The sequence below is a fragment of the Capricornis sumatraensis genome, chromosome 3 (assembly GCF_032405125.1).
Source record: "Capricornis sumatraensis isolate serow.1 chromosome 3, serow.2, whole genome shotgun sequence".
Taxonomy (NCBI): domain Eukaryota; kingdom Metazoa; phylum Chordata; class Mammalia; order Artiodactyla; family Bovidae; genus Capricornis; species Capricornis sumatraensis.
In genome coordinates, this window is record NC_091071.1 from 148,781,369 (window position 1) to 149,069,726 (window position 288,358).

The 288,358-nt window shown below is 45.7% G+C and overlaps 3 protein-coding genes and 2 non-coding genes across 5 annotated transcripts; 3 read left to right on the forward strand and 2 right to left on the reverse strand.

Moving 5' to 3' along the window:
* Positions 1 to 29,356: 29,356 nt before the first annotated feature.
* On the reverse strand, positions 29,357 to 149,142 carry MARCHF4 (membrane associated ring-CH-type finger 4). The gene is made up of 4 exons (XM_068969550.1): positions 148,630 to 149,142; positions 58,108 to 58,263; positions 52,357 to 52,549; positions 29,357 to 29,724 (listed from the first exon to the last, which is right to left on the reverse strand). Exons 1-4 carry the CDS (start codon positions 149,140 to 149,142, stop codon positions 29,357 to 29,359), a joined length of 1,230 nt encoding a protein of 409 aa, XP_068825651.1.
* On the reverse strand, positions 86,690 to 86,761 carry TRNAS-GGA (transfer RNA serine (anticodon GGA)). Its single transcript has one exon. It is a non-coding gene; the product is annotated as a tRNA-Ser (tRNA).
* A 44,371-nt stretch (positions 149,143 to 193,513) lies between the features above and the next one.
* TRNAC-GCA (transfer RNA cysteine (anticodon GCA)) lies at positions 193,514 to 193,585 on the forward strand. Its single transcript has one exon. It is a non-coding gene; the product is annotated as a tRNA-Cys (tRNA).
* A 6,593-nt stretch (positions 193,586 to 200,178) lies between these two features.
* On the forward strand, positions 200,179 to 253,173 carry SMARCAL1 (SNF2 related chromatin remodeling annealing helicase 1). The gene is made up of 18 exons (XM_068967954.1): positions 200,179 to 200,302; positions 202,102 to 202,137; positions 202,533 to 203,371; positions 203,925 to 203,975; positions 207,929 to 208,168; positions 210,850 to 210,900; positions 218,377 to 218,563; positions 220,932 to 221,082; positions 222,024 to 222,182; positions 223,817 to 223,882; positions 230,895 to 231,035; positions 234,622 to 234,840; positions 241,519 to 241,589; positions 245,504 to 245,606; positions 247,496 to 247,678; positions 248,706 to 248,806; positions 249,759 to 249,855; positions 252,944 to 253,173. Exons 3-18 carry the CDS (start codon positions 202,591 to 202,593, stop codon positions 253,154 to 253,156), a joined length of 2,814 nt encoding a protein of 937 aa, XP_068824055.1. The 5' UTR covers positions 200,179 to 200,302; positions 202,102 to 202,137; positions 202,533 to 202,590; the 3' UTR covers positions 253,157 to 253,173.
* A 13,409-nt stretch (positions 253,174 to 266,582) lies between these two features.
* On the forward strand, positions 266,583 to 269,645 carry RPL37A (ribosomal protein L37a). Its single transcript, XM_068969273.1, has 4 exons — positions 266,583 to 266,663; positions 267,035 to 267,163; positions 267,692 to 267,774; positions 269,419 to 269,645. The coding sequence occupies exons 1-4, from the start codon at positions 266,661 to 266,663 to the stop codon at positions 269,480 to 269,482; spliced, it is 279 nt and encodes a 92-aa protein (XP_068825374.1). The 5' UTR covers positions 266,583 to 266,660; the 3' UTR covers positions 269,483 to 269,645.
* The last annotated feature ends 18,713 nt before the right edge of the window (positions 269,646 to 288,358 follow it).

Genomic DNA, 288,358 nt, shown 5'->3' on the forward strand with positions numbered 1-288,358 from the left:
CATCTAGCTTCTGAACTTTTGACTCCTAGCAAGGCTAGGCTCTTCCTGATCACCAATCTAAATCTGGGATCTAAGCAACAGTACACAGTAACAGCATAGATTACAAGTCCCTTGAAAGTCTATGATCTGACAGTTAGGTTAGTAGTTCTAATTCCCAAGAAATTATGAAATGGTCAAAGAGATCGGAAAGTTTGACCGAGAAAGGAGAGTTTAGTCCACACGCTTTGCCCATTTCTGGTTGGTCCCTGAAGGAGACATTGGGTGACTCTTGGCATTGGCAGGTCAGTATAATCCCCTGACAGGTTTTTGCCATAAGCCGTATGAGGCGCCACGAAACCGCAGAGCAGGGCTCCTCACTTGCTTTGTGCAGAGTGTGTCATTCATTCACACAAGCACACTGTAGAGTTAGTAAAATACAGCAGAAAGCGTGTTTGCTAGGAGAACAAAGAACTAGAGCTCCAAGCATCCTTACCTTGTCCTGAAGAATCCCGGACGAGTCCCCACAATGAAAGGTTGTTGCTGAACCACGAAAGATGCCAGGATTCTTGGCCTCTGAAGGAGAAGAATTCAATCTGGGGCCAGAGAGGAGGCTTGCTCACTCCGAGCTTTTGTGTAAAAGTTTTATTAAAGCATAAAGGAGATAGAGAAAGCTTCTGACATAGACATCAGAAAGGGGCAGAAAGAATATCCCCCTGCTAGTCTTTAGCTGGATGTTACATAGCTACTAGCAGTCTGCTAATGAAAGAAAGGAAATGTCTCAAAACTCAGAGAATGGCACCAGCCCTTCACCCACAAGATGCATTTTGAGATCATCTTGGCACCAGGTGAGTCATCCCGAGCCATAAAACAATTGATATGAATCTTGAAGAAAGGCAGATTCCCATACAAAAATATGGTTTCATTAACATAGATTAAGAGAACAGTGTATGAGTATAACATACTGGTTTGTCTAGACTTTAGGTGGAATTGACTTGACAGAGTCTGGGGTGAATGTATAGTACATTAACATAGCTCAAGACAAACATTTCCTTAAGAAAAATGCATTGGTTAGCTCAGGGTTTGAGAAAAGTTAAGTTCAGGTGGAGCCAGGTGTCATTATGGCAACACAGAGTTTTCAGAGAAACCTCTTTTCAAATTTGTATAGAGGAGGGGAAAAATGTAACATCAGTTTGTTTCTTCCTGCCATTTAAGAGAGATTAAAAAAATGTCTGACACTTGCAGCCTACTTCCTCTGTTTGCAGACCCTTGGCCTTCCTGCCTGTGACCCTCTCAGCCTTGATCCTCCAACACCATCAGGCCTAGATGCCTTTTATGGGCTATGATGATCAGTCGAGATGAAACCTAATAGAGGTTTAATCACCACTCATATATTGCAGTACACCCACCGGCACAGGGCCTCAGGGCCGCACACGGCCAACAGGACTCAGGAAGGGTCAGGGCTAAAGGCTACTGTGTGTGTGTGTGTGATAGAAGAAGGGCAAAGGTCATCCCTTGACTTTACATGCACAATATACAGGTGCACACAGACTTAAAGCCTCCAGCACATACATACATGGACACTCACTCATTGCGCATTCAAGGCTAGTCCTATGCCCAGTATGCACGCAGACACGTACATATTTCCTTTCTGGGTCACTGTGTTCATTTCCGTGGGCAGCATTTCCTAAAGAACAAGTCATAATGGGTCAGGAGCCTACTTTTAATTGGAGGCTAGTTACTTTACAATATTGTAGTGGTTTTTGCAATACATTGACATGAATCATCCATTTGTGTACCTGTGTCCCCCATTTCTCTCACCTTCTTCCCCATTCCATCCCTGAGGGCACCGGCCCTGAGCAGCCTGTCTCATGCATCAAACATGGACTGGCGATCTATTTCACATATGGTAATATACATGTTTCAGTGCCAGTCTCTCAAATCATCCCACCCTCGCCTTCTCCCAGAGAGTCCAAAGGACTTCATCTTAATAATCACATCAGTGATCCTGTTTCCAAATGAGGTCACATTCCGGGGGTGAGGACTCAACACGGCTTCCGTAGGGACATGGTTCAGCCCGTCACAGCCACTGAGACTGTTGACTGCATCTGCAGGGAATAAATGTGTGGAGTTAGGAGAGAGAGAGTGGTGTGGTACACAGAGGAGGGACATTGAGTTGGACGCACACACAGACGTGTGAGCAGGCTTCTGGAGAACGTGTTTTGTATCTGCTGGCTACCTAGAACAGTGCCTGAGATACAGTAGGGAGGCAATGATTGTAGTCCCCTTCTTTCTATAAATATAAAGAAGTGTGTGTGTGGTGTGTCCAATTGATGAGGATAACATTTGTCCGCCTTGTGTGAGTGGGAAGGATCAGATTGCCAACCTGTAAAGAAAGAGTCCGTGTGTCTGTATTTATTGAAAATATGAATGTGAAACAGACCGCAAAGTGTTCTCTGAGTGTTAGCTGTTGTTATTGATAAGTATGTGTCTTTGTATCCTTTTATTCATGAAATTTCATATGTTCCAAGGACGGAGACCAGGTGGTCAGTGTCCCACATGGCCCAAGCATATGGCCCTACCACATGCCCTTATGGACATAGGTGGAACACGCAGCTCTTACCCAACTCCAAGGCTGGCAAGAAGAGGCGTTTCTCTCTTTTAAAAACTTTTTTTAATTGAAGGATAATTGTTTTACAGTTTTGTGTTGGTTTCCGCCATACATCAACATGAATCAGCCATAGGTATATATATATGTCCCCTCCCTCTTGAACCTTCTTCCCCACTCCCAACCCATTCCACCCCTCTAGGTTGTCACAGAATATCAATTTGAACTCTGTGAGTCATACAGCAAGTTCCCACTGGTTATCTATTTAACACATGGTAGTGTATATGTTTCTATGGGGGTGCCTCTCTTGATATTCCAGCTATCCCAGAAGCAGGTCCCACTCTCCACCCATTCCCTGACCTGTGTCCTGGGTTCCTTGTCTACAAAATTCAATTTAGTAAGCATACATTGAGCATCTGCTGTATCCAAAACACAGCTGGGCGCTCCAGAAGGTTAGAATAGGAGAACACATTGCTGGTCCTCCAGATGGTCACAGATACCCGAACCCACAGGGTGAGAAAGGCTATAAAAGGGACAAAAATGAGCTTCAGACACTGAAGGAGCAATGGAGTTCAGGCTTGGTAGCTGGGGGCACTTTCTAGAGTTGGTGGCATTGAAGACAGACCATGAATGGAACAAGAATCTAATGAGAGAAAGGCAGGCTGCTCAAATAGAGAACACAGCCAAGTTCAGACCAGACCTAGGAAAGGGTAAGTGGTTGGTTTGGCTGGAGGATGAGGTGCATGATGGAAAACGGTGAGCAGTCAGACTGCAAAGATAGGTCAGGCAGCTGTCATGAGAAGAAACGTGTTTTTGAAAAGAAAAATGCAATCAGATGGGCCCTTCAAGGTTATTCTGGCAGAGAGGACGGAGAAGATGCAGCGTCAGCAGTCTGCAGGCTGCTGGAGTGGCCTCGGAGCGAGGATGAGAGCCCAAACCAGGGCAGCCCCCGGGGAAGTGGAGAGGAGGACGGCCGAGAGCATGACCCGGCTGACAGCCATTCAGCAGCAGGAATCCAGCTCCCCGCCCCTGGGAGCCTGAGATTCCTGGAAAACCGGAGCCCGCTGTCAAGGGCATGTGTCTGTCTGCCCTCTTCAGCCCACTTGTCAGGCTGAGTTAGCTTGTTCTTCCCTCTCCTCCTCTTCAGAGCATGCCACCCGGCTGCTCACTCTCCCACCTTGACACAGCTGGACACAACTGTCCGTCTCCCTCTGGCCTTAGCCACACCCCTCTCTGACCTTCCCTTCTTTGCAGGAAAGTGCTTTTGACCTGGTACCTCTTGTTTATGCAGCCTCCTGCAAAGCTCTTTTCTGTGTGGTTTGCCTGTGTCCCCAAGGAGCAGGAAACCCTGGGGAGCAGAATAACCAGAGGCTGCAGGTGTGCCGGCCCCTCTTGGTGCCCCTGCACCTCTGTCCTGTCGGGCTCGGGGCTCCTGTCCCTGGAGACCCACCCTTTGAGAGAAGTGGGTTAAGAATCACAGGCGCTGCTTCTTGGGAGGCTTCAGGAAGGACTGCCTACCCCGGCTCCTGATGCAGGGCTTCCTGAACTTCGCTCTACGTTAGAATCCACCCGTCATTGCTGTTCAGTCACTCAGTCATGTCTGACTCTTTGTGACCCCATGAACTACAGCACTTCAAGCTTTCCTGTCCTTCACCATCTCCCTGAGTTTGCTCAAACTCACGTCCATGGAGTCGGTGATGCCATCCAAGCGTCTCATCCTCTGTTGCCCCCTCCTCCCCCTGCCCTCAATGTTTCCCAGCATCAGCTTCTTTTCCAATGAGTCAGCTCTTCGCATCAGGTGGCCAAAGTATTGAAACTTCAGCATCAGTCCTTCTAAGGAATATTCTGGGTTGATTTCCTTTAGGATTGACTGGCTTGATCTCCTTGATGTCCAAGGGAGTCTCAAGAGTCTTCTCCAGCCCTACAAGTCAAAAGCATCAGTTCTCTTTGGTGCTCATCTTTCTTTATGGTCCAACTCTCAATCCATACATGACTACTGGAAAAACTATAGCTTTGACTAGACAGACCTTTTCTGGCACCTAAAGAGCTTTAAAAACTCCTGCTGCCCATCCTGGGTCCCAGGCCCTGCCCATGGAATCAACGCAGGTGCTAGGCATCGCTAGTGATTAAAGATCCCTTGATGATTTCATGTGTGGCCAAGTTTGAGCACCATCTCCCGGTGTCTTTCTCCCCCTCTTTAGCTCTCAGCATGAGCCAGGGACACCAGCAGAAAGGCTCTCTAGTCACTCCTTCCCATGTGACTTGGAGGCACTTGGTATCTGAGCATCTCAGAACTTCCAGGAACCAAGCGGGAATTCTTTGCCTCCTTCCCTTCTGATCGTTCCCGTTTCTCTTTTCTCCTACCAAGTCAGATCCTAGTCAGTGAGCAAGAGTTTCCTCCCACTGCACAGAATGAAACAATAAATCCCCCCAAAGAAGCACAGGCAAGAAGGTTCAGGTCTCATCCCCACCTCGTTCATTTTCTGACTTCTTTAGGGTCATGTGATAAAAGGAAGCAGAATCTCCCCCAGAACCAACCTCTGCCTTAATCTATACTCCCTTCTTCCATTCCCCTAACAATGGATTTTGTTTGTTTGCTGTTTAAACATGAGAACACTTTCCTCAAATGAAAGCCTCTACAGAAGCTTAACATACAGGACAGACAAAGGTAACGCCATTCTGGTAGAGAAGACTTGGGGTGGCGGCCTGGTGGGGTCCCTTGGGTCACCCCAGAGCAGTGGGGAGAGCCACAGGCTGGGAGGGGCCCTGGACTGGGGTTAGCTCCCCATGTCTCTAGTCTCTTTCCTCCTGTTTCTTTCTCTGTAAATTCAGAGTGGGGGCAGGTGAGAGCTTCCTTACCCTGTTCATACACACTTAAACCAGAACAGCACCTTCTCTGTTTTCCTCACTGGGAGTCCCTGTGAGATATTGTATCATCAGAGGGCACCATGAGCTTAAAAACTTAAAAGACACTGCATAAGGCTTATTTCTTAGTCTTTTTTCACTCAGTTTCACATGAGCATTTTCCAGAGTACTTACTGTGTGCCAGGCACTGTTCTAGACACATCAATAAACACACGTCGTGGGTCAGCAGCAACCTTTCGCTGTCCAGAGGAGGAAGCGCTCTGCTTGGGCCCGAGGCCTTTCCTAGCAGCCTTGCTCCATACACAGCTGGGAGAACAGAGAGAGACAGGATGATGGCATGGTCTCCACATGGAGAGGCAAGTGGGAGGAATTCACTGCGCCAGAGCACAGGGCTCAAGAGAAGAGAGGGGGTAACCCTCTTTCAAACCCCAACACTTCCTGCTCCTGGGAGGAGTAGGAAAACGCTTCCTTAACTGAACTAAAGGAAATCTTACTCAGGGGACAACTGCACGTGATGGAATTTGAGGATCTGGCTCACCATTCTGCCTCCACTTAATTAGAGTGGGTTTCACAGGGAAGGAGCCTCTGCAGGGAGCACAGGAGAGGAAGGCAAGGGGAGCAGCCCTCGAAGACCCTGCTCTCTGTCTCTGGCGCCAGTCTCTCTAGGATCCGTCAGAAATGATGGTCTGGAAGATCCTCCGATTAATTGCTTTCCGGCCCTGAGACGGCACCTCCATTGCCAGTCAAAGTTTTAATTAATCATGCCAGCAGATGGGCTGCCATGGGCCTCAGCAGCACGGGTAATGGACTCATTTATTATCAGGCTCCATCAGTGGGAGGCCGTCCAGGCTTCTGGGGAGAGAGGAGAGGCTCCTGACACCAGGGCCCAGGATCCCTTCAGTCTGGGGAGTGTCTCTGGAAACACTTTGGTTTCAGAGCATCCACTGGCCCTGAAGAAGAGAGGGAGGGGGTAAGAAGGGGACTTGAAAGCCTGGCCCTTCCAGTGATGCAGGAGGCTGGCCTGGCCCTCTGGTACCCCCTGCACCTGACCCATGAGATGAGGGTGAGGCCATGACACCGTCTTAGGCAGGGGCACATCAGGATGCTTCAACGCACAAATGCTCAGAGATCCAGGCTGGTGCTGGATTTTATGCCCCGGGCTGTCTCATTCATTCTACCCAGTGCCCACACCATGTTCTGCATGCCACGTGTTTAATCAGTGCTGTTGAATTAATGGGAAAATGGATAAGTGAAATGTGGGGTGCCCAGCATGGAAGCTACCACTATAAAAAGAAAAAAGTTTTATTGTGCCCAAGTGAGGTCTGAGGTTCTAAGCAATACCTCACCTAGGAGCCTGGAGCTTATCATAGACATGGGTCTTGCTTTGGGGTTCACAGTATACCACTGGCAAGACTGGGACAGACAGAAGACATAACAACTGTGGCCAGGAAATGGTCACAGAGCGTCACAACTAGAAGGGACAGTAAGAATACACTGTCTCCCTCCTCCTTGGCTGAGGAGACTGAGGATCAGCAGAGGGGACCTGCCTAAGGTCACGCACGTGGTTGGGGCACAGCTAGACCTGGAACCCAAGTCTTCTGGTTCCTAACCCTGTTCTCTCTGTGTCTCCACACCCCCCGCCAAAACCCATCCACGACCTGCTTGCCCGGGTCACTCACAGTGGCCTGCCCTGTGTCCAGAGGACCCCAGCCCCTGCTGTGCTTGTCCTGCTCTTTGGGCTGGCATTTGTCTTTTCTTCTACAGAGGCCTTCCTTTCTCCATCTGTAGTTTGTATGGAGGGGAACACCTTGACCCAGCACCCCCACCTCCTGCTGTAGCTGAACTCTGCAGAAGTGGTTAGTCTGGATCCAGGCCGCCCACCTTCACGTGCTTCCACACGGGGGAGCAGGCCAGGGGCCCCCCACCTGTGTAAAGGCTCAGGGGTCCACTGCGCTCTGTGGTCACTCTCCCCAGTTCGTTGAGCAGTGGGCAGAGTAAACAGGGGCTGTTCTATTGGGCCCATTTCCTTGGAGCATGTCATCACAATTCTCTCCTAGAGTGGAAAAACGATGAAGTGCCCTTCTCTGAAATCAGAAACCCTGAAAGAAGGAAGTCTTTGCGGAGTTGATACTGTGTGGCCATGGTACTGAGACAGAAAACAGTCACCGTTTTCCTCTGCCTTCTCTGCACCGGTCAGATCAAATGGTACAGCGGGTGAACTGGTGAGACTGGGCTTGTATTTTGCGAGAATGACAGAAACCTCTTCCTGGCTGTGCCAGGCGCTGAGACAAGCACCCTACACACTTTAGTGCAAATTTCCATTAGGGAAGGTGAGACACAGGGGGAACAAGGAACATTTTCAAGTACAAGTGGGTAGTGAGTGTTGAAGCCAGGCTTAGGTTTAGGGACTGTGGCTCCCAGATCTGGGCTGTCAGTCACTTTACGACGTGGTCTCCTGAGAAAGATAAACCGGTGAGGCATGGTGGGTGTTTCCCCAGCTTCTAGCAAAGGAGAAATAGACAGCTGGGGTGTTAAGGTCAGCCTCCTCACAAGCACGTTCACACACTCCAAACCCTGTTGGCAAACGAAAGGAATGCTTGGTGCTTCAGAGGCTCCTAAGAACTGGAGAGAATCTCAGAGCTTGCGGCATCTACAGGGCCAGATGCCAGACTGAGCGAGCGGGTAGCGCTTCCAGAGAGGAGAATGGCTGTGTGGGTGGCTGAGGGAGGGGCCCTGAGAGCTGGATGGGTGTGGCACGGTGCCAGGTGAGGGAATTGTTGAACTACCGCCCTTAGGCCACTCGGGGCCTGTGTGCCGTCTGTTTGGTAGAGACATGAGCCCAGAGAGATCACTGTCTCCACAGTTCAAAGCAATAGCAAACATGTGATGATAAATGAAAACTCTTAATTTTTCATGCCTGGGATGGTAGGGAGTGGTGAGTGCTGTGATCCATAGCTGCAAGTGCCTCTTCTAAAGGGACAGCCACCACCCACATGTCGCCACGTGGGTGTACGAAATGAGGGTTATCATGCTTGGGGCTATTTTTTCTTGAGAGAGAAACTCTATGTGTGTGTGTGTGTGTGTGTGTGTGTGTGTGTGTGTACGTATGTGTGTGTGTGTGTGTGTGTACGTATGTGTGTGTGTGTGTGTGAGAGAGAGAGAGAGAGAGAGATCCTGATTTTTCAATGCGGGCTCAGAAGTCTGACATTTTAAGTTCACTTGCTGGCCCGGGGCTTGAGGAACGCACGGTGGAGGGTGGTGTCCTGCAGGTCACCTCTGGTCAGCTTCGTCGTGAACCAACCACTCCAGCAGGGAGAGGCCCAGCTCTCTGCATGGCCCTGTGTGGGACACGGGACTGTGGCAGGTGGTGGCGGAGCCAGGCAAGGTCCCTGATAGGACTCTAAAGTCCCAGGGACAGGGAAGACCCCAAAAGGGTGACAGGGAATCCCTACTGATTAGCTTATGGGTGGCTTTCACCTAAATTGGAGGAATCTAAGGGATGTGATCTTTCTTGACATCATGGGTAAGGCAGAGCCAGCAGTTCCTGTGGGTCACAATGGTTTCATTGCCCCTCTCACCACAGCCCTGAGAACTGAAAAGCAACCACATTGTGTTAACAGATTCATACGGGCCAACTGGCCCAAAGGGACGAGGTAATGGGGTTGTAAATACAAGCCTAAGGATGTGGCGTTGGACAGACCGTGCTCTTTGGCTCACAACTCAGCCGCCATATGGTTTAGAGCAACTTACAGTTTCTGGGCCTCCATGTCCTCATCACTGTAAAATAAGTGTGAAGCAATACCCACCAGCTGGGCCACAGAATGGACTTATTTAATGCACAGAAATGCTTAGCACGCTGCCCCTCTCCTAATGAGTAGCCTGTAAACGTCAGCTATCACTCCTGTCCCCAACTCCAGGTCTCCAGATGTCGCAGTCTCCATAGCCGGTGCTGGAGATGTGCTGTGAGTAATACATGGTGTCAAAGTCTCAGGATAAAAGCAACAACATACAATATCTCACTACTGTTTTCTATACTGCTTACATGTTGAGAAATGGCACTGATAATACCTTGGATATATTGGGTTAACTAAAACAGATCATAAAAATTAATTTCACCTATGTCTTCTTCTTGATGCAGCTGTTAGAAAGTTTAAAATCCCATGTGTACGAACCTCTCCGGTGGTCCAATGGTAAAGAATCTGCCTGCCAGTTCAGGGCATGTGGGTTCCATGCCTGGTCCAGGAAGATCCCACATGCCACAGGGCAACTAAGCCCGTGTGCCACAACTGCTGAGCCTGTGCTCAGCAACGAGAGAAACCCCGCAATGAGAAGCTCATGCACTGCAGCTAGAGAAAGGCTGTGCACAGCAGTGAAGACCCAGCACAGCAAAAAAAGAGAAAAAACTTTAATCCCATGTGTGGCTTATGTTAAATTTCTGTTGGACAGCATTGATCTGGAACATGGAATAATGCCTGACCCAAAGTAGGCCCTCATGAAAAGTATGTTAAATGAGTGCATGTGAATGAATGGATAGATGGATGAATGAATGATTTCCGTGGGTTTCTCAGGGCTTTGTCTTCTCGTTTGAGCCACATGCCCTTTTTCTGGATCCCCTCCCCCCTACACGGAATGCCCACCACAGACTCCCAACGGTCAATCATCCCTGGACAACCCTCCAGCCCCTGTACCCCATCTGTAATACCTGGGGATGGGGGCTCCAGGAGAGGAGAGCCTTGAAAAGGACACACACCCAGGAAACAACAGAGCGAAGAGTGGAAGCAGAATGCCTGCCTGGGCGTGGGCACTTAAACACAACCTTATTTTGCAAGGGAAGCTCTAGATTTTTAGAACATGTCTTCTTCAGGACAGGTAGAAATTCTCAGGGCAAGGCAGAGTAAGCAGTCACATGGATAACTAGCAAAAAATGAGCTCCTTGGAGACCATGCCATTCCAAGGTCAACCTTAGCCCAGCCACCCACCCCTCTAGGAAGCATTGAGGTTGCAGCCCTTTTTTTTTTCTTCTTCTTCTTCTTTTTTTTTCTTTACTTTATTTTACTTTACAGTACTGTATTGGTTTTGCCATACATTGACATGAATCCACCACGGGTGAGGTTGCAGCCCTTTAAGACAGAAATCAACAGTCCTCTCATTTGGGGCCCTCTGTCGTATCTTTAAGTAAAAGAGCCTTGGGGTGTCCTTGTAATAGTGATAATGGTATTGAAAAAAGCCAAAGGATTTGGCAATCGCTCTTTGGAAGTCTCTGAAATCATTACTATTATTGATCCAGAGACGCTGCCAGTTGGCACTTGCCAGGTTGTTTCTCAGTTACACACTCACACACACCCCACTACCAACACCACCACCAAAGTGCAGGCTCAGGGCATCATGTGTTCATCAGTAAAGACTGTGGACAACACACTTGGAGTCACTTAAATCTAAATGTGAGACAGTTACATAACGTTATAAATACTTGCAGAGAGGAAGGCTGAGAAAGGCAAGCAGCAAAACTGATAAGGACCAGGGTATATGAGAGTGATGAAAATATAAGACAAACATAAAACTGGGTGATTTTTTTCTCCAGTATTGATCACTTTCTGATAATGGCTGCAAGTCTCTCTGTCCTATTTCTTCCGAGGACCTCAGAGCAACTTACAGGTTACACTCATCATTCCCAAGCCCTGATAAGGCTTGTGGGTGAGCAGAAGCTAGTGTTTCCACTGACTGAATGGGAAGTGCTGGCCCGAGGACTCACCATGCAGCCAGAGCAGACCTCGCAAGTCACCTGCACCAACATCGCTCAACTGCACGGTGATGCTAGACTATCCTCCAGATGCTCAGAGACCCCAAAGGAGGAACACAGCTTTGTTCTTACTCTTGAGAATCTAAGAAGGTGAAGAAAACAGAACAGGAGCACCTAATGTTCAAGGGAACTCAGACCAAAGAAAGTCAACTACTAGCCACAATTGGACAGGGTTGCAAACATAAGGAACAGAGATTGCTGGAGACACTGCTTCGAGCAGAAAATAGAGCTGCATTTTAAAGGTGAAAGAGGCTGTTTTTTAACTAGAAAGGAAGGATGGAGCCTTTTGATTTGTAGGTAGGCCCTGGAGGCGTAGTGTGAGCAGGTAGATAAACTGATTAACCTTGCTGGTACCATTATAGAACTGGAGAAGACTCTTGAGAGTCCCTTGGACAGCAAGGAGATCAAACCAGTCCATCCTAAAGGGAATCAACCCTGAATATTCATTGGAAGGACTGATGCTGAAGCTGAAGCTCCAATACTTTGGCCATCTGATGTGAAGAGCTGACTCATTGGAAAAGACCCTGATGCTGGGAAAGATTGAAAGCAGGAAGAGAAGGAGATGACAGAAGATGATATGGTTGGATGGCATCGTTGACTCAATGGACATGAGTTTGAGCAAATTCTGGGAGACAGTCGGTGGACAGGGAAGCTTGGTGTGCTATAGTTCATGGGGTCACAAAGAATAGGACACAAATGAACAACAACACAAAGTACTAAATGGGAACCATCCTTGAAGTTGCTTTTAAGACAGTCCTTAGGCAAGGTGGTCACAGGGAACTTGGGAAGAATTAAGTAGATTGGGCCAGAAATCACCCTTTTGGTCATGGCTGTCATTGATGGCCTTGCCATCTTGCTTAATCAGCAGGGCTTTTCAATAAAACTGAGTTTACTGGTCTCAGGGCTCCCACCGTGAAGGAGCTGGGTCAGGTGGGGGTGGGCGCTGAGCTGTAGGAACTGGGTTTGGCAGGCTCCCTGGAAACACCCACCTGCTGAGAGCTCCAGGTGTCTCCTTGCCGGCGTGATGAACGTGACACAGACACAAAAGTGGGGCAAGTGGGAGAATGAATTGAAATAAAGGAAAGAAAGCAACCTGTGAAAAACCAGCAAACAAGATGCCATCAGCAGTGAAAGTCAATGAGGCAAACACCATCTGGCCCTGAAAATGAATGGAGCGAAAAAGGACGGCCTGGCCTCCTGGGGATTCAGCCTCCAACTGGGCTCAGAGTCACATCTGGGCCTGCCTGCCTAAGACTAGCCTGGGCTGGGGGGACAGGCGGCAGTGTGTTTCTGCTGAGCAGGACCTTGGAGAGAGACTTGTCTCTTGATAATGTATCAGGGCATATTTCCACCTAATGGAAACTCTTTAGCAGGATGAGTTATAGTAGAGCTGCTTTATTTCCACTTGCACTTAAGAGCAGAATTCAGGGCTTTGAATCCAGTGAGCTGTCCGTGAGACAACACAGCTGCTTTGCGTCTGCCCACCTGCATTCACTCATTCGTTTCTAGGTTCATCCAGCCTTCCATTCATTCATCCCTCCCTCCCTCCCTTTTCTGCCTCCACTGCTTTAGCCCATCTTCAGTGTGTTGCTCCCCAGCCCTTGCTGGGCCTCGTCTATGGCCTGTTTCCCTCTGAGCCCTCTTCTATGCGGCCAGCAGAGCTTCCAAGCCCAAATCTGCTCTAATATCTCCCAGTCTTCAACAGCTCCCCACAGCTCACATGCAGTACTCCCCCATGATGGGGCCACTGCCCCCCAGCTCACCTCATCTCCTCATACCCCAATCCACACTCCATTCGTGCGCAGCTATTAGCGGCCACCAGTGAGTGCCATTGCTTCGTGCTTCAGCATCTTTGCTCACACACATTCCTCGTCCCGGAGCGTCTTCCCTTTTGTCTTCTCCCGCGTCACCTCACCGATACGCTGCTGATACTTGTTTAAGCATAAAGATCAAGTGTGGCAGCCGTGAAAATGTGCCCTCATATCTCCCGTGGCAGGCAGCATCATTAATGATGCCTCCACCTGCTGTCCTGCTGGTCCTGCCACCGTGTTCTTGCCAAGGCCACGATTCCTGGGGACTCTTCCCAGCCACTGACTGGGCACAGTGGGTCACTAAGGCAGCCCCACCCAACAAGATCTGAGATTCATCCAATGGCAACTTGGGCTCAAGGACTCCCCGTTGTTCTGGCCACAGCTTTCTTGGGACTGCCCTGCAGTCTGAGGCTCTCCCTACTCCATCCTCCTTTCCCATAGCTGTCAGGCTGACTATGGTCTGAGGGCTCTTCCTATCGCCTCTGCTCTCGCTACCAAGGCATCTCTTGCACGTCTAACCCCCTTTCTGCATGCTTGTGTGCTGTCATTTCAGTCGTGACACTATGGACTGTAGCCCGCCAGGCTCCTCTGTCCATGGGGATTCTCTAGGCAAGGATACAGGAGTGGGTTGCCGTGTCCTCCTCCTCCTGCAGGGGATCTTCCCAGCTCAGGGATCGAACCTGCATCTCTTACGTCTCCTGCACTGGCAGGCAGGCTCTTTACCACTAGCCCCACCTGGGAAGCATGAACCAGAACTAAGGGATCAAGTTACCATCACCTCTGTCCTGAAGGCTTTCCTAACCTCCCTCACGTAGACGTGAACCTTCTCCTTCATACCCTCCCCTCTCCCTTTGATGTACTGTTAATGAGGGCACTGTAACTCTTCACTGTAATCATCCGTCTATATGGCTGCCTTCACCTGCCAGACTGCAAACTCTGTGAGGACAAGGAGTCCACAGTCTTATCTGTCTTGTTAACATCACTGCCTAGAACAGTGCCTGTTATATTTGGATGCACCATAGTATTTATGAAATAAGTCAATGATTGATCTAGTTATCCATTTATTTAGTTCCCATTGCCTGAGACCATGTGTAGGTGCTGAGGATAGAAAGGGTCACAAATCCAAATCCCAGGGGACTTCCCTAGTGGCCCATGGTTAAGACTCTTTGCTCCAAATGCAGGGGGGCATGGGTTCCATCCTTGGATGGGAACTAATATTCCTACATGCTGCATGGAATGGCCAAAAAGTGAGGGGGCACCCTCGGGCTACTTGGTGGAATCAGCATGCATATATATATATATATATATATATATATATCTTAAAAGTCCAAATGGAATAGCTGCTATCAACATGGTACAAGAAAAGGACATAAGAACGCAGAAAAAGGGTTCCTCCCACTGGGTGGTGGAGGAGGAGCCATGAGGAAAGGCTTTTGAGAGAAGGTAGCATTTGGAGTGGGTCCTGTAGGATTTGTAGGATTTATGCATGGAGAGTGACAGGAGGGACCTTCCAGGCCAGAGAGATTGCAGAAACCAGGTGATGTGATACAAGCCATTTTGTTGTGGCTCAGACAATAAACAATCTGCCTGCAATGCAGGAGACCCGGGTTCAATCCCTAGGTTGGGAAGATCCCCTGGGGAAGGAAATGGCAACCCACTCCAGTATTCTTGCCTGGAGAATCCCATGGACAGAGGAGCCTGGCAGGCTACAGCCCATGGGGCCACAAAGAGTCAGACACAACTGAGTGACTAACATATTTACATTTACATTGTGAAAATAGTCAAATACAAAAAGGAATGTAACTTGCTTGCTTTACTCTCTCTTTTGTTGGTGTTGTTGCCACTGAAGAAAGCTTTGTTTATTTGATGTTTGTTTGTTTACTTTGCCTGATTCCCCAGGGTCACCATCTGCCTCGGAGCCCAGAAAGCAGCCCTCACCTTGTTGTGTTCAGATTCTTCACATTGTCAATCTCCTTGACTGACTTTCCCCAGTTACATCTGGCAGGTTCTGAGGCCAGGACTGGCGCCTGGGAGGCTTCAGGCATTTGGCTGGACAAGCAGGAGCCTGCAGTGACTATCCTGGCTGACACGTCCCCAGGCAGAGAACGGACTGGCTCCTATTATCAGGGCCCAGAGGCTCCCAAGGGCTGGAACCCAGAGTGGGCATGGGGAGGGAGCATGGTGTCAAACATCCCATCCACCATCACCTGCCGTTAGAAGGCACCATCTGGCTACTGCTTGAAAGCACTCGCCTCGGGAGGATTAGGAAGGTGGAGACAAAGGGGCGGGAGAGAGAAGGGGGCAAACCAGGTGCCTGCAGCCTGGACAATGCTGGCTCTGTGCTGGCCAGCTTTGCCTGCATCTTCTTCGGGCACACGCAGAGCTTGGCCAGCAGGAAGCCACTCTCAAAGACACGCTGCAGATGTGCTCGGCGCCTCCCAGCTGGGCTTCACTCAAGTGTGTGCTGGCAGCAAAAGCTCATGATCTTGGGAAAAACTCTGATCTGCAGGCCCAGGGCCAAAATGCATTTGGGGGAGGCCGCTCCCGGAATCCAACCTGAGGTCCTCCTCCCTGCCATTGATCTCCCTTAGCTCAGCAAGTCAATTCTCCGTTGCAAATTTCCTGGCTCTCAAACTTTCCTTGGGCTTCCCTGATGGCACTGTTGCAGGAAGGCGGACCCCTTCCAGGGCCCGAAACTGGGCTCTTGTCTAACACTCAGAAATGAATTGTCCGAGGAGACACATGTGCTGACAAAGCAAGAGATTTTATGGGAAAAGGCACCCGGGTGGAGAGCAGTAGGGTAAGGGAATCCAAGAGAACTGCTCTGCCGCGTGGCTCAAAGTCTCAGGTTTTATGGTGATGGGATTAGTTTCCAGGTGGTCTTTGGCCAATCATTCTAATTCAGAGTCTTTTCTGGTGGTGCATGCATCCCTCAGTCAAGACAGATGCTAGTGAGAGGGACTCTGGGAAGTGGACGGACATGCGGTGTCTCCTTTGGACCTTTCCCAAACTCTTCCGGTTGGTGGTGGCTTATTAGTTCTGTATTCCTTACCAGGATCTCCTGTCATAAAACAACTCATGCAAATGGTTACTATGGTGCCTGGCCAGGGTGGGCGGTTTCAATCAGTGTGCTTCCCCTAACAGCACTACGGTAAAGAATCCACTTGCCAATGCAGAGATGCAGGAGATGTGGGTTCAAGCCCTGGGTCAGGAAGATCTCCTGGAGGAGGAAATGGCAACCCATTCCAGTATTCTTGCCTGAAGAATCAAATGGACAGAAGAGCCTGGCAGGCTACAGTCCAAGGGGTTGAGAGTGTAACAGGCAGGAAGGCCAGGGGTTTTCAAACAGAAGAAATAGGCTGCAAGTGTCAGACTTTTTTTTTTTTTTAATCTCTATTAAGCAGCAGGAGGAAAAAACTAGTGTTATGTTTTTTCCCCCTCTTTATACAAATTTAAAAAGAAGTTTCTCTTAAAATTCTGTGTTGCCATGATGACACCTGGCTCCACTTGAACTTGACTTTTCTCATACCTTGAGCTAACCAATGCATTTTTCTTATGAAAATATGTCTCTTAAGCTATGTTTATGTATTATGCATTTACCCTAGACTCTGTCTTCAAGTCGGTTCCACCTAAAGGCTCAAAACTGACTTGACAAACCAGTATGTTATACATACATACACTGTTTTCTTAATCTATGTTAATGAAACTATATATTTGTATGGGAATCTGCCTTTCTTTAAGATTCGTGTCAATCGTTTTATGGCCCGGGATGCCTCACCTGGTGCCAAGATTATCTCAAAATGCATCTTGTGGGTGAGGGGCCTGGTGCCATTTTCTGATTTTTGAGACATTTCCTTTCTTTCATTAGCAGACTGCTAGTAGCTATATAACATCCAGCTAGAGACTAGCAGGGGGATATTCTTTCTGCCCCCTTCTGATGCCTATGTCAAAAGCTTTCTCTATCTCTTTTATACTTTAATAAAACTTTATTACACAAAAGCTCTGAGTGATCAAGCCTCGTCTCTGGCCCCGGGTTGAATTCTTCTCCTCCAAAGGCCAAGAATCCTGGTGTCTTCTGTGGTTCAGCAACAACCTTTCAGGGTCGCAAAGAGTTGGACACAGTTGGGCACATATGTACCCAAACTTATCTTATCACAGAACCACAGGAACACAGAACTTGGAAGCCCAAGGACTCCTCTGCTCTGCCTGGAAGGGCAGCCCCTTCTCCAAAGCAAAGTTCTAAAGTTCTCAGGAAAAATGAGCTCCGGCTTCCTCCAACTACAAGGTACCTGTTCTCCAAAGAGATTTTAATCGCTGTTTTCAATGCTCACTTAATAAATGGTCTATATAGGTACCATAATTTTTTTAAACTACAAAAATATTACACGAGTTTATTCTTCTTATTAAAATGCAAGCAACAGAGGGAAAGTTCCTCTTCACATTCTCCAACTTAACCCTCTCCCAGAGATGAGAAGCTCTAACCAGTTTGGTGGTATCCATCTATATTCTTTCATGACTAAGCTACTGAACTGAACTGAACTGATCCATATTCTTTCAGGGCACGGTATTTTAAGGCTGAAATCTGAGTGGGGTTCCTCTTCGGCTCCTTGACACATATGTGATCATTGTGCATACTGCCTGGCAGATGACAGTTTTTAGTTAACAACGTGACTTTGAGATCTGTCCCGGTCGGTCCCTCCAGACCTATGACATTCTGTGTGCTGTGAGTGATATCCTGTGGTTTCAGTTTCTCACACATCATCACTCCCGTGTTGACAGATATTGAGGTTTATTTCCATCATTATTACAGTGCTCCCACTCCGATCCTCATTTCCCAAGCTCTTTGAGAAGGGAACATCTGCCACTGTCTCTCTAGGAGAGTTCCAAAGAAATAGAACTCCTGGGTTGAAGGGTATGTGCACTTTACACTTAATAGAACATTACCAAATGGCCCTCTGAAAGAGCACAGTGATTTATCAGCCTACCCACAGGGTGGGGCAGGTGCCCCTTGCTGGTCTAACCAGCATCCCTTCTCATCTCCTTTTCCCTTGGTGCATTCCACAGCAGGAGCTGAGAAGATAAATAATCACTTTCCAAGCCCCTCCTGCAGCTAAGGGTGGCTCTGTGACACATGTCTGGCCAAAAAAAAAAAAAAAAACCCACAAAAAAACAAACAAAAAAAACCACGTGGAAGCCTCTAGGAGTAGAAATGTGGTTCTAGGAAAGATTTTGCTTTTTCTGATATAAAGAAAGGATGAGACAGGGTCATCCCTTGTTCCTTTCTTACTTTGAGCTATCATAGTCTACTTGAGACTCTAAGGTTATAGCCGTGGGTGACAAGTTGACAGGCTAAAGGTGCCTGAGCAGAAAGACAGAAAGGGCCTGGATCTCCAGTTATGTTATGGTCAGCAGCCACTTGCTCTGGATGTCTCATTGCAGATGAAAAATAAAAGCTCAATTGTTTCAGCTCCTGCTAGTCAGGTATCTTTACTTGCAGCTGAATGAAAACCGAACAAGACAGAACATTGGTGCCAGGTACCCATTTTTGCTTTCACTTAACCTTGTTTTTTATATGCTGTGGTAATGGTATAACTTTCCTGTTACTCTTTCGAGCAATAAAATGATCATAGAAGTAATTTATTCACGGCCTACTTTTTAGAGAGTTGTGCTTATTCATTTGGCTGCACCAGGTCTTATTTGTGGCATGTGGGACCTAGTTCTCTCACCAGTGATCAAACCTGGACCCCCTGTATTGGGAGCTCAAAGTCTTAGCCCCTGGACCATCCGGGAAGTCCTCGATGCCTACTTTATATGCATTATTTATGATATACAAAGATCCTTAGAGGCAAATTGATTATTTTAAAGAGGAAGGAAACAGAGACCCAAAAAACAAGTGACTAGCCCACAGAGCAGTTGCGGCTGCTTCACAAGGCCCCAGACATAAAGTCAGGAACCCGGGGTGGCTTCCTTAATCCAGCAGGAACAATAGCAGTAGCAGTAAGGTGGCACTGGTGCATGGGGCCCTGCCATTTACCTGGTCAATGCCAGGGAGAATGGGAAAACCTTTGGTCACGGCTGGTGGTCAGGGTCTTTCTCTCAGCTTGGCCTCTTGCCTTCTGCTCTGAGTCTTAGTGTCCTGGCTTCTGTCCTGTGGCCTCATAACTGGATCCTGCCCATTTCTATGCCTTTAAATTGGAGTTCTGATTACTGTCTATCTACTTGTCACTTTAGGCCCTGTCACTGTCTCCCCCAAAGTAATCTTAAGAAAAAAATTTTAAAGGAACTGCTTAAAAAAACACTTTTCATGTATGCCTATGCATATTTCCCTCCTATTTAATCATTGACAACCTTGAACAGATTTATGAAAATAATTAGGGGATGATGATAGTTGAAAACACATCTGCTGTGCCAACTTGGGCCCCAAACCAACAGGAAAGAGGGGCAACCCACCCCAGTGCTTTTGGCCCCCAATCAATGTACCATGGATCTCACTCAAAGTTCTGTCATGGAGTGTATGGAGATCTTTGTATTCATGATGGATATTTTCAGTTGCAAGAAAGATATATCCGGCTTAGACTAATGCAAGTAAAAATAGGATTTACTGGCAAATGTCCTGGGATATCTAGCAGAGACACTAGATCAACCATGGATCTGGGAGAGAACCAGCATCGTCTCTCTCCTGCTGTTTTGCTTTGCACCTCTCCACTTGAGCTTATTCTGATAGATAAGTGCTCTCTATGAATGTGTGGCAGAAAGTGGGGTCTTTCATTTTCCCTGACTCCCAGCTAGGAGCCATGGTGGAAGGAAGCCATTTCCCACTAGCTCTGGTAGAAAAACCCCAGGGGGGACTTGGATTGGTTTTGGTTCCATGTCTACTTCTGACCAATCCCTGTGGACAGAGGAATAAGATACTTTGGTCATCTAGACCTGGGTGGAGTGGTTTCAGGGCTTAAGCCCTACAAAAACCACATGATGTGTGTTCCCCATGGGAAAGAGTGTTTCTGTGTACTAGATGGATAAAAGCAACAGGCAGGCACCAAACTGATTTGAGAAGACCTGAGATGATGCTTCAGCCTTGAGGCTTTTGAGGGAGGAACTACAGCTTACCATAATGTCGCCATGGGGCTTTCCTGGTGGTCCAGTGGTTAAGAATCCGCACTGCAATGCAGGGTATGTGGGTTCGAACCCTGGTTGGGAAACTAAGATCCCACATGTTGAGGGGCAGCTAAGCCGTCACACCACTGCTAGGGAGCCTACACTCTACTGGGCCCACCTGCAGCTGCCATGATGAAAGATCCCTCATGATGCAATGAAGGTCCCTTGTGTCATAATTCAGACTCAATGTAGCCAAATAAATAACTATTAAAAAAAACAATAATGTCATTATGATTTACTAAGCAGGAGTGGACTCAGCATGCTCAGAGTTTCTACATCCCTTCTTTGAAGAGATTCAGTGGCCTGTGTTGGAGGGTGTGGAGAGTCCCCGTCTCAACAAGACACTTGTTAGAATGGTGATTGGGGCAGAAAAAGGTGATATCCCAGATCTAACCTCTAGACAAAGAGGCTGCTCAAACCAAGTGACAAAACAGAGCCCAGAGGACCTGAGAAAGATGACTATTTTCCTGCCTCTTGCCACCTGTTACCTGGGTGTCTTGGTCCTCCCAAGGGAATCCATAGAGCTGCTCAGCAGAGAGACCTTTTGCGGTGTCACTTTTGAGGAAATACATTGATCATTCACTCTATTACATTCTGTGTGTTTGTGGGTCAAATGCACACCCACAGTTGTGATCTTCTTGGCTAAAAGTACTTACGACAGCCTAGCACCTGTTCGATGATGATTAAAATTCCACCCCTTACAGAGTGAGGCCTCTTGCTTAAGAATGATCTCCTCTTAAAAATGCTAATTCCACAGGAGAGGGAAGGTTGTTAACTTATTAACAGTTAGTAAGAGAAATCTCATCAAGCTCTTTCATGAGAACAGCTTTTGATCAGAAATGCTGAGCCTCTTCTCACTAGAATCTAGTAACCAGACCATGAGATCCTTGAAGGTGATTATATCCAGTTTATATTTGAGACACCCACCTGGGAAGAACCTTCCACATAGCAGTTTCTCACTGCAAGTTTTTCTGTGAAGAATCTTCAAATTACTTCAAAATTTATAATAAAATTATATGATGCACAATTGTGTGTAACTGCGGGTTAGAGGGAGATGGAGGAGGAGGAATCTCGTCCAACATTTGGGCTTAACCTAGAGTCAAAGAGATGGCAATAAGGTAGAGAAGAGAAACCCTGAGTTCAGGAGATTCTGAACATTTGAGTGGGAAGCACCTAGAAAACATGTTAGTGTCTGAATTATTTAAAATGCTGATGAGAGCATTGACCTTCCCATAGCCTGAAAAATGCAGAGGTCTCGGCAGACCTCAGCCAACTCTGAGGGCAGATGATACAGATGGTGCCTGGGTTATGTTTAGCTGGTATAAGGCTCATTTGTTCTTCTCCAACACCTCTTTTTTTTTAATTTTTATTTTTACTTTATTTTGCTTTACAATACTGTATTGGTTTTGCCATACACTGACATGAATCAGCCACGAGTGTACATGAGTTCCCAATCCTGAACCCCGCTCCCACCTCCCATCCCAAATCATCTCTTTGGATCATCCCCGTGCCCCAGCCCCAAGCATCCTGTATCCTGTATCGAACATAGACTGGCGATTCATTTCTTACCTGATAGTATACATGTTTCAATGTCATTCTCCCAAATCGTCCCACCCTCGCCCTCTCCCACAGAGTCTAAAAGTCCGTTCTATACATCTGTGTCTCTTTTGCTGTCTCGCATAGAGGGTTATCATTACCATCTTTCTAAATTCCATATATATGTGTTAGTATACTGTATTGGTGCTTTTCTTTCTGGCTTACTTCACTCTGTATAATAGGCTCCAGTTTCATCCACCTCATTAGAACTGATTCAAATGTATTCTTTTTAATGGCTGAGTAATACTCCATTGTGTATATGTACCACAGCTTTCTTATCCATTCATCTGCTGATGGACATCTAGGTTGTTTCCATGTCCTGGCTATTATATCCAACACCTCTTGAATCAGGATAAACCTTTTAAATGCATTTTTACTTTCCTGAAAGGCCATATAATGTAGTGGTTAACAGCCCAACATATAAAGACTGTAGAGATATGGATTCTAGTGTGGCCGTGCACAGGGATATGACCACGTACGACAGCTTTAACCTCTTCATGCCTCAGTGTCCTCACCAGAGAAACAAAAATAATAGTAGTCCCCAACTTTGTGGAGTTCTGTTGGGACATCAAATGAGTTAATATACACAAAATTTTGAGATGAGCCTTGGCATATGGAAAGTATTATGTTGTTGTTGAGTTGCTCAGTTGTGTCAGACTATTTTGCAACCCTTGCCTCTTGAGAAACCTATATGAAGATCAGGAAGCAACAGTTAGAACTGGACATGGAACAACAGACTGGTTCCAAATAGGAAAAGGAGTACGTCAAGGCTGTATATTGTCACCCTGCTTATGTAACTTATATACAGAGTACATCATGAGAAACGCTGGGCTGGAAGAAGCACAAGCTGGAATCAAGATTGCCGGGAGAAATATCAATAACCTTAAATATGCAGATGACACCACCCTTATGACAGAAAGTGAAGAGGAACTAAAAAGCCTTTTGATGAAAGTGAAAGAGGAGAGTGAAAAAGTTGGCTTAAAGCTCAACATTCAGAAAACGAAGATCATGGCATCCGGTCCCATCACTTCATGGGAAATATATGGGGAAACAGTGGAAACATTGGCAGACTTTATTTTGGGGGGCTCCAAAATCACTGCAGATGGTGACTGCAGCCATGAAATTAAAAGATGCTTACTCCTCGGAAGAAAAGTTATGACCAACCTAGATAGCATATTCAAAAGCAGACATTACTTTGCAAACAAAGGTCCATCTTGTCAAGGTTATGGTTTTTCCAGTGGTCATGTATGGATGTGAGAGTTGGACTGTGAAGAAAGCTGAGCGCCGAAGAATTGATGCGTTTGAACTGTGGTGTTGGAGAAGACTCTTGAGAGTCCCTTGGACTGCAAGGAGATCCAACCAGTCCATTCTGAAGGAGATGAGCCCTGGGATTTCTTTGGAAGGACTGATGCTGAAGCTGAAACTCCAGTACTTTGGCCACCTCATGCAAAGAGTTGACTCATTGGAAAAGACTCTGATGCTGGGAGGGATTGGGGGCAGGAGGAGAAGGGGGCGACATAGGATGAGATGGCTGATATCACCGACTCGATGGACGTGAGTTTGAGTAAACTCTGGGAGTTGGTGATGGACAGGGAGGCCTGGCGTGCTGTGATTCACAGGGTCCAAAGAGTCGGACATGACTGAGTGACTGAACTGAACTGAACTGGACTATATAGCCCGCCAGGCTCCTCTGACCATGGTATTTCCCAGGCAAGGAAACTACAGTGGGTTGCCATTTTCTTCTCCAGGGGATCTTCCCAACCCAGGGTTTGAACCCATGTCTCCTTCCTTGGCAGGTGGATTCTTTATCACTGAGCCACCAGGAAAGCCTGGAAAGTACTATACGCTTGGCTACTTTTATTATTCCGCTAAAGTGATAGGGGAAAGGAAAGCCGTATTACATGGAGAACTTGAATATCCCTTTTCTTATTTAGCAGAAGCAGAATCAGACTGTCCCCTCTCCATCAGAGAGGGCCCCTCAGGTTAGGGGATGCCCCGGAGGTGCTCCGTGCCGTGCTGCCGACTGGCCCAGGTACTGTGCCCTTCCTTGCTGGCAGGGCCTTAGGTGGACAGCAGAGCACCAGACTTTGACCAGCACATGGGCGCTGAGAATGCTCTGTTTTCACGACTTTTCTGTCTCGAAAATTAAGAAGGCATGGAAACAAGGTAAGCCTGCTTCTCTTTTCTTCCTAAACCTAAACCCTTCCTAAACCCTCCTAAACCACAGCTTCTTTTCCCTAAATATCCACTAAGCCCTTGGGTCAGAGCTGAGTGTGATGGGGAGGTGTGTGGCACATGGTTATGGGTCACTCATAAGATGAGAGAGTCACCCGAAAGACCAGTGGTCAGGGGCCAGGAGGAGAGTGAGGGCTGGAGCTCTCATCAGGTTGGGGCTTGGGCCAGAAGAAAGCCTTTGCCCAGTGGATTCTTAGTCCCATGATTGGCTTGGTGAGGAGGAGATAGGATGCTGGAGTTGGGGAAGACACAGCATGAAGGACCTATGGCCCCTGCTGGTGGGACAAGGGTGCTTAGTCACCAGCCCAATACAAGCCCAGACCCTGGACTCAGATCTGGGGTGAAGTCAGTCCCAGATCCTCACCACTTAGAGTCCCCTTGGAGTGTCACTTAATCATCTATTGCACCCCAAGCACTTCTCAGTTCCCACTTGCCCATCTGCCAATAAGGAGGGGGGCGTGGAGCTGTGGGGGCAGGGGAAGTTTTAGGACCACTGTATCTCTGCTATAGACTCAGACTCTTACAGATGAAAGTCGTCCTTGATTGCTTATTACTGGTGAACAGGATGGTTTGAGAAAAGGTGATTAGAATACTGCAGAATGTGCTTCTCCTTGCCCAAGCTCTCTCACCTCCACAAGGTAATGCATTCTGCTTACAAAGCACATTGTTTCTCTAAGAAATTGGTTGTTGTAGTATCCAAACCATCCCTCTACTCTCTGCTATCTTTGAATCTCATGGGCAAGACAAACAAAAGAATGTAGTATATTATCTCATAGAAACTTAAAAATTCTATTGAGTTTCATGGTTCTGTGCTCTAAGATGGTTACAGATTTGATTCTCCTGGTAGACAGGAACAAGGCCTCAGAATTGTGGGGGTCCTCCTAAATTTGAAGCTATTATTAGACCCCCTCCCAACCACTACTCTACACCACTCACTTGGAACCAGGGCCAAAATCTTGTCCCCAGATAGGATAATTTCTTTTCCCCCCGGAAAGTCTTCAGTGATCCCTGATGGAACCTGGCCCTTTGTCCACAGAATATGGTTGAATTGCGTCTTTTGTCCTTTCAGAATTCCCCTTTCAGTATTCAGTTACAGCCAACTTTCTACTACACCTGCTTTCATTCAGCAGGTGTATTATCTGCACAATATCAAAAATTGTTAGGTCTGCTCACTTTTTTTTTGGTAGGGAACAGGAAGACCTTATAATTAGTAAGTCCCAATTTTTCCAAATTCCAAAATTTTTCGGTAGATCTCTACCATAATGACCTCCCTGCACTATCCTGACCCAGATTTCCCTTAGCTTGGTGCCACTTGTCCTGCAGGAGTGGATTCTTTACAATCAAAGCCAGATCATCTGGGATAGAGTCCTGGCTGGTAATGACCAGCTAGTGACTTGACCTCTTTGCCTCAGTGCCCACAGATGTAAAATGAAGATGATAATGGTACCTGCTTCATCGGATGTTGAAATACTAATTGTGTTGATACACCAGCTTCCCTGATGGCTCATTTGGTAAAGAATCTGCCTGCAATGCACAAGACCTGGTTTTGATCCCTGGATTGGGAAGATCCCCTAGAAAAGGAAATGGCAATCCACTCCAGTATTCTTGCCTGGAGAATTCCATGGATGGAGGAGCTTGGTGGGCTGCAGTCCATGGGATCGCAAAGCATCAGTTGAGGGCTGGCACACAGCAAGAGTTCTAGATGTTAGCCGGTATCTGGTCCCATACATGAGAGGTGATGTGCAGGTGAATTCTCTGGACTACCTCTCACTGCTCTGCATGGGATAAATTACAGGAAATATAGGCCTTTGCTTGTGGTGTGAAGAATGATTTGCACATTTGGAAAAGGACAGTGGTCTCAGATTGGCAGGGTGCACTTCTACGTTGATCCCCGCAATGCATGTAAAATATAAAGACCGAGTTCATGCATTTTTGTTCCCAAAAGCTCCATTCCCCAAGGCACAGGGAATTTACCATCCCCTTGGGTAGAGCGGTCAGGCATTACCCCTGTCTATTCTGTAACTGACCTTGAGAGGCAGAGCATGAACTGGAAGAAGTGGAGGCATGTCTCCCGTGTGTTGGAAGGTCCTCCCGTCTGGTAGTCTTAGTCACTCAAAAACATTCACTGATGGACTTCTTTGGTGGTCCAGTGGCTAAGACTCTGAGGTCCCAATGCAGGGGGCTTGGGTTCTAGTCCATGTCTAGTCTAGTCTAGTCCATGTCAGGTTGTAGTCCACTAAATCCCATATGCGATACTAAGAGTTTGCATGCTGTAATTAAAGAATCTGCATGTAACAAAGATCGAAGATCCTGAGTGCTGAAACTAAGACCTGGGCAGCCAAATAAACAAAACTTTTTTAAAAAGCATTTATTGAGCACCTACTGTATGTCAGGCACTGCCGTAAGTCTGTAGGTTCTGGATATATAGTGGTAAATGAGACAGATGTGGTCTTTGATCTCCTGGTGCTTATATCACCAAGATTCAACAAACTTAGCATCCTATTAGAACTTCTCATTAAACACCTCTTCTTTTAAACAGCGTATCTGAGATGATGAGCCTACATGAGCACAAGATCCTGAAGTGCCCCACACATCAGTGAATCACCAAAGAAAGATAACATAACGGCCACTATAGTTTTGACGATGTGCATGCTTTGTTGTTTTCTGATACTTTTTTGAAATTAGATCATGCATGTCTGGACACATTTATATTTTTCACAAATATTTAATTAAACTGAATGTCCCATTCCTCGAGCACATGAAAAAACAGACACCTTCACTTTACATAAATTACTTGGATGGCTTTGTTGGTTTTCACTTGCACGTCTTCTTTGTATGTGTCCTTTGGTGTCTCGTTAGTCATATGTCTTTTCTAACCCTCTGACTGTGAGCTTCATCAGAGGAGGAGACTTCCTAAATCTGTGTGCATCCCACTGATGACATTTCCTAACTGACTGCCCCAGCCCCCTAGGGAGGAGGACCAGATCAAATTAGAGGGAAGGAAGGTTTTGTCTGAGGCCTAGTGATATGTCTGAGCCTTCTCTTGGGGTCCAGCCCTGGGAGCCGTTTTCTGATGGTCAAAGGAAAACTGTCAGGAAACTGTTTGATTCCACTTATACCAGGTACTGAGAAGAGTCAAATTCTCAGTTTTCTCAAATTCTCAATTTTCTCGGAAAAATGCATTGGTAGATCCCAGGGGTTGGGGGTAGGGAGGGGTGCGGAGGGAGGATGGGGTGTTTGAGTTTAGGAAGGCGGAAGATTTGGGGGAGGGATGACGGCGAGAATTGCACAACAATGCGAATGTACTTACTGCTAGTACTAAGTACTTAGTGCTAAGTGCTTAGAACTTAGTACATTCAATAAGGTTAAAACAGTATGCTTTCGATTATGTGACTTTTACCACAATAAAAGCTTTTTAAAAAAAAAATAAAAAGGAAAACTGTCAAGAGAAGGAGGTCCTAACACGGCCCTCACCTGTGATTCTCTCAGCTTCTCTCAAATGACCTGATGGAGTGAAAACTCCAAATCTCCTCCCAGCACTATCTCTGCCTCCAGGAGTCATAGGCAGAGCGCTGGGGAGTTTTTCCTCTTTATGACTTGAAGGAACTTACCTGCTAGGAAGCCAAGAAGAGGCCAGGAGTCCCAGGGCTTCCCGTAGGTTCACACACACACACACACACACTTGCCCCACCCCATCTGTACCCATAAAGGAGAAACAATGCATTGTGGGGGAGAAGATTCGAGGGGTGAAGCAGACACAAGGGAGGGGGAAAGCATCATAGAGGGGGACAGGACAGAGAAAGGAAAAACTCACAGATGCAGAAGGACACTCGTGGTAGGGAAAGAAATTTTATTTTCAAGCTTTAAGAGAATAATACAAACAACAGAGAGTTTTAAAAAACCCTAAAAACTAGTTTAAAAAAGTACTTGACAGTGTCCCTTTAATACCCACAGATGACGCGGCCATTGTGCAATGACAAGGAGAAACTGCAGGTGACCACCCTGTGGCCTTCCCTGGCAGGGTCCCAGAACCAGCAGGTGGGCTCAAGGGACAGTGCTCCCTGCGAGGGTCCCTGGGCCCTCCTTATTGCCCAGGGAGCATGTAGCACTGAGGGACTAGCCGAACTGCCCCTGGGGATGGGCCCCAACAGCAAGGAATACTAAGATGGGTCTCCGCTCCACTCCTTGGGGACACATCTGGCCAGCTTCCTTCCATTCACTGCAGCAGCTCTCCTGGGAGACCCTGGGCAGGATGCATCCTGCCGTGGGGGGCCCTGGGGTCTCAGTAGGTGCCAAACCAGGAGGGGCAGTGACACAGAGCGTGTCCCGGCCATGGGTGGGGTTGCGTGGTCGGGAAAATCACTCCTGGATTGACAGCTTGAAGGCGGAAGCCACAGCCCCAGGACTGTGCTTGAGCTACCCATGGGAAATCTGTACTTTAGTTGTGTGTGTGTGTGTGTGTGTGTGTGTGTGCGTATTTCCTGTAAACATCTTTGAGCCAAATCACCATAAAATAAAGTAACAAGGGCACAAAAAGACACCCAACTCCAAACCTAAGCCCTCTTTGAGCCCATCTGAAACTGGGAGTTCCAGTTTGGAAGGTTTGGAGGGAGCAAGAAACGCGTCTCCCTCTGGCCATTCAGACCAGCATCTCCCTCCTTGCGCCATCGTCCCCCTCAGGCCCTCGAGTCAGGAATCCTGCCCACCCAGGGGAGCCCAGGGGTTCACAAACACCATGTATCTCCTCCCTGCCAGCCCACACCCATCCCTCTCCCACCCCCCTCAACAGCCCCTGGAACATAGCCCAAGAGGAAACCAAAGCAAGCTCAGGAGTAAAACACGGCAGGCCACAAGTGCTTTTGTTCCCACATGTGTGCCTGTGGGCATTACCACCACCAGACACAAAGCCTCTCCCCGCCCCCCAACCCCCCGCCAGCTGCCACTTTGCCCGGGTGTTTTGCACAGCACGGGGGGTGGGGCACATGTGGGTGCGTTGTGTTTTGTTAGACTCAGTCCGTATTGCACTTTGTTGTTGAGTTTGTCTTGGTTTTCCTCCCTCTTGTTGGAGAATGGAATCAACTTGCTGAAAATCACCCGCTCACAGCACCAGCCTCCCTCGAGCTCCGACCCTGCCCCAGGGCCCTCAAGGTGCACTGCTCTCTGCCCGCCCTCTGGCCCCTGGGTGCCTCTGCACACCTGCTCCCCAGACGCAGTGGCATCATGTCGGGGCGAGCCCTTCCCGGCCCGTCCTCTTCTTGCTCTGTCTCCCTTGCACGTGCTTGGTCACAGCTCCCTCGCAGATCTCTAGGCTCACACCGTAGTGACCCTCATGACCAGCTCACGGCTGCCGCCCTGTGGGGTCCGCTGTTCATGAGGTCGCAAGTGACTCAAGATGTGCAGGATGGTGTAAGCACAGTGGTGATCGGACAGGGGGCCTGAGGGGTGGCCGGCCCCCCGGGCAGGGCCTTCCTCAGGGGCAGGGGTGCCCGCAGCCTCCTCTTCTGAGGTGGGGGCGTTGGCCTGGGTGGACGAGGAGGTCCGGGGGTTGGTCCTGCCTCCTGTCTTTTGCTCCTCCAGGTCTTTCGCCTTGTCATAGTTCAGCACTTTCCACTGCTGGTTGACAGCCTGCCACCGTTTGAAGATGCGGTACACAGAGGGTCCCTCGTGGATGATGAGGCCTGGGCAGCAGGGAGAAGAAACAAACAGAGGTGGGTAAGAGACAGCAAGTCACTGCCGGGAGGAACCGGCCTCCCTCTGTCTGTAAGTGAGTAGAGGTGTTGGGGAGCTTCCCTGGTAGCTCAGCTGGTAAAGAATCCATCTGCAATGCAGAAGACCCTGGTTCAATTTCTGGGTCAGGAAGATCCCCTGGAGAAGGGATAGGCTACCCCTTCCAGTATTCTTGGGCTTCCCTGGTGGCTCAGACAGTATAAAGAATCTGCCCGCAATGCAGGAGACCTAGGTTCGATCCCTGGTTTGGGAAAATCCCCTCAAGAAGGGCATGGCAACCCACTTCAGTATTCTTACCTGGAGAATACCCATGGACAGAGGAGCCTGGTAAGCTATAGTCCATGAAGTCACAAAGAGTTGGACACAACTGAGCGACTAAGCACAGAGGTGTTGGGTGAGATGACTTTATATTGGTTTGACTTGTTCTTTTCAAACCTGCCTCTCAGCTGTGGGCTGCATGGTAACCATCCCTACATTTTTAGGCTCACTAGTCTTTGGAAGCAGGTGGAAGGTGGCCACACCGAGTGCATAACACAGCTGGGCACATACACATAGTCCTTGGCCCCACCCCTCCTACTTCTCGGCCTGACAAAGTCCAAATTCATTGTCCACTGAGGCATAGTATTGTTACAAATAGCTTTCCCTCCTGCGATCATGTGTCTGTGGCACCCAGCACTTAGCAGACAGATATTCAATGAATCCTGTGCTTTCAAACGTACCATAAAAGAAACCCTGTAGTAATTCTATACCTCCTGAATGTCCAAAATCCCACTGGCTCACTTTTGGCTATTTAACAAATAGCCCAATGCTACTGAAATACACAGGCTTCCCTGGTGGCTCAGCAGTAAAGAACCCACCTGCCAATGCAGGAGACCCAGGTTCAATACCTGTGCCAGGAAGATCCCCTGGAGAAGGGAATGGCAACCCACTCCAGTATTCTTGCCTGGAAAATTCCATGGACAGAGGAGTCCATGGGGTTGCAAGAGTCTTAACATGACTTAGTGACTAAGCAACAACAGAAATACACACGTAGCTGAGAGAGAGCACTCTGGCCAGGGGCAGTGTAAAGTCAGAAAAGAGCTGCAAGAGGCAACCAGGAAACTAGACACAAATTGTGTGCCTTCCATCTACTCAGCGCTAGGATAACAGTGAGCAGGACAGGCAGAGTCCTGCCCTCAGAGGGCTGGATTTCTAGCAGATAGAGACACAGTAAATATGAAAACAAACCAGCAAGACTATTTCAGACTCTGACATGTATGGAGAAAAACCACAGAGGCTTTGGCATCAGAGTCTGTTTTCCCAGCAAGTAGGACAGGAAAGAAAGTAGGACATAATTATGGAGTCTGCAAAGGGAATGGTTACCACAGGGAACGGTTGGCCCAGGGAGTCTAGACCCAGAAAGATGGAAGTAAGAACAAGCAAGGGATAAGGAACATGAAAATTGGAAAGTAGAAAGTGATAGGGTCGATGTCAAGAGGTCTCTATGAATTTGGAGAATTGCGAATCGGTGAACTATAAGGATAGGGGTGATTATCAGAGAGTGGGGTGTTCAGATTTTGAAGGGAGGTGGTTCTTGGTAATGATAAGCTCTATGGAGTGACCACTTGAGCAGGGCTGAGGTAGCCTGGAGGACAAGGTGTTATGGAATAAGATAAGGAATAATGAGGAAGCCAAGGAGTTGGGTAGATTAACTGCATCAGCCATGCTCAATGCTCAGACCAAATGCCCTCTTTGTATAACAAATATACATACATATATGTTTATATAGTTTCTATAGATATAAAATATGGGGTGCTGAGTCTTCGTTGCAGCACGTGGGCCCCTCAGCGCAGCGTGCAGGCTTTATCCTGTCACGGCACTCGGCGTCTTCTCCTGTTGGGGAGCACAGTCTTCTCCAGTTGTAGCTTGAGGGCTTGGTTACCCCTCAGCATGTGGGATCTTTGTTTCCTGGCCACAGATCAAACCCAGATCTCCCGCACTAGAAGGCAAATTCTCAACTACTGGACCACCAAGGAAGTCCCTATAAAAATATATTTTAATATCCCCTTTTCTGTTCTGAAATGAAACTTATATAAGATAGCTAAGCTACTATGGTTTCTTTTAAAAATTAATATAATGCCCTAACAGATGATGTGAAGAAAAACAAAGAGCAAGTCATTTATAACAAGATAGTACAAATTTCAATATTAATGCTGGGGCACAACCACTTTAGATAAAAAAAAAAAAAAAAACCTCATACATTTTCAAAATATCCCCAGGGATTGGTAACACCTCTTTTGAGAACCACTGATCTCCAGAGATGCCAAGGACAGGACAGGTGGGAGGCAGTGTGGGAGCCGGGGGACGTGAGGAGTGAGTGAATCACAGCCACCAGCAGCATCAAGAAGGGGAAAGGACTCTGGTATCTGGTGACATTCGCTTCAGAGGGGCTGGAGCTTCTGAAAGATGAAGGAAGAGGCAGTCTGGAGGCGGTAACAGGGAGCAAGGAGGACACCACCCCACCTCTGAGCCCGCAGGATACAGTGTACGAGAGACACGGCAGCCACTGCTTGAGACAGCCAGCAAGAAACAATGTCCTCAGGAGACAGCTATATTACAAAATTAAAGGATGAGGAAGGGAACACTTGGAGGAGAGGTTGCCAATCGTGCACCACGAGGTCCAGAGGGCATGTGGAAGAGCTAGGAAGATGGGGATGAGCAAAACAGGAAAGGGATGGTTGTGTATATGGTGAAGGTGGTCAAGGAGGCCAGACCCACACTGAGTGAGATGACTGGGAGGAAGGCACAGCGGGATTCAGTTGCAGAGCCATATATTGAGGGGTGCCAATACTTTGGCCACCTGATGCGAAGAGCTGACTCATTGGAAAAGACCCTGATGCTGGGGAAGATTTGGGGCAGAAGAAGAAGGAGATGGTTGGATGGCTTCACTGACCCAATGGACATGAGTGTGAGCAAACTCCAGGAGATAGGGAAGGATAGGAAGTCTGGCATGCTCCAATCCATGGGGTTGCAAAGAGTTGGACACAACTGGGTGACTGAACAACGACAAATCAAGAGGCAACTGGTCTGGTCCCTGCAGGGAAGAGCTGACTCATAGGAGTAAACAGCAGTGAGTCACTCCAGCAACTCCATGTCAAGCAAAGTGACTGGATGGGAACATCTCAAAGCCTCTTCAACCTCTAACACGCTGTGATTCTAGGAGGCAAGACAGCCACCCACTGCTACTCTTTCCTCTAGGAAGGGCTCCAATAGCTCCTGAAAATGTACTTTGTGCAACAGGTCTTCAAAGGTTCATAAAAGGAGATGGTTACCCTGTAGACCAGTTGTTTCTAAGCCTCTGGATCATGGACCCCTTTGAGGATCTGATGAAAGCTAGGACCAAATTCCTAGGGGAAAAAACACCAGACACAGGGACTGTCTGTATGATTTTAGGGGGCTCATAAGTTTCCTTTGGACCACCAGGGGACCCCTTGATCTCCTGCCTGGTTCTAGACAAGGAGACTTCCTCTTTGTCCTGTTTCCCACTGTCTCCCAGCGTGCTAATGCTCACCACTTCCTTCAACCTTGTGAATACATGCTTGTGCACCCTCGGCACTGCAGTGTTCATGGGTTCAGTCACTCCACAAGTCTTGTTTGAACACTGCTGTGCTCTTTTCCCTAGATTGTAAGCCCCTCAAGGACAGGGGTCAGATATGGTTGAGGCTTGGGCAGCGGATACGGTATTGAGAGCTTCATGAAGCCTTGGTGATGACAGAGGACATAGGGGCCTCTGGGAGGGGAAATCGGGATCTTTTTTAAAGCCCCAAACTCACTCTTTCCAACAAGAGTCACTCTCCTTGATTCTTAATTAGCTTCTTGATCAGACAGTTTTACCCTGATTGAAGAGGGTGGCTTAAATTTTGGGTCTGAATGCTACCTCCTAATTATCTGTCTAGTGTTCAGGAAGTAATTAAACCATTTTAATGGATAGGTGGCTGAAGGGAAGGAAGGTGCACCTGTTTTTGTAGATAATGCGTATTTGGCAATAGTCGGAAAAGCACAAACTACCTCATTCACATCCACTCCCTAGCGCTCTCTCTCTCTCTGCTTCCTGCTCGACAAATTACCTATTGATTCCCTGAGCAGGAGAGTTTGTTTGTTGTTGTTTTTTTAATGAGGGAAAGTGGGTGGGGCTCATCTGATAGGGACAGGTGAAGTGGGCAAAGCTGAAGATATGGGAGAGAAAGAAGAGGAACGGGGAAACGGATGGAGGGAAAGAGAGACTAAAACTTAAATAGGAGGGAAGAAGGCTATTGGTGAAGGGAGGCAGAGAAGTAGTAGAAAAACAAAATGGAAAATGTGAATGCATGGCAATATCAGAAACTCAGTATGTTTGGTTTTTCTCTCTTTAACCAAACAGAAATTTATTGTCTCATAGTTCTGAAGGCTTGAAGTCCAAAGTAAAGGTACTTAGCAGGCCTCTGAAATCTGTAGGCATGGATACATTTATTCTTTTTTCACGTTGTTGGAGTATAGTTGCTCTAGAGTGTTGTGTTAATTTCTACAGTACAGCAAAGTGAATCAGGTGTACGTTTACATCTATCTCGTCTTTTTCAGATTTCCTTTCCATTTAGGTCACCACAGAGCGCTGAGATGAGTCCCCTGGCCTATACAGGAGGTACTCATTAGTTATCTATTTTATACATAGTATCAGTAGTGTGTATATGTCAATCTCCCGATTCATCCCACCCCCTTCCCACTTTGGTATCCAGATGCTTGTTCTCTATGTCTGTATGTCTATTTCTGCTTTGCAAAGAAGATCCTCTATAACATTTTTCTAGATTCTATATATATGTTAATATACAATATTTTTCTCTTTCTGACTTACTTCATTCTGTATGACAGGTCCATTCATGTCTCTTGCAAATGTGTTTTGACTGAGTCCCTTTCTGGGGTTTTTCATATAATTTGTCTAATAACCACCTAACAAAGTGCTCAACCCTGTTCTCCATAGACACAGCTCTAGAAGAATTGCTGCCTTCATCTTTCTAATGTCTCTCCGTCTTTCAGGGATCCTCTTCTTGTAGGCTCTGTAGGATGTCAGAACCCTTTTTTGTTGCCATAGCTCTCCCCCAGCCTCCAGGTGAAATGGGCCTTTGCTCAGCCCATGAGGATGGGATGAAAAGTGGCCATGTGAGTAGGTGGTCCTGCCTGTGCGGTTCCCTTGCCCTAACTCACAGTGCTATCAGGAAGTTCTCCCTGACCTAGAATCCCAGTCTTCATGTGATGAATTTTGGCCCTTGGTTCTCACTGTGTCCACAGCAGTGAGATACAGCTTAATTCTGCTAGTATTATTTCCTGAGTACCGACTGTGTGCTTCTCTGATCACTTCTCTGAGCAAGCACTTCTCACTTCTGTGAGCAACCCAAAAAATTGGGTTCCCATGAAGGACAGAATTAACAGGCGAAGGCCAGCTGAGAAGTACATAGAGAAGAGCTCTGGCCCCTTCAGTGACACCAATCCCACTTGCCACCCTCGCCTCTTCTCTTGCTAGTATCCTAGTTTAAGTGGCATAAAGGTTGCACAACTTTACAAGGGTGTGGTGTGTGCGTGCTGAGTCGTGTCTGACTCTTTGAAACCCCATGAACTGTAGATCACCAGGCTCCTCTATCCATGGGATTTCCCAGGCAAAAATGGTGGAGTGGGTTGCCATTTTCTTCTACAGAGGATCTCCCTGACCCAGGGATTGAACCTGCCTCTCCTACATGGGCAGGTGGATTATTTACCACTGCACCTCCTGGGAAGCCGCCAAATCAGGGAGCTTATGGAGACAGATTCCTGGGCACTACCCTCAGGTGATGTTTTAGATGTGGACCACCCTTGAGCAGCACTGCCTAGAACATGGTCCTTTCCCTGGCAGACTGCGTCATGGAAGCCTTTGAATTATGATCAAACAAAGAACCAAAAGTAAATAAAAAAACACTCAATTTCCAGATGTGACAGACACAGAAGCTAAGGCAACTCAAGAAATGGATACTTCTCCGAGACCCAAAGGTGTTTGGGTCCCACAGTTTAGAGTCAACTCATGGATGAACACGCACTGAACATGAAGAGTACCTGCCACTTACTAGCCTTGTCTCTTGATCTAAGTTAATTCCTCCTTCTGAGCCCCTGTTTTCTCATCAGGAAGTGGGGCTGCTATCCCCTTCCTAATAGGGTTGCTATGAGACTGAATGAAGCGATGAATCCTTTGCTCTGATGCTGCACTGTGCCAGGCACACATTTACACTCGATACTGCACGGTTTTGATTGCTTTGGGGAAACTGCAGAACAGAAAAAGTCCACTCTCATCTCCTCCCTCATCTTCCTACTCCTTTATTGCCAACCCCATTCCCAGCCACAAGCACCTGCTCTGCTGTCTCCTAACTGTCCTTCCCAGCCCCTGGTCTGAGTCATTGTTTATAGATGAATAACAGGCTAGACCTGAGAGGAGCTCTGTACACCAGCTGATTCTTCATGCATCCCAAATATCCTTGCACTGGTATAACTGAGAGGTCCATTTCTGGAAGTATTCGTGAAGTTATGCCCTAAGAGACTATAGACTTCTTTCATGAGTTTTTGGGAGGCTTAGCACTCTTCTCTCTGAACAAATACTAAAAGGACCACATATCTCCACCACTCTGGGTGGCGATGGTGGAGGTCAGGAATGATGGTGATGGTGATGAGAGTCAATATTTATTGAATGCTTATTCGGTCCTATCATTAAAAGGGCTTTGCAAATAGGGTCAACTTATCACACAAACCCAGTGAAGAAGGTGATGTTATCTTCACTTTACAAAACAGGAAGCTGAGCTCAGAGAGCCCTTTGCACTCAGGTGGAGCCAGGTGCCTGGCACTGAATGTGAGCATGAGTCAAGTCAAGATTTAAGAAATGGGTACAGAAGGGAAAAGTGTCTGTGTGTGCGTGTGTGTGTTTGCCTTACCATGCTCTCTTGTATTTTCTATCAGCCAGAGATAGAAGATTCAAAAGCCTAGAGGACTGTGGAGCCACAAGATGGAAGGGTCTTGGGTCTCTGAATCACTGTGTGGAGGAGAAACCCACACCCCACTGCCACCCACAACTCACAGGAATTACTATTGGGTTGAAACACTGAATTTGGAAGCTTACTTTTCTATTTGCTGGAGTTACAATACCTCTGGGGCATGTTAGGGGCCACAGAGAAAGGCAGTTGTGGCTCAATGGCACATTTCCTATGGTTCCCAAAATAGATTCGCTGGCCTGAGCATACACATTATTTACCAGATTGCGACTATTTCTAGTCAAAACCCATCATCAATGAACAGACTTGCCATTTCTGAATGTGTTCTAAAAACTGTGCTGCAGGCACTGGAGGCAGTTCCTAATAGGCGTTCCTAAAATATTCTGAGCCCTGTCAGCACAACTGGAATAACTGCATTGCCTCCCAAGGGGTCTCCTTTGAGGGGAACAGTGCTCGCTTGGTGTGTCTGCTTCTAAATCATCATCTTCATCCTCTGCACATCCAGCAGCTCAGGTGTGGAGAGAGGTGACCAGGCGCAGGAAGTGGGGGTGGGGTGAAAGGGAGGGGCTAAAGGAAGAAGGCGAAGATTACAAGTTAAGAGTTAATCCAAGCCGACAAGCACCTCCGGTATAGCACATGGAACTCTGCTCAGTGTCATGTGGCAGTCTGAATGGGAGGGGAGTTTGGGGGAGAATGCTCAGTTGCTCATTCATGTCCGACTCTGCCCCCATGCACTGTAGTCCACCAGGCCCCTCTGTCCATGAAATTCTCCAAGAAAGAATATTGGAGCGGGTAGCCATTCCCTCCTCCAGGGGATCTTCCCAACCCAGGTATGGAAACCGAGTCTCCTGCGTTGTCTCCTGCAGTGGCAGGCAGATTCTTTACTGCTGAGCCACCTGGGAAGCTCTTGAGGGAGAATGGATACATGTATATGTATGGCTGAGTCTCTTTGCTGTTCACTTGAAACTATCGCAACATTGTTAATTGGCTATTCAGTTCAATTCAGTTCAGTCGCTCAGTCGTGTCCGACTCTTTGTGACCCCATGAATCGCAGCACTCCAGGCTTGCCTGTCTATCACCAACTCCCGGAGCTCACTCAAACTCACGTCCATCCAGTCAGGGATGCCATCCAGCCATCTCATCCTCTGTCATCCCCTTCTCCTCCTGCCCCTAATCCCTCCCAGCATCAGAGTCTTTTCCAACGAGTCAACTCTTCGCATGAGGTGGCCAAAGTACTGGAGTTTCAGCATCAATCCTTCCAATGAACACCCAGGACTGACTTCCTTTAGAATGGACTGGTTGGATCTCCTTGCAGTCCAAGGGACACTCAAGAGTCTTCTCCAACAGCACAGTTCAAAAGCATCAATTCTTCGGTGCTCAGCTTTCTTCACAGTCCAGCTCTCACATCCATACATGACCACTGGAAAAACCATAGCCTTGATTAGATGGACCTTTGTTGGCAAAGTAATGTCTCTGCTTTTGAATATGCTGTCTAGGTTGGTCATGGCTCAGATGGTAAAGCATCTGTCTACAGTGTGAGAGACCTGGGTTTGATCCCTGGGTTGGGAAGATTCCCTGGAGAAGGAAATGGCAACCCACTCCAGTACTCTTGCCTTGAATATCCCATGGATGGAGGAGCTTCGTTCAGGCTACTATCCATGGGGTCATAAAGAGTGGGGCACGACTGAGTGACTTTGCTTTCTAGGTTGGTCATAACTTTCCAAGGAGTAAGCGTCTTTTAATTTGATGGCTGCAGTCACCATCTGCAGTGATTTTGGAGCCCCAAAAAATGAAGTCTGACACTGTTTCCACTGTTTCCCCATCTATTTGCCATGAAGTGATGGGACCAGATGCCATGATCTTCATTTTCTGAATGTTGAGCTTTAAGCCAACTTTTTCACTCTCCTCTTTCACTTCAAGAGGCTTTTTAGTTCCTCTTCCTTTTCTGCCATAAGGGTGGTGTCATCTGCTTATCTGAGTTTATTGAGATTTCTCCCGGCAATCTTGAGTCCAGCTTGTGCTGCTTCCAGCCCAGCATTTCTCATGATGTACTCTGCATAGAAGTTAAATAAGCAGGGTGACAATATACAGCCTTGATGTACTCCTTTTCCTATTTGGAACCAGTCTGTTGTCCCATCTCCAGTTCTAACTGTTGCTTCCTGACCTGGATATAGGTTTCTCAAGAGGCAGGTCAGGTGGTCTGGTATTCCCATCTCTTTCAGAATTTTCTAGTTTATTGTGATCCACACAGTTAAAGGCTTTGGCATAGTCAATAAAGCAAAAATAGATGTTTTTCTGGAACTCTCTTGCTTTTTCCATGATCCAGTGGATGTTGGCAATTTGATCTCTGGTTTCTCTGCCTTTTCTAAAACCAGCCTGAACATCTGAAAGTTCACGGTTCACGTATTGCTGAAGCCTGGCTTGAAGAATTTTGAGCATGACTTTACTAGCGTCTGAGATGAGTACAATTGTGCGGTAGTTTGAGCATTCTTTGGCATTGCGTTTCTTTGGGATTGGAATGAAAAGTGATGTTTTCCATTCGTGTGGCCACTGCTGAGTTTTTCAAATTTGCTGGCATGTTGAGTGCAGCACTTTCACAGCATCATCTTTCAGGATTTGAAATAGCTCAACTGGAATTCCATCACCTCCACTAGCTTTGTTCATAGTGATGCTTTATACTGCTGCTGCTAAGTCACTTCAGTCGTGTCTGACTCTGTTCGACCCCGTAGACAGCAGCCCACCAGGCTCCCCCATCCCTGGGATTCTCCAGGCGAGAACACTGGGTGATGCTTTATACCCCATTACAAAACAAAAAGTTTTTTTTTTTTAAGTTAATCCAGAAAGCTGGATAAGCCACAAAGAGGTAACAGATTATGGTCTGCGCATCGTCTGGCCCATGTACGTGGTGGATTCTACTGGTTGTTTGGCTTGGCCCAACAATATGGGAATTCACAAGGTCACAACTGCAAATCTCTGAGAGTCATCATGACCTCTCACAGTGGAAGTGATTCCAAAATCCTGGATTGCCAGATCTGAAAGAACCTTGTAGGTATCAGGTTCAACCCTCTCATTTTATAGATGAGTCAACTGAGTTGTAGAGAGAGGAAATAACTTGTCCCGGGTCACAGAGGTAGCTGTTAGCTAATCTGATCATCAGACCTAGGTCTTCTAGTCTCTTCTGCTGCACCAGCCTGCCCCTTCCATATTTTCAGGGAATTAAGAGGTTGAATGGGGCTTCCCTGGTAGCTCAGCTGATAAGGAATCCGCCTGCAATGTTACAGACTTGGGTTTGATCCCTGGGTTGGGAAGATCCCTTGGAGAAGGGAACGCTACCCACAGTACTCTTGCCTGAAGAATCCCTATGGACAGAGGAGCCTGGTGGGCTACAGTCCATAGGGAAGAAAAGAGTCAGAGGTCACTGAGCGATTAAGCACAAGAGGTTGGACAGGTGGGGTCATTCCTATCCAGAAGGAAGGAGGAAAAGAAGGAATCTTTGTGGCATATATGTGCTTTTTATGTTAATGTGAATTAGAACTAAGTTTGAAAAACAATGTTTCCACAGCCCTGCTCTCCCCACCCCCTGCGTGCTTGCTATAAACTGGGATTTGAACTTCATCTCCGAAGGTAAGAACCAGGTACCTCTAAATCAGAGGAAAATTACTCACTGGACTGCACACAGAGAAGTTTCAACAGCAACGACAAAAGAGAAATATTTTTTATAATTCCATCCATTACCCTAGCCCTCTGTTTTAAAGATTTGGAGTTTCAGAATCTCTCTTGCTTTCCGTCCCCTGACCCGCTTCCACTCACAAGAGCAAAACAAACATGAGAAGGACGCGGGCCTCATTTTTGCAGAGTTGACTTCTTGGTGGCCAATCTCTTGGGTCTGTGGAGTGAAAAAAAAAATGTTTTTGGTGCCAGGGACCTTAATTAATTTGCTCTTGTTAAATCCTAATAACTTGACCCACTGGAGCAGAGAACGTCCCATTTGTTTCCTGGGAGGCTCTGTCAGCTTCTCCGCCAGGGAAGATAGCGTCATTAGAGATGACGGAAGAGGGGGCAGGTGGGACGAGGACGTTCAATGTAATCAGATCTTCTCATTTCGGGAATGCGGGTGAGGGAGCCAAAACTTTCCAGAAGAGGCACTTCTCCAAATAACGGCAGATTCTCAGTTATGGGAGGACTCCAGGCTGTGGCAAACCTTTCACCATTTTGGCAAATCTTTATCAAGTGCCTAGGGAGAATCTGGAGAAGGCAATGGCACCCCACTCCAGTACTCTTGCCTGGAAAATCTCATGGATGGAGGAGCCTGGAAGGCTGTAGTCCATGGGGTCGCTGAGGCTCAGACATGACCGAGTGACTTCACTTTCACTTTTCACTTGCATGCATTGGAGAAGGAAATGACGACCCACTCCAGTGTTCTTGCCTGGAGAATCCCAGGGACGAGGGAGTCTGGTGGGCTGCCGTCTATGGGGTTGCACGGAGTTGGACACGACTGAAGCAACTTAGCCTAGGGAAAATCTACCCTGACCTGGTCACTGATATGTATAATGCCTGCTCTTCACACGTGCCATCTTATCCAGTCCTCTCGACAACTCTCTGAGGACAGTATTCTTATTCCTCCTCACAAGGGAGAAAACAAAAGCAGAGAGGTTATGCAAACCACTTAGGGTCCCATTCAGTAAGGAAGTGGGCGTCGTGCTGCCCCAGAGCACTATGTAGCGCCACCCCCATCATTCCGGAGACCCAGACTCTGAGGTCTGGGGCTCAGTCCCTCCCGCTATTTTCTCATCTCTGTCTCCTTTCATCCCTTTAGGTGTTTAATGTTCCCTAGGTCTCTGTTCTTAGTCACCGACTCCCTGAACAGTCCTCCTAAGTTACCTATTCAAAATTCACAGCTTCAAACACCTCTTACTGTTGCCTTCCAAATCTGTCTTCAACTGCCTGCTTTCCTTACCATCTCATCTCCCCATCAGTTACCAGGAGTTGTCAGAAATGGTTCAGTGCCCTCAGTATCTTCTTCTATATCACAGGAGGGGACCACCTGTTCACTAAAAAAAAAAAAGAAAAAAGCTTTTCCCTCTTTCTAGCCCAGCAAAGAGACACCTTCCTGACCCTTCATTCTCCTCTTTGCAGCCCATAATGTCTTCCATGTGTCTGGCATCTCTTCTACTGCCAACTCATGACTTAGAAACTGCCTCTTGCCTCTCTGCCTGGATTTTAGATTTAGAATGGTCCTTTCTTTCTGTGCTGCCTTTCTTGAAGATGTCCCCTTTAGTTCCTCATTGTTTTACCCACTGCCCACCCGATTCTCATGCTCAAAGAATGGTGCCTGGTCCCCACTCAAGCGAGCGTCCCGGGGTTGCCACCAGTCTGAAGGAGTTCAGACCACCGTATCAAGCCCACATCCTGTATACTTCTCAAGGTCACCCCACACACTTCTTCCCCACCATCGCTGCTTTGCATCTCTTTACTTCTTTCTCACTCTATTATAAGCATTTTCCAGCTGGCTTCTCCCAATGTCTAGTCTGTCCAGCTCTGTGATCCAATCTACCGAAACCTGCTAGAGCTCTCTCTTTAAAACACACATCTGATCATACTTCTCTGTATAAAATCTTTAAAATGCCTCCCCTCACCAACAGGGGTGTCTGAGCTGCTTCGTGCATGATTCATCAGCTGTGAGATTTGCTTCTTGCCAACCTCCCCATCCCATGACCTACCTCCCCATCCTGGCTCTTTGCACTGAGCCATACAAAGCTGCTCAATGCTTTCTAAGCACACATTGTTCTCTCTTGTCTCTGCCTCTACCACACTCTGCCTGGAAAGTTCTTCTCCGCTGTTCTGGACAAATTTTGACATATCTTTCAAAACTAGCTCAAGGATAGGGTTCCTTCCTTTAGAAACCCTTCTTTTTTAATTAAACTTTTTATTTTGTACTGGGGCATAGCCAATGAACAATGCTGTGACAGTTTCAGGTGGACAGCAAACGGACTCAGCCATACATATACATGTATCCATTCTCCCCCAAACTCCTCTCCCATCCAGGCTACCACATAACTTTGAGCAGAGTTCCATATGCTACACGGTAGGGCCTTGTTGGTTGTGGGCTCAGTCGCTAAGTTGTGTCCGACTCTGCGACCCCATGGACTGTAGCCCACCTACCTGGCTCTTCTGTCCATGAGATTTCCCAGGCAAGAATACTGGAGTGGGTTGCCATTTCCTTCTCCACCTTGTTGGCTATCCATTTTAAATACAGCAGTCTTGAATACCTCCGAAGAAGAGTTAACTGCTCTCTGCTCTGTTCTACCTTTCTCTGTGTCTTGTAAAAGCTCCTGTTCTGTTGTAATTTATTTGTAGACTGTGAGCTCCTCAAGGGCAGGGACTGGGACTCATTCACATCTCTGTTAAAGTTCCCTAGTTTCATGACCGAAATTAGGCAGCTAACAAATGCTACTGAATGAATGGATCTGACCGCCCGGAGCTTACTCTGATTCAATCATTTTCTGTGCTCACCCTGTGTCCTAGCCTCAGTAATTAACTTGTCTGCCTTCCCAGTGAAATGTACAGTCCTTGAGAGTGGATGACTCTCATTGGGAGTGCTCTCTCAACAATATTTTTTAGCCCTGGAGCATGTGGGATCTTAGTTCCCCAACTGGGGATCGAACCCATGCCCTCTTCAGTGGAAGCTCAGAGTCTTTACCATCTGAGCCACCAGGGAAGCCCAGGAAGCTGAGTGTTAACCACTGGGCCACCAGGGAAGTCCTCAATAAATATTTCTGAATGAAGGAACGGATTCCCTAATTTCATGTTAACCAGTGGATTTAGCTCCCCATGTTCCAAGGACCTTTCACGAGAGTGTCACAGGGAAACAAACCACCCAAATTTCATCTCAACTTCTCAAGCCTCTCTCTCAGTTGATGTCAGAATAGCACTGATCCAAAGGGAGGTACAGCAATGGTTAATTTCCAAATCCCTGAATACAGGACAGGAGCAGCTGGCGCTCACTGAAGTTCTTATTGCCACCAGCCATTAACTCTATGAGTCAAGATATTACTGGACCAATTTTCCCTCGACCTGCCTCCCCATCCAAGCTCTGCATTTGCAATTTCACAGAGCAATCAGAGATGAAACAGGCAGTAGAAAGCACTCAGGAATTGAAGCCAGAGGGTCATGGTCCAATCCTCAGCTCTACCATTTGCTTAGTTATGTGATCTGGTGCCCACCTGCTTTAAGCCTACCCTCACCTGTTCAATAGGGATAATTTTTCCCCTGATTATCTTTTAGCGTTCTTGGCCCCTTTCTCAGTTCCTCTCTGTTGCAGGGGTTTGTTGGATTGTTCTGTCTACAGCAAGTTACATCTGGCTTTTACTGTGGCAGAGACTGGTCTCAGGACTTAGGACTCTAAGCCAAGAGATGCTTAATCTGTAGAGGTGGCCTGTGTTCCAGAATGTACAACTTCTGATACGACCAAGTCCAGAGTCACTGTCCACAGCCCTGAACCCATGCTGCATTAAATAGAGAACCCAGACCTTCCTGGCAACCATTCCAGGCAAAATCCTTTGGTGAGAATTAGAGGTCATTGCCTGAGAGCCATTGCTTTCACTGATTCACCAGAAGGTCAGCCAGGTGGACACAGCCATGGATGGGGCTGATGCGGCTTCACGAGCAGCAAGCCGATGTCTCAGACTTTGCATCCTCTTAGCTTCATGGCAGAGAATACCCCCTGAGCTGGTGTTGACGCAGTGAGTTTCTCATGCGTCCCTTGCACTCTCATCAGCTTTTCCTTAGCACACCACTCTGATAGAGAAGTTATTTTTAAGGATGAATTAAGCCTATGCATTATGTTTACTCAAATTTTTACTATCTGAGGCCATTTAACAGTCTCAAGGAATAGACCAAGGTGTCTGAAAAGTAGAGAAAATTCAAGGAATTATTTTAACAAGTGTCTTATCGCTTTCTTAGGCTAAAGCTTAGTCGCTAAGTCGTGTCTGACTCTTGTGATCCCATGGACTGTAGGCCACCAGGCTCCTCTGTCCATGGAATTTTCCAGGCAAGAATACTGGAATGAATGGCCATTTCCTTCTCCAAGGGGAGCTTCCCAACATAGGAATCGAACCCGCGTCTACTGCCCTACAGGCATATTTTTTACCCTCTGAGCTCGCAGGGAATACCATATTCTCACTTCTTTCTTACTCCACCTGTTAAGCTAACACAGGGCTACACTCATTTTCCCTTCCCCAAGGATAAAGAGGAGTGTAATGGCACACTCTCCTTCTGTAAGAACAGACCGTGTTGGCATTCTGGTTTGTCTCTCCTGGGAACCTGATGAAAGTGCAGTATCAGCTGGGTTGTAACATGTCCTGAGTTGGAGGTGACCCCTGATTGGTGAGTGCTTTACTATGAATACTGCTGGGAGGCTGTAGCATTGGGCTTTCTTAGTCCGTTGACTCTTGTGAATATGTCTGACTTTTGTGGGAATCCTGAAAACTGGGCCAAGAGGGACGCGCTGTTGTGGATCTCATCTCCCTGTTTCTGAGCTATCACCTGGGGGCTCAGAGAGTGGGCCTGAACTAAAACAGATGAGGACTCATCTGCAGGAGCAAGCTGCACCCACCTGAGGAGCCTGTTTCCTGTCTACGGTCCTCTAAGTGAATCTGGTGCCAAACACGCTCCCTGGTAGTTCCATGAGTCTGAATGTCTAGCTGAGCTTAAAAATAAAGAGATGCCACCCAATTATCCCTTCCAGGGAGCTCTTAAAAAGCTATTTTTACATCTACTTGTGCAGTGCTGTGTGCTTCTCTTCAACTGGCCAGAACACAGCAGAAAAATGACTGTTACTTATATTTCATCCTTAAAGCCATCATCCTTACTATTGGTCATCAGTTCAGTTCAGTTGCTTAGTCGTGTCCGACTCTTTGCAACCCCATGAATCGCAGCACGCCAGGCCTCCCTGTCCATCACCAACTCCCGGAGTTCACCTAAACTCATGTGCATTGAGTCAGTGATGCCATCCAGCCATCTCGTCCTCGGTCGTCCCCTTCTCCTCCTGCCCCCAATCCCTCCCAGCATCAGTCTTTTCCAACGAGTCAACTCTTCAAATGAGGCGGCCAAAATACTGGAGCTTCAGCTTCAGCATCATTGCTTCCAAAGAAATCCCAGGGCTGATCTCCTTCAGAATGGACTGGTTGGATCTCCTTGCAGTCCAAGGGACTCTCAAGAGTCTTCTCCAACACCACAGTTCAAAAGCATCAATTCTTTGGCGCTCAGCTTTCTTCACAGTCCAACTCTCACATCCATACATTGGTCATCACCATCATCAAAATCATCATCATCGCAACCACCACAAGAATCTGTGCACTCCAGCTCCTGCCTGTCACCTCCCTCTTTTTTATCGAGAGCACATTTTGCACACAAGTGTGCTCAGTTGCTTCAGTTGTGTCTGACTCTTTGCAACCCCATGGACTCTTTGCAACCTCGGGGCTCCTCTGTCCATGGGATTCTCCAGGCAAGAATACTGGAGTGGGTTGCCATTTCTTTCTCCAGGGGATCTTCCTGACCCAGGGATCAAGCTCAGGTCTCCTACATTACAGGTGGATTCTTTACCACTGAGCCACCAAGGAAGCCCAGAGCACATATCTCTTTTCCCTTTTTAAATTTTCACAGGTGAGATAGTCTAACTGTAAATACATGTGGCCACTTTTGGATGGCACTAAAAAAGATGAGGGTCCCTATGCATTCCCCTTCCATCTGATAACAGTTTCCAAGCAGTCAGTGGGTGTCACAGCAGATGACTGGATAGCTCATGGTGGGGCTGTGCCCTGGGAAGGATGTTTTCCTGAAGGCTTGGAAGGAAGGAAAACAATGTGAAAACTCTCAGCATTTGGCTCACTCTGCTTTTCCCATAATTGGCGTGACTGAGGGTCACATGTATACAAGATGGGAGAAAAAGTGGGCCAGGGGTGGGGAGCAGGCAGGCAGGCAGATAGAGGAGCCAAGGAAGAGACAGAGAAGGAGATGGTCCCGGAGCCCTACTCAGAGACACCATGAGGAGGAGAGACCAGAGCTCCAGGCAGGCCAGAGTGGGGGTGCTGGGTGGCTCGGAGCCAGGGTGTAGCCTGCCATGGCAGCCCCTCCTGTACATGGGCCCATGTGCACTGAAGTCTCAGGTGGCATCTGTAGGTTTCCCAGTGCTGCGGCAGGAGCCCTGCTCTCTGATGCCAGGGGATAATAGAAAGAGCCCTGGGTGGCCAGCTGGGAGACCTTGCTTCTAGTCTCAGCTGAGCAATCGTGAGCTGATCACTCCCCTTCTGTGGGCCCCCTGTTCTCTCAACTTCCAAACAAGGGAGTTGTCTTGATTGGTCCCATGACCAAGTCTCTTCTATGTCCAGTTTTCCCAGTTTTCAAATCTCTGGAGCCCTGATTGGGAGATGGTTTTTATGCTCCTCTCTCTCTCTCTCATGCTGGCCTCCAGGGCAGGAGCTTATTGGTGACATCATTGGCCCATAGCCCGTGGGCAGAAGGGCCAGGGTGTCAGTACTGAGCGGAAGCTCTGAGAAGCTCTGTGAGTTTCACTCATCCTCTTGTGCTCCTGCTCTTGGTGGGAAGACTACACCCCAGTAGTTCCTGCCCCTTTAGCCTGGGCCCCATCATAAGGAGACACTCAGGCTTGAGCCCAACACAGTCTCAGAAGCTAAGTCCAGCCAAGCCTGGCAGAACCAAATCATCTTGTGGACCCACGAATGGGATGTAAATGCTTACTGTGAGGCAGTGCAATTTCGGAGCTGTTTGTTACTGCAGCCAAAGCTGACGAATACACCACATGACAGGGAAGTGTGTCTCATAGACATGCACTCCAGGGACCCATCAAAGGCCCGCCTGAAGGAGAATGAAGGGCAGCTGGAAGGGCCCTACAGGAAGGCTTCCACTGCTTCCCTCTTCTTGCCAGAGCCACACACCTCCATATGGAGACGCACCTGGTTTTTGGCATCAACAACTCGTGCCTCAGCAGGGGTAGGAAGGGAGTCTGGTGGGAGAGGGAACTAAATTAGAATGCCTCAATGTCAAATTGCTCCCCATTCACAGTCCTCTCTCTTCTATAGGCCTCCAAGCCTGGGCAGTCTGTTTCTTTCACTGCCTAGGTGCTGTAATTAAAAGGCTCTTGAACTTGGGAGTTGACGTACTGGTTTAGCCAGCATGGAGAGGCAGCAAGACGCTTAGATAGGTTTACAAGTGCCAGCGTCACTAGTCTCGCTGCTGCAATCTGTATGCAAGCCTCTGTGATCCCTACTATTAAAAGACCCTGAAGAAAATGAACACCCTCTCAGCCCAATTCTAGCTGATAGATGTTTTCTTGCCAAACAGAGCAGTGTAGCCTATTTGATAGAAATACAAACTAATGCCCAGAGAGGACCACTGTGGCGCTCCGGTGCTGTTGGCACTATAGCCTAGGGGGTAACCTGAAAGGTCCAGGATAGGAGGTATGACCAGGGCTTAAGCATGCTTCCTTCACTCAGAGAAAACCAGGGCCATTCCCCACCTCCTCAGTCATTTGGATGAAGACTCCAGAGTTGACAGCCACAGTCATCTGCTGGAAAAAAACAAAAACCCTCCACCAGCCAGCCTAATATAATGGAAGAGGAGGGAACATACATTTGGGAATGGGGTAAGGGAGCAAGCAGAAACTTACAATGGTGGGATTCTAACCTTCTTCTAAAACACTGAAAGCTTTAAAGCAAAACCTTACCCGGGAACAGACACCTATGTAAATCAGTGAAAGTACAGAAGCTAGGGGGGAAGCAGGGATGAAGACTCAGAGCCTGTCTGTAGAGCATCTCATTCCCCACTCCTTAAAGTGGCTCTTGAAGTTGTGCATGGAACCCCTGAACTACATCCACTTTGAAAACCACTAGATTAGAGAAATCTTGGGTATTAATAGACTTACGGAAAGCTGAAAAGAAAAAAAAGGGAGCAAGGTATCATCGTGATTGTTTCTGGGCATTTTGCTGTGAAGAGAATGGAATTAAATGTATAGGCCTCCTTTGTCCTGATTTGGCACAATGGATAAGAGGCCTTCCACAACTTGCCTAAGGCAGGTAGACTGACCAACTGACCTTTCTCAAATATTCTTAGAGGCTAATCTCCTCATTTTCATCTTCAACTGGGCAGGACAGAGTTGCCAGGAAAGACTGAGGTCTCCTGTCTTTGTCCTTCCTCCTCCTACTCCCTACACACCCCTCAAATCTAAGCCACAGCCCCTCTTGAGCTCACAAGTCTCAAGCCTGGTGCCATCTCTGCTTTGACCTTTTTGACCTTCAAGAGGGAGGGACCCTGGGAGACGTGTCTCATTCACCAGCCCATGGCTCCCCACTTCCTGTAGAGACAAGCTTCCAGACCCCCCTATGCACACCGCGTCCACGAATCCACACATCCCGGAGACCTACCTCTGCACACCACATCCACGAATCCACACATCCCGGAGACCCACCTAGGCACACCACGTCCACGAATCCACACATCCCGGAGACCCCCCTATGCACACCACGTCCACGAATCCACACATCCCGGAGACCCACCTAGGCACACCACGTCCACGAATCCACACATCCCGGAGACCCCCCTATGCACACCACGTCCACGAATCCACACATCCCGGAGACCCACCTAGGCACACCACGTCCACAAATCCACACATCCCGGAGACCCACCTAGGCACACCACGTCCACGAATCCACACATCCCGGAGACCCCCCTATGCACACCACGTCCACGAATCCACACATCCCGGAGACCCACCTCTGCACACCACGTCCACGAATCCACACATCCCGGAGACCCACCTCTGCACACCACGTCCACGAATCCACACATCCCGGAGACCCACCTCTGCACACCACGTCCACGAACTCACACATCCCGGAGACCCACCTAGGCACACCGTGTCCATGAATCCACACATCCCGGAGACCCCCCTGTGCACACCATGTCCACGAATCCACACATCCCGGAGACCCCCCTATGCACACCATGTCCACGAATCCACACATCCCGGAGACCCACCTCTGCACACCACGTCTACGAACTCACACATCCCAGAGACCCCCCTCTGCACACCACGTCCACGAATTCGCACATCCTGGAGATCCATCTATGCACACCATGTCCACGAATCCACACATCCTGGAGACCCACCTAGGCACACCACGTCCACGAATTCACACATCCCAGAGACCCCCCTATGCACACCACGTCCACGAATCCACACATCCCGGAGACCCACCTCTGCACACCACGTCCACGAATCCACACATCCCGGAGACCCACCTAGGCACACCACGTCCACGAATCCACACATCCCAGAGACCCACCTCTGCACACCACGTCCACGAATCCACACATCCCGGAGACCCACCTAGGCACACCACGTCCACGAATCCACACATCCCGGAGACCCACCTCTGCACACCACGTCCACGAATCCACACATCCCGGAGACCCCCCTGTGCACACCATGTCCACGAATCCACACATCCCGGAGACCCCCCTATGCACACCACGTCCATGAATCCACACATCCCGGAGACCCACCTCTGCACACCACGTCCACGAATCCACACATCCCGGAGACCCACCTCTGCACACCGCGTCCACGAATCCACACATCCCGGAGACCCACCTCTGCACACCACGTCCACGAATCCACACATCCCGGAGACCTACCTCTGCACACCACATCCACGAATCCACACATCCCGGAGACCCACCTAGGCACACCACGTCCACGAATCCACACATCCCGGAGACCCACCTCTGCACACCACGTCCACGAATCCACACATCCCGGAGACCCACCTCTGCACACCACGTCCACGAATCCACACATCCCGGAGACCCACCTCTGCACACCACGTCCACGAATCCACACATCCCGGAGACCCACCTAGGCACACCACGTCCACGAATCCACACATCCCGGAGACCCACCTAGGCACACCACGTCCACGAATCCACACATCCCGGAGACCCCCCTATGCACACCACGTCCACGAATCCACACATCCCGGAGACCCACCTCTGCACACCACGTCCACGAATCCACACATCCCGGAGACCCACCTCTGCACACCACGTCCACGAATCCACACATCCCGGAGACCCACCTCTGCACACCACGTCCACGAACTCACACATCCCGGAGACCCACCTAGGCACACCGTGTCCATGAATCCACACATCCCGGAGACCCCCCTGTGCACACCATGTCCACGAATCCACACATCCCGGAGACCCCCCTATGCACACCATGTCCACGAATCCACACATCCCGGAGACCCACCTCTGCACACCACGTCTACGAACTCACACATCCCAGAGACCCCCCTCTGCACACCACGTCCACGAATTCGCACATCCTGGAGATCCATCTATGCACACCATGTCCACGAATCCACACATCCTGGAGACCCACCTAGGCACACCACGTCCACGAATTCACACATCCCAGAGACCCCCCTATGCACACCACGTCCACGAATCCACACATCCCGGAGACCCACCTCTGCACACCACGTCCACGAATCCACACATCCCGGAGACCCACCTAGGCACACCACGTCCACGAATCCACACATCCCAGAGACCCACCTCTGCACACCACGTCCACGAATCCACACATCCCGGAGACCCACCTAGGCACACCACGTCCACGAATCCACACATCCCGGAGACCCACCTCTGCACACCACGTCCACGAATCCACACATCCCGGAGACCCCCCTGTGCACACCATGTCCACGAATCCACACATCCCGGAGACCCCCCTATGCACACCACGTCCATGAATCCACACATCCCGGAGACCCACCTCTGCACACCACGTCCACGAATCCACACATCCCGGAGACCCACCTCTGCACACCGCGTCCACGAATCCACACATCCCGGAGACCCACCTCTGCACACCACGTCCACGAATCCACACATCCCGGAGACCTACCTCTGCACACCACATCCACGAATCCACACATCCCGGAGACCCACCTAGGCACACCACGTCCACGAATCCACACATCCCGGAGACCCACCTCTGCACACCACGTCCACGAATCCACACATCCCGGAGACCCACCTCTGCACACCACGTCCACGAATCCACACATCCCGGAGACCCACCTCTGCACACCACGTCCACGAACTCACACATCCCGGAGACCCACCTAGGCACACCGTGTCCATGAATCCACACATCCCGGAGACCCCCCTGTGCACACCATGTCCACGAATCCACACATCCCGGAGACCCCCCTATGCACACCATGTCCACGAATCCACACATCCCGGAGACCCATCTCTGCACACCACGTCCACGAACTCACACATCCCGGAGACCCCCCTCTGCACACCACGTCCACGAATTCGCACATCCTGGAGATCCATCTATGCACACCATGTCCACGAATCCACACATCCCGGAGACCCACCTAGGCACACCACGTCCATGAATCCACACATCCCGGAGACCCACCTCTGCACACCACGTCCACGAATCCACACATCCCGGAGACTCACCTATGCACACCACGTCCATGAATCCATACATCCCATAGCAGATCTGGAAGAGGAGGTCTTGGCGCTGCCATTTTGCTGAGGGGCTGAAGGTCGACCAGATGAGCCAAGAGATGCTGGCGATGAGGAAGAGGGAACCCAGGATGGCAGCTGCAATCTGGACCTTCTCGATGACTGTCAGGGAGATGGCCTGCCACTGCAGGGGCGAGAACGGCGGGTCAGCGGGGGCCTGCAGGCCCTCACCCCATTTCCACCCCATCCCCATCCCCTCCTCCTGCTGCCGCCCCAGGCTCTCACCTCTGGATTTAAGCCAGGGCTCACCAACGTGCGATACAATGGCTCTTTTTGAGAGTTTCTGAGTATTAACTTTGTGTTTTTGATATGGAAGAAACCTATATCATACCGAATGATCAGAAGTCATTTCTGGGTGGGCCAGGCTGAGAAGGAAAGTCCTTGTAGTGGATTATGATGCAGACAGGAAACTGGGAAGGAGAAAGTGGAAATGCAGCGTGTAGTGGTGTTCCAGGTCCCCAGAATATTCTTTTCTGAGCAACACATTATTTGCTCACTAATAGGTGCTAAGAGGGCATAGGCCCTTTTTTTTTTTTTTTTTGCTTGTTTTCTACAACAACATCTGGCATGTCATTTAATAGACATGCTAGAGATTACCAATTCAACAGACAAAAAGAGGCCACAGGATGTCAGGGAGAGAGAAGAAAAACAGTATAATTTACTAACTATATACAAATGCTGAAATTTCGGTGTTTTTTTTTTTTTTTAACAGAAAAGCACTATGCTAATAGCTGTGTTGATGGATGGATTGAAGGCTAGAGTGTGGGTGGGTTTCCACTCTGAAATTCTATGAGTCTATGGCTGATCCAGGTATCACAGGCCTAAATGAGCCATGAGATGAATTTTACTTTGGGATTTATTCATGGTCTTGCTCAGCAAATATGTACCGGGTGTTATGTGTGTGTACCCTGCTAGGTGCTGAATATAAAGCAGTAAGCAAAAACTTGCAGACTTCTGCCTTCATGGGGCTTCACATTTAGAGAACACAGACAGACATATGATTATTTACAATGGCAATCCATCATGACATATGAGAGCCTATGACCGGGGATTTCACTTCCTAGAGGAAGCAATGAGTTGAGTGGGAGTTCACTAGACAAAGAGAGGAGGCATATGTGTCCAGCAGGGAGAAGAGCATGTGCAAAGGCCCTGTGACAGAAGAAAGCAGGGTAAGTACAAAAACCTGGAAGAAGACCGAGAGGGTGGAGCAGAGAGCGGGGAGTGGGGTAAGACAACTGGGACAGGAAGAAGGAATACCACACGGGAGCCTAAAGAATATGCAAAGACTTTTTAAAACTTTTTTGTAAGAATAAACATGATACTCTTGACCAGTGTGCAGCAGGGAAATGACAGGATCAGGCTTGGGAAGGTGGCATGTGTGCATGCTCAGTTGTGTCTGACTCTTTGCGACCCGATGGACTGTAGCCCACCAGGCTCCTCTGTGCGTGGGGTTTCCCAGGCAAGAATACTGGAGCGGGTTGCCATTTCCTTCTCTAGGGGATCTTCACAACCCAGGGATCAAACCTGCATCTCCTGCATTTGAAGGCAGGTTCTTTCCTACTGTGCTACCTGGGAAGCCCTTCTGAAGGTGAAAGGAAGGACTATCCCCTGACTGTAGCAGTTTGTGTAACGCCCTGCAGAGAGCACCTAGTAGGCATTTCAGAAGGCATGTCAGAACTCCCCAGAAAAGGCGGACAACCTTCCTTCTGCCAACAGAGAGCCCTCCCTGCACATTATACAGCCTAGACGGAAGCACTGATGATTCTGGCTCCTGCCGGGACTGACCAGTGGCCCCTAAGGAACTGTAACTATTGGAAAGCATTTGCTCACTCATCTAGATGTGGGACATCAGCCTTTACATGTAACTATACAGACTGCATCCTGTTACAGGTAATTGGGCCTTTACATTTTCCACTGCTCTTTCCACCCCACCTAGGGTTACACATAACAGGAATTTTCCAGAAGATGGCCTGATTCCAAGGACTCCTCTAATAGAGGGCAAATACTTTTTCCAGAGCCAGCCTCCCTCTCTGTGAAGAGGGCTCCCGATTGAGCTTTTTGTTTCTATCTCTATGACATCAACACCCTCCCCTTCTTCTGCTTCAGGCAGAAGAAACCCCAAATGAGAGGAAGCTCCCCTTAATCCCTAAAGTCCTTCCTACCAGCCCCAAGCCACTTGTGGAAGCCATACAGCACCCCAACTATGATTTGAAGCAGGAAGAAGAAAGAGCAGGATGGGGTGCTATGCCCAAGGCTTCCCTCCTGTCTGCCCCATGGGAGGCTCCACAAGCGATGTGGGGAGCAGAGTCACAAGGAGAAAGGAGAGGACAGGGGAGCTCTCTGGTCTCCCAGGGAGATGGGGAAGGGCTCCCCAGGGAGCAGGCTCTGCCCCTACTGGATCCCCGGAGCTTCTTCATCCCCAGCAAGCTCCTGATCAACGCATCCAGAGACTTCTCCATGCCCCTCTGTGCAGCGAATGGAGAGACCAAGGGGCAAGAGCATGAAGACAGATGATTCTTTCCTTATAACAAGAAGAGGCAGTGAGCAAGGGCCTGGAGACCCAATCCTAGCTCAGCTCTGCTCCAACTCACAGAGTGTGACCTAGGAGAAGTCAATAAGTTATCAGGACTTCCAAAAAGTGGAGATAATTGTTTCCTAGAGTATTGTGAGAATTAAATGAAATTAAAGGGTACCTGCTGCCATAATTTCTATTCCTGTTTATATTAATGCATGGCAAGGTAGGAGTATTCATAACCATACTTAGCAAACTCCATGCTGGGTGTGTAGGGTAGAGGTGAAGGGCCAGACTCAGGAGTCAGACCCCTGGATATAACCCTGCTCCACCAGGGTGACCTCGGGCAAATTGTTGACCCCTCTGTGCCTCCATTGTCTCATCTGTAAATTGGGAATGATAATAGTGCCCATTGCATTGGGTTGTTTTTAGTATTAAATTATATATGTGAACACTTAGAACAACAACAGGCCCGCAGTAAGCACTAATTAAATGTTCATGAATATAACTGCAGTTCAGATGTAGCAAAGAGGATGAGAGGCACCCACAGAGCCTTGAGACCACAGGGCTACACTGAAATGCCACCTTTCTCAAGAGCTCTTTCTATAAACAAAGCTTGCAGAGGGTCACCGAGATAACATGCTATCATGCCCACTGTTTCTCAGAATGTTTTATGGGGTCATGAACCAAGAGGTGAGACATCGGAGACTTGGAAGAAACCTCCCTACTCTGACAGCAGTTAGCCCCGGCACCCCATCCATTGTTCTACTTTCTCTTGGTAGAGCTTGCCTGCTCCATCCTCCACCACAGATGAGGAGGATCAGAAGTTGCCCTACCATGGCTGAGCAGGCAGTCATCTCACACTTGGCTGGGACTGAGGAGCCCAAGACATGTAATGGGGTCAATTTGGGCCACAAACACACAGTACTGCTGCTAGTCCAGACTAATTCCTTCTTCTGGTACTATCTGCAAGAGTGAAATGGCATTTTCTGAGCACACACCACTGAAAGCAATGAGGTCCAATCACAATCCAGAAGTAACAGAATCAGAATCTCCATGACTAGAAACTCACAGTTAAAGACACAGTAGTAGCTTAAGAATAAATTTATTCTTAATTAGTAACTTAAGAATTATTCTTAAGTAGTAACTTGATAAAGTTATTCCAGAGTTCCAAAGAAACGCAAGGAGAAATAAAGACTTCTTAAGTGATCAATGCAAAGAAATAGAGGAAATCAATATAATGGGAAAGACTAGAGATCTCTTCAAGAAAATCAGAGATACCAAGGGAACATTTCATGCAAAGATGGGCACAATAAAAGACAAAGTTATTCTTAAGTAGTAACTTAAGAATAAAGAATAAAGTAGAAAGGCAATGTCAATATTGCCATTTGCTTAAGGCACTTGTGAGATTAGAATAATCTTTTCTTTCCTTTACTCCCAGGAAAAGATTCATTGGAAAAGACCCTGATGCTGGGAAAGATTGAGGGCAGGAGGAAAAGAGGGCAACAGAGGATGAGACGGTTGGATGGCATCATCGATTCAACGGACATGAGACTGAGCAAACTTCAGGAGATAGTGAAGGACAGGGAAGCCTGGTGTGCTGCACTCCAGGGGGTCTCAAAGATTCAGACAACACTGAGAGACTGAACAACAACCCCCAGGAAAAAGTTATCCCTAAATGTTTCTTCCCTTTTTGTGTCAAGGGTTAATGCCTGTTTATGAGCCAAGGACAGAGCCAAGGGGGCACTGAGCTGGTGGGTTTGGATTCTGACCCTTTTCCAAGGCTTGAATCGGCTAAGAAAGAAGAGTTAATGCACCCCAGGGCCTGGAATCAGACACTGCTACTTTAAGACACTTCAAGATTTTGAAATGAATAGCTGAGGATGGAACCAGCGCACGGGGAGGCACCTCTTGTTCTGACTTTTTGGTGCACCATCAGGATGACTGAGGTGCCTAGGGGTTCTAAGGCTCCCTTCTGGCAATAATGCCCCCCCCCCATCCCGGGCTGGCCCCCGCTGCAAGGACACTGCAGCTCTGGGTGTTTGCAGCTGCCCTTCCATGCAGAGATCCCAGCCCACCATCATCCCCAAGCCACTCGCTCTACTGGGGCAGCAGCACTGACTCTCTCTCACCCTCCTGGACAGGAGAGAGACAACTGTGCCAAGCTGCTGGAGTTCCCCGCGCCCTCGCCAGCATGCTGGCTAATTGATGACATGGCAGCTTCACTGGCTGACTGTGTCTAGGTGAAGGTATTTTCAGAAGCAAAGCGCCCTCTGTGTGTGTGTGTGCCTCGCAGGGGAGAGCTGTGCGACGTGGAGGATTTATGAGGTGGCACAGGGGCTGTCAGCTCTTCTGGGGATAACAGATGTCTCAGGGCAGGGTGGGAGGGGTCGGGAGGACCGTGGGGGGCGTGGGGGCCTCTGATCTGACAGCCCCGCCCCGTGTGAATCTGTTCCGCAGACCCCATCTGAACCCTGGTCTTCCTGCCCTTGACCTTCATGGACTCTTTATATTCTCTCCCTTTTCCTTCCTGCCCGGTCTTTTCTCTTCCTCTGATTCCCTCTAGTGTCTCGTCTCCGTCTTTCTCTAGTCCCTGTCGTAAGAAGTGAGGTCTGTGGACCAGGAGCAGCAGCATCACTGGGTAGCTTGTTGGAATGGAGACTTTCAGGCCCCACCCTGCGTTTTGTTGGGATTCCAGGCACCGTCAAGCTTGGGACATAGCATCCAGTCTCTGCTCTCATTTCTCCTTTTCTGCCCTTAACCTCATCACAGTCTTTCTCCTCACCGTCCCACCCTGCCTCTTTGCCTTTTTGCACTCTGTTCTCTCTTTCTTATTGTTTCCTCCCTCCCTCTCCTCTTCTTGCTCCTTTTCCTTATTTCATTTATCCATGAACTCACTTTTTCTCTCTTCCATGTTTCCTTCTCTTATCTATTTCTGTCTCTTGATCCCACCCCTTTCTCCTCTTCTGGCTGAGGCTTAAGAGAAAACACAAAAATTCTTTCCTGCCCTCCTGCCCACTCTCCATCCTCGGTCTCGCCCACCTGGCCCATCTCTTTCCCTTCCTCCAAAGCCCCGGAGCTCTAAGGTGACTCACTTCCCGCTGGAGACCACGGGGTGTGGGGAAGCCCGGCCCTCGCCGCAGCGCCCCAGGGGCAGCCCCGGGCCTTACCTGCAGAGGGTTCTTTGTGCTGATGGCGATTACGTGGTACTTGTAGTAGCACAGCTCGCAGCTCCAGCAGCCCCGCTCGCTGATCCACTTGATGAGGCAAGGCTGGTGCGTGCACTTGACGGAGCCATCGCAGCGGCAGGGGCTCAGCAGCTCCCCCTGCAGGGAGAGAGGCGGAGGGTGGTGAGCCAGTGAACCAGTGAGGTTGCTCAGTCGTATCCTACTCTTTGCGACCCCATGGACTGTAGCCTACCAGGCTCCTCCATCCATGGAATTTTCCAGGCAATAGTAATGGAGTGGGTTGCCATTTCCTTCTCCAGGGGATCTTCCCAACGCAGGGATCGAACCCAGGTCTCCCACATTACAGGCAGACGCTTTACCATCTCAGCCACCAGGAAGCCAGACCTCAGCAATGAGGGGAAGGGGCGGGGAGTTTGCCTTCAGAGTTGCTTTGCCCCCAACCCTCCATGTCTCTGGTCTCTCCAGGCCAGACCACAGACTTGGTTGGGAGGAGGCCTGGGCTCCAGGTTCCCAATTTCAGTGAATTCAACTAACAGTTCTGAGCTCCTGGCTCCTACTTGGTACTGCCCAAGTCCTAGGGCTTCTATGAAAATGAGTGAGAGGATCTCCATGGAAGTTCTCTGCCATCCAAAGCGGGTGTCAGCCTAGGTAGACTTCTCTTTAAAGGTACAGCCAGGGGTCTCAAACCCAAATGCTCTCAGGGGCAGACAGGCCACACTGTGACTGAAGCCAGCTGGAGGGAACTGGAATGGATTGGCGGGTTGAAGAGACAGACAACATCTGCTGCAAATGTGGGACTCTGTGTTCCAGGGAGGCAAGCGTTTATGCAAAACTTCCCCGTAGTCAAATCTCAACAGCAAACCCAAGCTTTGAATATATGTCATGAAGATCATTTGGCCTGGCTTTGGAGTTCTGGTCCTGAGACTTTGCACTCTTCTGCAGCACAACCCATAGAGACCCAGATCCCCTCTGTGAAGCCTCTTGCCCCTGGTCCCAGAGCGACAAAAACGTGGCAGGCTTGGAGCCTGGAGACCTAGGAGGCTGACCAGATGCCCCCTCTGAAGGCCTGGGGCCCTCTCAGCATGTCCATTGGGACTGGCTGGGAGTGGTTGGCAAGCCCAGCTTGGGGCAGGCTTCACTAGAAGCAGGGAGGCAAAGACAGTGCCAGAATTGAAGCTCCTTGTGGACTGCAAGGCTGGACTCAGTCTCCAGAGCCTCCTGTGACCACATGTCACATGACCACATGTCACATGACCACATGCCGCATGACCACAACTGAAGCCTGCACCCACTCCCTGCTGGTCCTGATGCTGCGGGCCCCCAAGGGCCTCCCTCACTCCCTTCTCTCCTCCCCCTCCCTTTCCCCTCTTTCTCCCTCCTTGCTTAGAGCCTGTCATTTCTACCTCCTGACTCCTGTCCACCAGTGCCTTCATTTACCTTCTCAGGGACTTTAGGAGTGGGTCCCACCCAACTCCCTAACTTTTGCTCCCTTCTTACCCATCCCAAGGCCCCCTTCCTTACTTCCCACGCGCTTCCTCCCCCAACTCATCTATTTTGAAGGAGATGCCTTCTGCCTCACTCCTGTTAAAGGACGCAGAAGCTGCCAGGCACAGCCCATTCCCTAAGCCCCATGCTGGTGTTTGCGATATGCCCACTGAAGCCATGTCCCTTTTAATCTGGTGATGGTGTTTTAGTCGCCAAGTGGTGTCCAATTCTTTTGCAACCCTATGGACTGTAGCCTGCCAGGCTCTTCTGTCCACGGGATTTCCTAGGCAAAAATACTGGAATGGGTTGCCATTTTCTTCTCCAGAGGATCTTCCCCACCCAGGAATCGAATCTGTGTATCTTGCTTTGCAGGCGGATTCTTTATCCACTGATCCACCTGGGAATTTGGGGATTTCACTATTCGAGAAACCACGTCTTGTTCCCAACTTAGGATAAGCAGGCACAGGAGCTCCTGACCTATTAGTTACAGATCTTTATTTGTGTATTTAGTCATACTCTTTGCTGTAGACTGTAGAAACAGTCCTTTTCTCCCAAGATGCATGGAATCATCTTTCCCTTTCCCTTCAACTCCTATCACTCAACGACTACCCCTCGGCCTGGATGAGGTCTAGAGTGTCTTTCTGCACCTGTTGTACCTGTCCACTTGCTTTTCTGTCTTCATGATGGTTCCAAAGCCACCTTCTACAGGGAGTCATCCCTGATTTCTCTAGGTTGAGTGCAGTGTCTTGATCTCTGAGCACCTTGTCAGTGTAACCTTCTGAGGCCCTTGGCATACGCCTATCCACTGCCCCATCAGAGGAGCCCCAGGAGGCAGGGATGGGCTGTTGTTCATCTTTGCATTCATTCTCCCAGTGCCTAGACTACACCCAGTAAGCCTTCAACAGCCTTTGTGTTGAGCAAGTGAAAACATAATTCAATTGTCTGCTCAGGTTTCCTGCCTGGCCCAGAGGAATGAAGACGAGACAGCCTATTCCATAAGAACAGGAGCCATGTCCATCTTGTTGACCTGGGGACCCCAGCACTTCACTCAGTGCCCAGCACTCCACACGTGTATGTATGATGAAGGAACCTGGTGATGGAAGTACTCAGGGTGCCACCACCTCATAAAATCCTCTCTGGTTCCCCACTCTGCTCCTTTTGTGTTGACAGGCCCCCTCACGGTGGCTGCAGGCCAGGAACCCTCCCATACCCACTGTGAAAGCACTTCCGCATGTGTCTCTGGGTCACTATACCATGACCTCTCACAGCAGCAGGATGCATCTTATGTCCGTCTTTGCATCCTTAGCACCTAGTGCAGTACGTGAAACAGATACTCTTTTTTTTTTTTTTTTGCAGCCATGCCACTTGGCATGTGGGATCTTAGTTCCCTGACTGGGGATCAGATGGAACCCATGACCCCTGCAGAGGAAGCATGGAGTCTTGGCCACTGGACTGCTAGGGAAGTCCCATACTCCATCCCACTTTAGCAGTGCAGTGTGCACAGAGCTGTCTGATGAGTGAGAGGTTTCGCTCCTCTAGGACATGGCCAGCCTCTGGCTCCAGGTAGAGTAGGACAGGCAGGAGATGCCCACAATGCCAGGTGCTCACCACACCCATGGAGGCCTCCAGGTCCTCGGTAATGAGTAGTTGCTGCGTGGCTCTGAGAAAAAACTCGGAACGGGAGGGGGAGGAGAGGTGCTGAAGGAGGGGCAAAAGCCCTCATTATTCATGGCAGCATCTCCTACGCTCATTAATTCTAACAGGATGAGCTGGGTCTGATTAATCGGGTTGTTAGGCAGCCATGTCAGATTGCCAATCAGGTAAGAGACAGTACTTCCGGTCCCCAGCAACGGTGCCAAGCAACAGCGAAGGCTGTTCTCTTTGCTTTCTAATGCGGCAGCCATGAGACAGGGGAGAAAGAGCCGCTGGCCAGGCATAACTAACAAGACCTGGGCTCTCCACCGTGGCTCTGGATGGGGGACCATCCCTGGGGCCCCTAGTTATCTGGAGAAGGAAGGAGCATGACCTGGCCTGGTCCCGGTGCCTGGCCACAGACCATGATGCCACAGGTGTGCCATTTCCCCTGGAGCTCCCAGTCTCCCACACTTTCCCTGGATTGGACAACCCAAAGGTAGAATAGAGGCTTGCTTTGGGTGCCACCAACACTGGAAAACAAGGATACTGAAGCTGTTAGAAAAGTTTAACTTTGATGAAGGAAGTGATCCAGGATTTTAGGGGGAAAAAAAATCTGCAAAAAAAGCTATTTTAACCTTGGCATTCACATAAGTTTTTTACTTTATGATTTGGCATATTTTTATGTACATTGGGGAGGAGGGCCATAATCTTTTTGTGTTTAGGGCTTCTAAGAGGCCTTAATCTGGACCCTGGACTATCTTTGGCTGGTCAACCTGTGCTTCTCCTGGAACAAGAAAGATGTAAATGAGTCAAAGCCAGATAGATTCAGGTTAGACTGAAGGAGAATGTTCTTTCCAGTCAACTTTATTACAAGCTAATATGGTGGTGGCACAGAGGTTAAAGCGTCTGCCTGCAATGTGGGAGACCTGGGTTTGATCCCTGGGTCGGGAAGATCCTCTTGAGAAGGAAATGGCAACCCACTCCAGTATTCTTGCCTGGAGAAACCCATGGACGGAGGAGCATGGTGGGCTACAGTCCATGGGTCACAAAGAGTCGGACACGACTGAGCGACTTCACTTCACTTCACTGTGGAACATGGAAATAGAGGCGGTAAACATCTCTCAATATAGCAGTGACTCCTATTAAAGAGAAAGGTTAAATGACCAACCCAAGGTCACTCAGCCAGCCAGTGTCGTGGGCAGAATGTAAAGCCAGGTCTTTCTGACATCAGACTCAGCTTCTTACCACACTCTGCTCATCCGCCTCTGTACTCTGGTTCCGGCTGTCCCTTGCACATCTGTGCCCATGGGTCTGTCTCTTCTTGTCTCTCCCTCCCTGCTCCAGCACCGGCCCTTTCACCAAGTCTGGAAGGGGCCGCTCGGGACCTATTTTCTGTCCCTGCATCATCACTCACAGTTCAGCCCTTAATCACGCTTCAGTTGTTTTCTCTAGCCTTCGGGGTGATCCTGCATACCCCATAGGACCAGGCACGTCAGAGTTACGCAGTAAAGGTGCATTCATAGGCTGGATGAGCCCCAGGGTAAGGCAGAGGATGAACCCCTCCAGCCCAGCTCCTGAGGGTCCAGCCTTTGGGCTGGAGGATTATCCCCATCTTGTCTGCAGTGTTCAGCAAACTCCGCAGATCAAAGGGGCTCATTAAATGCAAAGGGCACCAGACACTTCCTGGATGATCTGCTCAGAGCTTTGGGGCCCAGAGACCACCCTGGGAATGACTAAGTCAAGAAAAATCAGATCTTCTCTAATCCCCGGGCCCCCATGGAACCCAGTGTAAGGGAGGGGTGAAGAGCACAGTGTTTGAAAGCCAACCCCTTAGATTTAAATGCATCCTTTTTTCCTTTTTAAATGTTTTTTTTTTTATCATGGTAAAAGTCACATAATGTAAAACACATATTGTCACCATGTTTAACTGTACAGTTCAGTGGAACTCAGTGTGTTCACCTTGCTGAGCAAGTCCCAACATTATCACCTTCCTAAACTGAAACTCTGTCCCCATTAAACACTAACTCCCCATACCCCCCAGCCTCCAGCCCCTGGCATCTACCAAAGTACTTTCTGACTGCCTGAATTGGACTACTCTAGGAACCTTGTGCGTGTGCATGCTAAGTCGTTTCAGTCATGTCTGACTCTGGGACCCTACAGACCGTAGCCCGCCAGGCTCCTCTGTCTATGGGATTCTCCAGGCAAGAATACTGGAGCAGGTCGCCATGCCCTTCTCTAGGGGATCGTCCTGACCCAGGGCTCAAAACTGCATCTCTTACAGCTCCTGCACTGGCAGGCAGGTTCTTTACCACTAGTGCCACCTGGGAAGCCCCAAGTACCTTGTGTAAGTGGAGTTGTCAAACAGTATTTGTCTGCACCCCAGTATGTTAGAATGCATTTTTAACTTCATATATGTCCTACAAGCAGGTTGTACCTTCTTTTTCCCCACACCCCTGAGCTATATAGTACGTTCTCACCAGCCATCTACCTCATCTACAGTAGTGCATATACACCAATCCCAGCCTCCCCAACCCAACCCTCTCCAACACTTACTGGCTATGCAAACTTGAGCAAGTCTCTTAACCTCTCTGAGGTTCTCTTTCTTCATTTTTCCATTGCAGACAACTCTTAACCTCCTCAAAGCACGGCTGTAAGAATGGACTGAGATCATGCAAGCCAGGTGCTGGACATAGAGCCTGGCCTGAGTAAGTCCCCTTGTGAAAATATTACAATTTCAACTTGCCTTTCCATAATGACTTTAATTCCATAGGTTTTCTACTACAACTCTATTCTATGCTCCCACAATCAAATAAGTAAACCATGCCTTAAGTACAGGGTCGGCCGAGCCTAGAGGGAGATTGTGATGAAAGAAATGCCTAAGAGTCCACCCCAGTAAAGTGAATTAGGGGTTAGGACACAGGTCTCCCAGCTTCTGGCCCAGGACTGCCCTCTGTGTTAGCAGGGGTCACTGAGAATGTTTGGAGTCCTCCTTTCCTGGGGAGGCTGAACAGAAGGCTGCTTGGATGGGTTAAGTGGGGTTATGCTGGAGGCAGGACAAGGTGATCCACAGCCTGTGGCTGTGGCTGAGCTGGCGGGTGGGGAAGAAAACAGGATGGATTCACCTCGCTGCCAAATGACACAGCAAGCTGCAGGAACAAGATTCCAGTCGTTTCTCCATTCACAAATTTCTTCCTGTTTATTTCTGCCTTGCTTCAGCTTTTCTCCCCTCTCTATCTGAAAGGACTTGCTTCTGGAGTCCTTAGGTTACCTGGTTGCCATGGCAGTTGGCAGGTAAGCCAAAGACTTCCCCTGACACCCATGTGGGCATCAGGCATCCTTGCCACTGAGCAGAAAGAAAAAAATAAGAAAGCAGCCCCAGTCCTGCTGTTCAATAGTTTGCAGTTCTGGGAGACTAGAACAAGGGAAGCGATAGACACAACAGCCTTGGGGTGCAGCTCAGGGACATTTCCCTTTATTGACACTAACATGGTGGTTAAGAGCTTGGACTCTAATCCCAGACAGACTTGAGTATATCCAGGCTCTTATGATCTGTGTGACCCCGGGCAAGTTGCTTAACCTCTCTGGGCCTTCATCAAATATACATGTAGTATGTTCCAAGTTCTATATGAGGTGACAAGGATACAGCAGTGAATGTTACTAACCAAAGTTCTCTGGTCAAGAAAGAGAGACATTTTAAAAAGATAAACAAGGGACTTCCCTGGCAGTCCAGTGGTTAAGACTTTGCCTTCCAAGATAGAGGGTGTGAGTTCGATCCCTGGTCGGGGAGCTAAGACCCTATATGCTTCACAGCCAAAAAACGGAAACATAAAACAGAAGCAGTATTGTAACAAATTCAACAAAAACTTTAAAAATGGCCCACATCTAAACATCTTTTTAAAAATAAATAAATAAGATAAACAAGTAACTGTAAGTACATGGCATGCTGTTATGTGCTGTTATGGAGAAAAATAAGCAAGGGAAAGGAAAATGAAATACCAGGGAGGGGACAGGTTGAAATGCTACAAGTAGGGACATTTGACAGAAGACCTGAGGATAATGAGGGAGCAAGCCATGTAGGTGTATGAGACCTGAGCATTCGGGCAGAGAACATCAAGTACAAAGGCCCTGAGGCAGAAGCCTGTTTGGCATGTCCTAGGGACACCAAAGAGCCAGTATGTTTGGGCTAGAATGAACAGAAAGACTGAGAGTAGATGAAGTCAGAGGTATAATGGGGATCAAGAATGGGGGACAAGCCAGACAAGGCTGGTGGGTTGTTTTAAGGGCTTGTCATTTATTGTGAATGGGGCGGGAAATCACAGGCATGTTTTGAGCAGAAGAAGTAACATGATCTGACCGTATTTAACAGGTTCCTTCTGCCTTCTGTATTGAAAATAGACTGGAAGGAAGTAAGGACCAAATAAGGAGCCAAGAGGCTATTGCAGTAATCCAGGTGAGCAATGATGATGCTTTGAACCAGTAGGGTAGCAGTGGAAGTTCTAAGAAGTGGCTTCTGGATATATTTTCAAAGATACAGACGTTAAGATTTGCTGATGGATTAGGTGTAATGGATGAGAGAAGTCAAGGATGATGAAGATCTGAGCAGTGAGGGGTGGAGAGTTGCGTTCAAGTTGAGATGGGAAAGACTGAGGGAGGGGCAGGTTTTGGAGGGTAGGTTGTGAGCTCATTTTGGGGATGTGTCAATTTTGAGATGCCTGTTAAATATCCAAGTGGGAATGTGATATACATTAATCTAGAGTTTAGGGGAAATCTCTAGCCTCAGTATATACACTTGAGAGTCATTGGCCTACAGATGGTTTTTAAAGCCACAAAGCCAGGAGTGAGGGCAGGTAGGAAGAGGGAGGGCTACCAGAACTGCTTCCTGCAGGATGTCAAGATGTTGGAGCTTAGAAGATAGGAAAGGATCAGTAGAAAAGCCTGAGAGGGAAGGTCAGTGGGCTGAGAGGAGAATGTGATGTTTCAGAAGCCAAAGAAGAAGACAAGAAAGCTGCTGATGGATCCAGTTGGATGAGAACACTGGGCAAGTTTTCTCTCAGTTTCTTCTTTTTCTAGATAAAGCAAAGCTGTGGACTGAGACTGGAAGTGGGGGAGAAGGTATGGAGGTCTGAGAATTGGTTTACAAAGTCATCTGGGAGAGCTTAGGAGTAATTAGACTAGTAACATAAAATCAAATTCCTGGCAGCACTGAGCACCATTTCTATGAAAATAAAATGGAGCAGCCATGAAATTGGGGGAAGAGGGTCATAAGAACATATATTTATCACCCTGCCTGGCACACAAGCAGGTCTCAGTAAATGCTAGACCAACATGGAAATGGTTATAATAGGTATTATGGCTGATCTTCTTGTCTCAAAGGCCACCTTCACACCTATGTCAAACACTGATCAATTTCCTCCCTCTCTGCCTTCCTTCCTTCTTTGAATAATATTCCCTTCTTCTGAATAATCCTAGTGTTGTGAACATCTCAGCGTTCTAACAAGATAGACATTATATCATCTACTACCTCAATAACTTAATGAAGCTAATATCATTTCTCCTGCTTTACTATATGATGACACCCACTCAGAGAGGTTGTTATTTGCTCAAGAGAAAGGCAGGGTAAAGCTCTGTCCATCAGGCTGCCCACACCCACCGCTTCTCTGCCAGCTCATGTCACCTGCCTCCCATCTCTCCCCCCACCCCAGCAGCCTTGTTCATCATATCCTTACCTTTCCAGCCCTGACAAAAGAGATGGCCTTGCTGGATCCCTATTAATGTATAAATGCAAAGGTGAAAACTCTTCTCCTCTTTGCCTCTCTCCTCTGAACCCCATTCCAGGCAGTGTTCACCGAGTATTAATTGATGTGGTGGTGGTGGTAGTGGTGAGTGAGGACATAATGGAATTAACTCACCCTCCCCCACCCCCCCACCCCCCTGCCACTTCCTCCTCATACTCCCACCCTTGGCAGGGAGTAGACATTTGTTGAGTCAAAATTAAGAGACAGCAATTTTTATAAGCATAGAAATGCATTAGAAGTTTCTCTGAGATGTGGTCTGTATTCACAAGGAAACATTCACTTGCCTTGTAGATGCTCCATTGTGAAGACTCAGAGGACCAAAAGCCTTAAAATCAGAACTCCCCCTCCTGAGTGGAGTGAAACCTGTGTGTATGGTGCAGGGGATGAGGAATGGGCACAGGAATAGGAAAAGTTCACTGAGGCTGTAGAGGAGAATTAGGAGGGATGCCAAACAAAGGAGACTCCTCCGTGTCCATCCTAGATGGCACCTATGATGAAGGACTATTGACAGGGAAGCATAGAACTGTTCTGTATCACTAACTAGGTTCCACATATCTGGGGCACCAGCTAACAGGGTTACCGACTCAATGGACATGAATCTGAGCAAATTCCAGGAGATAGTGAAGGACAGTGAAAACTGGTGTGCTGCACTCCATGGGGTCACAAAGAGCTGGACACGACTTAGCAACTGAACAGCAAGCTAAGAGGAAGGCTTATCAAGGACACATCCTCCCAACTTATGGGCACAACCAAACTGGTTCATAATATCAACCAACTACACAAAGGCGAAACACAAGTGGGGAAAGTGAATAGAAGGAAAACCTACAAGTTTCCAGCATCTTTTTCACGCAGGACACCAGACAGTGATTTCTTGATTCCGCAAAACTGCAAGAGGTCAATGTATCTTGGACTTGGGATCAAGAAAGATGAGCTATCATGAGACCTTCTCACCAGCCAAGGTTGTGGCGGATAAATCGGAGTAGGGGTGGCTTCTGCCACCCAGGGGGACGAGAAAGCAAGCTTCCTGCTTATCTCTGGGAAGCAGGCTGATCGCAAGATGACCTTCAAAGATCTCCATGGCCCTGGAATCCAGGATTATACATAAACAAGCCATTCTGAATTCTCTGCGTGTTGTGTTGGGCAGCATACAGGCAGAAATTTGTTTTCTGGCTGGAGCCCTTTCTGGCTACTCATCCATAGCACTTGACATGCTCCCTTTCCAGCCAGACCAGGCCTAAGCTTCTCACTTCCTCCCTCAATGATACCAAAGCCGAGCCCTCCAACCTCTTCTATCTAATGCCTGATGGTCTGAGGCAGAGCTGATGTAATAATAGAAATAAAGTACACAATAAATGTGATACACTTGAATCATCTTGAAACCACCACCTGCCACTGTACCCGACCCCCCACCCTGTCCATGGAAAAACTGTCTCCCACAAAACTGGTCCTTGGTGCCTAAAAGGTTGGGGGCCACTGCTCTAGGAAGACTGACAGAGTGTGAACACTGGTAAACAGGGAATCATTGTAAGATAATTCAATTTTAAAAAGAGAACTCTATTACTAAGTAGAAAGAGAAGACTTAAGGCCTTAATGAGCTATCTATACTAAATTCAATTAACCACATAAATATTTCCAGTTCTCTCATACCAGTAACTTACTTTTACAAACACAACACTACACACGCATACACACTCACACACAAACATATAATCTGCTTTCCTCTTCATGGAAGATTTTTCAGCCTTCCTGCTCATCAGTTCAAAAAAAGGACTACAAAAAGAGACATAGGAAACAAACACACAAGCCCCAACCAAACCCCCCAAACCACGTTTTTCTGTTCATGATAAATTTTTTATTCCTGCACTGCTTTTCTCCCTATAATTTAACTGGAATAAGACAAATGTACCTATTCCCTCTAACTGCCTTTGAATTTACTCAACTGATACCAGAAAGAACTTAACCTCACAATAATTGAATTTAAATAACATCTGATTCCATAAAGTCAAACATGATCTGCATAATAAACAAACCAACCCCCACAAGGGCTGGCAGAAAGAAAGAAGGTCATACTTTATGTGGATATTCATAATCGTATCTGTATTTCTAATAAACTACATGGGCCATAGACTGTCTGTGTGTCTTTCTGTACCACTTACCATCACCATTGTTAACAAGGAGCTAAAGTTAAAGGTTGATTCACCCTCGGTCCTTTGCCTGACTTAATAGAAAAGCATAACTTTGATAAACCTCACTGGCCAGAATTGGGTTGTTTGCATATAGCAGAGGGCTGGGCCTGTTTCCAAGGTTCCAGGCCAGTAGGCTGAAATTTCAGAGATTCCAGGTCACCGTGTTCTCTCTCTTTCCCACAAGTCAGGCCAAGCCAAGGGCACAAGTCAATGGCAAGTTGAAGGGCAATTACTCAGTGACCTCCTGGGGTCAGCCCTCCACAGTCCCTGTACACAGGCAGAAGGATGCCCAGCCTCAGTAGTGCAAAATGCTCATGTAGTTGAAGGTGTTGTGGTGAAATTCTACAGAAATTCTTTTCCAGTCACAGTGAATGAAAACAAAAGTGTTCATCGCTCAGTCATGTCCAACTCTTTGCAACCCCATGAACTGTAGCCCGTTAGGCTCCTCTGTCCATGGGATTCTCCAGGGAAGAATAATAGAGTGACTTGCCATTTCCTTCTCCAGGGCATCTTCCCAGTCCAGGGTTCAAACCCTCATCTCCTGCATTGCAAGCAAATTCTTTATTGTCTGAACCACCAGGGAAGCCGCAGTCATTGATACATGATTTGATGTGTTTAGGGAATACATCAGAGGTTACAAGTGTAAACAAGCTGTGATGTTGTGTCATACTTCACAGATGCTCTGAATCATGGCCCCAGACACTTAGAATCTTGTGTATGGCCAACTCTAACAAACCAAAAATGTAGGGTCTTTCCTGGGCATTCTTTCCAGCTCTGCCACCCTCTGACATGGGTTTCAGCTAAGCCTTGATCCCTTGGTTCTCCGAATTTCACACACAGAAGAATCACCTGGAAAGCTTATGTGTTCAGATTCCCAAGCTTTGACTGCAGAGATTCTGATTTCATGTAGACCCATCCCCCTCTCTTGAAGCAAGTTTGGCTAAGACTCATTTGTGAAGCTCTGGACTAGATACTCTTTAGCAAACCTTCTGTCTCCTACATCACTCTGAGAGTTTTAGATGAAAATAAAGGAGGAAAATAAATACCGATTGCTAAAACTTACTGAGCACTTACTATGTGCCAAGCCCTGTATGCAAGCTGTGACTGCTAGGTTCAAATCCTGCTTCTGCCACTTGCTAGGTGATGGACGTTGTGCCCTGAGCCACAGTCCTTCAGCTACATCGAGCTGCTTCATTTCAGCTGCTGTGTCCGCCCCTCTTACTAACTCACACGAATATGCGCCAGGGGCCAGGTTTATTCTAAGCCCTTGGCATGCATGAGGCAGTAGAGCCTGGCTGCTCGGGCCAGTGGACCAGGCTGACTGGTCTGCCACTGATCACCCGTGAGACCCTGGCAAGTCTGCTCAGAAGGAAAGGGAGACCGAAGACACTTCCAGCTCCGCGGAGCGTCATGAGGATTAAATGAGCTAGTGCACCGTGAGGAGTGCAAGGAGCCCTGCCTGGCACACAGCGAGAGCTCTTCGTACGTCACTCTATGTTGTCACTCGTGTGCCCGTCGATCCTTCCTAAATCTCTGCACACCCTAGCCGAAGGAGTGAGGCAGAAAATGCTGCCCTCTTGCCCTGTGGATGTGGGGTCTCTGTATTGGCGGCACTTTACCACCTTGTAAATGAAACTCATCAGTCTGAAGCCTGTGAGCACTTAAAATTGCCCGGGAGCCTGGATAACGAGTACAGGTAATAAGAGTGTGATGAAGGCCAGGGTCTCCAGGGCTGCTCACTGCCCTGTTATTACAGGGAGAGGGAAGGGCAGAACAGATGTCCCAGCTGTCCATCCGCCCGCATGTCTCAGTGTTTCTTAAGACCTGTCCCTCCCCGAGTGTTCGTCCCTCATGTGCACGTCTTTTTACCTCCTGATATGGGGTCAAGAAAAGGTCTTAAGCCATGAGTGTTTGCAGCTACCACTCCTGTCTCAGGTAAGGCTGTGCATTTCTATGTTCATGGAGCCAACTGGGAGCTTTGCGATGCCTTTGAAAGTGCAGAGAAAGGAGAGCAGAGTGGCTATGTGTAATAGAGAGCTTAGCAGGGAAAGGGAAGTTTGAGGGGGAAAGGACATTTTTGCCTTATGATTTCCTTTGCTTGTTTTTTAAAGAGGCTGCAGTAAATATTGAAACGCTGTTCGATTCTTTCTCTGTGTGGGACTTGTACCTCTCCTTCATGATGAACCATGTTCAGATTCTACTCCATTTAGACTGAAAAACCTGAAGCATCAGAGAGGGCAGTGGCTCTTCCTAGGCTGGTGCAGTGGGACAACACTGAAAAAGGAGAAAGAAAATAAAAGGATGGGCCCCTTCCTCTCTGGGTTCAGAACTTCCAAGAGTCTGCCCTACATTTCTGCGATATTGATGCCTCTCACCGGGTGATACCCACTCCAGAGTCTGCTGAAAGTTCAGCCCAGTTCTTTTCACACCTCTCAAGGAAGCGTGCTATTCCTGAAGTGTTGGCTCCAGTTCCCCGTCAGGAATAAGCCTGCTAAGGAGAGCTGGAATTACTATGGCGTGTGAATAGACGCCGGTCTGTTGACTCCAAGCTTCTGCTAAGCGGCTCCAAGTGGTTGTAGCTTCTGTCATCTTGGCAATTTGACTTTTTGTTTGAAAGAATTCTGTATTCTTTGCTTCTGGAGCTGGGAAGCATGCATTGGTCTTCAAAGACCACCTCATCCTCTAGCCTCTGCTCAGAACGTCTGTCAAGGGATCCTTGACAGATGGGGTGCTCCTGTTAGAGACAATGCTGGGAAGGGGGACCCCAGAGTCTCCCCCCTTACCTGTGCTTCCAGTTTTCCCTTTCAGATCTGTACAATGAAGACCAATGCAGGGAAGAGCTCACGGAAGAGCCTAAGCATCTACACTTAAAAGATTGGGGGATATTTATGGGCCAGCAGTGCTTCCCTCCAGAAGATGGTGACTGCAGCCCTCAGTCTCCTCTTAGGCGCCATCCAGTGGCCTCGGTCAAGCCCTGGCTCTCAGACACCTCCCCAGGGACACTCACACTAGGACTCGCTTCCTCAGTCCTACCCGGAGTCTCAGCCTTCTCTGTGGTGTTTAAGCCTGTATTTCACTTAATTAATTATTAATTTTGTAAAATATGACTTCCTTTTGTTTGCCTGGAACCTCTTTCAGGTGACAAGGTGGTTAAGCAAGGAATCAAGATGTTTCCAATTGTTTTCTGGGATTTGGCACCCCAGTCCTTGTCTCGCTCCCTTTAGATTCCATGATTGCTTGAAGCTTTATTCATCTTCCCTCCAGCTGTGGTCCATGCACACTGAAAAAAGATCTATTTCTGCCAATGCAGGCAATGCAAGAGAGGCGGGTTCAATCCCTGGGTTAGGAAGACCCTCTGGTATAGGAAATGGCAACCCACTCCATGCCTGGGAAATCCCATGGACAAAAGAGCTTGGCAGACTACAGTTCACAGAGTTGCAAAGAGTCAAACACAATTGGGCACACACACACACACACACACACACACACACACACACACACACTGGGACTTCCCTGGTTGTCCAGTGGTTAAGACTCCATGCTTCCATTGTAGAGAGCACGGGTTCGATCCCTGATCAGGGAACTAAGATCCCACATGCCTCAAAGCCAGTAAATACATGAACAAACAAATACATCTTTTTAAAAACATCTATTCTTGAGTCCTATTCTCAAATCATGCATCATTTCAGCCTTTTGTTTTTCTAGACCTTCCCCATCTGTTAGATTTTTAAGTTACGTTTCCTTGCTGCATCCAAGACAGCCAAGGATCGACATGTCTGGAGACTGGGGGAACAAAGGCTCTAGCTTAAAAATATGTAGAGATTTATAATAACTCAAACATTTCTTCATAACTATAGCCCTCCTACACTTGCACACGTAATTTTCCTCAAATCAGGAACATAATTAGAGCTAGTTTTTAACTTGTATTTTCTCATTTACACCATGTCATGAAAATTTCCTCACGGTGATCCTTGATTTCATGGCTCATATCCATAATTATTTCCTTAGAAGACAGGGCTGGAATGGAACTACTCATTCAAAGGGTGTGGACATTATTAAGGCTCTTACTACATCCTGGAGGCCAAACTGGCCTTCAGCAAAACGGTGCCGGTTTCCATCCGTACCTGCTGCTATTGGCCCGTGTTTAAGGTCCTGTCCCTTCTCCACATTCTCACGAACGATTATCAGTAGTAGCATGACTATGACCCTTGAGAAGGAAAGCTCAGAAATGCAGATGGTCTGTTCCTCTCCACCTTTCTTTCTACCGGAGGGAAAGCACAGGAGGTGGCTTCAGAATGGAGGCTGAGTCAGGAATTTATAGCATTGCCACCAGCGAGGCGGTCTTAGGAGAGTGCCTCAGCTGTGAAAGAGAACCAGGGGCACGTAGCTAGCTGAAGCCTGCAGAATCTTAGCCTGGGTGTTGTGGGATGTTCCTTCTCCAGCAAACTGGTGGATGATACGGATGACTCAGAGTCTTCTGGTCAAGAGTCTCAGCATAGCCCAGTCTCTGAGATGGCAGACTATAAGGTTAAGGTACCTGGGGCTGTAGGACCCCACACTTACACTTTGCACTGGATCATTGCCCACCACTTCTCTTTGAGGTTCCTAAATATAAGAATGCCGCACGGGTCCCAGTAAACACCCTTGTGTGACCGGACAACTTTGTCGTTAAAGATGTATCATAATCCAACCTGCATTTTCCCTGCTACAATTTCAGCCTTTTCCTATCTTTTCTTGCACATGCTTTAAGATCAAACAACTTTCTGACTGTGCCACTTATTAACTATATCAGTTAATTAGGCTGCTAACTATGCTCCTGCATATTAAATTAATGACTTAAAATATAGCCTTTTATTACTTTTCACAAGTCAATAAGTTGGCTGAATCATTCTGCTGATTTGGTTTGGGTGGTCTTGGCTGGGCTCCCTCATGCATCTTGGAGTTGGCTGGAGTCTGACTGAGCTAGGATGGATGGCCCACCTCTGCTTGTATGTTTCTTATCATCCAGTAGGATTGCTCAGGCTTGCTCACGTGAAGGGGGGGATAGAACCCACCAGCAAGAGAGGACAAGCAAGCCCTGATGCACAAGCACTTTTAAAACCTCTGCTTACATCAAATTTCCTAAAGTTCCACTGGTCAAAGCAAGCTGTGTGCCTATTTCAGAGTCAATGTGAGCAGGCATTACCAAAAGAAAATGACCACAGGAAAGCATGAAGATCTAGGGCCATTAGTACAATCAATTTCTCGCATTAGCTCTGTGACCTTGGACAATTCTCTTAACCTCTCTGAGCCCTAAGGACCATCACCTGTAAAAATGGAGTTTTTGAAGGATTCCACCCTATATGTAAAATGTCTGGCACATACTAAACTTCCACTATGTATTTATTTCCTTCTCCTTTCCACCATTTGGCCTTTCTCTTTTTTCTTAAATGTATTATTTATATGCATTACCTTTAACATTCAAAGCTTCAACATAATGACACTGAACATTCTACCTGTGGCTTTTGCTAAACTTTGCCAACTCCTAACTTGTGCCCAAGAGAGGAGGCTCTCAACTAATTCCAGTGGTTGGGAATTGGGATACAAAGGGACTCAAGGAGTCTCCCCCCTCCTTATTCCTGGGACTGTGCAGCTGAGAGATGATCTCTGGCTCTCTGATCCAGCTCCACTACCAAGAGGGAAATAGAATGAGTTAGCATGTTTGTACTAACTGATGACTGAATAGAGGCAATGGGATGGGGAAACCTCCATTTCCTAATTTAAAGGTGGCCTTGGGGGTAGGATAAGTATCCTGGCCTCCCCCTAGCTAATCAGGCACCAGAAGAGACATTAATTGCAGCCAGTCCATCCTGCTGGGGAGACCCAAGGCTGCCAGCTCCCTTGCTGGGAACAGAATAGAATTTTAATTGGCTGTGAAAGCATCGTGGCAGGAGGTGCATGAAAGAGTTGGTCCTCTCCCTCAAAGCAGGTGAGAGAGGCTTCAAGGGAAAGGCCCTGAGGAGGTGCATTGGCAGCAAAGACCCATCACCCTCAGAGGCCATCCCGGGTGCAGCACCACTGTCCCAGCACCCGGGCTGGACTCCAGCCAGGGTCAAGGACTCTCACACAGTGTCCTCGGAGTGGTCAGGACAAGAGCACCAAGCCCACAGACCTCCTCATGTCTGTACTTCCCCTGACTTTCATGAGAGAAGCGCTTCGTACTTACTGTTAGTGTATCACCAAGAAAACCAGTATTGCCCACCTCAGAGAGCACTCCAAATATAAGCTTAGAAGTGGAAGTGTTAGTTTCTCAGTCGTGTCTGACTCTTTGTGACCCCATGCACTGTAACCCACCAGGCTCCTCTGTCCACAGAATTTTCCAGGCAAGATACCGGAGTGGGTTGCCATTTCCTTCTCCAGGGGCTCTTTCCCTCCCAGGGATAGAACTTGGTTCTCCTGCATTCCAGGCAGATTCTTTACCATCTGAACCACTAGGGAAGCCCAAATAAAAGTTTATCCACCCCCAGTCTGAGTGTGTCCATTTGTCATCCGTGTGGTTTGCGGCAATGGCACAGCATTCCTATACTGCTCTTTCAGAGTAATGTTAGTATTTTTTCACTTAAATAAATTAACATGAGAATGTTGGGGAGGACAGTTTTGGTGGCGATGTGTGTGCTGTTTCTGTCATGCCAGTTCCTACAACACACCTATGGGATGACATGTGGAGGTCAGTGGATGTGACTATGGAAAACAAAACAGTGTGAGTTTATTAGTATAGATGTGCATGGATGCAGGGTATGGTTTAGGGGACTTTGGGGTAAGTTATTTAACCTCCCTGTGCCTTACTTTCTTCAGCACTAAAATAAGGGCAATAGTAGTACTTATCTACTTTCCCTGTTGGAAAGAATAATCAGATTTAAATGCTCAGAGATTCAATAAAAGTGTTTTCATGATTACTTTTAGTGAAAGGGAGGTGGAGCTAGTCACTGACCCACTTGCGCTCTGTCGACCTAGTGGTATAATGAACTTGTTGGTGAAAAGCAAAGCAGAAAAGCAAAAAATACACAAGCAAAATCAGAGCTTTCAGAAAACAATTTTGTGAGACGAGAAGATAGAAATGCAGAATTTTTGAGGAAACTATGCTGCATTAATACTTTAAAATGTAAAGGAATAAACATCACTTATAACTGCTACACAGTTTTATTGTATATTTTAATTTTTGTTATCAAATTTTTATTGAATGTTTATCACAGATTCAGTTATGGAGGAAAGATGCATTGAAGAAAACTGTTGAAAATAGAAATCTATAATTTATTAGGAAATGAGGACAGGCTTCTAGTTTTCAACTGACAAACACACAATTCAATTTCTACTCTAACTCCTCTCCCCTCTATTCATGCCTGTTATCTCTTCATTGGGAAATAAGACATTTTTCTGATTTAAGCTCAGAATGTAGGATTCCCTGGTGGCTCAGACAGTAAAGAGTTTGCCTACAGTGCAAGAGACTTGGGTTCGATCCCTGGTTGGGAAGATCCTCTGGAGAAGGAAATGGCAACCTACTCCAATATTCTTGCCTGAAAAATCCCATGGATGTAGGAACCTGGTGGGCTACAGTCCATGGAGTCGCAAAGAGTCAGGCGGACACGACTGAGTAACTTTACTTTCACTTTCATAAGAATGAAAATAGTCAGAATAAAAGAGATGACTAACACACATCATCCTCTCTGAAATGGTGAGAACTTCATCTCCTTAAAGAGCATATGAAAATCCTCAACTTTTGGGGAAAAGAACTGGAGGAAGATGGCATTGATTTGAGAAGGCAGAACAGGCTCTTGGAAATAGTCATTTCCACCTCCAAACCTGGTCCCCAGATCACAACTGGGTGTCTGGACTTCTGTACCTGACCTCTCCCAACTTGGATCACTGATGGTTTGGGAGATCAGCAGGACAGCCACTTAAAGAAGTGACTGGTTGCACAAATCAGCTCACTCCTTCCAGGGACACTTTTTCTCACTCTTCTTACATCTGCCAAACGTTGGCAGGGTCTCCGGATACCGAGCACGTTCTTTCTCTGCTATCCAAGGTACTGAAAAGCATGGCTAGGCTACTTATCTGTGGGTATAGTTACAGACTTTCACTTTCACTTTTTACTTTTATGCATTGGAGAAGGAAATGGCAACCCACTCCAGTGTTCTTGCCTGGAGAATCCCAGGGATGGGGGAGCCTGGTGGGCTGCTGTCTATGGGGTCGCACAGAGTCAGACACGACTGAAGCGACTTAGCAGCAGCATAGTTATGAACAGCAGGCAAGCTAGTGCCCCAGAGTACTTATGCCCAAATTGGGCGCATCCTTATTGGTGGAAGAGATGAATAAGAAGCTCTGGGATGAAAGCTTGGCTTTGGGTCCTGGCCCCTCCTCTTGCTGCTGGGCAAGTCTGTTTCTCATCGTTTAAATGGGGGTGTATTAAATAATCTCTACCAGTCACTGACAGTGTCTGACTTTTTAAGATTCTGTAACGCTTCTGTACATGCAAAACAACTCAATATGAGATTCTAGGAATTGCTTGAAGGTGAACTAGGCCAAAGGCCTGGTGACGGGAGCTCTTTGTAACTGAAGTGAGTGCACTGCCTGGGCAGATGGAGAGGTTTACGGGGAGTGGCAACCCTGATCACTGGAAGCTCCACGGCCATCTCAGAATCCTGAAGCAGCGAATCCAGAGAGAGCCACTGGTGCTGTGCATCTGTAATGCTACAGAGGGAGAGACAGGTAGCCACGGGGATCCTCAGGGCACTGCATTGATCTGCTCCCTAGAGTGGGGAAGGATAGCTTTCTATTGCTTCGACCCAAATTGTTTTTAAAGAGCATCTGATGCACTTCTTCATGGCCCCATGTCATTCAGCAAGTTTCTTGTCTTTCTTTTGTCTGGCTTCTCAGCTACATAAGATCCTAGAACAAGCCCCGTTGACGTGGGGACATAAGCACTCCAGGCATTGAAAAGGAGTGTCCTCCACTGTAAATATAAATCAGCTTTCTGATCTCTATCTTGGTTTTTTACAAGTTTTCTTGGCCCAAATTATGTCTTTTCAGAACATAATCACCCAGAGCGCAAGGTGGTTATATGAAGGTTCTAGACTTTCCTCAGCCCAGTTTTGTAGGGGAGTGGGGAGTTGGGAGAGCCCCTCCCCTTCTCTTTCTGAACCTTCATCTGACAAAAGAGATGAATTATTCCTGAAATGTATATTGTGCAAGGCAAATATTTATTTTTGTTTTTATTCTGTTGTTTTTGTCTTTGATTTTTGCATTCTCATCAGCCAAGTCTGTCTTAGACTGTAGGACAGCATGGAAAACATTCGTAGACTCCATGGAAACCATTCCACTCAGCAAGCAAGAGTGCTGTATGGGCCACTTGTACTCATTCACTAGCCTCTCAATGATGGGGAGCTTACTATCTTACCCACAGTGTCCACCCACTCATTTTTTAATCAACTTTGCATTTGATTATGATATCATACGATGGCAGAATGAGCCATCACCGTGTTTAGTTTTTAAACTTTAAGTTGGAGGATAATTGCTTTACAATGTTGCATTAGTTTCTGCCATTCAACAACATGAATCAGCCATGAGTATACATATGTCCCCATCCTCTTAAACCTCCCTCCTATCTCTACCCCTACCCACTGCATTTTTAATAGCTCTGATCAGTGAACGTTTACTGGAGGAGTGATAAATATAAAGTTGCAAGCTTCGGGAGGGCAGGGCTGTATGCGAGCCATGATGAAGCAGCATTACAAAAGACTGGAGGATGATCTGGACGTGTGGCCATATGCATCTGTATCGGTAAGAATGGTATGTGTGTGGAGCCAGGAAAGGGCATAAGCAGATGTAAGTTCAAGGTCTCACACTGTGTGTTTGCCTGAATGTTCATGTGGTCATGGTGCCTTTTCCTTCGCCTCTGCAACAATTTTCCCATTACCTGTCCCACCTCCCTCTTCTGCAGTAAAACCCTATCCCTATTCACCATGAGCATCACCTTTCTTGCCCTCTTTCCCTCAGGCAAAAATGCCACAGGCAGGGAAAATGGAGGAGAAGCAGAGAAGAATAGGGGAACGTAGACTGAAATAACCAGCCTGGGAGACTGCATGTTTAGTCGCTCAGTTGTGTCTGACTCTTTGGGAACCCATGGACTGTAGCCTGCCAGGTTCCCCTGTCCAGCCTGTGAGGCTCCTCTGTCTGGGCTGCCAGGCTCCTCTGTCCATGGGGATTCTTCAGGCATGAATACTGGAGTGGGCTGCCATTTCCCTCTCTAGGGGATCTTCCCAACCCAGAGACAGAACCCACATCTCCTGTGTCTCCTGTATTGTGAGCTGAGCCAGCAGGGAAGCACTGGAGATTAGGAGCTGCTAAAAGATTCACAAAGGAATGGATGCCTAGGCTCCCTATGGTCCCAGCCAAGCCAGCAAATATCCACATACAGAGTCAAATTCTATGAGAAAGAGCTTCATTCCATGAATCTTTGGCCTATCACCTCTCAACCCAGAATTATCATAGACCCATATGAGCAACTTGTGCTGAGGGGTTGCCCTATATGGTGCAGTCATGGGAAGGAATCAAGGGCTGAGCACTGCCAAACATCTCCCTATACTCATCCCTTTTCCTTTTGCCTTAATCCCTCCCAGGAATGACACAGTGTAAATCCTAGGGAATGAAGAGACAGGGGGACAATGCCATCTTATTCTGGCACCCCCTGTATCCAAACACTCCCTTCATCCCAACACATCTGCTCAACCACATCCCACTGTTCTTTCACCTAAACACGATTCATGACTTGTCATCATTGTTATAGACATTGTAAAGATGGGTTTGATTTCACCATTGGCACCCCAAGGACATTTTGCTTCTGCATTTATAAACGCACAGTTTTAAAAAATTATTTATTTTTAATTGGAGGATAACCACTTTACAGTATTGTGTTGGTTTCTGCCATCCATATATCAATATGAATCAACCATAGGCACACGCACATCCCCTCCCTCTTTAACGTCCCTCCCACCGCCCACCCCATCCCACCCCTCTCAGTTGTCACAGAGCATCACATATGAGCTCCCTGTATCATAAAGCAAAATTCCACTGGCTATCTAGTTTTACAAACGGTAATGTACATGTTTCCAAGCTACTCTCTCAATTCATCCCTCCCTCTCCTTCCCCCGCTGTGTCCACAAGCCTGTTCTCTATGTCTGTGCCTCCATTGCTTCCCTGCAGATAGATTCATTAGTACCATCTTTCCAAGTTCCATATATATGCATTAATATATGATAATAAATGCACAGTTTTAATGAGAGATGTATATGCATCGATAAACTCTTTGAAAATGTGTTTTCCAAAGAGAAGTCCATTTAATTTTTGATTAATCTTTTTAAATATAGAACAGTTAAACTGTTTCCACTTTTTTCTATTTCTCATTTAATGTTATTGAGACTTTTCACGGGGATTAATGTTTTTATAAGTAAAATATGTGTTAACCATTTGATTAGTGGATCTGGTTTGGGTCCATATTAAAATTCACTAATTAAAGCTTTTATCGTTGAAAATTTTATTCTGTGGCCTTTATAATCCTTCCAAATTTAATTTTTTTTCTGGATCAAAGTTTGCAGTTCTGAATTTTGTTAACAAGCTGTGAGTGTTCTGCCAGGTTTTAATAAATTATAAATTTTATGGAAGGCAGTTTTTTTAGCCACTCTCCTTTTTCTTACAATGACTGTTTTGAAATGCCATCAGGGTGAAGATGTCCTGCCACATCAGAGCAAGAGTACTTTATTAACTGCCTGGTGCATGTGGACATCAAATAAATGTGATTTCCTTTAAGCCTACAAGAGTGCTGAGAGGTGAGTATTATTATCCCCATTTATAAATGAGTGAACCGAGGCAAGGACCTGCCTCTGAATGAGGTCACGCACCCAATGTCATGCAGTGATCACGTGATGCACCTGGGAATTGAACACTCAACTTTCGGATGTCAAAAACTTTTATTTATTTTTTTCTACCATATCACACTGTCTCTCTCTTCATTCATAACTGCAGTGTCCACTGGCTACATGCATACCCCATGACACGTTTTGGGCTCTGGCTTATTTCTTGTTTTCTCTCTGCCTCTCTCTCATATACCCACCCTGCTGACAAAGCACTCCAGACTGCCCTCTGGCTTCAGGCCTCACCCCAGCCCAGGCAGTGTGACTCTCTTGCTCCTCCTCTTGAGTAGGTGGGCCCCACAGCCATCCCAGGGGACCCTTCCATTGGCAGCACCTTGCAGGGCTCCTCGGCCTCCAGGATCTTACAGCTGATGATCTGAGGTGGAGCTGGTGTACTCATAACAGAAATAAAGTGCACAGTAAAGGCGATGCAGTTGAATCATCCCCAAACCATCCCTACCCTGGACCCTGGAAAAATCGTCTTCATGAAACTGGTCCCTGGTGCCAGAAAGGTTGGGGACCACTGCCTTAGAAGATCCTCAAAGTGTCACTTGAGTGTGCGCCTGTGAGGTCCAGCTGGAAGCCTGAATGAGGTGGCCCTGGGGTGTGTGTGTGTGTGTGTGTGTGTGTGTGTGTGCGCGCGTGCACCCAGGGCCGAGGAGCTGGCTGCTTCTCACAGTGACTCATGGGGGCTCAACCGTCAGGCTGGAGGGATCCATCAGTGAACTGTCTCATTTAGTCAGGAAGAGTGTGTCTTTTCAGTGGAATACATCCAGACGGTTTCCTTTTTCTTTTTTAAACAACAAATTATGGGGGGATGGGAAGGAAAGGAAATGGAGGGAAAGGGAGAAAGACAGGGGCTTCTATTTTTAAAGCTTTGCCAGGCATTAGTTCTGTGGAAGTTTCTGTGAGGAAGGAAAAAGGGAAGAGAAGATGGGAGAGAGAAACAGATAGCTGACAGGAAGGGTAAGGTTTAGAACAGTGGTTTTTAAGACATTCTTTAAGTAGCCAGAACATTTTCCTCAGAGGTATCCTAGGAGGTATGCCAATATTTGAAACGAATTAAAGGGGAGCTGACAGGAGAGTGGACATTTCCAGATCCCCGCAGTGCACAGCGACCCCTGAGACAGCTCTACAGAAAACAGGTTGAAGCCGTTTGTTGAGCTGGGTGTAGGAAGAAGACCACATCTCCATGCATTCGTTTGTCCATTTACTCATCCAGCCATTCATTCAAATATTTACTGATATATGCAAGTGCCACACAAGATCCTAGGGGACACTGTGGCAAATACGATAGACCCTGGTTGCTATTTATGGTCTAGAGGGGAGACAAACATTTGAGAAATAATCACATGCTGCTGCTGCTGCTAAGTCGCTTCAGTCGTGTCCGACTCTGTGGGACCTCATAGACGGCAGCCCACCAGGCTCCCCCGTCCCTGGGATTCTCCAGGCAAGAACACTGGAGTGGGTTGCCATTTCCTTCTCCAATAATAATCACACAGACCAATGTAAAAATGCTGCTTTGATGACCTGGTGACTCATCAGGAGGCTGCCCTGACAGTGCCATATGTGGGCTGAAGGCTGAAAGACAGGCATTAATTAGATGAGGTTGTTGTTATTGTTTAGTCGCTAAGTTACGTCCAACGCTTTCACAACATCATGGACTGTAGCCCATCAATACATGGGATTTCTTAGGCAAGAATACTGGAGTGGGTTGCCATTTCCTTCTCCAGGGGATCTTCTCAACCCAAGGGTTGCATTGCAGGTGGATTCTTTACTCCCTGGGAAGCAACTTGACGGGAGTATCCTGTGGCAGAAGAGAGCCTGGGAAGAAGTCCCTTGATGGAGATACAGTAGAACACAATTACTGATGATTTCAGATTGTTACATACAAATTTGAACATTTCCATTGCTATAGGGTGTTACCCTGTGAGTATGTCACAACGTATTATCCACTCTGCTGGTTATACAGATTTGTTTCCAGTTTGGGGTTACTATGAACATTCACATGCATCTCTCCATAGGAAGGGTGGTCTCTTGAGGAGGAGGGACCAAAGGCTGCAGGGTCTCCCCACTGGCCTGATGGGAGATCTAGACCCCCCAGAAATCATCATCTCAGCCCATCTGACCCTCCTCCTCCAGGAGGCCCTCCAGTGTCCCACACGTGGTCCTTCCCATGTAGCCTCGGGCTTGATCAGAGTCAGAAGCTGCTGCTGCTGCTGCTGCTGCTGCTGCTGCTGCTGCTAAGTCACTTTAGTCGTGTCTGACTCTGTGAGACCCCATAGACAGCAGCCCACTAGGCTCCGCCGTCTCTGGGATTCTCCAGGCAAGAACACTGGAGTGGGTTGCCATCTCCTTCTCCAATGCCTCAAAGTGAAAAGTGAAAGTGAAGTCACTCAGTGTCTGGCCCTCAGTGACCCCATGGACTGCAGCCTTCCAGGCTCCTCCGTCCATGGGATTTTCCAGGCAAGAGTACTGGAGTAGGGTGCCATCGCCTTCTCTGAGAGTCAGAAGATTGCTCTCCAAATATGGCTCCAGTGTTTAACGGTTAACTGCAATTTCAGAACTTGCGAGTCTTGAGTTTTAAACTGACCAAACGATGGGAACAGAGGCTCTCATAAGAGGCCCCATTAGGATTTTCCCCTCTCCTCACTCCAAGGATTTTGCTGGAAAAAATATGCCTGGACCTGGTTAACATGCTGTGTCTTCTTGTCAGTTACTCCTAGTCTTGATTCCTCCGGACTTTAAGCCTTGGGCATTCCTGCTCTATTTTGGCAATTCCTGCTTTGCTGGTCTAGCCCTGGATCAGATCAGTGGAAGAGAATTTCACTTTCATTTCACAGCCCGAGTTCTGGCCTCTTGTCCATACTATCCTGAAACCCCAGTGTATGGCCCTATACTGAATGCTGTGTGATCCTGGGTAGGTTATCCAAGCCCTGAGAACCTCTCAGCTTCCTTGTCTGTAAACTGGAGACAGTAATTAACCCCTGGCCAACTTCAGCAGTTGTTAAGAGCTTGGTTCTTAGAGCTAGACTCCCTGGGTTCAGATGCCCACTCTGACACTTACCAGCTGTCTTAACCTGACACTTACTAACTTTCCTAACCTGTTTAGGCCTCTATAACAGAATATCATAGACTGGGTGCCTTGTAAACAACAAACATATACTTCTCACAGTTATGGGAAGCTGAGAAGTCCAAGATTGAGGTACCAGCAGATTTGATATCTGATGAGACCCACTCCCTGCTTTATAAATAGCCATCTTCTCACTATGTCCTCACATGATGGAAAAAGGACAAAGGGGCTCTCTGGGGTCTCTTCTATAAGGGCACTAATCTCATTCATGAAGGCTCCACCCTAACTCAGTTCCCAAAGGCCTCACCTCCTATTACCATCACAATGGGGCTAGGATTTCAACATGAACTTCTGGGGGAAACAAACATTCAGTTTCTAGCACTAGCTGTAATGATATTTTTTTCTGTACATGGAACTGAACCTCTCAGTTCCTTAGTGTTTGTAGCTGCAAAGTGAATAGAACCTAACTCATTGGGTCATGGTGAGTATTACATGAGTCATACACAGAAAGCACTTGGAAAAGTACTTGGCACATAGCAGATCACAAATAAGAACTAGATAATAGTAATACTTTGTCTCACAGTACGATGGAAGGATGGAAGGAGTCGACGGTGTCAGTGAGCCAGGGATGCCACACAGTGTTTCCAGAAGTCCTAAGACAATAGGTTGGTCCATAACCCCTAGGATAAGAGCACATAGTCTTTGAAGTCCAAAGAGTCTTGATTTGAATCCCACTCTTCCGTGGCTGGGAGACCTTAAACAAGTTATCTTAATGGGGGTTGTGTTGTCTGCCTAATAGGATTGATGGTGAAGATCATGGCATCCAGTGCCATCACTTCAGGGCAAATAGAAGATAAAAAAGTAGAAACTGTGACAGATTTTATTTTCTTGGGCTCCAAGATCACTGCAGACAGTGACTGCAGTCACAAAATTAAAAGAAAAGTTATGACAAACCTAAACAGCATATTAAAAAGCAGAGATATCACTTTGCCAACAAAGGTCTTCTAGTCAAAGCTATGGTTTTTCTAGGAGTCATGTATGGATGTGAGAGCTGGACCACAAAGAAGGTTGCTGCTGCTGCAGTCACTTCAGTCGTGTCCGACTCTGTGCAACCCCATAGACGGCAGCCCACCAGGCTCCGTCGTCCCTGGAATTCTCCAGGCAAGAACACTGGAGTGGGTTGCCATTTCCTTCTCCAATGCATCAAAATGAAAAGTGAAAGTGAAGCCACTCAGTCATGTCTGACCCTCACCGACCCCATGGACTGCAGCCTTCCAGGCTCCTCTGTCCATAGGATTTTCCAGGCAAGAGTACTGGAGTGGGGTGCCATGTCCTTCTCCGACAAAGAAGGTTGAGCACCTGAGAATTTACGCTTTCAAATTGTGGTGCTAGAGAAGATTTTTGAGAGTCCCTTGGACAGCAAGGAGATCAAACCAGTTAATCCTAAAGGAAATCAGTCCTGAATATACATTGGAAGGACTGATGCTGAAGCTGAAGCTCCAATATTTTGGCTACCTAATGCGAAGAGCTAACTCACTGGAAAAGACCCTGATGCTGGGAAAGATTGAGGGCAGGAGAAGGGAACGACAGAGGACGAGATGGTTGGATGGCATCTTCGAGTCAATGGAAAATGAGTGTGAACAGACTCTGGGAGACAGTGAGGGACAGGGAAGCCTGGCATGCTCTAGTACATGGGGTTGCAAAGAGTTAACATGACTTAGTGACTGAACAACAAAAAGAACAAAGGTGATCTGATTGTCACAAAGTGGGAACCAGGCTCATGTCAGTTTTCTGGCCTACCACGTGGCCCTGCTCTGGTGTAAGCAATGCCTGAGCCCATTATCAGAGTTTTTAGCATGAGGTTTGGCAGTGTGCAGACAAGGTGGGGCTACAGGAATGTTTGGCCTCCAGCTCAGGATGTGAAACATGCAGGTGGAGGTGACCCTTAGGCTGGGAGGCTCCTGACAGTAGCTGCTCTATCAGTGACATCACCGGTGCCTCATTATGTCATCTGTCTGTGTCTGAGTGCAAGGCACTTAGTGCTCTTTCCAGGGAAGGATGTTTATAAGCAATTAATAACACTAATACTGACCTGAGTGAATCATCATTGAGGTCTATAGATATTACAACTCTTCAGCAGAAATGCACCAGAAATAAGAAAGAGAAGATAAACGATGGCATGGCTTTGTGAGCAGATCCCACTGGGGAAATTGAGGCAAACCCTGAGAAGTCTGTAACCATCACAGCATCTGGGGCCCATCTGCAGGGTTCCAGCCCTGGCTCCTCAGAGCCTGAGTCTCTGGAAAAGTGAAAGTGAAAGTGAAGTCGCTCAGTCGTGTCCAACTCTGCAACCCCATGGACTGTAGCCTACCAGGCTCCTCCCTCCAGGGGATTCTCCAGGCAAAAATACTGGAGTGGGTTGCCATTTTCCTTCCCCAGGGGATCTTCCCAACCCAGGGATCGAACCTGGGTCTCCCGCATTCCAGGCAGATGCTTTAACCTCTAAGCCACCAGGGAAGAATCCTGGTCTCTGGAAGTGTGACCCAAAGCCCTTGTGTACTCCATCTCTACCCAAACGTCATTCAGAGCAGCTCTATTTTAGTCTGCTTTATATACTGGGGTTTCACAAATTTCATTTGAAAATGAAGTTCTGCTGATAAAAATGTTAAACACAGGAATCAGGTTTTTGTTGGCTGCTAATTTATTCTATTTCCCACTTTGGATTTTCCTGTTCCATGGGAGGGTCATTTAAAAGTTTGCAAACACGAAAATCAGTAATGATGCTTCCTTGTATTTTCATATCACGTACCAGTTTGCAGTGCCATTAATCATGTTTCTTATCTGATTCTCACAATAGCTCAGCAAGATACTCAGAGCAAGACTTATTTCTCATTTGCAGGTGAGGAGAATGGGATTAAGGGCTCTGGAAATTTCCCAGGGAAATGAAAATCTGTTTGGGAACAGACTCTATCAGACCCAGGCTGGTGGCGTCAGTGATTCTAATCACAGAGCCAGCAGGTTTTTGGTGCTTCCTTTTGTAGCTCCTAGGCTAAGAACTCTAGATATTCACTCTCTTCGTTCTCATAATGACCCTAGGAGGCATGTAATATCATCAGTAAATTGAGGTTGTGCATCATTAAGCAACTTGCTAAGGGTCACATTGCTAAAAGTTTATGCATTGAACTTGAATCTGATCATGAGAAAGTAATTAAACAAATTCAAATTAAGGGATAGTCTGCAAGTAAACAACTGGCCTGGACTCTTCACTCTTCAAAAATGTCAATATCCTGAATGATAGACAAAGTTGGGGGAGCTAGATAAAAAAACCAGCTTAAAGAATTAAGGGGACAATCGAGGTTATTAGCCTTTAGCATTGTATGAATTCTAATTTCTGGTGTGATAATTGTATTGTACTTACATAGGGGAATATGGTTGTACTTAGGAAGTTCATAAAGAAATATTTATGGAACTGCAACTTACTCTCAAATGGCTTACAGAAGTTATTTGATAGCTAGCTTGCTGAATAAGATGGTTAGATGGCCTCACCGATTCAGTGGACATGAGTTTGAGTAAACTCCAGCAGATGGTGAAGGACAGGGAAGCCTGGTGTGCTGCAGTCCATGGGGATGCAAAGAGTCAGACACAGCTTAGTGACTGAACAACAAGAGCAGATTTCTGTAGATAGTTGGATGTAGAGATAGATAGTGTGTGTGTGTGTCTGTCTGTCTGTCTGTCTGTCTGTCTACCTATCTGCCATATCTATCAGTTCATTTCAGTCACTCAGTTGTGTCTGACTCTGCTACCCAATGAATCACAGCACGCCAGGCCTCCCTGTCTATCACCAACTCCCAGAGCTTACTCAAACTCATGTCCATAGGTTTGGTGATGCCATCCAACCATCTCCTCCTCTGTCGTCCCCTTCTCCTCCTGCCTTCAATCTTTCCCAGCATCAGGGTCTTTTCCAAAGAGTCAATTCTTCTTATCAGGTGGCCAAAGTATTGGAGTTCAAAGTTGGGGAAAACTTTTTTAAAGACAAAGAAGGCTTGTGGACCATCTGTTGCTGGATTCCAGGGCTTGCTCCCTAGAACAGCCACAGAAACTGGTTTCCTGAAGGCCAATGATGGACGTGCATATGGCAGGATGGGACAGGAGAGCCCTCCAGTTTACCCAGTCTTGCCTACACCAGGCCTATGTTCTGCTTCCCAAACCTGCATTCCACCTTCCCACTAAGCACTGTGCATCCCAGCATTTGTCCCTGATAGCCCCCAGAAGGGGATCTTGCAGGTTGACAGAGGAGCCCAGACTCTGACGTTTGCATACTGCCCAGACAGTTATATATCATTCATAGCTCATTAACCTGAGCTAAAAAGAGAAAGGACTCAGCATAGTCAGCTGCTCATCCTCAGGACACTGACTTGGTTCAGGTTATGCAACCTGCTTTGCCACTCCTGGTCTCCCATTCCCAACTTCCCCTACTTCTTTCTCGGAGAAGGGTACAGACACACAAACCTATCATGGTTGTTTTTAATGTTTCCTCCTTGTGCATGGCAGGGGCAAAGTGTTTGGAGAAGGAAGAGAATAGTAACCATGGTCAAAGTAAAGTCTCAGGACTATTTGTAGACTTCCATTTCCTGTCTCTTGATCCATCTTCCTCCCATCCCCATAAGCATAAAAAATGAAGGGCTGATTCTAATGGCAGAATATCTTTACAAAGCATCTGGTTTTGAAGATCCCATGGCACTTTACAGATGGTTTCTGGAAAACCTAATTAAGCCTCACAGCGTGTCTGTGAAGGAAGAGGTTTTGATCTAAATCTACCCTGAAGATGGCACAGAACAAGAAGGATGGAAATTATAGTGGAAGGAATTCAAGCTGGAAGAGAGGTAAAATTACCAGATGGTGTGGACATAAAATAGATTTCCATGGCAGCTGATACATCTTTTTCCAAAATATTTTTAAAATAGGAGAGCACTCCTTATACTGGACATAGGCCATTTTACATATCCTGTTCAACCCAGAAGTCCATGTAAGGCTGAATTCCCTTCACCACACCTAATTTCAGGTGTGTACATATAATCCAGCCTAATCAATTAGTGGACTATCTTGGGCACAGCGATTGGTTTAGGAATAGGTCACATGACCTAAATCATCTAAGGAGGTCTTCTTAAGGATTTTATGTAAGTTTTGGAGGGAGGCACCATCTTAGTCTGAATTCATGAATTCTAAGTGTAACTCCAGGCTGTTGAACACCATCTTGCTTCCACATGAAGAGGCCTGTGTCACGATGTAGCCAGACTCAGCTATATGGATCAAGGATGGAATTTGAAATCAGATTGTACCTGTCATTTATTTCTGAGCTTCCTGTGTCTCTAATATATATGAGACTTTAAAGAAACTTGAAGACAGTTTTTGCATAATCTGAATTATTTGGAAAGATGAGTTAGCACTTCTCCCAGTTTTGTACCTGCCATTTAAATGATTTAAATCAGCCTATGAATACCATGGAAATTGGAAAATTTTTACTGGTATTAAATTTTCAAGATTAATTGAAATTGCTAGTTGGGTACCTGTGGTTTTAGCCATGCTGCACCCAGTTCCATTCATTTTGGCTTGCCTGATTTGGGGCTAGTACACTTTTTATTTTGCTTGATACAGTTTCATTTGGCTTTTTGTCATTTACAACCAAGAGTGCTAACTGATAAAGTTCCATTTCCCTCATTTCCAAGCCCCATCCCATCGCATCCACAGACCCATAACCACTTGTCTCAAATGGCTTTGGGGACTTTCTGCTTGGAAGTGAGGAACTGGCAGGGAGAGGGTAGAACTACCAAGTGATTCCCAGTACTCTCCATGGCATTTTATGATGGGCAAAGCATAGCATCATTTGCCTAGATGAGACCATAGACGGCACCTGACCAGCACAACCACTCAAGGAATGCCAGAGCCCTCTCAACTTTGCTACCATCTGGGCACTTAGCCATGACCTCAGTAATGAATATCCCTTCTTGCTGAGACTGCCCTTTTCACTTTGGGGGCAGCTCCAATCATTAGACAGTTCTTTCTTAAGGTGAACTCAGATATCTTTGTCAGTTATTTCCAGTCACTGGTTTTGTTTTCTGGGGTGACAGAATAATTTTTTCCCTTTGCATCATGATAACCTTCCGGTACTTATGGGCAACCCATCTAGCTTCCTAATCCTACCTATGTATCCTAGCCATTTTTCATGTCCTGTGATTTCAAGTGCCTTCTCACATCACACTTTTATTAACTCCCGTCTTGAAGTATAAGCTTTAAAAGCTTTATCTTGTACCTATGAGGTATTAAGCTGACAAGAGAGGTCTATAGGAAGTTCTTACTTCACTTTTCTGGATTTCACACTTCAGTGAATGTAGCCCAAGACCGAGTTAACCTCACCAAGGGATAGGAAGGGAGAAGAGAGGGGAAGACTTCTTAAAAATAAAAATGTGACAGGTTCAATCCCTGGGTCAGAAAGATCCCTTGGCGTAGGAAACGGCAACCCACTCCAGTATTCTTGCCTGGAAAATTCCATGGACAGAGGAGCCTGGAGAGCTGCAGTCCATGGGTTGCAAAGATTAGATATGACTGAACATGCATGCATAATAGATTATAAGGAATTTGGAATATAGTAGGAGTAGCTGAGAGGAGATACCCCACATCAAAGGTAAGGAGCAGTGGCTATGCTTTGCTGGAGCAGCCGTGAAGAGATACTCCATGTCCAAGGTAAGAGAAACCCCAATAAGACAGTAGGCACTGAGAGAGGGCATCAGAGGGCAGACAGACTGAAACCACAACACAGAAAACTAGCCAATCTGATCACATGGACCACAGCCTTGTCTAACTCAGTGAAACTAAGCCATGCAGTGTGGGGCCACCCAAGACGGGTGGGTCATGGTGGAGAGGCCTGACACAATGTGGTCCATTGGAGAAGGGAATGGCAAACCATTTCAGTATTCTTGCCTTGAGAACCCCATGAACAGTATGAAAAGGTAAAAAGATAGGACAGTGAAAGATGAACTCCCCAGGTTGGTAGGTGCCCAATATGCTACTGGAGATCAGTGGAGAAATAACTTCAAAAAGAATGAAGAGATGGAGCCAAAGCAAACACCCAGTTGTGGATGTGACTGGTGATAGAAGCAAGGTCCCATGCTGTAAAGAGCAATATTGCATAGGAACCTGGAATGTTAAGTCCATGAATCAAGGCAAATTGGAAGTGATCAAACAGGAGATGGCAAGAGTGAACGTTGACATTCTAGGAATCAGCGAACTAAAATGGAATGGAATGAGTGAATTTAACTCAGATGACCATTATATCTACTATTGTGGGCAGGAATCCCTTAGAAGAAATGGAGTAGCCATCATAGTCAACGAAAGAGTCCAAAATGCAGTACTTGGATGCAATCTCAAAAACGACAGAATGATCTCTGTTTGTTTCCAAAGCAAACCATTCAATATCACAATAATCCAAGTCTATGCCCTGACCAGTAACACTGAAGAAGCTGAAGTTGAACGGTTCTATGAAGACCTACAAGACCCTTTAGAACTAACACAGCCAAAGGATGTCCCTTTCATTATAGGGGACTGGAATGCAAAAGCAGGAAGTCAAGAAACACCTGGAGTAACAGGCAAATTTGGTTTTGGAGTACAGAATGAAGCAGGGCAAAGGCAAATAGAGTTTTGCCAAGAGAACACACTGGTCATGGCAAACACTTTCTTCCAGCAACACAAGAGAAGACTCTACATAAGGACATCACCAGATGGTCAACACCAAAATAAGATTGATTATATTATTTGCAGCCAAAGATGGAGAAGCTCTATACAGTCAGCAAAAACAAGACCGGGAGCTAACTGTGGCTCAGATCGTGAACTCCTAATTGCCAAATTCAGACTTAAATTGAAGAAAGTGGGGAAAACCACTAGATCATTCAGATATGAATTAAATCAAATCCCTTATGATTATACAGTGGAAGTGAGAAATAGATTTAAGGGGCTAGATCTGATAGACAGAGTGCCTGATGAACTATGGATGGAGGTTCGTGACATTGTACAGGAGACAGGGATTAAGACCATCCCGCAAAAAAGAAATGCAAAAAAACAAAATGGCTGTCTGAGGAGGCCTTACAAATAGCTGTGAAATGAAGAGAAGCAAAAAGCAAAACAGAAAAGAAAGATATACCCATTTGAATGCAGAGTCCCAAAGAATAGCAAGGAGAGATAAGAAAGCCTTCTTCAGCGATCAATGCAAATAAATAGAGGAAAAGAACAGAATGGGAAACACTAGAGATCTCTTCAAGAAAATTAAAGATATCAAGGGAACATTTCATGCAAAGATGGGCTCAATAAAGAACAGAAATTGTATGGACCTAACAGAAGCAGAAGATATTAAGAAGAGGTGGCAAGAATACACAGAAGAACTGTACAAAAAAGATCTTCATGATGAAGATAATCACAATGGTGTGATCACTAACCTAGAGCCAGACATCCTGGAATGTGAAGTCAAGTGGGCCTTAGGAAGCATCACCACAAACAAAGCTATTGAAGGTGATGGAATTCCAGTTGAGCTATTTCAAATCCTGAAAGATGATGCTTTGAAAGTGCTGCACTCAATATGCCAGCAAATTTGGAAAACTCAGCAGGGGCCACAGGACTGGAAAAGGTCAGTTTTCATTCCAATCCCAAAGAAAGGCAATGCCAAAGAATGCTCAAACTACCGCACAATTGCACTCATCTCACATGCTAGTAAAGTCATGCTCAAAATTCTCCAAGCCAGGTTTCAGCAATACGTGAACCGTGAACTTCCAGATGTTCAAGCTGGTTTTAGAAAAGGCAGAGGAACCAGAGATCAAATTGCCAACATCTGCTGGATCATGGAAAAAGCAAGAGAGTTCCAGAAAAACATCTATTTCTGCTTTATTGACTATGCCAAAGCCTTTGACTGTGTGGATCACAATAAACTGTGGAAAATTCTTCAGGAGATAGGAATCCCAGACCACCTAACCTGCCTCTTGAGAAACCTATATGCAGGTCAGGAAGTAACAGTTAGAACTGGAGATGGAACAACAGACTGGTTCCAAATAGGAAAAGGAGTATGTCAAGGCTGTATATTTTCACCTTGCTTATTTAACTTATATGCAGATTACATCATGAGAAACACTGGGCTGGAAGAAACACAAGCTGGAATCAATGTTTGCCGGGAGAAATATCAATCACCTCATTTATGCAGATGACACCACCCTTATGGCAGAAAGTGAAGAGGAACTAAAGAGCTTCTTGATAAAAGTTAAAGAGAAGAGTGGAAAAAGTTGGCTTAAAACTCAACATTCAGAAAACTAAGATCATGGCATCTGGTCCCATCACTTCATGGGAAATAGATGGGGAAACAGTGGAAACAGTGTCAGACTTTATTTTGGGGGGCTCCCAAATCACTGCAGATGGTGATTGCAGCCATGAAATTAAAAGACGCTTACTCCTTAGAAGGAAAGTTATGACCAACCTAGATAGCATATTCAAAAGCAGAGACATTGCTTTGTCAACAAAGGTCCATCTAGTCAAGGCTGTGGTTTTTCCAGTAGTCATGTATGGCTGTGACAGTTGGACTGTGAAGAAAGCTGAGCGCCGAAGAATTGATGTTTTTGAACTGTGGTGTTGGAGAAGACTCTTGAGAGTCCCTTGGACTGCAAGGAGATCCAACCAGTCCATCCTAAAGGAGATCAGTCCTGGGTGTTCATTGGAAGGACTGATGTTGAAGCTGAAACTCCAATATTTTGGCTACCTAATGCTAAGATCTGACTCATTTGAAAATACCCTGATGCTGGGAAAGATTGAGGGCAGGAGGAGAAGGGGACGACAGAGGATGAGATGGTTGGATGTCATCACCAACTCAATGGGCGTGAGTTTGGGTGAGCTCCAGGAGTTGGTGATGGACCGGGAGGCCTGGCATGCTGCGGCTCATAGGGTTGCAAACAGTCACACATGACTGAGCAACTGAACTGAACTAAAGGAAGGAAACTATTTCCTGTAGCCCAAACACCTAGAGATAACTACTGCTAACACTTATCATCTCTCTTCTAATCTTTTTCTTATGAAAAGTTAATTTAAAAATAAAATTTGAAATCAAACTCTGGATACTTATTTGTTTCAGGAATATAGCCTATGTCATTCATTAAGCCACAGTAATATTATTGGCAATGATTTCATAATAATCCATACTGTGGCTGAACTTCAAGTGGTTTTAATGTCCTTATTGTCAAACAATTTTCTCACAGTTTCGTTTTAATGAACAACTACATGATAAGAATTCTTAGTAGAGTTTTCTAAGAGTGAGATTAAGGGACCGTAGGGTATGGACCTTTGTAAGATTCTTGCTTCTTCCTGGCAAACTCCATTCCAGAAGCATCCTCCCTATTTACTTTTCTGTCCCTATAAAGTAGTTGCCTTACCACATTCTGCTCAGCATTACTTATAATTGCTTACATTGTGACGAGTTTATTCGGAGGAAATAGTATCTAATTGTGGTTTTAGGTTACATCCTTTGATTATCTGTAAAGTTGACTTTTTTAGGTTTAATGAAATAATTTTTAAGTGGAGTAAAACTGGTTCCTCTTTTGTGACTTTCCCATTGTTTTTAGAGGCAAATTGTATCTAAGTGCTTTTCAGAGTCACAGTCCCTCGATGATTAGTAAAGCTGGACATTTTTAGGCTCACTAAAATGGTTTTTAAATGGAGTAACATCAGTTCCTTTGTAACTTCTTTCATTATTTTATGCCTAGTGTGTTACTTTTATAAATAGGAAACAAATACTGATATAAAACTTTAAAACTTACAGCCTCCCTCGGCCTGACTGTAAGATGGCTGTAGCCACTTCACAGGTGGTTTAGGAGGAGCAGTGGCAGGTGGCAGGAGGTGGCCCTTGAAGATTTTAAAAGGAAACGTAAGTGAGGGCTGCCAGCTTCCTCTTTCTACAGTCCCTAACTCTCCATTCCCCTCATTTTCCTTCACTGTTGTTATACTTGATCCCTGGATATGGGAAGGATGTAGAGACATCCAGGGTTTCTCGGGGCTGTAGGGGAGCATAGATTTTTCAGGACTTCCGAAGGCTGATGTGAGTACTGTATGAAACACATCAAAGATATCTGATTCCCTTGCCACTTAAATGATTTGAATCAGCCAGTAAATACCATTAATTAAGGATGCTCTCTAGGCTGAGCCTTGAAATAAGCATTGTGGGAAGCACTTAGGGTTCAGGCAAGAAGAGAAAAAGGGAAGTCATTGCAGAGAGAGGGGGCAGTGGGACTGGAAACCGCACTCAGGCGAGCCATTGACTCCACCCTCCCCCATCTCAGGCTTCGTTTCCCAGTGGCAATGGAACAGGGACTGTGAGAAAACTAGTCCACACCGGGAACTATATTCAATATCCTGTGATAAACCACAATGGAAGAGCATATGAAAAAGTACGTATAACAGAGTCGCTGCTTTACAGCAGCAATGAACACAACATTGTAATTCAACTTTACTTCAATAACAAATAAATTTATAAAAGAGAGAACTGGGGACTTCCTTGGTGGTCCAGTGGTTAAGACTGCGCTCCCAATGCAGAGGGCCCGGGGTTCGATCCCTGATCAGGGAACCAAAATCCCACATACTGCAACTAAGCCCTCGGGCTACAACTAGAGATGCCCACAAATGGAAATGAAGACCCAGTTCAGCCAAAATAAAAAAAAGAGAGAGAGAGAACTAGTCTGTATTATAGTTGTGTGTTGTAATCACAAGATAACTATTTGGAAACACTTAAATTAGATCTCTAGTTCACGCCTTATACCAAAATAAATTCTAGATGAATTTAACATTTAACAAATTTTCACAAATATCTTTTGTATATCTACTATGTGCCAGACCCTAAGCAAGGTGCTAGGAATGCAAAACAGATCTATGATTTCTGCCCTTCATAGAATTTACAGTCTAGTTGCAAATATTGCCTAAGTATACAAATAAGGGGCTTCCCTGGTGGCTCAGCAGTAAAGAATCCACCTGCAGTGCAGGAGCTTCAGGAGACTTGGGTTCAATCCTTGGGTCAGGATGACCCCCTGGAAGAGGGAATGGCAATACACTCCAGTATCTGGGAAATCCCATGGACAGAGGAGCTTGGCAGGCTATACAGTCCATGGGGTTGCAAAGAGTCAGCTATGACTGAGCATGCATGCACCACACTGTTGTAAAGCTGTTTGAAATGACCTGGCATGAATGCACACACAAACAGACAAATAAAATGCATAACTGCAATTCTTGATAAAACTTATGAAGGAAAACCACAGCGTTCAAAGAGGAAGATACACAGGGGTTAGGAGAAGTTACATAACCAGGAAAGGCTCCCTGGAGTAGTATTCATCTGAGACTTGAGAAGTGAGAAGACACCACCCAGCTTCAGGGTGGAAGATCATTCCCTCCAGGCTGAGAGGACAGCAGAAGACCATGGAATCTAGAATAAATACAATTCCTGTGCTTGACACACAGTGAGGCCAAACAGGCTGGAGCAGAGAAAGCCTTATTGTAGGGCCATGGGAGGAAATGAGGTGGCTCACATATTATACAGTCCATGGAATTCTCCAGGCAAGATTACTGGAGTGGGTTGCCATGCCCTTCTCCGGGGGATCTTCCCAACCCAGGGATAGAACCCAGGTTTCCCGCATTGCAGGCGGATTCTTTACCATCTGAACCGCCAGGGAGGTGGGCCAAGCTCCCCAAGGGTTTCAGCAGAGCATTTTCAAAAACCAGATGGGGGATGGGGAGGGTCACAGGGTACAAGATCGGATCATGCACAGTTGTCGCTTGGCTGCGGTGAGGGAACAGGGTGGTGTCATGGGGATGAACTTTTTCAGTCCTTAAGCTCCAGGAGGCCTGGGGCTATGTGCTCAGAGTCATCAAGTAGCTAACATCTTCTGTTTGGTAGGGGGTTTTCGCATCAGGAAATGTGCATCAAATACATTGTCTGGGTACTTCCAGAGAGACGCTAAAGCAGAAGAGATGGGGGAAGGGCCTGTTCTGGGAAGGCCCCCTAGAATCCTGCTGGGTTACACTAGAACACGCAAGAAGAAAATACAGATCCGTATTTTTATAACCGTGGAACAGAGAAGGCCTTTCTAAACGCAGTTCCAAAAAAGCTAGGACCACAGAGGTTAGTCAAAAATGTTAACTACTTCATGGCAGAAACCACATAAAGTTAAAGATACGTGGTAAGCAAGGCAAAATAGGTATCACTTGTATGACAAGTTATTGTCTTTACAGTATATGCACGAGTGCTCAGTAGTGTCTTAACTCTTTGAGACCCTATTGTCAGGGGAGTGTGTAATTTCCTTGGTTCGTCTCCCTGCAGCAAAGATTTGAAACAGCAGACCAGTGTTATAGTTTGGTTACAGCTCAGTTTTATTTGGTGGACCAGTGTTACATTCAGTTACAGCTCAGTTTTATTTGGCAAGCAAAGGAAAATACATCCTCGAGGCATAAGGGCGGGCCAACCCAAAAGAAGAGCCCTCAACCTGTCTTGCCTTCCTCCTTTTATACATTTGCCTCCTCCGCCACCCACCCGCCTCCCGCCCTGCAGCCCCCAGCCTGCCCTATGTAAATTGGGCTAGCCAGGAGGGCTGTTTCACCTGAGGTTTTCACTCCAGTTCTTGGATTTTCTTTTGTTCCATTTTCGCAGGCTTTTTCCTTTCTTTGTCTTTTAGCCACTGCCATTTTGGACGCCTTTCTCCTATTCTAACTACCTAACACTATGGACTATAGCCCGCTAGGTTCCTCTGTCCATGGGATTTCCCAGGCAAGAGTATTGGAGCAGGTTGCCATTCTTCTTCCAGGGGATTTTCTCAACTCAGGGACTGAACCCACGTCTCCTGCATTGGCAGGTGGATTCTTTACCACTGAGCCACTTGGAAAGCCCTCTTTACAGTATAGAAAGCAAATATAAGAAAGGTTAACACCCCTCAAAGATGAGGGGGAATGTTCAAGTAAATTCACAAAACAAGAAACACAAGTGGCCACTAAACATAGGAAGAAATGTTAAATTCCTCTTATAAAAAGAAAAAGGCCCATAAAAATGATTACAAGGGACCATTTTTCACTCATGAAATTGGCAAGGATTGTAATCCCCAGAACTGAGAAAGGTAAGGAGAAGCAGGTTCTCTATTTCCTGCTGGTAGGAATGTACACTGTTTTAATTTTTCTAGGGAACAGAGAGCAAGTCTGCCTACTCTTCAACTCAGCAATTCCACTTCTAGGAATTTATCATCAGGAAACACTGAGTTCTGCAGAAAGTTTTGACTATGAGAGTGTTCATTATAATTTATTCTATCATGATTAAAATCAGAGGTCACCTCAGTAGGGTCATTCATGTAATGGACTACAGTGATATTGTTAAGAATGAGTCTATTAAATATATATATTTAGACATGGAAATGTGTTCAAGATGTTAAGTAAAAAGCGTAGATTGCAAAACAATAACTTTGATGGGATTGTATTTTGTTTTAAAATATCATACCTATGCATATGTGTCCTTAAGACATTAACAGTGGTTATCTCTGAGTGATGGGATTGCAGGTAAGTTTTACTTTCTTCTTTTATACTTCGATATGTTTTATTGTGGCTCAGCTGGTAAAGAAGAATCTGCCCGAATGCAGGAGACCTGGGTTCGATCCCTGGGTTGGGAAGATCCTCTGGAGAAGGGAAAGGCAACCCACTCCAGTATTCTGGCCTGGAGAATTCCATGGACTGTGTAGTCCGTGGGGTCCAACAGGACTAAGTGACTTTCACTTCACTTTTTCATGACCTTTTTAGAATGAGCGTGGATTGCTTTTTCTAATAAGAAAAGATAAAGCTGTTCTCTTATTGGGGTGGGTAAAAAGTGAGTCATTACAGTTCCCCTGGGCCAGAAGGGACTGGAAAATGATCCTGTCTGTTTCTCTTCCTCAAGAAGGCCTATTTGATCAGCATCACCTGAGCTCTCAGGAAGAGGGCTAATCCCCGGGGGAGGCGATTTCCGCCTCCAATCCCTTTCTATCCTTGGTTTAGACACAGTCACCTGGTCCACATAAGCCCCCTGCTCAATGTTTTCTCTTTTCCTGGGAAACAAAGCCCTGTGCATGCTCTGACTCATCGCCCCCCACCCCGCCCCAGTTGGAGGCCAAGTCACCGGAGCCTCAGACGCAGGTGTCTGGGGTGACACAGCGCGACACGATGCCTCCGGAATAAGGGCAGCCCTTCCGCCTTCCAGGCTGTGAAATGTCAGGCGTGATTAGAAAGGTCACTTGTCCTGACAGCTCTCTGTGCTTCCCAGAGAGCAGCCTTCCTGCTGGGAACATTCTTAATTGTGCTTTCTGTTGTGGGGGGAGGGGGATCCCTGCCTACTCACTCACTCTCCCTTACAATAAACGAGGCCCTAGCCTCTCCCAGTCCTCCTGGAACGCAGGGGGGGGAAAATGCCAAGGACTGCAAAAGCTAGCAAAAACAGAGCAGCTCCTGATTCAAAAGAAAAAAGTTAATTTCAAGGAAAGGGGATTACATCGTGGAAGAAGGAAAAACTACATCTTTGGAAAAAAGAAATATGCAGCCTTGGGATGTGTGTAGACGTTAAGGAGGAGACAGGTCAGAGAACAGAAGAGAAAAGAAGAAACACACACCAAAGTCATGTCAGTAGAGCAAAAAACTGAAAGCAGTGCACAAAGCTACAAACTCTGAAGACTGAAGCGGATGTCCTCTGTGTTTCTGGCCCCACATCCGGAAATGTTGATTCTGCTAGTCAGGGGTGCTACCAAGGAATCTGTATTATAAAAGCACCCAGGGGACTCAGAGCAGGCTGTCTCTGTCCCCTGCATGGCAGAGTGAACATGTTTGAGGGATTGGATACATCAGAGGAATCCAAGGGGTAGAAAGTGAAGGATGTGATGAGGTGGGGAGAGGAAGAATTGTTCATAACAAAGGAAAGGGATGTAGTTATATAAGCCTCTAGTTTCTAGAGCCCAAGTTTGGCCAGAAGTGGCTTCTGACCCCACCTGATGTGAGTGCTCCCTGAAGCTATAAATCTCTAGTTGTTATCTTTATAGAGGACCTGCACGCCAGTGAAACGTTGGCTGGACAACTGCCCTATAGCAGAGCTTCCAACATGGAGGATCCTGTTTAAAAGCAGATTCTGATTCAGTAGTTCTGGGGTGGGGCTTAAGACTCTGATTTCTAGCAAAGCTACCAAGTCACTTCTGGAACACCCTGGGTAACAAGTCCCTAGAGGGCAGTGGCTCTCAATCCAGGTGGCCCAGTACAATCACCTGATGAGATTTGGGAAACAGATATATCTGAGCTGCACTTTCAGAGAATAGGATGGAATTGATGTGAGGCATCACCAATTCAGGGCTTCCCATGTGGCTCAGATGGTGAAGAAACTGCCTGCGATGCAGGAAACCCCGGTTTGATCCCTGGGTTGGGAAGATCCCCCAGAGAAGGAAACGGCTACTCACTCCAGTATTCTTGTCTGGAGAACCCTTGGACAGAGTAGGTCTAGTGGACTATAGTCCATGGGGTTGCAAAATGTCAGACGTGACTGAGCAACTAACACAGAGATCATCAGTTCAGTCCCCGAATTGTGCTGTTTCCTGCGGTAACATCCATCAGCCAATTCATGTCAGCCCCATAAAGGCTGACATCCATTGCTTAGGGCATCCACGGAAGGTCACAGAGCTGGGTAGGGGTCTGCAGGGGGCAGCCAGGTAGTATTCCCACTTCTTAAGTAAGTGCCAATTAGGCAGATGAATATGGAAATCCTGGATGGACACTGGACAGTTCAGATACGGACTCAGACCCCTGGGCTCAAATATGGCTTCAATTATATTCTACATTTGAGAATAATAATTACAACTATTATAATAATTGTTATAAAAGGCATTTTAAGGTTGACAAAATTCTTTCCCATACATTATAGTATTTGATCTTCAAAACATCTCTGTGAGGTGGGACAGATATTACACACATTTTAAAGAAGGGAAAACTGAGGACTAGCTTTAATACTGAGAGTCAGGTATCAGGTTCCAACTCAGACCTGTGGAGTCAGAGATTGCATTTTAACAGGGTCTTCAGGCAACTCATGTGCACATTAACCTCTGAGGAACACTGAACACCACCTGCCCCCAGTCCCCAGAGCACCTGGGAGGTTAAAGCAGAGGTTCTTAGGTCACTGGAGGGTCTTTTAAAAATGCAGTCTCGGCTCTTGTGAATATGATCTAATTATTCTTGGTCTTGGAATGAGGTCTGAACTAGGAAATATGTTTGAGAGCATTTAGTTTAGTCTTCGGCAAAACATGGATGTGGAAAACCACTTCCATTCAAGCCACCTGGAGTGCTTGTGAGACAGGCAGATTCCTGGGCCACACTTCAGACCTCCTGAATCAGGAATCTGCATTTCAGCTGGTTCCCTGGATGGTAAGCTAAAAACTGCAACCTATATTTGTGGGAGAGAAGTAACATCAATATTAAATTGTTCTTTTAGGAAGTAGACAGCCTGTTTATTCCTGCTTGCGTGCCTGCATGCTCAGTCGCTCAGTCATGTCCAACTCTTTGTGACCCCATGGACTGTAGCCCGCCAGGCTCCTCTGTCCATGGAGTTTTCCAAGCAGAAATACTGGAGTGGGTTGCCATTTCCTACTCCAGAGGATCTTCCCAACCCAGGGATTGAACCTGTGTCTGCTGCATTTTCTGCACTGGCAGGTGGATTCTTTACCACAGAGCCTCCAGGGAAGCCCTGCTTGACCAGAGCATAAATTATCCATGTTAATATGATGCCTTGATTTATGGAGGGTGTTTTCCCTTCATTGTCTGCAAAGTGTGGGCAGGGCAGAGAGGACCATGCTGCTCTTTGTACATTGCTTTTGTGCAATAGATGGGGCTTTGGACAAGTGGAAAATGAGACACTACCAGCCAAAATGAGGTTTCAGGGAATCTGTGGGTTTTAGTATCTCTATTTTTGTCCCATTGGTTGACAGCATTATTTCCTCATCTTTGTAGATATTTCTAAGGTAATGATACTGTTATGTGTGCATTTAGCTTTCATCAGGTCTTGTCAAAGAAGTGCAGCAGGGGGGTTGAGCTCTAAAACATCAAATCCAATGCCTGTGGTCACTGAACCCCTTCTCCTCCCATGAGGAACTGCTGGGGCTCTGATGTACATCACCTCCCTGTTTTAAAGTAAACCCTTTTTACACTTCTCCACAGGCAGGTAAGGAAATAAAGAATATGACCAGGTCGTGTGGGGATGGTGTTAAGGAGATGAATGGAAGAGTGGACATACTGCCCCTCCAAAGAATACTGAAATTCCACAGTAGTTTGGAGGAGAGCAAGCGGAATACATCAACCATTGCTCCAGCTGTCTACACTGAGTAGGTAAAGAAAGCACATATTAAAATTACCAGAAAAAAACTATAAATTTTTGATGAAAGAAATTAAAGAAAGCACAAATAAATGGGAAGACATTCTATGTTCATAGATTGGAATGCTTAATATTGTTAAAATGTCCGTTCTATCCAAAGAAATCTAGAGGGCCAATGCAATCTCTATCAAAACCCCAATGGCATTTTTCACAGAAACAGGAGAAACAATTTAAAAATTCATATGGAACCACAAAAAATACCCGAAATATTTAAAGCAATCTTGAGAAAGAAGAACAAAGCTAGAGACATCACATTGTGACTTCAAAGTATATTGAAAAGCTACAGTAAGTAAAACAGTATGGTACTGGCATAAAAACAGACATATAGGCCAATGGAACAGATTGGAGAGCCCAAAAATAACTCATGTATGTATGGCCAACTGATTGTTGGCAAGGGTGCCAAGAATGCACAATGGAGAAAGGATAATCTCTACAACAAACAATGTCACAAAAACTGGATATCCACATGCAAAAAAAGAAAGAAAGAAAGAAATTGAACACTTATTTTATGTTATACACAAATATCAACCCAAAATGGTTTAAAGATTTAAATATCAGGCCTGAAACTATAATATTTCTAGAAGAAAACATAGGGGGAAAACTTCATGATATTGGGCTTGGCAATGATTTCTTGGATATGAAACCAAAAGTACAGTCAACAAAAGCAAAATTAGGCAAATAGGATTACATTAAACTAAAAAGCTTCTGCAGAGCAAAGGAAACAATCAATAGAGTAAAAGGCAATCTACGAAATGGGAAAAAAGTATTTGAAAACCAAAGTCCTGAAGAAGAGGTTAATATCCAAAATATATAAGGAGCTCCTACAACTCAACAGCAAAAATAAATAAATAAATAAACCTTTGATTTTAAAAGTGGGTGAAGGATTTAGATAGACATCTTTTTCCAAAGAGGACATACAAATGGCTGACAGGTATATAAAAAGGTGCTCAATATCACCAATATCAGGAAAATACAAATCAAAACCATAATATCACCTTGCACCTGTTAGGATGGCTACTATTTAAAAAAAGACAAAAGATAAGTTTTAAGGATATGGAAAATTGGAATCTCTTTGCACTATTGGTGGGAATATAAACTGGTGCAGCCCCTATGGAAAACAGTATGAAATTTCCTCAATAAATTAAAAGCATAACTACCATATGATTCAGGAATCCCACTTCTGATATATATCCAAAAGAAATGAAATCTGATCTTAAAGAGATATCTGCACTCACATATTAATTGCAGCATCAGTCACAATAGCTAAGATATGGAAACAACCTAAACATTCAAAAATGGAAGAATGGATAAAGACGTGGCTTATACATAAAATGGAATATTATTCAGCCTTTAGAAAGAAGTAAATCCTGCCATATATGACAACAGGGATGAACTTGGAGAACATTGAAGTGAAAGTGAAAGTCGCTTAGTTGCGTCCGACTCTTTGCAACCCCAATGGACTATACAATCCATGGAATTCTCCAGGCCAGAATACTGGAGTGGGTAGCCTTTCCCTTCTCCAGGAGATCTTCTCAACCCAGGGGCCAAACCCAGGTCTCCCACATTGCAGGTGGATTCTTTACCAGCTGAGCCACCAGAGAAGTTCAAGAATACTGGAGTGGGTAGCTTATCCCTTCTCCAGCGGATCTTCCTGATCCGGGAATCAAACTGGGGTCTCCTGCATTGCAGGCAGATTTGTTACCAGCTGAGCTACATGAGAAGCCCTAATGGAGAACATCTAGCTAGGTGAAATGTCAGTCATAGAAGGACAAATACTGCATGATTCCACTTACATCAGTATCTAAATTAGTCAAACTCAGAGAAGCAGACAGAAGAATGGGGGTTGCCAGGGGCTAGAGAGAAGGAAGCAGGGAGTTGCTATTCCGTGGCTATAAAGTTATTCAAGACTAATAAATTCTAGAGATCTGCTATACACTGTAGTGTCTATAGTTAACAATACTGTATTGCATACTTAAAAATTCGTTAAGAGAATAAGTCTCATGATAAATGTTCATACTACAATTTAAAAAAAATTATCAGGGAAACAAAAGGTTTTTTGCCAAGTAAACACCACTACCCTTTCCCAGTTGATTTCATCTTTTTTTAACTTTTAATTTTATATTGGAGTGTACCTGATGAACAATGTTGTGGTAAGTTTCAGGTGCACAGTGGAAGTACTCAGCCATACATATATATGTATCCATTCTCCTCCAACTCCCCTCTCATCCAGGCTGCCGCATAATATTGAGCAAAGTTCCCTGTGCTATACTGTAGGTCCTTGTTGGTTATCCATTTTAAACATCCCAGCTGACTGCAGTTGCAAGCTGTGGAAATGACAGGGTGCTGCCTGTCTGTCTCAGGCTAGTCACTGCTCTGGATGCTAGGGATGTAACACTGAGAAAAGTGGACCTTGCTCTCATGTGATTCCCAGCCAATGGGAAGAGCGAGACCACACACAAGTACTTTAACATACAAATTTCGGGGGGGGGGGGGGGGCGGTGGTCATAGGTGCTGTGAAGATGTTTATATTTGGAAAAGGGATAGAGAGTGATAGAAGCTACTAGAAGGGGGTCCAGGGAAACCTCTCTTGGCGACAAGAATTCAGTGAGGGAATGAGCTGGGTGAAGACCAGAGGGAACTCTGTCCTAGACAGAGGAGTGCGCGTTCACAGACCCTGAGGCAGAAGCAGTCTGCTTGAGCAAAAACTACAGGAACACCAAAATGAATGAGGAGATTAGCAGGAAGTAAAGTCGAGAGACAGCAAGGACTCCATTACTCAGGACCGGATTTGGAATTAGTTAATGGGAAGCATTTACAACTTAAGAGATTTCCTCCCCAAACTTTAATGATGTGACTAAGAAGAGTCATCAAAACGGATTCTTTAGTGCTGGTTCAAAACAAGACATTAGAAAAGGGACACACAAAAATAAAAGTCATCATATTAGGGAGATGGGATTAAGGAATTCATTTTCCTTTTTCAAAAAATAAATTTGTGATTTCTGCAATGCTTCTAGAATATAAAAAGTGTTTTCCTTAAAACACATCTACTACCTCAAGGGCAGGTGGTGTTTCTGCATCCCCAGGTCAGGGAGCTGCACCCAGTACATGCCAGACACTCGTAAATGCTCGTGGACTCGATGAGCTGAACCTCTGGAGAGGAGTTACACATTCCATTTGGAGCAGGAGAGTAAGAAACTCTCCAAGCCCTCCTGAATCAGGTCAATGGAATCCTGGCTTCTGTCCTTCAGCCCAGAGTTTTGCTATTTTCAAATTAGCCATGCCTGTGGGGAGTTTAATGACTGGAGAAGTACAATAATTCTAAGCAAAAAGACTACAGACTTGCTATTAGCCTTTGGGGGAACACAGCCAGCTTGCTGCATGGCTGTTCCTTGACATGCTCATCTAAGCTAGAAGCTCATGTAAGTGTATAAGCTGTATCGCCAATCAATGCCTTGCTTGATTTCTTCTTCATCTCTCTAGCATGCTGGGTGGTGTCAACGGGATGTTGAAAAATCTGCTTAGAATTTAGGACCATTGTAAGATACAAAGGTAGATTCAGGGAACACAAGAACTGAATGTTAAACACATCTCTAAATTATGCCAGCTGTTAAGGTATTCTCCGTTCCATATTTTCCGGGAAAGAAATAAGAAAGCCAGATGTCACATACTCTTTTTGGCCCCCACTCCTGTGGGTTCTTAATTTTCCACCATTCTCATGAGCATTCAGTTTAGTTAATAATAAAGCATCTACTGATTGAGCTTCTACTATGAATCAGATTCTCTGGTTAATGTTTCAAAGAGCTTAAGTCATTTAACCCTATGAAAAAGATCTTATCACACCCATTTTACAGACTGAAGTAACCAAGGCCAGAAGACATTTGCTCAGAGCCACGCAGCCTGCACGTGGGTAACCCAGGTGGAAAGTCTTGTTCTTCAATTGCTAAGTTGTATTCAATTCTTTCATGACCCCATGAACCGTAGCCCACCAGGCTCTTCTGTCCAAGGGATTTCCCAGCGAAGAATACTGGAGTAGGCTGCCATTTCCTTCTCCAGGCGATTGTTCTGAACCCAGGGATCAAACCCACGTCTTCTGCATTGGCAGGCAGATTCTTTACCGCTGAGCCACCATGGAAGCCTGCACCACACAGCCAGCAAGTGGGCAATCCAGGTGTAAAATCTAGGTCTGCCTAATTCCAAAATTCCTGATTTTTTGTCACCACACTATATATCCTCTCAGGGCAGTTAAGGATGCATAGTGGAGTCTCTCTTCCTTTAAGTGGTGGTGGTAGTGGTTTAGTTGCTAAGTCGTGTCTGACTCGTGCAACCCCATGGACTGTAGCCTACCAGGCTCCTCTGTTCATGGGATTCTCTAGGCAAGAATACTGGAGTGGGTTGCAATTTCTTTCTCCAGGAGATTTTCCTGACCCAAGAATCGAACCCGGGTCTCTTGCATCGCAGGCAGATTCTTTACCAACTGAGCTACAAGGGAAGCACCTTCTCTGAAGCTAGGTAAGAGCAGAGAGGAATGGTTATATTGGAATGCCAGAGCTGTAGTACACAGTTCAAAGACAGGAGGGTTCATTTAGCCTGGAAATGGGCTTTCCTAGTGTTCGTAGGAGGACTTAACTCCTCAGTCAAAACTCTGAGGCTTTCCACAATCTGTATTACTTCCCATCCATTTACTCATTCATTCAAACAAATATATAATTAAATACCCTCCATGTGCCAGGCAACCGGGATACAATGGTAAGTACAAATAGTGTTCCCCATTTGTATTTGACTCTATCTATCATCTATCTATCTTCATATCTACAGCATTATCCAAAATAAATATTAAATCCCAGCGGTGGTAAATCCACGGCAAGAGAGCTAAGAAGTGCTGTAAGAGGCAAATACAAAGGGACTGCACTGTCCTTGAAGAAGTGATGCTTGAGCCAAGATATGAAGGATGGCTAGGAATTCAGTGGGCGAAGAGAGGAGGGAAGTTGCTAATAGAATTATCCAGCCATTCCTGTCTTCTCTCCCTCTCTTCTTGCCATAGCAGAAACCTGAATCCTGTGAAATGGAGATGGGGCAGTAGAGGAAATGGATCCTTCAGGTCTTGTTCCTCCAGCCAGGGTAGCCCTGGGAACACTGAAAGTTTTATTCACTGAGGAAAAAGAAGTGAGAAGATAACTCATGATACAAGCCAGAACAGAGACAGTGCCATTTCATCCTCTGATATGTCTGTCTTCTGGACTACCTGCTGACACTGCTCATCAGAGAGGGGACTGCCACTGTCCCCTACACTGCATTTGTTTGATTTAGAAAAAGATGCCCTTTCCTCTGCTGCTGCTGCTGCTAAGTCGCTTCAGTCGTGTCTGACTCTATGCGACCCCATAGACGGCAGCCCACCAGGCTCCCCCGTCCCTGGGATTCTCCAGGCAAGAACACTGGAGTGGGTTGCCATTTCCTTCTCCAATGCATAAAAGCAAAAAGTGAAAGTGAAGTCACTCAGTTGTATCTGACCCTCAGCGACCCCATGGACAGCAGCACATCAGGCTCCTCCTTCCATGGGATTTTCTAGGCAAGAGTACTGGAGTGGGGTGCCATTGCCCTTTCCTCTAGGAAGACCCAAACTTGGGCCAGGGCACCTGGCTTGAAGAGTACAGCATAGGCTAGATTTCTGCCCCTACTGACAAGCCACCACTCCACACCACCCCCAGCCCAAGCCAGGTATTACTATTCAGTGAACAACAATCCATAGTTGGTGGATCTGTGAACAGACCCCTCTTATACAAGTTTCTATAACTGAAAAGGCTGTGAAATGAGGACTAGACAGATCAAAATTATTGTACACAATGATGCTTAATTAGGTGTGTGTGTTATGTGTCCTGATGAATAAACATAAATTACCAAAAATGGCTAAAAATGTCCAAGAGGAGCAACAGAAATGAGAGCCAGCAAAGCTGTTTTCTCCTGGAATGTGTTACCAGGACCAACTTTCCAGGAGACCAGGAGAAAGCAAGAGATAAACATCAAGCCATTAGGAGAGAAGAAAACTGAAAGTACATGATTGACAACTGGTGCTGAGATGCTCTGAACAATCAGGGAAGCTGAAGGCTGAGGTCCCTAGAGTCTGGCTCCATCCTGGTTTGGAACAAAGGTTTTCAGAGTAGGGTCTATGAAAGAGCTTCACGGGATCTCTGAAGATGAACAGTTTTTTGTGGGGAGGATTCTTAGCATTTAGATTTGAAAATCAAATGCTCAAATTAAGAACCACTGGGATTTCCCTGGTGTTCTAGTGGTTAAGACTCTGCACTTCCAATGCAGGGGACTTGGTTTCAATCCCTAGTTAAGGAACAAAGATTCCGCATGCCTCGGGGCATGATGGAAAAAAAACCAAACAACTACTGGTTTCAGGTTATACAGATGACCTGTTTGGTTGGTCAGTGTATATTCTGTAAAGACAGAAACTTCTTGTCAGGAGATATCCTGAAGAAAACAAAATCATTTACTACTAAGTCATAATTTTCCTTGAGGAGGAACTACTGATTCTTCCAAGTACCCCCGCCTTATTGTATAGAATTGAAGAACCTGCACTCTAAAACCCAATGATACCTCTTTGAGTGACTTGGGTTTTCTGAATGAGTGTATTCCAGTTGAGTTATTTCAAATCCTAAAAGATGATGCTGTGAAAGTGCTGCATTCAATATGCCAGCAAATTTAGAAAATTCAGCAGTGGCAACAGGACTGGAAAATGTCACTTTTCATTCCAGTCCCAAAGAAAGGCAATGCCAAAGAATGTTCAAACTACCACACAACTGCACTCATCTCACATGCTAGCAAAGTAATGCCCAAATTTTCCAAGCCAGGCTTCAGTAGTACATGAATCATGAACTTCCAGATGTTCAAGCTGGATTCAGAAAAGGCAGAGGAAACAGAGATCAAATTGCCAACATCTGTTGGATCATTGAAAAAGCAAGAAAGTTCCAGAAAAACATCTATGTCTGTTTTCTTGACTACACTAAAGCCTTTGACTATGTGGATCACAGCAGACTGTGGAAAATTCTACAAGAGACGGGAATACCAGACCACCTTGCCTGCCTCCTGAGAAATCTGTCTGCAGGTCAAGAAGCAACAGTAGGAACCAGACATGGGACAACAGACTGGTTCCAAATAGGAAAAGGAGTACATCAAGGCTGTATATTGTCACCCTGCTTATTTAACTTATATGGATGAAGCACAAGCTGGAATCAAGATTGCTGGGAGAAATATCAATAACCTCAGATATGCAGATGACACCACCCTTATGGCAGAAAGTGAAGAAGAACTAAATAGCCTCTTGAAGAATGTGAAAGAGGAGAGTGAAAAAGTTGGCTTAAAATTCAACATTCAGAAAACTAAGATCATGGCATCTGGTCCCATTACTTCATGGGAAATAGATGGGAAAACAGTGGACACAGTGACAGACTTTATTTTGGGGCTCCAAATCATTGCAGATGGTGACTGCAGACATGAAATTAAAAGATGTTTGATCCTTGGAAGAAAAGTTATGACCAACCTAGACAGCATATTAAAAAGCAGAGACATTACTTTGCCAACAAAGGTCCATCTAGTCAAAGCTATAGCTTTTTCAGTAGTCATGTATGGATGTGAAAGTTGGACTATAAAGAAAGTTGAGCACTGAAGAATTGATGCTTTTGAACTGTGGTGTTGGAGAAGACTCTTGAGAGTCCCTTAGACTGCAAGGAGATCCAACCAGTCCATCCTAAAGGAGATCAGTTCTGGGTGTTCATTGGAAGGACTGATGTTGAAGCTGAAACTCCAATACTTTGGCCACCTGATGTGAAGAACTGACTCATTAGAAAAGACCCTGATGCTGGGAAAGATTGAAGACAGGAGGAGAAGGGGACCACAGAGGACGAGATGGTTAGATGGCATCACTGACTCAATGGACTTGAGTTTGAACAAGCTCTGGAAGTTGGTGATGGACAGGGAAGCCTGGCATGCTGCAGTCCATGGGATCACAAAGAGTTGGACACGACTGAGCAACTGAACTGACTGGACTGAAAACTGAAAAAGCAAAGTGTGCTTATCAGCAGGTGTTTAAACTTGTAGTCCAGCAAGTTACATTCATACCATTTCTGCATCCTCAAGATTATAAGAACTCATTTGCTTCCCCTTTGTAATCATCCAAATGATTAGAACATGGATAGAATGAATAAGAATCTGGACACTGGAGTTCTTCAATCTGGAGTTCAAGATTTGGCTCTTCTACTTAACAGCTGGAGAAACTGGTAGGTTACTTCATCACACTGAACTTGTTTCTACACCTGGTCCAATGGGGATAAAAGCACCTACCTTAGAAGATATTGTGTGAATAAAATAATTCAATTAATCCCTGTAAGGTACTTAGCACAGTGTATGTGCAGTCCTGAATATTCATTGGAAGGACTGATGTTGAAGCTGAAGCTCCAATACTTTGGCCAGCTGATGCGAAGAACTGACTCATTTGGAAAGACCCTGATGCTGGGAAAGATTGAAGGCAGGAGGAGAAGGGGACTACAGAGGATGAGATAGTTGGATGGCATCATCGACTCAATGGACATGAGTTTGCGCAAGCTCCAGGAGTTGGTAATGGACAGGGAAGCCTGGTGTGCTGCAGTCCACAGGGTTGCAAAGAATAGGATACGATTGAGTGACTGAACAGAACTGAACGTGCCTAATACACATTAGAATTATAATTTACCCACTGTCCCCCTTTTAAAATTTTGTTTTCACTTTTTACTTCTTAAAATTGAGATATAATTTACAGACAGTGAAATTCACAGATTTTAAGTGGTCAGTTCCATAAGTTGTGACAAATCCATAAATCTTTTTTTATAAACAAAGGTCTAATGCTCTTTCTGTTGTCTGTATTGTAAAAACGTTTTGTTTCCCAAATGTTGAATTATACTACAATGTATAATTTGTATGAAAAACCTCCACCTTTGCCTCATTTAACATACAGATCCTGAAATAGCTCCTCCCCACCCCCAGCCCAGTTTAAAACCTGGGAGGAACTCCGTGCAGTCATTTTGCCTTTCCACTGCATCCAGCAGAGGCTGTGCCTCAGTCTGTTTTAGTTTTCGGTTTCCAGGGAAAGTGTTTCTGCCTCCTCCCTCAGCTACCTGTTTCAGCACTTGGCAACACTTAACACTAAAAAATCTCTGTCCCTGTGTGTCTCTGGCTTTTAAGTGAGTAATAACAACGAGTCATGACATAATGCTTTAGCTAGAGCCGCAGACAGAGAAGAGGTGGGCAGAGATGTGCAAGCCTGGCAGTGTGAGTGCATATGTGCACATGTTGAGCAGGGGAGAGTATGATACAACTCTTACAGTGTAGAACTGTGTTCCAGTGAGCCCGCTCAGCCCTAGCCCATAAGTCATGTGTCTGAAGCCAGGCCTGTAGTTGTCACAATTTTGGATTTTTTTTTCCCCAGAGACAGAAATCTATATTTTTATGTGAAATATGATTTTTTCATGTCTGGGTTAAAAAGAGGAAGCACACTGCAGTCCAAAAAAAGAAAAAAAAAAAATCTGATGCCTGCATGCAGCCCATGTATTCATTCACAATCTCTGCTTTAGAATTTATACAGTGTTTTCACATTAGCTATCTCATGTAAGCTTGAATATACCTGTAAAACAGGAACTAAAGAGCCTCTTCATCAAAGTGAAAGAGGAGAGCGAAAAAGTTGGCTTAAAACTCAACATTCAGAAAATGAAGATCATGGCATCCGGTCCCATCACTTCATGGCAAATAGATGGGGAAACAGTGGACACAGTAAGAGACTTTATTATTTTGGGCTCCAAAATCACTGCAGATGGTGACTGCAGCCATGAAATTAAAAGATGCTTGCTCCTTGGAAGAAAAGCTGTGACCAACCCAGACAGCATATTCAAAAGCAGAGAAATTACTTTGCCAACAAAGGTCCATCTAGTCAAAACTATGGTTTTTCCAGTAGCCATGTATGGATGTGAGAGTTGGACTATAAAGAAAGCTGAGCACCGAAGAATTGATGTTTTCAAACTGTGGTGTTAGAGAAGACTCTTGAGAGTCCCTTAGACTGCAAGGAGATCCAACCAGTCCATCCTAAAGGAAATCAGTCCTGAATATTCACTGGAAGGACTGATGGTGAAGCTGAAACTCCAATATTTTGGCTACCTGATGTGAAGAACTGATTCATTAGAAAAGACCCTGATGCTGGGAAAGATTGAAGGCAGGAGGAGAAGGGGACAACAGAGGATGAGATGGTTGGATGGCATCACCGACTTGATGGACATGAGTTTGAGCAAGCTCTGGAAGTTGGTGATGGACAAGGAAGCCTGGCATGCTGCAGTCCATGGGGTCACAAAGAGTCGAACACGACTGAGTGACTGAACTGAACTGAACTGATACCTGTAAGAGAAGTAAAGCAAGCAGGTTTACAGTCCTGTTTTGGGGGGATGAAGAAATTGCGGCTCACAAGTATTAAATGAGTGGTTCAAGCTTTCCAACTGGCAGATCCCAGGACCTAAGGCTCTGTTTCACTGTTTCTCCTGTTACATCCCAGCTTTGCCCTCCAGGGTCTGCAAGAGCTGTTGTTCGCATCTCAGTGGATGGGGCTGAATGTCACAGTTTATCAGCTGTTGATGGAAAATGCAGGAAGACCTGATAATATGGCCAATCTATCAAGAATTTATAACAATTCTTAATTTGTATATAACTTACATATACTCAACATATATAAAAAGCAAAAGTAGAGGGAACCAAAAGGAGAAACAAACAAAGCCACAATCACAGAGGAAAACTTTAAAACAACTCGTTAATAACTGATAAAATAAGTAGACAAGAAAAAAAATAGTAAGGATATGGAAGATCTGAAAAACAAAACTGAATGACCCATTTGACCTACAGATATAGATAAAACACTGCTCATACTGATGGCAAAATGTACATTCTTTCTAAGTGTACATGAAACATTTCCCAAATTAGAACATATATTGTACAAGTTCTAAGGAAATTTCAAGAAATTTCTCAGAATAGCCTCTGAATGTGCCAAATTCAACTGGAAATCAATAACAAAATTGAGTAGAGTATCCACCAAATGTCTGGAGATTAAGTAATAAACTTCTAAATAATCCGTGGGTCAAAGAAGAAATCACAATGGAAATTTCCATTCTTAGTTAACAAAAATACGATATATAGAAATGGATGATGTAACTAAAACTTTACTGAGAGCCTTATACATTTATATTAGAAAAAAGAAAGGCTAAAAAATTGGTAATTTAAGCATTCATCTGAATAATTTATTGATAGAAATAGAATAGCAAATTAAACCCAAAGTAAGTAGAAGGAAGAGAATCATAAAAATGAGATCAGAAATTAATGAAGTAGAAAATAAATGTACAATAGAGAAAACCAACAAAGCCAAAAATTGGGTCTTTGAAAAGACCCATAATAAAATATATAGATCTCTAGCAAGACTCATAAGACAAAAAGAGGAAAAGCACAAATTACCCATATCAGGAATTAAATTCACCACAGACATTTAAGACATTAAAATGCTAATAATAGAATATTATAAATCCCTGTGCCAAAAATTTTAGAAAATGTAGGTGAAATAGACAACTAGAATAGTACAACTTACAAACCAACATAAAAGAAATAGAAAATCTAACATCACCATGTCTTCTAAATAAATTTAGTTAGTAACTAAAAATCTTCACAAAAAGAAGCTCGAGGCTCAAATGTCTTAACTGATGAATTATTTCAAACATTTAAAAAATAAATAATATCAATATTATATAAAATAGAAAAAAAAGAAGAGAGACACATTTTATTTAACTAATATAACTTTGATACTAAAATCTGTTATTAAAAGAAAGAAAATTACTGGCCAATCTCTTCCATGAACATGAGACAAGATTGCTAAATAAAATATCAGCAAATTGAATCCAGTGATATACAAAAGACAACACACTGGGATCCAGTGCGTTTTTACAGAAATTCAAGGATTGTTTAGCAGATGAAAACCAATCAATGTAGTTTACTTCAGAAACAATGCATATGTTTATTTATTTATTTACAAGGGAGAAAAAATCATATGACCATATCAATAGACACCATTTTTATTCAAACTATCCTAGAAATATTAGCCCCTTTCACTATCAAGAAAAAAAAAATACAATTGTTTATAAGAATTAGAAATAAAGTTACATTATTTGTAGTCAATATGACTAGGTACCTTGCAAAAATTAATCTACAAACTATTATATTTAAAATAAGTTCAGCAACATTTCTTGATTTTTAGGACTAATATAAAAAAACCAACTTACATATCAGTGGCAAATGGAAAGTTAAAATATACTTAGTAATATCATTTGTAATAGCATCAGGAATTTCAAATAGTGAAAAATAAATCTTTTAAAGGATGTACACAAAATTTATATCAAAATGATAAAACATTGCTGAAATTTAACAAATATGTTTACTACTATTTTACTACTACTACTACTACATAATACTATGTTTACTATTATTAAGTAGATTTATTAAGTTTATTTCATAAATAAAGATGTTCATTTTCCTAAGACCATCTATTTGGATTCAGCAAAGTACAAACTGAAATCCCATCTTATCTATGGAAATTGATATGTTAATCTTAAAACTTATATGGAAATGCATTAGGCTAAGAAGAACCAACACAGTCTTGAATGAAGCTGCTTCAGTTCAGTTCAGTTCAGTTGCTCAGTTGTGTCCGACTCTTTGTGCTCCATGAACTGTGGCACGCCAGGCCTCCCTGTCCATCACCAACTCCCGGAGCTCACCCAAACTCATGTCCATCGAGTCAATGATGCCATCCAGCCATCTCATCCTCTGTCGTCCCCTTCTCCTCCTACCCCCAATCCCTCCCAGCATCAGAGTCTTTTCCAATGAGTCAACTGTTTGCATGAGGTGGCCAAAGTACTGGAGTTTCAGCTTTAGCATCATTCCTTCCAAAGAACACCCAGGACTGATCTCCTTTAGGATGGACTGGTTGGATCTCCTTGCAGTTCAAGGGAATCTCAAGAGTCATCTCCAACACCACACTTCAAAAGCATCAATTCTTTGGCACTCAGTTTTCTTCACAGTCCAACCCTCACATCCATACATGACCACTGGAAAAACCATAGCCTTGACTAGACGGACCTTTGTTGGCAAAGTAATGTCTCTGCTTTTGAATATACTATCTAGGTTGGTCATAAGTTTCCTTCTAAGGAGTAAGCGTCTTTTAAGTTCATGGCTGCAGTCACCATCTGCAGTGATTTTGGAGCCCCCAAAAATAAAGCCTGACACTGTTTCCACTGTTTCCCCATCTATTTCCCATGAAGTGATGGGACTGGATGCCATGATCTTCATTTTCTGCATGTTGAGCTTTAAGCCAACTTTTTCACTCTCCACTTTCACTTTCATCAAGAGGCTTTTTAGTTCCTCTTCACTTTCTGCCACCAGATATTAAAACTAATGATAGAACCACAGAAATTAGTTCAGTGTGATACTGAATTAATTTGAAGAGACTAGTGGAACAGAGCAAAATGCTCAGAAACAGGCCCACTTACACATATCTATGGCTACTTGATTTATCACACACGTGAAATCTCAGGACAGTGAGGGGAAGGCCAGTCTTCTCATAAATGATGGTATGTCAATTGCAAAAGGATTGAGAGCAGCTGGCTTTGAAGATGGAGGGCTTCCCTGATAGCTCTGTTGGTAAAGAATCTGCCTGCAATGTGGGAGACCTGGGTTCTATCCCTGGGTTGGGAAAATCCCCTGTAGAAGGGAAAGGTTACCCACTCCAGTATTCTGGTCTGGAGAATTCCATGGACTATATAGTCCATGGGGTCACAAAGAGTAGGACACAACAGACTGACTTTCACTACCACTTTCACTTTGAAGATGGAAAAAGGGGCCCATTAGACTCTGGCAGCTGAGAAGTCCCTCAGTTCACAGTCAGCAGGCAGTTTACAGCAGTCAGCAGTTTACACCAAAACAGGGACATCAGTCCTATTTGCATAAGGAATTGACTATTGCCAACAGTCTGAATGAGATTAAACAAAATCTCTCCTAATGTTTCCAGGAAGGAGCGTGGTGTGCCAACATCTTGACTTTAACCCAGGGAGATGCACTTTGGACTTCACACCTACAGAACTTAAGAAAATTAATCTGTGCTACTTATAGCTACTAAGATTGTAGCAATTGCAGCAACAATAAAAAACTAGTACAGTGGCAAGTGGAAGTGAAAGTGAAGTCGCTCAGTCGTGTCCGACTCTTTGCGACCCGTGGACTGTAGCCCAGCAAGCTCCTCCGTCCATGGGATTCTCCAGGCAAGAATACTGGAGTGGGTTGCCATTTAAGCCAGGTCTCCCACATTGCAGGCAGACGCTTTAACCTCTGCACCAACAGGGAAGCCCAAGATGCAAGGAAATAAAGACTTTCACAAAGAAGCAGACTCTGTTATCAGAAAAGAATTTGCTAAAACATGGATTTTCCAAAATAGCCAGTTAGTCCAATAAGTGGGTAAATTGACCAAACTTACTCTGAAAATAACCCATGGAGTCTGGAGTACTGTGAAGATTGGTATGAGACTGGAACCTTCAGAACTATTCCCACTGTTCAAATGGCTAGTGATAATGTATGATTTTATAGTGGGAAAAGTAAACAGGAAAATCAACTGGATAGGATTTTTTAGAAAACTTATATGGGTTGTCCAGTGGTGAAGACTTCACTTCCCAATGCAGGGAATGCCGATTCGATCCCTGGTCAGGGAGCTAAGACCCTATATGCCTCTTGGGTCAAAAAAAAACAAAAACCCCAAAACATAAAACAGAAGCAGTATTGTAACAAATTCAATAAAGACTTAAAAAAAAAAAAAGAAAACTTATATGATTTACAATTCAGAACAAAACTGGTCAAAGCATTAAAAAAAGAGATATCAACGCAGAACAGAATCACAAAGTTTGTTATGCTGCTGCTGCCGCTAAGTCGCTTCAGTTGTGTCCGACTCTGTGCTACCATGGACTGCCATGGGCTGCAGCCTACCAGGCTTCTCCGTCCATGGGATTTTCCAGGAAAGAGTACTGGAGTGGGGTGCCATTGCCTTCTCCAAAATTTTGTTATATATTCACCATAAATATGGGCTTCTCTTGTGACTCAGCTGGTAAAGAATCCACCTGCAGTGTGGGAGACCTAGGCTCGATCCCTGGATTAGGAAGATCTCCTGGAGAAGTCAAAGGCTACCCATTCCAGTATTCTGGCCTGGAGAATTCCATGGACTATGCAGTCCATGGGGTCTCAAAGAGTTAGACACGACTGAGCGACTTTCACTTTCACCATAAATATAATAAAGAGGGCAGAGGTTAAGGGGCCCCAAATCTATTTATAAACACAAGAAGATGGGTTAAGCAAGAAAAAGGCAGAAACTATTGCGTCAATTAATTCCAGAAATTCTAAATCAAAGCTGATATGCCATTTGAGGAACTGATAAAAGAATGCCACCAGTGACCAGAGATTGGATAAACAGAAAAAGACACATGAGGGACTTCCCTGGTGGTCCAGTGGTTAAGAATCTGCCTTGCAATGCAGGGGACATGTGCTCAGTCTCTGGTCAGAGAACTAAGATCCCACACGGTGCTGGGCAACTAAGCCCAAGCACTTCAGCCCACGTGCTCTGGAGCCCATGTGCCACAATAGAGAGTCTGTGTGCAGCCAACAAGATCCTGTGTGACACAAGGAAGATTTCACATGCTCCTAATGAGACTCAATGAAGCCAAATCAATAAATCCCTTTTTAAAAATCCGAAAGAAAATGACATGCAAAAATGTCCCAAACAATTCTATCACAGAAGAAATGCTGAAATTTTAAAACTTAACTCCTAGAAGTACATTTAGGCTGATATGCAATTTGGAGAACTGGCAAATGAATGCTAAAAATACATTTAATTGAAAAAAAGAAATTCACTAGCATATCAGAGGAAACAGTTTCATCCAATATGAGATCTTGGCATTTGGGTTTCTAACAAGGAGTAATTGGGATATGATGACTTGTCAGAAGTTTGCAGAAGACTTGACATGAAAGAGTAAGTAGCAGAAAAAAGAGCTCAAGAATCCAGAAGGGAGGGGAAAGGATGGGGGAAGGGATAGCTAGGGAGTTTGGGATGGACATGTACACACTGCTACATTTAAAATGGATAACCAACAAGGACCTACTTTTTATCACAGGGATCTCGGCTCAATGTTATGTGGTAGCCTGGATGACAGAGGAGTTTGGAGGAGAATGGATGCATGTATATGTATGACTGAATCCCTTTGCTATTCACCTGAAACTATCACAACATTGTTAATCAGCTATATTCCAAAATAAAGTAAAGAAGTTTAATTAAAAAAGAACCTAGAAGAGATTACTATAGTGAACAGTACAATGCGTGTCTCAAATATGATGAACATTAACCATCAATATTAAACTATTGAGGAAATAAAAAGCAAAATGATTACTAATCCTAAAAATGCTAGACAATTTTCAGATAAGACAGGAACTGAGAAGTGATAGTAGTGTGTATATCACACATCAAATTTTGTTTACTAATTGCTAGAAATAAATTAAGGAACTAATGATTTATTAAACATTTATTAAAATTTACTAAACATTTCATTACAAATGTTTTAAGTGTGGCAACAGAAAATGATGTAAAAAAGTGTTCAAAACAAATCAGTAAAAATGGAAAGATTCCCATTTAAAATGTCAACATTCTGGTGTGTAATGAAGAAATATACTTTTTTTTTACTATTAAAGATACTTTCACACACAAAACCCCATAGTTTCAACAAAGGGAGCAATCCCTAAACTGCTGCTATGAAGATAAAATGAAAGCCAGTCCACTCACTCTTAATGATGATCTCCAAAGCCACAGGAAAATGTTCCCATGCTGTAGAAATTGCTTTACAACAATGTTACTCAGTACCTGTGTTGAATTATTTATTCTGTTAATTGGTCATTTAATGAATTGCTTTGCCTTGCTCAATCTACCTGCCTATCTACCTATCATTTTTTTTCTTAAATGGCTATTTTGCAAGTTGATCATTTGATGAATTGATTTTTGGCAAATAGCATTAGATCAATTCAGTGTTGGTAAATTTATGCAGAACCATTTATTCCATAGCAAATGGGGAACGCAAATAATTTTTTTTTTTAAATCTTCTCAAAAGCAATTTGGCAATCATTGTTAGAAGCTGTAAAAATGTGCATGTTCTCTGACCAGTAATTATACTTCTAGGAAATTATCCCAAGGAAATACTGACAATGTGCAAAAAGATTAGGCTAAACAGATTTCATAATAGAATCTTCTAGCACAGTAAAATATTAAAGACAAGCTTAAAAATGCAGTAAGAGAGGGTTGGTTAAATAAAACAAGTGACTGTGTAAAGTGAACTGTTATGTAGCTTTGTAATTTGTGCTGTAAAAGTATATGTAATGTCTTGGAAAGTTCCTCAAGCATTATTGTTAAGTTTATATATAAAAAAAAATGGGCTGCTAAACAGACTGAAACTATTCTAGCAAGAGAAAAAAAATGTCGTATGTATACAACTGAGTAGATAAACTGCAAAATATTTACTGTGGTTATTTTAGTGGGTTGGCATTATGGATAATTTTAATTTTCTTCTTTTGTTTACCTGAAATTTCTAAATTTCCCACACTGAATATGTGTTTTTTTCATAAAGAGAAAAAAATTTAAAATTTAAAATACCTACAGGCTAAATCTGACAATCCTTACTATGCATGTGACTGTGAACGAGCCTCTATATCTTTCTCCAAACTTCCGTACTTCTTATCTTCCTTAAACTTTATGCTTCATGCCTTGTCTTTCCTTTCCCTTCACTAACCTTCTAGGAACCCATAGTCCATGTCATGAACTTTGAAGATGGTTTTGAAGAGTTCATGTTTTATGGTGGCCTACTGGGCTTTCCCTGGTGGCTCAGACAGTAAAGCACCTGCCTACAATGCAGGAGACCAGGGTTCGATCCCTGAGTAGGGAAGATCCTCTGGCGAAGGAAATGGCAACCCACTCCAGTACCCTTGCTTAGGAAATCCCATGGATGGAGGAGCGTGGTAGGCTACAGTCCACGGGGTTGCAAAGAGTCGGACACGACTGAGCGACTTCACTTTCACTTTCACTGGGCTTTCACCCAATAACAACTGAGTAACAGGCATTCCAAGAGCAAGGGAAGCCAAGAGGAGGAAACCACTCCCGGGGTCTCATTCTCAAGTGGAAGAGACAGATATTTGATCCCAAGCAGCACTGCAATGTGATCAACACTCTACTGAAAATATGAGCAAGCTGGTGTCAGATCACAGGGGTCAGCAGTGACTTCCAGAAGAGGTGACATATGAATTGGAGCCTGAAAGGAGGACCAGCATGAACCACAGTTACTGAATACTTACTACAACCAGGCACGGTGCTGTGGGCTTTGTTCATTTTCTTTCATGTAAGCCTCACTACAGTCACAGCAGGTCAACCATCGGGCATCCTCTGCCCACTTTTTCTTAAGCAGTTTAGAACATTAAAGCTTCAGAGGGTGAGTAGTGTGCCCCTGGCCCCTGGGCAGGTCTCTTCTGCCTTGTCCTGTTCTGCTCTATGCCACAGGGCATGGACCCCTGCAAACTACCGTTCTTAGGTTCCACTGCCAACTGGTTCAGCCAAGTGGGAGGCTGGGAGATAGGAGATGGGAAAGCTCATTTCTTCTCAGCTTCAGGTAGCAACATCAGTAGTAGCTATGCAGCCTCCTCAGTTCTAATCCCCACTGCACCCCTGACAACCCTTCCTCAGTGTTCCCAGATCTGGCCAGGAAGCCTGGATTCCCAGGCTCCAGTTACCTGCCTCCTCCCTCTGTTCCTCCAGCTTAGGGATGGTACCACCTCACTATATGGCTTCTCCAACTTGCCTCAACATCTCCTACCTGGACTTACAGTTCTACCAACACCTCTGCAATCAGTTCCCTCGCTGAAGTACCCAGTGGGGGCTCTGTTTTCCTGAACAGACCCTGATCCATATACTTTCCCAGCTACTCATTGTGAGCTAGGGCTCACAGCTCTTAGACTCCAAAGTCTCCAAATGATGGTCCACATCCATTGTGACAAGATTCTTAATCCGCACAACAACACTCTGAAGTTGATGCTCTTATTGTCTCCCATTTACAAGAGAAGCTGAGGCCCAGAAAATAAAGCGGCTTTCTCACAGACACACACGCAAATTAGGGAAGGGAGAGTTGGACTACAGGAGTCTGAGTCCAAGGCTAGGTCCCCAATCACTCTGCAGTTCCCAGGTTGGGCAGGAGGAAGTGGGGAGATAGGAGAGAGTCTCGGGATGGGGAGAGGAAAGCACAGAGGAAGAACACTGGGTGACCCTGGACCAGTCTTTGACCTTCAGTAGGTCTTCCTTGGTGGCTCAGATGGTAAAGAACATGCCTGCCATGCAGTAGACCTGGGTTTGATCCCTGGGTTGGGAAGATCCCAGAAGAAGGGCATGTAAGCCACTCCAGTATTCTTGCCTGGAGAATCCCCATGGACAGAGGAACCTGGCAGGCTACAGCCCAAGGGGTCCAAAAGAGTCGGACACGGCTGAGCAATTAAGTACACATTTCAGTTCCGGAACTATAGCCTGAGATGGTAGACCTGAGTGCCCAGAGCCCTTCTCCGTCACCTCCCAGCGGTAGCCTCATCATGAGAGAAGAGAGCGCTCTGCCAAGAAATCCGAGTGCTCTGTACCCTGCCTTTCTCAGCGCCTCCCTCAGTTTCTCCATCCTCAACTGAGAAAAGCGCATGAATCCCTTTGGAAAATCCACCCCTCCTTCCAGCTCCTTGGCATTTGCAGATCGCAGGGAATTGAGGTTGCTCTGACTCTAATTAGCAGGTGCTAAGCAGTTTCCACATTTCTTAGTAAATATGTCAAAACACAAAATCCATTCATTCCTTCATTCCCCCCCACCCCCACCCCACTCCTTCCGTGAGACACACTTTTCTCTCTTAGCTGCTCAGCTGAGACGTGTTTTTCTTCACAAGAGCGAAAGTGGCATTGGCGCTGGGAACCTGGCAGTTTTACAATCCCTTTCAAACCCTCCGCTGCCCTCCTGGTCATTCATCCATCCGCTCATTTGTTCATTCATTTGCCCGCCGTGGGGGGCAGGCACTGACCTGGGGCTTTGGGTTTTACTGGGGTCTCTCAAGTATAAAGCAGGTATCAAGAGGCGTCCCACGGAGACCCTCCAGGGGACCCCATTACCACTTAGGACTCTGCCGGGGCGACAGGGGACCAGGGATCCTCGCGGGAGTCGTGCACTTAATTTCCACCATCTCTCTAGGCCTCCTGCCGGGGTGATTCGAAAACATCTCCTTAAATCAAGCAGCAGCCGGCTGGCCGCCCGCTGGGCTCCGCCCCCAGCCCGGCCCCCTTTCCCTCCGAGCCGCCAGGATGCTAAAGCCCATTTCAGCCGGAGCTGCCTGCCTCCTTCCCACAGCTCACCGGCTGCCCTCGCCCCAGACAAAGGAAACAGGAAGTCGAGAGGGTGGGGCTGGCTCTTCAGACCGATCGCCGCTCGCTGGAGCATTCCCACAAAGCCTGCTGCATGCTTGGGTTTACAGCCTGGGCTCTGGGAGCCCAGCGTAGTGTTCATGGCTAAAACGAGGGGCCTCTGGGTGGGCTCGGGGCGGATGAGGGAGACCTTCCAGTCGGCACTGTTTTAAAAGCTAGGGTGACACATGAATATAAACCCCAAATGAGTTTTGCCCGGCTGGCAGTCAGTTTCAAGCCAGGAACTGACGCATTGTCCTTACAGCCTTTAACCTGCCAGTGTGTGTGTTGGGGGGGGGGGGGGGGCAGGGGGGCGTTGGAGAAAGCAGAGCTAAATCTCCGTGTGAACTAATGAATCCCACCAGAATCGATTAAAGCCTAATCCTCTCCACACCTTCCATCGGTCGCAGTAAGTAGCTACTGCCTGCAACAGACTTAGCCATCCCTGTGGGCAGCCGTCTGTCCATCATTTTGTCATTCCAGCACGGTCTCAGCACCTCCCAGGCTCCTAGGACCCCGTGACCGAGAAAAAAAAAAAGAAAGGAAGGAAATAATTCTTGGCTTTGAGGAGGAGCTTCTGGCTGAAAGAGAGAGACAAGCCAAATAATCTCTACCAGAAATGGAAGTGAGGGTGTTCATGAAACAGTATTTGAATATCAGGGCTGGTAAGGTCTTGGACGGCTTCCCAGATGGCACTAATGGTAAAGAACCCACCTACCAATGCAGGAGACATGCAGGAGACTCTGGTTTGATCCCTGGGTTGGGAAGATCTCCTGAAGGAGGGTATGGCAACCCACTCCGGTATTCTTGCATGAAGAATCCCCATGGACAGAAGAGCCTGGTGAGTATAGTCCATAGGGTTGCGAAGAGCTGGACCTGACTGAAGTGACTTAATATACATGCAGGGTCTTGGAAGCTCCACTAGCCCAGTCTACTCAATGACGTGAACACTGGGGCCCAGAGAGGTGAGGCACACAGACCAAGGGCACCCAGTGCAGGACTCTCTTGCGAGCTTCCTGGCTTCTCAGATTGGACATCCGCACATTCTTGCCCAGGCTGTGGAGAGCTCCACAGATGCCGGTTGGCTGTCTCTTCCTCACCCTCATTCTCCTCTGAGTCATTGAACTCAAAGTTGTGTCTGCTTTCAGATCCCCAAGTTTTTGCCCTCCCGGAGTACCAGGCCCCAAAGTGCAGGGAGCCCAGGACAGCAGTTTCTAGACCCATTTAAAGGAGGCAGGCAGGCAGTGAGAAGTGCCAGCAGAATCATTTTCATTAGTTTATACCGTTTCACAGCTCCTCCAATCTGCCTGCTCCCTGCTGGTCCTTCTCTGGCCTGACTGAGATTGCTGTTCTGTTTGTTTCTATTGTCTGAGAAATAAAATGGTTTTGATTACACCCACGGTCTCCCATGCATGACTATATTTGGCTGCCCACAAGGCAGAAGGCACCATCTGTATTCCTTTGCAACTGACTTCTGGAGAAAGTCTGCTTGCTGCTGAGGGGCTTGGACTGGGGTCACCACCAGACCCGACCCTACCCCACCCCCAGCAGCTAGTGTGGATGGAAGGGGATTGAGGGAGAGCTGAGTAAATGGGCAAGATCCAGAGTGGACCAGTTTCCTTCCCATTAGCATCAAAGGAAAAGGAGGATGAGGCAAGGGGTGGTGATGGTGGTTTAGTCGCTAAGTCGTGTCTGACTCTTGCAACCCCATGGACTGTAGCCTGTCAGACTCCTCTGTCCATGGGATTTTCCAGGCAAGAATAGCAGAGTGGGTTGCCATTTCCTTCTCCAAGGGATCTTCTGGACCCAGGAATCGAACCCAGGTCTCCTGCATTGCAGGCAGATTCTTTACCGACAGAGCTATGAGAGAGGCAAAGCTAGTATCTTTGAGAGCATAAGGCGAGTTAGTCAGTTAGTCAACAAAGAGTACCCATCATGTGCCAGGATCTGTTCTCAGTGCTAGGGACTCAGAGGTGAACACAGAGGGGCAACTCCTGCACATCTGGGCTGAGATGTTGTTTGAAATGTTAAGCAACAGGACCTGCACAGACATCAACCCCTTGGTTGCCTGGTAGCCCAAGGGGTCCCAGAGGTCCCCTGCTGTGCTGGCATTAACCCTTTAGTTGCTGGATCCTGGTGAGGCCTGGGAAGGGGAGCCCATGGGATCAACTGGGACGGCTGGGCTGTTAGAGCCCCACACAGCTGCTGCTCACCAAGCAGCATGGAAGAATTAGGTTATGACAGCAATGTTGAATTTCAGTCATGCGCAAGGAGCATCAGATCAGGGGCCTGAGGAAGGCCTATAGCAAACCGCCTACAGTTAGGGGTGACCTCTGCTTAGCAACAGCCCATAGTTGTCTCAAGGGTGGAAGGGGCCCTATGATTCTGTATCTTCAAGTTTTTCAAGAGTCAGTTCTAGAAAGTGTGTGTGTGTCTGTGTGTGGAGAGCAGGGAGTGGTGGGGGGTGGTAGGGGGGGCTCTTTCTGTTAAAAATAGCTATATGCGCAGTCCAGTTCAAAGAAAATATATCTTTGCCTACACATACCCCCCAAAGCCCCCACTTTGAGCCCTCTGGCCTTAGGATACCAGGAACTGTGCTGCGCTTCACAGATTAAACCACAGTTAATTCTCACACCCACCCATAAGGTTCCTACTGTTCCCTTGAATTGACAGATGAGAAGAACCGAGTTTATTTTCTACGGGTGGCAGAAGTCCACAGCGTCACGGGTACAAGAAAGGGTGGTTATTTGAACCTAGGATTTCCTGTCTCCAAAAGAAGGAAGGACTCCTTCCAGTGCACAAGTGTCCGGTGCTCCGGTCGGCATTGTCCTTGTGATAGATGGGCAGATCTGCGAAGGGACCAGCGTGGGAGCTGGGGGTGGCTGTGACCCGGCTAGGATAGCTACAGGAGTGGTGGGGAAGTACGGGGTGGGTGAGTATAATCTATATGGAGAAGTGGGAATGGGGTAGGCATGTTAGAAAGATTCTTGGGCTTATTCCAGCCAGAGGCATGAGCACATCCGGGTCGTGGCTGGGGAGTCAGGGACCCTGCAAAGAGAGTCAGGGGTGGGCTGCGGTTTTATTTTCCACAAACTTGCTGACAGATCCTCATGCCACCCTCCTCTCTGCACTGGGTTCCAGCCGTGCTCCCTGCCCTTGAAGATGCCTGCTGTGATTGGGCTTGAACCCAGTCTGCTTCCACAGGTCTGGGGCCACCAGCTGGTGGAGGAGGGGGATCTTGTGTTCTCCTTCTACAAGACTGTACTATGATGACAAGGCCGGAGAGAAGCGGTGTAGCACTGAGGTCTAGGACGGGTGAGGCAAAAGGCACTGCCCAAAAAAGAGCATGGAGACAGGAATGTGCAGAAGTTCTGGAGACAGAACTTGTCCTTCTGTGGGAGGAAGGGCAAGTTGGCCCACAGAAGGACAGGAATCACTGGACAGAGAAGGCTTAGATGGAAGCCTTCTGGCCATGTTGAAGGACTCTTAGGAGACTAAGACCAAGATATTGAGACATTTTATCCAGTAGGCACTAGGGAGCCATAGAGGGTTTGGCAGCAGAATGTTGGATGATTTAGGAGGCTAGAAAGTAGCATCTGAGTTCCTAACTTGTGCCAGCCCCTTGACATATCCTTTACCCAGGTTTATATATTTTCCTTATGTATCTTTCAATGAATCCTAGGAACAGCCTAGTGAGGAAAGTATTAAATACTTCCACTTTTCAGGGAAGAGTAGCTTGTAAATGACAGCTCAGGATTGTCATGGACTGGAGGGCTTTGGGATACTGGAGGTCGGGAGAGCAGTTAGAAGGCTGTTGTCATATCTGGGGGATGAATAGCAATATCTGTAACTGCCAGTGAAGCCAGGAGAAATGGGGGTGAGGGAGGCAGGAATGGATGCTCAACTCCTCAGAGTAGGACCTAGGGACAGTCAGTGTGGATGGAGCCAGAGATAGAAGCCACAGCATTTTACCCCGAAGGAACCATCAGCCGTGGGGGGAATTCGGGAGAAGGGCTCAGTTCTCAGAAGACAGTCTCACTGTGGTTTTAGAAATGTTGCAGAGGTATGGGAAATGTCATTTTTAATTCCCAGTTTGGCAGCACAGAAGACGGACTAGAATAGAGGTTTCTCAACAATACTTATCCTTCGTACTTGTAACGCATGCAAATGTTTTCCTATCCTATTCTGGTCTATCTCGTGGTAGGACGGCAGGGCGGGGGGTGGGGGGGTGGAGGGTGGGTTGTGGGGGGACGGGGGTGGATGGAGAAAGGAAATGCTGCTTGCAACTCAATCATGCAACTGACTTCAGGACCCACAAATGAGGTGGTGGTTTAGTCACTAAGTCATGTCTGACTCTTGCGACCCCACGGACTGTAGCCTGCCAGGCTCCTCTGTCCATGGGATTTTCCAGGCAAGAATACTGGAGTGGGTTACCATTTCCTTCTCCAGGGGATCTTCCGGACCCAGGAATCGAACCCGGGTCTCCTGCATTGAAGGCGGATTCTTTACCGACTGAGCTATGAGGGAAGCCACAAATGAGGAGTGGCCTGAAACCTGGACAGGACTTCACCATCAGCAGGGGGATGGAGGCTGGAGAGCGAGTCCTCATTTTCGTTGCAACTGATGTTAGCAAAGACAAGAGGCAGGACCATATGGACATGGAGTGGGGAATTCTGAGTGCCTAATGTGCAGAGGTGGAGAAGGCAATGGCAACCCACTCCAGTACTCTTGCCTGGAAAATCCCATGGACGGAGGAACCTGGTAGGCTACAGTCCATGGGGTCGCTAAGAGTTGGACACGACTTCACTTTCACTTTTCACTTTAATGCATTAGAGAAGGAAATGGCAACCCACTCCAGTATTCTTGCCTGGAGAATCCCAGGGACAGAGGAGCCTAGTGGGCTGCCACCTCTGGGGTCGCACAGAGTTGGACACGACTGAAGCGACTTAGCAGCAGCAGCAGCAGCAATGTGCAGAGGCATCTAGGGAGAAGGGCTTCTTTTCTTTAAATAAGTAATTATTTTAACTATTTAGTTTGTATTGGGGTATAGAGGATTAACAATGTTGTGACAGTTTCAGGTGAACAGTGAAGGGACTCAGCCATACATATAATGTATCTTTTCTCCACTAAAACCCCCTACCAGAGGAAGGATGGCTTCTGTAAGGCCACACGGTTTTGGAATTAGATCATCAAGGACCTTCCAAGGAATATTTTCAGTCGGCGGTGGAGGTGGAAACCAGGTTGCACAACTGGAGCGGGCATGAGGAGATGAAAGAGAGAACTGAAGGGGTACTTCAGGACATAGCAAAGATCTGAACACGCCTGTGTCCGGAGGAGAGGGAGCCAGGGAAGAGCACGTGATGGGGAGGGTCTGACAGTGATGTATGTGGGTGCAGGGAGAGGGTGGTAGCTGCGGATGGAGTCCTAGGGGCGGTGGAGGATGCTGGGGCCAAGAGCACTGGTGTGGTCACTCTGGGAGGGAGGCAGGAGGAGGGAGGGGGGACTAGGTAAAGACGGACATTTGCAGAAGTGAAGAGGGAGCGATGACCAGCAGGAGGGGAGAGGTGATGGCCTTTGAATGGCTGACCCCAATTTTCTCAGTAAAATAGGAGGCAAAGTCATCTGCTGGAAGGAGGCTGGCAGCTTGATGAGAATGGGGAATGTTGGAAACAGCTGCGGGAAAGCATCCGTAAGCAAGGCAATGAAAGAAATCCTGAGTAGTTGGAGGACCGGTTCAGATGACTCTTCTGTGAAACTGGTGATTTGCTGGTTTCAGAACCTCTGTTCTCTCCTATCAGATATGTTCAGAGCAGGGCCACTGGGCTCCATCCACCCCAAGGGCAAGAGAAACATTGTTGATTCACTGCTAAAAGGCCTAAGAACACAAACCATTGTGCTGGATTTTTTGAAAGCAATTTTGCCTCTGGGCTTTCCAAAATAAGCACCTTCTTTTAGATTTCTGATTCCACTCGCAATACATCTCTTGACAGCACAGCCTAGCCCATCTGGACCTATCAATCAGCCCTTATCATCAGAGGGAACTTTTCTCTCCTTCCCCTCCCTGGAATTTGCAACCCTGTTTGCACATTGGAAATGCTTGGGGAGAGTTAAAAATACCAAAGCCTGGTGCCACCCCTAATGACCGACCTGGCTGGACATATGAAGAATCCCCCCACCAGATAATCCTAATATGCCTGCTAAGGATAAGAACTCCTGAGCTCCTTGATACTCAAGGTGTGGTCTGTTGACCAAAAGTATCTGCATTGACCTGGGTTCTGTTGGGATGCAGATTCTCAGGCTCCACTCCAAATGCCAAAATCAGATTCTACAGTTGAGCAAAAACACCAGGTAATTCACATGCACATTAAAATCTGAGAAGCTCCATACCGGAGATCTAACTTCTTAGGCCCTCCCTCCTGCCCTGTGTAAGATCAAACAGGAGGGTCTCAGTGATCATGGCTCCTTGACTGTAAGCAGCCTGGTGAACCGCTGATGAATGCTTGCCCCTAGAGTAGGAAACCAGCCACCAGTAGCCAATCAATCAACAAGTGCCTCCCAACGTACAGCAGGTAGACACTGAGTACCAGAGGTGTTGTCCTGGGGTATATTAGTCTACAGCGTGGTTAGTGGAACATTCTTGAAGGGTGATCCACTGTCCAGGTTGGTCTGGGATGGTCCCAGTTTTAGCACTGTAAGTCCCACATCTTGGGAATTTTGTCAATCCCCAGGGAAATTGGAACTATTGTCCACCCTATGTTGAGGGGCACTGAGTAACATTTAGAATTGATTTTACCCCACATACCTGACAAACATGGGTTTTTCCAGGTGGTGCAGTGGTAAAGAATCTGCCTGCCAGTGCAGGAGATGGGGGTTCAATCTCTGGGTTGGAAAGATCCCCTGGAGGAGGGCATGGCAACCCACTCCAGTATTCTTGCCTGGGAATTTCCATGGATAGAGGGAGCCTGGTGGGCTACAGTACATGGGGTCACAAAAGAGTCAAACATGATTTAGGGACTAAACAACAACACCTACATCTTCCGCGGCATCTGTGCGTCCAGCAGTAACACGCACACATAACTTACTTTCTTTTGGGCCTCGATTTCCTTATCTCATAGAAAAGGAAGTTCTCTTTCTCAAAGCATACTGTTCTATATGCAAGAAAACCTGTAAATATTTTCTAGCATGAGGGTAAGTAATAATAGTGCTGATGAATGATCAAAGTTGAATGATCAACTTTGGAATGATCATTTGCAAAGGGATCAAAAGACAAACACAGTATGTTGATGCTGTGTCTGCCAGACCTCCACAAGGATGAGCAAGCACAGAGGGTCTGAGAAGACTATGGGGCCTGGACCACTTTGATGACATTTTATTTCATCTCTCTAGCTAGACAATGGCCTATAGGTGAGGGACCTGAAATAAAAATATGCCTGAGTCTGAAATGAGATGCTGTTTCCCACCCACGTTAGAGGGGCCTGGTGTGTTTAGAGTCCCTGGGCCTCTGGACTCTCCTTTGTCAACCTGCTGCAGCTCCAGCTCTGGCAACCTGAGGTGGTTGTTACCAAGATGATCACCCACATCAGAGGGACCCCTGTGTCCCCACTCCTCAGATGGGCTCTGTAAGGCAGCCTCCTGGTGGAAGCAGAACTGGGTTAGGCCAGGACGTGCACAGGTGCAGCCCCAAGTCAAGAGAGGCTCATTGCTGCTACAGCTGATCCCCTAGAGAGGTAGATATGACTCTGCTGAACAGAGTACAGAGAATGGAAGATGACAGAATTCATGTGTATTGAAACAAACAGGGTTTTTGGAAAAGCTCCTCCTTCTGCCTGGAATGCCCTTCTATTCTGTTATCTTGAACAATTTCAAGCCCCCTGTGCTGCCGCCCCCGCCCCCGCTCCCCATAGCTGTCTCCTCTTGTGAGAAGTCCTCCTTGATCCTGCGCTCTCAGAGCACCTGGCACAATTCTTAATCCTCTCCACCCTGGATTATAATGGCCCCACCTGCAGTTATAAGACTGCAGAGCTCCTAGGAGATAGGAGCTGTGGTCCAGCTGACTAGGATAGCCAGGATGCTCAGTGCAGCTCTGGCACAAAGCAGTTGCTAAATAAATAAGTGCTGAATGAATGAACTAGATGTTTTACACCACTCTTGTGGGAGGAAGATAAAACAAGTTGATATCACAGTCTCAACAAAATTCACATACTGACTTCTGCAAGGTATCCTGTGGTCTGTGAAGCTAGAAACATACTCCTTTGCCTTCTGTAACCTCAGAGTCTAACTTTAAATAGCAACCCTTCAATGTATAGGGAACTTGGGGTGATATCCAAATGCATTATGAAGCAGACATATTTTACAAAGGCTATATATTATATTTTATAAAGATTGTCAGTGACAAAAGTTGAAATATAAATTATAGGGTTACCTCCAAATTCACTAGAAAATTCAGTTAATCATAAATGTGTCCCATTCCCCCACCTTTTCCCTCCCTAATCTCTTTCATTCTCCAAACATCCCGATAAATTAACACTTTACTACAACATGTTTCCCTGGAGAAGGAAATGGCAACCCACTCCAGTATTCTTGCCTGGAGAATCCCATGGATGGAGGAGCCTGGTAGGCTACAGTCCATGGGGTCACAAACAGTCGAACACGACTGAGCGACTTCACTTCACTTCACTTCACAACATGTTTATGTCTTAGGAGTGAATGAATGAATATTCCTGTGACTGGCAAGGGGCTGGGGAAATGTTTTACTCCTGTGAGGGGCAGATGTAGGCTCTAGTTGCTAAGGCAGCCTTAGCATGTTGCCTTCCATCTACCACTCTAGATCCTGGTTTCTTATCCCAAGAAATTAGGAAAATAAAGTTTCCTCTTTCCTCCTTACCAAAGGAATATGAACCCACATCTGTGCATGCATTGGAGGATAATGTAGCTCCTGGATCCACAACTGAAGCTTCTAGATAAAACCTCAATTCAGGGACTTCCCTGGTGGTCCAGGGGTTAAGACTCTGCCCTTCCACTGCAAGGGGTGTGGGTTTGATCCCTGGTTGGGAAACTAAGATCCCACGTACTGTGTGTCATGGCCAAAAAATCAAAATTAATAAAGTAAGAATAGTAAGATATTTTTAAAAAGAAATACTTACAGAAAAAAACCCTTAAGTCAATCAACCAAGAAAGTTTTTGCAGAGTTATTATTACCAGGTAAGTGCCCCCCAAGAACAACCAGACCAGCAGGCTCCACTTACAGAAAGACCAGCAAGATCAAGCCCCACAAGGCTGGCATTGGGAGGAGAAGCTTCTAGAGAGGAGTTAATGCACCCCGCCCCCATTTGCATGAAGCCCATACTTTAATCCACCCAGTTCTCTAAGGAGAGCGATTCTGGGTCTTTGAGCAGAGCAGGGTGATTCAGAAAGCAGTAAGAGGGAGAGAGGATTAGGCTGTGCAGGAAATAGTCCTGATGAGGAGAGTGAGGGTAGATCTCGTATAGCTGGCATTGCACACACTCCCACCTGGAGAATTCCCCCCACCCCAGCATGGTCACTCAAGGATAAGCTTCTCTAGAGAATCTTCTCTAGCTTTCCCGGACATTGCTAACCACCTCTCCTGTGTGGTCCTTCAGCACAATGGATGTGACTCTGGTCCAAGATGCTCATTGTTCTGATTATGTCATCTTATGGTTGCTTCTCAGCGTGCCAGGCTCTTCCCTGCACCGTCTTATCTCCACATCCTCAGGGCGTAGCACTGGGTGTGTTCACTCAGTGTTGACTGAGTGGTCACACCGATCCTTTCGCTGCCACCAAGCCAGGTGGACCAGAAAAAAAAGGGACAACAGGACATTTTTATCTTTAAATAATGACCTTTGGGGATGAAAGATCCCTTAAGAGGTCATCAAATTTATTCCCCTCGTTGAGCAAGACTGATGAAGGGCCCACTGGGATGTGCTCTGGTCCTGTCTGTCTTTGGCCCTGATCGTCAGCGTCACTGTGCCACAAGGCTGTTTTGTCTGCTCTCAGCTAGTGCCTGTAAAGCCTGTTCAAATAATTGTCTTTTAATAACATTTAACTGACCAGACAAGAAGCCATACCTTTCTATTATAGAAAATTCCAAACATACATAAAAGTAGAGGGGATAGAAGAAAGCATGTAACCCATCACCCAAATTTAGCATTTATCAACTTATGACCAGTCTTGTTTCACCTTTAGTCACTAGATTATTCTGAAGCAAATTCCAGCTATCATGTCAAATGTTAGTTAGTAGAAAGGATAAAGATTACCTCTCTCTGTGTGTTTGGGGGAGGAGATAGCGGAAAACTTTTGAAATCAAACTACATACACTTCCAAAAGCCCCAAACTGATTTTTTTTTTTTTGATTTGTTTTTTTTGCAGACAGACACTTAATGGATGCCAGAAGTAAGAAACAAGGCAGTGACTCTTGTATAAAATGTCAGTACCGAGTTTGCAAGGACCAGACGCCCTGGGCTTTCTCTGGAACAAAGATGATTGAAAGGCAGGAGCAGTCAAATGGACCAACCCCCTTAAGCACCTTTTTATTTTGTGTTAAATAAATGTAGTTCACGTGCAGACACGTGTCCACTCACTCACTCGCACCCACAGACACACACACACCACAGGAGAGGACATCTCTTCACTCCCACTCACACTTGCCCTCAGTCACCTGTGACTGCCTGCTTTGGGCAATTGTTCTCTGAACACATAAAGTGAACCAGAGTCCCAGCATCAGAAAGATTTTCTTTCTAAAGCAGCCCACTGCTCCATGGAGGCTTAAGTCTGTGTGGCTCCAGGATGAATCAGATAAACAGCCCACACTCAATGTGCCAAAGCGCTCCTTTTTGGGTGTCAGGTTAAGAAGTGTTAAAAAAAAAACACACTGCATAATGGCCAATGCTCTTTATGCTGATGATTATGAACTCTGTTTATATGCTCAAGATCCCGTATTGGGAAAACATTCCTGCCCACTCAACGCTTTTCATTGCTCAGGTGTCACCCTGTCAATTTCAAAGCACTTAGCACACAGTCCTCATATCTGGGAGATATGTGAGGAATGTTTGTCATGCTCTGCAGACAGAGGGGTAAAGAGAGACCAGACAGAGAGTCAATGCTTCTCTGGAGCCCCTTCCTTGTACCATGGTAGGTGTTGTCTACTCAAATTCTCACAATATTTCTATGATGTATTTCTTTAATTTGCTCCATAGAAGCAAATTGTTGCAGATAGAAGACACTGAAGGCCAGGAGATTGATTTGCCCATAGTTGCTTTCAGTTTCTGAGTGCTAGAGCCCAGATTCTAACCCAGTGTTTTTAATCACCAAACCCATACTGTTTTTTCTATGCTTTTTTCCTATATTCTTTTCCCCCCAATTTTTCCAAGTATGAGAAACTACCCCCTATTTAAATTATTTTTAGTTTCCAACTTTTCATTTTGAAATTATGTAAGACTCATTTGAAAACTTGTAAACACAGCTTCCCATAAACCCTTCACCCAATTTTTCCAAAGGTTAGCATCTTACAGAATGATAGTACAATGACCAACATGAGGAGCTTAGCATTGATACAATGCCATTAAGTAACCGCTACATCTTATCAGCAACTGTCCCACAAAGGGACAGAAGCAAGTCTGGTCCAGACTTTCTCTGGTCCAGAAACAAGCCCAAGTCACACATTGTATTTAGTTACTGTATCTCTTTAGACTCCCCCAGTCTAGGGTGATTTCCCCTACATTCTTTATCTTTCATTACCGTGACCCTTTGGTTGGTTTTTTTTTTTTTTTTTTTGAGACTGTCTCTTTAAATACTAAAAGAGGGGCTTCCCTGGTGGTCCAGTGGTTAAGAATTTGACTGCCAATGCAGGAAACATGTTTGATCCCTGGTCAGGTAAGATCCCACATGCCGCAAAGCAGCTAAGCCCATGTGCACAGCCGCTGAAGCCCGAGTACTGTAGAGCTGGTGCCCCACAACAAGGGAAGGCACCACAATGAGATGCCCTCGCACCACAGTAAAGAGCAGCCCCACTCACTGCAACTAGAGAAAGTCCATGCAAAGCAACAAAGACCTGCTACTCCTGCTAAGTCGCGTCAGTCGTGTCCGACTCTGTGCGACCCCATAGATGGCAGCCCACAGGCTCCCCCGTCCCTGGGATTCTCCAGGCAAGAACACTGGAGCGGGTTGCCATTTCCTTCTCCAATGCATGAAAGTGAAAAGGGAAAGTAAAGTTGCTCAGTCGTGTCCGACTCTTAGCAACCCCATGGACTGCAGCCTACCAGGCTCCTCCATCCGTGGGATTTTCCAGGCGAGAGTACTGAAGTGGGGTGCCACTGCCTTCTCCAACAAAGACCTAGCACAGTCAAAAGTAAATTAATCTTTAAAAAAAATTTTTTTTAATACTAAAAGAGTTCCACAAACCCTCAAAATGACTATACTTGTACTTTGTGTGTGTGTTAGTCACTCCGTTGTGTCTGACTCTTTGCGACCCCACGGACTGTAACCCACCAGGCTCCTCTGTCCATGGGATTCTCCAGGCAAGAATACTGGAGTGGGTTGCCATTCCCTTCTCGAGGGGATCTTCCCAACCCAGGGATCAAACTGGGGTCTCCTGCATTGCAGGCAGATTCTTTACCACTAGGCCACCCAAGAACCCCATACTTGTACTTTGAGTATCTGTTAATTGAGAAAATACTTATTGGCAAGAAGCTTAACAAATGTGAAAGATGCTTTTGATTTTGTTCATCCTTGTGGCTTCCATATACATTTGGAAAATTTTATGTGTATCTGTGAAATAATTTTAGTTTACTGACAATGCTTGAGTATGTTTAGTTTTACCTACCCCTGTGATAGTTTGGAAGCTTCTCCTGATGTCAGCATCTCACAGTCATACACACATCAAGGCAGAAATTCTCAAAGGAAGTTTAGAGAAGACCGCTGAAAGCTTGGCAGATCAGATAGCATTAACAACTAATGTTCATTGTATCTTTGCAAATTTATTGTGTGTTTGTATTCTACTGTTTGCCAAGAGTTTCGTATGCATTACATCATTTGAGCCTCACAATAGTACCTTTAAGATGGGCACTGTTATTATCATTCCCATTCTACCAAGGAAGAAATTAACATTTCTGTCTATGCCCAAGGTCACATATCTACTGCAAAGCAATCCTTGGATTGGAACGTAGTTCTGCTTGGCTCTGAAAGCCCCATATTCTTATCCACCATGTCAATTTTCCCATAAAACATCTCTGACTTTTTGCCTCCATTGTTCCAATGTCTGGAAACGTCTTCATTTCCTGTTTTCCAAATTCTTTCTCTGGTTCAGTCTTTAAGGCTCCGTTCTTAGGTCATTGGGCTTCCCAGGTGGTGCAGTGGTAAAGAATCCACCTGCCAATGCAGGAGACACAACTTCGATCCCTAAATTGGGAAGATCCCCTGGAGGAGGAGATGGCAACCCACTCCAGTATTCTCGCCTGGAAAATCTCATGGACAGAGGAACCTGATGGGCTACAGTCTATGGGGTTGCAAAGAGTCAGACACGACTTAGCTACTGAACACACACACACACATTAATGTCATTCTTCTAGGGAGATTTCTTCTATTGGTGAAAGGAAGAATTGGATTTATAACCTCAGATATTGCTCCTCTGCCTGATAAGACATAAAAGAAGACAACAGGACTGGAAGGGGCTTGGATATTCCCTCGTACCACCTCCTCCTTACATAAATGAGAAAACAATAACAATGGCTACTAACATTTATCGCGTGCCTACTGTGGGTCAGTGGTGCTCTAAGTGTTTGGCATGTGTTAGCTCGTCTAAGTCCCATAGCAACCCTAAGAAGGAGGTACACACAGTGTGGAGAGAGAGACGCCAGAGCTCATGACATCTGAGCTTCCTCTCTTTCACCCGGGAGAATGACACACCCCACCCCTGCTATGGGGCAATAGACAGGGCCACGTCTCTAGATTCAGCCAAATTGTAGGCAAGAGCGATGTGCCGTTCCCAAAGTGAAGCGCTTCATTGTTGGTACTCAGTGAGCTGTGAGGGAGCACGCTGTGCGCCATCTGTTCCCTTACTCCGGGACTCTAGGGCTTCCCCCAGAGGCCCTGATTTGACTTCGCTCAAGAATAGCCTCTTGAACATCATTCAGGAATGTGAACTGATGGTTGTATTCATCAGGGAAACTAGCATCTGCTGGGCAATGTCTTTACACAGTCAAGTTCACGTCTCTCCCTCATGTCAGAGTCGCACAATGGTTAGACTTTTTCCCATCAAGTCCCAGGTGGGACTTGAAGCTCTCAGGTTACTGAGACAGGGATGGAGAGAGATGTAAGAGTCATCAGTTCCTTGCTTCTCGCTTCCTTCCTAATCACATGGTCCTGTGCTCACCTACCCAACTGCTGCCCGCTCCTCTACGAGGGCCCACAGCCTTGTTTCCTATATGTCAGGGAACCTCGGGTCTGCTAGAAGCATATCTTCTCCCACCATTGGCTTCCTCCTCAAACTCCTGCCTAATGACACTATTCCTGTGAAGCAGTCCCCTGCTCGGAATTGTCAAAGCCAATGGTTAGAAATATAGATTCCAGGGCACCACCCTAGGACCATGGCCTGGGACTCTGCATTTTCCCCATACCTGAGGCACTTCTTGGTGGCCGCAGATATTTCAGAACTATTGTAAAGTGTGCAACCCATGTCAATGTTACCCAAACTTCAGTCACTTACACTGTTTGACATATTCATACTATTACTTTCTTCGTAGTTAACATTTTTCTCTAAATGTGTCATCTTTTTACTTCAGTAAACTTATTTCTAAAGGAGACTTTTTGTCACTATCATAAGCAAAAACAAAGCTATCAGTAACTATTAAAAGAAGACCAGCTGTACTACATTCATACAATAGAGTATTGTGTGCCTGTGTTCAGTCGTGTCTGATTCTTTGTGACCCTGTGAACGGTAGCCCACCAGGCTCCTTTATCCATGGGATTTCCCAGGCGTGAATACTGGAGTGGGTTGCCATTTCCTACTCCAGGGGATCTTCCCAGCTCAAGGATTGAACCCCGGATCTCTTGCATCTCCTGCTTCGGCAGAAAATTCTTTACCACTGTGCCGCTTGGGAAGCCCAAACAATAGAATATTATTCAGCCCTAAAAAGAAATGTGTTGTCAAGCCATGAAAAGACATAGCAGTAAATACGTATCACTAAGTGAAAGACACCAATATGAAAAGGCTAATACTGCGTGATTCCAGTGAAATGACATTCTGAAAAAGACCAGACTATATTGCAGGAGTTCAGGGGTGAGAGCAGAGGGATGAATGGGTGGAGCACAGGGAATTTTTCAGGTAGTGAAACTGTTCTATAGATACTATAGTGGTAGATACATGTCATCATGCATTTGTCAAAACCCTCAGAATGTATAACATCAAAACTGAACAGCAGTGCAAATTGTGGACATTGGATAATAATAATATGTCAACATTGGTTCATCAGTTATGAAAAATGCACCACTCTGATACAGGATGTTGATGGTGAGGGAGGCAGGGTGGGAGTAAGTATACAGGAGCTCTCTCAGTTTGTCTTCAAACATTAAATTGCTTTAAAAAGTAAAGTCTGTTAATACAAAATAGTTGTCATTGTTGTTGCTGTTTAGTCACTAAGTCATGTCTGACTCTTTTGTGACCCCCATGGACTGCAGCCCAGCAGGCTCCTCTTTCCATGGGATTTCCCAGGCAAGAATACTGGAGTGGGCTGCTATTTCCTTCTCCAGGGGATCTTCCCAACCCAGGGATCAAACTCACATCTTCTGCATCGGCAGGAGGGTTCTTTACCACTGAGCCACCAGAGAAACCTCCCCCTAAAAAAGAGTAGACACACACAAATGCAAGAGAAACGAGATGAACAGATTCTAGCTCGACACTGCGGTGTGTCCAAAGGCTCTGAGTGTGGTACCTTCTCTCTTTGTTTACAGAGGAGATTTGACAAGTGTTAAGAAGACGTGAAAGACATTATGAGATTTATGAAAATCTTTTCATGTTATGAAAATCTCCAATGAGATTTTCTCCTGACATAATCATAAGACATGAGGACAAAATATCAAGAGAACAACATTCTCACTTGAGGATCCATGTTATTTACCATCATGTCTGTCTAGAGTATCCATCCCATCCCAGCGTTCAGAAATGCTAGTCTGGGGATGACCCTAAACGGAAAACACCTTGCTGTCACCTGAGCAGGTGTTTCCACTGCCAGTTCCTCGACACGCTCCTCTCTGTGCACAGCCTGTTCCTGGCATCTAGGGATTTCAGAGTCCAGAAAAGTGTCTTGTGTTCCTGTCAAACAGAGAGTGTTATTTAACAAAGATTGGTCGGGGACATGGCAATGATTGAGATGAGACACGTATGTTAGAGGACTTCCCTGGTGATTCCGTGGTTAAGAATCTGTCCTCCAAAGCAGGGGACATGGGTTCAATCCCTGGTCAGGGAACTGAGATCCCACATGCTATGAAGCAACTTTGTGCTGCAACTACTGAGCCTGCATGCTCTAGAACCTGTGCAGCACAAATGGAGAAGGCCCTCACAATGCGATAAAGACCCAACGTAGCCAAAACAGAAAAAAAAAAAAAGACAAATATATTAGGACTGAGGGATCCAAGCAGGAGAGGATGGAGGTCCAGCTGAATGAGGAAATGCAAGATAGAAAGTCAGATGAACAGAGACATTGGATCTAAATGTGTGTCCCTGATGGTGGGCATAAAAACAGCTGGGGCTTTCTATAGTTAAAGTACAGCTTTAAACAGCGTGTCTGATTTCTTAAGGTCATCGTGAGAGCAGATGGTAGGAAAGACAGCAGTGTGATCTGGGGGCCCCACTCTGGTCTCCGAGCTACCTGGACAGAATCAGGCAAATATTGTTCCCACTTAACGAACAACTGCTGTGTGCCTAGAACTTCACTCATGCCCACTCCTTGTGTGTTCAAGCTCAGCACTTTATTCCTGTTTTATAAATGAAGAAACCTAGGTCCAGGGAGGTTAAATAAGTCACATAGGATCACTTCGCTGGGAAGGACCCCAACTGTGATTTAAATCCATGTCTTTCTTACTTGGAATCCCGTGTTGTTTTCATCTTTGTACAATTGGATGAGAACAGATCTGTTCTTGGTCAAGTGATCTTAAGCCAGGATAATGATCACTATAATTCCTAGAATAAGAATCATTGCTATTTGTGATTCTAGAATCAGAAAAGGAGGTTGGATGGAGTGGAATGGTTCATCTGTTTCCTCCTCATTCAGCATTTTAACTTACATACACATATATGCCCATGCACATATAAGTGAATATGTACACTAGGAACCAAAGATAACACTACCAGTCTGGAATATGCCAGGAAGGAGGGGAAAGGATCAGTACTGAATCCCTACTGTATGCAAGGGTTTCCCAGGCGGTGCTAGTGGTAAAGAACCCACCTGCCAATGCAGTAGGTGTAAGAGATATGGGTTCGATCCCTGGGTGGGGAAGATCCCCCGGAGGAGGGCATGGCAACCCGCTTCAGTATTCTTGCCTGGAGAATCCCGTGGACAGAGGAGCCTGGCGGGCTATGGTCCATAGGGTCACAAAGAATCGGACATGGCTGAAGCAACTGACCACACGTGCACTATATGCAAAGCCCCATGTTAGACGTCAGGGTGGTTTCAAGAGGCTTGTTTCGGAGAAACTGATGTTGCTTCTCTTCAACCACATCCAGATACCATGAAGGAAACTAATCTGATCTGTCCTCCTCAGCATCTCTGACCACAGGCCTTGTAGATACCCTCATTGAAGCAATGAACTGGGTACAAGACTGGGTCTTATGTGTCCCCTTCGTGGGTTTGGATCACAGAGCCTATATTTGCAGATCCCCCTTTTTTTCTGACAGTTTGCATCTATGCAGAACTCAAATGATAACTTTTGCAATTTCAACTGTCTTGTCATGCAACAGTCAGTCCTATGTTCACCCCATTTTTACTTTTAACATGCACAGAGGAAGGTAACAAAGGTGGACTCTACGTAATACACACAGAGTCTAAGTGACTCTATCTTACACATGATACTTCTTGAGAGGGGGATGGTATACAGTTCGGCCCACACAGTATTCACTTGCCAGATCCTTTACATCCGGGCTCACTTCCAACTTGGCTTCCTTCCCAGCAAACAAGAAGCAGCTCACTCATTCCCACACTCCTTTGAGGATCCCCTCCCCCACAAACCAACCCCCCTCCCCCAACTCACAAGCCACAGCTGGGCTTCTCCACATACCAGCTGGAAAAGAGAGTAGACAGAGAGAGAGGGAGATATATTGATTTCCAGGATCTCTCATTTCTTCTTCCAGGCTTTTTTGAAATCCATATTTCAGCTCTATGAATTCTCTGTATGGGGGCCTCAGCTAAAAGCCACACCCAATAAATTAGCCAACCCACCGCAAGCAGACGCAGGCTGGCAAGTGAAGAAGGATTACTCCAAAGTGAGCACCATGCAGAGAATCTACTGAGAGTGGAGGTGAGAATCACTCCAGCACTGTCAAGACACTGGCTAACTCCCCTCCACCACTTCATGCTTTATTCATACGCAGGCATGTGCATGTGTGTGCATGTGAAACATAGAGAGCTAAATCTGGAAAATGACCAGGGACCCAATGGTGAGGTTTAAGCCTGCTACATCATTTCCCAATAAAGCATTAGAGCTTTGTTGACAACCCTTGCCAAAGGGTCCTTGGACCTTCCAGCTAAAATAGGACCAGGACTGTCAAATGCAGCAACTGGGAAACAACAGTGGGGAAAAAAATCTCCGATGGGAAAATGAAAATAGCTCACACATGATTTGGGGAAAAGGTGGTGACAGGTGTGTTTCCCCTTTCCTGGGATGGTTCTGCATCTTAGGTCCATGATGGTGTCTGCTGCCTGCCATTCAGGAAATGCTCACTCTCCTATTTTACGTGCATGGTACACATTCAGGATTGCAGCCATCACATCCTCATTAGCACCTTAGGATTTCTACAAACACAGGACGGAGACTGTTCTTTGTGATCTTTGCTGAAGATACATTTTTACAGGCCATGTACTATATAGACCCTGGAAGTAGATATTCTGGGACTAGATGACCCTTTGAATTAGAAAAGGATGCAGACCCATCTCTTTCTGCTTAGATTAAAATCTCTCTGGATCCCAAGCAATCTCATAATGAATCCCAAGTCTCAAGCTCAAAGGGGATTTTGAGTGTCATTAGTTTCAGTTGTCCACTTGAGCCCACTTTCTAAGGCAGCCTATACTATCTTGGAGACAGCTTTGATACAAAGTTCTTTCTAATATCAAAACCCAAGTTGGCTTCCCAGGAGATTCCACCACTGGCCAAGGCGCTGCCGTTTGTGATCACAGAGGACAACTCTGCCCCTTCTTGTGTGCAGCGCATGGTCAGCCGGTGAATGTATTTTTCTCTCTTTTAGGCTCTTCTCCCCAATTCCTGTGGGGCTGCCCATTGCATGCGTTCTAAAGGCTCATTCATTTAGCAAATACTCACGGAGCATAAAGCCAGGAACTGGATTGACGAGCAAATCGCAACCAAGTCTGCTTCCAGGGCTCTTACAGTCCCTTCCAGCGCCTTCCTTAGACTCAGGCAAGAGGGCCCCTTGCTATAGAAGGCTCCACTCTGGTCCTCCTTCAGCTGCACGCTTTCCATAGAATGAGGAGCCTGCAGGGACCTACAGCCCCTTTCTAGAACATGCTTTGATTACCTGACACCCTGGAATTCCTGCCTATTTAGCTATGAGCCTGCTCCCCAGACCTTCATGGTTCTCTTTCTTCAAGCTCAAAGGGAGAGAGGCAAGAGGAAGCTCTTTGGAGGTGGTACAGATAGAGCTTGGACAAGCCAGTGTGTATGTCACGTGTGTATGTCACATATGTATGTCCAAGGCTTGTCACTGTACAAGATGCAGCCAGCAGTGGAAAGAGAATCTGAGCAGAGTGGCCTGTTTACCAAGGGCCAAGTGTCCCCATTTGCCTAGCACAGAATTCAGAGGAGTCTAACAGTTTTGAATTCAGACCTGTTTTCCTTGTTGTTTTGAAGGTATATCCTTCCAGGACAGAAGGATACAATGGACTTTGTTTAACAGTTTGTTAGCTTATTTGTTGTCTTATTACTTCTAAATATTTTGGCCTATGATATGTGAAAGGGTTTTTCCAATAGTCATGTATTGATGTGAGAGTTGGACTATAAAGAAAGCTGAACACTGAAGAATTAATGCTTTCAAACTGTGGTGTTGGAGAAGACTCTTGTGAGTCCCTTGGACAGTAAGGAAATCAAACCAGTCCATCTTAAAGGAAATCTGTCCTGAATATTCATTGGAAGGACTGATGCTGAAGCTGAAACTCCAGTTCTTTGGCCATCTGATGCAAAGAACTGACTCACTTGAAAAGACCCTGATGCTGGGAAAGATTGAAGGCAGGAGAAGGGGATGACAGAGGATGAGATGGTTGTATGGCATCACCGACTCAATGGACATGAGTTTGAGTAAACTCCAAGAGTTGCTGATGGACAGGGAAGCCTGCCGTGCTACAGTCCATGGGGTTGCAAAGAGTCAGACATGACTGAATGACTGAACTGAACTGCACTGATGATATGTGAGACTATATCCATGCTCTTGCCCGGTGGTCCATAAATGTTAGGTATGGGTCTATGCTTTGTGGATATAGATATTATTAATCACACAAAGAAGTATAAAATTGAACCATGATGATAAGAAAAATAATATACTATTTCTTCTCTCCTAAAATGCTCTATTTGATCTCTGTTCCCAGAGTTCTCCTTGCATCTGCGGGTTCCCAGTTTCCATTGAATCCAGCAATGCCCTCTTCTCCTACTTGCTGAGATCCAAAAACATTGACTAAAATATTTCACATTACTCTGGTCCTGTCTGAACTTGGAGCTCTAGAGACATGAACCCCAGGAAGAATAAGGGAGGCTGACCAAGACTTAATCCCTTCCAGACTTATTTCCCGCTTTTCATTAGGTCCAAAACAGGTACCCCATCACCCATCACCCCCTCTACTATGGTAGATTCCATCTTTTTACCCACTCCAGGAGCTCCACAGCTGACCTAGGCTGGGAGATGGTTTCACTTCTTTGTTAACATATTCTTGTGTCTCACATCTCTTCTGCTTCCAGCTGTCTAAACTCAGCCTAAGTCTATTTCTTCTCACTTAGTCTGCAGCAGCATCAGAGAAACCTTCTCTGACTAATTGGAGAAAAGGTAGCAAATTCATCCACTTGTGTCTCTGAATAGGCACCCCACACGCTAGCTGCTTTTAAGCATGCATCTCTTCCTTGCCCTGATATTACTGTAATTCACCTGCGACTCACTGTCTGTGTGTTCTTGATCTCTATCAGCCTCTGTGATGTCTGGGTTAGATTGCGAAACTCCCAGAGGGGGCAGGCCCACATCTACCCTGTGTCTCCAGACCCTGCTCAGCAGAACAGCAGGCAGAGGTGGGCACTTAACATAGGCTTTTGATGATGGAAACAAGAGCAGCACTGTCTAGAGCATTGTGAGTGAGCAGGAAGCGAGCTACCACACAGATGGACCACAGCACAGCAGTCCTCCTGCCAGCCTGGAAGCTGGAACACACTTTTCCTTTTAAACCAAGTATTTGGGGAAGGAGACAATGTCTTATCTCTGAGATAACAAGAGCAACTAACACCGCGACAGCACCGCTCTAACGGTGTTGACCGATCTGGTGCTCAGAACGTTTTGAATTTTGGGACTATCGTTAGCAGGTCAGTTTTACAAATGAGAAACCTGAAGCACAGAGAATCTGTGCAAATTGTTCAGGCCTCAAACTGGGGCCATCTGGCTTCAGAGACCTCCACTTACCCGCCACGGCACACTTCCTGGACATGAACTAGGGCAGCTTCAAGCAGAAATGGAGAGCAAAGGGTTGCCAGCCAGGCTCTTGTCCCATGCTCTCATGGATCCTTGACCAACTGATCCCTGTCCCACCCAAATGACTGGCTGAGGGGAGGAGCTGGCCACTCAGGCAGTTGTCCAGTGTAGAGCCGAGTTGGCTTTCAAAGCATTTGTTCACACCCCACCCCTCTCTCCTCCTATCCTCTCTTCTGTTTCTCCAACATACTAAGTGTGTTCATTCTTGGGCCTTTGAACCTGCCGTCTCCTCTACCTGGATAACTCTTCTTCTAGACCTCTGTGTGTGTCCCTGGGTCATTTGCATCACTCAGGTATGAGCTCAGATGGTATATTCTTAGGGCAGCTGCTCACAATCTGTCTGTGTAATGTAGCTCCCAAGCCCTCCCCCTCCTCCTTGCCTAACTCATTTTCCTGTTTTGCCTTCATCACAGCACTCAACACCATCTGAAATCACTTTATCACTTCTTTTGTCTGCTATTTTACTTGTCTGCATCTTCACTTGAACATTAGCTTCAGGAGACCAGAGGTCTCATCTGTGTTGTTCTCCCCTGGAAACCCAGGGTCTGAAACAATATCTGGCATGCTGTAGGTACCCAAAAAACATTTGCTAAATATATGCATGTGTGAATGAAGAAATACTAAGTCCTTTAGAGATATATATGAATTTGGAACTTGTTGGATCCTTCAGTTGCCTGCCCCTCACCACGTACATTTCAAGCCTTCAGCAGGGAGAGACCAGATTTTTAGCTTTGGCATCCTTTTAGCCCCTGGAGTAGTGGCAAGTGACCGAGGAGCTGTTCAGTTCCTTTGTCTGGTCAGAGGAAAGACCAAGACATTCAGCTACTGAGATTGCAGACTGTCTGCATTAGCCGCAAGTCCACGTGTGAACAATTGCTGGACAGCTCCCTCCCTGAACAGAAAACAAAATACTGAAATCTCAGCTTTTCACTTTCTGCCTGTGTCTGACTTCTCTCTCTTCTCTAGAGAGTTTTCCCCATCTCCTCCCCTTTGTCTCCCTTCCTCACTGAAATCTTGTGAAGAAAAACAAGCAAAAAGTGGGAAAATGTGTTCACATCTAACACATGCGACTCTTGTTTCTAGTATAACACAATCCCATTAAAATCTCCTGCCTCCTGCCCCCAATAAAGCAAAGCCTCAAAACATAATAATCATATGCAAAGGGTGCTTGACTTGATCCCGACTTAGTACCCACACTATCTCCCATCCTTTTCACATAATAATAGAGCTCATTTCTTTATTAGTGCTAGCTTTTTTTTTTTTTCACTCCATGCTTTATTTGTGACACACTATAAAAATAACGAACAAGAAAGGAAAGCTCCTAACCTTCAACCAGACCTTATGTCACTTGAGGATATTTCACAGTATTTCTAAGAATTTTTTTAAAAACAAAATATTGCTTTACCATAGGCAAAATATATGTCATTATATATTAATCCCTTTCAAGTCATTTTCAGGCTCATTATCTTCTGGATCCTCTCAACATACTTATAAGGAAATGTGGGGAATATAAAAAGGTTCTTTTAAATCACAGAAGTTGGAAAAGGGACCCTGGCGAATAAAGAAATTGAAGGAGTTCACACAGCAGATAAATATCATCCAGAACAGGTTCCAAGCTCTGTTGTTTGCTAGAGACAAGCATATTCTTGCCAGAAGCCACACTCCCAGTGCCCCTGTGACATTCAGACCTGAACCAGGCATACGGGAGAGGAAATAAGTCTCTCTCTCTTTCTTTCTTTATTTTTTGAGAAGACGAGGCTTCTAATGGGGACAGATGCTGATTGGGAGCAGCCCAAAGTGAAACACACTTCCTGTTCTCAGCTGTGCCACACCTCCTTGTGTCTGCGCTGGATGCCCAGCCCTGGAAGCGGGGCACTGAGCAGGCGCCTGGACCTTCCTGCTTAAGAGGGGTCTTTGGCTCCAGGCTGCAGTCCAGCTGGGACTTTTTGGCAATCCTAGTCACAACAGGGCTTCCCTGGTGGCTCAGATGGTAAAGAATCTGCCTGCAAGGCAAGAAACCTGGGTTCAATCCCCAGGGAAGGGAAGCTTCCCCTGGAGAAGGGAATGGCAACCCACTCCAGTCACAAAAGGAGGAAGCCTGCCCTCAGCCTCTCAGAGACATTTATTCACACTAAGATCAACATTACTTCCTCTCATAATGCCCGGGCCATGGCCCCAGTCATCTTCTGTCCTGAAGTGCCCTGCTCATTCCAAGCAAACACAAAATGAATGAACATGTCCACAAAGCCTGTCTCTCAAAGACAAAGCCTTCAACAGAAACTAGAAGGTGCTGCAGCATGTCATCCTACTACACCATCACTTGTTGTAGGAGCACCCAGAAGCCTGACCCCCACTTCCGGGAAGCTAGTGAAGAAGGGGGTGATGTGTGACCATATAACCCTGCCCATGGTGCAACTGAATGTTCCTTCTCCAGCATCACTAACTAAGTCAGATTTTCAGGTGATTCTGTGGGCCAGAATTGTGTTGCCACAATTTATGATTCCAGAAGAATGTGCACATATTCTCCATCACCGCAGACACTAGATTGAAAATGGAGCTAGAAGGGGTGGTGCGAGTATATTTTTGAAAATCTGAATGAGTGGGGGTAGGGAGAACCCTTGGCCTTGGGAAGACTCTGGTCCATAAGGTACTTGGTATCTCTATCCTGATGGGGAAAGTTTAAGGGACTTTCTAAGTTCATGTGCTTTCAGACCTGCCAAGGGGAATTGTTATGATCAGACTCCCTACTTCCTTCTCCACTTTCCGTAAACTCCCTCTCACCCTACTTACCTAACACTTTCAACCTAGAAAACCTTGAGTCTGACAAGAAGTGTCTTAGCAAACTGTATAATCTTCACAAACTTACAAACCCTCTCCATTTCCTCCTCAGTAACTAAAACACACTGCCGAGGATGTCAGTATAATATGGGAAGGAATCATCTCAAAGTGAAGAAACAGATGCAGGCTGTAAGGACACGATCTCCACACACTATCAGAGCGGGAAGAAGTTTGAATCTGGAACTGAAGACAGTCTGGGGAAATGTCACTAACAACAAATCAGATACAAGGATATCTTGGCAACAAGCATGAATGTACCACCAAAGTTCCTTCATTTCATCCCTTCCAACTTCCAAATCTTCCCCTCTAAGGACACTTATGGAATTTTGGGATGGAATTGAACATATGGAAGGAAAATGCAAAACAGGCTCCACCAGGTACCAGATACCTCTTGGGAAAATTTAACCACATGAAACATCACTGAGGATCCCTTAAAGCTTACAGTCCTCCTCCTAGAGACAGCATAGGGCAAGCAGGCGAGTAGGAAAACGGGAGAAGGGTCTCACCTGTTCCGGCCCCTGGAAGCAGATGCGGCAGAGTGGGGTCCTCATGCCACTGTCCAGGCTGCTGCCCAGTGAGTAGCGATCCTCAGCCTTCCCTTTACAGAAGTCATCTGATGAGGCACTGCTGAGCAGCGAGACAGGTGGCTCTGTGGCTGGGCCACCCCAGTCATCTTCCACAGAAGGTGGCAAAGGCGGTGGAGGTGGCAAGGGAGGGGTCTCCCTGCTCACCCCTTCTCGAGGGCCCCTCCAGCCTGCCCACCCCCCGGCACCCAGAGCCGGAAGGGTGTTGTTGTTGGCCGCCAAACCAGGGGGCTGGGGTTCCCCGTGCATGGGCAGGGGCGCTGGAGGGGGGCGCCGCAGGAGGAAAACCTTCAGGTCATTGAAGAGCATACGGCAGCGGCACTTGAGTAGACCCTGGTGGCGCAACATCTGGGGAGCTGGGGTGCACAATCCACAGCAGTACCAGGCACAGCAGCACCACCACCACCAGAGCAGCCCACTCAGGGGCATCAGCATGTGCCCAGTAGAAGCAGAGAGCCCAGCAGGGGCAGGTGGAGTCTTTGCAGAGGATAGGATGGTCTGGGGGTCCACAGTGTATCTGTGTTATGATGGAGGGAGTCTTCGTTCTTGCTGACTCCTCTTACATCCCCTCCAAGTAGCAAATAAATGACTCCCAGGACTGGCAACTGAGAGTCACTGGTCCTGAACTCTACCTGGACAGCCCAACAAAAAATTGTCTTGCCCCTCCTACCTCTACCCAAACCTTAAGCTTTCAGCATATCTCCCTCTTTGCTTTTGACCCGGTAGCACTGGTACAGGCAGGGGGCTAGGAAAAAAAGTTGAGGATGGGCTGTTAGGGCCTTGAGATCAAAGTCTGACTGTTAGAAAGTTCCCTGGGAAGAGGCTTATTGGGTTTTTCTCAAATTCCCAGGCAGTGGGAAATTTCTTCATATAAAAGGGTGAGGAAGGTTATCAGTAAAATTTGGAGTGGACTGAGCTGGGCTTAGAGCAAACTAGCTCATTGAAGAATTGAGGACTGCATGTGCTAGAGAGAAAAGAGAGTTTTCCTTAGGTAGTAGGAGGTTGGTTTTGAGGGCCTGGGGGCGGTGAGGAGGGGAAGAGAGGAGGTTGGGAGAAGTTTTAATTCTCCTGGGCAGAAAACTGGGGCAATTAACCTCCAGAAGCACCAGAGTTGCTTTTAAGAGAGCAGTGGGTGGTGGGGAAGAGATCCAGGTGATACTGGGCAAGGGGCTTGTGCTTTGCCTCTGCAGCGGAAGGGCTGCACAGAAGAGGGGAGAGCCAATTAGGAGAAGAGAGGTGGGAAAATCAGGGACTGGGGATGGGGAAAAGAAAGGGGAAAACAGAAAAGATCGTTTAACCCTTGCAGAGCCACCTCCTTCCTGAGCGTTAAGATCCTGGCTAGAGGAGGGGTGTGTGTTTGGGGAGTGGGAGGCAGTGGAGCAGAGATAAGGGGTAGAGAAGAGGGGCGTGTGTGTGGGAGGGAACTAGGGGGAGTAGTTACATGATCAGAACCCCCTGCCCAGCCCTGTGGCAGTCTGTGAACCCTCGGCCCCCTTCCCTGGCTCCATCAAAGGTCCCTTGGGGCGAGGGGCAAGGGGCGGTAGAAGGGCAGGTCCGGACGGGTGAGTGGCCTCGCCTTCTCGGGTTGCTCCTCTGGGCCGCTGTCGCCCTCCTTCTCTCTTTCCGGATCTGCCCGCGGCCACCGATGCTGCTGTGGCGGCGGCGGCGACTGCTTGTCGGTGGCGTCCGGGTGTCTCCGGGGCGGGGGCCGCTCCGGCTCGTCCTCTGGCTGCAGCTCGCCGTCCGACGCGGCCAAGACTCCCGGCTTCATGATCCTCCGCCTCCTCCTCCTTCCCGGGGGGCCAGCTCTGAGCCCCCGCGCCCAGGCAGCGCTGCCATGCAACCAGAGGCGAGGCAGGCGTAGGGGTGGGGGCGGCTGGGGAGTGAGGAGTAAGGGTAATAAAAAATGAAATAATACTAGTGAAATAAGAACAATTCGGTTCTCAAATAATCAGGAAAGAGCGCTTCTAGAGGGGTGGAGGCGGCGAAGGGCGGCTGCCGGGTCTTCACGGCAGCTCTGTCCCTGCTACCCCCACCAAGGGCGGCCTCGGTCGGCTCTCTGCGCGGCCCCCCTCCCAACCCCTCCCTTCTCTCCTCTGTCTCTGGCTGGCTGGGCTCGCTGTTGCTACCTCTCTTCGTAGAAGCAACGAGGTAAGGCTTGTTTGCAGTACCAGCTAAGGGTGGGCAGGGGGGAACGAAGCAGCGTGGCCGAGGTGGGAGGTAGCCAGCGCTTGGCTCCGGCTGGGTCCTCGCGACTCCCCAAAAACCATGTATAAATATATCTCTGAAAAGGCGAGAGGAAGCAAATCAGATTCCAGGCTGCTGCCAGGTGTTGTCTCGTCTTCCGTCGTTGCTCAGCACCCGCCCGCCGCGACTGCTGCCCCCCTGGCTCAGTTCCCAAAGGGGTGGTGCTGGAAGGGAGGTGGCAGGCGGTAAGCTGACCGTCCGAGGTCTGGAAGCAAGGTTTCTGGAGCAGAGAATCGGCTCTCAGCTCTCTCCGCCGCCGCTGCTGCATTCAGCACCCTAGGCGAGTGGACAGCTCCCACCCAGACCCAGAGCGTCACGCAAGTGGGGGCCTGACGCAGACGCCGGGGAGGGATTGAGGAGGCAAAGAGACTAGAGGGAGAAGGAGAGAGGGGAGAAGAGAGGCACTGTTCGAGGGAAGGGGATGGGGAGGGACCAGGCGAAAAGGAAGGAAGGAGAAGGAGGGATTTAGGAAGGAAAGAAGGAGGGAGCAAAGTGGTGGAAGAGAGAGAAAGGCAAGTTGGGGTGGAGGGGAGCATTCCGGTACGAACTCGTACATTCCCCCCCAGCTTGGGATAGCTTGTCAGTGTGGATGGCACCGCTATAGAATTTCTTCCTGCTATACACTGTTACTGCCCCCTCAACTCACATACACAGAGACTTCTACATCTCAACCAGAGTCCCATTTCCCTGCTCATATAAACATTTTAAGCAGATACCAGTCTGCAAGCTTTGAAAGACAGAAATTTTTGTGATTCTTGCACTGATGCTGGGACTTGATGGAGACTAAGTCCCTCACATGACTAGGAACTCATGAGAAGAAAATATTTCTAACAGGGAGAGATGCTAACACCATTTTTGCCAGCTTTTTCTAGAATATAAACTTCTAGACAGAAATTTTTCTGGGTCCATTTAAATTCTATGTGCCTAGGTCAGTGATGGCACGTGGTAGGTAGTTAATACATATTTGTTGAGTGGATTATGACCACTTTCACCAAAGTCATTTGTGTTAGTTGCTCAGTCGTGTCCGACTCTGCAACCCCATGGACTGTAGCCTGCCAGGCTCCTCTGTCTGTGGAATTTCCCAGACAAGAATACTGGAATGGATTGCTATTTTCTTCTCTGGGGTATTTTTCCGACCCAGGGATCAAACCCAGGTCTTCTGAACTGCAGGTAGATGCTTTACCATTGGAGCCATCAGTTCAGTTCAGTTCAGTCACTCAGTCGTGTCCAACTCTTTGCAACCTCATGAATCACAGCACGCCAGGCCTCCCTGTCCATCACCAACTCCCGGAGTTTACTCAAACTCATGTCCATTGAGTCGGTGACGCCATCCAGCCATCTCATCCTCTGTCGTCCCCTTCTCCTCCTGCCCTCAATCCCTCCCAGCATCAGGGTCTTTTCCAATGAGTCAACTCTTCGCATGAGGTGGCCAAAGTATTGGAGTTTCAGCTTTAGCATCAGTCCTTCCAATGAACACCCAGGACTGATCTCCTTTAGGATGGACTGGTTGGATCTCCTTGCAGTCCAAGGAACTCTCAAGAGTCTTCTCCAACACCACACTTCAAAAGCATCAATTCTTTGGCACTCAGCTTTCTTCACAGTCCAACTCTCACATCCATACATGACTACTGGAAAAAACCATAGCTTTGACTAGATGGACCTTTGTTGGCAAAGTAATGTCTCTGCTTTTGAATATGCTATCTAGGTTGGTCATAACTTTCCTTCCAAGGAGTAAGCATGTTTTAATTTCATGGCTGCAATCACCATCTGCAGTGATTTTGAAGCCCAGAAAAATAAAGTCAGCCACTGTTTCCACTGTTTCCCCATCCATTTCCCATCAGGGAAGCCTAAAACCATCATTACTCCAAGCCATAGACCTCTTTCAATTGTAATCATAAGAATCCAGAATGATATTACAGCCTCATCTTAACCAGTGTCTCCAGCTTCCCCTCTATTTGAGCCTTTCACTGAGCCACTGACAAGAAATAATTTGAGATGGATGTTAATTTCCTCTCTTATTTTTACTTCTGACTCATGTCATCCTACTCCATCCTTCTCAATGAGTTCCTAGTGAATAGAAAAGTGTCCTTAAATGTGAAGAAAAAGGAAAATTTAAAGTGGTCTGTACAAGTACTCAGTACTTGGCAGCTGTGGGCTTTGGTCATTTTAAACTTAGGATTGCTTTCTTGCCTTTCCTCATAATGAATCCCTCCCTCTTCACCCTCCATGCATGTGTGTGCACGTGCACACACACACACACTGCCAAGGTCATAGACTTGGACAAACTACCCCAATGAGTCATCTCCTTTAAAAATGCTGGAGCCATAGACAGAGTAGCAAGCAAAACCCTCCGTTTCAAAATATCATTGACAGCCCTGTGAGTTGCAAGAAAACTACCCCTTTGCTGCCATCTCCTTCAGCGATTCTTTCCTACAAGTTCTAAGGAGCAAGGATGTAAGTATGGGTCTTGGTTAACCCAGGGTGGCTACTTGCTTGAATCATGCCTCAGAACCTACCACAGATGCTGACACCTGGGCCAAGGTGAGTAGCTGGAAGAGGATGGTGCTGTTAACAACTCCAAAATAATATGTATTTTACTGATATGAACACGACTACGGTGCTACAGAAAAGATTTTCTTTGCTTAAAAAAATCCATCTTATCTCAAAGAAGATTCTCTGTGCTCCACACTTCCTTGCGCTTGCCTCTGACATTGTGCAAATTAGTCTTTAATAATGATTTCATCATATATTCATCTCCTTTTATAAGACTCAGAAATCCTTGAAGGCAAGAATCCTTGAAGGCACCTAAAGTCTTCTGGGTGATCAAGAAACTGAATGTTTCAGAAAATTTTAAGTTGTTTTTAAATTAAAAATAAAAATTAAAAAGAAAATGAACAATGAGTGATGGATGGCCTATTTGTTTCAGTGAAGCTATCGTATTTTTCCTCTTTATCCTAGGCACACCTATGTGAATGTTCTCATACATGACTGAATATCTGTTTTACCCAAAACTGAGTTTCAGGGTTTTATGCCAATAAAACACTGGCTCCAAGTATGTCATGGTAGTAAATTGGGGCAGGAGATACAAAAGCCATAAGAAGCTTTACTCAGAGTCATTGAAAGGGATGATATCCATAAGAAGACTGTCTTTTCCAACTCTTCCACTGACAGCAAAAAGATTTCAGAAAGAAATTTCAGAAAGAAATCTTTTTCAAAAAGAAACAGAAAGCTGCTAAGGGTGGGAAGCAACAAGACTGTTTTCAAAAAACCTGGAAAGCTTGAAAGTTCTGTTTTGAACATAATGTAAATCTTGAAAAATGCCTCACTGAGTCAGATTCTTCTGCTACTAATGATGAAACAGGAGTTGTGAGCCCCTTAAGAATTAAAGTCATAGATCAATGGGTCTCCATTTAAGCATTCAAAAAAAACATTTACTAAACACCAATTATAAGTAAGGTATTGTGTTGGAAGATGTGGGGAACATAAAAATGAATTGATTGAAACTGCTTCCTTTAAGGTCTAGTACTATAAACTTATACAAAATCATAATATGTTGCTAAGTCACTTCAGTCGTGTCCGACTCTGTGCGACCCCAAAGACGGCAGCCCACCAGGCTCCCCTGTCCCTGGGATTCTCCAGGCAAGAACTCCGGAGTGGGTTGCCATTTCCTTCTCCAATGCAGGAAAGTGAAAAGTGAAAGTGAAGTCTCTCAGTTGTGTCCGACCCTCAGCGACCCCATGGACTGCAGCCTTCCAGGCTTCTCTGTCCATGGGATTTTCCAGGCAAGAGTACTGGAGTGGGGTGCCATTGCCTTCTCCGCATAATATGTTATAAAGTAATAAATACTACAAAGGTATTCAAATTTTGAAAAATGTTTAGAAATAGGAGGTAATTAATGCTTACACCCTGGCAGCAGTTAGGAGAGGTGGGAGGAGGTGGAGATGCCAGGGCTGTAGGAAAGCTTTTTTTAAGAAGTGACATTTGAACTGAGTTAATATGTAGAATTCATAGGAGGGAAGTATATTTCTGGCAATGGGAATGCTGAAATACTTTGGTTTTTTTTTGTTTGTTTGTTTGTTTTTTGCAGCCAGATGTAGGTCCCTCCTATTTACACACCACCTTCCACCCCTAGAAAAAAAATTGTATGGAGATGGGCATTACAGCAAATAGAAGTGTTTTTTTAATTAAGAAGAGAAGAAAAGTTAGTTGTGCAAATCCAAAGCATTTCTTTTTTTTATTATTTTTTAATTTTAATTTTTATTTTTTTTTAATTTTAAAATCTTTAATTCTTACATGTGTTCCCAAACATGAACCCCCCTCCCACCTCCCTAATGCTGAAATACTTTGATTCTTTCATTTGCCTGGAGTGGAAGGTGCTTGAAGGTAAGTAGCTGGAAGTAAAGTTAGAAAGGCAGACTGAAGCCAGGTTACAGAAGGCCCTGAATGCCATTCTGGAGATTTATTCATTGACCAGGTACTTGTTTTAATGGTTTTAAAGATTTGGAGCTGAAGGTGAAGGGCAGAAATAAACTTTATCTCTTAGCAGGTTAATTAACTGGATGGGATTTCGCTGCTAACAGGTGAGAAGCAATCAATATTTTTCATTTCACCTCAGAAAGTTCTCTTCTCCTTAATAGATTTATTCTTTTAAACGAGGTTGTTTTCAGATATATTTCATTACATACAGGGATGCTGGGGGTCATATGAATTAAAAGAGTAGAAGAATGAGAGGCTCAAAGGAATAGTCTTCAGGAAGAAATATTAGGAGATGCAGAGATTCAGAAAAGACTTATTACAGAGGCCATTGCACTTTTTTCAGCAACCAGGGGAGCCCTAAAGGGATGCCTTCTAGTAGCTATTGTTTCTTTTCCTAGACAGAGTACTCAGGGTGGAAGGCATTTTACAGAGGCTGGGGGAAAAAGAGATCCAAGGAGATTAGGTGACTCTGTGTCTAAGATCCGATAGCAAAGTAAGGGCTAAAACTTACACATCTTCTAATCCTCAATACAGTTTGCTTTCCACTAATGCACAGTTTAAATACATAGTCCCTTTATAATTCCTCAAGAATAATTGCAGAATTACTATTATCATGCAGATTATTAATAGCTCTCATATACCAAGCCACACATCTTTTGCAAATGTACTTATTAAAAATGGGAATTCCTTTATGCGGCAGCCTGGATGGGAGGGGAGTTTGGGGGATAATGGATACATGTGTATGTATGGCTGAGTCCCTTTGCTGTCCACCTGAAACGACATTGTTAATTGGCTATACTCCAATATGAAATTAAAAGTTAACAAATTTTTAAAGATAGAAATTCTTAAGAGCCACCCCAAATCTACTGCACATGAATTTTGGGGGGAGCAACCTGAGAATCTGCATTTTAACAAGTGCCTTGCCCAAGTGACTTTTTGATCCTCAAAACTCCTTAGGTGGTAGGTATTTTCCATACTTTGTGAATGAGAAAACCAAGGCTCAGAAAAACAAAGTTTAAAGTTATAAACAGTTGGTGATCAGCAAAGGCAAGATTCTGATTGAGGCCGAAAGTGTATGGTCTTCTTATGATGCAACGTTGCCTTTTAAACTAAGCTTCCAAGGGCCATATAGAATCCCCATATTCTTATTGTCTGTCATACTGTGTACCATGCCAAAAGATAGTTCAAAACGAAGGCTAAGGTGTGGCAGGCAGCTTCTAAAAGGGGCCCTAATGCTCCCCATTTCCTGGTACTCATGCCTTTGTGGAATTGCCTCCTTTGGCGTGTGGGCTGGACTCAGTGACTTGTTTCTAATAAATAGAATATAGTCAAAGTGATGGAATGTCGCTTCAGAGATCAAGACTGTGACTTGCCTCTTGCTGTCATTCTCTCACTGGCTCTCCTCACCTGCTCACTCTGATGGAAATCAGACGCAACATTGTGAGGTGCACCATGGAGAGGCCCACGTGGCAAGGAACTGAGGACAGACAGCCTTCAGCCAATAGCCAGCAAGGAACCAAGGCCCTGAGTCCAACAGCCCACAAGGGACTGATTGCCAGTGATCACATGAGTGGGGCTTGGAATCAAGTCCTTCACCAGCTGAGCCTTGAGTCTGGGTAACATCTTGATTGCAGCCTCATGAAAGAACCTGAGGCCCCAACTAAGCTGTGCCTGAATTCCTGACTGATGGAAACTGTGAGAAAAATGTAGTTATTTTAAGCCCTCTCTCTGTTATCACAACCCCCACTCCAACGCACCTCTATAGAGACATTTACCTCTCAACCAAAGTCCATTTCCCTGCTTGTAAGCATTTTGAGTAGACATTCACCTTCAAGTCTTGGAAGAGATGAAGTTAAGGAATCTCTCATTTGAACTTCGGCACCTGGTGGAGACTAATTCCCTCAGGACTAAGAACCCTTGAAAAGGAAATGTTTCAAACAGGGAGTGAGATGCTAGGATCTTTTCCTTCCATTTCCTCGTCTAGAATTTAAGCTCCATGGGGCAAGAGTCGGGGGTGGGGGGGTTGCTTTGTCTTGTTTTAATGTTTTGGTCCATTTTGACCCCATGTGCTTAGGTCAGTGATGACATGTAGTAGTAGCTGCTTGATACGTATTTGCTGAATGGATTACGACCACCCTGACCATCAGCATAGCCATTGTTACCATGACTCTTTCAACAGTGGATTTTAAGAATCCAGAGTAATATTACAGGCCCAGCTTAACTAACATCACAGCCTCCTTGTCCAATAAGGAATAATAAGGAATAATTTGAGACACTAATAAGGAATAATTTGAAATGGAAATTTTCTCTCCTATTCCTGCTCATGACTCACGTTACTTTACCCTATTTCTCTCAAGGGGTTTCTAGTGAGCAGAAAAGTGTCCCCAAATGTTGGAAGCATATTAAGTTTTGGAGTAATTTGTTCCATAGCAATTGGTAACTCATACATAGGGCACTCAGTAACGGTGCCTGTGATTTCTGTGCCCCAGAGCACTCTATTCTGACCTCAGATGGAGAGTTTGATCATTCACAAGACAATGCTAGTATCCATGTGAGCGATCACCGGGGAAAAAAACTGTTTGAGTATGCTTCATTGATAGGCTGAACTTAAGACCTGGGAGAATGCCTCTTAAGCCTTAGTGTGCTTTAAAGATCAGCTTGAATGCATGCTAAGTCACTTCAGTTGTGTCCAACTCTTTGCAACACTAGGGACTGTAGCCCGCTAGGCTTCTCTGTCCATAGGATTTCCCAGGCAAGAATACTGGAGTGGGTTGCCATGTCCTACTCTAAGGGATCTTCCTGACTCAGGGATTGAACCCACATGTCTTATGTCTCCTACAATGGCAAGGAGGTCCTTTACCACTAGTGACACCTGAGAAGCCCAAAGATCAGCTTGGGGGCTTGTTTAAAAGTGCAGATTCCCTGGGTAGATTCTCATTTCCAGAGATCTTGACTTAATACGTCCAGTATGGGGCTTGGGTTGCATCTTTTTGTCTAGTTCCTCTTGAGCTCCACTGTGCAGAACACTGGCTTAGAAGACAAAGTTCAGAATCAGGACCTCACCTTCCCGCCATCAGCTGCCATGTGAGCAGGGCTGGCCATTCCCCGGCTCCAAGTGGATAATTCTCCAGACAAGAGAGAGTTAAGAGTGAGTTTCAAATCAATATCAGAAAAAGGCAACACAGTGATACGGGAAAGGTGCTGAGAAAAGATCTGTGCATTTACCACTGGAATCTAGACCATTGTTGGTGACAGGAATTCAGCAGGAAGCAAGACAGATGAAGATTTTGCTGTCACAAAGTTCACATCCTAGTGTGGAAAACAGATAAACAGACAAATAAATAAAACAAGTAATTTCATACAGTGATAAGTGCTATAAAGAAACTTAACAGGGTAATGTGATAGGGAATGACTCACTAGTGCATGTATTGACTGGAAGGAAATAGATGGGGAAGACAGGGAAAGCTTCCTGATTTTAGACCAAAGAGGTGAAATGCAACTAATGATGCAAACATCTGGGGTAGAGTGTTTCAATCAGAGAAGTCAGCAAGCATAGAGCTTGAAGTGGAAATGATGTAGCATGTTAGGGGAACAGACAGAAGGCAGGTGTGACTGGAGATGAGGGAATGAGTGGAGGGGTGATGGAAAATGAAATCAGAGAGGAGGACAAGAATCATGTCATGCAGAGTCCTGAAACAATGGTGAAAGATTGCATTAAATTCTAAGTGAGCTGGGAAGCCACTGAAAATTTTTAAGTAATGGATTTTCATTTTTTAAAAGGTCACTCTGGTTGCTAAGTAGGGAGTGGATTAGATGTCTACCACTTCTTGAACAATATGTTAGACACCATGCTGAACACTTTATATGCTTTGTCTTTTTTAATCTTCACAAGAAATTTATTGGTTATATAATATTTTCCCCATTTTAAAAGAGAGGGAACTGAAGCTCAGAGAGTTTAGTAACTTGCCCAAGATCAAACAGTCAGTATGTGGTTATGGTGGTTAATAACAATGGTCACCAATATTTCTGATTCCCTTCCACTTCCTGGATACATGTAAAACTATAGTTACCATCTCATTTGCAATTGTGCAGGGTTTTGTGGATGATGTTGCCAATGGATTGTGACTTCAAGTGACAAGATATTCGTGGGATGACACATTGCAGAGCTGGCATGTGGTCCTCAGTGCCTGATTTCTTTGTCACTGAACTCACAGGAGCATGTGTCAAGATGGGTGTGCCATGAGTCCAAAGCAGCCTGGACCACTGAGTCACCACACCAAGGCAGCTGCCTTGCAGAGTCACTGAGACTTGCAATGTCTTGCTGAGAAGACCAAACAAACTTTCATTGTGTTGAGAAACTGAACATGCGGTGCTGTTTGTTACTTCAGCATAATGTAACCTGTCTTGACTGAAACGAGAGTGAAGTAAGGATCAAAATCAAGTCTTTCTGAACCACAAGTCAATATCCTTAACTACCAGGAAATACTGCTTCTCCTTACCTCAGTATTCAGGAGACCTCTTAGATAAAGTCATGGCCTTGGAAAGATGACAGAAAGAGGACCTAAGGAAAAAATGTAATCCTTAGGAGGACAACTACTGGAGAAATAAAAGAGGAAAGCGATTAGCAGAAGATCATGCTCGTGTTTCTTTTGCCTACTGCATCAATCAAAAAATAATAAAGAAGATAAAAAAGAGGATTTCTTAGAAAAAAATATTTATACTTAGGGCATCAGGGTTTTTGCTCATGACTAAGAAATCTGAAAGAGATGGGAATACCAGACCACCGGATATGCTTCTTGAGAAACCTATATGCAGGTCAGGAAGCACCAGTTAGAACTGGACAGGGAACAATAGACTGGTTCCAAATAGGAAAAGGTATACGTCCAGGCTGTATATTGTCACCCTGCTTATTTAACTTATATGAAGAGTAGATCATGAGAAACGCTGGGCTGGAAGAAGCATAAGCTGGAATCAAGATTGCCGGGAGAAATATCAACAACCTCAGATATGCAGATGACACCACCCTTATGGCAGAAAGTAAGTTCAGTTCAGTTCAGTCGCTCAGTCGTGTCTGACTCTTTGCGACCCCATGAATCGCAGCACACCAGGCCTCCCTGTCCATCATCAACTCCCGCAGTTCACTCAGATTCACGTCCATTGAGTCAGTGATGCCATCCAGCCATCTCATCCTCTGTCGTCCCCTTCTCTTCCTGCCCCCATTCCCTCCCAGCATCAAAGTCTTTTCCAATGACTCAACTCTTCGCATGAGGTGGCCAAAGTACTGGAGTTTCAGCTTTAGCATCATTCCTTCCAAAGAAATCCCAGGGCTGATCTCCTTCAGAATGGACTGGTTGGACCTCCTTGCAGTCCAAGGGACTCTCAAGAGTCTTCTCCAACACCACACTTCAAAAGCATCAATTCTTCAGCACTCAGCATTCTTCACAGTCCAACTCTCACATCCATACATAACTACTGGAAAAACCATAGCCTTGACTAGATGGACCTTTGTTGGCAAAGCAATGTCTCTGCTTTCGAATATGCTATCTAGGTTGGTCATAACTTTCCTTCCAAGGAGTAAGCATCTTTTAATTTCATGGCTGTAGTCACAATCCACAGTGATTTTGGAGCCCCCCAAAAATAAAGTCTGACACTGTTTCCACTGTTTCCCCATCTATTTCCCATGAAGTGATGGGACCAGATGCCATGATATTCGTTTTCTGAATGTTGAGCTTTAAGCCAACTTTTTCACTCTCCTCTTTTACTTTCATCAAGACGCTTTTTAGTTCCTCTTCACTTTCTGCCATAAGGGTGGTGTCATCTGCATATCTGAGGTTATTGATATTTCTCCCGGCAATCTTGATTCCAGCTTGTGTTTCTTCCAGCCCAGCGTTTCTCATGATCTACTCTGCATATAAGTTAAATAAGCAGGGTGACAATATACAGCCTTGATGTACTCCTTTTCCTATTTGGAACCAGTCTGTTGTTCCATGTCCAGTCCTAACTGTTGCTTCCTGACCTGCATACAGATTTCTCAAGAGGCAGGTGAAGTGGTCTGGTATTCCTATCTCTTTCAGAATTTTCCACAGTTTATTGTGATCCACACAGTCAAAGGCTTTGGCATAGTCAATAAAGCAGAAATAGATGTTTTTCTGGAACTCTCTTGCTTTTTCCATGATCCAGCGGATGTTGGCAATTTGATCTCTGGTTCCTCTGCCTTTTCTAAAACCAGCTTGAACATCTGGAAGTTCACGGTTCACGTATTGCTGAAACCTGGCTTGGAGAATTTTGAGTGTTATTTTACTAGCATGTGAGATGAGTGCAATTGTGTGGTAGTTTGAGCATTCTTTGGCATTGCCTTTCTTTGGGATTGGAATGAAAACTGACCTTTTCCAGTCCTGTGGCCACTGCTGAGTTTTCCAAATTTGCTGGCATATTGAGTGCAGCACTTTCACAGCATCATCTTTCAGGATTTGGAATAGCTCAACTGGAATTCCATCACCTCCACTAGCTTTGTTCGTGGTGATGCTTTCTAAGGCCCACTTGACTTCACATTCCAGGATGTCTGGCTCTAGATGAGTGATCATACCATCATGATTATCCAGGTCGTGAAGATCTTTTTTGTACAGTTCTTCTGTGTATTCTTGCCACCTCTTCTTAATATCTTCTGCTTCTGTTAGGTCCATACCATTTCTGTCCTTTATCGAGCCCATCTTTGCATGAAATGTTCCCTTGGTATCTCTAATTTTCTTGAAGAGATCTCTAGTCTTTCCCATTCTGTTCTTTTCCTCGATTTCTTTGCATTGATCGCTTAAGAAGGCTTTCTTATCTCTTCTTGCTACTCTTTGGAACTCTGCATTCAGATGCTTATATCTTTCCTTTTCTCCCTTCTCTTCTCTTAACAGCTATGTGTAAGGCCTCCCCAGACAGCCATTTTGCTTTTTTTGCATTTCTTTTCCATGGGGATGGTCTTGATCCCTGTCTCCTGTACAATGTCACAAACTTCATTCCATAGTTCATCAGGCACTCTATCTATCAGATCTAGTCCCTTAAATCTATTTCTCACTTCCACTGTATAATCATAAGGGATTTGATTTAGGTCATACCCGAATGGTCTACCGGTTTTCCCTACTTTCTTCAATTTAAGTCTGAATTTGGTAACAAGGAGTTCATGATCTGAGCCACAGTCAGCTCCTGGTCTTGTTTTTGCCGACTGTATAGAGCTTCTTCATCTTTGGCTGCAAAGAATATAATCAACCTGATTTCGGTGTTGACCATCTGGTGATGTCCACGTGTAGAGTCTTCTCTTGTGTTGTTGGAAGAGGGTATTTGCTATGACCAGTGCATTTTCTTGGCAAAACTCTATTAGTCTTTGCCCTGCTTCATTCCGCATTCCAAGGCCAAATTTGCCTGTTATTCCAGGTGTTTCTTGACTTCCTACTTTTGCATTCCAGTCCCCTATAATGAAAAGGACATCTTTTTGGGGTGTTAGTTCTAAAAGGTCTTGTAGGTCTTCATAGAACCATTCAACTTCAGCTTCTTCAGCATTACTGGTCGAGGCATAGACTTGGATTACTGTGATATTGAATGGTTTGCCTTGGAGACAAACAGAGATCATTCTGTCATTTTTGAGACTGCATCCAAGTACTGCATTTCAGACTCTTTTGTTGACCATGATGGCTACTCCATTTCTTCTGAGGGATTCCTGCCCACAGTAGTAGATATAATGGTCATCTGAGTTACATTCACCCATTCCAGTCCATTTTAGTTCGTTGATTCCTAGAATGTCGACGTTCACTCTTGCCATCTCTTATTTGACCACTTCCAATTTGCCTTGATTCGTGGACCTGACATTCCAGGTTCCTATGCAATATTGCTGTTTACAGCATCGGAATTTGTTTCTATCACCAGTCACATCCACAGCTGGGTATTGTTTTTACTTTGGCTCCATCCCTTCATTCTTTCTAGAGTTATTTCTCCACTGATCTCCAGTAGTATATTGGGCACCTACTGCCCTGGGGAGTTCCTCTTCCAGTATCCTATCATTTTGCCTTTTCATACTGTTCATGGGGTTCTCAAGGCAAGAATACTGAAGTGGTTTGCCATTCCCTTCTCCAGTGGACCACATTCTGTCAGAAAGTGAAGAGGAACTAAAAAGCCTCTTGATGCAAGTGAAAGAGGAGAGTGAAAAAGTTGGTTTAAAGCTCAACATTCAGAAAACTAAGATCATGGCATCTGGTCTCATCACTTCATGGGAAATAGATGGGGATACAGTGGAAAGTGTCAGACTTCCTTTTGGGGGGCTCCAAAATCAGTACAGATAGTGATTGCAGCCATGAAATTAAAAGACGCTTACTCCTTGGAAGGAAAGTTAAGACCAACCTAGATAGCATATTCAAAAGCAGAGACATTACTTTGCCAGCAAAGGTCCATCTAGTCAAGGCTATGGTTTTTCCAGTGGTCATGTATGGATGTGAGAGTTGGACTGTGAAGAAAGCTGAGCACCGAAGAATTGATGCTTTTGAAGTGTGGTGTTGGAGAAGACTCTTGAGAGTTCCTTGGACTTCAAGGAGATCCAACCAGTCCATTCTGAAGGAGATCAGCCCTGGGGTTACTTTGGAAGGACTGATGCTAAAGCTGCAACTCCAATACTTTGGCCACCTCATGCAAAGAGTTGACTCGTTGGAAAAGACCCTGATGCTTGGAGGGGTTGGGGGCAGGAAGAGAAGGGGTCGACAGAGGATGAGATGGCTGGATGGCATCACTGACTCGATGGATATGAATCTGAGTGAACTGCGGGAGTTGGTGATGGACAGGGAGGCCTGGCATGCTGTGATTCATGGGGTCGCAAAGAGTCAGACATGACTGAGTGTGTGAACTGAACGAAAGAAATTAATTGTGGCTGCTCCTCTTTGAAAAATAATTTTGCAAACCATCTCTAGGGAAGAATAAATGGAAATGCTTTCTGCCTTGGAAGAAAAGCTTTAAACTACCACCCTTCCACCTGCAAGCAGGATAGAACCTCCATTTGGGTCACTGTCCCCTTTGTGGCCCACTTCTTGGTTCAATAAAGAGAATTTGTTGGGACTTCCCAGGTGGTCCAGTGGTTAAGACTCTGCCTTGCAATGCAGGGGGAACAGGTTCAAACCCCGGTCAGAGAACTAAGATGCCATGGAGTAACTAAGCCCACATGCCGCAACTACTGAGGCTGCATGCCACAACGAGGGAGTCCACATGCCCCAATGAAAGATTTCACATGAGGCAACAAAGACCCCATGTGCCACAACTAAGACCAAACACAGCCAAATAAATAGATATATGCATAAATATTTATTATTTAAAATATTTATTATTGTTAATTTAAGACTGTTTGTTAATCTTAACCTCCTTCTCCTTTCAGCTTTATATCACTCATCATTCCCAAATCCTGAGGACTGACAAACCATGTCTCCGTGTCTAAGTTTGGAAAGAACTCAGATAATGAGGCCAGCGTCCCCATATCTAAAGGCACTTTATGTAATAAATTACAGTCTCCCATGGGCTTCCCTGGTAGCTCAGCTGGTAAAGAATCCATCTGCAATGCAGGAGACCCCTGTTTGATTCCCAGGTCAGGAAGATCTCCTGGAGAAGGGATAGGCTACCCACTCCAGTATTCTTAGACTTCCCTAGAGGCTCAGCTGGTAAAAAAATTCTGCCTGCAATGCAGGAGACCTGGGTTCAATCCCTGAGTTGGGGAGATCTCCTGGAAAAGGGAACAGCTACCCACTCCAGTATTCTGGACTATATAGTTCATGGAATTGCAAAGAGTGGAACACAACTGAACAACTTTCACTTAAGGTTATAGCAAATCTGAGTTTAAAGAGATTATATTGGAAACCAAGATACTAAAAATGACCTCATTTTCTTTACTTAAAAATATAATAATACTTTCTACCAGAAAGTGAAAGTGGAGAGTGAAAAAGTTGGCCTAAAGCTCAACATTCAGAAAATGAAGATCATGGCATCTGGTCCCATCACTTCATGGGAAATAGATGAGGAAACAGTGGGAAGAGTGTCAGACCTTATTTTGGGGGGTTCCAAAATCACTGCAGATGGTGACTGCAGCCATGAAATTAAGAGACACTTACTCCTTGGAAGAAAAGTTGTGACCAACCTAGATAGCATATTCAAAAGCAGAGACATTACTTTGCCGACTAAGGTCCGTCTAGTCAAGGCTATGGTTTTTCCTTGGTCATGTATGGATGTGAGAGTTGGACTGTGAAGAAGGCTGAGCACCAAAGAATTGATGCTTTTGAACTGTGGTGTTGGAGAAGACTCTTGAGAGTCCCTTGGACTGCAAGAGATCCAACCAGTCCATTCTGAAGGAGATCAGCCCTGGGGTTACTTTGGAAGGAATGATGCTAAAGCTGAAACTCCAGTACTTTGGCCACCTCATGCGAAGAGTTGAGTCATTGGAAAAGACTCTGATGCTGGGAGGGATTGGGGGCAAGAGGAGAAGGGGATGACAGAAGATGAGATGGCTGGATGGCATCACTGACTCAATGGACGTGAATCTGAGTGAACTGCGGGAGTTGGTGATGGACAGGGAGGCCTGGCGTGCTGTGATTCATGGGGTCACAAAGAGTCGGACATGACTGAGTGACTGAACTGAACTGAACTGACCAGAAAAAAGAAGGGAAAAATAAAAAAGGATTGACCAAGAAGGTGGCACCTATTGCCCAATATTCATATACTTATGGATGAGAATACAGAGTGCCTGGTCTTATCTACATTCCCAAGCATGTCTAGAAACTGGGAACAGCTATGAGAGGATTTGCTAATTAGTGTCATGTTTACACATTTATTGTCAACTTTAATTACTTGTTTATTAGAACAGAGGCTTCCCTGTTTATTACCATCATTATGGTGTGTCAGTAAGAGATAATGTTTTTGAATTTCACAAGTATGTGTGAATTGCACAAATCTTGCCAGCCCTAGCTAGGACTGTCAGTGAAAATGCTCAGAGAAGATCATTCTCAAGGAGGCACAGAATCTAATATTCACTAATAAAGAGTTATCTTGCCTGAAAGAACTGCAAACATTCCCCTAAGCAAGGAATTTGCAGCAACATCCTTCTTACTTCAGTTCAGTCGCTCAACCATGTTTGACTCTTTGCAAACCCATGGACTACAGCACGCCAGTCCTCCCTATCCATCACCAATTCCCAGAGTTTACTCAGACTCATGTCCATTGAGTCAGTGATGCCATTCAACCATCTCAGCCTCTGTCGTCCCCTTCTCTTCCTGCCTTCCATCTTTCCAAGCATCAGGGTCTTTTCCAGTGAGTCAGTTTTTTGCATCAGTTGGCCAAAGTATTGGAGTTTCAGCTTCAGTGTCAGTCCTTCCAATGAATATTCAGGACTGATTTCCTTTAGGATGAACTGGTTGGATCTCCTTGCAGTCCAAGGGACTCTCAAGAGTCTTCTCCAACACCACACTTCAAAAGCATCAATTCTTCGGTGCTCAGTTTTCATTATTGTCCAACTCTCACATCCATACATGACTATTGGAAAAACCATATAGTCAAAAGCTTTTTGACTAGATGGACTTTTGTTGGCAAATAATGTCTCTGCTTTTCAATATGCTATCTAGGTTGGTCATAACTTTCCTTCCAAGGAGTAAGCGTCTTTTAATTTCATGGCTGCAATCACCATCTGCAGTGATTTTGGAGTCCAAAAAAATGAAGTCTGACACGGTTTCCACTGTTTCCCCATCTGTTTCCCATGAAATGATGGGACCAGATGCCATGATCTCAGTTTTCTGAATGTTGAGCTTTAAGCCAAGTTTTTCACTCTCCTCTTTCACTTTCATCAAGAGGCTCTTTAGCTCTACTTCGCTTTCTGCCATAAGGGTGGTGTCATCTGCATATCTGAGGTTATTGATATTTCTCCCAGCTATCTTGATTTCAGCTTGTGTTTCTTCCAGCCCAGCTTTTCTCATCATGTACTCTGCATAGAAGTTAAATGAGCAGGGTGACAATAAACAGCCTTGACATATTCCTTTTCCTATTTGGAACCAGTCTTTGTTCCACGTCCAGTTCTGACTGTTGCTTCCTGACCTGCATACAGATTTCTCAAGAGGCAGGTGAGGTGGTCTGGTATTCCTATCTCAGAATTTTCCACAGTTTATTGTGATCCACACAGTCAAAGGCTTTGGCATAGTCAATAAAGCAGGAACAGATGTTTTTCTGGAACTCTCTTGCTTTTTCCATGATCCAGCGGATGTTGGCAATTTGATCTCTGGTTCCTCTGCCTTTTCTAAAACCAGCTTGAACATCTGGAATTTCACAGTTCATGCACTGTTGAAGCCTGATTTGGAGAATTTTGAGCATTACTTTACTAGCATGTGAGATGAGTACAATTGTGCGGTAGTTTGAGCATTCTTTGGCATTGCCTTTCTTTGGGATTGGAATGAAAACTGACCTTTTCCAGTCCTGTGGCCACTGCTGAGTTTTCCAAATTTGCTAGCATATTGAGTGCAGCACTTTCACAGCATCATCTTTCAGGATGTGAAATAGCTCAACTGGAATTCCATCACCTCCACTAGCTTTGTTCGTGGTGATGCTTCCTAAGGCCCACTTGACTTCACATTCCAGGATGTCTGGCTCTAAGTGAGTGATTACACCATTGTGATTATCTGGGTCATAAAGATCTTTTTTGTACAGTTCTTCTGTGCATTCTTGCCACCTCTTCTTAATATCTTCTGCTTCTGTTAGGTCCATACCATTTCTGTCCTTTGTCGAGCCCATCTTTGCATGAAATGTTCCCTTGGTATCTCTAATTTTCTTGAACAGATCTCTAGTCTTTCCCATTCTATTGTTCTCTATTTCTTTGCATTGATCCCTGAGGAAGGCTTTCTTATCTCTCCTTGCTATTCTTTGGAATTTTGCATTCAAATGGGTATATGTTTCTTTTTCTCCTTTGTTTTTCACTTCTTTTTTCTTCACAGCTATTTGTAAGGCCTCCTCAGACAGCCATTTTGCTTCTTTGCATTTCTTATTCTTGGGGATGGTCTTGATCCCTGTCTCCTGTACAATGTCATGAACCTCTACCCATAGTTCATCAGGCACTCTGTCTATCAGATCTAATCACTTGAATCTATTTCTCACTTCCACTATATAATCTTAATGGATTTGATTTAGGTCATACCTGAATGGTCTAGTAGTTTCCTTACTTTCTTCTATTTAAGTCTGAATTTGGCAATAAGGAGTTCATGATCTAGCCACAGTCAGCTCCCGATCTTGTTTTTGCCGACTGTACAGAGCTTCTCCATCTTTGGCTGCAAAGAATATAATCAATCTGATTTCGGTGTTGGTCATCTGGTGATGTCCGTGTGTAGAGTCTTCTGTTGTGTTGTGGAAGAGAGTGTTTGCCATGACTTGTGCATTCTCTTGCCAAAACTCTATTAGCCTTTGTCTTGCTTCATTCTGTACTCTAAGGCCAAATTTGCCTATTACTCCAAGTGTTTCTTGACTTCCTACTTTTGCATTCCTTCTTACTTAGCACTAATCCAAGCTTCTGTTGAGCAATGTTAGATGGTTCATTGATATGCATGTTCTTATTCCATTCTCTACAAAGGTCTGCATAGTCAAAGGTATGGTTTTTCCAGTAGTCATGTACAGATGTGAGAGCTGGACAATAAAAAAAAAAGGCTGAGTGCTGCAGAATTGATGTCTTTGAACTGTGGTGCTGGAGAAGGCTCTTGAGAGTCCCTTGGACAGAAAGGAGATCCAACCAGTCCTTCCTAAAGGAAATCAACCTTAAATCTTCATTGGAAGAACTGATGCTGAAGCTGAAGCTCCAATATTTTGACCACCTGATGTGAAGAGCCGACTCATCGGAAAAGACCCTGACACTGGGGAAAGATGGAAGGCAGGAGGAGAAGGGGAAAACAGAGGATGAGGTGGTTGGATGGCATCACTGACTCAATGAACATGAGTTTGTACAAACTCTGGGAGATGGTGAAGGACAGGGAAGCCTGGTGTGCTGCAGTCCCTGGGGTCACAGAGTAGGACACTGCTGAGAGACTAAACAACAACAACAAATTCCTTTCTCATCACAGCTCTCTAATGTAGGGATCAGTGGTTGCATTTTCTAGATAAGGAAACTAAGACTTGGAAAGATCAAGCAGGTTGCACCGTGGGACATACCTAGGATCCAGATCCAGGCCTTTCTTCCTACAAAGTCTGTGCTTTGTTTATTCTATGTAGTCATGCATACACATCCATTTGTCACCTAAGTGTATTGGAAGAGAAGGTTGACTAGGCTAGTTTTTCTGGAGTACATAACTACAGGGGTATATACAAAGGGGATTGCTGAATGACAGGACCAGGAGAGAGAGATAGTCTTGAGATTAGAGAGGCAGAAGTGTGACAGCATGTTAAAGTAGGGAGATGGTGATGGGAAGAGGTTGTATGATTTGTTGAGGAGGCTTCCCTGGTGGCTCACGTGGTAAAGAACCCTCCTGCAGTGTGGGAGACCTGGGACTGATCATGGGGTTGGGAGATCCGCTGGAGGAGGAAACAGCTATCCAGTCCAGTATTCTTGCCTGGAGAATCCCCATGGACAGAGGAGCCTGGCAGGCTACAGTCCATGGGGTCACAAAGAGTTGGACATGACTGAGCGACTAAGCACAGCATAGCATTTACTTATACACTGAACTGCATAAATTTTAAATGGATAGTAAATAAAGTTCCTGAATCCAATTCCCCTGTGTGTGTGTGTGTATGTGTGTGTGTGTCTAGGTTTCACCACCACAACAAACAGTTCTCTGACACCAGTGGGCTGTCTGAAAATACACCTCATTTCTTACATTATCTACCTGGAGATAGCATCAAATGCCACAGGAAAAGGCCCAGTCCCACAAGACTGCCTTGAGATGTCAGTCACAAGGCTAGGTTGTTAACCCTACTTTTGACTGACTGACTATACATCAGAGGTTTCCACAACCCCCTCCTAAGATTCAATTAATTTGCTAAGATCATTTACAGAACTCAGGGAAATCCACTTTTCGTTGGCTTACTGATTTACTATAAAAAGGATTATAAGGGATACAAACCAACAGCCAGAGACACAGAAGGCAAGGTATGGGGGAGGGGAAGGGAGCTTCCATGCCTTCCCCAGGGGCACATCTCTCCCCATATCTCTACGTATTACCAACCAAGCAGCTCTGCAAACCTTGCTTTTTTGTTTGTTTGTTTGTTTTGAGTTTTAAAGGAAGCTTCATTACATGGTCATGATTGTTTCAATCCATTGGCCGATGGCATTGACTCAACTGCAAGGTTCTCTCCTCCCCAGAAATTGAGGGGTGGAACTAAAAATTCCAGCCCTCTAATCACTTGTCTTCTTCTCCTGGCAACCAGCTCCCACCCTTGGATAGGATCCAAAAGTTACCTTTTCTGAAGTGTTTGCAGGAACTGAAGATGAGAGACCAAATATTATCCTGCTGCCATTATCACTCAGAAAATTCCAAGGGTTTATGGAGTTATGAGCAAAGAAGTGTGGATGATGACTAAATATCTGTGAGAAATAGCTCATATTTCATATCTCTTCTGATAGGCCAAATTTTATCTTTCCTATGAATCACAACATGGCAGATAGCTTAAGGGATTTTGACACACTTAGATCCTCATGTAACAACTTTCTGTCAATAACCACATCTGATCAGAAGGTGTAGAAATGATAACTATGGCAGGGACTGCAGATACAATTTTTTTAACTCCAGGTGACATTCTTTAGAACATGATGTTATAGCATGCACATGGGTGTTTTCACGTTACATCATCTTCTTATGATTTATAGAACCCAAGTCTCCCTTATTTTGGAAGGTCTATGAATCCAGATGCTCAAGGTATATGAGATACAAGGTGACATAAACCAGGATGCAATGGGGTTTCCTTGTGTTTATATTAATTCCAAAATTCCACATCACATCACAAGCACAGTTAAACTTTTGTGCTATCCCTGAAGGGGAGAACTGAACATACACTGTGAATCCCCCAGGGGAAAGAAGGTATATAAATTCAAGGTTTTATTATTGCTACATATGTATCTAAAAATCAATATTTCTATCTGTCTGGCTATTGGTCTACATGTGCACATTGGCTGGCAATTTAAAACAGGCTTTTTAAAAAGCCACATCGCATTAGCGAGCTCTCTGTTAAAATGGGTTATGCATATGTACATGGCTAAAGGTTACAGAGTGTGGGAATCATTGTATACTGTAAACCAGGGGAGTTTGTAGTATAAACACAGATTACCTTTCCATTTGGGGCTATGTTTGTATTTGTACATCTCAGATGCCCATAGTCACGTGTCACTCGAACAAGATAATATGTTACAAAGAGGATGGATCGGTGGAGGGCTTTGTCTGCATGAGAACAAAAGCCCTCATGCGGGGCCAGATGTAGGGTGGCCATATCAGGGGCACATCCAGAGGATCCTGGGGAATCTTCTGCTGAGACCACCTCCCCCTTTGTCCCAGCCTGACTCTGAGCAGGCAACTGCCCTCTCAGGACAATTGAGAAGCAGATTCCATCTATTATGTCAATGGCCCTCGCTGTGGGCTTTATGAATATTTAATGATATCATTTGCCTTCCCAGAAAAAGAGCTCAGAGAAGGCTTCTCAGTCATAGGTACAAGCAGTGGGCAGCAAGGTTGTGGTTGACACGGAGCAGACTGGCTAGTTATTTCCCCTCCAGGAGCATCCCCAAACTGAAAACCCCAACAGATGGCTCCAGGCTGAAGATGTGGCAGAGAGAGGAGACCGTGTGGGTGGTCTCAGACACCGGTCAGGAGCCGTGGAGAGGATGAGGACGTGCTGATCTAGCCTCAGGTGACCATGGCATGCAGTGAGAGGGAAACCAGAGACTCATTTTCCACTCACATGTACGAGTGTGGCTCAAATTCAGGCTACCAGAGTATTCATAGCGGGTAAGTAAGAGTGAGCCCCATTGCTCCTCTCGTCCCAAGCCAGCATTTCACAAACTGGGACACTGAGGCCCAGATTGTAACCGATCTCTGAAGTCATACAGCTGTTTAGTGGCCAAGCTGCTGTATATATTCCATTTTTGGAATGGTTAGGTTATGCTGCAATAACAAACAGCACCACAGTTTCACTTTCTTAATGCAGTGAAAGTTTATTTCACCAAGTTAGTATCAGTCCTAGTGACTCTGCAGGGCAGCTGCCTTCATGTAGTGGCTCAGAGGTCCAGGCTGCTTTGGTCTCACGGCACACCCATCTCAACACATGCTCCTGTGAGTTCAGTGACAAAGAAATCAGGCACTGAGGACCACATGCCAGCTCTGAAATGTGTCATCCCAGGAGTAACTTGTTACTTGAAGTTGCCATCCATTGGCAACATTATCCACAAAACTCTGAGCAATTGCAAAGAGAGATGGTAAATATACTTTTCCATGTATCCAGGAAGGGGAAGAGAGTCGGAAATATTGGCGACTGCTGTTATTAACCACCATAGCCACATAATGGCTGTTTGATCTTGGACAAATTACTGAACTCTCTGAACCTTAGTTCCCTCTTTTTCTAAATGGGGAAAATATTATCTAACCCATAAGCTTGTTGTGTAGATTAAGTGAGATAAAACGTATTAAGTGTTTGACACAGTGTCTGATGTATTATAAGTATTCAAGTAATGGCAGGCACCATTACATATGTAGCCTGATAAACACACGTTTTGGGGCTTCCCTGGTGCTCAACTGGTAAAGAATCTACCTGCAATGCAGGAGATCCTGGTTCAATTCCTAGGTTGGGAAGATTCCCTGGAGAAGGGATAAGCTACCCACTCCAGTATTCTTGGGCTTCCCTGGTGGCTCAGACCGTAAAGAATCCACCTACAATGCAGGAGACCTGGGTTTGATCCCTGAGTTGGGCAGATCCTCTGGAGAAGGAAATGGCAGCCCACTCCAGTATTCTTCCCTGGGAAATTCCAGGGACATAGGATCCTGGTGGGCTACAGCCCATGGGATCACAAAGAGTTGGACACAACAGAGTGACTAAGCACAGCACAGCACACTTTCTATTTGCTTAGACAACAGGGTAAACAGGTTGGCAGAGACGAGGAAGAGAGAGGGAGCATAACCCTTAAACCCCAAGGGTTTTAATGATCAGGCTTCCCAAAGTAATGCTCAACAGTACGTGAACCGTGAAATTCCAAGATGTTCAAGCTGGTTTTAGAAAAAGCAGAGGAACCAGAGATCAAATTGCCAACATCCACTGGATCATTAAAAAAGCAAGAGAGTTCTAGAAAAACATCTACTTCTGCTTAATGACTACACCAAAGCCTTTGACTGTGCGGATGACAACAAAATGTGGAAAATCTGAAAGAGATGGACATACCACACCACCTGACCTGCCTCCTGAGAAATCTGTATGCAGGTCAAGAAGCAACTGTTAGAAATGGACATGGAACAACAGACTGGTTCCAAATAGGGAAAGGAGTACATCAAGGTTGAATATTGTCACCCTGCTTATTTAACTTATATGCAGAGTACATCATGAGAAACGCTGGGCTGGATGAAGCACAAGCTGGAATCAAGATAGCCGGAAGAAATATCAATAACTTCAGATACACAGATGACACCACCCTTATGGCAGAAAGCAAAGTAGCGCTAAAGAGCCTCTTGATGAAAGTGAAAGAGGAGAGTGAAAAAGTTGGCTTAAAACTCAACGTTCAGAAAACTGAGACCATGGCATCTGGTCCCATCATTTCGTGGCAAATAGAAGGGGAAACAGTGGAAGCAGTGAGAGACTTTATTTTGGGGGGCTTCAAAATCACTGCAGCCATGACATTAAAAGATGCTTGCTCCTTGGAAGAAAAGCTATGACCAACCTAAGCAGTATGTTAAAAAGCAAAGACATTACTTTGCCAACAAAGGTCCGTCTAGTCAAAGCTATGGCTTTTCCAGCAATCATGTATGAATGTGAGAATTGGTCTGTAAAGAAAGCCCAGAGCTGAAAAATTGATGCTTTTGAATGGTGGTGTTGGGGAAGACTCTTGAGAGTCCCTTGCACTGCAAGGAGATCCAACCAGTCCATCCTAAAGGAGATCAGTCCTGAATATTCACTGGAAGGATGACGCTGAAGGTAAAACTCCAATACTTTGGCCACCTGATGTGAAGAACTGACTCATTGCAAAAGACCCTGATGTTGGGAAAGAGTGAAGGCAGGAGGAGAAGGGGACCACAGAGGATGAGATGTTGGATGGCATCACTGACTCAATGGACATGAGTTTGAGCAAGCTTCGGGAGTTGGTGATGGACAGGGAGGCCCGCTGTGCTGCAGTCCATGGGGTTGCAAAGAGTCGAAGATGACTGAGCGACTGAACTGAACTGAACTGAAGAAACAGGTGTGAGTGCCTATTCTTTAGGCTCACAGAGTACTAGGTGTGATCAAGGCACATCATACCCTAGTGTGACCATCTGACATGAGTAAACCTTGCACCTGCCACCTGTCTATTGCAGCAGGCTCCTTTGGATGTTCAGACAACACACTCAGAGACTAATGAAGATTCAATATACAGATATGTGGATGTATTCAATATAAGATTAAGGGAACCAGTGGGGAGTGTTGAGTTACCTTTAGGCCTGAGGTCACAGGGAAGAGGTAGTATTATGGAGCTTAAATGAATGTGGCACTATGGAAGGGGAATCAACCAACAAAAGCACTAGTGAGTTGTAGACACTCCCAGACCATGGCAAAGCCAGCAGGAATCAGGAGGAGTAAACATTCAAGTCTCTCTCTCCTCCTTTCTTTTCATCTCCTGAAGTTGCCAGCCATTGACCAAAGCCAACTGGAAGACAGAGGACAAGGGGGTCTGGGTGGTGTGGTCCACAGAGCCCAGCTCCAGAGCAGAGAAGTCATCCAGAGTTGGGAACACACAGCACCCCTGTACCCAAGCTCTCCCTTTCTCTGCACCATTGTAGACTGCCATTTCCTCCTCTCCCTTCCTCTTCTCTGCTAGTCTGGCTTTCACTTTGCCAGGTTGACTGAGCATTTCCTTAGGTGAAAAGTGCTGCCTGGATGGAGGTAATTAAAGCCACAGAACTTCTATCCACCACATGGAATGAGCAATTCACAGGAGTCAGCCTTGAGTGTTCCTAGACAATCCCATTGACTGCCTTCTGCTGCTGCTGCTATTTAGAGTCAAAGTACAAACATAATTCTTGCCTCTCTAGTCTGTCAGCGAGAGGGATGGGGTAGTGGGCAACTGGGGTTTTATTTGTTTTTGTTTTTGCTGCCTAGCTTCTATGCACCTCATCTTGATGACCATTCCTAATTCTCTCTGGGGTATTACCCGTTCTTCTCCAATCCTCAGTCCATATCTTTACATAGAGTTAACTCATTCCTGGCTCAGAGGTAGAACATGTAATATAGGCTTAAACCAATCATTGCGTCTAATTCTCCTGCACACAGTAGTTGGTTCAGAAATGGATGTGAAATACAGTCAGAGTGAGAAAATATAGGAAGATTTTGTTAGAAATACTGGAAACAAAGACTGTTGATGACTTCCAGGCAGAATATTGTAGAAGACATCAAGGTTGACTCTCTAGTGGTCATTGCACCCTGGATGCTTGTCTAAGCAAGGGTTTCTCAACCTCAGCACCACAGACAGCTCTCTGTTGTGTGGGCTGTCACTGTTCATCGAAGATGCTGAGCAGCAGCCCTGCGTTCCACCCACTTAGATGCCAGTAGCACCCCTCACTGCGTTTATGACAGCAAGAATGTCTTTGGATATTGTCAAATGGCCACTGTAAGACATGTTCCCTGGCTGAAAACCACTGCTCTGAGTAACATGGTAATTTTATCCAACTTGTCAGTGGTTGGTTGAAGAATAAATGGGCAAGTGGGGGCAATTCTGTACCATAAAATATAAGAAGTCTTCTAGGAGATTCTAGGGGACATTTTCTTTTTCTGAAGAAAGAGCCAAAGGAAGAGGTGGTTTTACTTATTTTCCTGCACCTTGCAATGTCCACATATGACACTTGAAATTTCAATAGCTATTATGTGACCATAAAGGCTCTTCTTCTAACAGAAAAATTGATCCTGGAAATGAGGAGCAGAAAAAAAACTTGGCTCCTGATGACACTGTTGAGGCACTTAATTAGCCAGTCTGGATCTCATTGTATCTTTGGATTTCATTTTGGGTGAGCTGAATTTTTTTCTTACTGATTACACTGCTGCTGCTGCTGCTGCTAAGTCGCTTCAGTCATGTCCCACTCTGTGTGACCCCGTAGACAGCAGCCCACCAGGCTCCCCTGTCCCTGGGATTCTCCAGGCAAGAACACTGGAGTGGGTTGCCATTTCCTTCTCCAATGCATGAAAGTGAAAAGTGAAAAGTGAAAGTGAAGTCACTCAGTCATGTCTGACCCTCAGAGACCCCATGGACTGCAGCCTTCCAGGCTCCTCCATCCATGGGATTTTTCAGGCAAGAGTACTTCAGTGGGGTGCCATTGCCTTCTCCGACTGGTTACACTAACTTGAGTCAAATTTCCTGTTGTTTGCAACTCAAGTTCTCTCTCTCTCTCTCTCTTTTTCTGTCATAAGACACTGAGATTTTTTTTTTCTTTTAGTTCAAGTTATCTTAAGTGACATGGACTTTAGAACAATTGTATGCAAGCCTGGGAGCTTTCGGATGTTCTCTTGTGATCACAAAGGGAGATTCTACCTAAGACTTGAGAAAATACAGAGAATGCAGGACTGGGAAGTGAGAAACGAAATGCAATTTAGTGACAATGGTTCAAGCACATAAGACAATACATTTTCTTTGCTTAGCTTTAATCCACTAGAGTTGGGTTTTCCATGGACTTCCCTGGAGGTCCAGTGGTTAAGACTCCATGCTTCCACTACAGGGGGCATAGGTTCGATCCCAGGTTGGGGAACAAAGACCCCAAAAATAATAAAATAAATAGAGTTGGGTTTTCTATCCCTTGTAATAAAAAATCATCTACCTGATACACATGAAATAAGAATAGAGTCTCCAGTCACCTCAGAGCAAATGAGAGATAGAAGCACTTTGGATGCCAGTCCACCCAAATTAATGCAAAGCCTTTGGCTGTGTCTGTACCAGCAAAACAGAATAAGGCACAACCCAGCCTTCCCCACCAGCCCACCTTCCCCAAATACAACAAAACATTTCTGTCTAAAATATTAAGAAAATTATGAGCGTCGAATATGGACACTTGTCACAGTTTCACATTCCACTGACTCATTGTAGATTTTGCCTGGATGATACAAAGACTTATTTGATCATCTTGGGAGATATTGGATTCATAAGAAGGAAATCCAGATACATCCTATCTCACTTTCTCATTTTTCTGGGGAGGAAACTGAGACCCAGAGAAAGGAAATGATTACCAAGGTCACATGGTCACTGAGGCAGAGCCAAGAATAGGGGCCACGCCTCTTGACAATTCCATCCCCCTTCAGTCTCCGTCAGGTCACCTACCCAATATTGTTTTCTGAAACAGGCAGAGACTGGGGACTTGGCCTGGCTTTCTGGCATGGGAGAAGTCATTCCACCAGCATCTACATCTTATTAGTGGCATCCATGAGAACACAGGCTTTAAGATCTTTCCGGGACAGCTGCATCAGCAGCCCTGGGAAGCCCTGGGACGGGCGGGACCCTCACCCTCAGCTGGGACAGATGGCTAGTCTGGCGAGGCTGGTCTGGCCGCCTGTTCTTCAGGCAGGGCAGGAGCCAGCTGGATGCTGGAAGGCGGAATACACGGAGACAGCAGAGTGGGAAAATGGGCCCCCCCAGTGGCAGAAGGCACTGACTCTTTTGTGCTGCCGAAAAATTCAATCCAAATTTAAAGCTGACACACAGGTGGAGTGGGCAGGCCTCTGTGATTTGATGGGTTCTCCCAGGTTCTGGCTGCCTAAAAATATCCCCTCTACCCGCTGGCCTAGGACACCCTCCCTTCTTATCAGGCCTGCAATTCCTACCATTTGAGTCGTGAAGGCTTTAAATGACAAAGGATGGAGCACTATTTCCAGCAGGTCACCGTTAGAGCCAGTTTCCCAGGAGCGGAAGGGAGGCCCTTGCATTAGCTCCTTTTAGCACAAAGAGCTAATACTGCCAGGAGCTCAGTGAAGGTCGGAGTGGCCTACTTTACAATTTTTGTCCAACTGAGACACCAGTCACTCGATTCATTCATGGTTCTGGGACCAGGGCCTTGAGGAAATTAGGCAGCGGGCATTAGAGAAAATAAGGCAACGAGACCTCCAACAAAGCATCGTTTTCTGTCTCTCTTTGGCTCCCATTTGGGTTGTCTCTCCATGGGGATCTGGGTCCAAGTTGGAGAACTTTTTCACGGGCTTGCTGTAGCCAGCAGTCGAGAGCTGCCAGAGCTCTGCAGGGCTCTCCAATCACTGTTGTTGTTTTCCCCTAAATTCTTTCCCACTTCATCTTGCCACCATTTCGCCTTGGCCAATCCAGGGGAGAAGAATTTTAATCCTAACATCTTCTTGAGAAGTAGGGGGCTGAAATGGTGGAGGACAAGGCTGGGAAATGGGAGAGAATCTTCCCCTGCTAATTGATTTTGTCCACCCCATTCCAACAGGTATCAACCTCCCTCCTCGCTCTGCCAGGGGATGGGACCAGGGGAGGGAGATTGACAGGAAGGGTCAGAGGAACAGTTGCCGGCAGGCCGGAAGGGCCTGGCAGGCAGCAGAGTGATTAATGAGCTTCGGTTTCAGAAGCAAACAACAGCCCAAGGAGGGGAGGCTGGTATTCACGGGACTGAGAGTTGTGCTAAGAATTTACAGGTTATACCTTGAAGGGGAAACCCTCTGTATTCTTAAGGAGGTGCTGAGTGTGGAGTTTACTGGTTAGAATCAGGGTGGTACCTTGGTTTGGGTGGGCTCATTCATTCCCATTCATTAATAAGGGGCATGTGGGTAAGACTGGAGAAACCAGATGAATGGACTGATGTCAGACCATTCTGTGATTGTCTTTTCTGGGCAAGGCACATGTCTCTGGGGGAGGACAGGAGGGTCTGTCCTTGAAATAAAGGGATAGTCTCATTGTCAATCATCCTGGCACGAACTCAATTGGATGTTAGCCATAAGGATATAAGGAAGAGGGATTTGTATAAGGAAGCAAAAAAAAAAAAAAAAAGTATTTGTTCTTTCCTGAATAGAATGTCTCCTCAGCTGGCACCAAAAGACCAAGAACGGCCCTGGGATATTTCTGGTGTGAGTACGTGTTGGGCTGGGGGGGGACTGCCCTTTGTCAGTGCAGCCGAGCTGGGGCCCAGAAAGGAAACTGATCCGAAGGACGACCAAGGGATTTTGATAATTCTCAGCTTTCCTAATTTCTTCCATTAATCCCAGGCTTAGAGGAAAATCTCCTTAAGGTTTACAGCCTGATCTCAGTGATGCTGTAGTGGCTGAAAGGAGAGGCTGATACCTGTGTGGGACCCAGCAGCAGAGCAGAGAGCATCTCCTCTCTTGAGATCACAGAAGTACAGAGAATTGGTGGCAGCCGTAGGCAGTGGCGCGTGCATTAGCAGTCACTCAGTCATGTCCGACTCTTCTCGAGCTCATGGAAGGCGGCACCCAGTAGGAATATCATGGAGGCTGCAGCAGTGTCCTTAGGGATAAGGCCGAAAGAAATAACCTCACGGCCTTTTTCCTGGACTTGGGTGAGACCGTACTCTAGGAAACTTTCCAAAATGATTTGAGGGTCCAAGAGGGCTGGGGTCTCGGTTGAGGTCAGTCACTGTAACTGAGGCACAGACATGTCCCAAGGAGCCCAGCATTGTGTTAGTTTCCAGGGACACAGGGATGACTCAGACAAGAATCTTTCCATTAGGACCTCCTCTCTAAGTGACTGCACCCCATCTCTCCAGGTGTCTGGAGCCAGAGGACCCTGGGTGGGAAAGGTCATTCTGAATCTCCAGCTCAGAGGGACCACTTGGTTTCCTTTGCATTGTCCGTGTTGCAGGATCATGGACAATGATTCAACTTTAAGAACCACAGGCTTATAAGATCTGTAAGAAAAGTTGGAGAGTTTCCTGGAGACATCTAAATGGCAGGAGCTGGTGGGGAAGAAGGCATCTAAATCTGTCCCTTGATAAAGGGGTGCTTTCCACAAGTTGATAGAGAGTATCGCCCTCACTCCAAGCCAGAGGAAAGGAGGTAAGTCCTGAGGCCAAGTGTGCAGGCTCAGACAAAAGGATTCAAATCCTATTATGTGCCACGTGCTCAGTCCTATCTGACTCTTTGCGACCCCATAGACTATAGCTCGCCAGCCTCCTCTGCCCATGGAATTCTCCAGGCAAGAATACTGGAGTGAGTCACCACCACCAGGGGATCTTCCCAACCCAGGAATCAAACCCACATCTCCTGTGTCTCTTGCATTGCAGGGGGGTTCTTTATCCACCAAGCCACTGGGGAAGCCCCCCCACACACACAAGGATTCAGGTCCTAGTTCTACCTCTGTAATCATGGAGATGTTATTGAATCTCTAGAAGCCTCCATTTCTTCATCTGTAAAATGGGGGCAGTAATGGCAGCTACTCACAGGGAGTCTGTTGAGAATCAAATGAGGAAAATCTGTGTCAAGGGCTTAGTGCTCTGTATGGCACATTAAAACTGCTCTGTGGATTTCAATTACTTTAAAAAAGGGTTTTTTTTTTTCTCGAAATGTGCTGGAGTTGGGATTATTTGCCTTTTTTTTTTTTCTGCTTCAAAGTACATGTCAGCTGTAAACCTTGCTGCTTTTAATATCATCAGTCATTACCAATTGATGAGAATACTCCTGTTGAAGCTCTTGGCTCTTCCATTTTCTGGTAATTTCAGTACTTTTTTCTGTACCTCACAGCTTCTGTTATGGTACCTTAGGCAAGAGGTAATGTTCTGGTTACCTACTGTTGTGTAACAAACTGCACTGCAATTTAGTGCCTTAAAACAACGGTACATGTTTTATCTCATGAGTTTATAGGTCAAGAACTTGGGCAGGAGTTGACCGGGTGATTATTCCATTCCATTTAGTGTTGCCAGAGGTAACTGGTTGATACATGGTCTGTGTTGGTGCAATCGGCTAGAATTCTGGGCTCAGCTGGGATGGTCAAGTGTTTACACGTAACCTCTCCTGTATGGTGGCTTAAGGTAATCAGACTTCTTACAACGAGACTCAAGATTCCATTATCCTGTATAGCGAGAGTACAACCTAGCTTCAGAATTTCTAGGATATTAGTTCTACCACATTCTGTTGGGTAATCAAGTCACTAAAGCCAGATTCAAGAAGAGGAGAGTTAGATTCCACCTCTCAAAAGTAAGAGCAGCAAGGAATTTGCAGTCATATTGAATCTACCAGAGGTAATGAAAGCATACAGATCAATATTTGTAATGTAAAAATACCAACCACTAGGAAAAAAAAATAAAAAATATACATGATTGTTTATCCCCTCTATGAATGGAGAAACTCTCTAAGCATAAGAGAACTGAAAGAAACCAGAAAGGAAAATTAGAGTTCAAATTTCTGTATTTCAAAAAGCATTGTAGGGTTTCCCTGATGGTCCAGTGGCGAAGAATCCACCTGGCCAATGCAGGGGACACAGGTTCGATCCCTGGTCGGGGAAGATCCCAAATGCTGCAGCACAGCTAACCCGGCGCAGCACAGCCACTGAGCCTGCATGCTGCAGCCACTGAGCCTGCATGCTGCAGCCGCTGAGCCTGCATGCTGCAGCCGCTGGAGCCCATGCGCCTAGAGCTCGTGCTCCACAACAACAGAAGCCACCACAATGAGGAGCCCGTGCACCACACTAGAGAACACCCCCACTTGCTGCAACTGGCGAAAGCCTGCTCTCAGCCAAAGTAAATCAACACATCTTTTATAAAAGCTTTGTAAACAAAATGAAAAACAAACAGAAGCCACAAAAATAGCTGCCATACATAATAGATTACTATCACTAAGGTGGAAAATTAATACAAATCAATAAGAAAAAGAAGTCCAACAGAAAATTAAGGACGAAAATGAATGGACAATTCCTCCCAATAAGAAATGCATATGGCTACTGAATTCGAGCATAAAAATTCAATCTCACTCCAAAAATAGACATTAAACCACTGTCAGGTATTTTGTAAACTCCTTGACTTTGTCTGACCAAAAATATTCTCCTTGATACTAGCAAAGAGTTGGGAGATAGTCATTCACAACAAACCTCCTGGAAATCAGCTTAATAATAAATATCAAATTCTTATCCAATGCCATACTCTTGGAAAGCTATTTCTACTTCCAGAAATTTATCCTAAAGAAATAATTTTCAGCATGCACAAAGATTTAGAGATGAATATACTCACTGCAGTATTATACAAGATAACACAAAATTGAAAGAAATCTAATAATAAGAGATTGCTTAAATACATTTCAGTATTTTCACATAGCATAATGTTGTGCAACCATTAAAAAATAAGGTAAAGTATGATATCAATGTGAGAAAATTTTCACAATTTATTGTTAAGGGAAATCTATGCTGTATGATTCCATTTTTGCACAAATAAAATATTTACACAGAAAACAATGTTGGTGTGGCATATATATCATTGCTTCCACTACTCAGAGCCACTTAAAGGTACAAATCTACTATTAACACGTTCATGTGACTCTTATGGGTTGAATTGTATTTCCCTCCCCCACCAAAGCTTTTGGAGCCCTAGTAGTTGTACCTGTGAATGTGACATCATTTAGAAGTAGGGATTTTGCAGATCAAATTAAGATCATTTAAGGTAGTTTGACATCCAGTAGGACGTTGTCCTTATAAAAGAAGAAATTTGGACATAAACGTATGCACACAGAGAGAACACTGTGAAAATGAAGGCCGAGATTATAGCGAGGCAGCAGAACCCAAAAAACCCCAGAGATTCCAGCAAACCACCAGAATCGAGGGAAGAAGCACAGCCTTCGGGAAGACTCAATCATGCAGACACCTGGATCTCAGACTTCTGGCCTCCAGGACCCATGAGACAATGGATTTCTGTTGTTGAGACACCCAGTCCACGGTGTTTTGTTATGAAAGCCCTAACAAACTCATACAGCTGTGCGACCCTGTCTACCGGATCAGACTGCCTGCGCTAAGCTGGCACACTCAGAGTCATCTTGGAATTTGGAATTGGGACAATGAAAGAAGGAGCAGGGAGACTGACCAATCCTGGAGGCTCCAGGGCAGACAGCAGGGCCTAAGGAGTGAGCAAAGGGAAACGCTCTTCAGAGACAGCAGATTGGAGCAGATGGAGAGACGAAGCCGAGATGCCATGAGCGCAGGGTCCCAAAACCCCATGGAGCCAGAAAGAGCAGCTTCAGTGTCTGGTGGAATGTTGTTCCCTTGAGGCCCAGAGATTCTTTGTGCCTTGCAGGGCTCCCTGGGGCCCCGCCACCTCTGATAACATTCCTGAGTTCAGGTCAGCTGGAGTGGATTTCTGTTCCTTACATCTCCAAGGGCGTTGATGAGAGCACACAGGAAGGAGTCACAGCAAATATCAGTACTGGTTATTTCCAGATGCTGCTCCTTATTTCATCCCAAAAGTTTATCACAATTTCTAATTTTTCTACAAGTAACCTATATACTTTCTATTTTTTTTTTTAGGCTAACTAGAATAATTTATTAATTGTTCATTTACAAATAGTTATTGAGAGTTTTATATGTGCTGGGCATTGAACCCTAAGAATGCAATGAACAAACCCACAAAATCCTTGTCCTTATGGAGCTAAAGATGAAGAAGATGCATAAATAAAATATACAATATGTTAAACAGTGATAAGGGATAATGAGACAATAAAGCGAAAGAGGGAGATGGAATTGTCAGGTGCGGTGGAGAGTTTTAATTTTAAGCACAGTGATCAGGGAGGATTTTGCTGAGCCAAGACATGGGGGCGGTCAGAGAGTGAGTCAACTGAGTGTCTGGGAGAAAAGTGCTTCAGGCAGAAAAGTCCACAAGTGTAGAGTGTCTGAGGTATGAGTGCGGCTGGAAAGTTCCAGGAAAATTAGGATGGCCAGTGTATCTGAAGCAGCATGAAAGAGAGGGAGAAGACTGGGAGATGAGGTCTAAGGTATAATTGGAACGAGTCAGGCATGCCATTTGTGGTCCTGTGGGTCATGGTGAGGAGTGTGAGTGTTTTGGATTATTTCTCAATCAGGTTGCAACAAATTATCTCAAGACACAGTGGCTTGGGCTTCCCTGGTGGCTCAGTGGTAAAGAATCTGCCTGCCAATGCAAGAGACGTGGGTTTGATTCCTGATCTGGGAAGATCCCACAGGCTGCAGAGAAACTAAGCCTATGCACCACAACTATTAATACTGCGCCTGAGTGCTATGAGATTACTGAAGTCCCCGCACTCTAGAGCCCATGTTCTGCAGCAAGAGTAGCCGCCACAATGAGCAGCTTGTGCACTGCAACTGGGAAGTAGCCCCTGTGGAAATCCTGCATGGCAACAAAGACTCAGCACAGCCAAAATTAAATAAATAAACATTAAAAGAAAAAAAAAAAAGACACCGTGGCTTAAAAGAACAGCACACTTTAGTAGCTCATAGTTTCAGTGGTTCAGGCTGGACACTGCAACCAAGATATCAGCTAGGGCTGTATTCACCTGAGAGCTTGAGAGGAGCTGGAATGTCCACTGTCAAGGTAGCCGATTTACACACCTGGGAAGTTGGAGCTGACTGGCGGCAGGAGGTCTTAGCTGCACCACCTGAGTGTCTCCATGACATGGAGACCAGTCCAGCTCTGCAGTGAATGACCCAAGAGAGAACAAGGTGAAAACCTCAAAGTCTTTTATGGACTGGCCTTAGGAGTCACATTCCATGCACAATATCTTGCAATATCTTACTGGTTACACAAGTCAGGCCTGTTCAATACGGAGGGCTCTAAACAAGAAGGAGAACATTAGGCCCCAAGCATCATTGGGTGCCCATTTGTAAGCTGGCTACCAGTTATTCTATTTAAATGTTACTTTCCAATAAATGCACAGACAAGTGATTTGCAACGTTCAACTGCATCTTTCTTTGCCGGGTTTGTCTAAATATAACCACACTGAAGAATCAAATAATTCTACAGTTCTGACTTCTGAGGACCTAATCTATGATAGTCAATCTTTAATCTGTAAATCCTCTCCTGATATGCTATTTGTCTCCAAGATAAAAAAAAATCTTACTAAGATGCTTTAGTTGTAAATAGCAGGCATCGACTTTAGCTGGCTTGAGCACAAAGAAATGGAATTTAGGGGAAGGAGTCGATGGTGTCTCATAGAAATGATGGGAGAACTCAGCTGCCAAACCCAAAGGAGGACTGGGCTTCCTTGGTGGCTCAGACAGTAAAGAATCCACCTGCAATGCAGGAGACCCAGGTTCAATCCCTGGGTCGGGAAGATCCCCTGGAGAAGGAATTGGCTACCCACTCCAGTATTCTTGCCTGGAGAATTCCATGGGCAGAGGAGATTGGCAGGCTAAGTTGCAAAGAGTCAGACACAACTGAACTACCAGTACTTCACTTTTCACTTTCAGAGAAGGACGGGAAACAAAGTGGTTCTGGAGACCTGAGCGCCTGAAGCCTAGGGGTCTTCTCTGGGAGCACTGTTAATGCGAAAGCTGCCAGACCCTAGAGTTCCAGTTCCAGATGTCAAGTTCTTGTGAAAGAGCATCTGACTGTGAAATGGAGCAGGACTTCATGATTCTTGTCCCCCACCCCACACACACACACAACGCCACCACGTCTTCTGCCTGCTTTTTGCCTGTGGAAAGCTTCAGTCAAAGAACACGTTTAATCAGAGAAGTGAGAACTGCTGAACAAAAGAAAAGAGTCTAAGGAAACTAAACAATAATAATGTAGTCATTAAGCATAGTCAAGGACCTTTATTTCTTTCTCAAGGGCTGTAGATAATATTCTGAGCCATAGCCTGTGAGCAGTCTTACAGATATCGAAACATCAAGTGGAGAAGGTAACTGCGTGATGACCAGACTATTCCCAGGACTTGAGCTGCCACAATTCCGAGAAGTGATCGCAAAGAAACAGGAACCAGTGCATCCAGGAACTGAAGATTAATTGTACCTAAAACAACCAAGATGATGCTAGTTGGACCACTGATGACCAGTTGAAGACGATTGTTAGAGATGACTGTGCTGTTTCTGCGTGTAGCCCCCTCCACCAACGCCCGACTCTGTCTATAAATGCTGTTACCCCCGCTTGTTGGAAGCGGGCAGTCTGCCTTCAGACAGATGTCTGCCACCCTCCCTTCTCCACCACTGCCAGTTGCCAGCATCTGAAATGAAGCAAACTTTCCTTTCCACCAACCTGTCCTGTTTACTGGCTTTTAAGCAGCAGAGCAGCCAGACCCACTACTCATATCCTTTCAGTAACAACTGGGTTGATTGAGTGTGCCCCACCTCCAGCTAGACCTATGACCTGGATTGGGGGCAGGGGAACAGGGAAGCAGCTTGTGATACAAACTCTACCTGGAAGATTCACCTTGAATATTATGTGGAGGATGTTCCCAAAGAACAGTGAGTCTTTGCGAGTTAAGCAGTCACCGCAGGAATTATTTTCTATAAAGCTCACAGACATACTGTATTCAGATGGTCACCACTGAAATTTCCTTTTTGGCATTTTTACATCTGTCTGTGTTTTTACACAAAATTATTTTATTATCATACTAAACAAAATGAAAAATTCTTTCATCTTGTTTAATATCCAGCTCAAAATTTCTTGTCTCAAGGTGTTTTTTTACATTAAACTTTCTTGTCTCAGGTGTTTTGATACATAAAATTTCTTGTCATTCAATTTTTTCTTTTTATGTTTAATTTGATTCACATTTTGGTTTTTAGCCTAGCATAGGATTGTGTCCCTAGGGGGGCACTTTGGAAAAATGTGGAGTGATTTGGTTTGTCCCAGTGATGGGTAGAGGTCCCTCTCCTGTCAAAGACACCCTGGGACCCCAGCAGCTTGATCTATCGCAAACTGAGCCGCAGTCTTTGCATGGCTCACGCTATGCTCCACACAACTTTCAAATGTCCCACTAGATATTTACAGAGCTGGAAACTCACTTATAATCATCTGAGCTTTAGAACGTAGCTTCATTTTTTATGTAAACAGAAGGACTTTCTAAAAGGGCTTTTAATATACGCTAAGTATATCCCAAGAATGGAACTACTACGCAAATCACAGGAAGACTGTATTTGATACTTTGTTCAGTGCTTTATCAGGAGCTGTTCACCAGTTTGGAACGTCTCATCACTGACAGTAAAAGCTGTGCATGGTAACTGAGTCTTCTATATCCCTGTTTGAGTCTTCATTCGTAGCTGTCACATTGGTGGCTATAGTACTTTGAGGAACTTGCATCTATTTCATGACGTTGTCTAGCGTAGTCCTCTTCTGAGCTGCTACCTATTGAAATAATCCCCTAAGTTCTATTTCTAACCTCTTTAAACTGAAGTCTCTCCCAGCCCTCTTCTTATCATGCTCAAACCAGACGTGGAAGGCTCTGACTGCATGTGTCTCAAGATAAAGCCTGACATCCAGGTTTGGAGGGGCTAGGCTCAAGATGCTGATGCTGGGAAAGATTGAAGGCGGGAGGAGAAGGGGACGACAGAGGATGAGATGGTTGGATGGCATCACCGACTCGCTGCACGTGAGTTTGAGTAAACTCTGGGAGTTGGTGATGGACAGGGAGGCCTGACCTGCTGCAGTCCATGGGGTCACAAAGAGTTGGACACGACTGAGTGACTGAACTGAACTGAGGAGCGAGAGGAGGGGCATGGATTTCCTGAGCTCCCTTTCAAGGGAGAGGACCGGGGAGTGCCTCTGTGGATCACAACAGAAAGGAGATGAGCTGAGGCTGGCTTACCAGAGGAAAATCTTCGTGTCTCACTCCTGCCGCCACGGCTGCTGTCACCACCATCAACATTCACCTTCAAAACACAGCTCCTTATTTACAGGCTTCAGATTCACCGTACATTTCTTGAGCACTGCCACTAGGCCAGCCATCATGGTACCAGGCGTCCCAGAGCACTGAGGTGGCTGTTACTGCCCCAATTTTACCTGTAAGGAAATGGAGGATGAGTTTCTACAGCAAAGAATGGAAATCCTCCTAAAACCATCTCCCTGCTTCCAGAAAGGCTTGGATGGTCCTTCCCACATTCCATGCCCTTTTGTCCCTTTCTACCCCGGTGAAGGCTGAGAGGAGAAGGGGGCAGGAGGAGTCCTGGCCAGATGGCAGGGTATTAAATCAGATGACTCTGATTGAATAATTTGTTGCTCTTCTCTTAATTAAAAGGCTTTTCCCTAAATGACTTGCTGATCCCACAAGGCAGTATACACTGGCTGGGCAAAAATTGGGGACACCAAGGGAGATTTAGACTGAGAGGGGAAATTGTGCAAAAGAGGTGCCCAACAGGTAGAAGAGGCGCTACTCATGCTGGGGGGCAGTTTTGGGGACTCCCTCTCTCTTCACATCTGAAATGTGTTCAATCTATTGACAGAGACTTAGGGAACTGGTTCTTCTCTGGGTTTATCTGGAAGCTGCCTCAACCATCAGTTCAGTTCATTCACTCAGTCGTGTCTGACTCTTTTCAACCCCATGAATCGCAGCATGCCAGGCCTCCCTGTCCATCACCAACTCCCGGAGTTCACTCAGACTCCCGTCCATCGAGTCAGTGATGCCATCCAGCCATCTCATCCTCTGTCGTCCCCTTCTCCTCCTGCCCCCAATCCCTTCCAGCATCAGAGTCTTTTCCAATGAGTCATCTCCATAGGACTCTTGAATTTATGAGATCAACATGTAAGATTCATTTTACTAACACACGGCTTGACACTCAGTTTCCCCAAAGTGACGTCTGGCTGTGGGAGGTGGTTAGAGAATGCTTGGGGGTTTTGCATATATAATGTTATTTATACGCTTGATACACTGGAAAGGTGGTAAGGTGGTGGGGAGGGAGGGATGACTGGGGGCTCCTGTTGTTCCAAGCATTGTCACGATCTGCATTTGCAATCAAATGGCATAATTTAATAAGCTCTCTATTTCCTCTGTACAATTACAGTGTATAAGTCTCTGTGACGAAAATCTGCTTCACAGCAATTATCATACAGAACCATATTTTCAAAGCTTCAAATGTAATTAGAATGTGTTATTGATACCATTGAGCTAAAGATTTAAACTTTGAGTTTATTTGTGAGGGATCGGTTCTGTGAATATCGATACTCTGCCCCTTCAGCTGCAGTTGGGAGTTAGGTGGAGAGGCCAAATTCAGTCAGAGCCATGTAACACACCCCTACTGAGGCACTCCCCCAAAGAGCTTGTCATTTAGGAGAACATCCTGTCAATCTATAACTCTTTCTCTTAAACATCATTTCCTTTAATTAACCAAATTTTCCTCAGCAGTTTTCATTTGTTTTTGATATGGGCAATATTTAAAGTCTATATTGAACGTGTTACAATATTGCTTCTGTTTTATTTTTTCGTTTTGCGGTCACAAGACATGTGGGATCTTCTCTCTCCCACGTGTGTGTGCCAAGTTGCTTTAGTCGTGTTCGACTCTTTCCGACCCTATGTACTGTAGCCCACCAGGCTCCTCTGTCCAACCCTCACCCCCTGCTTTGGAAGGCAAACTTAAAACCACTAGACCTCCAGGAAAGTCCCTTCCTCAGCATTTGTGATTTCATCAGGTTGGATCATCCTCAGAGCTGCCATTTTTCCCTAGTTATTTCTGGGCATCCAATTCCTACTTGTCCTTCGAAAGCCAGTTCAGGCACCACTTCCTCACTTCCACTCCCATGTCCCGTGGGCCCTCTGCACCCGCCTTCGCTCCAGACAGCAGTGATCTCTCCGCTTTATCCTCACAGCCATGCATTCTTTTCGTATCACATTTTCACACACATCTCCCATCTTCCCCTGGACTAGCAGCTCCTGGAGGCAAACATTTTTCTTTTTTTTTTTATGTTTCTCTTCCAATCATGGGGCTTTCCTAGTGGCCCAGGGGTGAAGAATCCTCCCACCATGTCGGAGACATGGATTTGACCCCTGGGTTAGGAAGATCCCCTGGAGAAGGAAATGGCAACCCACTCCAGCATTCTTGCCTGGGAAATCCCAGGGACAGAGGAGCCTGGCGGGCTACAGAACATGGGGTCACGAAGAGTCAGATAGGATTTAGGGCCTAAACAACAACAAAAATAGTTTCAATCATGGACAACTGGCATCTTGCAGGCAAATAATAAAGAACAGATGCTTCTTACTTTGTTTCATCCATTCGCTATTATGTTATCAGTACCACCACCATTTTCATCATAGTAGCTTTGTGGAACATTTTAAGCTTTAACTCTAGAATAATAGCTTACATCTATTAGCTTACGTCACTTCCTACGTTCCAGGGGATAGGCTAAGTGCTTTATATGATCTGATTTAATCCTAAAAGTAAGTCTCTGGAATGGACTCAATTTTTCCATTTTATAAAGGAGGAAGCCAAAATAGGAAGAAAGTAACTTACTTCAAAACAAATGCAAAGATCAAAGTGCAGAATGACATGTTCAGCCTGTTACCTTTTATAGAAAAAGGAACGAGGGTTAAATACGTTTTTACTTACATAGGTGGCACTAGTGGTAAAGAATCTGCATGCCAATGTAGGAGACATAAGAGACGCAGGTTCGATCCCTGGGTTAGATCCCTGGGTGGGGAAGAACCCCTGGAGGAGGGCGTGGCAACTCACTCCAGTATTCTTGCCTGGAGAATCCCATGGACAGAGGAGCCTGGTGGGCTACAGTTCATAAAGTCACAAAGAGTCGGACACAACTGAAGCGAGTTAGCACACACCTAAAATATACCCAGAAATATATGCACTAATGTAATAACCAATATTGACTGTTGGGCAGGGAGGCTAAAAGCCAGAGGTGCAAGCAGAGGCAGATTCAAGTCTTGGAGGCACTGAAACTCATACAGTTTGGTCAGGACAGCTTTTAAAGAAAAAATAATGTAAAATGAATAGAGAATCAGGTACCTAACAGAGCCTTAGAAGAGACCCAAGCAACGAGGTACCTGAAGCTGAAACTCGTGTAGTGTCATGTTAAATCTGCTTCCAGCTGGAAAAAAGCATTTCACTGTATGTGCTCTTACATGTGCATAGAATTTGAATCATGAGAATGTATTGCTTATTCAAAAAATATGTTGCTTTTAATTAATATTTTAAAATACTATCTCTCCAACAGATAGCATGAAACAGGACTTCTAAATGCTCAAACAGCAAATCACTGTTTTCATTTGTTGACAAACAGAGAAGGAGGTGCCTGTAGTAAGCTAGAGAGGAGGCTGAGAAGAAGCTCTGGAATTTCCTGTTTAAATGGAAACAGGGTATCAGAAGGTTGGGAATTTACCCCCATCATTTGAAAATAGAGAGTCCGGGCCTGAGTCTAAAACGCTTGAGTATGTGATACTTACCAGACTACACAACGCTTGCTGCACAAATAGGGTTAAGGAGAAAGTCACTGCTCTTTCAGTAGCTTACAAGAGCAAAATAAAAACTCAAATCATAATGAGCTGATTGCTCAGAGAAAGGTTGATTTCCTGGAAACGGGCTGTAGGACCAAGGAGGTGAGTGGACTGGATGCTAATGCTCTTTCCCAAATGGATCTGATGGCCCGTGGTTTGCTATTAGTGTAGCCAGGAGAAGGGGGTCCTTACTGTAAACTACCTAGAAAGCATTCGTTCTCTTAACCACTCAATTAGGATAATTTACCCTCGTGATCTATGGGACTGTTCCTGCTCTGTGATTTAGTCTGAGCATGCCTCCTTCTAATGCAGATGGAAATAGCTCTGTTTGCAGCAGATGGCCAACCTGCATCCTCACCACCCTAATGCCTTACCCTGCAGCTTGCAGCCTGGCTCTGCGGAAGGGATTGATCACAAGCCCCCAGGTCAACAGGAACATAAAATGGCTAGCAGCTCCCTCCATCTCTCTCTCTCTCCCATAGACAGAAAAAACTGCACTTGCCGAGAATTTGGAATGGACACTAAGGAGAATCGTCTGTCAGGTAAAAAATGTGAAATACTGGAGTCAGGGTAGGAAGGAGAGGTGTGTTTTCCAGATCCAGAGGAATTCCACACTTTGGATGGTTATTTACATGCTGTCTTAGTTACAGTGGAAACAGCATGCAGCCCTCAGGGCCACTTAAACTGACCCCTACTTTTGAAATTCCTTATCGATTGAAAGACCTTTTGTTTGTGTGATGTTTCATTTGAATCAGGAGTGGATCCCCTTTCTTTTTCTATTGAAGGGAGGGAAGGCAATTAACGGCTGCAGAAGTAAAAATCAAACCAATATGAGTGGGAAGGGACTTCCCTGTGGTCCGGTGGATAAGACTCTGTGCTCCCAATGCAGGAGCTTGAGTTCAGTCCCGGGCCAGGGAACTAGATCCCAGATGCTGCAACTCAAGGTCCCATGTGCTGAAACTAAGACCTGGCAGAACAGAGCCAAATAAAAAAATATTGCTTTAAAGCAAGCAGGGAAAAGCTAGAGGAGGGAAATATAAACTGTTAGGCTCACAGTCTTTGGCAACTGAAAACCAGGAGAAATTCATGACATACAACAAACTACTAAAAATGTTTTGTTTTTTTTCCATGATGTGAGCAGGCTGGATATGGGGTTAGAGAAACAGAGGTGGGGAAAGGGAAGAATAAAAGGTAATAAATGTAATACTGTACAATACAAAAGAGAAAGACATAGTAAGAGACGAAGCATAAACAGAGAAAAGTGAAAGTCGCTCAGTCACGTCCAGCTCTTTGCGACCCCATGGACTGTACAATCCATGGAATTCTCCAGACCAGAACACTGGAGTGGGTAGCTGTTCCCTTCTCCAGGGGATCTTCCCAACCCAGGGATCAAACCCAGGTCTTCTGCGTTGCAGGCAGATTCTTTACCAGCTGAGCCACCAGGAAGCAAGAAGAGTCCAGACAGAGTGATGGGAACAGTAACACAGGCTGGGATCATGGACTATTATTCGCCCCCTCGTGGCCTTCAGGGATATTGCACCCTGCAATGACTCAAGGGGCTTCCCTGGTGGCTCAGATGGTAAAGCGTCTGCCTGCAATGCAGGAGACCCAGGTTCGATTCCTGGGTCGGGAAGATCCCCTGGAGAAGGAAATGGCAATCCACTCCAGCACTCTTGCCTGGAAAATCTCATGGACGGAGGAGCCTGATAGGCTACAGTTCATGGTGTCGCAAAGAGTCGGACATGACTGAGTGACTTCACTTTCAATGACTCCTAATCCGAAAGACTCTGATGCTGGGAAAGATTGAGGACAAGAAGAGAAGGCGGCGACTGAGGATAAGATGGTTGGATGGCATCACTGACTCAATGGACATGAGTTTGCGCAAACCCAGGAAGACAGTGAAGGACAGGGAAACCTGGCGTGCTGCAGCCCATGGGGTCCCAATGAGTAGGACACAACTCAGCAACTGAACAACAAAACAAAACACAAATTGTGCGCTACCATCTGGGCAATTTCCCACGGGGTGGATTATCTACTGTGTATCAAACGTAGAATACTGAGCCAAGTCTGAAGGTACTTCCCTTGTTGTAGCACCTACGGAGCAGCAAGTATAAGAAGCAGGAGGATAAGAAATAGGAGGCAGGACATCTGAGGCCAAGTTTGGGCTCCAATGATATCTATATCCTCGAACAAGCTATTTATCTCCGCTTTGCCTCCATATTCCTTTAATCATCATGAAAGAACAGAATTTTTCCAATTCATATTTCTGTAAAGAAGCTCCTTAGTGTACAGAAAAACACAGCAGTGCGTAAGAAAGTTCTGTTTACTTCCCCAGCTTTCTGAGCAACTTCAGCTCCATTGCCACCAGTGGGAGGTGAGCAACGGGTATCTCTCTGCACGCTGTGTGCTGGCCTCGGACAGTCAGGCTCCCTGAGAAGGGGACGCGGTATTGGAGTCTTCCTCCACCATCTTTTGAACATTACCGTCTCGCCAGGCCACCATGCTCTCTGGTCTGGACTCCTTTTTACATGGCTTCCCTAAAGGCCTTCCTGTTGGCACTCTCCCCTTCCTCCAGGGATATCTCCACTGAGCAGCAAGAGCAATCTTCCTAAGACACCAAATCACACTATTCCAGGGTGAATCCTTCCAGTGGGTCCCCACGGCGCCCTAAACAAAATCCAAACATTCATTCAGGATCCTGGTATTATTTGCCCTACGGGCCTCTCCGGCCTCCCTGTGTGCCCCCTGCCTTCCCTCCCACTGTCCTGCAGCCACACTTGCTTTCTTTTAGCTCCACAGACATGCCCAGCTCTTTCTTGTCTGGGTCCCTTGGGCTCAGGACCCTCCTCCCTCCAATATTTTCATGACTGCCTCCCCTTATCCTCTGCTCTCAGCTTCAGTGCCTCCCTTTGAGGAGGCCTTTCCTGACCAGTGTGAACTAGTTCCTTCCATCTTTCCTTGGGCCGTCTGTTTAGGTTTTTCAAAGACTTATTATTTAGTTTGTTTCCTTTTTGTGTGTATGTGTCTGCCTCCCCAACCAGACTGTAAGTTTTAAGAAGAAAGGGTGACATCTCTGGGTTTTTATTGACTGTGGCAACCCCAGGGCCTTTGCACAGCAGGTCCTTGAATTGTTGCTAAATGAATATATGAATGGATGGATGCATAAAACGGAGTTTGTAATTTTGGAGAAACAAAAGAGTAAAATTTCACAAGTTTAAGGAAACTGCAACAGGATATTGGGTGGGGGGTGCTTTTGGCGAAGTCGTTGCAACAGAAATGTGCCAGATTTGAGGGAGAGGCTTGTGAATTAATCACAGCCACTAAGACTCAAGTGTGTTGCTCAGTCATGTCCGACTCTTTGCAGCCCCACCGACTGTAGCCTGTCAGGTTCCGCTGTCCATGATGTTTTCCAGGCGAGAATAATAATTTCTCATCTTTATGAGAAATTAAGATGCTTGGAGAACATTCACACCTAACTGTGGAATGCACAGTGTAGAAATGATACTGAGTTTCTCTCTTTATACATTTAGAGCTTTGGCAGGGCAGGGAGGTTGGGGGGGCGGATGAGAGGAGGGAGGAAAACTCAACTGTCAGACTCAAAGCAATTAAGTCCATCAGAATGGAACAACTGCTAAGGAAGGTGAATTTCTTGGCTTATAAACCTTCACATGGCTCCTCTGTGCTTTGGATATGCAAATACCTTCACTTACTGGCAGCACTCGAGGTGGGAACAGCCTCCTTATCCACCCCAAAGTCTTGCATCTGCTCCCAAATCTTATCACAGTGCTCTAAGTGTAATTAACTTGAGTGATGGCAAGCCCTTGAGGTGCCTGTCAAAAATTCCCTTCCCAAAGGACTGTCACTAGGGGATCAGAAACAGAGAAGGGGGAAGCCCAGTGCCTGCATCACTAGCATGTAAGCTCCAGGGAAAGGGCTGCAGCAGGTACCCAAACATGCTTGCAAGGGCAAGCATGCAACAGCTACTTGTATGTTTAACTAGTGTCAGAAAAAGTCCTGGGGTGGGACTGATGTTCTGGGGTGGGACTGATGTTCCCCATTCCAGCCCTGCCTCTGCCTGGTCCTTGCTGTCAGGCGCAGCTAAATCCTCTGGGTGTGTTTTTACAACACACAAAGGTGCTGTCTGAACCTGCAGCTGGTCTGGCCTCTGTCTCCTCATTTGTAAAACCGGATAGTCTAGTTTCAGCTTTAAAATTCCACGTCAATGTATTTGTGAATTGTGTATCTACACTATCAATGCATATTGGTTCACTGCTCACAGATACAAAAGGGGTGGACTGTTTTTATGGTTTGTTAGACAAGATATCAGAGAAGGCAATGGCACCCCACTCCAGTACTCTTGCCTGGAAAATCCCATGGACGGAGGAGCCTGGTGGGCTACAGTCCATGGGGTCGCTAAGAGTCGCACACGACTGAGCGGCTTCACTTTCACTTTTCACTTTCATGCATTGGAGAAGGAAATGGCAACCCACTCCAGTGTTCTTGCCTGGAGAATCCCAGGGACGGGGGAGCCTGGTGGGCTGCCGTCTATGGGGTTGCACAGAGTCGGACACGACTGAAGCGACTTAGCAGCAGCAGCAGATAAGATATAGGACCCTCAGTTAAATTAAAATTTCAGATAAATAATAGCTTTTTAATAAAAGCATGTCTCATGCACTACTGGGGACAAATATTAGGGACATTTGCTAAATCTGACAATTTTAGCTATTTGTCTTCTATCTTCCAAATAATATAACCTTTGGATGAACAGGAAATGGATCTTATCACTGGAATCCCTTATAAGTGTGTCTGTAATATTTTTGGATTTCACAGACTAAATATTATTGGGTATTTTTGAAAGGGAAACTACTTTTAATTTTGTCATTTATGACATTCTTCACTTTCCTAAAGAAAAACTAGCTAATCTTCTAAAAACTATTGGGCTGGCCAAAAAGTTCATTCAGGTTTTTCCCACACTATCCTGAATGAACTATTGGCCAACCCAAAACAAAATGAGCCTTCAAGCCATTTTATGTAATTTTATATAATTATATAAATCATTAAAAAATAACTTTACAAGCTACTTATCACATTTTCCTTTTGTTTGTGTGCATATAAGGCAACCAGGCAATGTTTCAAACTAGCAGACACTGCCCAGCTGACCAGTGTTTGGGAGTTTGAGCCGTGTGGCATTTATCTGATGGCCTTGCACAATGTTTGGTTTTTTTTCTTCTTTTTTTTTTTTTTTGCTGTAGCTGCGAGGAAGCTCTGAGTCAATCTGGAGCTCAGCTTCTACAGCTACTCTCACCTCTCCCTCTAATCTTTGTCTTCCATGTTTTCCTCCAGGACTTTGAAATCTCTTCAGTGAATGAATTTTTACTATAAGTTGCCTGAAGAACTTTGGAAGTACAGAAATTTAAACAAAGAAGTCTTGCATATAACAGTACTCAATCAGTGGTGCTGTTGACAAAGCAGATGTGAACACTGAGTGGTGTTTGATTCGTTTACTTTCTGAAGACAATTTTTTTAAACCTAATTCTTAGTCTAATTTCCTATTCTTAGAATTTTAGAATGTTTGCGCTAGAACAGTAAGCACATCTTTTAGTTAGTCTAGTCTTCCCAAATTAGGATTTGATCCCATGAATCTATAGGAATATTAGAACCCAAGCTCTGCTGGTTCCCATGCCTGCTTAGCACACATCAAAAGGCAATATGTCATTTTACAAGTAAGCCAACGCCCAAGGGCAATGACTGTTGTATGAAGGGGTGACGGATGTGGGTGGAGTGCCCAGCACCCAGCTTTTTAGCAAATTAACTGACTCTGTTGGAGGACAGAAAGGGCAGGGAAAGATGTTCATTCGTTTTTGCTCACACTACATAGTAGGAAATGGCTTCTGGGTACAAGTAATGAAAGATCTAACAAGATATTTGAAGGCAGGAGAAGGGGACAACAGAGAATGCGATGGTTGGATGGCATCACTGACTTGATGGACATGAGTTGGAGCAAGCCCGGAAGTTGGTGACAGACAGGGAAGCCTGGTGTGCTGCAGTCCATGGGGTTGCAAAGAGTCAGACACAACTGAGTGACTGAACCAAAGAAGATATATCTCAAATAATAGCAATGTCTCTCTCCCATCTGTTCTGAGATTTCACAGTTCCCTAAGTGCTTCTCCTGTATTTTCTCAATTTGATCCTTACCACAAGAAGATTTAGAAAGGTGGTACTGTTTTCTTACTATAACTTTATAGATGAGGAAATAGAGGTTGGGTCACTATGTTGACTTGGCCAATGAAAGGGGTGGAGCTGAGATTTGAACACTAGTGCTGAACTTCCGGAGAAGGCAATGGCACCCCACTCCAGTACTCTTGCCTGGAAAATCCCATGGACGGAGGAGCCTGGTAGGCTGCAGTCCATGGGGTCGCTAGAGTTGGACATGACTGAGCGGCTTCACTTTCACTTTTCACTTTCATGCATTGGACAAGGAAATGGCAACCCACTCCAGTGTTCTTGCTTGGAGACTCGCAGGGACGGGGGAGCCTGGTGGGCTGCCGTCTCTGGGGTCGCACAGAGTCGGACACGACTGAAGCAACTTAGCAGCAGCAGTGCTGAACTTCACTCAAGGCCTCTAAGACAGGCCAATGCCTTTGTCATTTAAAAAACCTGGTTTACTGTTTCAAAAGTCACACAAGTTCTATATGATTAAGAAAGTTCACGTAATTCAGGAAATTCTAGATTAAAAAGTAGACTAGTGTACCCCATCCTCCCTTGGCTGTGAACTGAGTTTACACACACTGATAGGTAAGGATTTTTTTTTAAAAAATGGATCAAACTATACGCATTAATGTGCTTTGTTTTCCTGAACAATACATCTTGGTCGTTTTTCCAGATTTTTAAGTAATGATATACCTGTTTGTTTTTAAATGTGCCATGTTTAAACAGAAACAGAATAGCAATATTTATGTGTACGGTGATGATAGGGGAATATTGTATTTACCAACAATATTTAACAGTGGAGTTAATTATGGAATGGAAACGGGGCTCACACTGGTGCTCAGAAATGGGGTAAACTGACTCTGATAGTGTCAGGTTACTAATTTTCTCTCAAAAGTGTGGGCTCCAGAGTCAGAACCACAAATAGGCTAATAAGGCTTGGCAAAAGTTATCCAGTAGCTGTTCATTCCCCTATCTGTAAAAGGGGGATTCAAATACTGTGTGTTCCTTAACATTGTGGTGAGGATTAAATGAGATAATTCAGCATAAATGCTCAACACAACGACTGAAGATGAAAAGGATGATTATGATAATGACAGTGACGACAATGCTAATTCTCTTTGGTGCAAGAAGGTCAGGTCAGCGTTGGAACAGCAGGTGATGCTTAAATTGCAAAGTTATCAATATCAGGAACCGGTCTTCCAGGGCTACCAAATCCGACTGCCTGGCTCTCCATGTTACTATGAGATTGGCCACAGATTCAGGATCTTTGACTTGTCAAATGAAATTCTTGTGTTATTATGATGTTGTACATTTTGCACAGCTCATACTGCTTCCTTCCAGGGTGCTACTAAAAATAAGGAAGAGCATGGAAAAACTAAAACAAAAACCCCACAACTCTGACAGTTCTTCACAGCAAGACTTCAGTTTTGGAAACCTCAACAACTCTGGTTTAATGATCCGGAGTTTGGTGAAACCTTTCAGGGAATTGTTTTTCAGTCGCTCAGTCGTGTACAATTCTCTGGGACCCCATGGACAGCAGCATGCCAGGCCTCCCTGTCCTTCACCGTCTCCCAGATCTTGCTCAAACTCCTGTCCGTCCAGTCGGTGATGCCATCCAACCATCTCGTCCTCTGTTGTCTCCTTCTCCTCCTGTCTTCAATCTTTCCCAGCATCAGGGTCTTTTCGAATGAGTCGGCTCTTCCCATCACGTGGCCAAAGGATTAAGGCTTCATCATCAGGAAATAGAGGACTACATCTCCCAGAGTGGACCACTTCCACCCCGCCCATGACGTTGCGTCTCTCCTAATTCTCACCAGGCCCCTGGCTCAAACTACAAATCCCAGAAGGCTCTGCAGTACCGCTCCGGCCTCCCGCCTCCTGAACTCTCATTTTTTTAAAAAGCGCAATTAAGACCGCTTTGCCCACTGGGAAATGTAGTTCTCGATGAGCGACTCTGCCACTAACACTACCTCTCAGGCCAGGGAACTGAAATAAGGCGAGCTAACTGGCAAGAACTCGAGCACCTGCGCCTAACCAGTCACAGGAAGAGCAACCTGGCTCAGGAAGGCTCTGGAGACGCGCCTGTGTTCGGGGTCTGGCTCGAATAAAGCTCGCGGTCTAGATCTCACCAGCCGAGAAGGTAAACTGGGAGGAAGGCGGCGGAGAAGGACGAGACCAAATACCAGTCTGGAGCAGGGAGTGGCCAACGGAAAGGGTGAATCCAAGAGGAGATGATAGGGGTAGGAATGGCGCTTCCGTCCTGCCAAGTCTGGCGGGAGATGCGCGCCCCAAAAATGCGATGGAACCGAGGCCCTAGCAAAAAGAAGAGGGGCCTCCGTGTAGTGGGATGGCTTTGTTTGGGGCTGATCAATGGGACCTCATCCCACGGCCTCGTCTCTCCTGGCTAGTGGAGGCAGCGCACCAGGCCTTGGACCTGGAGAATTTGGGGTCGCGGCAAAGCCCTGGATGGAAAGTTTAGGCAGGAGTGTCTTGCCTAGGGAACCTGAGAACTTGAGCGGAGCCCTGGGAACAAAGCCTTTCTCTAATCCCTTCCTAACTGTTGGCGGTTGGGGGAAGTGGGAGGTCTCTGGGGACAGATGTTTGGGGGTTCTGGTCAAACACAGTCGCAGGAGGAAGGAAACCTTTTTAACCTCAGGCTCTTCTCAGAGTACCCCATCCCTACTCCCTAGTCATCACTGTAAACATTACGTGGCCCATTGAGAGCCGACTCTATTCTGAATCAAGCCAGAGAAGTTAGTGTCAAGAGCCTGGGCCTAGAATGTTGTAAAAGTGGCTCAGCTCTTGGAAAAAGGACCTAAGTAAATTAATTGGGGGAAAAAAATCAGGCTCAGGATACAGTATGTAAAAGATCCCGCTGTGCTGTGTTTCAGTTGTGTCCTACTCTTTGTGAACCCATGGGCTGCAGCCCACCAGGCTCCTCTGTCCGTGGGATTCTCCAGGCAAGAATACTTGCGTCTCTTAGGGCTCTTGCTTTGGCAGGTGGGTTCTTTACCACTCTTTCAGGGGATCTTCCCAACTCAGGGACCGAACCCAGGTTTCTCGCATTGCAAGTGGATTCTTTACCATCTGAGCACCCAGGGAAACCCAGGAATACTGGAGTGGGTTATCTATCCCTTCTCCGGGGGATCTTCCCTACCCAGGAGTAGAACCGGGGTCTCCCTGGTGACTCAGCTGATGAATCCTCCTGCAATGCAGGAGACCTGGGTTCAGTCCTCTAGAGAATGGAACGGCTATCCACTTCAGTATTCTGGCCTGGAGAATTCCATGGACTGTATAGTCCATGGGGTCACAAAGAGTCCGACAAGACTAAGAGACTTTCACTTTTCTTTCACTTTTCATTAGCCATCTGGGAAGCCCATATAATTTATAGTAAATTAATCTATCTCCAAAATACAGGACCTGTATCTAAGGATATGGATAGAAAAAAAGAATTATACTGTACTCTATGAACACTAGCTGGCTTTCCTGGTGGCTTGGTGGTAAATAATCTTGCCTGCCAAAGCAGGAAATGCAAGAGCCACAGGTTTGATCCCTGGGTGGGGAAGATCCCCTGGAGAAGGAAATAGCAACCCACTCCATATTCTTGCCGGGGAAATCCCATTTCCCTGCTGTCCATCAGGTCACAAGAGTTGGATACAATTTAATGACTAAACCACCACCTGTGAACAGTGGTTATTGATGGATGATGAGATTACAGATTAATTGTACTCTTTTCTTTACATCTGTATGTAGCATCTGGCTTTGTACCATGAGCATGTATTACTGTTTTCACCTTACTTTTCCAAGATCACTTGTTGCTCCTTGGTCGTGGGTTTACCACCCACAGATTGCCTTGCTAGGAATAATAAAATGATTCGATTTGAGGGGTGAATTTAGTGTGCAGTCTGTGTGGTATTAATGTTTTTTTCCTTCTTCCAGGTTGGAAAGAGGCTATTTTATAAATGCCACGTCATGGTATGTAGTTGTTTTGGTCCATGTCAGTCTAATCCATTATCCTTTTTAGTTTGAAATGCTCCCTTCTCTTTATCTGATGGATTTAGATTGCACTGTGTAACTTGCTTGGGATCCGATAACTAACTCATGTTGGCTGGTGGATGAGAGGGAGGAAAACATTGCAGTTGAAATACCTTTTCAACTTTGGATTTGATTGACCTTGCTATTTACTTTTTTTGTCAGGGTCATGGTTTTTGTCATATGTGTGTGTGTATGTTTAATTATAAAAGAAATGTTAATCTATCCTTTGTTTATACTCCTTGTGCATTTCCTTGGACAAAAGCTTGTTGAAATCAAGGTAAGCAAAAAAAATTTTTTAATTAATGCTTATTTCCATGTTGTTTTTCCTTTCTCAGCTTTTGCCAAGTTTCCGATTACAGACTGACATTCCTGCATGAGCATCTCTCCATTAAAATGTCCTTGCCTCTTACAGAGGAGCAGAGGAAAAAAATTGAAGCAAATCGGCAGAAGGCTCTGGCCCGAAGAGCTGAGAAACTATTAGCAGAACAGCATCAGAAACCTGCCCAGTCCAAGCAGGGCCCATCCCAAAACCTCCCCCGAGATCCTTCTAAGTCAGGGAGCCATGGCATCTTTTTCAAACAACAAAATCCCAGCAGTTCATCTCATGGTGACCAGAGGCCTCAAAATCCCCACAGTTTTCCACCCAACACCTCCGAGCAGGCGAAGGGGATGTGGCAGAGGCCAGAAGAGATGCCCACAGCCTGCCCAAGCTCCCGCCCACCAAATCAAGTGACTGTCACTGGGATCTCCCCGCCTCTGGCAAACAGTCCTCCAGGGGTCCCCAGCCAACAGCCCTGGGGTTACGAGTTAGGTCAAGGTCATCCTCAGGCTTCACATGAGACCCAGTCAACACCCTTTGCTAACACAACTCATGAGCCTTTGGCCAAAGTGAAGAATTTCCAGGAGATAGCAGCCTCTTCCTCTGGACAGCCTCCTAGGGATCCTGAATTAGAGGCCAGGATGGCGAGACCCTCCACCTCTGGGCAGAACGTTTCAGGGAGTGTGATGCCCAGGACAGAAGGAAGACTGCAACAGAAAGCAGGGACCCCGCTGCACAGAGTGGCAGGCTCCCAGCAGGGAAGGTGTATCCAGAACGGAGAGCGATTCCAGGTGAAGGTTGGGTACAATGAGGCGCTCATCACAGTGTTTAAGAGTCTGCCCAGCAGAAGTTACGGTAATGAGTCTTCCAACTGGTTCTTTCAGATGTGTTTTTTTTTTTTTTCTCATAAATATGAAGAAGATGCATTGGCACATTAGATCCATCCAGTTGTTAGAAAATTTCTATTTTAGTTTCTGTTTCCATTTGTAATAGGCATCCCCTCCAATAGCTGCCACACTTGGGGGCTGTCTCCTGGCCATGTGGACAATGGATGCATAGTTATTCACAGGCCCATTCCCCTGCTGCCAGCTGCTTTGTGTGCATTGTAGCACTTTACAGCATTTCTTTTTTTTTGTCATAAGCAGATGTTATTTCCATTTTAAAGGCAGTAGAACTGGCTCAGCCAGGTAAAGTGGCATGCTCAGGTTAGTTAACCTGGAAGGGCAGAACCAAAGTGGTTATCCTCAGGTATGTTTGCTGTCTGTTCTCTCCAGGGATTTTCAGTCAACTGTCTTGAACTTAGCATGCATGCATGCATTCAGCAAGCCTTTATTGAATGTCCAAGTACTGCTCATGCCAAGTCTTTGGCCTTATTGTGGGCAAACTGGGTACTTCTGTTTCATTTCAGATCCTGCCACCAAGACGTGGAACTTCAGCATGACTGACTATGGTCCCCTAAGTAAGTAGGTGTGTAGTGCCCCCTCTTGCAGGGAGAAGCTGCTCTTGAGGAGTTCCTTAGAAGTAGCAGATGTAGTCTAGCTAGTGGTTCACATGGCTTTTGGGGTGCCATCCCAATGTTCCTCTTACTTCTTACCATGGCCAGCCTAGCGAGGCAGGTCCTTGGGAGGACATCACTGATCATATTAACAAAAGCTAGCACTTATCAGAACCTGCTACATGCAAGGCTATTCTAAACCCCTTATATATTTGCTAACTCTTTTATTCCTTATAACAGCCATTTTACAGATGGGAAAACTGAGGTCCAGAGAGGCTCTGTAACTAACATAGAATCGCACACCGACCAATAGGTTGTGCAACTGGAATTCAAACACAGCCCATCTGACTTCAGAGTGCCTATTCCCACCAGAATGTGGGCTCCAGCCATGCCAGGCAGCTGTGCGGGCCCTGCTGCCAGGAAGAATAACAGTTCAGCAACAGCACAAGCCCGAGGGCACAGAGAAGGGGCATTGTCCTGGCTGGTGCCAGGCTGTGTCACATCTGTTGGTGATCAGGGCTCCCAGGTGCACCACTGCCGTCTTTTGTGATCTTGTTGACTATCCCGCACCAAGGTTTTGTCGCCTTCTGATGCCTGGAGCCTGCACCTGGTCAGTGTCAGCCCCGTTCTGCTCCTCCTCCTCGCTGGCCTTGTCAGTGCCCTCTCTCTCCCCACCCAGTTCAAAAAGGGGAAAGCAGAGGATTCATGGGGCGGTTACTCCTCTGCAGATTTGGGGCAGGGAGTAGAATTCTCTTGAATCACTAGTATAGTTTCTGGAAGTGATGAGACAGCCCTCTGCAGAACTTCCTGTGTTGTGTGTGGTGTTTTTTTTTTTTTTTTTTTTGCCGCCTCCACTTGAAATGTATACCATTAGGTTTGGGAGAGCTCACCTCTACCATTATTTTATTTCTTTTATTGTTTTATCTATTTATTTATTTATTTTTGGCCATGCTGGGTGTTCCTTGCTGCCTAGGCTATTCTCTAGTTGTGGTGTGCGGGGCTTCTCATTGCAGTGGCTTCTCCTGCTGGGGAGCACGGGCTCTAGGGGGAGTAGCCTTCTGTGGTTGCGGCATGTGGACCCTGTACTTGGGGCTCCCGGACTCTAGAGCGTAGGCTCAGTAGCTGAGGCGCACGGGCTTAGGTGCTCTGCAGCGTGTGGGAGCTTCCCAGGTCGGGGATCGCCTACATTAGCAGGTGGATTCAAAACCACTGAGCCACCAGGGAAGCCCTTGCTGCTGCTGCTGCTGCTAAGTCGTTTCAGTTGTGTCCAACTCTGTGCGACCCCAGAGACGGCAGCCCACCAGGCTCCCCCGTCCCTGGGATTCTCCAGGCAAGAATACTGGAGTGGGGTGCCATTTCCTTCTCCAATGCAGGAAAATGAAAAGTGAAAGTGAAGTCACTCAGTCGTGTCCGACTCTTCGTGACCCCATGGACTGCAGCCTACCAGGCTCCTCCGTCCATGGGATTTTCCAGGCAAGAGTACTGGAGTAGGGTAGGGAAGCCCTTACCATTATTTTAATCCATTTATTGTGTGTTAGGAAGAGGAGAGACAGTGCTCTGAGTTAACACTGCAGGTCTTGATACATGGTGTTGCATTGTTGCATATTAAACCAGTGATTTCCACTGTTAGGAAATCTTTTTCATGTCCTGTTTTCTTTTTTATTTGCTATCCTTTTATATATGTATACAAAAGTGACCTACAGAGACTGTTTAAAGTCTCTGTTTTGTTTGATTTGCCATCTTTTTACTCCTGTTCTCGGACCATAATGCATGGTGACTCAGATGATGTCTGCTTTTGCAAATTCATGTAGGTTTTCTGTGCAGTATGATTATTTCTGGTAATGCTCCACATTTTTTTCTTTAAACTGTTTGTTGGGCACAAAATTCTCAGTGTAGCTTTCAGATGAATTTTGCCGAACAGGAGCTGTTTAGCTCCCCTGTATCCTGGTCAGTGTTTCGCATGCACAATCTGCTTCTACCAAAGTTTATCTTGAAAACCCTTGCAGCAGTCATGAATTTGTGCCTCTATCCTTCTTTCTTCATTTTCAGATGGTTCATGTTTGCTGTGTCATCTTAGTAGATTATACTTTTCATTAATATAATTTATGAAGACTGTCAGTCTTTCTGTTATTCATTTGGGTTCACCTCTGAACTTTTACTTTTTAACTCTACCACACACTCTTCGAACCCTACCACACACTCTTTGTAAGCCATGTGGAAACTATATCAACATGCAAAAGAAGAGAAACCAGCCCCCTCATCTGCCCCCATCTGTCCCCACTCACTATTAGCATTTTAGTTTTGTTCCTTCCAGCCTTTTTGCCTGGGCATTAAAATATACAATGTTTTATATATTTAATATAATTTGTTTCTTGCCTTTTTCACTTAGTGTTCGTGCATAAAGCATTTCTATTAATTTTTTATTTGTGTATTTATTTTGGGTTGCACTGAATCTTCACTGCTTTGTGCGGTTTGCATGAGCTTCCTCCGGTTGCAGCAAACAGGAGTTACTTTTAGTTGCAGTGCACAGGTTTCTCATTGTTGGGGCTTCTCTTGTTGCGGAGCAGAGGCTCTAAGATGTAGGCTTCAGTAGTAGCAGCAGCAGGCTTAGTAGTTATGTTGTACAGGCTTAGTTGCTCTGAGGCATGTGGGATCTTCCTGGACCTGGGATCAAACCCATGTCCTCTGAATGGGCAGGCAGATTCTTATCCACTGTGCAACCAGGGAAGTTCTAAAGCATTTTTATTTTAGTGGTGCATGTTAAACAGTTCATTTTAAATGATGAAAATGTACATGTCTGTTATTGGACCACTTTGACCTCCAAAAGATGATTTAATATTGTTTTTTGTACCTTTGTGTTTTCCAAAGTTTCTCCCCCCCAAAATTAATGGCTATATATGGAAGATTAATTAATTAATTAATGGAAGGCTATATAACCTTCCATTGTAAGAATGTGTCATAAATTGGGTAAATCATGTTCTTTTTGTTTAATATTAATTTGCTTCCAGTTTCCCTAGTATCAAAGCTGTAAGGAACACCTTGGTCTATAAGTTTTTGTGTTTTCAATTTATGTTAGTTGAGACAGATTTCCCAAAAGTTGAATCATTATGATGACTTTTTATAGCTCTTGCTCTGTGTTGCAAGATTGTTTTCCAAAAGATGTTCAGATATCTATTTTTTGTAATTCAAGTTTAATAAGTAAAAATTGGCTTTTTATTACTCTGATTATTTGCAGAGTTGCATGTTTCTCAAATGTCTGTTGGTCATTTCCCCTCCCCTTTTGAGCTGGTTACCTAACGTATCTTAGTGGTCAGTATTTTTTTAAAGTATGAGCTCTCTTCATATTTCTTGCAGATATCTTTATTCAGTAGTTTTGCCTTTCATTTCAGTTTGCGTTGTTTGACTGTTTAGTTTTATGTTGTCAAATCTATTAATCTATAAAATGCCTCAGTAATAGAGAAAACAAGGTTCAAAACTGCATTTGTGGTCTGACAGTCCTGTGTCTCCTTCCTTGTCCTCCCAGTGAGGGACAGAGCAGTGACCTGGGAACAGGGTTAAGGGGCTGATGTCAGGTGTGTTGATTTCTTTCAGTGGCTTCTCTGACATAGCTGCAGAAATTATCTAATAAGTTTACTCATCCTGGTGAGACCCCTCTTCTCCCTGTGCATTTCTGAATTCTAAGTTTCAAATTGGAAAACCTAAAGAATAGAAGAGTTATATTCAGGTAATCCTGAGATCTCTGAACCTCTAGTTAAAGCTCACCTGCTCACCTTCCCCATCTAACTACACCTCTTGTCTCCTGCCTGCCTAGCACACCTCCTTGTCACCCTGCTCCTGCCTCCTCTCCTACCTGCCTGAGCATGCCAGGGCCTTAAAAGTTACCAGGTCATCACCTCTGTCCTTTTCTTCTTCTGCAGTGAAAGCAGCCCAGCGCCTCCCGGGGATCACCCTGCAGCCTTTGGAAGGAGCCGAGGGCCATGTGGAGTCACCCTCCACCAGCAGTGGCATTATAGCCAAGACCGGCCTTCCTGCAGCTCCCTCCCTGGCCTTTGTCAAAGGGCAGTGCGTGCTCATCTCCCGGGCCCGCTTCGAGGCAGACATCGGCTATTCAGAAGACTTGATTGCGCTGTTTAAACAGATGGATTCCAGAAAATACGGCAAGTAGTTGGCCTCTGCCTAATTCCCAGGAGGCAGAGCGGCCCATAATCTCAGAGCAAGGTGCTCCCATCTCTTTAAATATTCAGAAGTGACTTTCTTGGCAAAGCCTGCCTAACCTGCTCCTCTTCCTGTGGAAAGGTGTTCCCTAAATTGTTACCGATAGTTGAGCAAGGTAGTAGGGTCTGCTTTGTCCTTAAAGGCCTCCCAAGGAGAAGACTCCTTCCCTGGTCACCTAGGCAGTGTCTGCTTAGTAGAAGCAGGCAAGTTTCTGCTGTAACCACTTAAACCCATTTAGTTTTACCTTGTCCTTAGGAGAGCTTGAAAAATAGGTGTTTGCCATAAAAATAATTGCCTTTGCATAGACTTAGTTCAGTTCAGTCACTCAGTCTTGTCCAACTCTTTGCATCGACTGAGTCAGTGGTTTTCAAGCTTGAGCCCGCCTCCCAACCACCTAGAGCAGTGGGTGAATCACAGATTGGCTGATCCAACCCCTGGAGTAAATGTTAATGCCTGGGTTCCCACCAAGAGCTACTGATTTAATTGGCCTGAGGTGGGGCCCTGGATATTGGCATTAAAAAAAAAAAACTTCAGGTGAGTCTAATAATCAGCTAGGCTTGAAATCCACCAGGCAAAGCAGAGCAGTTTTGCTTGATTTTTTTTGTGAGGTTCTTCAAAAGCTGCCACATCAGAAGAAGAAGCAGAATTCTGAACTTAGCTTGGGTTTCATTCTTAGCTTGGGTCTTGCTGCTTTGCAAAACAGTGTGGCTTTTGTATTCCCATTCTTCAGATGATTTTAGCTTTTTTCTAGGCAGGTTAGAAGGGCTTCCCAGGTGGCACTAATGGTAAAGAGCACACCTATCAATGCAGGAGACATAAGAGACTCAGGTTCAGTCTCTGAGTTGGCAGGATCCCCTGGAGGAAGAAGTGGCAGCCCACTGCAGTATTCTTGCCTGGAGAATCCCATGGTCAGAGGAGCCTGGTGGGCTATGGTTCATAGGGTTGCAATGAGTCGGACATGACTGAAGCGACTTAGCACAGCACACACAGGCCGGTAGAAAGCAAACCTTTAAACCTCTTGCCTTTGAGACATTATGCTCAGGCAGCATTGTGGATGAAGCCTCTGTGGAGTGACTTGCTTAGAGAGCCTTCCTCGAGGTTGGGGATCCTTCAGGAGAGGGTGATGCTGGCTGCTGCCTTGTTCTCCTTTAGATGGATAGTTTTGACTTGTGAGACCCACCTGGGGAGTAGGGTTTAGGTATGATGCACAGGGCCCAGCCCGGGTCCAGAGAGTGTTGTCCCCCCCTCCCCTAGACCCCTTAGGTCTTTGACCTCTGCTTGGGGTGGCCCTTAAAAGGCAAGTACCGATGACCTGTGACTTCTGATAAGTGTGGCCTTTGAAATCACACTTCTGACATGATCTGCTGTTTGTGGAGGAATCAGTTCAGTTCAGTCGCTCAGTCATGTCCGACTCTTTGCGACCCCATGAATCACAGCGCGCCAGGCCTCCCTGTCCATCACCAACTCCCGGAGTTCACTCAGACTCATGTCCATCGAGGCAGTGATGCCATCCAGCCGTCTCATCCTCTGTCGTCCCCTTCTTCTCCTGCCCCCAATCCATTTGCTGTCCTGCCGCCGTCAGAAAGGGCCTCCTGCACTATTCCCATATCAGGAGTGGGCTGTCTGCTTTTGGTCTTTCTGTCAGATTCCACCTGGGCCACCTTGCTTCTCTCCTGACATGGACTCGGTGTCTGTGATGCCTTTTCCCTGACTACCTTGCTTCCTAAGTGACCAGACAGAGGAGAATTCTCTTGTACTACCCAGAAAGCATTTACTGAGTTGCAGCTTACTTGATTTTCTCAGAAGGTAGATTGGTAGGAAAACCGGAAGTAACAAGTCAGTGCTGGGTAGGGAAATACTCACCCTTCATAGTCAATAACGTATGTAGATTATGCTATACTCCACTAATCAGAAGATGGCATCATCATCATCGTCATAAGTTATCATTGGTTCCCTTTTTTGAGTGCATTGTTTGCCGGACCACTTCTATAAGCATTTTACATTTAAATTTTACATAGTCCATACGAGAACCCTATGAAGCAGGGGCTCTAGGATCCTCCTTTGGCAGATGGTGGGAACAGAGGCACAGAGAAGTTATGTAACTTGCCCAAAGTCACACAGCCAGGAAGCGGCAGACCTGGGATTGACCACTCCGACCACATGTAGCTTGTTTTCCATGCACAAAATGAAGCTACTGATAATGGTGCCCAATGTGCTTATAGCACATTGAAGAACCAAGGACATGGTCATATAAGTTTCTTGGCTTAAAGTAAGCACTGAATAAGTACAAGCTATATTATTATCCCAGCCTTGGAGATTCAGGGCGTTTCTCACCTGCTAGCCCATCCCTGGTCCTCTGTCCATGTAACTCCCTTTGTCCCCACCCTTAGCAACCCAGTGCCGTCTCCACGTCTGCTTGTCTTTCCTCCCTGAATTCTGTGAAAGCCTCAGTGAAAGGTGTTGTCAGTCTCTCTATCCCTGCTGCCCAGCACACGGTCAGCACAAGGTGCCCACCACCTGAGCTTCCTGGGGTTTTGTGAAACCAGAGGATGAATTAGTAAGTGTGGTGACCTTGCAGGAGGGCAGGGTGTCACGTTTGCCTGTTTGTCTCTTGTCGTTGCAGATGTCAAGACCCGGAAGTGGAGCTTCCTCCTGGAAGAATACAGTAAACTCAGTGAGCTGCCCACCTTGCTTGTTTATATCATGCTATTGTTAAGCCTTAATCACATGCCTTGGACTTAATGTAGGTTTTTTTTTTGAAGAAGGTTTCTTTACTTTTAGCTGTACTGGGTCTCTACTGTTGCACGCAGGCTTGTCTGTAGCTGTGGTGGGGACTGTTCTTTAGCTGCCGTGTGCGGGCTTCTCTTGTTGCAGAGCACAGGCTCCAGAGCACGGTCTCAGTAGTTGTGGCACGTGGGTTCAGTTGCCCCGATGCATGTGGGGTCTTTCCCGACCAGGGATTGGACCTGTGTCCCCTGCATTGGCAAGCAGACCCCTAATCACTCCACCAGCAGGGAAGCCCCAATATAACATATTTTAAAAGAATCGACCCGTTCCTCCCCTCCGCTGCAATAACATGACACGCTTGAGTGCAGGCCTGGGAAAGGCGAAGATGCCCTCAGCCATGCCCCTGCGCTCTGTGATAGTGGCTTCAGGACAGCTCAGGGAAACGCAGGGCCACATGTTCCATCAGGCTGAGGCGGTGCTAGGCAGATACTCGAGGCCTGTGCACCCTCCCACCCATCACAGCAGAACAAGAAGTGAGCGTTCATGGGCTTTGGGAATCAGAGGCAAGCTAGGATTGCTGACGTTAGATGGAAGCTACGTTAGATCCCCTTTAAGAGCGGGTTCTTCACTTATTCCTAGAACCAGATGGTCTGTGGAAGCAGGAGAGCCATAGTGGTAACGGGTTTCATGATGGGCTGAGTTCTGCCAGAGGCAGAAGCCAAGGCCAGGGTGTTTAGTACACACACACTTTGGAGCCTGACCAAGGGAAGGGCTATGTGTACAGATACAACTATGAGAAGGACAAGTCAGTTTGGGCTTATCATTTTGCTTCTCTGTGCTCTGCTTGGGTGGGGTAATGAATGAATTCCAATATGCCTGAGGAAGGGGTGGGGTGGGGTGATGTGGTCATATCTTGGCCTGTCCTGGAATGCTCGTCTGTCACCTGTCTTCCAGACTTCAAATCCTGCAGTGGGTGTGCAGCTGGCACAGCACAGGGTCCCCCTGCTTGATCCCTGAGAACTTTCTGGTCCCAGAGATGGTACCTGTCTGGCCAGAAGAGACATTCTCCAGCACAGTGGAGGTGGGGAGGTGTCCACCAGGCTAGGGGTGTAAGGAAGAGGTCTCTTCCCTCTGTCTCCTTCTTATGTGATTTACTGTGTGACATCAGGTAGGTAGCTCAATATTCTGGGTCGCATTTCGCCCTTCAGTTAAAAAAAAACGGGGGAGGGAAGGTATTTAATCCATATGTATCCTACTGACAGAAATTAAATATGAGGGAAGAGCATTTGATTCCCTGAGGGAAAACTTGCTGCAAATTTGGGGTTCAGTTTGAATATGATGAGTTACTTATTTAGTATCAGCAACCACTAGCTGAAGCAAAAAGGGTGGCTGACATTTATCTGAGACTCCTTAGCTGCAACTGTTTGGAAATTGTGACTTGAGCGAATTATTTGGCTGAAGCTGAATTTTTGATGAGCAGTCAAAGTGAGTTTTTCTCTCTCAGCCCTTTGTCTTTCAACCACAGAAAAACATGTAAATATGTGAGCTATGAAGCCTTTGGCTTTTATGCAACAACAAAAAGCAGGACATTTACAGCATTAGCAGATGAATATAATGTTGAAAAACCATGACTTGCAGCTCACGTAGCGTTATATAGTGGTTCCAAGTCTTGTGGGCCATGGACTCATTGAAATATGTGATGAAACAATGGAGTCTTCACTGGGAAGAATGTACAGAATGGCCACTTGTAAGGTTTTTTTTTTTAAAAAAAAAACAAACATTTATTCTGTTTATTTATTTCTGGCTGCCTTGGGTTTTGGTTGCAGCACTCGGCGGGGCCCTCGTTGCGCCTCTCTAGTTGCAGTGCTCAGGCCTTGTTGCTCCGCAATATGTGGGATCTTCCTTCCCCGACCAGGGATCAGACCCTCGTCCCCTGTATTGGAAGGCAGATTTGTAACCGTTGGACCGCCAGAGAAGTCCCCACATGTAAAGATTTTGTTTTTTATATTACTAATTCCATGGACCTTGATTTAAGACTTCTAGAGTTAGGACTGCTTTTTTTGCATTCGTTATAATGATGGGCTTCCTAGGTGGCGGTAGTGGTTAAGAACCCACCTGGTAATGCAGGAGATGTAAGAGACACAGGTTTGATCCCTAGATTGGGAAAATTCCCTGGAGGAGGGCATGACAGCCCACTCTAGTACTGTTGCCTGGAGAATCCCATGGACAAGAGAAGCCTGGTGGGCTACAGTCCATAAGGTTGCAAAGAGTCGGACACAACTGAAGGGATGATAATGGTTCATAGAATTTGACAGAGGTGCAACGAGGAGCCTGAGTGCTGATTTTCCGTGTCTTATTGTTGTTCAGTTGCTCAGTTATGTCCGACTCTTTGAGACCCCAGACTGCAGCATGCCAGGCTTCCCTGTCCTTCACCATCTCCTGGAGCTTGCTCAAACTCATGTCCATTGCGTTGGTGATGCCATCCAACTATCTCTTCCTCTGTTCACCCCTTCTCCTCCTGCCTTCAATCTTTGCCAGCATCAGGGTCTTTTCTAATGAGTCAGTTCTTCGCATCAGTGGCCAAAGTACTGGAGCTTCAGCTTCAGCGTCAGTCCTTCTAATGAATATTCAGGATTGATTTCCTTTAGGATTGATTGGTTTGATCCCCTTGCAGTCCAAGGGATTCTCAAGAGTCTTCAATACCGCAGTTCAAAAGCATCAGTTCTTTGGCATTCAGCCTTCTTTATAGTCCAACTCTCACGTCCATGCATGACTACTGGAAAAACCATAGCCTTGACTACACGGACCTTTGTTGGCAAAGTAATGTCTCTGCTTTTTAATATGCTGTCTAGGTTGGTCATAACTTTTCTTCCAAGGAGTAGGCGTTTTTTAATTTCATGGCTGCAATCACCATCTGCAGTGATTTTGGAGCCCAAGAAAAGAAAGTCTGTCACTGTTTCCATTGTTTGCCAGTCTATTTGCCATGAAGTGATGGGACCAGATGCCATGATCTTCGTTTTCTGAATGTTGAGTTTTAAGCCAACATTTTTTTTTTTTTTTTTTTTAGTTCTTCTTCACTTTCTGCCATAAGGGTGGTATCATCTGCGTTTCTGAGGTTATTGACATTTGTCCCAGCAATCTTGAGTCCAGCTTGTGCTTCATCCAGCCCAACATTTCACATGATATACTCTGCATATAAGTTAAATAAGCAGGGTGACAGTATACAGCTTTGATGTTCTCCTTTCCTACTTTGGAACCAGTCTGTTGTTCCGTGTCCAGTTCTAACTGTTGCTTCTTGATCTGCAGACAGATTTCTCAGGAGGCAGGTAAGGTGGTCTGGTATTCCCATCTCTTTAAGAATTTTCCACAGTTGTGGTCCACACAATCAAAGGCTTTACCGTAGTCAATGAAGCAAAAGTAGATGTTTTTGTGGAATTCTCTTGCTTTTTCTATGATCCAGTGGATGTTGGCAATTTGATCTCTGATTCCTCTGCCTTTTCTAAATCCAGCTTGAACATCTGGAAGTTCTCGCTTGGAGAATTTTGAGCATTACTTTGCTGGCTTGTGAAATGAATGCAATTGTGTGGTAGTTTGAACATTCTTTGGCATTGCTTTTCTGGATTATAGTGAACACCGGTGTTTTCCAGTCCTGTGGCCACTGTTGAGTTTTCCAAATTTGCTGGCATATTGATTGCAGGACTTTCATAGCATCATCTTTTAGGACTTGAAGTAGCTCAGCTGGAATTCCATCACCTCCACTAGCTTTGTTTGTAGTGATGCTGCCTATGGCTCGCTGCTTTGCACTCTAGGATGTCTGGCTCTAGGTGAGTGATCCCACCTTCACGGTTAATTGGGTTATTGAGTTCTCTCTTATATAGTTCTTCTGTGTATTCTTGCCACCTCTTCTTAATATCTTCTGCTTCTGTTAGGTCCATACCATTTGTGTGCCCATTTTGCATGAAATGTTCCCTTGGTATCTCTAATTTTCTTGAAGAGATCTCTATTCTTTTCTGATCTATTGTTTTCCTGTATTTCTTTGCATTGTTCACTGAGGAAGACTTTCTTATCTCTCCTTTCTATTCTTTGGAACTCTGCATTCAGTTGAGTATATCTTACCTTTTCTCCTTTCCCCATTTCATAGATTGGGGAAAATCTGGACCAAGAGAAAGGAAACAGTTGTTTTCCTTGTCAGGAGCCTTGCAGGGTCACAGTAAAGTCTGATTAAAATTGTGATTCTGAGTTTGTGATGTGACCCACTAGGAGATGGAGAAACCAGGTCTGTGAGTTGAGAGACTAGTGAGGTGAAGTGCTGCGTATGTCACAGTTCCATTCCTCTGGGAACAGATCATAAACCTGGGGCGTCTGGACCTCTCTCCCACCCCTAGATCTCGTATGTGAAATCAGATTATTGGCCTGAGCTACTGACCATGTGCCTCTGAAACGAGTTAAGAAATAACAGTAAGACCTGAGAGTGTGAGTGCCCTCTGCAGATACAGTGGCTGCTCCGGTCTCCAGGTCAGGCCAGTCTCCTCTGAGTGTTCCTCCTTCCTCTTCTCTCAGTGATGACTCACGGCCTCCCGGCCACAGCGAAATTGGCAGCAAGCCTTCTGTTTTCCCCTGCCTGTCACAGTCCAGAAGGGTTCTGCATCCCCAAATCAGTGATGTCGTCTTGTCGGCTGCTATTTGAAAACATTCACATCCACATCTCTCCACCATGTGGGCCGGCAGCGTTCTGCCAAAGAGCTGTTTGACAGAAGCGACTTCTCGATGACTCATGAAGCCAGATAGCACATCCATCTGATCTCCCAGTGCGGGGAAACGGTAGCAGAGAGTCAGTGACAGAGAATTCACGTGGTCTCAGAAACACACTCTGTGGGCTGAACCAGCAGCATAGGATTTGGGGAGCTAGCAGTCGATAGGAAACAGAGTAGAGGGTTCTTTCTTCCCCCTTGAGTGGCTGAAAGGACATAATGTGCACAAAGTCTTGCATTTCACCCCAGCCGGATCATCAGCTCTTTCTTAGCTTTCATCAGGTATCCAAGTGCTGAAGATCACTAGGATTAAAATGAAAATGGGTTCTGAAAGCACATGGAGTGCTCAGCCTCTTGAAGTGTGTGGAAATCAGCACGTTCAGATTTAATTTGGAAGCTTACAGTGTATGTCGGCACCAATATGAACAGTCTATCTTTTATTAAAGCTATCAGCGTTACCTAATTTCTTACCAGGGTGATGCTATTCATGCAAACGGTTTCCAGAAATATGCTGGGAAAAGATTGAAGGCAAAAGGAGGAGGGGGCGGCAGAGGATGAGATGGCTAGTAGCATCACCGACTTAATGGACATGAATTTGAGCAAACTCTGGGAAATAATGAAAGACAGAGAAGTCTGGTATGCTGCAGTCCATGGGGTCACAAAGAGTCAGACATGATTTAGTGACTGAACAACAGAAATATTTAGGGAAAGACAAATGGATTTAAATATATTGAAAATGCAACACAATTTAAAGTGGTGATAGATAGCTCAGCCTCCATATTCACTTCAGTATTTATAACTGACAATTGATGGTTGTGGCAGAAGGCTTTGGAATACCTTGTGGGGAGATTAAGAAACACATGACCGTGTGGAATAGAGAGCCAACAGCCTTAGAATTTCAAGTAACATGGGTTAGAAATGAAATGGACCCAAGTTCTCTCTCTGATTCCTTCACCTGGATTCCTGGAGAATCCAATGAGCCCCTTGGTGGGTTACTACAACTCTCCCAGGGTGCCCCTGAAAGGTAAAGGGTAAAGAGCCATTGAGGATGTGTAGACAGTGGTCACTCTTCTAGGTAGATTTTCTGAAGGAAATGATGAAAGGGAAGACATCTTGAAAGCTGCAACTGTGGGACAGCAGGCTGTGACTGGTAGTTTAATGATAATTCTACTACCAGGGATTTCTAGCTCTGTCTTTTCTCTAACTTTAAACTGGTGTTATCCTTCCTTCCCCCACCCTACAGAATTCTGTTTTATTTGAAACTTGGGTTGTTGTTTTGTTTTTCTGTTTCTTTACTGAATAAAGACGTTTTGTTTTGTTTTTCTTTTGAAATCAGGTGAAGCTAAATTCCTTCAAAAAAGAAAAATCAGTGCAATTACTTTGCTTTCATTTCCATGTAGTCCTAGGTCATTTGTTTTTCCCAGCTGGTTTTATAGCTCTGACTAGAAAAGGTCTCTCCATCCATTATATTGGAGTGTGGAAGCTGCATGCGTGGAAGGAAAGTGAAGACCCTGAAGTATAATCTTTAGTTCAAAGAGAGCCGTGGCCACTCCCAGTGTAGACTCTAAGCTAAGCAGGGGTTGGTAAAGTTCTTTTGTAAAGGGCCAGACAGTTCATATTTCAGGCTCTGTGGGCTGTGCTCTCTCTGTCCCAGTGACTCAGCTGCACCATTAGGCATGATAGCTGCCATTGGCTGTCCACTAACACATGGACACAGCTGTCTCCCCACAGACTTTATTTATCAGAACAATAAGTAGACTGGTTTGGTCCACAGGCCGCCTCTCCCAAGAGGAGATGCTTTCTCTCTTATGGGAAATGTCCAAAGTCCAAGGCCATGGCATTGTTCTCAGTCCGTGGCCTTTGCATGGACTCTGCTCTTTGTCATTATTTGTAAATAGCACTCCTGTCCTACTGATTTTTCTCCCTCCCCCCAACCCCACCTCCCGGCTTGCGATATTATTTTATTTTTGTTTTTTTTCTTTTATTTATTTTTAATACTTTTTATTTTGTATTGGAATATAGCCAGTTAACAATATTGTGATAGTTTCAGGGGACAGCAGAGGGACTCAGCCATGCACATGTATCCATACTCCCCCATGCTCCCGTCCCATCCAGGCTGCCACAGCGACTCTTTTTTCTTGGAAACACCTCACAGTTTCTCTGCATGGACCGCAGTGCTTTCTTGCCTGTGGACAGCATGTAGCTTAAAGTTCTCCATCTTCTCAAGTATCCAAACCAAAATAAAACATAAGGAGAATGAAAACAAGGCAAGATTTATTCACTCTAAGTCTTGCTTTAACTGGGCTCATTTTTGAAGAATATGGGTCGTTATTTATAGAAAGGAAATACTAAAATAATTTTTTAAATGACTTTAGGTTAAAAAAGATCAGTCACAAAAACATGTTAGTTCTTTCCAGTGCTGGCGTAGTGTGGTGAAGATCAGCTCTGCGTTACTGAGCGCCCTCTTGTCTGCGGGCGTTAAGAGCAGAGGGAGGAAGCTGCTCCTCTGCCATGCATCCGTCAGTGCCCCGTTTTCTCTCCAGTTACTCTTTTGAAGAAGGTGGCACACTGCAGAATTCCAGCCCTTGAACTTTGTATCTCAAAGCCCCTTCTTTTTCTCCCGGAAGTCTTGGGCATTAACACTCCAGTTCTTATGCCTCTGTTCTTTCTAGTGGAAAGAGTGCGCTGCCTTCCACAAGTTCAGCTGGATCCTCTGCCCAAGACCCTCACCCTGGCTTTCGCCGCTCAACTCCAGAAGACGTCTCTCTCCCCCGTGGCAGACATCCCCGAGGCAGACCTGTCCAGGGTGGATTCCAAGCTTGTGTCTAGCCTGCTGCCCTTTCAGAGAGCCGGAGTTGAGTAAGTTCTTCCTTTGCCTTCTATGGTCTTTCCTGTTCAGGTTTATCGATCACCATGAACGAGGTTCAGATGCTCCCTCTTTTGTGAATGCTCCTCTTTCACAACCTTCTGAAAGCATCTAGGGATTAGAATTAAACAGCCCCAGTGTGCCATCACCAAAGCCTGATTGTAACCGTTGATTTCAAATTCCCTAAGTTAGTCAGGAAATTCCCTAAGTTAGTTCCCTAAGTTAATCCCTAACCTAGACAGCATATTAAAAAGCAGAGATGTTACTTTACGGACAAAGGTCCTTCTAGTCAAAACTATGGTTTTTCCAGTAGTCATGTTTGGATGTGAGAGTTGGACCATAAAGAAAGCTGAGCACCAAAGAATTGATGCTTTTGAACTGTGGTGTTGGAGAAGACTCTTGAGAGTCCCTTTGACTGCACAGAGATCAAACCAATCAATCCTAAAGGATATTCAGTCCTGAATATTCATTGGAAGGACTGATGCTAAAGCTGACAGCTAAAGAACTGACTCATTGGAAAAGACCCTGATGCTGGGAAAGATTGAAGGCAGGAAGAGAAGGGGATGACAGAGGATGAGATGGTTGGATGGCATCACTGACTCAACGGGCATGAGTTTGAGCAAGCTCCAGGAGATGGTGATGGACAGGGAAGCCTGGTGTGCTGCAGTCCATGGGGTCACAGAGTCGGACATGACTGAGCGACTGAAATGAAGTTAATCAGGACTCTGGATGGCAAGGGTGCACAAACTCTACTCGAAATAGTGTAAGAAGTAACGTATGTGTCCTCAGCTCATGCCACCCACAGGCCCACTGGTCACTTTCCCACCTTGGTTGGTCACTGGCTTCCGAAGGGCAGAAATGCTGTTTTCAGGCCATTCAGAAAGACCTGTGCAGCCTGGAGTTCGTGTGGGCCATGACAACTGCTGATCAGAAGAGGGGATGTCCTCTGTCTTTTCTGTGTAAGAAGGAAAGGAGAAGAACTAGTCAGCTGGCTTCTTATGAGGTTCCTGAGCAAATGATCAGTTTTGCAGGAATTCCGATGAAAGAGGAGTGGTGTTTGGAGCAGGAGACCAGATATCTGGCTTTCAGAGGTCCTTTTAGCTTTTCCTGATTCATCATGTGGGTCAAGCAAGTTACTGTCACTGTGCCTTGGTTATTTTTCTCATTTTGGGGAACACTAGTTATAAGAGAGACACTTTCCCAGCAGTTACGATGGCACCAAGCACTGTTTTAAGTTTTTTAGACATTATGAATGCCTGCTACACTCTCTGGAGTAGATCTGGCTGTTACACCACGTGACAGCTGAGGCACGAGGAGGGTATAGATCACTTGCATAAAGGCACACAGCTCCCAGGTGGTGGACTTGGAACCCCAGCCCAGGCCAGTGGGGCTCCGAAGGAGTGGAGTACTAATCCCATGCCTTATTCACAAACTGTTAGCCAGGGCTACTGCCCTGGAGGGTCAGGGTCACGGTTGCAGGCTATTAGGTGATGAGCCACAGTGCCCCTCCTAGACCAGCACTCTTGCTCCATCCTTCTCTCTGGACATCATTCTTTTCTCCAGTGTTTTCTGTCTTTGCCATGCTTATGCATATAGGGTCCTCTCTGACCTTGAGAAAAGCCATATTTTGATCCCACCGTCTTTCCTTTCTTCCCTTCCCTTCCCAACAGATCCCTCCCGTGACAAGCACGTCCCACCCAGCCCTTCTTTAGGGAGGCTTTCCCACTCTCTTCCCTTCCATCCCGTGGGCCTCACCTGCACCAGGCAGAGAGCAATTCATCTTATTGGAAACTCCGCCCACTTTGCTTCCATGACCTAAAGGTCTTGGAGCTTCTCCCTACCCTACACATTTCCCTGGTAGCTCAGCTGATAAAGGATCCACCTGCAATGCAGGAGACCGCTGTTCAATTCCTGGGTCGGGAAGATCCGCTGGAGAAGGGATAAGCTACCCACTCCAGTATTCATGGGCTTCCCTTGTGGCTCAGATGGTAAAGAATCTGCCTGCAATGTGGAAGACCTGAATTCATTCAGTCCCTGGATTGGGACAATCCCCTGGAGGAGGGCATGGCAACCCACTCCAGTATTCTTGCCTGGAGAATCCCCATGGACAGAGGAGCCCGGTGGGCTACAGTCCATGGGGCCGCAAAGAGTCAGACAACTGAGCGACTAAGCACAGCACGCTGTCCCTGTTTGTATAGTCTTCTCTAGGTTATTAGCACCCTGCCCCCTGTTTGGCCCCTGTCTTCCTTCTTGGGGGAGAGGTCTCCCATGAAGCGGTGTGGCTTCCCATGCTATGCGAAGGCGGTTTAACCACTGCCCTGGGAGGTGTGCCGTGCTGTATCCTGACCTTGTCCACTTCAGTTTCGCTGTAGCACAAAGAGGCCGCCTGCTGCTTGCCGATGACATGGGTCTGGGGAAGACCATCCAAGCCATCTGCATAGCGGCCTATTACCGGAAGGAGTGGCCCCTCCTGGTGGTGGTACCGTCATCTGTGCGCTTCACCTGGGAGCAGGTCAGTTTTCCTGGTGTCATCACGTTAACAAGGACAGTTTTCCTCAGAGTCAGAGTCACCACATGACTGTTTGGGGGCAGGCCCCAGGGAAGCTCGAAAGCTCTGTGTCAGCTGAGGGCGAGAGGGGAGATGAGATAGCTTCCTGAGGTCAGGCCCCTGGTTTTCTGAGTTGGGATCAGCCCAGGCCTTCAGGAAGGAGAGGAGCAGTCTTTCCAAGCTCCAACTAACTTGCGCCTGTCACAGACGCTTCCTGAGCGCCTCTGGTGTCCCTGCTGACAACACCTTTCACTTAGGTTTCAGGATAGTTTTACTCCCTTTTTTTCCCTTAATCCTTAAGTAGCCATGTACAATAGACATGAGATATTAACCCCGCTTACAGATGAGAAGATTGCCCCTCGAAGAGGCTAAGCACCATACTTACTGCTAGTGAGGGGCGGTTCTGGGACCTTGAGGTCACACCTCCTAACTGGGGGCTCAGGATTTTACACCCAGTAGCATGTGGTGTGGGTAGGAGGTGTTCTGTCTGCCGGGCAACTTTTTGGCTGAAGAACCCGACACAACTGTTGTGTTGTCACTTAGCTATGAGCTTGTCTACCATAAATCCAAGGATCAGAGTGGTCCTGTGAAATGAATAAAACTCCATAAGCAGACGCGGTGAGGAAGGAAGACGTGGTTCATCGTCCGTAGCTTTCCCCAGCTCCAGGCTACTCGGGGGCAGCTGTCGGCTTGCTCAGGCTACGGCCGTTCATAGGGACAGTTCAGTCTTAGGGACAGGGGTATGGCAAATGCAGGCGGGTGGGGAGCTGGGAGCCTGAGTGTACCTGCAAGGGCGCTAAGCTTGGTCCACCTGGAGAGAGTCAGTGATGGCTTGGCGGGCGTCCCAGCTGGTGGCTGCCGGGCCAGAGCCTCACTTGGGTTTTGTTCTCTCCTGTCACCCCCAGGCCTTCCGTCGGTGGCTGCCGTCTCTGAACCCGGTCGACATCAACGTTGTGGTGACTGGGAAGGACCGCCTGACAGATGGCTTGGTCAACATTGTCAGTTTTGATCTTCTGAGCAAGTTAGAAAAGCAGCTAAAACCCCCATTTAAAGTTGTCATCATTGTAAGTGACTCGACAGTCTTTCGGTACTTCCTCCCTGGGGAAAGTCTCCCTGAAAGCTCCACGAATGTCCACGTCTGTCATCCCATGGAGCCTCCCTAGGTTTCTAGAAGAGAAATCACTGGCTTCATTTTGTGAGGAACTGGTATTTCATTTCTCTCAAATATCAATTCTCAGTCCTGGCTACATATTAGGATCTTCTGGGGGCTTTTTGGAAAGTGGTGATCTGCTGGGTCTGTGCTGGGGGTTTCCAGCCCGCCTCTTCTCCCCACGGGGGGGTCACGATGGAGCCCGTGGACCCCAGACAGCCCAGAACTCCAGGAACTACAGCCTGGACAGCATGGGCCTGCGCCTTCATCTGCTGCTCTCTTTGTTGGCATGACCCAGGCACGCAGCTCAAACAGCTAATAGATTTTCTTTCAGCCAATATAAAGATGTTCCCTCCCACCACAAATACATACACACAAAAGCACTTGTTACCCTTTTTTGGAGAAGCTTTCAGAGTCTTGCTCCCAGATGTGATGGTATGTCTTGTAGTTGCCACTTGCCCTCTTCTAACTCCTCTCATGCTCCAGAAGGAAAGTCTAGAGAGGCTGGCCTCCTCTCCAGCACTCAGTGTGTCCACAAGGCTCACAGATATAACCCTGAAAAGGTGCGAGTCTCTCCCATCTCCGCCCACATCCGGCCAGCTCCCACCCCAAGTCCAGGTAACAGACTGTTCGGGGTGGAGCGTGCGATGGATGAATTCCAATGTAAGTGTATCCTCACTTTTTTTCTTGGCAGAACAGGCGAACCTGATGCCTCCAGATGACACAAAAGGGTCTTTATGCAAACGTGTAACTGGAAAACTACCAGTGGTATTTCCCTCCTCTAAAAATAGGATTTTCTGTAGACAGTGGCTCCACAGACCTTGCTGCTCGTGTTGTCAAGCGCACATCTCACCTAGAGAGAGCGAAAGGGAAGGGCTCTTGAAAGCTCTTGGTGAGCCTCTGAGACATACGCATCAACAAAGCTGCAGTGGAGGCTCTGCCTCGGGTTTCCCGGCAGCAGGTTGATTGCAAGGAGCCACCTTCATCCGTTTGCTCAGCCAACTAGAGGGTTATCCCCTGTGCAGGGCCATGCAGTGCTGCGGGTATGGAGACAGGAGGTCAGCCTCTGGCCTCCAGGGAGCCATAGCCCAGCAGGACAGGCAGAAGCACACGCAGATCGTCACAGTCCATCCCAGTGCCTTCAGAGACGTGGGAGCCAAGGAGGTGCTCAGGGAGGGGAAGGAGACTGCACACGCCAGGCAGCAGCACCAGGCACCAGCGCAGGGCACACCCAGGTCCTCACCACACTGATTAGTGGGAGGTGTGTCTTAGAAACCAGCAAAGAGATTTGTTCAGTGCAGCCAGTGAGGTGGGCAGGGCAGGGGCATCGCCAGCCCCACTTTGCAGGTGGAAAACTGTCCCTGAGAGATGAAGCAGCTTGCCTAAAACATTGCAGAGAAGATGCCCAGAGCCTGGTCCTTAGCCACACCCACAGCCGTCTCCCTGAACAAGAAGGGCGATGCTGTACTAGGGTCAAACTTGACGTGGGCTCTCTCTCCGTCCATGCAGGGTTTGGCCTTGTCCACTTATGTGACTATTTCTTTACAGGATGAATCCCACTTCCTCAAAAACATTAAGACTGCCCGCTGTCGTGCAGCTGTGCCCCTCCTCAAGGTGAGTGCTGCCGAGGCTAGACTTGGCGCCTGAACCCACTGGTTGCTGAGATGCCCTGTGTTTTGTTTGGGCTGGACAGGGGTCCAAGGGGAGCAGAGTCTGCAAGTCTGGGGCTGCAGCCCACGGACATGACTTAGCATTGACCCAGGGCATCTCTACTTAGGACTTCGGTCCCAGATTCACTTTTCTTCCTGACGTCCTGCTGAGGAGCTAGTGGTCAGTGTAGTTGTCTGTCATACATGAAGACCTGTTGAAGGTCACGAGTCGGGTCAGGATTCACTCCAGAACCTCCTTAGGGTCCTCCTGGACAAGGCAGAGCTATAGCCTCCAGCAGTGTCCCATCTTCAACTGTCCAGGAGGACCTGCCTCTCTGCTCAGTGGTTTACGGGGTAGAGCTCTTGGGGTGCTGGGAACCAAGGGCAACCAGTCATACAGACTCAGAACTAAGTGTGGGTATCAACTGGGTATTGTGGGTCTCAGCCACAAAGCTGAGACCTGCTTTATAATAATTAATATTATTAACAATAATAATAAGATGATACCATTTTCTGGGGCCATCCTAAGGCTGAGTTGTTAACAGAAAGGTTACCTGTCCACATCCTTTTCTGGGGTGGTCTGAACCTGTGCTGAACACTTTGTCTGCTTGAGTCCTGGCTTCCAAGCAGAAGGTGTATGTGTGTGTTGTGTGTGTTTTATGTGTGTACAGTGCAGCTTTGAATCTATCCAAAAGCATTCTGTTCTGACCAGCAGTATAAGTGCCATGTTGTGTGTGTCACACACTTTGGTGTCTTTTTTGTGTGTTCTAGTCCCTCCACTCCCAACAGGGGGAAAGCCCCAAATTTCCTTCCATTTTTCTATAGTGAGTTTTTTGGTCCTTTAGGAGAAAAATATTGTACAATTAGAAAAGTAATCTTTTTTCTCATAACAAGGTGAAAATATCTCACAGATGACTCTGGAGCAATCTTTGATTTGTATGAACTGAACACAAAAGTGCCTGTTTATCTTGGGCTCTAGTAAAGCAGCCTTTGGGTTGCGCCATTGTTTTAAAACTGCAGCTTGTATTGCCTTAAAGAAGCATAATCGCACTAAGCTGGAGAAAACTAATATGCTAAATGTTGGCGAAACTTAACTAGCACTTGAAAATTTTTTCTGCCTGCCCACAAAAGGCACTCAAGTATCTACTCATTTCAAGTTTGTTTTGCATTCAGAATAACTGGTAACATGATACATCTTCCAAAGCAGAATCGTATTTGCTCTAGACTTAAAAGTACTTTACTTAAAAGCTTCATTCTCTGCTCAAGTTACCTATAAATGTTTATAGGTTGAGAGCCCTTTCTGCATACACATAAATGGAATGTTTTTCCCAGAGTGGTGACCCTTGTTTTGGGAGGTTTTAATATGTTTTCTTTTGAAAAATGTTAATAGACTTTGGTACCGTGGTTTCAATGTTACGGCCATAACTAAAATTAAATCTGTACCCTTGATTGTCTAGACAAAAGAAACTGCACAGTAGGTAGATGCTATCATTAAAGATATACTAGGAAAGCTTCTTAGCAACTGTCTTGTTAATGCACTCATCACCTGGCAGGCAAGCCGGACTTAAATATTGGTTTCTGAAATATGTGCTTCTGAGCCAGACCTTTTAAACAGTGTTAATATTTTTCATATCTTGGGTATATTTCAGAGTGACACATTTAAAACATTTTTAACTGCAAACTAGTATATATTACTCTGGATTTACCATAGAACTTGGGTGAATTAACGTATCAAAATAGGACCCGTGAATATAAGCCTATTCATGGGTGTCTCAAAATCATTGTCATCCATAACATTGACTTTGCGTGGTGCTGGACTGTTGGCACCTTTGAGTGGGGGTGGAGGATGAGGCCTCCTGTGTTAATTCTGTTGATCAGACCTATCATCTCTCTGCTGTATTTTCATCTAGATCACAGTTCCTCGACCTTAGCACTGTTGACATTTTGGGCTGGGTAATTCCTTGTTGTCCACAGGGCAGTCCTAGGCATTGTATCAATAGGATGTTTAACAGCATCCCTGGCCTGTACCCACTAAATGCCACTGGTACCCCCAGTTGTGACACCCAGAGTTATCTCCAGATATGAAGTGTCCCAGGTGGCGTGTGTGGCATGTGAAAGTTGCTCAGTCATGTCCGACTCTTTGCGACCCCATGGACGGCTCCTCTGTCCATGGAATTCTCCAGGCCAGAATACTGGAGTGGGTAGCCTTTCCCTTCTCCGGCAGATCTTCCCAACCCAGGGACCGAACCCAGGTCTCCCACATTGCAGGCAGATTCTTTACCAGCTGACCCAGCACGGAAGCCCAGGTGCAAGAGGAGGGGAATTATGCTTCCCCATTTCTCTTGAGAACCATTGATCTAGATGCTCTAAGGAAACGAGTCAAGCTAGGTATTTTTTGGAATAAGAAGAGACTTGGGAAGAAGTAAAGTAATGCCTTTGAAAAGCCACATAAGGGCCTAATTTAATACCACTTGACTATTCCCCTCACTCCACTCCTGGATCTCTTAGAACTACATTCTGTTAATTAGTATGTCAAGATTTTCAGCAGATGTTCATGATGAGGTAATTAGGTTACAATCCCACTGTCTGTGAGACAGCTAGGCCAGAGCATGTGGGTTTCATGGATGGAAACAGCAGCTGCATGCAGAGGACGTGTTGTAGGAAATTGGTGTCACTGTACCCTGGGGAAAGGTGGCAACTTTCTTTCCCTATGGCACTATTTTCCCAGGCTGCTAAACAAAGTGGTTCTATTTTCATTTCCTGTTGACCCTTGAACAACATGGAGGTTAGTCTGCCTTTAACTTGCTTATAGTTAGTTGGCCCTCCGTATCTGCGGTTCCCCCACATCCTCAGACTCATCCATGTGGTTGAATTTTCAGCCTATTGTTGAAAAATACCTGCTTAAGTGGAATTGTACAGGTCACACCCATGTTGTTCAATGGGTTCAAAGCAAGCAAGACAGAAAGCTATAGGGGACAAAACTAAAACTAAAATCATCTTGAGACTTCCCCGGTGATCCGGTGGTTAAGACCAAGCTTCCACTGTCAGAGGGGTGGGGATTTCAGGGGTGGGGGTCAATCCCTGGTTGGGCATCTAGAATCCTGAATGCTGCATGGCATGGCCACAAAAAAAAAAAAAAAGAAAATAGAACCACCTTTCATCCCTCCCAACACAGAAAACCTCTGTTAACAGTTTGGTTATTTTTCTGACACGTCAGTTGTAGGACAAGATCGTTTTTAATGGCTTAGGAGCATTCTGTGGTATGGTCGCATCCCATAATTTAACCCTTAGCGTGGGACCTTGTTTAGCTGTTATAAATAATTCTGAACATGAACACCATCCATATATGCAGAGCTTGTATACCTTGTCCTCTTAGGACAAATTCCTACATTCGGGATTTCTGGGTAGTGATTTTACCTTTTGACAGCTGCCTCTGAAGTTCAGTCTGCCCATGCATCACCATTGTCACTCTCGCTCAGCCCAAATCACCGCACACTCTTTTTCTCCTTGTGACCTCAGCCCTGAAGGGTGTCCGATTTTTCCCTGTTGAGCTGTGAGGTATGTGTTTGAGTTTTCCTTAGTGGTGTTTTATTTATAGTGCTTTTTATTGTTAAACCAGTTAGATTATTTCTGTAGAGAAAGAAAGAATCCCACCATCCTTCCTAATAAATAGGTGTTTCTCCTTCTGTGTGAGTAGAGTCCTTTCATCTCTGTTGATTGGCTAGACCAGATGAGACTAGTGATCTACGGTGTACGAGCTTTTTCTTTTCCTTTTTCATTAAAGCAGTTTCACCAGATGGCATATTCAAATAGCACAAAGGAGTGTACACTGAAAAATAACTTGCACCTTGAATCCCCAGTCCGTTGGTTTAGTTCTTAAAACTGGTCTGCGCCCATGTCAGGACATGATATGTGTTTCTTATCTCCCTCCCTAGAGTATTCTACCACTGTTTTTTACTTTTCTTTTCCCCCTTGATGATGTATCTTGGTAATCATTCCACTTCATTACTGATGACAGGATCTCATTCTCACAAGTAGTTTTCTGCTGCATAAATCTGTCGTAATGTGTACCATCCGTTCCCTTTCGGTGGATTTGCAGCCAAGCTCTGGGTGTTGCATGCATGCTAAGTTGCTTCAGTCGTGTCTGACTCTCTGCGACCCCATGGACTGTAGTCCACCAGGCTCCTCTGTCCATGGGATTCTGCAGGCAGGAATACTGGAGTGGGTTGCCATGCCCTCCAGGGGATCTTTCTGACCCAGGGATCAAACCCGAGTCTCTTAATGTCTCCTGCACTGGCAGTCACGTTCTTTACCACTAGTGTCACCTGGGAAGCCCCGTAAGAACACTCTTTCAGAGCAAGTGAAGTGTGTTAGTCTCTCATTTGTGTCCAACTCTGTGACCCTATGGACCATAGCTTGCCGGGTTCCTCTGTCCATGGGATTCTCCACTTAAGAATACTGGCATGGGTAGCCATTTCCTTCTCCAGGGCATCTGTCTGACTCGGATCGAACCCAGGTCTCCTGTACTGTGGGCAGATTCTTTACTGTCTGAGCCACCAGGAAAGCCCTGTGGCCATCTTTTCATTGTGATATGAAAGCAGGGAGTAGGAAACCCAGTCTCTCTGCGTTCTGAAGAGATGGCTGTTTGCCTCTTCAGGTCAGAGGGGGGTGGTGTCAGCTGGAGGGCCTGCTCTTTCCCCGAGGGTGATCAGGCCATCTGCAGAAGGAATCCCCTGCTTGTGAGAATGACCCAACTTCTTTTGACACTAAATAGAAATCTTTCTTTTTTTTTTTTTTGCATTGTTCCATTGTGGGTTTCTCGGGTTCGGTAAGAGTTAACTTAAGGCATTCAGTTTAGTGTGGATTCGTGTAGCTGTATACATTTCTACTTTCCTAAACGGGAAGTTCCAGAGCTAGAGGATGACATCTGAACCTTGAGCAGCCGGGCATGATTAACGGCCTTAGGCGTGACAGTGATGACAATGAACGTGTTGGGGCTGAGCAGTTTAAATCATTCCATAATAGATGAGACGCGCTATTGGTTTCTTTTCAAAGCTGGCCTTTTTCGTTTTCCATAATGCTGCCTCTGCTTTTTAACACCCACAAGCATCCATTTTCATCGGTCCCCTCACGCCCTATAGGGTCTGGACAGTACATGGGAAGGCTAACTCCATATTAACTCCAGCCTGTAACCACCTGGCAGAGAACCCTGGAGTTAATTTCCATCAGCTAATCTGTTAGCTGCTACCCAGACTCCATCCCCAGGCTATGGCAGCGGTGATAACAATGATGTGGGGAATAGGTTTGGGATGATGAGCTGATTTGCTCTTACTGATAAGACTTTTCATTTCTCCCGTTTCATTGAAATAATCTTGAGACAAGGCAAGTGATGCTACAGGCGTCATTCAAGAAGCTCATTGTTATTTTAATGAATCTACATCAAACCTTGCAGGAAATTAGAAGGCCTGGGTAATTGAACTGTGGAAAATTATAGCTGGAGAAATTCATAGCTCTCCTGTCATAATGGAATTAGGTATTGGTGGTTGCTCAGAGGGCAGAAGTGCATCTTGAGAAAGGTATATATTGTATATTTATAAAGAATTATTTTTCTTCCCTCTGTTGCACCTTTATTTATTTATTTTTATGAGGCCACATATCCATCTGAAAACCTAATTTCCTCCCCTAGGTGATTGACTGCGTGCAATTGCCTTATGCTGCTGTCATTAACTCAAGGTTACAGTGGTTAGCAAGCTGTTTCTAGACAACTGAGCCCCACAGTAGGGTCCCTTCCCAGAGCTGAAATGGATTGTACCTCTAGTGATCTTTGACCATTCTGCATTCTAATCCAGTGGGGAGTGTCTCTCTCTTTTTTTTTTTTCTCTCACCCTCTTTCTCATCTGAGTAAGAAGTAGGATTTGGGGTCTGATCTCCTTGGGTCAGGTGGATATCAGGGTAATGAGGAATCTGAAGCCTGTCATTGGAATCAACCAACTATTTAGACCCATTCTGCCTTTGGCTGAGCAGCCTGCTACAGGCCTGGACTGCGTTTAGGGGAGATGGATCCAGGTCCCACCTTTTAAAGTCCTTATTAACTGCAAAATGAACTTGAGTCAGGGATATCCAGGCTCAGAGCATTGTGCAGCTGGGTTAGTGACACTTTTTTCTGTTGTTTTTTCTGTTTTCCTCTAAAGAAAATCAAATAGAGGCTTAACACACAGGCCATCGCGGATTCTTCCTCCTGGGAGTGCGAAAGGGCTGGTCCTAGGTGCCATTGTCTGATCACAGGTTCTGCTTGGATGTCAGAAATCCATCCTGGAAAACGTTCAGAGCTGCTGCAGTCTCCCATGCTTCCTCTTCCAATGCTGGATTCTTCATGTTTCCTCTGCCGTCCCTAGGACACTGGTTAGCTTCCTTGTGAATGTTTTTCGGCATACAGTGAATACCTACTGAGTGCTTACTTTGTGCCAGCCACTGTGCTACAGGAAATCAAAGGGAACCCAGCTCAGTCCTTGATCTCAAGAAGCTTGCAGTCTAGTTGAGGGAGTCAGACAAGATAGAACGCAGTGCAAGGGGCTAAGTGCTTAAATAGATGTGGACCGAGGGCTTGGCCAAGGCAGCTTAGAAGATGACGCCCAGCCTCTTACAGGGATCCAACCATGAGGTTCTCGGAGCACACTTGCTCTTTCTCTCTGATCGTGGTACCTTCGCCTAGAGTTCCCAGGCTGATGCCACACAGAGCCCTGGAGTGACGCCAGTCTTAGTGTGTTTGGAATCTACATCTGCCTTGGATCTAAGATGAGTGAACTTGGGAAGCACCTACGATCAGAATGCCAGGAAGCAAAGGTCTTGCTTCCTGCTGGATTCCACGGAATATACTGTTTCAGGGTCATCGGCTCCAGCTCCTAGTGAGAGGGTGCTGGGGACATGCCCTGCGTGTCCTCTGTGTGCCTCAGCACCTTTGGCTCTTTGTGTTCTAGGTTGCCAAGAGGGTGATCTTACTGTCGGGCACACCAGCAATGTCCCGGCCGGCGGAGCTCTACACACAGATCCTTGCCGTCAAGCCAACCTTCTTCCCTCAGTTCCATGCCTTTGGACTTCGCTACTGTGGCGCCAAGCGGGTATTTATTCTCTGTTCCCTCTCTTCCCCACCCACCCTTCACCCTGATTGTCACACTTTTCTTTTTTATTTTATTATTTTTTAACACCAAAAAACCATCTGTATTGGGGTATAGCCAGTTAACAATGTCGTGATAGTTTCAGGTGAACAGTGAAGGGACTCAGCCATACATATACACATATCCATTCCCCCCCCAAATCCTCCCTCCCATCCAGGCTGATAACACTGAGCAGAGTTCCATGTGCAATGCAATAGGTTTTTGTTGGTTATCCATTTTAAATACAACAGTCACACTTTCCTTCTTGTTCCTTCTTTTCGGCCATGGCGTGGTCAGAAGGGACCAGCCACGGAGCTGGATTCAGATTTTAGCTCCGCTTCACCCCACACTCTGGCCTTGGAGTGTCTTCTATTAGACAAGAGCAGCCCCTCCTAGTTCTAATGCTTGATAGTATTTTCTGGTAAAGCGACCAGTGGGCGGTGCACAGGTGCCAGGATCTCCGAGAGCCTGCAGCTCTTGCCCGACTGGAGGACACTGAAGTGAGCTTAGGTGAAGCCAAGGGCCCCCTGCTTGGTGCACAGAAGACAGAGGACGCCTTTGAACAGGTGGAGTGGGGGGCGTGGTCTCAGGCTGGGCTGGCGGGCTCGCAGCAGTGCGCCTTGGCTCAGATGTTGACTCATGATGGTGAACCGTGTCTGGTCCGCAGGCCGGAAGCCTCTGACCTACCGATTATTTGTCTGTGAATACAGAGCCAGAGAAGCGGCTGCCCCTGGAGCCGCAGTCCACACAGCTCCTCTTTTCCAAAAAGGGCAGAGCAAACCTTATAAACACAAACGCTATCATGATTTCTAAAACCTCAATTTTTTTTTTAATTGAAGAAAAAAATTAATGATGTGGGAAATAAAAGAGTGAAAAAAAAAAGTTGGATGCCAAACTTGCCCCTTTACTGTCTGAGCCACCAAGGAAGCCCTCAGACATCCCCCTTAGTTAATTACTCATTCTCATGCCGGCTTCTTTCTTGTGGGTGGTGCCCCTGTCACAGAGGCTCTAGCTGGACTCAAAGCCTTGTTACTTCAGACCTCAAGGATTCCTGTTTGGTGACCAAATCACAGATATGCCAAGCTGCTGTTTGCATGGCTGGCACTGACACTCTGGAGAAGTGGCTGCCCGCCACACCACCTGAGAGAGAAGAGCCTTGCTGTGCAAGTTCATGACATAAAAACGATCATCTCCCTTATTTTAAAATACTTCCTGAAAAGAGAAAAGCTTTTCAAGTACTTTAAAAATGTCCACTTAAATTCAAACAAAGTACTTATCGTGTAACTTGTGGAGCCTGGCAAAGTTAATTGCACACCATTTTTAGCTGGTCACTGAGGCAGGAAATCTCTGTCCTTGAATGTACTTAAAGCTGTACACTTCTTTAACTAAGTTTCCCTGTGGATCAGTCCAAATTAGATTGGACACGGTTGTCTTGATCACGCAAAACTCCCATGTGTGATTTGTACCTCTGTCCTCTTCGCAAGCGATCCGCTTTCTGCAAAGGATCCTCTCCTCCTCGACAGTCTGGTCCCTGATAGTGCCTTGTTGAGCCAGGGGTGGTAGGAGCTAGAAGCAGAGCTCATTGCCTTTACCACCATGCCGTCCCTCCCTGTGTTCCTGGCCACCATCTCTGCAGTCCTTCACATCCTCAAATTCACCCTTTCTCTCCTCCTTGCTGCCCCAGCAACCAAGAAAACAAAGTTAGTACCTTCCCCATCTTTATATCCTTCCTTCCACTTAGACCAATGCCTGCTCCCTGAAAAGTTTTCAGTAAAAAGCTTGCTGAAATGTAGTTATTCCATATATTAAAACCTTTGGTATTATCAGGTTTTAACCTGCAAGATTAAAAGCTGATTAATATTGGAATGTTGGAGCATGATATCTAAATCAATTATGATATCCATTTGTTCCTGGCATGATTTTTATATAATGCAGCCAGTAGGCCAGATCTACTTTTTTTTTTTTTAATTGTGGCCAGATTCTTGCAATAAAAGAAGCCGCTGAAGAGAATGCCCCATACTGAGCTCATTTTCAACCCCATGGTGTGAAGGCATTTGCTGAAAACTTCCAGTTGATTTCAGAGCATTTTTTTAAAAAAAGAAAGAAGTGGTTTTTGATCATTTTATTTCTCTACCTTTGGCTGTCTCTTCCTGTTTCCAGTTTAGCAAAGGACACCTGCCACATCTCCACCATTATACTAGGTCCACTGGCCCTCAAAAATGAGCAAGCCTAGCCCCTGCCCACAGCGGTTCACAGTACTGGGTGGGGTAAGGCATGAGGGAAAATGAGCAGCTGAAACCCTAAGGCAATAGGCACCCCGGCTCCCTCATTTTCTACAAGACCGTAGAAGTCAGTCCTATTTCTGGTAAGATTGTTAGCGAAGGGCAGGGTTTTTAATTGGTAACGTCCCCTCCAGCTGTATGGCAGCGAGTAGGCATTCTCACTCGCTGCCGCCTGTGAGCTGCTGGTGAAGGAACTATTTTTATGAAAGACAGCCTGGGCGCTCTAAAACCCACCGCTGGTTTCAACCAGATGCGGCTGCACCTGTGTTCTGGGTTCTCCCCTTCTGCCCCCACCACTGTGGCCACTGTGATGGCAGCTACCAGGTCGCGCTTGGTGAAACCCACACTGGGGAAGAACAGCTTTGTAAATAAATCCGTTAACCCCATCAAATAAAGATATCACAGCATCGTCTCTTACCTTGGGCAGTGGGCTCTGTGGGGGAAGCCCTGAGGAAGAGTCTTTCTGCATTTGATGTATAGGAAGAGCCTGACAAGCTGAATATCTGGTTTGTTCTTTTTTCTTTTTAATATTTATTTGTTTGGTTCAGTCAGGTCTTAGTTGCAGCATCTAGTTTCCTAACCAGGAATCACACCCAGGCCTCTAGCATTGGATGCAAGGAGTCTTGGCCACTGGACCACCAGGGGAGTCCCTCTCGCTTGTTCTTGAATGTAACGGGCACCAAACCACGTGGCATTTTCCCTTTGCTGCTAGAAAGCTTAACACCAAATTGTGGGATGCCATGTCCATTCTGAAGGAGATCAGCCCTGGGATTTCTTTGGAAGGAATGATGCTAATGCTGAAACTCCAGTACTTTGGCCACCTCTTGAGAAGAGTTGACTCATTGGAAAAGACTCTGATGCTGGGAGGGATTGGGGGCAGGAGGAGCAGGGGACGACTGAGGATGAGATGGCTGGATGGCATCACGGACTCGATGGACGTGAGTCTGAGTGAACTCCGGGAGATGGTGATGGACAGGGAGGCCTGGCGTGCTGCACTTCATGGGGTTGCAAAGAGTTGACTGAGCGACTGAACTGAACTGATGATACACATTTTTGGTTCACCTCATTCCGAACTTTGTTTCTTCCTATTCCCTTCCTGTTTCTCATTTGTCTTCCTGGAGGTTTGAGTCATCCCTCAAAGCCAATTGAAGTTCTGTGAACAAAGCCAGGGGAAGAGAATGTTGTGAGGAAGTCGTCCCTGGGGGTCACAGCCCCGTCCCCGGGTCCTGAGGAGTCTCACGGGCTGTGTCTCGGTTCTGCCTCCACAGCAGCCCTGGGGATGGGACTACTCGGGCTCCTCCAACCTGGGGGAGCTGAAGCTCCTGCTGGAGGAGGCGGTCATGCTGCGACGCCTCAAGGGCGACGTCCTCTCCCAGCTCCCAGCCAAGCAGCGCAAGATGGTGGTGGTCGCCCCAGGCCAGATCAACGCCAGGACCAGAGCCGCCCTGGATGCCGCCGCCAAGGAGATGACCACCAAGGACAAAACTGTGAGTCGGGGCAGCAGATGGGGATTTGGAAGTCCACGTGGGCACTGCCGTTCCTTCTCAGGAAGGGGCGCCGTGGGGGTGACCAGAGTCCCCTGATGTTGTCTTTCTGTAACCTTTCCCTATCTCCCAAGGCCAGGATGGTGAGCCTGCTTCGTTTCTCAGCCTATCTAGTCTGCTTCCCAAATCTCTCATGAGTTTTCAGCTTTCTCCTTGGGTAGATCACTGTTGATGGACAGTCCTAAAAATAAACCCCAGGGGAATGACAGGATGGTGATACATATTCTGAATGCCTCAAAGAAAGTTGGAATTTGCATTTAGTGTATTTTGAGGGTACCTCTCTCTAGTCACAGTTGTTAGAAATTAGTCCTAAGGGTATTTGGTATACATGTTAACCCTCTAACCATCCCATGTCACTTGCTTTAGTCAAAGTAACAAATTAACATTTATATAGCAGAGTTTTCAAACCTTCTTACCTTTAGTCCTTATTATAGTCATTTATGGTTGGCAGGAAGTTGGCACCTCCGTTTTACTGCAAGGGAAACTGAAGTTCACGGAGATTGGGATTCGACCAAGGTCTCACACCTACTCCATGGCAGAGCTGAGGCTGTCCCCAAGCCTGTTAGCTCTGTATTTTAGGGCTCTTTCCACTACGGCGGCTTTATCTTTTCAAAACACTTTCATTTCGTATCTGCCTTCAGTGTCACACTGTGCTAAGTGCTATAAAGTAATCTATACCAGCTCCGTTTCTGTCCTCATGGGATAAAAACCTTGCAATTTTCATTCCCAAGAAAATAACAGTCATTGACATTTTTTGACATTATCATAAAGCATTATCTGGGCTTGGTATTACCCCGTATACAGAAACTTAGATCTAAATGAGATACCAGCCTCCTGGGAGAGTACAAAATAAATAAAATGACAAGAGACAGAATGTGTGATTCTTTTTTTTTAATGTTATCTTCCCATGTGATGAGAAAAACTGGCTAGTAGCTTTTAAGAAACAGTGTAGGATTTTGCACTGATATTAATGCCTTATCCAGCTGTGTTTAATTTATGCTATATTATACACAATAATCTGTGTGGCCTGGAGGAAATGAGCAGGCATAATCTCTTTGCTGTGGAATTTTCAAATAAAGTTCCATAACATCACTGTGGACATACAGACCAGTGATTCTCAATTTATATTTCCATGGAACTACCAGAAGAACTAAGATATTCTGTTGCTAGAATCAGTGTCAGTGAGATAAAAACTCAATGAATGGAAATTTTTTTCTCAATTTTAAGCTTTTTCTTAAAACTTTCTTAAGCCATTATCAAGTCTGCTAACTTTTGCCCATCAGTGAAATCTACCAAACAAGAAAACCAATGAACATATATATATACTCTTAATGGAAAAAATTGGAAAAAAAAAATGGAAAAAATTCAGATGCATGTTATTTTTAGATGCAAAGGTATGAATGTTTATAAAAAGCTTTATAAAGTGTTTTAGTTCCTTGGACGTGTGGTGGAAGAGAGTCTATCAGTATTTCATGGGAGTCTCCAGAGAACAGCCTTGCCTGTACCAGTTCACCTCTCGAACCAGATGGAGAACAGCCAGTGTAGACAACTGACAAAGTAGTCAGTGGGGATTTGAATTGAGGAGGAAAGTCATATTAAGTGGTCAAGAGGCAACTGTCAATTGTGCAGAATAGCCAAAAAAAAAAAACCATGGGAATCTTGAACTTAGTGCAGCAAGGTTTGAAAGGATTTTTTAAACTTTACGCCAGTGTGCATGGTTAGGTGAGTGGCCCTTTATGATTTCAGGTGTAACCTGCATGTTTGATTTCTGAATTAATAGGGGATGATGTGAAACTGACTAGGCTGAGCCATGGAAATCAGGTATATTGGATGTTTATAACTCCCCGTGACTGTGCAGATCCCTTAAATTCTTTGGGATTTGTTGATATTTTCTTCCCTGAAAAGGGAAGCCACAACCTGCCTCCTAGGCTTGGTGCTGGAAAAATACAAAGGGTTGGTGGCAGTTGCTCTGAATCCCACCTGTTGTGCGATTATTGTCACTGCTTCTTCACCCCAGAGTCTTAAAGCTATTTTGCAGATTGTGAAAACAGACCCTAAATTGCATTGTAATTCTTCAAGAATCCAGTGGAGAAGAGCCCTTGAGTTCTTCTCAGTACAGTGCTTGAGAATTGCTCTGTGCTTCCTTAATGTCTTGGGAAATTTAAGTTTGTCTTTAAGAGAGAGAAATTGAATAGATAAAGATTGCCTTCGGCATGGTACTAAGATGCTATATTCTTTTTGATAGGATAAATTCTTGAAAAATGTTATTTTCTTTTGTCTTCTTTAATGTAAACTCATTTTTTATAATGGAAAATCCAAGTAGCAAATGAATTTATGAGCGTGAGCCTTTAGAACATCAGAACCTTTCTTACCATAAAGCCACCGATTTAGTGCATTGCAAACCATGCCAACTGGGAGCAGTCCACCCCCCACTTAACCCAGGAAATAGAACCAGTGTCTGGGGGGGCTTGGACCAGATGGCCATCAACATGCCTTCCAAGCCCTGACTGGCTGCGAAATCCTGAACTGAAAGAGTTAAACTGGAGAATCATGGTTTTGTGGTTTTAGTCTGTGAATCTGCAGAAAGGACCCCACCACCCCCATTTTTAAAAGTGACTCTGCAGCCCCAGGTTTCCCAGCGATTTTACACATGGTGGTTCAAGCAAAGCACTGCTAACCTGTCAAAAAGCGGTTCTTTCTTTGTTCCCTCACACCTTCCCATCCAGAGGACCACGTTTTTTGAAAAGCTTTAAATCACAGAAGCCAAGGTGAAGCAGCCAATTTATAAAACATAACGTACAGCAAAAGCTTTTTCTCATTTTGAGCCGAAATAATAGATAGCTCTTCACCGGCTAAGAAAAGCCAACTCTAATCATCCTTTGTCTAAAGCCGTTTTTTGATCACCAGGACCAGGAGCAGAAAAATAGAACTGGTCCACGCAGACTTCCTGGGGATGGTATCAGCTCACCTTTCTGCCGTTTGACAATCCATTCAAATTCCCACACAGAGAAAGAAATTCAGAACCCCAGTGGATCTAATTTAATAAAAGTCTAAGAGGTAGGAACAAAGAATGCAGGTTATTTAAAATTTCCCAGTCCAGGGCTGGCAAAAGAAGTAAGATAGTTATTGGGCTAATATTATGTCTACTCAGTTTGGGGAGCTTCTTTTTTTTTTTTTTTAAGATAAACTATTGATTTCTCCTACATTAAAAATACAGCAGATATCTACTGTATAAAGTCTGATAAAGAAAAGTGCTTATAATATGTAGCATTTATTAAACATTTTTTATCACTATACTATAAAAAATAAATTGACCCATCTTTTGATAATTTTGGCATATATCATTTGGGTATTTTCTTCTATTAAATCTATGTGTATTTTGCTTTAAAATATTTATTATTTATATATCAGTATACATATAACTTATGTGTGTAATGAGCAGAGTATTTTTTTTTAATCTTTAATTGGAGGAGGTGGTTGTTACCATTCAGTCGCTAAGTTGTATCCAACTGTTTTAACCCCTGGACTGCAGCATGCCAGGCTTACCAATTGGAAGATAATTGCTTTATAATGTATTGGTTCCTGCCACACAAAAGCATGAATCAGCCATAAGTATACATAGGTATCCCCTCCCTCTTGTGCCCCCCTCCCACCCCGATCCCACCCCTCTACACTGTCAGAGAAGACAGGGTTGAGCTCTTTGTGTTATACACCAACTTTCTGCTAGCTATCCATTTTACGCAGGGTGATGTATATATTTCAGTGCTGCTCTTTCAACTCATCCCACCCTCTCCTTCCCCCACAGTGTCCACAAGTTCATTCTCTATGTCTCTGTCTCTGTTCCTGCCCTGCAAATAGATTCATCAGTATCATTTTTCTAGATTCCATATGTATCCATTAAGATATGAGATTGCAACATACGTATTTTAAAAGCAGAATTCGGGTCTTATAAACATACCTCAAGTAGGGAAGAAAGCAGGTTACAACACTGTATCTGCACTTTTCAGTGTTGTTGTGTGTTCTTTTAAAACATAATATTTGAAGACTGGTTTTCCCCAATGGCTCAGCAGCAAAGGACCCACCTGTTCAATGCAGGAGAGGCAGGTTAGATCCCTGGGATGGGAAGATCCCCTGGAAAAGGAAATGGCAACCTCTCCGGTATCTTTGCCTGGGAAACAGAGGAGCCCGGCGGGCTACAGTCCATGTGGTTGCAAAAGGGTTGGACATGACTGAGCAACTAAATAACAACAATAATTTGAACACTGCAGAATACTTTCTCACATGTCTATATAATAATTTTATCAGTCTTTGTAGTTGGACATTTAAGTTATTTCCGTTTTTCACTATTCTAAATGACACTACACTGAAAAAGCGGTTTACATCTGAATTTGTGTACCTCCATTTCTATCCTGAAGATAAATGTTAAGCATTGAGTTGCTGTATCACATGATAGGGAGTCCCTGATGGCTTAGACGGTAAAGAAATCTGCCCGCAGTGCAGGAGGCCTGGGTTCAATCCCTAGGTCGGGACCATCCCCTGGAGGAGGGCATGGTAACCCATATCAGTATTCTTGCCTGGATAATTCCATGGACAGAGGAGCCTGACGGGCTACAGTCCATGGGGCTGCAAAGAGTTGAATACTACTGAGTGACTCACACACACACATCACGGAATATGGGCATATTTGGAAGACTTTTGCTATATACTGACCAAAAGGGTTAGCCCAGTATACCATCCCCCTGCTGCTGCTGCTGCTTCTAAGTCCCTTCGGTCATGTCCGACTCTGTGTGATCCCATAGACAGCAGCCCACCAGGCGCCCCCGTACCTGGCAAGAACACTGGAGTGGGTTACCATTTCCTTCTCCGATGCATGAAAGTGAAAAGTGAAAGTGAAGTCGCTCAGTCGTGTCCGACCCTCACCGACCCCATGGACTGCAGCCTCCTAGCCGTGTGTGATAAGGATGTTTGTTTTCTCACACCCACATCAGTTCTGGGCATGTTAAATCTCAGGGCAAGGTTTCTGAAAGTGCTTTTTTTTTACCATCTCTCCATCTGTTTTGCCCTCTCCTTTTCTAATAGCAGATGTGGAGTAAGTGTGGGTTGGGGGAAGGATCTGACAGGAGTGTCTGAAGGGGCCCAGGGGTTTATTTTGTGGATTGAGTGGGGTGCAGTCTGCTCGAGGCATGCGCACTGCCGGTGAGGTCGCCAGGTGGGAGCCTGACACTGTCCCGTCAGCATGTCCTTCTAGGGATGCGTTCGGTTGGAGAGCCTCACCTGCTGCCAGGGACCCTTTGAGGGACACGAGTGGACCCCATGTGAGCTTATGGGCCACACACGGAAAGTTGGGCGTGTGTCTGGAGCCTCATCAGAGTCCTGACCACGCCCGAGGATGAGAAACAAGGCACATGGACACTGCCCCGCCCCCCGCCCCAACACACACACACAGAACCACATGTTCGCATGAGTTCCTAGGAAGTTTGAGTTGTTAAACTGAACTGCTGCCACAAAATAGGAGCAACGGTGGCCACCACCATGACATGCATGTATAAAATGAAATGGACCTGCTAACCCGTCAGTAGCAGGATCCCCATGGATTCCTGTGGTTCTTGGGTCTTTTTCTTGTTTCTCGTCAAGACCTAGACGAGAGATGCTGCTTAAAGCCAAACAGCGATTTTGACCAGGTAGCTTTTCCCCTCGTCTTGTGGTGTCCATCATTTAATGTGTGTCCCGCTGTGGCTGCTTCTCTGAGTTATAGTGAGTTCGGGTCCATGGGTGTTATTACTGCTGGGTCATCTCTTTGTCCCATGAGGGAGCTGCCGTGTCAGTCACTGGCCTCACAGGGCCCAGGCCCAAACCGTGGGAGCATCTGTAAACCCACACTGGAAGAGGATGGTGGCTCTACCAAGGCTGGTGAGAGTACCTGTCATCTCTGAGAGCCCAGGAGCGATAGTAAACGTTCTCTCATATTATTATGAAACTATTTAAGCACCTCCGGTGTTAGCATTCCTTAGTGGGATTTATTTAGACGCAAACACTAAAGAAAATATGGTTTCTTCTCGAGGGAAGTCAATTGCCTTATGGGGAGACAGGCCAGAAACACATGAATGAGAGTATTGAGGTGATACTCGAATAGAGTGGGTGTCAGTTGGAATTGATTCAGCACATCTTAGAGGTGAGCTCAGTCAGCTGGGCATGGACACAGCTTGGCAGGAGGAAGGGACTAGGGGAACTTCTTGGACCAGTGTCTCGTGTAAGTTGTCACCAGACTGCAATACCTGTAGTAAACAAGCGTGCTTAGCGAGGCTGCCTTTCAGCCGAGCACCTGAGCTTGGTATGGATGTTGAGGTACCACCTGAGATGTCCTTCCAAAGAGCTCATATGTTCCTTGCCTTGTTGGATTCTCACGACAGCTCTCAAAGGCTGACGGAGGAGCTATAACGCCATGTCTCCCAGGGTCCAGACAGTTCCACAGCGTGGCTAAAGCAGGCGGAGAAGTCAGGGACTCTTGGCTCTGCCACATGATACTGGGACCTATAAAGCTCGTAGTGGCAATAATTACATCAGTCTGTTGCAGAGTTCTCAGAGTGGGAGACTTTAAAGCCCCCTTTTCTCTTTCCACAGAAGCAGCAGCAAAAAGAAGCCCTCATTCTCTTCTTCAACAGAACAGCTGAAGCTAAAATCCCATCTGTTATGTAAGTGGTCACCAAGTGTCGCTTCTCTCTTCTCTCTTTTTTAAAAAGAAACACCTGTTACCTTAGTCCATCAGGATGGCTTTATTGTTCTGTAAGAAATGATTGTGTTAGTCACTCAGTCATATCCGACTCTTTGCGACCCCCTGGACTGTTGCCCACCAGGTTCCCCTGTCCATGGAATTCTCCAGACAAGAATACTAGAATGGGTAGCCATTCCCTTCTCCAGGGAATCTTCCCAACTCAGGAATTGAACCCGGGTCTCCTGCATTTCAGGCAGACTCTTTATCATCTGAGACTTGAATCCTAGTTGCCTTGAATATACAATTTAAGGCACCACAGCCTCATGGCTCAGGAGGCATAAGTAGGCTTAGAGCTGAAACACCTCCCGGATGTGACTGAGGTCCCTGAGTGATCATGTCTTAACCCAAGGAAGTGGAGCTGAGGCCACTTCCAAGGAGGGCAGAATAACCCAAACACTGAAGTGAAGTGTTCCTCTTCTGAGAACTGTGCTCGCTTGCCTGTAGGAGGAAATTAGGGGTTTCATAGAAGACTTAGAAGCTGCCTTTCAGGGAGTCTCTAGTCTTCTCCAAAGACATGTTTCAGCCATCATTTCCCTAAATAAGAAAGAAAGTGAATGTCAGGGTTTGTTCAAAAGATACGGGCAAGTGGCTGTTGTCACACTTGAGTCTCCTTCCGCCTTTTAAACTAAAGCTGAAGTGATGAATTCTGTCCTTAAAATTATTCAGTGACTTGAAAAAAATTGTCTGCTTTTGCTAGAGAAAGAAACCCCCACTGCTTTTCACATATCACTGTGATAGAAGCTTGAAGCGAGTCTAACGACGTGGAGCTTGCCTAATTTTTATTGTTTAATATTTGTATGAGACTCCGGCAGGATAATGGTCCAAGTGATTAGGTTACAATAAAAGGAATTTAGCGTGGGTTAAGGTTCGTGGATAAACTGAGCCACGCAGCCTACCCGGCCCCTCACTCAGCCCCTGCATCGCCCAGCCTCCCTGGCCTCTCCCTCTATCCTCACATGTGGTTGGAGAGTGAGTTCACCTCATTGTTCCAATTGCAGGCTCTCCACATGGACCACTGAGTGTTGGGCAGCCCTCCTTCACCCTCTGGGTACTACCCTATGTGTAGTACTGCCTTTTCATTTATGATACTGCCATGAGACTAATGAACTCCAGGTGTGGTTTTTATAGCCTGAAAACTTCTCTCTCAGACACCAGCCAGATTTGCCCCCACCAACCCATTTCTCACGTGCCACTGGATAACAGATGGCAAGGGTGTCAGCCCTTCCTTTGCTCTCTCAGCTTGTGACCTACAAAACCTAGGGTCCCTTGAGTGCTGGCTCAGAGCCACCCATTCCCCCTAGAAATTTAAATCTCGTCATTTCTCCATCGTGTAAAGAAACTTTGGTTAGACCTTGACTTAGTATGGTTATGCTGCTATAACAAAACTATCATCATAGGCCATGTGCCTTAACAAACTTGTATTTCTCACAGTCCTAGAGGCTAGGAAGTCCAAATTCAAGGTGCTGGCAGATTCAGAGTCTGGTGAGAGTTCTCTTCCTGGCTTGTAGACAGCAGTCTTCTTGCTGTGTCCTCCCTTGCAGAAGGAGCGCGGGTACTCTGGGGCTCTCTTTTGTAAGGACACTGGCTCCATCTCCTCCCATAGGCCCCAGCTCCCAATACCATCACGTTGTGTATGTGCATGCTAAGTGTCTTCAGTCCAACTCTGTGACCCTGTGGGCTGTAGCCCACCAGGCTCCTCTGTCCATGGGATTCTCCTGGCAAGAATACTGGAGTGGGTGGCCATTTCCTTCTCAGGGGATCTTCCTGACCCAAGTATTGAACCCTCATCTCTTGCGTCTCCTGCATCAGTAAGCAGATTCTTTACCATTAGGGCCACCTGGGAAGCCCGAACCATCACACTGGGGGTTTGGATTTCAACATATGAGCTAGTGGGCAGGGACACAAACATTCAGTCCCTAACATATCTAATACATAGTTTTTCAAAATCCTATGATAATTATATAGTGAGTTATAGTTTCCAACAGTTCTGACATCTATTAACTCATTTCACATTTACAGCCTCTTCGTGAGATCAGTTAAACAAGTTGAATAAGTTAAAATGTAGAAACTGAGTAAATCTCATGTAAATCTTTAAACTTCAGAGTCACACAGCTAGTAAGTAGAAATTAGATCATAAATCTTAAAACTCCAGTTTCCTATGATAGTTGCTTTTCTTTCTTCCTTTCTTTTTTTTTTTTTTTTTTTGCTGTTGTTGGTTTTCATTTTAATGGACATCTTTCAATATAAAGCCAAGGTTATTGTGGTTGGCAAGTATTTCCAGCCTGATAGCCTAGGGATGTGAGGAAGGCAGAGCAGCAGTACCATGTCTGAGACACAGAGGGGAGAAAAGCATTAGGAAAATTCGGGGTCGTGGTGTTTATGGCCTGAGCAAGTTGATTTTATGGCCTTGTGACTTTTTGATGATGTAGTAATAAATGTTTTTGCTTATATCATGGTAAATTTTATGTCTCTCAAACTAATTAGATTCTATTAGTACCAACAATTCACAGATGGAACTCAACTCCATACTATGGTTGACCATAGTGTTTTTTGAAGATAATTCTTAAATGTTAAGAAGACCGTCCACTTACCTTTTCACCACCTGCCCATACTGTGATAGGAAGCCTTAGAGATTTGCCCTCTAAGGAGAGCAGTGTCTGTTCTCTGCCCAGACACCCATGTGTGTGTCCTGTCTACTGAGGCTCACCTTCCTGCTGCCTGTGCAGGAGCCTTGACCTGTACTGAGATTGGGAACCCTCTGCAGGGCGTTAGTGCCAGGCAAGCCTTACGGTCTGCTGACTGAGCGACCCTCCTCCCTACAGCTCTCGGTGGTCACTGCCTTCCTTTAAGGCCACAGCTAAAGATAAGGAGCAGAAAGTCAAGAAAACAGCGCAATGGATGGGGACTTGTCTGGTGGTCCAGTGGTTAAGACTCTGAGTTTCCAATGCAGGGGGTGTGGGATCAATTCCTGATCAGGGAACTAAGATCCAATGTGTCCCACGGCACAGCCAAAAAGTAAATAAGAATAAAAATATTTTTTAAAAAATAAGTCATTTAAAAACCCACAGTGGATGGAGAAGAGAAATAAAGGGAGGAAAAAAGACCACATAAACAAGGCCTTTTCACCCACTATTCCTTGGCCTTGAAAAGAATTCACTTAACACTGCCTTAACTGCAGGCCCTGGCATGCAGTCTGCTGTGGAAGGGAGCTGGAGGGCTACCCCTGACCCGTCTCCTGAGTATGAGTACACGTGTGCGTGTACATGCTCAGTGGTGTCTGACTGTTTGCGACATGCCTCCTCTGTCCCTCAGGCTCCTCTGTCCATGGAACTTTCCAGGCAAGAATACTGCAGTAGGTTGCCATTTCCTACTTACTTCTCAATACTACATTGCCCGAAATTTGATTACTGTCAAGAATCTCTTAATCCCTGCCCAGGCATTTTCAGACCTATAGACAGCACTTCAGTTTTTATTGAAAACACACTTGAATGATAATAGCAGCCAAAGTGAAAACTGTTAATTATCTAGTATGATCTCAGGTTATAAGAATGTTTCAGTAACCTGTCAGAAACATATGAAACATAAAGATACTTTGACTTATTTGTGTTTGGGAGATGACTTAAAAGGTATGGAAGAGTTCTGTACATGGCAGAAGATGGCTTCCCTATACCTTCTGAGGGTGAGAGGGAAAGGTCAGCTCTCAGAGGAGGGAGTGGATGGGCCAGGGAGGCAGGTACCCCAAAGGTGTCTGCCATAAATGCAGTCACTTTTCAGTAACTAACTTCAGTCGGATTGCATATGTTTTCAATTTATTGTTGTCTTTGTTAAATGCAGCGAATATGTCTTAGACCTGCTAGAAAGTGGACGAGAGAAGTTTCTTGTGTTTGCGCACCATAAGGTGGTTCTGGATGCAATTACTAAGGAGCTTGAGAGGAAGGTAAGCACCCTTGGAAATTCAGCACAGGATGCTTTTCTTGTTCGTGCGTTGGCTGCTGAGTTGTTTTGAGCAGGCTGAGGTCAGATCTGAGCAAAGCAGTGAGATGACGTTTTCCAGAACCATTGCTGAAGACTTTCTGAAGGATTTTTCTTGCTTTTAGAATCATGAACATGTTTGTTTTAACCCATCTTAAAAAATTTTTTTTTAATTTTAATTGCTTTGAAAGTGAAAGTGTTAGCTGCTCAGTCGTGTCCAACTCTTTGCAACACCATGGACTGTAGCCAACCAGGCTCCCCTGTCCATGGGATTCTCCAGGTGAGAATACTGGAGTGGGGTGCCTTTCCCTTCTCCAGGGCATCTTCCCGACCCATGGATCGAACCCAGGTCTCCTGCATTGCAGGCAGATTCTGTACTGTCTGAGCTAATAGGGAAACCTTCAGTTCAGTTCAGTTCAGTCGCTCAGTCATGTCCGACTCTTTGCGACCCCATGAATCACAGCACGCCAGGCCTCCCTGTCCATCACCAACTCCCGGAGTTCACTCAGACTCAGGCCCATCAAGTCAGTGATGCCATCCAGCCATCTCATCCTCTGTCGTCCCCTTCTCCTCCTGCCCCCAATCCCTCCCAGCATCAAAGTCTTTTCCAATGAGTCTACCCTTCGCATGAGGTGGCCAAAGTACTGGAGTTTCAGCTTTAGCATCATTCCCTCCAAAGAAATCCCAGGGCTGATCTCCTTCAGAATGGACTGGTTGGGTCTCCTTGCAGTCCAAGGGACTCTCAAGAGTCTTCTCCAACACCACAGTTCAAAAGCATCAATTCTTTGGTGCTCAGCCTTCTTCACAGTCCAACTCTCACATCCATACATGACGGCAGGAAAAACCATAGCCTTGACTAGACGGACCTTTGTTGGCAAAGTAATGTCTCTGCTTTTCAATATGCTATCTAGGTTGGTCATAACTTTTATTCCAAGGAGTAAGCGTCTTTTAATTTCATGGCTGCAGTCATGAGGTATAATTATAGGTACATGTGATCTGTCTGTACATGCAATGACTGGGATGAGTCTCTGGGCAATGATGCTGAGTAGAGACCACAGCCCAGAGTTTACATAGTGTTTGACTCTATATAGCATTTCTGACATGGAACATTTTAAAAATGCAGGCCAGATTGAGAGGGAAGTAGGAGGGAAGTGAGCAGAGCTATAAAAGGGCCACGGAGCATCCCTGTGTGGTTAGAACCATTCACTGTCTCCACTGTGAAGGCAGATATGTGAAAACCCACATGTGGGATAAAACTGTATAGAACACATATACATGAGTCTCAGTAAAATGGAAAATTGAATACGGCCAGTGGATTGTGTCAAAGTCAGTCTCCTGGGTATAATATTATGCTATAGTTTTACCAATATCGGGCTTCCCTGGTGGCCCAGATGGTAAAGAATCTGACTGCAATGCAGGAGCTCTAGGTTTGATCCCTGGGTGGGGAAGATCCCCTGGAGAAGGGAATGGCTACCCACTCCAGTATTCGGGCAAATGCTGGATAATTCCATGGACTGGGGAGCCTGGTGGGCTATAGTCCATGGGGCCGCAAAGAGTTGAACACAGCCCAACGACTAACAATATTTCAACTTTTACCAGTATTATCACTGGGGTAATGGACAAGGAATCCCTCTGTTTTATTACTTAATAACACACAAACCTACAGTTCGGTCAACACAAGGTTCAGTTTGAATGGAAAGGCCAGAAAAAAGCTCGGAAAGCAGTTCAGAAGACGCCTGTTGGAGCTCGGAGCCCCAGCAGCGCAGTTCAGAACACTCCTGTTGGAGCTCGGAGCCCCAGCAGCGGGGTTCTCTGCGCACCCCTGCCCAACCGCCTCTCCCCCTGTTCCTGCAGCGCGTGCAGCACATCCGTATCGACGGCTCCACCTCCTCGGCCGACCGCGAGGACCTCTGCCAGCAGTTTCAGTTGTCCCCGGGCCCCGCCGTGGCCGTGCTGTCCATCACCGCCGCCAACATGGGCCTCACCTTCTCCTCGGCTGACCTGGTGGTGTTCGGGGAGCTGTTTTGGAACCCGGGGGTGAGGGGCGCACGTCCGGGGGGTGGGGGAGGCGAGAGGCGGGGCTTGTGTGCGCTGTCCCTGGTGCTAGCGTCATGGCCCCTGGTTGTCCGTCAGCTTCATAAACAGATCTTAGGTCTTCACAGCCCCTGCTTTGTAGCAGGATTATCGACTCCATCTGATTATCAATGGGTAGGCTCACGTTCTGAAGGAACCTCCGGATCCACCCCTCCCTGAAGACGCTTAGAGAGCATAGCTGTCACTTAAGGGGAGCACGTGGCAGCCCCGGTCCCAGACCTCTGCCTTCCCACCCTGAGCCCCTTTTATCCACCACCCCTGGGAGCCACTTTAGTGATGGGGCCACAGCAGGGAGACCGTGGTGGGTGTTCCCTGGACACGGCCACGGTGCCCACTGGCCTTATCTGATGAGCTGACTACTGTGGCAACAGATGGAAGATATTTGTTGGGACTTGTAAAGTTTTCTCCTCAAGTCCAGAAAGAAGGTCTTTCCCTCCTGACATCCTGACTGGGTGTGGCTCTCACTGCCACACACTGGCAACGGCCATAACAATGACGATGGGGGGCTTAGAGGCAGAAGGCTTCTTAGAATAGAAACCTCGGCTGGTGGGTTTCATTGTTCGTTGTAGGGTTTACCACGGTATAAAAAAGCCACCCTACCCCCGATCCTATCTGGCCTCTGCCGAGGTACAGTATTTTTATCTATTTAGAAGATAACTTTTCATTCCATGGAGGAAGACAGAAAGTATGCCGGGTCCCCTTTGTCACTGCTGGTGGCAGAGCTGCAGCTCAGCCTCCGTCCACAGTGCCCAGCACCGGGCCCAGCCCTGGGGTGCCATCCACAGCCGCAGCTACAGATTGAGTTCCCCGTGTTGCCCAGTGCTGTGTTTGCTTCTCCCTTTTGTCAGACGACAGGTTGTTGGTGGGCAGAGGCTCGCAGGCCCCCAGCCATGTGACACACAGTGAGGAGGCAGGGCTGTGATGGCCCGAGCAGCCTTGACCTGCCTCCATCCCTCCCCATGCCCCGCAGGTACTGATGCAGGCTGAGGACCGGGTGCACCGCATCGGACAGTTGAGCTCCGTGAGCATCCACTACCTGGTGGCGAGAGGCACGGCTGATGACTACCTCTGGTGAGGCTGCTGGCTGGCCCAGCAGTTGGGCTTGACACCAGTGATGTATTTTCTTTGCTCCCTGAGAGCCTCTGCTTTGCGGGAGCTCTCCAGGGACCCACACAGAAGACTCACTGGTAGTGCCCTCCCCCTTTCATCATGACCCTGTCTGGCCCCTTTGCAGTGTTACTGTGACTGGAGGAGGGTGGGGGGAATGCGGAAACCTTGCAGGAATGAGTACTTGGCTCCTTCCCACTGACCTGAGAAAAGGGAGGAGAACTTACTGGGATGAAACGTAGGTGAAAATTTATTTGTAAAACACTCTGTTCCCAGATGTGAAGGCTCTTGCTTAGACAGGAAACACCCCCGTTGTCCCCTTGTGATGTCACTGGTACTGTAAGGCCACAATTTCAGTGCTGCTGCTGGGTCAACCAAAGAAAGTGGCTCACTTGGGTCATGCAGTGCTTTCTTAGCAGAACTGGGATAAAATTTTCAACTCTATGGAGTTTCATATCCATTACCTAAGAGAAAGATCTCAAAATGCTCTCTCCCAGTTCCATTTCTTCCTTCCTGATAATAAGTTTCTTGATTATCTAATTTGTTTCCACTGCCTACCTCTGTTTCTAGCATGATGACTGAGGCATCTGACCTTTACTTTGTGTGTGGCTTGCTTCTTCCCTGTCTCTGTTAGTGGATTTGTTATTCAGGCAGCTCATAACAGCACAAGGTCCAAAACTGTGTTGTAATGGCATTTATTTCATACACACCTCCCAGCAGAAAGAGCTTTGAGTCTGATATCTGCGCCCTGACTTGGTTGGTTTACAATAGAGAGGAAGTAGGTGTTTCAGAATGGGTATTCGTGCCTGGAGAGCTGCAGAGATGTGAGACAGTAAGCTGTCCCATAAGCTTGGGGGGTTGGTCTTGTAATCAGTCTGCTGGGTCCATGCACTGCAGCTCCTTTCTTCCCCAACAGGCCCCTGATTCAAGAGAAGATTAAAGTTCTGGGTGAAGCCGGGCTCTCTGAGACCAATTTTTCAGAAATGACAGAAGCCACAGATTACTTCTACAAGGTAACACCAGCCCATGGCTCCCTGCACTGGGGCATCCTGAGGTTTGGAACAGGAAGGTGTGAATCACTCCTGGAATCTCCCCCAGACTGAGAGCCGAAATAAACAGCTACAGTTGTTCTCAGGTCAATCCATGTGTGCATCCCTTTATGGAGAAGTGCTGACATTAACTCTTGCTGCTTTTCACATACCCTCCTAGATCCTCCTAAAACCAGGGCCTCCAAGTGCTGCCATCAGGCCAAACTGACAAAAAACTTCCCATGCAAACTGCTAAATTGTTGCAAAAAGTACATAGCACCACTCAGCAGGCTGGCCACCAGAACATGTCCCCAGGCCACAATGGGGAGTGTTTCACATAGGGTGTTGCTTTCATGTACATATTTTCCCCTCTGTAGCTGCATTTTATTCTCAGTGTCTCCTCGTTTTATAAAGCGGTGAACAGAGATTTGCATAGAAGTAAGACTAGCCCACAACTGCCCTGCAAATCTCTGTTTACCCACTCCAATATTCTTGCCTGGAGAATTCCATACACAGAGCAGCCTGGTGGGCTACAGTCCATGGGGTTGCCAAGAGTTGGACACGGCTGAGTGACTAACACTTTCACTTTCACACAAGCTGGCCCACAGTCACGGGTCACGTGAAGCCAGCTCAAGGCAGAAGGCTTCCGGGCTTGGCCAGCATTCCCTGTGTGACAGCCTCTTTTATTATCAAGGAGAGTAAGAGGCCCATGAGCATCCTTCCGTGACCGGCTGGGCCTTGTCAGAAGGGCTGGGAGATCTGTTTGCCTCTGGCGAGAACAGCCTGAGCCCAGCAGGCCTGCCCTGGCCTAGCTCTCCAGCCCCATGGCGGCCACGGCCCTCCTTCCTCCATTTCCGTGAAACAAGGAAGAGAGGAGTGAGAGGTGCGAAGACTCCCAGGGCTGGTCTCCATTCACCTGCTCAGGTGGTTGACGAGGAAGGTGAGAATTCAGGAGGTCCTGAGAGGATTGTTTCTAAAGAGTGAACTTGGACAGAGGGCTGAGCCTTGTGCTGAAAGGCAGCCTTGCTCTTCAGAAAACTGAGGTGCCTTCTTCCTGTGGAATCACTGAGCATCAAAGCTGAGTTTAAATCGACACAGTCTTGTAGGTGATTCTAAGACTTGTCTGAGGGTGTGATCTTTACATTTACTTAAAACTAAATTCTTTTTTCAGGATGTAATTATTGGGATAAATTATACTCGGGGAGATATAAATTATAATATAAATTATCCTTACAGGTAATCAGCCAATTTTAAAAAACAACTTTATTTTTAAACTTTTTAAAGAACTCTCTAATTCAGTTGAATAATGACTGTTTTGACAGAGCCTTGCTTATTATTTGCCCTTTGAAAAGAAAGAGCCTTATTTTTAAAGGATTCTCAACTAATAAGAATAGGTTTATTTATAACTCATTTATTTATACTGGCCTGACCCTCAGTTGCTCTGAATTAATTAAGAATTTCTGCCTAAAAGTACAAATGCAAGATAATACAACGGAGTTTATCAGTATTTATTTTGATTAGTAATTAAAACTGAAAACTTTATAAACTGTTAGGACAAGAAAATGTTGCCTCCTCGTATAGGAGCCAAAAGCAAAAAAGGTCATGTCTGCCTGCCTGCTGAGAGGGGAAGTGAAATATCTGTCTGATCTTGGAATTTGCTTCCCTTTGTGTGTGCTCCAGATTAGCACAGAGCTTTGCCATCACAGACGCCAATGAACATGGACAGCTACTTCTGTCTGGAGTAGGCTGCCTTGTGAGCAGCATTTCCTTGACTTTTAGTTGCCCAGACAAAAGCTTGATGAAGGTTATCGTAGAGGGGGGCACATGGCTGCTATGAGCCTGATCTTAATTACCTTTAATGTCATGTCCCATCTGAATATTTGGGATCCTGAATGGCGAGCGAACGTAGGGCACAGGTTACTGAATAATCTAGAGTCCTTGCAGGATCAGTTTTTAAGAACTTAGCATCACCGTGGAAGGCTTTCATGAAAGCAAAGAAAGAGTGGCTAGTCGGGTTGAGACCTGCTAGGGCCTGGAAGCAGACTTGGTGAGGTAGACACAGGGTGCCCAGTGACGTGACAGGAGAATCTTAGTAGAGGGCAGTCTACAGGGAAAAATCAGGCCTGGGCCAGACCTGTGGGCAGGTGATGTGGGAAGAGGCCTGAGGCAGGAAGTGCAGTGAAACCGTTTCAGGTCCAGGCAGGTACAGAGCCATGTGGCCCAAGTAAACAAACTGCCTGCGAGGTACCTAGGAGGGATCAGAGGGAGAAGCCAACCTTGATGTGTGAGATATGGAGTCAGGACACCCCCATGAGCACAAGCCCAGGGGACAGGGTGAGAAGTGGGAGACCATCAAAACCAGGGGACGGGAGCTGGTTCGGAGATGTAGGATTGAGGTGAGAGATGGCTGTGGTTTTTAGACAGGCTTGGTTTTATGGACCTGTGGGAAGTCACTGGAGATACTGAATATGTGCGTCTGGGTTGAATGATGGTCAGGCCTGGGAGCTGAGACAGAGAAGAGGTCTGCAGAGGGGTGAGAACGAGCCCGTCGTGTGTTGTGGTCATAACCACTGGGTGTGATTTTAGCCCTACACTGTTGTCATCAGCACATAGGCACAGGTGTAATCATTGTAACTTTAGGGTAGTCAGAAATGGGTGCATGTATCTACTTATCAGTATGTCAAGTGTGTGTTTCATAACCACTCTGAAAATTAGGTATAAACCATGGCTGAACACACTGATTTGGGAGTTGACTTAGCAGTTTAACTAACCTCTTCGTGGAAAAAGGCCTTGGAGGAAGTGAGAGCTTGGGAGCTATTCCATCACTGAGATAGCGATTTGTAATTTAGAAGGGAGAAGCATTCCCAACATAAATTAGTGTGCAAGCAGGTCCTTTGTTGCTTTCACAACCATTTCTTTTTTTTTTTCCCCAACAAGCAGTAGAGAAGAAGCCAGACATGAAGGCAGTAAGGCTGCTCGAGTGATAAATAGTTTACTGAGCTGGTCCCACAGAGGTGGAGGAAAAGTCAACGTTGATGCCTGGTTACTGATGTCTTTTCTTCCTCTGATGAAGGACTCAAAGCAGCAGAAGATCTACGACCTATTCCAGAAGTCCTTCGAGGAAGACGGAAGCGACATGGAGCTCCTGGAGGCAGCAGAGTCCTTTGATCCAGGTTCCCAGGACACGGGAGACACGCTGGATGAAAGCACATTGACGGGCAGCCCAGTGAAGAAGAAGAAATTTGAATTTTTTGATAACTGGGACAGCTTTACCTCTCCTCTATAAGAGGAGGGGGGAAAAGCATTAAAAATCATGGCATTTATTAAAATAACGAAAGGCTTTTTATTTTTTTTGAAGCGTATGCTCCTCTCGTCCTTACTTCAGTGTTGGTCTCTGTCTCCAAGCCCAGTGGGTTACCAGGCCAAGTGTCAGCATTTCCTTTCATTATGTGTGGGTTTGCCTGGGTTTTAATTAATCTTAGCTTGACCTACCAAGAAACAGATAGTAGGTCGTAGTAATGGTGAATCATGTTCTTTAATTAACAAGGTACTTCCTCCACAGCCCCTGAAATCTAGATTTTTTTAAATGTATTGATTCAGCAAATATTTATAGAGCACTTAATATATGCCAGGCCCTGTTGTAGGTGCTGACAGGAGTTCACTAAACAAAGAAGGAAAGTACACGCTTTTGCCAAGGTTATCATATTAACAGGAGAGGCAGTATTTTTCTATGAAGAAAGGTAAAGTAAGCTAAGTGTGTAGAGCAGGGGTTGACAAGCTTTTCTATAAATAACCAGAGAGTAATTAATTTTGCCGTTATGGGTCAGGATGTTTGTGTTGGAACCACTCAGCTGTGCTGCTGTGGTGCAGAATCAGCCATGGACGATCCGGAAACAAGCGACTATGGCTCTTTTCCAATAAAACTCTATTCCAGACACTGAATTCTGTACTTCATATAATTGTCATATGTCATGAATTACCATTCTTCTATTTTCAACCATTGAAAAATGTAAAAACTGGACTTGGTTCACAGGCCCTACAGAAACAGGCAGTGAGCAGAATTTAGACCATAGACCATAGTTTGCCAACCCCTGCTGTAAAGTAACACCGTCCAATAGAAACAAGACATAAGGCACATATTTGATTTTAATTTTCTGAAGAGCATTTTTAAAAACAAAGAAGGACCAACTTAGTAATACTTTAACCTAGTACAGTCAAGGTACTGTCATTTCAACATAATCACTATTAAAAAATTAAGAAACTTTTCATTCTTTTTTTGGGGGGGTGGGCTCCACTAGGTCTTCGTTACTTTTGCACAGGCTTTGTCTAGTTGTGGCGATCAGGGGCTACTCTTTGTTGTAATGTGTGGGTTTTTCATTGTGGTGCCTTCGCTTGTTGCAGAGCATGGGATCTCGGCTTATGGGCTTCAGTAATTGTGGCACACAGGCTCAGTAATTGCGACTCATGGGCCTTAAGAGCTCAGGCTCGGTGGTTGTGGCACACGGGTTTAGCTTCTCTGAGGCACGTGAAGTCTTCCCAGGCCAGGGATCGGAACCAATGTCCCCTGCATTGGCAGGTGGATTCTTGTCCCCTGTACCTCCAGGGAAGTCTGAACCTTTTCATTTTTTTTCATACCAAGTCTTCAAAATCCAGTGTATGTTTGACACTCATACCAGCACATCTTAGTCTGAATATCCACGTTTCTAGTGACCGCTTGTGTCTGGCAGCTCCTGTGTTGGCACCACAGCTTTAGAGAGGGGAGGGAGGAGTGGATTAGCACATGGGAAGAGTAAGGTGATGACATTGAAGAGAGAGACCGAGTCCAAATGGCGTAGCCCTTCTGGGTCCTGGTAACGGGTTGATTTTTTAATTTCATCCTGAACATGAAGTCACTGACTGGTTTTGAGCAGGCGTGTGAGGCAGTCTGATTATATTTTGAAAAGATCACCCAGTTTGATTGTAGAAAATAGATTGGGAAGGATGAGCAGAGGGACCAGTTGGTAGGAGGGGCTACTGAGCTCTAGCCACTGACCACAGGGGACACTCTGGGGTGTGGTTGAACAGGGAGCAGTGTGAAGGAAGTGAGTGGTTGGAATCTGGGTAGATCTTGGATGTAAAGCTGAAAGGATTTGTGGGCGGACTGACCGTGGGCATTTGAGGAAGGTAAGAGTCAATTCTGAGACCTTGGGGTTTGGCCTCAGCAAAGTGCTAGTACTCTTGGCCACTTTGAGATTAAAAAGATGGGAGCGAAGGGGACTTCCCTGGTGGTCCAGTGGCTAAGACGCTATGCTCCCAATGCAGGGGGCCCAGGTTCAGTCCCTGGTTGGGAACTAGATCCCACACTACACAGCTAAGAGTTCACATGCCAAAACTAAAGATCCCACGTGCTGTGCAATGAAGGTCGAAAATCTTGCATGCCATAACTAAGACCCAGCACGCACGCACACACACACACACAAAGGTGGGAGAATAGAGGTTGGGGGGCAGGGAGAAGTCCACGGTTGGTTATGGTCTTACCAAGTTTGAGGTGGCCCCTGGACAAGCTGTGGCAGCCCTGGCAACTCTTGCCCAGCTTCCCTTGGAGGAGGAGCTTGCCGCCCAGCTGTGAAAGTATACTCAGCAAATAGCCTCCACCTGCCCACCACTTCTGGTGAATCTCAGGCTGCAGAACACTTGATTACACCTTTCAAGGGACAGCATGCATCAGGGACCGAGCAAGGTGGGTCTGGTGCAAGACACCTCCGATGGGCGGTCTTCACTGCACAACTGTCACTTCACACTGGGTTGTCAGCCTCACAGCTCACCTGCCTCTGCCCTGCTTCCTCCCACTTCCTTTCACAGTCCATCTCTGATAAGCCTCTTGCGTCCCAAACTCCATCTCAGTGTGTTTCTGGAAAACCCAGCCATAGCAAGGTTCATCCAAGCAGACATGTTCTGTGGGCAGTAGGGTATCTGAGTCTTCTAACTCTGCCTTCCCCTGATGTGAATGGTGTTTATGGTCATGGGGACGCATGAGATCATCTAGGGGGTTGGTGGCTTCAGGAGCAAAGCAGATCTGACTCAAAGCCGAGCACTCCACATATGGGGTTGGGAAGAGGAGGATCCAAATGGGAGTCCAGGAAGTGGATTTTTTTTTTTAAGTGTTTAAAAAATGAAGGCATTGCTGCTCTAGTTGGTGTTGTGCAAAGCCAGGGGGCAGGCGTAAGTGCTGGCTTGGAGTGAGCCCCGCATTTGCTGGTGTGGATTCTTAGGTCTAAATGATTTTTAAAATTAATTTTTATTGGAGTATAGCTGATTTACAATGATGTGTTTTCATTTTGGCTGTACAGCAAAGTGAATCAGCTATACATAGACATGTATGCTCCATTGCTTCCGTTGTGTCCAACTCTTTGTGACCCCATGGACTGTAGCCCACCAGGCTCCTCTGTCCATGGGATTCTCCAGGCAAGAATACTGGAGTGGGTTGCCATGCCCTCCTCCAGGGGGTCTTCCTGACCCAGGGATCGAACCTGCATCTCCTGTGTCTCCTGCATTGTAGGCAGATTGTGTACCACTGAGTCACCAGGGAAGCCCCCAAAGCATATACACATATCCCCCCATTTTTGGATTTTCTTCCCATTTAGGTCACCAGAGAGCACTGAGTAGGGTTTCCAGAGCTATACAGAAGGTTAGGCCCGAACGGTTTTGCACCGTGCTGCAGATGTGGGGCACTGACCAGGCCTATCACTTTTCATGTACGGACACGGTGAACCCCAGCCCTGAGGTAGGTAGCTGCATTTTCACTGTGTAGATGCAGAAGCTGAACCGAGGGTGTCTCGGCTGGGAAGAGACAGAGCAGCGCGGCAGCCAGGCCCCCTCCAGGGCCCATCTAGGGGTCAGTGTGCCACTTGGCCAGGGCAGGAGGCCCACGATGCTTGGTGAGGTGGGGGGATGGTGAGCAGTGTGTTAGACAGTCTCCCTCCCGAGGGGCTCAGCCCTGGCCGTGAACTTTGCCTGGTCTTTCTGCAGGCCCCCAGTCGGCTCTCTGCTCAGCAAACTAGGACGAGACCCGGGGATGTACCCCTTTCTATCTCTTTGAGCACCCTTTCCTGGGCTCCCAGACCACTGTAGTTGAGAGAGGGGCTCTTTGGGGGCCACCCAGCCCCCTCACTGCTGTTCTGGCTCTCTGATCTCAGCACAGTCTGGGCTGAGGGTCACGTCCTCTGTAAGCTCCAGTCTCAGGGAATAACTAGGAAGATGCTGAACTTGCTGCTTTCTGGGGTCAAACCTGGCCTTTGATGACTGCTTCCTATTAATCACCATTATCAATTTGCTGCTCCTGACTTCCTGGCAGGGTCAGAGCTCTTCAGAAAGTCCACCCGAACACCTAAGCTTAAGGGGCATGAGATGCTTCTTCTGTCTTTCTGAGGGATTGTGGGATTAGCAGCTGAGGCTGCACCTGCTGGTTTATCCTGCCACTGAATTCCCTGTTGGGGCCCCAGATCTCCATGAATAATCAGGACTTTGGTTTCCTCATCACCCACTGACATAAGAACTACCTGTGGTTGTCTGGAGAAAATCCAGGACCAAAGGCCTGGGAGAGAACTCCTGCCAGGGCTCTCCCTTAGGCCACCTGAGGTTGTCTCACACTATCTCACTCCCAGCTTTGCATTTTATTTTTGAACTTTGAGAGCTGTTCCATCTGACCACATTTGTCTTTAACAACGAGTAATCTTGTTGGAAGCTTCCAGAGGACAAATGGTCTACCTAAATTTTACTATCATTTCCTCCCAAACAGAAACTTAAGTATTTTTCTAAGAGTGATTAACATAGAGCAGAGGCTGCTGTTTGATCACATCAGTTCAATTGTTCAGTTGTGTCCAACTCTTTGCGACCCCACGAACTGCAGCACACCAGGCCTCCCTGTCCATCACCCCCAGAGTCCATCCAAACCCATGTCCATTGAATCAGTGAGGCTATCCAACCATCTCATCTTATGTCACCCCCTTCTCCTCCTGCCCTCAATCTTTCCCAGCATCAGGGTCTTTTCAAATGAGTCAACTCTTCACATGAGGTGGCCAAAGTATTGGAGTTTCAGCTTCAACATCAGTCCTTCCAATGAACAGCCAGGACTGATCTCCTTTAGGATGGACTGGTTGAATCTCCTTGCAGTCCAAGGGACTCTCAACAGTCTTCTCCAACACCACAGTTCAAAAGCATCAATTATAGTCCAACTCTCACATCCATACATGACCACTGGAAAAACCGTAGCTTTGACTAGACAGACCTTTGTTGACAAAGTAATGTCTCTGCTTTTTAATATGCTGTCTAGGTTGGTCATAACTTTCCTTGCAAGGAGTAAGAGTATTTTAATTTCATGGCTGCAATCACCATCTGCAGTGATTTTGGAGCCCAGAAAAATAAAGTCAGCCACTGTTTCCACTGTTTCCCCATCTATTTGCCATGAAGTGATGGGACTGGATGCCATGATCTTAGTTTTCTGAACATTGAGCTTTAAGCCAATTTTTTCACTCTCCCCTTTCACTTACATCAAGAGGCTCTTTAGTTCTTCTTCACTTTCTGCCGTAAGGGAGTCATCTGCATATCTGAGGTTATTGATATTTCTCCTGGCAATCTTGATTCCAGCTTGTGCTTCCTCCAGCCCAGCATTTCTCATGATGTACTCTGCATAGAAGTTAAATAAGCAGGGTGACAATACACAGCCTTGACGTACTCCTTTTCCTATTTGGAACCAGTCTGTTGTTCCATGTCCAGTTCTAACTTGCTTCCTGACCTGCATACAGGTTTCTCAAGAGGCAGGTCAGATGGTTTGGTATTCCCAGCTCTTTCACATAAGCTGTATTAAGTCCCTTCATGAGCAGCAGCTCTGGAGAGCCAATTACATCACTGCATGGCTGTTGTCCATCTGCAGCGGACATGTGAACGATGCAGATATGGAGAAGGACAGGGTCAGTCGTGCACCAGGGAGCCTGTTGGGAGCTGGCCCAGTGGGGACAGAACCTCTGAAAAGAAATGCTAACAATCCTACAGTAAATTTGCCCATGTGATTTTTGCTGTCCTGGGAGCTCAGTGGAAAGAATACAGTCTCTTCATTAAGGACAAATTGCTGAAATGAGTCGAGGCTCTGGAAGCAAAAAAGGTTTGGGATCATAGTCAGATCCTGAGTTTCAGAAAGAAGCGTTTCTCCCCAGCGTGTCCCAGTGCCTCTCCTTAGCCCCTGCATGATGCCCTTAAATCACGCAGCTTGAGAAATGTTCAGAAGCCCTCTCCCATGAGTCTGTGGACATCCCGTTTTTGCTGTTTGGTCAAGTTCTTTCATTGCTTAGGACCTCATTTCCTGCTTCCATTAATAATCACTTCTCATTCCAGGAGTGTGGCTAGGATACAAGGGGTACACTTCAAAGTAAAAGTGAATGTGTAGGTGATTCTGAAACATACAGTGCCAGTTGGAAGAATCACTTCCAAATCAAATTAACCGATAACCTGCTGCATTCATCCCAGGGCCTGCCTTTGAGATACTTCCAGGTGTCAGGTCAGTGCCTGCCAGTGGGAGGGTGCTCAAGTTTGAAACCATTCTTCCTCTGTGGTCTTAGTATCATTAAGATGGCCTGTTGAGCCACTATCTGAGGCCTCCAGTTAAACTTCAGTTTCAGCTACTCTGGAGAAAAATTCCCCCTCCCCCCAAGATGTCTCTGAAGTCCTCCAAAGCAAATTTCATTTACCCCATGCAGCCTATATATTTTAAGTTATACCTCCCCAAATGTATCTCTGAAATGTGTTGAGATCTGTCCAGCTATTTCTGTGTGATTCAGTAAAAGATATTTGGACTTATTTAGGTAGTGAATACCTTTGGATTTAAGGAAGGATTTCCACACTAACTTCTTTTCCTCCTTCGCTCTGCAGTTCAGTCCAGACACGCACACCACCATCCACCATGTTTTCTGGAAATGTCAGTTGGAATGAAGAAAATCTGGGGGCATCTCATCCCACTCTTGTCCCCGCCAACAGTGTTCCCCTTAAAGGCCCTCTGCAGCTGTCTCTGCCTCTCCTCACCAGGTTGTCAAGTGAAGTCTGGTTCCCTGAATGACCCTGGTTAATTTCTGCCTCGAGGGCTGGCATCAGGAAGACTCTGAGAGGCAGTAAGGAATCCTGCTGGCCTCAATCCACTTGTGCGTGAATTAATCATGTCTTTTCCTACTTGGTTTCCCACAAGCCTTTTTCTAGGTCAGAGGGAGAGCTGAGAAACAGCTGGAGGTGCCGTACCCCCACTGCTGACTCTTGGGTTTTGCCTTATCTGTGCATTCTTATCTATTGGAAATGATGCTTTCTGAAGCTCTTTTCAAGTGAATTTTTAACTGCAAAGGGGATGAAAAGAAGTCCAATCTTATTTTTTCACCCTATCCTCTGACTTCTTACCAAGTTCAGGATTACAAGGTTAAAAAAAGGCTTAGAAGCTTAAGGAGGATTCACTGACAGTCTCTCATACCTAACTTTTATTTTGGTGGTGTGTTTTCCAAGGGTAGGGGGTTTCTCCGAGAAGAAAATGGATTCCTTATAGCAGACAGCATTGAGAAGGCTGTGAGTCATAGTCTTTGGGGGTATTATGACACCCTCTGACTACACGCTTCCTACCCCAAACCATTCAACAGATACATTGAGTACCAGGCACTCTTACTCTTCTTTCTAACCTTTTTTCGGGGGAGGCTAATGAAATAGCATATGCCAAAGAGTTCATGAAACAAATTTACAATTTAACAAAATATAAAATAAACACCTGTGTAACCATGACCCCAAAGTTGCAAATACAATATCTTCTAGAAGCTTTATTGTTTTGCTTTTAACGTTTAGATCAACAATCCACCGGACGTTTATTTTGGGGTACAAGGGGTGAGATAAGATCGAAGTTAATTTTTTTCTATATGAAGATGCAGTTATCTCTGCACCGCTTATTGAAAAGCCTGTCCCTTCACCCACTGCTCTATTTGTTATTATAAATTCTACATAAACATTAATCTACAAATGTTTGAATACAAAAATGAAAGTCCTATATCCCCACCCTACTCCCAGCCCTATTTCCTAGATGTGATAACTCTTTGGGATAACTCAACAATTTGGGATGAAGCCACTGGTAACTTACTCCCTATACAAACAAATCTGTGTAAATATACATAAAATTTGTTTTTATAAAAATTATATCAAACTCTTCCTACTGGCAATGGCTCCTTTTATTATACATAACATATTTGGCCATTGTGTCATATTGATCTCCCTTATCCCTTTTAAGAGTGGCCAGGTAGGGACTTCCTTGGCAGTCCAGTGGTTAAGACTCTGAGCTCCCGCTCCAGGAGTCATGGGTTCCATCCCTGGTTGGGGAACTAAGATCCTACATGCCATGCAGTAAATGTGGAGAGAGAAGGGAAGAAGGAAAGAATCCACTTCTGACACCCAATTCTTCCCAGGTGTCCAGGCCTTGGCAGCCTCGCCCTCCTCTTTCTGGTCAGTCCCTCCCAGTCGAGCTGGGCCCACAGTACTCTCAACAGTCCTGTGCAGACTTCACTTTCATCTGTGGCCACCAGTGAAGAGTGAACAAAGAGCTCTTCAGGCACAAAGTGAAAAAACAACCAGGGGCCCAGGACTCTGGGATGAGCCCTTTCTGTCTGCACCATGAGATGAACGTAGGATGTTGCGTGCACCTCAGATTTCTTTCAAAAATACAATGTTCCATATGCCCCCAAGAGAACTGGTTGATGAAACAGCTAAAAGCACTCTTCCCTAGAAGCAACTTTTATTTATTTTTATGAAAGCAAAAAGTGAATTCTGTTGGCTCTGGTGGAGTGGGAGTGACTCAGCAGAGCTTTTGACGGAGACTTTTATGGGTACACATCACCATTAACAACCTGTACACCTGATGGTCCTTTAATGGGGATGAGATTTACGAGCCCACAGATAAGATAAATTGAGACTCCTCGCACAATTCTCTGAAGCCACTTAGAGCTGATTTCATGAGAGTGCTATTTGTACATCCTCACGCTTGCTATTTAAAGAGAATTGTTTGGTTTTGAAAAAATTGCTCTGCACATGAACAATTTCCTCTTATAATGGAGTGTCTCATTTTCAGCCACTCTACTGCATTCCTACTGAAGCATTCTCTCTTCTCTTGCTTTTTCTTTCTCTATCCCTCTGAAGGTCAGAGACAGGGGAAGCTATACAGAAGATGGGGTGGGAGGGGTAAATACACTAAAAGATGACCTAAACTAGACCCTAGAGCCAACCCAGGAGAGCTCACCTAAGCTCAGGCTGCCCCAGTGCCAGGCTGGCTGTCCTTCCCCAGCTCCTGCTTGACCGAGAGGCACAGGCTGGAATAGCTGGAACAGAAGGACTGTGAGACTGCTTGTTTTGCTTCTTTTTATTTTTTTGGCTGGGCCTGACCAGAGATTGAACCCAGGCCACACCACAGTGAAAGTGCTGAGTCATAACCACTGGTGTGCCTGCTAAGTCGCTTTAGTTGAGTCCAACTCTTTGTGACTCTAGGGATCATAGCCCACCAGTCTCCTCTGTCCATGGGGATTTTCCAGGTGAGAATACTGGAATGGGTTGTCATGACCTCCAAGGGATCTACCCTACACAGAGATCAAACCCTCCTCTCTTGCATCTCCTGCATCGGCAGGCGGGTTCTTTACCACTAGCGCTACCTGGGAAGCCCAAGATTTCACTTTCACCGATGGCTCAGATGGTAAAGAATCTGCTTGTAATGTGGGAGACCTGAGTTTGATCCCTAGGTCAGCATGATCTCCTGGAGAAGAAAAAGACAACCCACTCCAGTATTCTTGCCTGGAGAATCCCCGGGACAGAGGAGCCTGGTGGGCTGTGGTCCATGGGGTCACAAAGAGTCAGACACTTCTGAGCGACTAACGGCTGGACCACTCGGGAATTCCCCAGTGCTTGTTCCTCAACACTGCTTCACCACTCCCATTTGTTTCCAATATATTTTAATTTATAGTTTTCTGGAGGCAGGGTATAGTTTGGGTAAAGAAATTTCCCGAAATCATCCCCCAAAGGCAGTGTGTTTCTCTTCTGAGGGAAAAGAGACTGATTTCCTTGGCCCCCTGCCATCCTTCATCCTCGAGGCACAGAGAATGTGTGAATGGAGCCTCTGGTGAAACTGAGGGATGCTGAGCACACCCTACTCCATCGGTGGTACCCATGAGGCAGGTAGCAATAGCCAAGACTTTAATAGTGTCATTGTGTTCAAGCTAAAGAAATTAAAGAGAAAAGAGATGAGCATATTTTTAAGGTAAAAGTAGAAAACAAATCTGTTGTAGTTCCCTGAGTGTGGGAGAACAGAAAACAGGACTGATAAAGCATCAAGAGATATTTAAATCAGGTATCATCATCTCAATGATAATAACCATCATTTAGAAATGCTCACTAGGCACTTCATAGAAGTTATTTAAGCTTCTCTGGTGGCTCCAATGCAGGAGACCCAGGTTGGATCCCTGGGTCTGGAAGATTTCCTGGAGAAGGGAATGGCTACCCACGCCAGTATTCTTACCTGGAAAATTCCATCAACAGAGGAGCCTGGCGGGGTACATACAGTCCATAGGATCACAAAGAGTAGGACACGACTGAGTGATGGACACTTTCATTTTTCAAGAACCTGAAATGTCATGGTCTACTCATTTTGCACCTGAGGAATCAGCTCAGATCTTGTGACACAGTAGCAAGAGCACTTGTCTGGAAGTCATTCATTGGCTCTATGACCTTGGGCAAGTCCCTTGACCTCGCTGGGCCTCAGTTTCCACTTGGAGCTATATTAAAGCCTTTTTTAGTTCTAACATAAGTGGATTGACCTTGAAATGCAGAGAAGCCCAGACAAATAAAAATCTCCTTAAAAACTCATCATCAACATTATACCATGCAAGGTACCATTTCCCTATGCAACATGTATCCATTGCCACTGTCCCGCCAGGCTCTGTGCTCAGTCCTGGGATGCAAAGGTGGGCAACTGGGACTGTTTTCATGGAGTTCACTTGTGATCTTGGCTTGTGTGTGTGTGTTTTTTTCAAATAGACTTTATTTTTTTAGAAAAGTTTAAGATTTATAAAAAGGAAAAAAAAGGGGTGGGGGGGGGGGGCTCCCTGGGTCCAGTGGCTAAGACTCCATGCTCCCAGTGCAGGAGGCCTAAGTTTGATCCCTGGTCAGGAAATTAGATCCCACATGCCAAAACTAAGACTGGTACACCCAAATAAATAAATAAAATTTTTTTGAAAAAAAGGAAGAGAAACTTCCCTGGCAGTGGTTAAGACTTCTTGCTCCCAGAGGGAGGTAAGGGGAAGGTTTAAGAGGGAGGGTGGGTATATGTATACCTATGGCTGATTTATGTTGATATATGGTAGAAACCAACACAATATACAACAATTATCCTTCAATTAAAAATAATTTAAAAGAAAGACAAAAATAATAAATCTTTGTTAGTGAAGCAAAGGAAAAAGAAAATTCCATGCTTCTACTGCTGCTGCTGCTGCTGCTAAGTCACTTCAGTTGTGTCCAACTCTGTGCGACCCCATAGATGGAAGCTCACTAGGCTCCCCCGTCCCTGGGAATCTCCAGGCAAGAACACTGGAGTGGGATGCCATTGCCTTCTCCATGCTCCTACTGCAGTGGGTACCAGTTTGATCCTTGGTTGGGGAACTAAGATCTCAAATGCCAGTGCAGCATGGCCTAAAAAAAAAAAAATCAAAGAGATTATACACAGTTCCCATATACTTTTTAAAAAACCCAGGTCCCTCTGTTATTAACATCTTAATTAGTATGGTACATTTATTATAATCAATGAGCCAATATGTGCGTGCGTGCTAAGTCACTTCAGTCGTGTCTGACTCTTTGCGACCCTGTGCACAGAGCTTGCCAAGCTCCAGGCAAGAATACTAGAGTGGGTTGCCACGCCCTCCTCCAGGGGATCTTCCCAACCCAGGGATCAAACCCACATCTCTTATGCCTCCTGCATTGGCAGGTGGATTCTTTACCACTAGCACCATCTGGAAAGCCCCCAGTGAACCAATATTTATACATTATTATTAACTAAAGTCCACAGTTTATTCAGAGCTCTTTAGTTTTTTACCTAATGTCTTTTTCTGTTCCAGGATCCCATTTTACATTTACATTCATGTCTCCTTAAGCTCCCCTTGACTGTGACAATTTCTCAGACTCTCTGTTTTTTTATGATCTTGATTTTGTAGGACACCTCACAATTCGCATTTGTCTGATTTTTTTTTTTTTCCATGATTGGACTTTGGTTATGGGTTTGGAGAAAGACCACAAAAGTAAAGTGCCACTGTCATTGCACCATATCAGAGGGACATGCTATCTCCATGATTTATAACTGTTGATACTGACCTTGACTCGGCTTTGCTAGTGTTTGGCAGGTTTCTCCACTGTGCGGTTACTCTTTCCTCGCTTTCCCATATTGTGCTCTTTGGAAGGAATCACTCTACACAGCCCACAGTTAAGGAGTGAGGAGTTACATCCCCCTTCTTAGCGAGCAGAGAATCCACATAAATTATTTAGAATTCTGCAAGAGTGAGTTGCCTCTTCTCCCCCATTTATTCATTTATTCAATCATTTGTTCACATCAGCATGGACTCATGGTCATTTATTTTCTACTCTGGGTTAAAAATCAACAAAACTTGATTTTTTTTGCTCAAAAATTTCCAGACTTATCCACTGGGAGTTCTTTCAGTTGGTTATCTTGTCTCTTTGACATAGCTCCATCACAGCAGGTTTTTTTGTTTTGGTTTTTAAGCACTTCCCTACTTTCTGGCACTACAACACTCCAGGCTCATCTTGCATATGTCCTTCAGCAGTCCTGGGATCGTCATTTCTCCAAGGAGTCCTGGCTCCTTTCATTGAGAATGATATTAGAAACCAAGATCTGAGTGCGAGGTGTACACATTTCTAATGGACTTAGAGATTTTTTTTTCATTTTTTTCTAGTTATAAATACATACTCATTTTAAGAGATAATTAGAAAAATGCAGAAATATATAAAGACAAAACTCAGTTTAAATATCCCCACTACCCACAACCAGAGAGGCTGCTGCTTTTAGAAGGCATAATGTATAAGCGGTGAGATCTGAAATCGTATTTTAAGCACTTCTCTAAGCGCCAATGCGGAGAAGGCAATGGCACTCCACTCCAGTACTCTTGCCTGGAAAATCCCATGGACGGAGGAGCCTGGTAGGCTGCAGTCCATGGGGTCGCTAAGAGTCGGACACGACTGAGCGACTTCACTTTCACTTTTCACTTTCATGCATTGGAGAAGGAAATGGCAACCCACTCCAGTGTTCTTGCTTGCCTGGAGAATCCCAGGGACGGGGGAGCCTGGTGGGCTGCCGTCTATGGGGTCGCACAGAGTCGGACACGACTGAAGCGACTTAGCAGCAGCAGCAGCAAGTGCTAATGAGTGAGCAAATTACTTAAAATCTGAATCTTGTCTATAAATGGAGGAAATCGTACTTTCTTTGCAGGATTTCGTGAGATATACGTAGGATAATGTCGATATGTGAAAGAGCTTCTGCTACACAGTTTGTCGCTACAATTTGTAAATCACCGTAAATCTGTCAGAGAGGCCTCCGGCCACACTACCCTGGAAGCACCGGAGCGAGAAAACCTCCAGACCATAGAGTTCAGTTCCTATCTGGGCCTCCCATACACCACTTCCTCTTGTCGGCCTAAAACCGCGCCTGCGCACTTTCCTTCTTCCTCTTGGGCTCGGATCTAGGTTGCGTTAACATGGTGAGTGTTGTTCAGGATGAGGCCTAAACGTCTATCCGCTTGCATCTGCCCCTTTTTTTGGTTTATTTGCCCTAACTTGCCTCTGCTTGCCCGCTCTGTCCCGTGTCCCCGATCTGCGTACCCTCGCCTGTCCTCTGGAACGCAGATTTGGGCGGTTTGGCGGGGGCTGGCGCGTCCAGGCTGGGTTCACCGGGTGCCCTTGGGCACCGGGCCCGCCGTGGGCCCTGGGTTTACGGCGATAGGGTTGGGGGCTGGAGAGCTAGGTGGGCAGGTGGAAGAATGGCGTGTGGAGGCGCCGAAACTTGATGGAGTGGCGAAGTCCCGTTCCTGAGTTCTAATATCTGTTTTCTCTCTTAACTTATTCCTAACAGGCGAAACGCACCAAGAAGGTCGGAATCGTGGGCAAGTACGGGACCCGTTATGGTGCCTCCCTCAGAAAAATGGTGAAGAAAATTGAAATCAGCCAGCACGCCAAGTATACCTGCTCCTTCTGTGGCAAAGTAAGATGGTCTCTGGACGCGAAGGGACGAGGGCGGGATGGTTTCCTTCCGAAACGGGTCCTCTCGAAGGAAGTTCATAAATAGTTTGCTGGTTCTAAGTTGTTGAGCAGTTAGCTGCACACACCCGTTGGTGACTCTTTGGGCTTTGTCAAACGCTTTTCCTTTAAAGAAAACCATTTGGGAGCTAAAGGGGGGAAAATTATTTGACAGCCCCAGCCTAAGTCAAACCTCCTTTGTGGAATATGATTCTGTCAACTTTTGTCTGCTGGTGTTGCTAGAGATTTTTGTTTACTGTGTGCAGAAATACTGTTTCTGGAGGTGGGGGGAAGAGGCCAGGTCATTCACATCCTTGGCTATGTCACCATGATGAATGCAAATTTTGCACCAGAGACGCTGAAATTCGGGGGGAAAAAACAAATAATCTCACAAAATACACCATTTCTAGCTTTCTAGTGTTATTAGACTCCTGGATATTTGTAAAATAGAAGGCTTTTCTTGGTCATAGGAAAAATCGATTATCTTTTACAGACCAAGATGAAGAGAAGAGCTGTGGGCATTTGGCATTGTGGTTCCTGCATGAAAACAGTAGCTGGTGGTGCCTGGACCTACAAGTGAGTCCATTTCTTTACAGTGTTTGAAAGCGTGGGGGCCATGTCAAAATTCAGGTTTGTCGCTGGATGGGCTAATTTTAACAGATGTGCTAGTTGGGCTGACTACTGAACAACACTTGTTTGGCAGGCTGTTTTTGTAAAAATTAAGAGGTCATTTAGCTTATTGCTGTACATGTGAGGCCATCTGGCCAACACACCTTTGCTATTCTAAACAGTATTGGTTGAGGTGCTTCCACTTTGTGACTGACAAGGGCCAAGTGATAATTGCAGAGAGAAACTTCTGTGTTGGTTGTTGATTATATTGGACTTTATCCAATTCTGGAAATTTAAGCCATGCTTGAAGGCCTCTAATCTGGAGATTCATTGCTGAACCTGAAGGCTGACATGGTTTCCCTTTAGCAAGCTTATAAACTCGTGCTGTCCAACATTCAGTTCAGTTCAGTCGCTCAGTTGTGTCCAACTCTTTGCAACCCCATGAGTCACAGCATGCCAGGCCTCCCTGTCCATCACCAACTCCCGGAGTTCACTCAGACTCACGTCCATTGAGTCCGTGATGCCATCCAGCCGTCTCATCCTCTATCGTCCGTCCTCTTCTCCTGCCCCCAATCCCTCCCAGCCTCAGTCTTCCAATGAGTCAACTCTTCGCGTGAGGTGGCCAAAGTACTGGAGTTTCAGCTTTAGCGTCCTTCCTTCCAAAGAAATCCCAGGGCTGATCTTCTTCAGAATGGACTGGTTGGATCTCCTTGCAGTCCAAGGGACTCTCAAGAGTCTTCTCCAACACCACAGTTCAAAAGCATCAATTCTTGGGTGCTCAGCTTTCTTCACAGTCCAACTCTCACATCCATACATGACCACTGGAAAAACCATAGCCTTGACTAGACGGACCTTTGTTGGCAAAGTAATGTCTCTGCTTTTGAATATACTGTCTAGGTTGGTCATAACTTTTCTTCCAAGGAGTAAGCGTCTTTTAATTTCATGGCTGCAGTCACCATCTGCAGTGATTTTGGAGCCAAAAAAAAATAGTCTGACACTGTTTCCCCATCTATTTCCCATGCATTAGTCACATAGTAAAATGATTTGGCTAGTGTAGTTAGAACTTTTGGTTTTTGTTAAATTTAAAATTAAAGCAGTGTAAAATACTGGAAAATGTTGAAATGATGATGTGGACATATATATATATATATATATATAAGCACCTTGTTGGGGTTCTGTGTGGACAAAAGGGAAAATGGAGAGTGCTCTTGGTTGTGATGGATAAATGAATTAGTATTCATCTGCCATATGCGGTGGAGTGGTTTTTCAGGTACAGTGCCTGAGTGTTGTAGGAAAACATTGTTTCCTCATTTCCACAGTGTGCTTTAGTCAGCTGTGCTGCCTTAGACATTGTTTCCTTGACATCTCTCATTGTACCATCCTGTAATTTACTAGTTTCTTCTGCCATTCTGCCCATTCCTTGTTAGTGAGTGTAGTCAGCCTCTCTCAATCATTCTTTGCTGCTCATTTCATGCTCTCCTGTCTGTGAGCAGTCAGATGTATGTGATGGCCAGTGGATGCTGTCGTTGGGGTTGCATTGTGAGTGAGGCGTGTTCCCATCTGCCACTTCGCACGCGACTAGTGTGGAACCAACGTTGTTTTTCTTTGCAGCACCACCTCTGCTGTCACAGTCAAGTCCGCCATCAGAAGACTGAAGGAACTGAAGGACCAGTAGAAGCGCCACCATCGATAACGTTGCTAGCCTGTAATAAATGGGTTAATTTATCTAACAGAGTTACTTTGGCTTGTTAATTTTATTGCTTAGACGTTCTTATTTGCGTTGCATTATTTTTGCTTTCTAAAATAAGAGCTTAATTAAAATCCTTTAAATTTTTCTTGGGAAAGCATGCTGAGGTGGGTTGTAGTCCAGTTGCTTTTTTTGCAGTAGTCAAATGATGTATGGCATAAGATTATGAGCCTAAGTCATTTCAGATAGACTTCTTTGAAGTAGATTGGTCCAGAAAATGCAATTTTAAAATCACAGTTAATATGTATTTTTTTAATATTTTAAAGGCTAAGATGACATATACTGCCTGTTAACTTGTGGTGTTTTATCTGATCATACATTGACCTTGTTGGAAATGTTTGACACGGGCCTTCAGGAATGGGATTTTGGATTAGCATAAGGAGGTGGAATAAGCATTCATTGGCTGTGGTTAAGAAGGACCAATTCCACCAAACTGCCTGGGTAGTTGTATGGTTAACCTCTTCTGCTTTGGTTTGCTGAACAGTGTGTGATAGTGGAATGGAGTATATGATGGAAGCTGGGATTTCTAATTTGGAGTCTTAAGGCTTTTGTGTTAAGTTTGCTTGGAATTTGGGTGTGATTCCGTTTGTAGTAGAGAATTAGAATTTTGTAAGAGGTGAGGTAACATTTTAACATTTGCCTTGTCTGGGTATTCTGAGCATGGAGTATCATTTAATACCGTGACAAGTAAATGAAGTGTAGATAATAACTTCATTTACACATGACAGTTATATGACTTGTAAATCATGAAGCTGGCATTTCAACCCATGCATTCTTGACTCCAGAGCTAATATTCCTGGATACACTTGGGGGTTTTTTGGTTTTTTTTGAAGATAGTTGGAGATAGAGACCAACTAGAAGGCTGTTGAAATAGTAAATATTTTTGTAGCTTTAAAAAAACTGACTTTTCCAAGACTATAGGAGGCAGCTGGTGGGGGTAGGGCCGAAATTTAGGCTTTTGACTCGTAATCCTTGCTTTATCACTATACTCTGCCTTGTATTTTATGGACTCAGGAGTGTGTCCCTTCTTAATCTGCTTCCCCACCCGTTAGCTTGTTTCTATAGCAGTTTTCTGAGCCTTTCTAAGTTGTTTAATTGACTTTGCATCAGAATATAAAGACTAATGCTTGTGTTCCTCACTAGATTCTACGTTTACAGGCCATCTTATTGTGTCCTGAATACTGTTCACGTATACAGGTTGCCAGAAACACGAACACCTCTAACTGCACGTTTTGTTTTGAGTGTGGAGGTGAGAGCTGTGGATACTTGAGCTTTGTTTTAAAGGATTTTCAGAAGAGATGAGTACTAGAGATAATTTTGGAACCTAAAACTGGGCTGAGAAGAAATTTTGGGAGGAAAGTTGTGATTCATGTTAATTATCAAGTTTTGGGATACAGGAGTCAAAATGAGTCAGGGGTCAAGTTAATGTCCTACTACAGTCAGCTCTGGTTTGGAAAACTTATGTGGTAAAAGTGTTCCAAGGTAATTCTCTGTATATAGCAATTTCAGTCTGAATCTAATTTTTCTTTACCTGAACTCTGGAACACATTCCCGAAATTTATTTGGAAATAACAAAATTAGAAAAGACAAAAACAAGAAAATGTATCATAGTGGTTAAAAACACGGGTTCTAGAGTCAGTAGTAGGGATTTAAATTTCTTTCTAGCTGGTGGCCTTGGACATGCTTACTCTTTCTTCAGGTTTCGCACCTGTGAAGGATATATAGTAGTTTTCCCCTCAACAAGTTAGGTCAGTTTGGCTTCAGAGCACTCAATAATGGTGTGGATCTTGGAGAGAGAGTGTCAAGTTTGGAGATAGCGGTGCTGTATCTCCAGCATCTCTCTCTTCTGGTGGAATCAAGAGGGAAACTGCCTGTGACAGGAGAGTGAGTTAGGGTGTTGGGGAACCAGGAAGAGTGTTAAAAGGTACATTTGATACAAGGGGGATAGGGGGGCTAAAGCAAGATTTTTTGATACAGGAAGCTAACATTCCCTGTTTGTGGATGTAGGTGTGTGTCTGCCTGCATACAACCATATGGCATGCCTGTAATGTGGAGCATACTATAGTTAAAATTCTTGGGGCTTTTGTGTGTTTCCTGTAAGGAGAAGATGTATTTTACTTGGTTGCATCGTGTCTACCTGTGGTTGTGTTACCTGTATGAAGTTGTCAGTGTCAATCTGTCAAGGGTTAAGTTCATTAGTCACTTTAGCTTACTCCAGTCTGGAGAAAACAAGGTACAGTTTGGCTGCTTTTGCACATGAATCATGAAAGAATTTCCCCAAGCACTGTTGAAAAGGGCTGGACACATGATAGGCTGAGTGGAGCCAATCATTGCTTTTTAGACAATCTGAACAAAGTGATAAACCAAGATAATGCTAAGGTAAAGCACTAAACTTTGGAAAAAGTTCATGGACTCCTGCCAATATTACAGAGCTGCCCCAATTCCTACCTGTTTTTGAGTTTTTTGATTGCATGTAAGAGACTGACTTGAACTAACTAAAGCAAAGGGGATGTTTATTGGAGGATAATTGAGTGCTTCACAGGCTAGAAGAAAAGGACTAGGATTGTAAGATGAAGAAACCAAGGCAGTTTTCACAGCAGTGGAGGAACTGAGACAAAATGTTAATGTCTTGGGCGTTATTCAGAAGTCAAAACCCTGAAGAGAGTTCAAGTGGCTTAACGGGTTGCATTTCTGACCCTTGGCATCTTAGTAGACAGTCTCATCAGAACTACACATAATAGGAAAAATTCTCTTAGAGGAATCAGATGGCTATAATTTTAGAAGGGCAAGTATCTGTAACATCAAACTTGTTAACTCACCTAATTTAAAATTTGTCCCTCAGACCACCTTGTAAATTGCAACTCACTGAAAAACATTACAACCAGGCTACAAGTACAGGCTGTAAATTGTGGAAATCTGAAAGCTGTTGACCATGGTCAGAATGTGAGCTTATGGAAGTCAGATGGTCTCTTGGGTGAAATCATCATTGGGTATGTGGAATGCTGCCTCCTACCCTAAGGTTTTTCCCTCATTCCCAGCATGTAGAATGGCACTGAGTATGCCTAGTAACTGGTGAAGTCCTTTCTTTCATTCCTTGGCTGATGGAGGGAAGGCTGTTAGGTTTGGAAAGGTCAAGCACAGACCTAGAATTGTACTCCTCTGCTCCTCCCTTCCCCATGCACCTCAAACACACCAATATAGTAAAAAGAATACATGAGGAATCTGATGCATGATAACCAGTGAACAACTGAAATTGTCATGAGCAGTGTTCTTAGACATAATCAATCTCCACTCTGTATTGGAGGAAAGCAATTCCTGACTCTGATGTGGTATTAACCTAACAAATGTTTCCCCTCATCCCTATATGCACAGTAATCAGAATTTGCTTTCACATTACTGGGATAGCAGTATACGTTCTTTACTTCAAGGCTATCAGTTCACATTCTGTCATAATTCAGATGGATCTTGATCATGTTGGTGTCTCAAAAGGTAGTAATCCATTACACTGATGAAATAACTGGACCAAAGTGAAATCAGAAGTATTGTGAACCTTACATGCCTTGACATGGTGTATGGTAATTTAGACAACACTGCCTGTCTTCAGTGATGAGCACATTTCTTCACTTTAGACCACCCCTAATTAAGAAAGCATACTATTTATTGGACTTGTTTGGATTTGGAGGGCAAAACAAGTCACATTTGAGTGCTTACCTGTCCTAGTTACTGAGAAACCTGTAAGGCAATCCATTTGGAGTGGAGACTGTTGAAAGGACTTTGGAACAGGTCCAAGTCATTGTCCAAGTTACTCTGCCGTTTCGTCTGTGACCTAGCACGTGCCAGTGGTAGAGCTGCTCAGCGATGCTCCAGAAGAAGAATCACATGCAGTAGGGTTTGGAGTTAGAGATTTCTACCGTCTATTATTCATTGGAAAGGTAGCTGTGGTTTTCTACTGGTAGAATGTCTGAACATAAAAGTTTCTATGCATCTGAAACTGCCCATCTGTTACGTGGTCCGTAAAATTATAAAGTCAGATGTGTACAGCAGCCTTCTAAAATGGAACGTTCACTTTGCTAGGTTGTAGAGACTTAAGTGTCTTGGACCACAACTTAAACCTGCTCCAATGTCTCAGACTTAACCAGCTCGGTTAGCAGCTGGTCCAAGAATTGAATAAGAAAGACTGGTGACAGGATGTTGCAGGGATAAGTTTGTAGATATTTCTTGATATTTAGATCCTATGTGAATGCCTACAAAAAGCATTTACTATGGATACTGTTTTCACTAAGGAGATAAATAAGATAACCCATTCTGTAGATGTCAGCAGTTTTCACCAGCCACTACCTTGGGGCTTGCTCAATAGGCCTATGAACAAAACAGTCATGGTAGTGGGGATTGAGCCTGTGTGTAAGCTCAAAAAGATGGACCTCCCCCTTATCAAGGATGACCTGGCTGTTGGCTATGCTCAGTGGCACACTTGAGTGGCAAGAGGCCAATGCTGAGCTAAAATGATACCCACCATTCCCTAGGGGTGCCGCTTGGACAAGTGATTATACTGGATGACTTCCATCGTGCAAAGGACCACAGTTTGTCTTAGAGATAGACAGGTACTATGGGTATAGATTTGTCTTTGTTGCCTACAACATGTCTGCCCAGCATCAGTGTAGATGGGCTTTCAGAACTCCTAATTCATCACTGTGATACCTATACGGTATAGTCTCTGACAGTGAAGAAAGAGAAGGAATTGCTGCAGTTGACTTGCCACATGGAAGTCATGTGTTTTACCGTGTGCCCCATTGCCTGGAGATAGTTTGCCTAATAGACTTTTGATGGTTTGCCAAAGGCTCAGTTATAGGACCAACTGGGAGTTAACTTTCTGTGAGGCTAGGTACTGTTCTACAAGATACAGGATATGCCTTAAATCTAACAGTATACAGTGCTTTCTCTCTCATAGGATGCATGGGTCAGTCAGTGGATTGAAGTGGGACTCACACCACTGAGGATTACACCAGTTGACCCGCTAAAGGCATTTTTTGTTTCTCTTGCTTTGTGACCTTGAATTTGATGGTTTTTCAAGGTCTTAGTGCCTGGGGAAGAAATGTTCTTCCAGGGAACACAGTCTCAGTTCTATTTGAGGCAGTTCTTTGATCATTTTGAGTTCTTTGTGCCACTGAAGAAACAAGCAGAAAAGGGAGTCTCTTCAGATACATCATCTTTACCACCTAGTTCTGCTCCAGGAGATTCTCTGCCTTACAGGCTGTAGCAGTGTGTCTCCTTGTCCTCTGCCTTCCGTTAGGCTCAGTCAGTAGGCAACAGCAGAAGACTTGGCCGATGAGAAGAAAGGGGAGTCATGATGTTTATTTCCCCTGTTCCTCCTTGCACAGTTGCTTCAGGTAGGCCATCCTGCTATCACGTGATACAAACTGATATAACTGATCAAACCTGATTTCTTCTGGGAATTTGTAAATTGGGCAGTCAGACACAGAGAGGTTTATTTGGAACTGAGTCTTCATGGAATTAAAGGCAGATCATGAATTTCTGCCTCTAAGATTTCCTAAAGTTGCCCAGGTTCTTCCTTTGATTGGGTGCGATCCCAGTATGGAGTAAAACTCCAGCAGGCTCCACACTGGGAGTAGAAGAGAGCAGGAAATAAGCCAGATGAGCTGTGAATCATCTTAGTCCATGATTGGATTGGTTAATTTAGAGTTGCCTTAGCTGCCTGTGAGAAGCAAATGTAAATATTCTCTGGAAAACAAAAAGATATTCTCAACTTCAAATTATCTTTATGCTTTTTAATATATGATATTTTGTAAGTAAAAACAACGAAGTGTACAAGGAAATAAGAGTTTGATTTTAAAAAACCAGGACAAACAATAGACAATGGGAACAGATCCAGAGGGTGTCCAAACAGTAGAGTTTCAGACACTAACTTAAAAGTAACTACTTAATATGAACAAGGTAATAAAAGACAAGACTAAGAATGTCATGACCAAAAATGAAAGACAATTCTTGTACTGAAAATTTTACTAGCTAATATTAGAACTCCATATATGAATTTAACAACAAATTAGATACAGGTTGAGAGAATCAGTGGCTACAAAAATCAAAAGAATATCCAGGAGCACCAAAAACAAGGGAAAGGAATGAAAAAGTATAAGAGACAGGAGCTAAAATGAAGAGCTCTAATAGGTGTGTAACGACATCCAAAAGGAGAAAGAGGAGGGATGATAATGGGTAAGAATTTTCCCAAATCAAAGTATATCAAGCCACAGATTGAAGAATCTCCCTGTAAGCCTTAGGCAAAATAAATACAAAGACAACCCTAAGAATCTCATAGTATTATGAATAGCAAAGACAAAAGGAATATCTTAAAAGCAGCTGGTAGCAAAACGGAGCAGCACTAAGGCAGTCGACTTCTTAACAGCAGACTCTTCAGGATGATAGATGGGTATCTTCAGATGCTGTACTCGGTGGCTGTATTCTTAAAATATGAAGGCAAAATAAAGACAACTTCAAACAAGACAGTTTATGATTGCAGATCCATCTGCTGGACAGAAAGTGGATGAGAAGACTTGAAGATGCAGGAAATAATGAGAGTCAGCAAAAAAAGGGGAAGTAGGTAAGTGCAAGTGAGTATAGACTATAAGTAAATATAGACTGCACTAAAAAACTTGGGGTGAGACTAAAATATAGCAACAGCATACATTTTGAGAAAGGATAAACAGTATTAAAATGTTCCAGAGTTCTTGGATCATTCAGCAAGAGGTCACATTACAAATCAAGTATGTGTTGTAATCTCTGGAATCATTAAAAGGATAGAAAATAATGCATAACTAACAAACCAGTGGAAATAGAACTAAAAAGCAATTAAAAGGAATAGGAAAAGATTAAAGAAAGACCTAAAGAATCAGATATAAATGATAAAATAAAAGGATACAGACACATTAAAAACATAAAGATACAGAAAGGTGTAAAGTAAAAGGATAAAGTTACAACCTGAAAAACTAATCCATGGGGTGAAAGCAGTATTAATATTTAACAAGGTGGACTTTGAGGCAGGAAAGCATTGCTAGAAACAAAGTGACATATTGTTAAACAGAAAAAAAAATGTGTGCATAAGTGTTTAGCATTTCTGGGCCACTGATGAAGATAGGAAATACTAGATAAGTAGGTGAGGATGGGTCTGAAGATGTTCCTGAGGAGCATACTGAACAATAACTGAAGAACCAGGAGGAAATAGGGAGAACTGATAAGTTCTACAAAGTCAATGCCAAGGAGCAAGAAGACCCAGCAAGTTGGAGTCATCATAAGCTAGAAAAGATGTTAATTAGTTAATTCCTAAATAATAATTCTATGAAGCAAAAACTAAAAAAATACCAAGGAGTATTCCAGCAGCTCAAGATGTAATAGATGCTAATCATTTTTAGAAAATTAACTTTTTAAGAGACGAGCCATTGTTGTCTATGGTTTTGTTCTCTGTTGCTGAAGCCTGCTGCTCCATTTTCCTGGACTGGCATTAAACATTGATGTATCTCTGGAAATGTCAGCAGCGGAAAACAGGAGTAATCATTGTTGAGTGTATATCACTATATTCACCATTTGTTTTGTGACTTTAGGAACAGATTTCATAAGGTGACATGGTATGGTCACTAGTTCTCTTTTTGAAGGTTTAGCTTCCCTGTTAGCTCAACTGGTAAAGAATCCGCTTGCAGTGTGGGAGACCTGGGTTTGATCCCTGAGTTGGGAAGATGCCCTGGAGGAAGGCATGGCAACCCACTCCAGTATTCCTGCTTGGAGAATCCTGTGGACAAAGGAGCCTGGTGGGGTACAGTCCATGGGGTTGCAAAGAGTCGGACACGACTGAACGACTAAGCACAGCACCCAAGTATATAGTGTAATTTGGCCTTGGAACCTGATGGGTTTACATATATTCTTTGGGAACCTAATCTGTAAACCAAGAAAGTACTTATCTACAGAACTCATTCCTCAACACAGCAGAGATTTGTCATCATGTTTTTGCTGCAAGCAACATATATGACGCTAGGGGGTGATACAGAATAACCAGAAGAAAGTAACAGCCTGGCAATGAAGTTTAAGATTTGGAAGATTCATCTGGAGGGCGTATATCAAGTGGCTAGGAGCTTGTATAAAATTACAGTTTAGTAAGTCTTAAGTTATTTTAAAATTTCCATAATGTCAAGCAGCCTAAGGAAGGAAAGAAACTGAAGGATTTAATAATTATAGGTTTTTTGGGACAAACCACTTATAATTAAAATGAACTTGGATGTATTTTCTAGGGTTTGCTAGTTTGAAGAGAAAGTTTTAATTTAGTATTTTCATTAATAATAAAATTATTTTACCAGTTGTAAAATCTCTTGTAGTGTTAGTGCATCTTTGAAATATATTTAATTGAATAAGGTTTTGTTTATGAAGCATTTCTCAAACTTAGGGTGTACAGGTCTCTCGACCACATTATCAGATGCTTCAAGAATTTTTTTTTCTCTTTAAAAAGGTCAGTACAGGAGGAACGTATTAAATACACTGTCAAAACCCTGGACTTTCTAACTGAGTAAAGCAATGAAGACAAACCAGTAGCCCCCCAGAGTAAGTCAAAAGGTTACACAGATGCAGGGAGATGCCCTCATGACTCCACTACTGGGCAGAGCCAACGGATTGCTCAAGGGAGGTATGACTTAAAAGGGAGCCAGTATGAGAGGGGCTCATCTCTGATGAGGGAGCTGTGTGTGTGTGCATGGGTGTGCACATGTGCACATGAAATGGTGTAACTTGTTAAGATTCAAAGGCCAGTGTTACAGGGTTGATTTGGATCTTCACTTCTTTTTCCTGATGTTCTTTTTTCTAAGTCTGTCTTCCCTTCCAAACCACTATTCCTTAATCATCAACTATTCCTTCCTCAACTCACAGCTATTCTGCTTGTAAATCTCCCTGCTTTCAAGTTGTGACTAGCAGCAGGAGAGTTTTATCAAGAATACCTAACATGTGACCGTGCTGTGAGCCTGATTGTTGACCTGTGTTAGCTCATGTAATCCTCGAGGCAGCCTGCGCCAAGTGACTGTGGGACCATATTTTCCAATGCTCTTCTGGACTAGACTCCTGTTTACCTTTCCAGTCTTATCTGTTTTCACGTTCTGTTTCCACTCTAAGCACTGAACTTGCCTCGTGCTCGAAGATCATAGCAAGTATTGGTCACGCTCTCTCTGTTGTTGACTCTCCTTTGCTCCTGCGTTGTCTCCCTTTCTCTTCTCACCAGACTCATGGGATTAATACAGTTCTTTCTTCCATTTTCCAGACAAGGTAAAAGTAGCTTAGAAAAGTTAAATGTTATGTCTAAGGTCACACACTTGAGAGAGAGATAGGAATGTGGGAAAAGGATGAATTTGGGACCTAGAAGTTTTGTTTTCCAGCTTTAGCTCTGTTATTTTAGTGGCTCGAACTTCAGAGAAAACTTTTTACAGATAAAAAGATTGAGGTTTCCTGAGCGTGATGCACCATGAGGGATTTTGGTGATGGGAGGGCCGACACAGGCCTGAGACAAAGGCATAAAGTTAGGGAGGGAACAACAGAACGGAAAGGCAAGAAGGTTTTCAAGAAGTAATGTTAATAAAGTACAAACAGGACTGCACTGATTAAATTAGGGCACGTGTACATTCTGAGCCTCGGACTCAGGACTGCGGGCTTATCGTGTTTGATGCAGGAATGGACAGCAGAGGGAGCTCTTGGTAAGTTTTGCTCATCAAGCCTGGTCTCAGAAGAAGAAGACAGTGAGAAAGGGCCGTCTTCTCTGGTGCTCCTTCACCACGGGCTTATTTCTTCCCATTTTTCACTCAGTGCCATGTATCATTTCCCGGACAGATGTGCCTGTGCAGTGCAGCCTCGTGCCTCCCCTCACGAGTCCCTGTGTGGTTGCGGCTTTACTCCTCTTCACTAGATAGGGAGACCAAGCCCCATGGGACCTGACTCACTACCCCCAGTTCAGTTACACACTGGGAAGCAGCTGAGTCAGGATTCTCGTTCTTTCTGGATTTCTAAAGTTTGGCCTCCTCATCCTCAAGTCACTTTTCTGTGTCCCTGAATGTTTTATAGGCCTGTATTCCTTCTCTGCAAATGCATTCCTGGGTACTAAGAGGGTTAAAAGGACACTCCTAGAGTAGCATAGTTTTAGTAGGGACATTTTAAAAGCACAGTGCTTTAACTCATAGAAGCCGGTTGTCCTGTAGCCAGCAAGCCTATAGAAGAATGTGGAGGGTGGTGAAGGAAATGGTGGTACCTAGGGAGTGGATTTGGGGGCATTAAACTCTCCTCAAAATTTCCATTTGCCTTCTCTCTTTTTTATAAACAGCTGACACTATCTCAGTCTTTTGTCTGAGTCTGCAAATACAGCTTCAGAACTCTACCCTGGCTGCCCCTTTCCCTCAGCTCCACCGTGGCGGCCTGTCCTGGCGGTGCTCAGACGTTCCTCCTGTGAGTGATGGTGGGTTTCCTCACTGGGGGAAGGACCCCCAAAAGGAATGAGCTCCATCTTCACATCTATAATTGCTACAAAATAAAGATGCCTGTCTTCTCCCCTTCCTTTTCTGGGACCCTGCTGTGCCGACCCAGGCCGGGTTGGGAGTGGGGGAGGGGCCCAGCAAAGACCTGGTGACAGGCTGATTGATGGGTTCCCCGCCTCTGCTGGCCCTCCCGCCCACTCCTGCAGGCTCTGGCCCAGGTCCACCCTCCGGCTGCCTGAGGGGTCTGCTTTTCTTTTCTTTGAGTCAGCACCAATGAGTCAGGGCCAAGATCGTCCGGGGGTAGGGGGCAGTACCGCAGGGGGCTCCCCTGCAGGGAAGGGAGTGAGCACTTAGTTGCCCAAAGGAAGGCGTGGTGAGGAGCAGCTGAAGGGGGCCACTGGGGTTGTGATCAGAGGAGGCTGAGCAGGGGGTGGATTTGTTGATGTTACTGACCATCAGCGGTTGAAACACTTTCTTGTAGAAAAACACAGGGGTTACTCAAACCATATTGTTTGGGGCCCTTAAAAAATCCAGGTTGTCCTTCTCGTACTTCAGCTCTACTCTTTTAGAGATGCCAAAATGGAAACCAAATATCCGTGAACTCAGCTAACAGGTGAGGTGAAAGGCAGGTGAGTGAAACTCATATACATCCCAACAGTAATTCTATCATGTCCTTTGCCAGAGCTGCTGAGGGTCAAAACAAAGTGGCTGATGACATGGCAGATATTTGGTGGCATCCGTCTGTACTCCACTGCACAGGCAGTACACACTGCTAGTGGAGACAGGAGAGTTACATGTGGCTGGAAGGTAGACAGAGGGACAGAAATTGAGTCTCTAGCCTTCCAATAACAGTTAGGGAAGACAGAGTGTATGGGAGGGGGTAAACCAGTGTTGCTGTTCTTGCTAATGGTCAGGCAAGACAGCTATGCCAGCATGGTCCCAGAACCACAGATCTCATGGCATCCTAGACTCTCACTGCTACGATCGCATCCTTAGAGCTTGTCTTCTCCAACTCCATCATTTCAAAGAGACGGAGGTGCAGATTCAGAGAAGCGAAGTGGTTTGCCCGCAGTCATGATGACAGAGCAGGAGTCTAATTCAGGGCTCCGTCCCTGACCAGAACCCAGGATTGGATCTACGAGAGCCTTGCAAGGAGCTCAGGGTGGTTCGGGGTGCAGATTAATGTGAGAGAGCTTCATTACTGCCCTCAAGCTGAGAGACTCTGGAGGCCCTTGGTTTGGTATTTCTGTGTCTCTGAAGGAACCAGTTTCTTTTTAGGTCAATTGAACTCGAGCTTTTATTACCCTCTAGAACCAGGTCATCAGGAGGGAGGACCACAGAGAATGGAAATGTCTTCTCAAAATAGCAGAAGAAGGGAGATGGATGCAGGTTCCTTGCAGGGTCTAACTGGGCTCAAGATACGGGAAGTCTGTGTGTTTTCCCACCAGTGTCCTTCTATGAAAGGAGCTGGCCTTCCACTCATGCCTTCGAGGTGTGCCTGTTGTGAGGTTTATTGGGATTAAATGAACCAAATTCCCTGCAACCTGAATCCAGAGCCACACGATGAGCCCACACCCCTTCATCCCCAACTCCCCCAAGGGAAGCCCCCCCCCCCCGACCCCCACTTCTCCAGTGAGCCATTTCCGTGTATATATAAAAGTCTCCTGGCAGCAGCAGGAAGACTTTCTGCTGTGGCAGCACATTTCTCATGCAGCAAGACTGCGACTTTGGAAAATAACTGGAGTGGACCCTGCCCCCGGGGGGAGGCGCATCCTCCTCTGCGAACAGGGGCACCCCACACCCCCATGCCTCTGCTGCCTTCCAAGATGTTCAAAGCATGGCACAAATGATGTCTTAAACCTTCGAGAGAAGGGCAGTGGTGGAAATGGGTCTCGGTTTCAAAATTGAAGACCTAGGGCAGTTAGCATATGGCAATGTCACAGAGCCTTCATGGGTCCCAGACAGACTGGATCTTAGAGGTGAACCCACAGACTTAGCACAGAAGTCAGGAGACCAGACTGGTGCCAGGTTATTTGCATTCCATCATTAACTAGACTCAGTATTTTATATCCTCAGGCAAGTTTCCTAACCTCTCTAGGCCTCTGCTCCTTTGTATAACGAGGATGATAACACCTACCTCAATGGGTTGTAAGGATAAAATGGGACACTTTTCTAAAGAACAGCCTTGACGCATGATAAACATTTAATTAACAATTGATATTATTCTTTTTTCTCTTATTTTACAGACATGGGAACTGAGACCTGCAGAGGTGTATGTTAAGAAATATATTTTCTGGGACTTCCCTAGCAGTCCAGTGGTTGGGACTTGGCATTCTCACCAGTTAGGTCCCTGGTTGGGGAACTAAGATCCTGTAAGCTGTACAACATGGCCAGAAAGGAAAAACAAAGAATTATATTTCTTAAAATCACAAAATGAGCCTAGTTGTGTGTGAACATTTTCATTGATTAAAAAAGGGAGCATGTGGGCATCTGTATACGAGCTAAGAAAGGCCAGGTTACATGGCAGCAACAGCTCCTAAATGCCAGTGCTTATGGCAAAAACATGTTCACTTCTTGCCCAAACTCTGTGTCTGTTGTGGGTCAGTTGGTGCTCTGCTTCTGTCATTATATTCTTTGTTCTGGGACCTGCTCTTACAGTACAGCCTCCCTCTAGGGGTGAGTCTGACCACCTCTGCCCACAGTTCTTGGCCAGAGTCAGTCACATGGCCATATGGAGTTCCACAATGTGGGGGTGGGGGTGGGGAACCCCCTTATAGGAGATGATCAGGTGTGGGTAAAGAGTGGCACAGTGTATGATGATTTCCTACAGAAACAAACACAATCTTTGTGCGAACGGTCCTCTGACACGAGCTAACTGTAACACCTGCTTCAAGGTGTGAAAATTGGTATGAAAAACTAAGAGACATGTCCACAGCATTAAAAGGAGCATCTCTTGATGCCCTATTCCTTGAAATAATTTCTCAAAATCCCTAAACCAAGGATGAGAACAAAATCTCCATTCCTTGAAAATCAGCCACATACATCGTGTGGCTCATCCTGGGAGGAGAGGGTCCTTGTACTAGAACATCTCAGAGGGTCTTGTCTCTCTTCATCCCAAGGTGTTTATCCACCTGTCCCATCCTATTCCATTGAACAGAATGGTTCATTTCATTAATCATGGCTGATTTAGTGCCGGTCACTGGTCTAGATGGTGGAAATGCAAAAGAGGAGAAGATACAGCCCTTGTCCTTAGGGAGAGAGCAAACTCCTTGCTAGTGGGGGAAAGACTAGCAGTGAGGTCGACAAATGGAATATAAAGTAAGTGCTGGTCTGGTCTGGGATCTGTGGAACCGCAACGAAGTTCACTTAATCCAGCCTGGGGGTGTCAGAAAAGTTCACTACGGGAAAACTGATGTGGCTGGAATTTCTTTCTTAAGGAGGGGTAGGAGTTATGCAACTGGTTGAAGTTGTGAAATGATACTGGGGACAAAGTGTGACATTCTCTAAGAAGCAAACGTTCAGACTTCCTGGCGTGCCTTGTTTATTTGCAAGCATCTTTTCTGAGTGCTGGGCATTAACAATATACTGGGTAGTTAATGATCACAGCCCATCCCCTTTCGGGCTTAACCAATGCAGAGTGTCTGAAAGGATGGGTCTGGGGTTGCCCAGAAGTGCAAACTTGTAAGGCTCACCCCAGAGTCTCTAGGTATGGAACCCAGAAACTGGCATTTTATATAAGAGCCTGTGATATTTTTATCACACTTGGATTTCTGTTTAAAAGTCAGTCATAATATTGATAAACATGGAGAGAACCCAGGGAGAATGCGATGAGTGTGTTGAATGAAGAAATACATTGGAGTAAAAAATATTTGTGTTACCTGTGAGTCAGGGGCCAATGCCCTTTGAAGTATAGTACAAAGGTTAGAGAACTTGGCATTTCTTTGTCAAGGCTGCTGTTGACTTCCATCCAGGACTGTCTCTCCAAGTTTGCTCTCTTATGCTAACTATTTTTTCAATTTGTGTTGCCTTTTTATCTCTTCCAGTAAAACAATTTAATGGCAGATTCTGGTACTTACTTTGTGTACAGCAGCCAATTAGGGGTAAAGGTGATCAGTGAATGAGGAATAATGATGGCTTAGAGTTGACAAAGAATTTATATGATCTCATTTGATCTTCCCTGGTGGCTCAGATGGTAAAGAGACCTGGGTTCGATCCCTGAATTGGGAAAATCCCCAGGAAAAGGGACTGGCAATCCACTCCAGTATTCTTGCCTGGAGAATTTCATGGACAGAGGAGCCTGGCGGGTTATGGTCCATGGGGTTGAAAAGAGTTGGACACAACTGAGCACTAACACTTTCTTTCATTTGATCTTCACCTTATCTTGAGAAGGTAGGCCTCTTATAGCCTCATTTTGCAATTGAGGAAACAGATTGGAGAGAATAGGCCATCTGCCCAAGGTCACATAAAGTAGCTGGTAAGCCAGTAGCCATGTACAGATGTGAGAACTGGACCATAAATAAAGCTGAGTGCCAAAGAATTGATGTTTTTGAACTGTGGTGCTGGAGAAGACTCTTGAGAGTCCCTTGGGCTGCAAGGAGGTCAAACCAGTCAATCCTAAAGGCACTCAATCCTGAATACTCATAAGGACTGAAGCTGAAGCTCCAATACTTTGGCCACTTGATTTGAAGAGTGACTCATTGGAAAAGACCCTGATGCTGGGAAAGATTGAGGGCAGGAGGAGTAGGGATAGACGGATGAGATGGTTGGATGGTATCATCGGCTAAATGGACATGAGTTTGAGCAAACTCCAGGAGATAGTGAAGGACAGGGAAGCCTGGCATGCTGCAGTCCATGGGGTTGCAAAGAGTCAGACACGACTAAGCAACTGAACAACAACCCAGCTGTGCTAAAAAACAATGAACTTTGAGAATGTAGTCTTTGGAATTATTTCCTTGACTCCTAAGACCCTGGTGAATGGTTTACCTCATTAATAACTAGACTGTCTCTGCCTTTTCTTCAGGAGAGCTCCTATGAACCCCATCCTGATCACCTGAACCCCCTCTTGAATCCTGACATGCTTTAACACTGCTAGGTCAGCAAGAACGAGTGTGAGAGGGAGAGAGAGATCAAAGAGAAGATGGAGGCCTCCTTCTTCCACTCAGCAAGCTGTCTGGAGTGTGCTGTACCAACTTTGGCAAAATTATAAAGGAGTTTTCTATGGCTTACAGTCCCCACCTCCCTTCTGCCGTCTCCCATACCCCTGTGGCCTTGCCTCTCTTTTAGCTCAGTACTCCTATCTATCACAAAGGGATCGGGAACTCTCAACATGAAAGAATTAGGCAGTTAGTGTGTTATTCTCCCCAAGGGCACATTTGTGGTTTGAGCGTAAGACCAAGGAACAGATAAATAAGGGAAGCAACTTGATTGGGAAGAAATTACCATTGTCAGTCACTCTGGAGAATCCCAGAGAGTGGTTTGCTGACCTTTGGTGAGAGGAGGGCAAGCCTTAGACCCAAGGACCCTGGAGAGTCTCCTCACCTTCCGCGTCATGACCCTGAGATGTAGAACCAGCAATAGGAGATGGCGTTGCCTCTGGAAAACTGGGCTAGCATTCCAGCCCTACCAAATGCTCCACCCCTGTCATGTTCCGTTCGCTGTGCTGAGTGGGGATAAAAGGCCTGCCCTGCCTACACACTGCACAGGGTAGATGTGAGACTCAAAGAACAGAGGGTGTGTCAAGCTAAGCTGGTGCCAGCTGCATGGTAGGAAAGTGCCATGGGGAGTGGGGTGGAGTCAGAGTGGCTACGTAGAGGCCCTGAGGTTGGTGCTTTTAGAACGACCACTCTGCGTCCTGTGGAGTGTTTTCTTCCTTGGCTGCACCGTGTGGCTTGTGGGTTTTAGGTCCACCACAAGGAATTGAACCTGGGCCCTCAGCAATGAAAGCGTGGAGTCCTAACCCCTAGTCCTCCAAGGAATTTCCCCACGGAGGGTTTTTCATCTTAGCCCATGGGGGATTATGAGAACCTGCAAACCTGAAATAGCAGTCAGAAGTCAGGTAATAAGGCTGTGAAGGGGACTGGTACAAAGGGTAAGCTTGAGCCAGACCACCTGGGCTTTTCCTGACCCTAGCTATTTGTTAGGTATTTAATTTGGGAGATATTTAATTTCTCCAAACCTCAGTTTCCCCATCTGTAAAATGGAGATAATGACAAACCCTAACTCAGCGTGTTGCTCTGAGATTGAAATGAGACAAGAATGGAGTGCTCAGCAAAATACCCGGCACAAGAAAGCCCATGAGTGTTAGCTGTTGGTGCTATTTTCTTGTATTTACATGAAGTAAGCTAAGGCCAGTGCTTTCTGGGACCTCACAGAGGGCAAAGGCTAAGCACTGAGCAAGTACAGGCTCTAATTAAATGGGTAGAAGATGTCATCGCTGGAAAATGCATTGACACGTACATACCAAGGAGAGTAAATGCATGTCTGATCGGGTGCCCGGGTCTTCTGCGTGCTCCCTGAGGTATAGGAGTAAGAGCGGTTACATAGCTGTGTCTGTGCAGCCACATCCTATAAAAAACAGACAGATTCGGACTCCATGTCTCTGCAGTCATCTCTTGGGTCCCTAAAGAACAGAGAAGTTGTGGCTCTACGAGCAGGAAGCGTTTGGTCCTGGTCATCTGGATGCTCCCAGCCTTGACTCACCCTCATCTGTATGTATTATTCCCCACAATGACCCCCACTCCAAAGTCCTCCTCCTCCTTCCCTGCCCCACAGCTTCAAATGGAAATGAAAGCGAGGGAACCCAGAGCGCTGTCATTGAGAAACCAAGGTCTGGTCGGCATCAGCGTGCAGCCTCCAGCTTACATTGTCGGTTTCTTTCTGCTGGGGCCTGGGTCAGCCTCTGAGAAGCACCACCCTCCCCCACCATTTGTTTCACTTAATAGTGGTTCTTTCTGGGAAACCTTGGAAAGGGGTTTTGTGCAGCGCCTGGATGATTTATGGAGTTGCCGGAAGAGCTAATGGGAGGGAGGCGCTGAGAGAGGGAGGGGCAGCCTCTTCCACAGCCGGTTATTTCAGGAATGGAGGCGGGGGCGGGGATGACCCTCTGGGCTGCCATCACCCCTACCGTCAGCATTATCTGTGTAGGTGGGAGTGGGCAGGAGGCTAACTGCCCGACGGTGCCAGTGGCCACGGAGGGGGGCGGCGTCTCTCTTCCCTTTTGAGGACTGGTGTTCTCAAAGGGGGCGTTCGTTTGGGAGGTAGAGGCCGCGGGTTCCTACCTCTGCTGCCATCAGCTCACAACCCCTCTTACTTAGGAGCTTTGTAGGCATTCGAGAACTTCTAAGCCCCGAAAAAAGATATCAAAGGAAATGGCAAGATCAAAGTTAATATGTTTAATTAGAACGTCTTCATAAGTCACCTTCAGTAACTATAGACTTCAGCATTTAGAATTTGCCTAGGAAAGCAACTTTTAGTTGAGGTTTTCACATTGCGCAGGAATCCCAGGGAACACAATTATTCAAATACTCAAGAATCATAAGCAACCATAAATTTTATGTTACTAACAGTCCAACCACTTCAAAAGCAAAATTAGAATTATGCTTTAGCGATTATAGGGACAAAATTTATTCAATGGGAGTGCATTTGGACATGCTTGACGGGAGATAGAGCCTCCAGAAGAACACGGGCCCAGGGCTTAGGGAGGTCTTAGTTCTGCCGTCCTGCAGACGAGCCTTGACAAGCCTTGAGCCCTCCTTCCTTCCCCAGGGCTTTCTTTTTGTTTGGTGAGGGTGCTGAGTTAGAAGCCCTCTCCGTTTCTTCTCCATCTAAAACTCTGTGAATTGTCTTGCTCCTTTTTTTTTCTTCTCTCACCACTTTATTTTTCACCCCATAAGACTTAAAGGGTGATCAACAATCAATCCATCAAATATTAGGAAGCAGAACAAGGTGCCATTAGCAGGCAGTTGGCAGAGCGCGGCTTCCCAGGTGGCACTAGTGGTAAAGAACCCACCCACCAATGTAGGAGAAGAGACTAGGGTTCGATCTCTGAGTCAGGAAGATCCCTTGGAGGAAGAAATGGCAACCCACTCCAATATTTATGCCTGGAGAATCCCATGGACAGAGGAGCCTGGTGGGCTGTGGTCCATCGGGTTGCAGTCGATACGACTGAGGTGACTTAGCACACATGCATGCGTGGCACAGCACAGCAGGCCTCTGTGCCCATCATTTCCGCAGCACCTTCATGACTGCCGCTATACCCACATATCACCTTGTTAGTATTTAATAATTTTCTGTAAACCAT

Coding starts and splice junctions, on each gene's coding strand:
- MARCHF4 (XM_068969550.1), bottom strand. CDS start 149,142: ATGCTGATGCCCCTGAGTGGGCTGCTCTGGTGGTGGTGGTGCTGCTGT. Junction 58,264..148,629: donor GCTTCCAGGGGCCGGAACAG/GTGAGACCCTTC, acceptor CTCTCCCTGCAG/GGGGAGCTGCTGAGCCCCTG. Junction 29,725..52,356: donor CATGGACGTGGTGTGCATAG/GTGAGTCTCCGG, acceptor CCTGCTGCCCAG/GCCTCATCATCCACGAGGGA.
- SMARCAL1 (XM_068967954.1), top strand. CDS start 202,591: ATGTCCTTGCCTCTTACAGAGGAGCAGAGGAAAAAAATTGAAGCAAAT. Junction 222,183..223,816: donor CATTTAAAGTTGTCATCATT/GTAAGTGACTCG, acceptor ATTTCTTTACAG/GATGAATCCCACTTCCTCAA. Junction 248,807..249,758: donor ACGGCTGATGACTACCTCTG/GTGAGGCTGCTG, acceptor CTTCCCCAACAG/GCCCCTGATTCAAGAGAAGA.
- RPL37A (XM_068969273.1), top strand. Junction 267,164..267,691: donor CCTGCTCCTTCTGTGGCAAA/GTAAGATGGTCT, acceptor TATCTTTTACAG/ACCAAGATGAAGAGAAGAGC. Junction 267,775..269,418: donor GGTGGTGCCTGGACCTACAA/GTGAGTCCATTT, acceptor TTTTCTTTGCAG/CACCACCTCTGCTGTCACAG.